The 228,394-nt window shown below is 38.1% G+C and overlaps 3 protein-coding genes and 1 pseudogene across 9 annotated transcripts; 2 read left to right on the top strand and 2 right to left on the bottom strand.

Annotated features, from left to right (window-relative positions):
• The first annotated feature begins 11,919 nt into the window (after positions 1 to 11,919).
• On the top strand, positions 11,920 to 14,101 carry LOC125346293 (annotated as a pseudogene).
• Positions 14,102 to 29,171: 15,070 nt separating this feature from the next.
• Positions 29,172 to 71,688, bottom strand: Pank1 (pantothenate kinase 1). Its single transcript, XM_048338732.1, is given in 7 exon segments — positions 29,172 to 31,165; positions 33,221 to 33,346; positions 37,731 to 37,854; positions 38,363 to 38,539; positions 43,928 to 44,181; positions 52,459 to 52,811; positions 70,841 to 71,688. Coding segments are annotated over 7 exon segments (1,800 nt in total). The 5' UTR covers positions 71,547 to 71,688; the 3' UTR covers positions 29,172 to 31,105.
• A 10,484-nt stretch (positions 71,689 to 82,172) lies between these two features.
• Positions 82,173 to 108,008, bottom strand: LOC125346291 (jerky protein homolog-like). 7 transcript variants are annotated; one of them, XR_007209897.1, is made up of 4 exons: positions 107,877 to 108,008; positions 105,246 to 105,388; positions 90,264 to 90,376; positions 82,173 to 82,249 (listed from the first exon to the last, which is right to left on the bottom strand). XR_007209897.1 is itself a non-coding variant. In XM_048338730.1 (4 exons), exon 3 carries the CDS (start codon positions 95,331 to 95,333, stop codon positions 93,693 to 93,695), a length of 1,641 nt encoding a protein of 546 aa, XP_048194687.1. In that variant the 5' UTR covers positions 95,334 to 95,548; positions 105,246 to 105,388; positions 107,877 to 108,008; the 3' UTR covers positions 92,498 to 93,438; positions 93,674 to 93,692. The 7 variants fall into 7 exon arrangements, 2 of the variants coding, with proteins under 2 accessions (XP_048194687.1, XP_048194688.1); XR_007209898.1 differs by having other exon boundaries at positions 90,264 to 90,338; XM_048338730.1 differs by lacking the exons at positions 82,173 to 82,249; positions 90,264 to 90,376 and adding exons at positions 92,498 to 93,438; positions 93,674 to 95,548.
• Positions 108,009 to 108,160: 152 nt separating this feature from the next.
• Positions 108,161 to 152,380, top strand: Kif20b (kinesin family member 20B). Its single transcript, XM_048338729.1, has 33 exons — positions 108,161 to 108,184; positions 109,822 to 109,969; positions 112,517 to 112,603; positions 112,683 to 112,799; positions 113,351 to 113,489; positions 114,080 to 114,264; positions 115,284 to 115,308; positions 116,100 to 116,327; positions 117,334 to 117,445; positions 118,822 to 118,893; positions 118,972 to 119,118; positions 121,718 to 121,877; positions 122,431 to 122,736; positions 122,973 to 123,112; positions 123,329 to 123,467; positions 124,647 to 124,875; positions 125,752 to 125,792; positions 128,241 to 128,388; positions 129,344 to 130,523; positions 130,822 to 130,960; positions 131,563 to 131,682; positions 132,687 to 132,747; positions 134,616 to 134,741; positions 136,253 to 136,377; positions 138,430 to 138,585; positions 140,464 to 140,640; positions 141,457 to 141,567; positions 144,093 to 144,290; positions 145,210 to 145,278; positions 147,665 to 147,751; positions 148,564 to 148,714; positions 150,697 to 150,839; positions 152,145 to 152,380. The coding sequence occupies exons 2-33, from the start codon at positions 109,823 to 109,825 to the stop codon at positions 152,220 to 152,222; spliced, it is 5,343 nt and encodes a 1,780-aa protein (XP_048194686.1). The 5' UTR covers positions 108,161 to 108,184; position 109,822; the 3' UTR covers positions 152,223 to 152,380.
• The last annotated feature ends 76,014 nt before the right edge of the window (positions 152,381 to 228,394 follow it).

Below are 228,394 nucleotides of genomic sequence, written 5' to 3'. Positions count from 1 at the left end.
CTATACACACAAGCACATTGGATATCCCAGCATGCATTGAAGTGGACTTGTGAGATAAGAGAGATATTTCAGACTAGGAGGGGAGGAGAAAATATGGCTGGTGAGAGTTAGCTCTAAAGTCCCTTCCATTGTTTCCAGTTCTTCAACTTAACCATCCCAATTCAGTCCAACTACACAAAGTTAAGCGTCTTCTGAGACTATGACAACAGGCAATCTAGGCATCATTTTTGCCCCAATAGAATCAGGAGCCAGTAAATTAGAGAATGCCCAAAATTTATTAAGACTAAATGATGCCATATGCACTTGATTTTCCTCTTGGACTGTCACTTTGACACAAGAATCAGCAATACGTAATGAACACACAAAGAAATGACATTAAGTTTCTGTGAATACATTTGATATGGCACCAAATTTTCAGCTCCCACTGAACTCACTTTGGCATTCTTTCATTCCCTCTATTGTTATCTATTTGTTACATTTCCCTATTTGTTACGTTTCCTCTCCTCAATTTAATTGTAAAAATCCATATGTACTACTTTTATTAGCTTCATAAAGCAATAGAGTTTCTGATTTGTCCATGATTCCTGTGACATTATCATGAAGCTATTTTCCAATACATTCATGTGCGTAGTTATTCATGTTGGAATGTCCCATTATGGTGCCTACTTGTAACCCATGGTAGCCATAACAGCATGTTGTTTTTTGTCTTCTCCTTAGCCCCTATGTGATAATCAACATTTTCCACATTAGGTCTACAGTACACTCATTATTTATACAATCACATATTTTAACTCATATCAGCACCAACATTTGCAAGTAGTGTGGCTCATTTCAATCCTCAATTATTTAAAGTTATCAAGAGTTTTCTCGATAATGGAGAGACAGTAATGGTGATGCTTGCAGTTATTTTATGGCTGAATTGAAAGAATTCAGTGTTCTGATAATATTATACAATTCATTACCCTCTCTTAGTCTGTAGCCTCATCTGTAAAATTACAGGATGAATTCAATCAGGGTTTAAACCCCTACATCATGGAGCAGCTTTAGATAGCAGGTGAGTTTGTTATTTATTTTTTTTGCCAGCCCTGGGCCTTGAACTCAGGGCCTGAGCACTGTCCCTAGCTTCTTTTTGCTCAAGGCTAGCACTCTGCCACTTGAGCCACAGCACCACTTCTGGCTTTTTCTATATATGTGGTGCTGAGGAATCAAACCCAGGGCTTCATGTATACAAGGCGAGCACTCTACCACTAGGCCATAGTCCCAGCCCCAGCAGGTGAGTTTGTATTGACCCTCAATGCATTTAAAACATATCATCCACTGATAACTTCATAATTGGGAGTGTTTTCATGAACTGCTAGATTTCTGGCTTTCTCTTGGAAAATCCTAGTCTGAGTTCCTTGTATTAATCTGGTTGTCAAGGTTATCTGCTTCAGTTGTTCCCTATTCACAGATGACAAGGGAGAAAATCATGAGAACCATCTCTTCCCTTCTATTGGCTCTGAGGAAGGTCATGCTCCATGTAGCAGGAAATTTGCAACAAAGTCCAGAAAGGCAGCCTTTTTTAGTGTCTTAGAAAACCCTGTGGAGAAACAGAAGAAAGCAGAAGATCTTTCTGCACATGGATTTCATTACTAATGATGATATGGACTTTGTTCAGTATCTCTTACAATGTTGACCAAGTTGTTTGGGTAGTACTGGAGTTTGAATACAGGGTCTTATACTTGCCAGGTAAGTGATTTCAAATCATGCTCTCAGCTCATCTTGCTTTGGTTGGTTTCTAATAAATCTATATTTTTGCCTAAGCCAACCTCGACTGTTGTCCTCCTATTTACACTTCCTGTTTAGCTGGGATGACAGGCATGAACTACTAGGCCTACAGTTCTTTCTTTCCTTCCTCTGGATCATAATTACTTCATAATAAATGTTTTTAGAAAAATGTTTATTTGGCAATAATTTAGAAATTTGGCAATCATTTAGAAATAAAATAATACTAATTATAAAAAGGTTTCATTTAAAAGTGTAAGTCTGAGGGCTGGGGATATAGCCTAGTGGCAAGAGTGCCTGCCTCGGATACACAAGGCCCTAGGTTCGATTCCCCAGTACCACATATACAGAAAACGGCCAGAAGCGGCGCTGTGGCTCAAGTGGCAGAGTGCTAGCCTTGAGCAAAAAGAAGCCAGGGACAGTGCTCAGGCCCTGAGTCCAAGGCACAGGACTGGCCAAAAAAAAAAAAAAAAGTGTAAGTCTGAGATGCATATTTGTCTCGGATATGTGTTACTAGATGAAAAAAAACATATTTAGTATGGGAAATGAGTGAAGGACAAGCTGGTGGAGTACAACCACTGGTTCTCTGATTCTACAGTTGTTTCTGTTTGGGGAATTTAGGGCAAGGAGTGTGGTGTGTGTGTGTGTGTGTGTGTGTGTGTGTGTGTGTGTGTGTGTTCCAAAGGAAAGAAGTCTTTTGTTTGAGAGAGAGAGAGAGAGAGAGAGAGAGTTAATCCTGAGCTGAATTTTGAGGATGCCTGCTGTGTCTGAGTTTCTACTGAGTGACCTCAATCTGTTTCTATCTTCATAAATCTGTTTCAAGACTGCAGGTGCATTCCCTGTCCCCTTCTCCTGGTAAAATATCCACCACACTATACAGAAGGACCTGACGTTTGTCAGTCTTACCACTTACAGCTTGGCACTAAGAAAATTTCCTAGCACTTGAAAGGCTCTCAGTAAACATTTGTGGAAGGAAGCTCTCAGAGTTAGCAGTTACCTCTGGAAAGGATCCATAATGATTAACAGAGCAAATTATTATTTGAAAGAGCAAGCCACGCACCTTAATGTAACATAATTATATCTTCTGTTACGCAGCAGAGGGAAAATCAGTTTAAATTGCTTTGGCACAAGTATTAGGTTGTTTAAGCTCTCTTAACAGGTCTTATTACAAATATAGTTAGATTTCTAAATTTCATTTTTTTAATTTATGCAAAAAGGCCAGATATATATCCCATGCAGTTGTGAATTGTTTGACCAAGAGATAATAAAGAACTTGGTTCCTTAAATAAAACCAGGCTTTAAAAATTCACTTAGGAAATAAGGTTTCTCACGCCAGCCAGGGTTGGGAAAGGTAGCAGAATGCCGCCCCCTGGTGTTTATTACTGGAACTCTTGACCTTGCCCTGGCCACCTCCTAAGGGCTAGGAGTCAACAAGGAGCAAATACTCAAAATACTCAATCCCGGCTATCTAAACCTTTTCCTTCCTTCTATTAATTAATTCTTTCAAAAATTATAAACATACAGTGTTTAGATAAATCAGTTTCAAGCAATCACATAGCTAATGGGAAGGAGGCCATGACCCAGCCACTCAATCGCTTTACTAAACAAAAAAGGGAAAAGGCTAGGCAATTCAAGATCTTGAAGATTATTTGTTAAATGTAAGAAATATATGAATCATTTTTAATTCTTATAAAATTTCCCATCATTAACTCCTGTATTCAACTTAAATCATCATTGCTGCTTGACCATATATAAAAAAGAGCCAGGGGTCAGTAGCTCACATCTGTAATCTTACTCAGCAGGCTGAGATCTGAAGGATCATAGCTCAAAGCCAGCCTGCATAGGAAAGTCCATGAAACTGTATCTCCAAAATAATCAGTAAAAAGTCAAGCTGAAGGTATGGATCAAGTGATAGAGAGCCAGCTGAATAAACAAGCTAAGCAAGCAGTAGGCTCTGAGTTCAAAATCCCAGTACCAGAAAAAAAGAATAATAAAAGGTTAGATATGAACTGCATATTGGTTGTACAGGACAATGAAATAAACAAAATGTACATGTTAAGTACAAGTAAGCCTACTATCCAACAGTATTTTTAATAACTTTAAAGGAACAGCTATGATTTGGTACTCATTTAGAAACACGTGAGTTACCCACCATATATCAGGCCTGTTCTATCATGGAGGCTACAATCTTAGGCAAACAATGAGCAAGTTGCAATGAAGATATCTAGTGTGTCAACTCAAGATAAGTGTTGGGAAGACACAATAATCAGGTGACTAAGGAGAAGAATTAATTGTCTGCACTTCCTGGTCAATTTTACTATACATCTACAACTATTCTTTAAAATAAAACGTGATGAGAAAGTTTGCTATTTATTATGCAGCAGAATATAATCCATGAATTCATGTGCTTATTTTTGCTCTTTGCCATTCTGTTTCTTGGTGAACAGAAATATTCATAATAATAAAGTTCAGGAACCACAAAATCCAAGCAGTACAGAAAAGTAAGGGGGAGGGTAAGGAAACTTAATCTGCCTCATCTGACTTTGATTTCTGATCAATGAGCTGGCTGAGCTGGAAAGAAAGCACAAATTGGAAATATTTCCTGTTCCTGCATAAGCTCACCAAACAAATATTTACTGAATGGAATAAAGACAGAAAATGAGAGGATAGACTACAAGAAGGAACTCGTTAAACTCCCAATTTCAGACATTCTTGGTAGGATTTAAATGTTCAATTCTCCATAGCCAGGTATAGCATTCATATCAGGGAACAACTTTCCTTTCAAAACCTTCCTTCCTCACCACCCTTCAAGATTGTCAAGGGTTCCATATGTGCCATTTGGTCTTCTTTGTTATTGAGAATTAGTCTATGTTGGTAACAACAATCCCTAAGCTCTTATGGAATCTATGTGTGTGCCTTACACTGGTCTGTGTTTTACTTGCATTTTCTTCTTTAGCCTGCAGAAGGACCCAGAGAGGTGAGTCTCCATGTTGTCTCTTTGTATATGTGACTATACAAAGGCCTAGGAGATAATTGTTGCTAGGCACCAGTTCGCAAGTTAAGGAAATACCCAACTACTTAGTCATGCCACATCCTAATGACAACAGCTAAAAATCACTCTGAAAGGCGTGGTAGAGTGGGGCATTCCTGTAATCTCAGCTATTCAGGAGACAGATGTCACAAGCATTACAGTCCCAGGCAAGCCTGGACAAAAAAATTAACAAAACTCAATTTCAATCAACAAAACAAGAATAGCAATAGATTTGTTATACCAGCTCTACAGAAGAATAGATAGGATCACAATGTAAGAGAAGCCCCGGTTGGCGGTTGGCGGGGGGGGGGGGGGTAGGGGGAGAGAGAGACAGAGAGAGAGAGAGAGAGAGAGAAATAATGAAAGCAAATTGGGCTGGAGGTTAGGCCATGGTTCAAGTGGTAGAGTGTCTCCACACGAAGTGCAAGGCCTCGAGTTCAAAGTCCAATACCTGGAAGCAAAACAAAAGAGCAAAGAAGGTTGTTCCTTGTGCAGGGTTGCCCTGTAATGCAGAGCACAAGGACAGAAATCCAGCCCTTACACAGTCTGCCAATTTGTGGTCCAGCAGGGCAACATTTACCAAGAGAGGTCTTTGCCTAAGGAACCCAAAGGAGCTGTAAACCCCTTTTAATTGAGTGCTTTAGTGGCTCAAGTAGTAGAGTGCTAGCCATGAGCAAAAGGAAGCCAGGGACAGTGCTCAGGCCCTGAGTTCAAGCCCCAGGACTGGCAAAAAAAACCCACAAAAAAACAAATAATTGAGCGCTTTATGCTGGTGCATGTCTGTAATTCTAGCACTGGGGATGTTGAGGCAGAATTGTGAGTATAAGGTCAGCCTGAGCTGTATAACAAGACCCAATTAAAAATGATTATTTCACTAGGCACCAGTGGCTCATGCCTGCAATCCTAGCTATTCAGGAGGCTGAGATCTACGGATCGCTGTTTGAAGCCAGCCTGGGAAGGAAAGTCAGTGAGACTCTTATCTCAAATACACTACTCAGAAAAAAACAAAAGTGGATTTGTGGCTCAGTGGTGGAACACAAGCCTCCAGCAAAAAGAAGCTCATGAACAGTGCCCAGGTCCTGAGTTCAAGCCTCAGTACCAGCATGTACACACACACACACACACACACACACACACACACACACACGATTATCTCACACCTCTACCCATTCTGTTCTTAAGAGCACACTGGTTCCCACACATGCAAAGGGCTCTGTTCCGCTTTACGTTTTGGATAATTTAGACCACTTGGAAGTAGCTAATTTACCTATGAATACCACCTGTGAAAGATGCTTACCTCTTGGTCAACTTTAAGCTATTGTGTGAAGAAGAATGTGTAGCTTGGAAATAGACTACTAACAATTTCAAAATATAACTGAAAACTTTGAAAATATATTCTGGGCTTTCAGCGTCAATGTATTTCTAACTCATTTATGAGTCCAATAAACACTACATATTTTTTGAGGGACAAGTAAGGAGAATTTTTTAAAATGACCTAATTGTTACCCTAAAGCAATACCTCATCAAACAGGGAGAAATCTGGGAAATGAAATTTACTTATTGGTTCACATTATGTACATTATTATGGTTTATTATGGTTCAGCTGACTAGTATAGAGTATATGAACTGTTATCACCATATAGGAAAAAATGGTTCTTATACTAACGTGTATTTTCAGTCCTTTGAATAAGGTTGCTGTAATTTCCTGGAAGAATTTTCTTGAATTACCCTCTTTTTTTGTGTGTGCCAGTGTTGGGCCTTGGACTCAGGGCTTGAGCACTGTCCCTGGCTTCTTTTTGCTTAAGGCTAGCACCCTACCACTTGAGCCATAACACCACTTCTGGACGTTTTCTATATATGTGGTGCTGGGGAATCGAACCCAAGGCTTCATGAATATGAGGCAAGCACTATTGCCACTAGGCCATATTCCCAGCCCCTGAATCACCCTCTTTGATTGTAGTTTCTAAGAGATGTTCAAAATAGAATTTCTTTTTAGACTGTTAAAAGTCTTAATAAATTTAAGGCTTAACTATACAGATTATTTTAATATTCTAACATAAATATACACATGCATGTGAATATTCATTTGAAATTTTTGGGCTAGTCCTAGGACTTGAACTAAGGACCTGGATGTAGTCCCTTAGCTTTTGTGTTTAAGGCTGGCATTCTGTGATTAAAGCCACAGTCCCACTTCCATTTTTTTTGGTGGTTGATTGGACATAAGTCTTACCATAGTTCCTGCCCAGGATGGCTTTGAACCACAATCTTCAAATCTCAGCCTCCTGAGTACCTAGGACTATAGGTGTGAGCCATCAGCAACCAGCACAGGTGAATTTAAATCCTCAACATAGTGTTTCTCAGATTGTATTGCATTTCAATATACATTATTTCATCCCAAAAGGAGGAGCATACTTATTGTAAAAGTGACAGAATATAAAGTACACCTTATTTCATCCCTCAGTTGAAGACTAGAAAAACCCAGGGAGGATTAACATCTTGCTTTTAGTCTTTTAGATAATGGGTATCACAAATTTCTCTAAACCAATTCTGATATAAATGTCACACTGTCATTACAAAAATTCCAGATAATACTGTTATTCCAGTCTTGATAGGTCTAAGTGTTCATTCAATATGAAAACACATCTAAAACTATTTACTTTCCTAAAAACCACTAGGTATTAATGCTATTAACATAATGCATACTATATTTATGTCCTTATAAGTAAAACACACACATATAAGTATGCTCTGTATCTTTAAACTTGGAGGGAAAAGCATTCCTTGAATTGATACCATATCCCAATTTGTTTGGATGGATTTCACTCACTAGTAAGCACAACAGGAAATTCCCAGGAAAGTGTTGCCATCTACTGGTAAAATGAGAGCAACAGCAATAGGTAACAGTAGATAGACCCCTTGGTATTTTCAGGTAATTTGTTCCAAGGAGATTTCCACTGAGGAAGAACCACGGATGCTCACTCAGGGTGTTGAGAGTTCAGTACCCTAAAGTCACTTAAATTTATCTATCGCATTGTAACAATAAGTCTAAATGTCCATAACATAAAAACTCATGCGGGCTGGGGATATAGCCTAGTGGCAAGAGTGCCTGCCTCAGATACACGAGGCCCTAGGTTCGATTCCCCAGCACCACATATACAGAAAACGGCCAGAAGCGGCGCTGTGGCTCAAGTGGCAGAGTGCTAGCCTTGAGCGGGAAGAAGCCAGGGACAGTGCTCAGGCCCTGAGTCCAAGGCCCAGGACTGGCCAAAAAAAAAAAAAAAAAAAACTCATGGAGTGGGCTACATAATGGCCACTGTTGCACACATTAATACTGCTCACTCCAAACTAGATCTTCTTTCAGGATCTTTACCTCAAATACTTCAGATGCTGGATTCATTATTTCCCCCAGAATGATGCCCAATTTCTGTTCAAGGCAGGCCCACTTTGAACAAAGCTACATTTTTTTTTACTCTCTCACTTAAATTAAGCATTTTACATACATTTAGATTTACCATAATTCTTGGGCACCACTTGCTTTTTGGTGAAATAGTCTTCTGCTTTACAGGCATTGAGGTTTGAATTCAGGGCCTTTAACTTTTACTTGGCCTTTTCCACTCACAGTTACGCTTCTACCACTTGAGCCACACCCCCAGTCCACCATTTGCATTTTGGGGAAACTTATCTTCACCAAGTTAAGGGTAGAGGAATACTCATCAGATCACACAATTTAAACACAGTTAAGATTTGCATTTCTTTTATGGCCAGTGATGTAGAGCACTTTTTCATATGTCTCTTGGCCATTCTAATTTCCTCCTCAGAGAAGTCTCTTTTTAAGTCTTTAGCCCACTTGATGAGGGGGCTATTGGTTCTTTGAGGATTTGTTTTGGAGGAATGTAATTTTTTTAGTTCTGCATATATTTTAGATATGAGGCCTTTGTCTGTTGTATGGCTGGTAAAGATCTTTTCCCAATCTGTGGGCTTTCTGTTTATCTTGTGAGCTATGTCCTCTGCACTGCAAAAGCTCTGCAGTTTGATGCAGTCCCATTTGTCCAAGGAGCCCAAGTGTTTCTCCTACTCCTTCCTTTAGTGTTTTCAAGGTGTCTGTTTTGATTTCGAGGTCTTTGATCCATTTGGAATTGATTTTGGTGCAAGGTGATATATTGAGATTCCATCTCACCCCAGTAAGAATGTCCTATATCAAGAAAACCAACCAACAATAACAATTGTTGGAGGGGATGTGGCCAAAAGGGAACCCTACTTCATTGTTGGTGGGAATGTAAACTGGTTCAGCCACTCTGGCAAGCAGTATGGAGATTCCTCAGAAGGCTAAACATAGAGCTCCCCTATGACCCAGCAGCCCCACTTTTGGGTATCTATCCAAAAGACCACAAACAAAATCACAGTAAAGCCACCAGTACAACAATGTTCATCGCAGCACAATTTGTCATAGCGAGAATCTGGAACCAACCCAGATGCCCCTCAGTAGACAAATGGATCAAGAAAATGTGGTACATTTACACAGTGGAATTTTATGCCTCTATCAGAAAGAATGACATTGTCCCATTTGTAAGGAAATGGAAAGACTTGGAAAAAATTATACTAAGTGAAGTGAGCCAGACCCAAAGAAACATGGACTCTACGGTCTCCCTTATTGGGAATAATTAGTACAGGTGTAGGCAAGTCATAGCAGAGCATCACAAGTTCCAATAGCTATACCCTTATGAACACCTAAGATGATGCTAAGTGAAATGAACTCCATGTTATGGAGACAATTGTTATATCACAGTTGTAACTATTTTCAACGTCCCATGTGTATCTGTAGCTTCTATTATTGATGATGTTCTTGTATCACCTTCCTGTGGTTGTACCTACACTATCTCTGTAATCTTATCTGAGTATATTGGAAACCGTGTATACTGGTAAACGGTGGTATATGGGGTAAAAAAATACAAACAACTACAAAAGCAATACTTGCAAAACTGTTGTAAATGAAATGAACACCTCATGGAGGGAAAGGGAAAGGGGGAGAGGAGGGGGAATGAGGGACAAGGTAACAAACAGTACAAGAAATGTATCCAATGCCTAATGTATGAAACTGTAAGCTCTCTGTACATCAGTTTAATAATAAAAGTTTGAAAAAGAGATGAGCAAAAAATAAAAAAATAAAAAATAAACAGTTAATATTAACTCTTCCACATCAACTGAGCTGCAACATGAATATGAATTTAAATTTTCTCAAGTATATTTTCATTACCTTTAAGTAGTTTAGTAAAAGCGTTACTATTCCACAAATCAGTTTATAAGTACGGTGCATTTTGGTCCACATCATCCTTTCATCATTCTCTCCCATTCCTCTCAACCTAACTCATCAAATTTCTTTTGATTGACTGTTTGGAAACTCTGCAAATAAAGCCACATTTTACAGGCCCTGCCTATGTTTGCTTTTCTCATTTAATATTAAGTTCAAGAATGGGTGAAATAGTAAGTGAGCTAATTTGAAAAGTATTTGTAAGTCCAAGTAAACAGAGGAGAGCTTTCGTGTAAGAAATACACATTAGTTCAAGATTTATTTCATACCTTCTGAATACTAGGTAGGTCCCAGAGTCACTAAGCATCTACCAATAAATGGGCTTTATTATCTTTGTATGTGGGTAGGGGTGTGTGCGTGTGTGGGTGTGGGTGTGTGTGAGCATGCACACATATGCTAATATTGGAGCTTGAACTTGGACCTTGAATTCTCGCTTAGCTTTTTCTCTCCAACCTGGTGCTCTCCCATGTGCATCACAGTTCCACTTATGACTTTTTGTTGGTTAAAATTGGAGATAAAAGTCTCTTGGATTTGTCTCTTCAAGATGACTTCAAATCACTGTCTTCACATTTCAGTCTTCTGCTCAGCGAGGACATAGCCAACAGCACAAGGCTTTTCTGGTTTTTAATAGCTGAGATGGGAAGAAATAACAGCTACATGCATTTTAGACCTCTGTGTAGTTCTTTCCCCAGTCCTCTCTGATGAGGAAAAGGAATCAACTTAGTGTGGGAATGTGCTCCAACACTCTTATCTCCAAAGATTCAGGAAATGAAGCAAACATCTTAGAAGGAAGACAGATAAGTGAACTGAAGAGGAGGTGCTGGTCCTGACATTCTACCTCTGAGGGGGCATGCGACAGACTTAGCAGCTTACCCTCTTTCAGAGGGTCAGTTGTGTCCATCTTTGAAGTTTATACTTCTGAGAGAGCACTGCACCTTTGGTGTAGTCCACTGGGGATAGAATAAAAGAAGGGAATTTTTATTTAAGTCCTCTAAAACTCTAAAACTGCAAACTTGTAAAAAAAAATTAAAATAGACATCTTTCATTCTTAAGACAGTATCCGTGTAGCCTACCATCTGTGTTACATTACAAATACCATAACTGCTACATATTCTTAAATATTTGAACCAGTTGCCAAGAAGAAATTTTAGCACATTTCTAAACCATATAATTCCAAGTTTATTATGTAACCCAAGTAGGAAAGTTTCCTTTTAAGAAAGCTAGCAAGAGATTTTTTTTTTTTTTTGGTGTTTTTTTTTTAAAGTGGAGTGGAATGCAAAGGTCAATTCCCTGCCTATTTTGTTTCTTCACTAGATCCAGAAACGTTTTTCCTTCTTAATTGCCAATCAACTCTGTTAGTCAATGCATGTTACTAATCACTTCCATAACCCTGACTTAAACACAAGCATTATGTGGTCATATGTTTGCAAGGTTCCTTGTAGTCCTAGACTTTTGTTGTTCAGATATTAAATGTAACTCTTGAAGGAAATTGTCCTCTGTCTTCTACCCCACTCTTCCAGAAAGTGGCCATTAGTGAAAAGAGTAATGGGTGGAGGATCTCCGGTGTCGATCCGGGCCGCGGGGGTGCTCGGAGCAGGTGGCCGCGGCGGCGGGGTGGGGCGGCAGGGCCCCAACTGGGTGCACCCGACGGCGTCTCCCGCGGCTTCGCTCGCCAGTTCTGTTCCGCGCTGACCCTGCCCCTTCCCCGCCCCGTCGGACCTTGACGCCCCGTCGGGCGGACGCCGGAGCTGCCGCGCTGCGGGCCGGCTCGGGGAGCGGAGCGGGGCGGTGGGAGGTGCGGAGAAGCCTCGGGGCGCCAGGGACCCTGGCCGGACCACCATGGCCGAAGTCAGCATCGAGCAGTCCAAGCTGCCTGGCGTGAAGGAAGTGTGGCCGAGATTTTGCTGTCCTAGAGGACCACACCCTGGCTCACAGCCTACAGGAACAAGAGATTGAGCATCATCTGGCATCGAATGTTCAGCGGAACCGTTTGGTTCCGTTTGGCTAAGCAGCTCCAAGAGGAAGATCTGAAAACCCAGCCTCAGCTCCAGAAGCGCTACAAAGACCTTAAACAACAAGACTGAAATTGCTCAGGAAATTCAAGAGAAGCTGACTATCGAGGCAGAGGCGCCGCATTCAAGAGAAGAAGGATGAGGATATAGCTCGCCTTTTGCAAGAAAAGGAGTTACAGGAAGAGAAAAAGAGAAAGAAACACATTCCAGAGTTCTCTGGAGCCAATGCTTACGGAGATAATTACTACTATGGAGATGGAGACCTGCCAAGATCAAGGAGGGACAGGGAGTTGGGTTCTGGATGCTCAAGATCTCATAGACTGCAAAGTGAAGACTGTGAAGCAGAGGAAGGAGAAACCAAGACACCCGCTGGAGAGCTTGGAAGAGCTGGAAGAACGTTGTTCCTCAGAGACATCCCTGACATCCACTAATTGGAGAAAAGTAAGGGATGATCCCCAAATTACCAGGGAGCAGCAGGAAAGGAAGCAAGCTAATCAAGAGAGGTCTCAGAGACCTCCACTTCCCAAGATTAGTGGTGAGGTGTTTCTGAGCTCTGGGAGTGATGACTGCGAGGCTCACAATGGCCATCAAACTAGGAATTGGGAAAAGCAGTCCCAACACCAAGACCCACTTTCACCCAAGACCTCACAGAAATCGGGGGCTTCACTTCAAGGAAGCTGTATATGGGAGGGACCATGGGCAAAGTGAGCACAGAGAAAGGAGACACAGGCCCAGGACTCCTCCCTTCTCAGAGAGAGAAGAGCTGTACCACTTCCATGACCCAGGAATGAAGCCAAGAGTGATGAAAGAATCTATCTCTACTCCATCTCGAGTGACCCACCGGGATCAGGAGTGGTATGATGCTGAGATTGCCAGAAAACTCCAAGAAGAAGAACTTTTGGCTACCCAGGTGGACATGAGAGCTGCTCAAGTCGCCCAGGATGAGGAAATTGCTCAACTTCTAATGGCTGCAGAAAAGAAAGGTTATTAAAAAGCCAAAGATCGGGAGAAGTCCTCTTTGGACAAAAGAAAGCATGACCCTGAATCAAAGTCAAAATCATCTAAATCAACACACCCAAAGTCAAAGGAGAGTGATGAATCTCATCGTTCTAAGAAGGACAGGTCAGCAAGGACACACCCAGCTATTGTGACAGAAGCCGAGGGTCCAGATTGCACACTCTTTACAAACCAGCACAATTCCACTTGTCACTTCTCAAAATCAGAGTCTGCTCATGAAGGCTTCCATTACAAGCAGTAAAAACCTAGGAAGCTGTCTTGAAAATGGACTCACTGTATAGCACATATCTGGATGATACAGACTGTATGCCACATTTGTTTTTATCCCTCTGTGTTTGCATTCCTAGGATTTATTCTCAAGTGCTTTTTTTAACTATCAGTAATTTCAATTCCTATTGAATGTTTTTGCTATTTCTGATCACTTGGGCAGTATAAGAAAATGTAGCTTTGGGGTAGGGGCCACCATAATGCTACATATATGTTTCCTGGGATACGGTTTCCAAATGCTCCATAACATGGTTTGTTGATCATGGAGTATTGACACCTAAGGACTAGGCTTTATGTAGCAGTGTAGCAGCTAGAATTCAAGTCAGAGGTATCATTGGCTAAAACACAGAATAAAAGAATATGAGGTAGCTCTTGGTGCATTAGATGTTTGGAAGGACAGAGCTTTAATTTTTATTCTCAGGAAGAGAGACTATTATGACCATAAAGTATTTAAAAAAGAAACAACAGCATCATTTGAAATTAATTGTTCTGAATACATGGACCATGTATATATTTAAAAGCACCACTGGGATAATTGGCCTGTATACCATATTTAATACTTTCTATGTTCTTGCTTCTGCAGTAGCAAGGCTCTCAGAAGACAACAAGCAAAGAACATTTCTTAGCATTTATTGTCAAAAACTTCATTCCCTGAAATCTTAATTCATACATTTGTAAAATCAGCTGAAAACTAAGACAAAATAACAAAATAATAATCTTTATATCCTTTGTTTTACTTTTGCTTTTAGAAAGAGCTAAGGGGATGAAAGTAGATCATTTTAAAAGAGAAGATTCTGTAAATCTTTCTTATGGCTATAGACTGAAGGTTTCCTCTTGCTTGAAAGAGCATTATTTGTTGGCAACTTCTCAATAATGCTTTATGTCCCAGTTAATAATCAACATGAAATTGGATTTTATGGAGTGGTTCTTTACTAAGTATTTGATTCCACATATTGTATTCATTTTTTACAAGTGGGGCCTTCTCTTCGAAATTCGGATCAGTGTGGCTGCAGACTCATGGACATGCTTATTTATATAATTTATCATACTTCTCTGTTCACATACATGGCAGTCAAGCCATATCCTTTCAGCTTGATTTCCTGCTCTTTTTCACTGTATGAATTTGTCTTTTGTTTTACATGGAATTTATTTAGGAAGGAAATATGTAAGTGTCTAGAGAAAGAAGTGTTAACTTTTCCTGTCCTGGGAACTGCTTTCTATTTGCCTTATTTTCCAGACATTCTAAATATTGGGCAGAATTCAGAGAAGGTATTTCAAACAGATTCCCAGAGTGGGTTTGGATCTCTCATGTTGAGAAAGACCTTTGGTTTCATAAAGTTTCTTTTTTATTGTAGGGACTTAAGTAAAAGGCACCTGAGAATTACATGGAAAAAATATGAAACCTGAAATTGTCTAGTCACTTTGAGAAAATAAAGGAAAGGGAAAAATAACAGGACTTAAGCAGTTATAATGAAATGATTATAGAAAAGTCTCCATTTCATGGAGGGAAGGGAAGACAAAAATTAAGGCTAGTTGTAAGCCAATATCCATGCAGAGATGTTAATATCCACAGCACAGCTTTGGTGACTTAATGGCTAGATTTTCTTTTATCTTCCCTGTGATTTTTATTCATGCTTTAAAATGGTAACTTTAAATTCAGAAAACACACCTGTATTTTTATTTGATTATTAAGCAAATTATTTGCCATATTTTTACTTTATAAATGTTTATTTTTCTATATCATATAGTGATCAGTTTTACTTTTGAAACTCAGCATTTTCTTGGCTCTTCATGTACTTTATTCAGTCCTATTTATTGTGAAATGTTAGCTGGATACACTTCAGTCAACAGATGTCTGGCCACCTACCACACGAGAGTACTAGGCTTCCAGCTCTTAGCGAATGAACACACCGAGCAGTGCCCTTGTGACAGCCAATTCAACATCAGCATTGAAAACGTGTCACTTTTTATTAGGTTTTTTTAAAAGAGTAGAATTTTAAAATATTTTATCTTTATTTTATTTTTTGTAAAACAAACACTTTTTAAGAGTCTCAGTAATTATTTACCTGTGAATTCGTGAGATAGAAATTTGTCAGTTATATTTTCATTCTTTCTTATTCCATTAATGTAATAATTATCTTTGAAATGACAGAAGCAACTAACAGCTGTGCTGTGATAAACTGCCTATCTTCACTGTGTTTCCTGCTTTTTACCTTGACATTTACTTTGTCATCAATATGGGTACATTTATTTTGTTCCTATTCTTGCTGCTGGAACACAGGCAACTTAATTTTTAGGCCCACAATGTATTATGAGTTACATATTATACTACTACCAATGGCAGAAGTTCTTTCTGCTACTAAGTTTCTGCTTTCTGGAAGCCAAACCCTATTACCACCTGTGTTGCTGATGAGCACACCGGATGTTAAGGTACCTGGCTTTCTAGGGCTACTTGACATGTATTCCCTCTCTTCCACCTGGCCTTTTATAAATGATTACCTAGGAGAGAGGTCAGATGAAGTCAGCTTCAATGTCTGACATGAAAAAGCAAAGCAAAAATCTCTAGTAAATTTTTAAGGTTGAGTTTATTTTCCTGAGAGACTGGGTGGTTCCTCTACATGCTCTAAAAAAGCGAATATGTATATCACTGAATTGGTTTCTCAAGTGATTTTACAATGACCTGCAGGATACTAATGAAGTGCAACATTAAATGAGAGCCATGTGATTTTGATCATAGAGAAACATCTAAATTAAAAAGAAAGATTGATAAATGTTCCTAGAAGGAAACCATTTTCAGAATGGTCACCTTGGGTCTTGTGTTTTGTTGAACTCTAGGAAATTCTGAACCAAACCCACCTCTGTCTGTCTTTGTTCTAACTGGAAACTTAACCAGCTGATGAATAAATTCATTGCTGACAGTTTCCATCCTTTTCATATACACAATGTCAGTATAAAAATGTAATAGTATTTTTATATTTGCTTTTAGCCGACAGTTGTTTTTAATAGTGTCATATCTTCTCTAAATTTGTCTTGTGCCAAAATGCAAATATCTATTATAATATGGTGCATTAAGTTTACCACATAAGTGGTTAGCATTTTTTTAGGGCCTTGATTTTTAATGAGTGTTGCCTTTGTTAAAAAAGAAAAAGAAAAAAACTTTGGAAAATACCCAGAAAGTTTATTATTCAGTTTTATTGAAAGATGACTCTGGTGATTGCCTAAGAAAAAATGAGACCCTTGAATAAATCAACAGAATTGTTGAGAACAGAATGCAATCTGAATTAAAGGCTTGTCTCCTTTTATGAGGATAGCATTGGTGTAGTGACTATTAACACTGAAAAGCAACATTGGTCAAGTAGGTTTTGCTATACATACTGTGCCATATTCTGATAACAGAGCCTTTAAGATGACTCAAGTCAAACCCTGATCTTTTCAGCAAAAGAGTATATAGTATGTCCATAATGTCCTGCTCGTCCAGAAGTGAGTCTGGAAAACGCTTTCCTTTTCTAGTATCTGTTGGTGCCTGTGAGTTTTGGAGTTATATCTGCTTATCTTATTCCTTCTTAATCTATGATGGTGTATATGAAGAGAGAGGAGCAAACTACACATGACCCCAGTAATGCTGAACAGGGCACAGGGCCATGCTAATTCTCACTGAAACAATCTCCTTTGTGTGATGATATATGTAAGATTACTTACTAAAGGGGAGAGCTGAGGCTGCCACTGTTCCTGGCACTTAACAGGTGTCACGAGGAATGCTGGAAGTTAATTTTGGGGAACTTGAATAGGTGAGAGTAACTAGGAAAATATCAGTAGTACAGACTCACTTTCCTGATGAGCCCTGAATTTCATGCCAGCAATGTTGGCGAGGAGCAGTTTTGCCTTAAATTAATTTGACTTTGTCTGAGCTCAGTATACTGCTGTATGTGAATGACAGTCGGCTTGCCATTGAAAAAATCCACAGATGATTCTCAAGCTTCCTTGTGACATGGAGCACTGGTCTCTTCTCCCTCTTTATTTTTGCTGACTTGTGACACTGACAGATCCATCATTCCAGCTCCCTGCATTGCAAAGACATGACCAGAAAGACTGGCAGGAGGAGAGAGGAACTCCCGGTCAGAACCTTCATACCAGGGGATCATTTCTGAACAATTGAGTTTTCTGATTTAAAAATAAATAAATAAGGACTATGTAGATGTTTCTAAAGATTCTATTGTGCAGTGAAGACATTGACACTGTAAACATTTCCACAATGCCTTTGTGTATTGAAATGATTATTTATCATTAACAAAAAAAGAGGGCTGGGAATATGGCCTAGTGGCAAGAGTGCTTGTCTCATATACATGAAGCCCTGGGTTCGATTCCCCAGCACCACATACATAGAAAATGGCCAAAAGTGGCGCTGTGGCTCAAGTGGCAGAGTGCTAGCCTTGAGCAAAAAGAAGCCAGGGACAGTGCTCAGGCCCTGAGTCTAAGGCCCAAGGCTGGCAAAAAAAAAAAAAAAAAAGAAAGAAAAGGGAGAAAACAAAACAGCATGCATTCACTTGAAATGGAAGATTTCTGATGTCCTGCCCAACTGTCCCATTTTTCTACTGCTTAGGAGAAAATTACCCAGGAAAACTTTTGCTGTGGTGGGGGAGATACCAGGAGGGTTTTTAAAATTTCTAGTAAAGGGCTGGGGATATGGCCTAGTGGCAAGAGAGCTTGCCTTGTATACATGAGGCCCTGGGTTCAATTCCCCAGCACCACATATACAGAAAATGGCCAGAAGTGGCGCTGTGGCTCAAGTGGCAGAGTGCTAGCCTTGAGCAAAAGGAAGCCAGGGACAGTGCTCAGGCCCTGAGTTCAAGGCCCAGGACTGGCCAAAACAAAAATAAATAAATAAACTTTCTAGTAAATATTTGTGTTCATTTTCAGGAAATGTCCAGCCCTAAAAGCCATTCTCTTTCCCATATGCATACATGTCTGAACACTGCCTGCTTACTAACACGTCCTTCATAGATTAAGTAGTATTCTTTTAAGTATCTTCACAAAACTGGAATTAATTTGTTTCTTCTCTTTTTGATTAACTTCATGACAGAGGGGGACAGCACTGTGTTGACTTTTATTTCCAGTCATGGCGGAACTGTTATGTAACTTGGTGCCCCATTATTTGTTTCTGAGGTTAAAATAGGAAGAGGGCAGGATCAAAGGCAGAGGCAAATTAACATTTCCTTCAGGAGAGCAAAGATTTAGGACAGTAAAAAGAAGGCAGATGGGACAATATGGTATGATATACTGAATTTTGGACCATAGCCACTAAAATGCTTCCTAGCTGTTAAGTTTAGAGAGATAGTTTCAGGCATCAGAGTTTTTGTACTTTTGATTAAATTAGTCTCTGAAATTCGATAGGCTTTAGACCTTTAAACTGAAAGACCAATTTCCCTCTTGCTTCTTATGGGCAACTCAATATTCTTTACACGAACGGCTGTAAATAATAAAAAGTATGGTGGAGAGTAATATATAAAAAGCAATGTTCTACCATGAGAATTCTCTGTAATGAAGAGTTTCCAAACCTAAGAAGAATCTAACCCAGCAAAATATATTTTGAGGAGGTGCTGAATTAAAATGTTGAATTTGCTCAAAATTCAAGTTGCTCAGGAAATTCCAGGTGATGCTGTCATTTGTCCTATAATTTGGAAAAATCTCAAGAGAGAACTAAGCAGTGGCCAGACAGTTCCAGTTCTTTGGTAAGCACTCTTTTGATATTTAGAATGTAGATTATGTTTATAAAATAAAAGAAAGGTTATCTCACGTGCTCATCAGGTTATAGCCAAGCCCCAAAGGGAGAAAACAGCTCTAAAGTAGCTGTTTCTTGGAGTCAAACAGAATCTTGGTGGGATATAGTTGCTTTTCTGGGGACAGAAAGCACACCACTCCTAACTAACCACATGCCTGTCTAGAGATTAAGCGATACTGTGAGGGAAACGATGTGGATGCCTTAAAGGTGATGGGTGGGTACTGGTGGGCATGCACGCACCCATCTGAACTATGTTGGTGGATCAGTCTATGTCACTTCACCTTCCTGCAGCACAGATTCTTGCTCATAACCTCATCGAGGAAGATGAAGAACATGGTGCTGGTTACTTTCCTGTGTTGGGAGGCTGAGGTGGCAGCATTGTAAAGGCGCTCTCCCGTGCTCCAGCCTTCCTTGTCTACATGAATTCATCTATGCAAGCTTGTGTTTTCATGGTTTATGTTCCACATTTGCTTCTTCGAATATTAGGTTGACCATGATGTTAAGAATAATTTTTAAACCAAAGTGTTGTAAATGTAAGTCTGTGTGCTTTGTTTTCATGGATGCCGTGACTGGGGTGATCACCTGCCTTGTTCTTCTCTCTTAATAAAGTCATACACTTGTTAAGTAAAAAAAGAGTAATGGGTGGAGGAGGAGGAAGAAAGGGTATCAATCTATACTGCTGACTCTCTAAAAGCAGAATGTACCCCAAGCATCTTAAGAACCAAGTCTGCTCAGTGGTTCATGTGAGGAGTCAGACATTTGAATCACCAGATATAACTTTTAAGAATGAAGAGTCTGGGTTTCAGTGATGTGGAATGGTTGAAATGTAAAAATAAAATCATTGGGGATTTTGTATGCTCTCCATAGACTCTTGGTTTACTGCAACAAAGAAGCTTTAAGAGGTCATCAATGCATGAAATATGACAATGAACAAAAGCTTATTTTCTATGTAGTTTTAGTAATATGTTCTTCATGGTAAGATTTAAGTAGCAACCTATGAACACATGTTGTAATTGAGCCCGTGAAATAACCACTTTATTTTTTTTTCTATTTATTGTCAAAGTGATATACAGAGAGGTTATAGTTTCATACATTAGGCCTTGGGTACATTTCTTGTACTGTTTGTTACCTCCTCCCTCATTCCCCCCACTGCCCTCCCCCTATCCTTCTCCCCCCATGAGTTGTTCAGTTGGTTTACACCAAATGGTTTTGCAAGTATTGCTTTTGGAGTCATTTGTCTTTTTATCCTTTGTCTCTCGATTTTGATATTCCCTTTCACTTCCCTATTTCTAATACCAGTATATACAGTTTCCAATATACTCAGATAAGATACAGTGATAGTGCGGGTACAACCACAGGAAGGGGATATAAGAGGATCATCAACAATAGAAGCTACGGTTTCACATGGCATGTTGAAAGTAATTACAACAGTGATAATAACAGTTGTTTCCATAACATGGAGTTCATTTCACTTAGCATCATCTTATGCATTCATAAGGGCATAGCTCTTAGGCTCTTGTGATCCTCTGCTGTGACTAGCCAAAACCTGTGCTAATTATTCCCTATGAGGGAGACCATAGAGTCCATGTTTCTTTGGGTCTGGCTCACTTCACTTAGTATAATTTTTTCCAAGTCCTTTCATTTCCTTATGAATGGGGCAATGTCATTCTTTCTGATAGAGGCATAAAATTCCATTGTGTATATGTACCACATTTTCCTGATCCATTCTTCTACTTAGGGGCATCTGGGTTGGTTCCATATTTTAGCTATGACAAATTGTGCTGCGATGAACATTGTTGTGCTCGTGGCTTTAGTGTGTTCTTGTTTGTGATCTTTTGGGCAGATGCCCCAAAGTGGGGCTGCTGGGTCATAGGGTAGCTCTATGTTTAGCCTTCTGAGGAATCTCCATACTGCTTGCCAGAGTGGCTGAACCAGTTTACATTCCCACCAACAATGAAGTAGGGTTCCCTTTTGGCCACATCCCCTCCAACATTTATTATTTTTAGTTTTCTTGATAAAGGACTTGACACAGGACGGAACTTCCTTAACAAAGACCCAGAAATGCTACAAATCAAAGAAAGGATGGACAAATGGGACTGCATCAAACTGCAGAGCTTCTGCAGGGCAAAGGACATAGCTCACAAGATAAACAGAAAGCCCACCGATTGGGAAAGGACATACAACAAACAAAGGCCTCATATCTAAAATATTTGGAGAACTAAAAAAATTAAATTCCTCCAAAGCAAAACCGCAAAGAACCAACAGCCCCCTCAACAAGTGGGCTAAAGACTTAAAAAGAGACTTCTCTGATGAGGAAATGAGAATGGCCAAGAGACATATGAAAAAGTGCTCTACATCACTGGCCATAAAAGAAATGCAAATAAAAGCAACATTGAGATTCCACCTCACCCCAGTAAGAAATAACCACTTTGTAGGGCAATGTTTATTAAAGCAGTCAGCAGAAGCGGCAGTGCAGTAAGGCAGGCTGACCTTATTTGTTACTTCTGTACTTGGAAGGAGCAAAGTGGTTCACCTGAGATGAACTGCAGACCACATCAAGCAGAGCAATTCACTCGCCAAGAAGTCCCTTCCTCCATAAGCTAAGCTCAGAAATTGCCTACCAAATGGAGATACTAGAAAAGTGTAGGGACAGTAGAAATCGACAACTACATTGCAAAACTGCATTTGCAAAAATCAATTTCAACTAGCTCTAGGGGGCACATTGCCCCTTTAAAATAACATTTCTCTGTTATTTAAAAGGGGCAATATTCATTGTGCAGAAGACATGGTTCATCATCACCCATACACTGCAATCATTTTGAACACAGAAACAATAGTTGGGCTGGGTTTGTAGTGGATCATCTCATAGGACAGCTCTCCAACAAGCAGGTGTGCCCTGCCAAATAACCAGGAAGGTATTTTTAAATATGGATATGCTTTCTTTGGGGCAAGGGGCCCTGCTGAAAGAATTTGGAGTTTCTCAAATGCTAAGCATGTGGTCTACCCCTATGCTTGTTAATGCACTTATGCCAAGCCTATTATTATGGTTTGGATATGAAGTGTCTCCCCAAAAGGCTCATGTGGCACTGTTCTGGAGGAGGCTTGGACCTAGCTACAAGGAGTAGGCTACTAGAGGCACTTCATGGGAGGTAATTTCTCTTTCCCCTTTCCAGGCTCTCTGCCACGATGTGAAAAAACTTAAAATTAACTTCTTGTGAGATGAAATGGGAGACTTACTACCTCCTAAATTTCTCACTGGATAGGGTCAATGAATAAAAGCTGACACTAAAGTGAAAGTGGTAATTATTCTATCATTAACACTATAAGATAAAAATGACCAATTCTCTATGTCTTTAAGTTTGCATAGCAGAATATTTAAATAGTGCTTTAAAAATAGAATTCTGAAGGACTGGATGTGTGGCTCCAATGGTAGAGCACTTGCCTAGCAAGCACAAGTCCCTGAGTTCAAACCTAGTACTGACAAAAAAAAAAAAAATCAAATTCTGAGGGCAGTCATAGAGCCGGGGGTTAGTAGTAGGTTTGATTCCCTAGATTTAATACCCAGTGTCACAATACATCCACAAACAAATAATACATAAATAAGTAAATAAATAAGTAAATCGTAATGCCATGCCCTTTTTAAAGGGTTAATTTCTTCTAAGAGGGGTTAGATCTCTGTGGTGTCTCTCTACTGCCATTAAAATGCCACAGATGAAGTCATCCTTGAAGTTTTCAGAGTCCAAGCATAACAATGGACATGGTTCCCTTCAGTTTGATCTTTCTGAGACAATCTCCATGTTTAATTAACAATCACAGAAGACTGCTTTGAACAGCCAAGGTCAAATGTGGAAGACAGAAACACAGACTAAAGGGCACAAAGAACTAACTGTGCAATTAACTAAATGTTCAGGCCAGATCCAACAAAACCTGATTGTTCTGGACAAACAAATCATTTCTCCGTAGTTGCTGAGAGCTCTGTGGGCAGCATCTCCGGATAATTGCTTTACATCTCCATTTCATTTTGCTTGTATAAACACTGCCTAAATAACTACTTCATGAATTCAATGTTGATACTAGAACCTGAACCAACTATAGAATGTTCATTTTAAAATTTGTAAGCCCAATATAAATAGTAATCTAACTCCAGAGGAGAATATCTTAAGAAATAGTCATATTTAAAATTCATAATTATACTTATGGGGCTCAATACAAAAATACAACACTTAAAATAATATGACAAGGGCTAGGAATATGGCTCAAGTGGTAGAGTGCCCAGGTCCTGCATTCAAGCCCCAGGAGTGGGGAAAAAAAAAACCAATATGACATTTGAACTATTTAAATCATTGCTTTTAGAATGTTCCATGCTTAAATTAGCTTTGACATGAACTTTACATTCTTTACTTGGAGGTTAACTAGGAATCTATTTTTGGGTGGGAATCTATCCTTTTGGGGGATATGCATATTATACCCAAACACACATACCATAAACACTAGAAAAACATAGACTAAGAAAAAATATACTATAAAAGAAATTTTAATGTGTTGGGTAAATAAACTTAAGCAATAAAAATATTTTTACATTTGAACTCTCTTTAAAATTAAATGTTAGGGGTGGGGATATGGCCTAGTGGCAAGAGTGCTTGCCTCGTATACATGAGGCCCTGGGTTCAATTCCCCAGCACCACATACACAGAAAATGGCCAGAAGTGGCGCTGTGGCTCAAGTGGCAGAGTGCTAGCCTTGAGCAAAAAGAAGCCAGGGACAGTGCTCAGGCCCTGAGTCCAAGCCCCAGGACTGGCCAAAAAAATAAAAATAAAAATAATAAACAAACCTAATATTAAAAGAAATTAAATGTTAGGCAGTTTTTAAAGATTCATCAGGTAGGGGGCTGGGAATATGGCCTAGTGGTAAGAGTGTTTGCCTCCTACACATGAAGCTCTCAGTTCGATTCCCCAGCACCACATATACGGAAAATGGCCAGAAGGGGCACTGTGGCTCAGGTGGCAGAGTGCTAGCCTTGAGCGGGAAGAAGCCAGGGACAGTGCTCAGGCCCTGAGTCCAAGGCCCAGGACTGGCCAGAAAAAAAAAAAAAAAAAGATTCATCAGGTACTGTACAGACAATCTGTCTGCCTTACTTATGAAAAGCGGTAAAAATAGACATAATTTATACCCATGTCATGACTTGCAGATGCCATAAATTCTTTATATCAGACCTTGTTAATAAAGCAACAACATATTTCATAAGTTGAGTGAGGGGTAGAAGGAAAAGAGAGAAGAAAAAGTCTAAAACAAAAGAAGGTTCAATTATTTCTTGTTTATCAGTCTAAAAGAAAATTAAAACTTATTCCTAAGCAATCGCTTCAAAAATTTAACGTGTTGGGGCTGGGGATATGGCCTAGTGGCAAGAGTGATTGCCTCGTATACATGAGGCCCTGGGTTCAATTCCCCACAACCACATATACAGAAAATGGCCAGAAGTGGCACTGTGGCTCAAGTGGCAGTGTGCTAGCCTTGAGCGAGAAAAGAAGCCAGGGACAGTGCTCAGGCCCTGAGTCCAAGCCCCAGGACTGGCAAAAAAAAAAGAAAAAAAAAGAAAAAAAAATTTAACGTGTTAGTTAACAACAATAAAAGTGATGCACTGGTGGCTCACTCTGTAATCCTACCTACTCAAAAGGCTGAGATCTACTCAGGCACAGGTGGCTCACACCCCAAATCCGAACTACCAAGGAGGCTGAGATTTGGAGACTGGGGTTCAAGATAAGCCTGGGCAGGAGAGTCCATGAGATTCTTATCTCCAATCAATCACCAGAAAACCAGAAGTTGTGCCTTGGCTTGAGCAAAAAGAGATCAGGGACACTGCCCAGGCCAGGAGCTCAAGCCCCATGACCACAAAAATAAATAAAAATTTAAAAACGTTGACACCGGAGATTCAAAGGCAACCCAGGCAGACAAACCTGTGAGACTTTTACCTCTAATTATACACCGAAAAACCAGAAGTGGAGGTGTGGCTCACGTGGTAAAGCACCAGTCTTGAGCAAAATAAGCGAAAGTGTGAAGCCTTGAGTTCAATTCCTAGAAACAGCAATAAAAGGAAAGGAAGGAATGAAGAAATGAAGGGAGGAAGGGAGGGAGGAAGGAAGGGAAGGAGGGAGGAAGGGAGGGAGGGAGGGAGGAACTGAAGCAATCTTTTGCAATTGGCTTGGAGTCAATTTGGGGCCATACACATTTGACAAAAAGTATTTGGTGTTTGAAAATGTGATAATGCAAGTTGTATGTAGGGAAAATAAGTGGAAAGCAAAAGGAACAAGTAGAGTGTTACAAAATAAAAATAATACCAGTCAGGTTGAAGCATTAAAAACTGTAACCCATTCATTAACATACATTTTCTTTTGTGCTATATTCAGATGATTTTGCAGTCTTCTAATTTAGATTATTTTGAAAACCATTATTGTAATATAATTCACATGCCATTCAATTAATATTTTTCAAGTGTAGAATTCAATGGCTTTTAGAGGAGTTATGTGAGGATTACCATGATCAATTTTAGAACATTTTCACCACCACAAAAAGAAGCCTCAAACCCATTAGTAATAGCTCCCTAATTTTTATGAAACTCTTAGCTTTAGAAAAGCACTAAAATATTGTCTGTATAGACTTTCTTACTCTATGTATTTTCATATACCTATGATCTTTTGTGACTAGCTTCATTTATCATAATGCTTTCAACTTTGATGTGTTTTGCACATTATTTCTGTGTGTTTGTGTGTCTGTAGTAGGACTTGAACTGCAGCTTTACATACTTGCTAAGCTTTTTTCTGCACTCTATGACTTGAGTCACACCTCAGCTTCCAGCATTTTGCCATTTTACTGGACAAAGAGTGTCAGCTTTGTCTATGGGGCTGGCTTCAAATTGGAATCCTCAGATTTCCATGTCCAGGTGTAAACCACTAGTGTCTGGTTGTACTTAATTCCTTCTGATGGCCATATAATTTTTCAGTGTTTGAATATATGCCTTGTATTTATACATTCATCAGTTGGTAGACATTAATTTATATTTTGGTTTTGTATAGATAAACATTGCCAAGAATTTATAAGTAAGTGTACGGATGGATGTCTAAGAGTGGAGTTCTCTGGATGTATTTGTTTCATTTTCTTGCCTGGTTGCCCTGGCTAGAACTTCTAGTACACCATTAACTAGAGGGGATGAGAGGATACTTTTATCTTGTTCTTGATCTTAGCAGGAAGGTGGTCAGTCTTTCAATACTGAGTATGATGTAATATAGAAGTTTTCAGAGATACTTTTTCTCAGGTTGAGTTTCTTTTGATTTCCGATTGGTTGAGTTTTTTGTTTGTTTTGTATCATGAAAGGTTGGGGAATCATCTTAAATGCAGTTTCTGCATGTGATTAGATGACCCTGGGTGGTGTAGATTTTTGTTTTTGTTTTGTATTTGCCTATCTTTTCAGGCCTCCAGCTGGTGGGATTCCTGTCCCTTCAGTTCTCTGGTGGGTGAAGAAAAGGTCACTGATTTTCAGCTGGTTTTGCTTTTCCGTAAGTGAAAAAATTGGAGTGATAACTTCCAATATTTTTTACATGTTAAAGCTAAAACAGAAGTAGAAAAGTCTCTGAAAAAAAGTTAAACATAGTGACATAAAAAGATTAGGAACCAGGAGGGCACGAAGCTTGCTTAAACAGCACCGGAAGCATGACAATATCAGGGATGTGCCTTCAGAATTCTGAGGAGAAGCATTATCTAAGCTAAAATTCAAAAATCTGACCAACCATCCATTGCATATAAGTGTAGAATGAAAACATTTTATGAAATCTTTAGACATGCACGTACTAAAGAAAATGTTCCCTATCAATTTACTTTGTAGCAAAGGCTGGCCTTTAACTTGTCCTGCCTCAACTCTATGCGTTTTCAGATTATAGACATGTGCCACCATGCCCCATTAAAAAAAATCTGTTTCAAATAATTAATGTTTAAAAGAATACAAACTCTCATGATTTAGTTGAGAGCTAAATGATAAAATATTAGGTTATACCAATTAGTTCTAGTTTGGTATGTTTATTGTTTATTTGTGAAGAGTGAGTAAAAAATAAGAGGCAAAGACTTTTAATACAAATTTTCTTTTTATTTTTGTATTGCAAGTGATGAAGTCTTGTAAAGTGGCCTTTTAAAGGGCTCTACATAAATAGTACCACTGTATCACCTGTAGATACATTTTAGAAAATGAAATAGAAATCATGAGAATAAGTGCTTGTGGTGGGCGGAGAACAAAACATTCAAGGTATCATAGTGATTCATTAAAAAAGTGCATAAACTTGTGATATGGAAATTATTAAATGACTCTGATCATGATAAAGATATCAACAATGACTCAAGTGAACAATCCAAATAAAACCGTAGCATGAGATGAGTAGAAGGTGACATATGTGACTAAATGAATGTTATTTTACATGAGCTCGATTTTAAATACATATGTGAACTAAATTAAGTATTCTAAGGAAAATACATTAGCTATCCAACTGTTCCCTACCCCCCAACCCATGTCTGTCTTTCATTTTTACTGAGGAGGTGGCAAGAACCAAAGCAAGGTGACAGAGGGAATCCCTTTCCTCCCATTTCATAATTTCACCTGCTTCTCTTAAAGAGACTAATCATTACCAGATAGTGTCTTGCTTATCTAAGGGTTTATATACTTCATATCGATCTCCCTGACCAGGGTATAAGCCTAATACGAGCAGGGGCCCACAGCCTTGTCCTCAACTGAAGGCACCCTGAATGTTGTCAATGTTGCCTCTGATGTCATACCTATGACATCAGTAAAAATTCAGAGATGGAGAGTGGATGAGCACCTTTAGACCTGGAAAACTGCATGAACTTTCCCTCATCAATTTGGACTTATTTTCTGATAACTTAGAGGAATTCTGTCTTAACAAGTATTTAGCTCTCTTGCAAGATTAAGACCTAATGAAAGTCTCTTGCTAGTGACTGGACTCATAGCACAGTTGCAGCTGCGCGTAGTTTTCACCACCCCGAGAAACTCAGCACGATTCATATGACCATCTTTGCTGTAGAGAAAACATGATCCAGGATGCAATTAGAGGAGAGTGCACCAGAGGAAATAAACCTCATGATGGAACCATGCTTCATGCATTAATGAAACAACTGCTTTATTCATTTACTGCAAGAAGACATCACTTTCTAGCTTGAAACCATTTCATGGCTCCACGAGGCTGCGGAGAAGTTCACAGTCTTTAGTATGGAATACAAGGCCATCAGTGGGCTGCATTTCTCTTCCAGTAGCTGGTCTAACTATCACCATCAAGCAGACAGACTCCAGTTCCTTACCTCAGAGCTTCTGCACGCTCAGCTGGCTCTGACTGGAAAGTCCTCCCTTCCTGGCCCACTTGGCATTCCCTGGTCATTAGTAAGGACTCCACAGAACTTCCCTATCACCTTTCTCAGGGAGAACATGGACTGTAGCGTCCATGTTCCAGTGGAGCCCTGTCCTCCCTTATAGACTTCCCATAGGAACTGGCCTGGGATGGCTCCAAAATGGTTCCCCACCACTCTTGCCATCTTTTACTTCCCTCTGCCCCACTGGCCTCCATACAGATCTTCAAATGCCATTCCCATCGGCCTGGAGTGAAAAGGTATTTATTACTGGTATTTACAGTGTGTTTTCAATTTTCCTCACTTCTGTTCAGAGGCTATCTCTGATGAGAAGCTGAAGCTGACTTTGAATATCATAACCAAATAAATTTCTCTCCTTCATGTTTTCCTAAATGGAATGATATCCTTTTTAGCCTAGCTTTTTTTCCTCTTGGTGGCTCTGAGCTGACATTACACCATACATCCAGCAATGTATCTATCCTTTGGCTAGTATTCCTCTTTGTAAAAACAGGCTAGCAATAGGGAGCTTACATCTGGCTAATACTTTTATAATGGAATAATCTATTTCCTCGGCTGAGCTGGTTGGTGACTTCCCAGTGTGTAATGAGAGATCAAGTGATTCCAGATAGTTAAATAACACAGTTACACTAACTTGCCCTGATTTCCTTTGCAGAACCATGTTTTTTAGGTTCATGGTCTGCTGTTCCCTGATAGAAGAATGGGAGAAGAGATCACCAAAAGGCACTAATTATACATAATATATTTTTAAAGAACACCTTAGTTGCTTTAATTTTTTTAAGTGAGGCAGAAGTTGCAAGGATATATTTCTGATGAGCAAAATTTGAAACTCCTTCAGACTTACCAAATACAGCAGTGATAATTTGGCATTAAGGAGTCAGTTGCAGAAGAGTAATAAATCTAATTTTAAAAAATCCTTACATATGACTACAGCTTCAAGTGAAGACACTGTTTTGGACCTTACCACATTTACAGAGTAACGTTATGATCTGTAGAACAGGAAAAACATAGCACACAAGTCATTTTACAGCACACAGTAGATAATATGAAAACAAGGATCAAGAAACAAAAATAACATCTACACTAAAAACGTCACAACAAAAACAGACTTTATTTCAACCAGATAAGTGAATTCTTCAGTTAGCATCAACTTCTTCAAGACCTTTAAAGATACGGAAATTAAAAGATGGTGTTTAGAAGGCAGAGAAAGGAAACTTTTGCCATGGAGCAATTATATTGCCCTTAAAAGAAAACAAAAACCCTTTTAAGGGTTTGCTCAACCCAAAAGATCATTAGGTCTCATGTGTTCTGTATATGTACAGGACTCTCATTTGAAAGTTACCCACCAGTCTTAATGGAATCTTTAAAGAGGGAAAAATCAAATGACAGATACATGAATAGATACATAGATACATAGACCATAAATTATTTTTAAAATTTTAGAGACTGGGATTAAATTATACTTTTCAGTTTAAAATACAAAACAACAACAACAAACTTTAACATTATTGTTTAAGATGCCTTGCTACAAAGCTCCTAGGTACATACATATATAAAAGTTCTTACCCCCTGGTACCTCAATCCATGACATCCTATAGATTTGATAGGAAACAGATCACCTAATGGGAGATATTCTTGATAAGTTCCAAATTTCTGACACAGGGATTTCCTGCCATTCAGATTGCATATATGAATGAGCACATTTCACCATGAGATGATTTCAATTTAACATTACGTAGTATGACACATATTTAAATGAAACATTACATTTATAAAGGATAAAATAACATTACATATAAATTTCAACTTTCTATAACCCTTTTCAGAAACTTCTCTTCCTGGGTTCTTTTGAGAGCTTTTGATATGTGCTGAACTTTGCATTGAGTTGGCCAAGCACCTTGATTGATATGAACAACACATTAAAGGAAGATTGAGGTGAGGAGAGAAGGCGATTGATTATTGGAGAACAAAAACAAGGATGAACTCTTTTTTTTTTCTATTAGACATTTGAACAGAAAGGACAAAAAGAAAAGAGGGCAAACAAACATATGTTCACAGTAAAACATGCCAGATTTGTAGTTTCATTTGAAACCAACAGCAAATCATGAAACGTCATGAAAAATATAAGTAATGGTAAAATCTCCTAGAGTAATTACTAAACAAAGTTAAAATTTACCACACTGATCAGTAAACCCCAGAAGAAGAATAAACAACACTTACATTGCGGTTCTTTTTAGACACCATACATCATTTTCAAACTTAATGCATAAAATTGGTAAGTTTGGCCACGCTGCACAATTTTTTAAAATACAGTATACAGAAAAACTCTTATATTCCCCCATTTTGAATCATAAAGTTAAAAACTAAGAGTAAAAGAGTGGCTAAAAGAAATTTTAAATTATTTACAAATCCAGCAGGTTTATCTGCCATGATGGCTTTGCTTCCATCCCAAGGCGATTTCACCTTCTCGAGGTCAATTCTCCATCCCTGCAGGAGGCTGATCTCTATCTCTACTGCTCATCAGTCATTTTGAACAGTTCTAACAGGGCCCCAACTGCTCCAAAGTAACCCTAGAAAACAATAAAAAGCTTCTGTAGGATTGTCTCTGAACCTTATCTAAAGACCTTATCTAATGCTAATAATGGTGCCTCAGAATTCTAGAGATTAAAGAGAAAATTAAAAATTGTTCCCTTGGGTCAAGTGTTGGTGGTTCATACCTCTAATCCTAGTTACTCAGGAGGCTGAGATCTGAGAATGGATGTTAAAACCACTCAGGGTAATTAAGCATCAAAAAAGCCAGAAGTAGAGCCATGGCTTAAGTGTTAGAACACCATCTTTAGGCATAAAAACCTAAAGGACAGTACCCAGGTTCTAAGTTCAAGCCCAGTATGGATACAAAATAAACTAAGAGAATCACATGGTTCCATGAAAATGCAAGGAATTGTTAAGAATTTGTGTCTTGGTATGTTGTGTTGCTATCTATACCAAAGTAGTACAGACCAGGCAGCTTTTAAACAACAGAACTTTATTTCTTAGGTATGCAAGATCAAGATGTCTGGTCAGGGCCAATTCCTCATAGATGGCTGTCCTGGCTGAAAGCTCAGGTGGCAGGAGGGACAGATAGCTCTCTTGCCTCTTTTTTATAAGGATGTTAATCCCACTATGAGAGCTAGTCCTCATGATCTAATCACCTTTCAAGGCCTCACCTCCTAATACCACAATTTTGGGGCTTAAGGTTTCAGCATATGAATTAGGTGGGGAAGGACAACACACAAGTATCCAGTCACTAGCAAATTGATTCCAAAAGACTGGAGACTTCACTCCTCTCACATTGGGTTGACTCAAGTGTGACTGAGTGCAAAGCCTGGTGTGGAAGTGCCAGAAAACCTCAGGACCTTGGTTGTTACTGATACAATAGGGGAGGGGGAGGGAGAAGGACAGGCGAGGGGGAGACAAGAGAAAGGAAAATTAAACAGTGAGGACTCCCAAGGTCCCAAGCCCAGAGGAGTCAAAGAGCCACCAAACCAGTGTCTCTCAAAAGCTGTCTCCACAGTATTCTACATTTAGGTCTTCCTGAACCAAAGTGAATTCAAGAATATTAAGAAAATTTTAAGGGACACCTTTTAAAAGTTCCCTGGCTAGAGAGTCAGCTATCTTTATGACCTTGGACATGACTTTCCACTTCTGACAGTTTTAGGCTGTGTTATCTGCAGTAGGCTCCAAAATCTGAATGTAAGGATGCTGGACAAGATGCCAGATAAAGGAGCTTGGAAATCTGATTTTTTTTTTTAATTGCTAAATTTGGCAACTATAATGGACCAGAACAATTGCTTTCTTTCTTTTCTTAAATATTAGTTTCAAAGCTATTAGGCTTCACTTGCAAACAACCCTTATATAGAGATGTCATAAATAAGCAGAATGTGTGTGTAGGGGGTGGTTCCTCTGGTTGGAGGAAAATAAAAGTGAACGTTGTGAGACCTTATTTCTATTCTACCCCAAGGAAAGGGAAGTATTAATTTCTGTCATAGGGCCTTAACTATGTATACTTAAGTTCTTTATTGCCAGTAGTAGGTTTGAACTTAAAGCCTATGCTCCTGCTGTTGCTCAACTTTCTTGCACACAGTTTGTGCTCTATTATTTGAGCCACACAGGTAGTCCAGCTTTATGCTAGTTAATTAGAGAGGAAGTCTTGTAGACTTTCTTACTTGAGCTGGGCTTTGAACCTTTGATCTTCTAGTTCCCAGCTTCCTGATTCGCTAGTAGTACAGGTATTAGCCATTGGAGCCCAACCTCTGTCTTTCGTTCTTAAAGGAACCTCTATACTTTTATTGACAATATTATACTTGTATTCCCACTGGCCTTTCCTTCCTTCATCCCTTCCTTTCTGCCTCCCTCCCTCCTTTCTTCTCTCTCTCTCTCTCTCTCTCTGTCTCTCCCTTTATACTATCCAACTTCCAGTCCCTATTTCTGAATAAGAAAGTTTCCACAATTTTTCTATTTGAATACATGTAAAGTTGAAATGGCACCTTTTGTACTTGTCTAACTTTAAAGTTAGGAAGCCTGTTCAAAGACACAATAAGATAAATTCCACACAGGAAAATTAAGTTTGTGCAAGCTCAACTTACCTCATGTTCCAAAAATAAAGCTTTCAGCTGTCCTTTAGACCAAAAATCCATGGCATATGCTAGCAGCTTCATGGAGACCATATTGATTCTGAGGAAGTTCCCAACGAACACAACTCTGTCAATATTCTGGGAGAGAACACAAGTAAAGAGCAACAATTGAATCAAGGCATAAAATTAGCATCTAGCAAAGACTCAATGTTCTGTATGTCACCATGTAGAGCCTTGTAAGAAAATTTAAGTGGAACATTACAGTATCTGCAAAACAAAGTTGACCAAACCTATTGGCACATTTCACAGGAATAGGTGGATGAGATTTTGGTTGGACAAAGCAGATACGGACACTGGATTTGTTTGATGCTATGTAAGATTGCATTTGGATCTGATATGAAATTCAGACAGACAGACACACACATAGACATTCACAGGAATAGGAGGATGAGATTTTGGTTGGACAAAGCAGATACGGACACTGGATTTGTTTGATGCTATTTAAGATTGCATTTGGATCTGATATGAAATTCAGACAGACAGACAGACATACAGACACACACACACACACACACACACACACACACACACACAAAGTAACTAGAGTTCAAGTTTGATGAATTTTTTTTTGCCCATTCCCTCAACACCCCCTTCATTTGAAATAGAAATTACTATTCTACCAACTCATAAATGAAATAGCAATAGCATGGGTTTGTTCACTGAATGACTTTGAGATATAGAAAAGAAATAATACTCCATCTCTGCCCTCGGGACATATGATAGAATAACCTGTTGGGTTACCATATGGGTTAAACTACAGTCAAAAAATATATTTGTATATTTGTCACCATGTACATAGATTTGTATTCTGAATGTACATATTTTGTCTTTTTTTCTTATTTATTGTCAATTGAAAGTATATTTATGGGACTGGGAATATGGCCTAGTGGCAAGAGTGCTCGCCTCGTATACATGAAGCCCTGGGTTTGATTCTCCAGCACCACATTAATAGAAAATGGCCAGAAGTGACGCTGTGGCTCAAGTGGCAGGGTGCTAGCCTTGAGCAAAAGAGAAGCCAGGGACAGTGCTTAGGCCCTGAGTTTTAGGCCCAGGACTGGCAAAAAAATTAAAATAAAAACTAAACTAAACTTTCTTTAAAAAAAAAAAAAGAAAGTACATTTACATTCTGCTCCTATCACGTCCATGTAGCCATGCTTCAAGTGTCTTAAGTGTCCAGCTCCAGTGCCTACAGCACTTCCCATTCTCAGAGATATTTCTTAGCTTAAGATGGAGCTTGGCATGTGTACCATGCAGGGGCTTCTCACAGAGCACAGCACCTGTTGCCATGGTTACAGATGAAAGGCAAGAGAGTCTTTGAAGGTTGCATTATTTTCTGATTAGTCTATCAGGAGTCATCAGGGTCTGGGAATACAACCTTTTAACTGTCTCAAGTTTTAACAATGCATGTTCATGAAGCCATTAGCCATTGAAAATTTTCCATGGATATATGGGTTGGGGACTAGTTATAATAATTTTCCATTAAACAAAAAAGAATGATAGCTAAAAGCTGCCCCAAGTAAAAGGTCCAAGGAATACTCAAGGTAAGAAACTCAAATGAAAAGAAATTTCATTAAATCTAGGGTCTCTAAAGTAGGATCTGCTAAAAGCCCAGTCATGAATTACTCTGGTAGAAAGCCAGAAGTGATGTTCAAAGCTGATGAGCATTCCATGATGCAAATAAGTCCCAGCTGGGTAAAAATGCAAATATATGACCCCTTCTCAAAAGAAGACTAGAGGAAACATCAAATTAAAAAATAACAATAATGAGCCAAAAATATAGCACTCTTAATTGATTAAATTGGTTTATTCATTCAAAAGTCAAACACTTATTCAAAGGAAAACATCACCACAAAAAAATCCAAATGGGGAACAATAACACCTATCAGCACATATCAAATAAAATGAAGTTGTTACCTAAGAAATAAAGAATGTCAGAAAAAAAGACCAACAATCCAATAGAGGATGGATAAGGAGGTAAACAGATTGTTCACATAGCAAAAAGGGAAATACTAGTGTTATTAAATCTAAGAAAATGCCTAACCTCTCTTATACTAAATTCTTACTATTAAGACTGGAAAAGATCAAAAAGCTTGACAAACCCCTTAGGAAAAAAATTTAGTTTTATACTTTGCTTGGTGAAAAAATAAATTAGAACCACCTTTATATAAGACATTTTATAATAGCCATAAAAATTACAACCAATATATCCTTTGGCTCAGCAATTTCCCTTCTGGGAATTAATCCTACCATCATACTTGTGTTTGCATATAAATACATGTGTAGATATGTATATACTCTCTCTATATATTTCAGCCTTTTAATAAACACTTAAAAAAAAAGGGAATACCATTAGAAAGGGAAAAAATACCATTAGAAAAGCAATCAAATCAAAGGCAGCATGTTTATGTTAGGAGGCTAGAGGACTATTGAAAATGCTGTGATACAGCCAGGTGCCAATGGCTCATACCTGCAAGCCTAGCTACTTAGGAGACTGAGATTTAAGGATTGTGGCTTGAAGCTAGCTGGGCAGGAAAGTCTGTGAGACTCTTATTTCCAACTAAACACACACACACATATACATACACACACAAACAGCTGGAAGTAGAGCTTTAGTTCAAGTGATAGAATGATAGATGTGAGCAAAAATGTATGTGTGTGTATTTGAACATATACACATGCACGCACGCATGCACACACGCACACTCACACACACAATGTGACTTAAAGTAGATTGCCATGGATGGTCTTGATACATGATTTAAAGTAGTGAGGAAGCATTTCTCAGCATTCTGACTATGCTATCAAATGTTTTAGAATCAGTATGTGGTGGCCCAGAATATGAAATGGCTGAAATCTAAGATTTCAACAGCAGAAAAGGTGAAGGCCTTGGTTACTGCTCTCCCAGGGAAATACGAGGCTGCCAGTTGCTGGCATGCTTCTGGGAGTTTGCACAGACTCCTCACTCCCGACCCTGAGGTAGTGAGTCTTTCATTCATAAAGTCCATAGGAACATCTAAAGTAGTTGCTCAAACCAGCAGATAACATGGCTACATTCTGAAATCATGAAAAATTGTCAGTTATCCTTTCCTAAAGGGATTATAATACCTGTGAAAGAACTTGCTGGCTCATTAGAGCAGAGTGCAAGGCAGAAGGCAGCTCTGAGGAAAGTAGGGGAAAGGGCATCTGTTGCTCTGTGGGGCTAGGGGTATTGCCATGTAACTGACCTTTGAAAGCTTACAAGTACAGCCAACTATACACACATTAGTCCTGGGGCTTGTTTGGATACTTGGGGGAAAAAAACAACACTCTTTAAAGGTTAACGGCAAAAAATAAACCCTTGGTGAAAATGAATCTCATGATCAATGTGGACTTTGAACAGGCACCTCTCTAGAAAACACTTCTATCTGAATATCAGCCTCCCACTTAAACTCTGTCTGGACTAGAGACTTCCAAACAAGTAGAACTGAGATCCATATGTCAATAATATACTCCATTCTGCATCCTTAAAGGTAGTTATTTTAGAATGCCAATACTCAAAGACAGAGCCATTTATCAAACTAATATGTGTGTGTGTGTGTGTGTGTGTGTGTGTGTGTGTATGACGTATACCTCTATTCAGTTTAGAGGAGCCTCAAAGTGGTTTAAATTATCTCTAATATTCCATCTCTTGATCTGAATTGTGATGATATAGCTGAGTTTCTGTGTGAAAGTTCACTGATTGTACACTAACATTTCATCTCTCTTTTATAGGTATGTCATATTTCTATTAAAGATACACAGTTCAAAACTTCATTACTAATCTACTATGGTTTTTTTTAAAACACTTTTCTTATTACTTATCCTATGCTCCAACTTCTTTTTTCTTATCTTCCTCATAAACCTCAGTGAGAGAGAGGGTTCATTGTTGTACTTTATAAGTCTTGTATTTCAGAAAAGAGTTCTCTTTTTTCCCCATATTCCAATGTTTCAAAACTTCTTAATAAAGCTTTGTTAGCAGCTCCACCCCTTCTTATTCCTGGAACTCTGGCTGGCCTTGGCTGTAGCGAGCTCTCTGTGCTTTGATAGCCCTGTACAATGCTGCTTGAACTCCATGCCACAAGGCAACACTGTAAAGAAGCTGAAAGCAGAGAGAAGATCAAATATTGCAAGTGGAAGCATTTTATGTGCATTTTATTTTAGGGATTTGCAAGGATGAAGAGAAGTTCTCACATGCAGAACTGATGGTTAGAGAGGCTATGGCATGGGTTGAAATTTTGTTTATGCTTGTTTTCATCCTGTGTCTACTTAAAAAATAAAATATATACCTCCTGCCCCCACCCACATATCCTCCAATTCTATGAGGTGTGACTATGGAATAAAGAATAGGCTTCTCGAGGATATGTCCTTTAGAAAGAGTCACAGATTCCACAGTACCGAGGATGATGCATGAACAACACACAGCTTTCCTGGGTTAAGGCCTTACCTCATTCAGTGCACACATCCGAGCAATGGAGCCAATGTTGTTGGTGATGGTGACCAGTGTGGCCCGGGCGAGGTCTTCTTTGCTGATGGAATCTCGCTTTTCTTTACTCATCATGTTGCCAAAACTATGTTGGAAATATTAGTGAGAGTGTTCAGAAGCATCCTTAGAAGGATCCATGCTTCCACCAAGGTACTGGAACGCTCTATGAATAAACTGTTCAAACTCAAATAGCTTGATTTTGCTACCATGATTTATAAGCAGACAGGATTACTGTATGGATGGCTAGCTCCCCTTTCTGAACAGGGACAAAGTAATATGGCTATTCATGGGGAAAGTTTTTCAATGTCTCTATATCTGGACAAGAATGGAACAAGGGAAACTGTTGTAGTTTTCCAGAACCTTCTTTCAAAGTTGCCTTATTTTAAGTACAAGCATGAAGAGCCAAATGTCTCAATGCTTCAATTAAGGACTGGAGATCAAGTGTGAGATCTAAAAAGGCAGATATTTGTACCAGGCTGTAGGCTGGTAGGTTGGCATTTTAAAAATTAATGATAATAACAATGAAATGAAGGCCGGGATGGAGAGGCTGCCTCATGTTTAATCACTACAGCTCCTCGCTACTTTGTCTCTACCTTGATGCTACAGCAGATCCTTGAAGGCCAAATCGTTCATAGTCTCCTCCGTAAATGTCCTTCACCAGCTTATCAACATTGGTGCTGTCGCCTTTAGCTGCCATTTCCAGAGCTTCTTCAAAGGTCTCACAACCAGTCAGCAAGCAACATAGGCCTAGGAATGTTCCACCTCCAAGACTAAAGGAACAATAAGGTTCATTTTTTAAAAATTTACCTTAAGATATTCCCATCCAAGTCCCCGACTGCATTAAAACTACTGATATGAGTTGAGAAAAACAAAAGCAAAGCAAAAGGGCACTTACATTTAAGTGCTATAGAGTGTAAAAGAACTTTAGATTGTATAAGAAAAGAGGGCAGAGATCAAAAGTGATCCTGAAGGGAAACATGCCCCTAAAATTGAGAACAAAACAAGAAATACTCTCACTGATTTCCGTTGTGAGACCTTCAGCTAGCCACTAACCTAAGTCTTCCTACCTATACAAGGGGCCGAATCATGAGCGCTTTCCTTTGGATGGTCTAAAGCATCAAATTACCATTGCACCATAGACAGCTGAAGGCAAATATTAAGTAAAAGAAATTGTACCTAGTTCACAAGTATGGAGCCAAACAACCATCCAAGGACAAAACTGCTTCCTTTGCGCTGACCTTCCTTTTCTAGCAGAGCAAATTTTATACTAGATTTGTTTTTGTTTTAATTTTTTTTAGGGGGGCAAGGGACTATTGATTTATCAAATAGTGATTTTTTTCTAGCAGTCTTTAAAAAAGATTAGAAAAGATTATTGCCATTTTACTTATCACTCACTCAATAGGAGAAGAGACCCAAATTGAGTCACAAAATGGTGCTAATGCTTCAACTATGTTTTAGAAACTTTCAATTGTTTTTGGGAGAAAAAACTTATAAACAAGGTTTGGGGGCCCTAATTCAAAACTAATTATAGTAGCTGAGAATAACCACAATTGTGTATTCATATAAAAGTTGCCCAGTGAAAAGAAAAGCAGAAGTTCCACCAGAGAAATCATAGCAGAAAATGGAGCTCTAATCCCTAAGCTGTTGGACTAGGTTTAATTCATTCCTTCCTTTTCTTTCTTTCTTTCTTTCTTTCTTTCTTTCTTTCTTTCTTTCTTTCTTTCTTTCTTTCTTTCTTTCTTTCTTTTTCTTTCTCTCTCTCTCTCTCCCTTCCTTCCTTCTTTCCTTCCTTCCTTCCTTCCTTCCGTTCTTCCTTTCTTTTGCCAGTCCTGGGGCTTGAATTCAGGGCCTGAGCACGGTCTCCAGCTTCTTTTTGCTCAAGGCTAGCACTCTATCTCTTGAGCCACAGCGCCACTTCTGGCCTTTTCTATATATGTGGTGTTGAGGAATCGAACCCAGAGCTTCATATAGAGGCAAGCTCTCTACCACTAAGCTATATTTTTCTATTAAAAAAATGTAAAAATATTATGCTGATCATGTCAATTGATCTGAGGCCTTAATAAGCCACTAGCTCTGGGAACTTGATCTGTGTTTGGGCATTGGCTTTTAATTCTAATGAAAAGAAAACCAAGTTGGTTATTTTGAATATTTAGGGCATCTATTGTCAATGACTAGTAACAAGAAGGTTCCAGATTATAGAATATTTAGGGCATATTATTATCTATTGTCAATGACTAGTAACAAGAAGGTTCCAGATTATAGACAGGAACATAGTTCTGTTAATTGTATCTACAGCAAACCTTTGTATAATATCTTAAACTGTGGTTCTTAAAGAAATACACTCTTGATGGAAATTATGGAGTTTTTTTCATAGAAAATTATGTAGGTATGCACCACCAGTAGCAGCTACCTACATTGCAGGAGCAGGGCCATAAGGAAATAGAGAGCTCCACATTCAGTATTATATCAACAACTCAGACACAATAGGAATTCTGAATTCCTTCTAAGAAAATGTATCTTAATTTACATTTAACATGACAAGTCATGCTACCATTGTTGGCTTCAGCCTGCCATACAAAGTGTGTGTGTGTGTGTGTGTGTGTGTGTGTGTATGTGTGAGTGTGTGTATATTTTGTGGTGCTAGGGATTGAACTCAGGACCTTGCTCATGTTAGGAAAGTACTCTGTCACTAAGCTATATTCCTATCCCTGCCACTGTGGTTAAATAGGAATCATTTTTGGGTTGTCCAGTGCTTTGATTTGTTTTGTCCCTACATCTTTTAGAAAAGAAATCTTTGCTAATAGTTCTAGCTTCACAATATCTTTTCATCCTTAATAATCTTTCTTTGAACATTAGGGATCATCTGAACCAATGCATTCAGTAACCAACTCCAATTGTAGGCAACTTAAGAGATTGGCTGACTTAGAAAGAAGGTAATTCATCAACTGATGTATTGGTAAAAGTGAGAAAGGGCAAGTACAACTGGAAAATGACAGGTGATTCCAGATAAAGAGTCAAATGAGGGAAGCAAGCATGAGTTTGCACAGCTGGCACACTGCAGAGAGGAAGAAAGGATGCATGGTGACAGAAGAGCCAAGAGTCTCCTAGTACTTTATGAACATCCTCAACCTGCTAACCATTACTTAATCATATGATTTCCTTGTTCAACATCAGATACATGTTTGTTTTGCCAGACACACAGTAAAACCCTTACCATACCAGACACAAAAATTACGTTGCTTGGGCTGGGAATATGGCCTAGTGGCAAGAGTGCTTGCCTTGTATACATGAGGCCCTGGGTTCGATTCCTCAGCACCACATATACAGAAAATGGCCAGAAGTGGCACTGTGGCTAAAGTGGCAGAGTGCTAGCCTTGAGCAAAAAAGAAGCCAGGGACAGTGCTCAGCCCCTGAGTTCATGGCCTAGGACTGGCCAAAAAAAAAAAAAATTACGTTGCTAGACAAAGCTACTGAGAAATATCATCAGCTATCATTGTGATTTCAAAGAGAAGTAAAAGAAATCTTCAGTAAACTCATTCTTTTTTTCTTCTTCTTTCAGTGCTGAGGATGAAACCTAGGGCTATGTGCATGCCAGACAAAAGTTCTACCTCTTAACTACATCCCCAGCCCCAGTCACTCATTTTAGTAATTAAATTGTTGACAACTGTAGAACATTGGTGATTAATGGACACAAATGGTCATTGCCTTTAAACAGGTTCAATAAAAGTGATGAGATGTATTATTACTTTTGCCAAAGTTTCTAGGTTCATTACACTTGAACAAACTAGATTCTAACAATGTCAGCTGTTAAATATTGTATTTTCTACTGACATCCATAGGAAAATTGGAATATCACTGGAAAAAAATCTGGGATGTAACAGATATACATGTAAAAAGGACCTTTAAAAAACACATTTAAAACAAAACTGAAAGAGTACTGTAGTGAAATGGCTTCGAAAAATGTTCGAAGGGAAAACAGTATGTAACACAGTAAGCAAAGCCCCGCAGGATAGCTATCAGTTCACAAGAGCAGTACAAATTCTTAAAGCTTATTGGTGCTCCTATCAGTGATTCTCAGTGTGTTCCACTTGATGATGTTCACTGCAAACTTTATAGTTTATGTTGGAGGTTTTATAACTTGGATCAATGAGGCCTTTGAGCCCAGAATAGTGGCACAGTCTAGAATCCCTGTATAGGGAAGGCTGAGGAAGGAGGATTGCAAGGATAAGGCCTGTTTGCATTACCAAATGAAACCTTATTCAGGAAGAAAAGAAAGGGAGGGAGGGAGGAAGGAGGGAAAGATATTTATCAAAATAACTCTGGTTGGGGTGGGCTGGGAATATGGCCTAGTGGCAAGAGTGCTTGCCTTGCATACATGAAGCCCTGGGTTCGATTCCCCAGCACCATATATATAAAAAATTGCCAGAAGTGGTGCTGTGGCTCAAGTGGCAGAGTGCTAGCCTTGAGCAAAAAGAAGCCAGGGACAGTGCTCAGGCCCTGAGTCCAAGCCCCAGGACTGGCAAAAATAAATAAATAAATAAATAAATAAATAAATAAAATAACTCTGGTTGGGGTATCAAAAGCTCCAGGGATTTAACGACTCGATGCCCCTTCCATAGCTTTAGCAGCCTCCAAAAGGGCTCCCCATTAACATATTTCCAAAATCACTAGTTAATGTGAGAACCTATAAGAAAACCTCAGCATCCATATTGAGTTTGTTGAGGATTGAAGAACACTGGTCATTAGCTGGCTTAAAAAAAAATCAATAATTAGATTTTAGAAGGATTACACATGTAAGAGAAGCCAAAGCCACAACTAGTTCTTGGCAGCTATTCAAAATGACCCTGCTCCTTAGACTCTCCAACTTTAAAAACACATCTGTGATATCACTGATGAAATGGTGAAGTGTTTATCAATGGAACTGTAAGCATCTCTAATTATGGAAAATGTTTAGCTTATTGTTACCTTGGGACCACCTTGACCAATTCAATTACTCCTGGCAGGATGTCTGTAGTCACTGTGCGCTTAGTCTCTCTGCAACATCACTATTGATATTTAGGGCTTGATTATTTCTTTGTGGTTGGAGGAGCTGCTTTCAGCTCAACTTCAATGTACTAGATGCCAGTAACATCCAACCTCCATGGATGACAATCAAAAAATGTCTTTAGACATTGCCAAACACAAATTTATGCAGATCTGTCACCAATCATGACCATACACTGGAAAAGAGAAGTTCTATGTGTAATGGGTAAGTAGTACTATGGTAGTTCAGTGCCATGGTGATATTTCACTGCCGGGAAAGCCTGTAAAAACAATCTAAGCACCAACAAACTTCATGACAGAAATGAGACACTGAGACCTAGAAAAGTAACATGAGGTCTTCAATCTATCAATAACAATGGTTTTGCAAGGCACCTGGATTACACTTGTAATCCTAGATACTCAGAAGTCTAGGATCTAAGGACTACAGTTCAAAGCCAGTCCAAGCAAAAAACCCCCAATTAATCAGCAAAAAGCTGGACTGGTGGCACGATTCAGGTGGCAACACACTAGCCATGAGTAAAAAAATACTGAGCAAGAGTACAATGCCCTAATGCCCTGAGTTCAAGTCCTAGTACTAGTAGACACACACACACACAAAAAAAAAACCCACAATGTTTTCAATACCATATCCCAAAAGCATTCTACATGGCATTCATTCCTTAATTTGTTCCTCTAAAAATAGTGTTGGCGGTCCAATAAGTTAGAGGAATACTTCAAAACAAATCAGTTTAATTTCATATACACTAGAGCTTCTCAAAGGTATCTGATTAGCTGGGCACTGGTGGCTCACTGCTATAGTCCTCACTACTTAGGAGATGAAGATCTAAGAAAGCTACCCTAGGCAGAAAAGTCCAAGAAACTCTTATCTCCAATAAACCAGCAAAAAGCCCAAAATGGAGGCTCACATGGTAGAGTGCTAGCCAGCCTTGAGCAAAAAAGCCAAGCAAGAGCCCGAGGCCCAGTGTTCAAGCTCCAGTACTGGCACAACAAAAACAACAATAACAACAACAACAACCAAGAATACATTCAACACAAAGATTTACTATGGATTGGTTATCAAGGAAGTAGCCTGGTTTTAAACACAAAGAGGTTCCTCTAGTGGAAAGCCTGTTTACCTGGTCCCTGTAACTCTTTTATAGTTGTCCTTGGAGTACACTACTAGAATGCTGACACCTGAGCCCATGTTAACCAGCAACATAGGGTATGGATTATCAAGGCAGTATGGCTTTTTTTGACACAATTCAGGATTTGTGGGGTTTTCAAAGTAGTAACATTCTGGCTTGCCGTTGAAGCCCACCGAATCGACGTAAAGCAGACCCTGTATCAGACAGTCCAGTTCATCCAGTTTATGGAGCTGCAGGTCAGCAATCTGAAAGAAAACAAAACCTTGTGAGATGCCATGGACTACTTTGGAAGAAGCCCCAGATTGAACCATTCAATTTTTAAAAAGGAAGCATCCTAAAATACCCAGTTGTGACATCATGCTAATAATCAGCCAATCTACTGTAAAAACAGCTTTGTACAAATGACAGGAAGGAGTTTGCCTGGTTGCTGAAAAAGTACCTTTGGGTACCCAGGATGGCTCTGAACCTGTGAATGCAACCTTAGATAAAGGGTCTTTACAGATGTTAAAGATCTTGAAGAAATCATCTCAGATCATCTGAGTGGGCCCTAAACCCAACAACTATACTCATTTTAAGGTACACACAGAAAGACATGAAAGACCTAGAGAAGACTATGTGAAGATGAACATGGTCACCTAGAAGCATTGTCTTATCATTAGGGTTTGATAGACATATCAACATGTATTTCCCAGACTCAAAAACACCATTATGATTCTTTGTTTCCATTTTTTTGCATAGGGAATAGAAAATGTTTCTCTCGGGGCTGGGAATATGGTCTAGTGGCAAGAGTGCTTGCCTCACATACATGAAGCCCTGGGTTCGATTCCCCACCACATAGATAGAAAATGGCCAGAAGTGGCGCTGTGGCTCAAGTGGCAGAGTGCTAGCCTTGAGCAAAAAGAAGCCAGAGACAGTGCTCAGGCCCTGAGTCCAAGCCCAGTACTGGCAAAAAAAAGAAAAGAAAAAAAAAAAAAAGTTTCTCTCAGCCCAGTGCTAGTAATCCTAGCTACTCAGGAGGCTGAAATCTGAGGACTGTGAATCAAAACCAGGCCTAGGCAGGAAAGTCTGTGAGATTCATATCTCTATTAATCACCAGAAATTTGGAAGTAAAGCTGTTGCTCCAAGTGATAGAGCACTAGCCTTGAACAAAAGAGCTCAGAGATAGCATCCAGGTCCCGAGTTCAAGCCCCACAACTGACTAAAGAAAGAAAGAGAAAGGAAAAAAAAAAAAAGAAAATGTCCCTCCCTTTTTTCTCTATATCTTTGTTTATGTGTTTGTCTTGTCTTTGTGTGTGTGTCTAACTCTCTGTCTAACTCTGTCTCTTGCTCTCCTTAGATCTGGTTCTTGAATCACCTAGCTGGAGGTTGCCAGTTCCCTCAACAGTCTTCCTGGCTCTCAATTAAAACCTTTGCTTTGCCACTTAAAAAACAAAACAAAACAAAACAAACCCCAGGGCTAAGGAAAAACAAGTTGTATCGGGAATCATGAATGATTTTCTGTGGTGCAGATGCATAGGAAATAATGATTCCTGAGTGATAAAACAAGCAACTAACAGCCAGCTACTTCCTGTTTTTGTTTCTTTGCTTGCTTACTTGTTTTGTTTCAGTGCTGGTACTAGGGCTTGAACTCAGGGCCTAGGCACTATCTTTAGCTTTTTTGATTAAGGATGGTGCTCTACCACTTGAGCTATAGTTCTACTTCTGGTTTGTTTTTGGTAGTTAATTGCAGATAAAGAGTTTCACAGACAATTTTTCTTAAGTTACTTTGAACCCTCAGATCTCAGCCTCCTGACTAGCTAGGATTATAGGCATGGGCCACTAGAGCCTGTTTTTCTGTTGTCTTATCTTCCTTGTCATAAGGGGTATTGTTTCTAGAGGCTGGAAACAACCTAAACAACTATTAGACCTAGATACTTTACTAAAAAATATCATCTTCATTATGAAAGTTAGCAAGTAGGAGAAAAAGATTTGACTTTGCATCACTAATCTGAATTTTCTATTTTAAAAAGCTGACTGAAATCTCTATGTGAAAAGCAGAATTACTATGAATAATATAAGGTTGGTTGTGGAAATAATCTTGATACATGGAAATCAATATTTGAAGTGATTTTTGATGAACAAGTAAATATACCCCTAAATGGTTCTTAATTACATCCCCCCTCCACCATACTGGGGCTTGAACTCAGAGCCATAGCTCCACTTCCAGTTTTTTGCTTGTTAACTGGCGATAATCTCTTGGCTTTGTCTGCCTAGTCTGGCTTTGAACCTGTATCTTCAGATTTCACCCTCCTGAGCAGCTAGGATTATAGCCATAAGCCACCAGTGCCAGGCTAACTAATGTTGTTATTTCTTATTAAGTAAAACTTTTGAATGAGACGCATATCGTTACACATGTTTTAAGATAGAAATGCAATGAGTCCAGAACTCTGTGGAGGTTTGAAAGTCTACACTGATATATAGGGTAAATATCTTCCTGTCCTCCCTGATCTCACAGTCTTCCATTGCACTTACAGCATTGATGATAATTTGGTTTTTTTTCTGGCTCATCATATGGTCCCCAGGCCCATGCTAAAGACCTTCCCCCATTCAACACTTAGTAAACATTAAGTGAACATGGAAAGTTATACCCCATCCCAAACTGAAAAGTGACAATCTCATCAGCTCGTTTAGGAGCCACAAGTAAAACTTGCTTAAAAATTAATCAGAAATTCACCAACAATATTGACAGGTAAGCCCAGAGTCAACATAAACGTGGACAGAGACATAGTCTATCCAGATGGACACCCTGAAACTACACTGAGGAAAAATAGAAAATACCTGTAAAGGTAAATAAACTAAGCACACACACGTTTGCTCTGAAAGGAAATATCATTATTTCACCTTTCCCCTCAAAATGATTTTCAAGTGCAATGAGCAAACAAACACCTCTTCCACACATTTTATTGAGGGATGGGTATTTTTGGATTTTCAAGGTCAAGCAGCCCCAGAAGGGTAACAAATATTATTATCTTAGTCATCTTATTTATCTTTTTTGGGGTCACTTTTGTTCAGCCACATAGGGAAAAAAGAGAGAACCAAAGTGAGACTCAGAATATTAAGCAGGTGGCGTGAATGCAAGAACAAGTTGGGAATTTTTTTCCCAAACTCTGCAGTTTCTTAGTAAAGGTGAACTGGGTTTTGTGGACAGCTTGCAAAAGGTTAAGATTCCAGGTGAGAAGAAACATTTTCTTCACATACTCTGCACAATAGCTCCTACCCTAGCTAATATCAGGGCTGTTTTAAAAAATCAAGTGAGACAGTTGTGTGAAAATGCTTTGGAAACGATAAAGGATAATATGTGTGAGTTATAATTACTATACATATGAGAAGTAAAAACAACCTAGGTGTTCTTAGGAGTTGAAATGTATTTTGAAACATCATTTCTAATCTGATGACTCATTTTTAGAGAACAGGGATTGCCTACACATCAATAATAGAAAAATTATGGATCTTAAATATAGGCAGGCTCAGTTCCAAAGGAGATTCCTTGTATGCTGTAGCTCAGTCTATAAAAAAATAGTTAGCTAAATAAACAAAAATCTCCCTGGGAAGATTCTATAGTTCTACCCAAGCCAGTCATATTACTTACCCACAGTAGAGCAACAAGTGTTTCAGAAATGAATAAGATACAAGTCAGTATGATATGTGATACTTTCCAAGATGTGATAGTGGCAGAAAAGGTTAATATAATAATCTGGACATTTGTATTCTCTCTGTTCGAGAGGCTGATTTTTGAAAATGGAAGTTAAAAGACAGTGGGGCAGAAAAATCTGTAAGACTCTTATTTTCAATTAAAAGAATGTGGTTGAGGTTTGGCTCAAGTGGGAACATCAGCCTTGAGCAGAAAACAAAAAAGCCAAGGAAGCTGAGTCCTAGGATTGAGTTCAAGGCCAGCTAGACTGTTTCAAAACATCTTTTAAAAATTAAGAATCTGGGGCTGGGAACATGGACTAGTAGCAAGAGTGCTTGCCTCTAAACACATGAAGCTCTCGGTTCGATTCCCCAGCACCACATATATGGAAAACGGCCAGAAGGGGCGCTGTGGCTCAGGTGGCAGAGTGCTAGCCCTGCTAGCCTTGAGCGGGAAGCCAGGGAAGGTGCTCAGGCCCTGAGTCCAAGGCCCAGGACTGGCCAAAAAAAAGAATTTGTTTTGGACAGCAATATTAAAATTTAAAACAAGGAAGGAGAAGACCAGAGGGGAAAAAAAAGAAAAAGGAAGAACAATAGCAAAATGCAGCAAAATTAGTTCAACTGAAAACACTGAAGAACAGGTATAATTTAATGCCTGACTCATATAGTTTATAGCTTTTCCTTGTACAATCTAAATTAGATCAAGACTAGTTACCATTAGCTAAGAATTTAAGCACACTTACTATATATAACAAGGATAGAGTTAGCATACCTAACAACCGTTCTTTAGAGTCTGCTAAAGATATGTCACTCAGCCCTACTTATAAGGATTTTGTTTGATTTTGTGCTAGTACTGGGGTATCATCTCAGGGCTTTGTACTCTTGCGTGGCTTTCTAACCACACCTCCATTTCCAGCTTTTTGCTGGATAATTGGAGGCAGGAGCCATGGATTTTTCTGCCCCAGCTGGCATTGAATCAAGATCCTCAGATCTCAGCTTCCTTACTTGCTAGGATTATAGGCGTGAGACACTAGTTCATTTTGCCTAGCACCATCTTATGTGTTCATACAGGCACAGCTCTTGAGCTATTGTGATCTTTTGCTAGGACTATCTTAGTGATGTACTAATTATTCCCTATGAGGGAAACCAGAGAGTCTATGTTTCTTTGGGTCTGTCTCATTATGATTTTTTTCAAATGGGGCAGTATCATCCTTTCTGATTGAGGCATAGAATTCCACTGTGTATATGTACCACATTTTCCTGATCCATTCATCTACTGAGGGGCATCTGGGTTGGTTCCATATTTTAGCAACGACAAACTGTGCTGCAATGAACATAGTTGTGCTGGTGGCCTTAGTGTGGTCTTGTTTGTAATCTTTTGGGTAGGTGCCCCAAAGTGGGACTGCTGGGTGGTAGGGGAGCTCTATATTTAGCCTTCTAAGGAACCTCCATACTGCTTTCCAGAATGGTTGAACAAGTTTACATTCCCACCAACAGTGTAGTAGAGTTCCCTTTTGGCCCCATCCCCTCCAGCATTTGTTATTATTAGTTTTCCTGATAATGGCCATTCTTATTGGGGTGAGGTGGAATCTCAGTGTTGTTTTGATTTGCATTTCTTTTATGGCCAGTAATGTAGAGCACTTCTTTATGTGTCTCTTGGCCATTCTCATTTTCTCTTCAGAGAAGTCTCTTTTTAGGTCTTTAGCTCATTTGTTGAGGGGGCTCCTGTGTGTGTGTGTGTGTGTGTGTGTGTGTGTGTGTGTGTGTGTGTGTGTGTGTGTATCAATCTTTTGCAACTAAGTAAGCATCTTCAATTTTCTATTCTAGAAAGAAGAGCTTGGATTTTGCACACCTGTTTGTCCTGACACTCACTCTTCCATCTGTCTACAAGACTGGCCCAAATTCCTAAATGATCACTCCAATACTTTTTCAGGTGTCTGTCCCAATGTTACCTCATCACACACCTCCAACATTGTCTTCCTCCCCCTGCCCTATTTTCCTCCTTCAGATCTCTTATCACCATATATTGTGTATTTGATCTCTGACTATTGTTCTCTAATAGAATATAATCTAGGGAGGGAGGGAAGCAGAGGTAAGAGCTTTGTTTTGCTGGTAACAGTACTTGGTAACAGTACTTAACATGTAGAGAAGCATGATAAATTAAACATTAATGTTAAAATGAAATTGCTCATTGTCTGAATAAAGTCAAAGAGTTATGTAAAGTGGATGGTAAAACCTAGTTATCCTCACAGAATGTGGATATGGGCACATCACTCAGTGCATGGTCAAACAGGCTACAGGAAAAGACTTGTCTTTTTCAATTCTGTCTTTAATTTGGCCAAGAATGATCATGGAAACATAAGGCCTCCCATGGACTCTTATAGATAGACAATCAGCTTGGTCAGCTAGTTAGCAAATATTCCAGACCTGTTCCCTGTTCCAGTCTATTCATGAGGTTGTAAGATCCTTCCCAAAGGTTGATATGACCTTTCTCAGTCTAGAACTTTGAGAAACACACTTGTTCATGGCCAGCACAGATTGAGTAACCTTTTTGCAGGACATACCTTACTCAAGAGGAGAGACAGAGGCAGTGACAGAGAGGTTGCATACATCCATCAGTTATCTTGGCTCACTTGAGCCTTGTTAGTAGAGATAGACAAATAATATGTCCTTGAAGGACCTGGGAGCTCACATTACAGCCACACAGGTGTGGGTCAGCATTCATTCAGAGTCAGGATAGAACCCAAGCCACCCAGCTTTTAGCTAATAGGCACTACTAGATTAGAGCCTCTTAATCAAAATGTAAACTTTGGTTTCCTCATCCACAGATGGTGAGGATGCCACACTTCTTGTCTTCAAAGGTCACTTTCAGTTCTGACATCCTAAAAACCCTTTCCTCTATTGAAGCCTTTTACAGGTGGTGAAACTGAGGCCCACGAGAAAGACTTGCCTTGTCCATGGTCACCTAGCAGATAAAATATAGGAACAGGACTATTCTGATCCAACGCTATTCTCATTGGGGAATTAAATTTAGTTTTCCTGTCTATACCTTTTTGGTTTCAAAACCGGTCACTGAGTGCCTTTGGTAGTAAAAGGATTGTACTGGTTATTTAAATACTTAACGGTAGCAAACATGACTGCTGGATAGGGAAAGGTGACATGGAAGAAAAAAGCCAAAGCCTGGAGATCATCAGCCTCAGAATACTACTAGGATGGGGCTGGGAACATGGCCTAGTGGCAAGAGTGCTTGCCTTGTATACATGAAGCCCGGGGTTCAATTCCCCAGCACCACATATATAAAAAACAGCCAGAAGTAGCTCTGTGGCTCAAGTGGCAGAGCTCTGGCCTTGAGTAAAAAGAAGCCAGGGACAGTGCTTAGACCCTGAGTCCAAGCTCAGGACTGGCAAAAAAAAAAAAAAAAAAAAAAGAACACTACTAGGACTCTATTGTCAGTCCTGTTCTGATTACCTACTACAATCTATGCAGTAAATGATGTTAATGCAGATAGTACAATAAAATTTATACTTATAGCTTATTAGGTACCTTGAATAATGTGTTGATTTGTTGATTCAATAGTGACAGACTTTATAAAAAGACTGGATTGACTAGTTTCATGACTAAATGCAGCAGTTTGTACTAAAGGCTTTGAGGAAAATGTATCTTATAACTTACATCACTGGATTTTCAACTCTATAAAGATTCATCCTAAAATCTTCCAACTTTTCTTTCAATGTTCAATCATTTTTGATTGTCCAACTCTCCCATGATTCTCCAAGAGACAAGTGCACTGATTATTTAACTTTATTCTCATTTCATTCCATGGGAAAAAGCTAGGCAATAAAAAGATTATTATCTTGACTGGAGAAGATGAGGAAATTGGGACACACAGATGCTAAGGGATTGCTAAATAACAGTCTTTGGGTGTTCCTCATCCACATCTTACACTCATCAGCACTTGTAAATATAAATAAGCAATAGAGTTTCTATGAACTACAACAAGGTAAAGCACTATCCCAACTATGTAGAGCCATACTTTCAAAATAGTATTAATGAAAGAATTCATTTCTATATAATATCAAACATTTCTTCATTGGTTTTTTGGCTTTTTTCTTTTTGGTGGGTTGTGGGGCTTGAACTCAGGGCCTGGGTACTGTCCCTGAGCTCTTTTGGTTCAAGGTTAGTGTTATACTACTTTGAGTCCCAGATCTACTTTTCTTGTGGTTAATCCAAGATAAGAGTCTTATAGACTTTCCTACTGGGGCTGGTTTTGAATCACAATCCTCAGACTCAGCCTCCTGAGTAGCTAGGATGACAAGGGTGAGCCACCAGCGCCCACCTAAAAGGTTCATTTTTGTTGGTGAGTAAAACTTCTGAATTATATTTGTAAACCCAAGACACTTATGAGAGCAAATGGGTAGAGAGAAGTCATACTCTTAGTAAGATTTATAGAATGCCTTCTGGTTGGCCTCAGTCTATATATCTATAACACTGACCCCATAATTGCAGAATAATTGTCTGCGGGAAATGCTAACCAAATGTACTTAGATAAATATTGTATCATCTTGCCATATTGCACAGCAGTAATTGTGACAAAAATGATGATGATGATAAATTAATGAACATGAATTGACTCTTGCTAAGATTCAAGTGCATACTATTTCATGTAGTCGTCCTTGTACCAACTCTATGATCTAGAGCTATTTTTATTTTCTTCTAGGTGAAGAAACTGAGGCATTAGGTAAAGTAAACGTTGCTAGATCCAAGGTTAGTTGTCAAATTCTTAGACATGCATTGCCATGGCTGTGGCCATGTGAGAAGTTTGATTAGTTTTGACAAGGACCAGCCCCACTTACCATTCTGAAGTCCTCTTCGAACTTGAAAGCCCCACCTCCCGTGGCACAGAGTGTGGTGTGGAGGCTGGAGAAGTTCTTCTCGCTGCCCATCTGAATGAACCTGTGCATGGCACAGGTGGGGAAGCGGATGAAGTGGAGGTTCCCTTTGCGCCCACACATGGTCAGGTTTTTCAGTTCTAGGTGGACGTCCCGGATCCCAGTTTTCCCATAAGCTGTATTAGATGTCAAATATTTCCGAATGCTCTTCAGGTTCTCCACCTCCTCTTGCTCCTCTTCAGCTGTAATATCCTTTGGTTCAAAGTAGACCAGCTTAACCAGTGTCCCACCAATATCCATACCGAACCATGGGAATGCTAGAAAGAGACAAAAAGAAAGAGTGCTACTGAATTCTGTACATGCAAACCAATATTCACTTCTTGAGTATTCAATAAGAAAATACATTTAACATTCAATTTGAAAATTGATTCCATGTTTTAGAAAGAGCTCAGAGGGAGCTGTGAATGTGGCCTAGTAATAGAGTGCTTGCCTGGCATGCATGAAGCCCTGGGTTTGATTCATCAGCACTACATAAACAGAAAAAGCCAGAAGTGGCGCTGTGGCTCCAGTGGTACAGTGTGAGCCTTGAGCAAAAGGAAACCAGGGACAGTGCCCAGGACCTGAGGATATGCGGATGCTGTGATAAAGTCAGCTGCAACATTGATAAGAGTCTTCATTGTTTCTGCTAGAAGTGATGCTAATTTTAGATAATGTTTGCACTCTCACCTTCTTCCTTTCTAAACAGATGTCCTTTAAAAAAAGTATTTCTAGAGTATTTATCAAAAATTTCAGCAGGAGTACAGGTTCAAAACTAAAGAGAGTGAGAAAGACCATCATGGTGGGAGCTCAGGGGAGAGGAACCTACATTTTCTATCACTGCAACAGAGTCTGGCTCATTTTGACATACCTGAGGTGGTCAGCAGTATTAACAACCAAACCTATGGCCCTGTTCTGAGATCAAGCAGCAAGGAGAGAGGAAGTCGATGGTGGAGACTGGAATAGTATTTGGAAAATTATTACCTATGGTAACATGGAAGGCAAACACTAAAATGTTTGCTGATCTAGTAAAACAACTGAATGTCAAAAGGCAGTAGTGGGCTGGGAATGTGGCTTAGTGGTAGAGTGCTTTCCTAGCATGCGTGAAGCCCTGGGTTCGATTCCTCAGTACCACATACACAGAAAAAGCCAGAAGTAGCGCTGTGGCTCAAGTGGTAGAGTGCTAACCTTGAGCAAAAGAAGTTCAGGGACAGCACCCAGGTTCTGGGTTCAAGCCCCAGGACTGGCAAAAATAAATAAAGGCAGTAGTATGTGTGGGCTATCATTGGCTGCATTTTTAAAGGTGAAGAACTTAGAAAACAAGTGAATGGTTTAAAAACACAAACAAACAAAAAGAACAGGGAGAATGAAATTCACAAAGTCAGGCTGTAGGTTAGAAAAAAGTGCTGTTTCTCTTTCCCAAGAGACACAACAGAGAGAGAGAGAGAGAGAGAGAGAGAGAGAGAGAGAGAGAGAGAGAGAGAGAGAGAGAGAGAGAGAGAGAAATACACTTTTAGTAAAACCATTAGCACTTTGCATTTAGCTTTTACACTCTTATTTCTAGGTAAAGAGAATAACACTCCTAAATCAGTTAAGATGTCTCCAAATAAAGATGCAGTTAACTTTAGGGCTTCTTAGTACAGTCTTTCAGGGTAGCTCAGGGAAAAGTAACTAAAGGTGTGTTTTCTCCATACAGCCACACTGATTGAAAACAGCTACATTCAGTCACTAAAGGGAGTCAAAGATCCACAGGATACACAGCTGACATAAAGATGCCTAGGGAAAAATGGAGGGCTTCACTACAGGGATATAGAAATAAAGTGGAAACAAACAAGGAACCTCCCTCCCTTTGAAAAGAGTGGCATGCCTGAGGAAACCATGGGAATGAGCCTTATATAGTTGGCATAAGTGTTAAAGACCTGCAAGAGCTCTGCAGCCCCTGACTCTCTAAGTCAGAAAGAAGCTGAGAGCTGAGTGCTAGTGGCTCATACCTGTAATCTTAGCTCTTCAGAAGACTGAGATCTGAGGATCAAAGCCAGCTGACTCTTTTCACCACCAACCAGCAAAAAGCCAGATGTGGAGGTGTGGCTTCAATGGTAGAGCTCCAGGTTTGGGCAGAACAGCCAAGAGAGCACACAAGACCCTGACTTCAAGGCTGAGTAACACACACACACACACACACACACACACACACACACACACACACACACACACACAGATACCAGCAACTGAGAAGCCTGCTCAGCCTCTAAGGAGCCCTCACTCCTTAGAGCTCACTTTGGATCTGTCAGAGGACAGACTTACAGCAATTTACTTTGGACTTCTACAATTTGGTGTAGGTGGGTGTAGAAGATGCTGGGGATCAACCTGTCCTGGGACATGAAGAGCAAGCATTTTGCTCATAGTTAGATTGTGTTTTCATTCAAGAATTACACAGCAGTCCATTCCATGAAACAGATTAAATGTTCCAATGATCCAAGCAAAGGATGTTGGATTTATAAACAGAGCCAGGCTGAAGTAAGCAGAAACAAAAGACCAAACAATGGATTTGGTTATTTTAAAGTGAGTTCCTTACGAGGTAGTGACTGGAGACAGAACAAGAAAAAGATAATTAGCCTGCCTTTAGGAAGTTTTTCTGTCATTTTGTTAATCTGGATTTCCTAGCTACTCAGGAAGCTGAGATTTGAGGATCATGGTTCAAAGCCAGGCCAGGCAGGAAAGTCCTTATGACTCTCTTATCTCTAATTAACTACTAGAAACTGTTTTAACTTTGCTTCAGTGAGCAGAGAGTAGATTCGTGGCTTGTTGTTTGCAAACAGCATATCTTCCCTTCCTAACTCAAAAGTTCCTTTTCTTCTGTTCCAAGACGTCACCCACATAGAAGTCAAGTCTGTTATTAAGAGCCTCTGGACACTAGCTGTGAGAATGGTAGGGGATGGTAGCTCAATGGTAGAGCTCTCTTGCCTATACACTTGAGGCCCTGGAAAGCATGATACTCAGCAAAGTTGTTCAACCAGTCAAGACACTTATCATACAAAGGTTACTTCAGGTAGGAAGTAAGGCTGGGAAAAAGATCAGATTTACCTATTGTCTCGGTCCATTTTCTGTTGCAATAACCAAACACCAGCAGCTAGATAAGTTAAAAGAGAAGAGGGTTTATTGGGTCATGGTTCAGGACATGGGAAAGCCCAAAAGCATGGAGGCAGCTTGTGCTTACCTTCTAGTAAGGGCCTCAAAGGCCTGTACTTGTCCTACATGGTGAAAACTCAGAAAGGGCATGTAAGGAAAGTACAAGACCAAGAGAGCTGGTATACCAAGCCAGCTTAACAACCTGCTTTCATAAGACCTAATCCAGTGTCTGAGAACTACCCAATTCTCCTGAAACAAGGAAGTCTAGTACATAATCCTATCTGAAAGGCAGTGTCCCTATAATCTAATCCCTTCTGAAGACCCCTGATTCCTAACAGCAACAAACAGAGAATCAAATTTCAACACAGGCTTGGATGAGGACAAACCATACCCAAGCTATACACAACTATCGACTTAATACTGTCAGGACAAGATCCATTCTTAAATGTGGTGATTCAAGTCACATTTAAGGGCACAAGCATGGGTGTTGTAAAGAACCCTTGTTCCTCTGGCACAGTCCCAGATTCTGATCATCTTTTGTTTGCCCAGATGAGCGTAGGAACAAAAGGTGATCATATTTCCATAAGTGAGAGGAAAGAGGAACAGGGAGGCTTCCTTTCAGAACTGAGGCAAATGGAGGTATTATCAAGGCAGCAACATACAGAAGTGGAGCCTGGATTTTACCTCTGCCACTCAAGGGCCAACTTATACCAGGCCTCAGTACTAAGAAGCTATAATACTTTTACCCACACTGTATATTTTAGTTCTTTTAAAATCAGAGAACATAGGAGGTTACAGGTTAAAGAAAATGCATTGGTCTTGACATCTACATAACCATAAAATATAATCTGCATTTGTTTTTGGTAAAGGAAGGACATCCATGAATGTTTTGATCTATCTGGCTTATTTATAATCATACTCCCTTAAACCAACATCAACTTTAGTTTTAAGTGCAACTAAAATTTAAAGACAAAATTTTCATTATAGTTATTTTTTTCCTTATATGCAACTACGTAGCTTCTCAAATTTGCCTAATTGTAAAAATGACCTAAGGCACATGTTACCAATACAGATTGCCAGACTGGGAGTGTAACTCAGTGGTAGAAGAGTTGCAGGAGGCCCTGTGTTCTATCCCCAGTGACACACACATGCACACACATACACACACAATAAACATAAATACATTAATAAAAGCAAAAATACAGATTGCCAAGCTTTCACCAAGAGATTCTGACTCCATGTTTTCAAGGCAGGTCCCCTGTAATTCCCTTTGGTTGAGTTCTAGTTGAATCTGCATGAATGCTATAAATAGCTGGAGTATGTCTTCAAAGTGACAGATGAGAGTTTGAATGATCTGACCTTGCTGAAGCCATGAGGGCAGAATTCTGAGGTTGACAGCTGAGAGCAATGCATGGCAGTGACCCCAGAAGATACTTCAGTGGCTTCTTAATTAAATTATTTATGAATACTTTATATCATTACTGCAGGTGATTTCCCCCCCAAATTTGACATAGCTTTTAAAAGTTCTAGGTATCATCTCATGTTTGATTAAACCCCATAGCTGTGGTTTAGAAATTCTGCTTATAATTAATTTCCATCAGTGACTTCCTCTTGCCCAGTCATGGCCATTGTCAAGGTAAGTATGCATTCTTCCATAAAGTAGCTGGCTTTGGCAACCATATATTCAAATATTTAGGTCATGCAGGCATTCTTTGACCTGCATTCCACATAGCAGGCCTTGATATCAATAATCTCACAAAATCAAAACAACAAAAAGAAATAGTCACATAAAAGCTAAGTTTTAGGGTTAAAATTTGAAAAAGGCTCCTCAGGTAACCATGCACTAAGGTTCCCTTCTGATAGCACCCTGGGGTACATTGTTAACTTGGATCTGGGCCAGGGGCAAACAGGAAGAAACTGAAGATGACGGCATACAAAAATATCAAACCCTGAAGTTACAGAAACTTTTCTCCTTCATGCCCTTCAAGTCCTCAAGCGGTTCAGAAAGCCTATCCTCTTTCTCAAGGTTCTGGTGCCTCTCCATGCCACTCTTAATGGGAAAGATCAGAGTACAGAGACAAATGTCCCTCGGGTGAACTATGCCGACTTCATGTCTTCCCCAACCTGCTTGTACTGTACTCAAGTCTTGTGCTTCTGTTCTAGGTCTTAAGGAGGGGATTTGATTCCTACTTCACAGTAAGTTCTTTAGCTGTCTGGAGAGGGTATGTGTAATACAGCTATAGAGTTATTTCTCAGCAAGAAATTTCCAATCATCTGGGAATATGGCCTTGTGGCAAGAGTGCTTGCCTCATATACATGAAGCCCTGGGTTTGTTTCCCCGGCACCACATATATAGAAAAACGGCCAGATGTGGTGCTATGGCTCAAGTGGCACAGTGCTCGCCTTGAGCAAAAAGAAGCCAGGGACAGTGCTCAGCCCCTGAGTCCAAGCTCCAGGACTGGCCAAAAAAAAGAAGCTTCTATCTTGCCCAACCTAGAGCCAATAGAAGATGAACATCTATCTTCCATATGGTCCTTAGCTTCAGTTATACCACTTTCTTCATCAGAAATACATTCTCTGACAGAGCATGGTGATACACAACTGTAACAGCCAGCAATTGGGCAGAAAGGATCAAGAGATGAAGGCCACCTTGGGCCACCTAATGCATTTTAGGCCAGCCTGAGCTATAAAACCAAGGAAGGAAAGAAGGAAGGAAGGAAGGAAGGAAGGGAGGGAGGGAGGGAGGGAGGGAGGGAGGGAGGGAGGGAGGAAAGAAAAGGGAAGGAATGCTTGTTCTTGGATGAAAAAGAAGATACCACAGTTATGATCATGCCCAGGGGTGCTAAAGAACACAACTAACCACCATGTTCCTGTGTGATTATCCCCAATGGGATCATTTGGGCATAGTATCCACCAGAACAGCTACTCCACTTTTTCAATGCCCTGTGTTAGGGCTCGAGATGGTAATCTCATTACCTGCTTAAGCAAATCCCAGTTTAAACCACCAAGAGGTTTAGCTTTCTGTCTTGACAAGCCACCAGAGATGCTGACTTACTCTAGGGATGCTAATAACAATTTAATGCCAGGAAGTAGTTAATTAAGAGAGGATTCAGAAAGAACAGCACTTCTAGGTGGTACCACTAGGCAGAACATGCCCACAGAATAGGCTTTGTTCATTTACTTCAGCCTTAACTATCAAAGTCTGGCAAAACTTTAAGGCTCCCCAGGGGTGCTGGGGGACTGAAAAAGGAGGTAGTATCTGTTCCAATAGCAGTGCAAGTCTAAATGAAGATAAAGTAACACACCTGCCTCAAATAGTCCAGGATCAATTATATTTTGTTGCTACTTGTGTCAGTGTGGAACCTGAACTCAGGACATGAGTGATGCTCGTTAACTTTTTCAATCAAGGCTAGAGCTTTACCAACTTGATGCACAGCTCCACTTTCAGCTTTTTTGGGTGGCAAGTGGACTTTGATGGCCAGAGTAGCTCTGAATCATGATCCTTAGTCCCCAGCCTCCTGAGTAGCCAGAATTATGGATGTGAGCCACTGGCACTGGCTCAACCACATTCTGACTCTTTCACTAAGTGAGTAAATAGTAATTGAAATATAAAACAGCAAGAGGCATTGTGGTCAACAAAATTCAGACATGGTAATGCACTTTCTCCCTTGACACCTCTAACCCATAAGTACTGAGTCAAGAATTGTCAGGGAAAAGGAATAAAATGCACACTGCACAAGAACAAAACAAAACCTAATCCAAACAATTCTTTAATACGTACTAATGACAGCTTTTCATAACTCATCCTTCTTTAGTACAGTAGCCATCACAGAGCAAAGTTTGACCCTTTTTAGTCTTTCAAAAACTTACAGTTTAGGCCATAGGAGCCCCAAAAGTTCGAAGTCACAGGATGTTAGTAATGGGAAGATACAGATTAGAAGATGCTCAACATCGATAGTTGCTAAGGGGCAATGCCAACATAAACCATAATAATATATAATTTTGGACCCACTTAGGATGGCTATAATAACAATAATGATAACAATGAGAAAGAAAACAGAACCATGTTTTTTAGGGGAAGGACAAGGAGAGTGGGAGCACATGAGTGGAGAAATGGAAAGTGAGCAATACAATCATACTTAATGTACATTATGTAAAAAATTGAACTATATAACTTGAGAATAGGGATGGGATGGGAAAAGATGGAGGAGAATGATAGAAGAGGTACCATGACCAAGATGCATTATATTCATAACCTGATTTATGGAATTGAAACCTTCTCATACAACTACTTAATAAAAAATAATACTTAAATAATAAAGAAAACTGCAGTGCCAAGAAGAGACAGACATGGTGGGAATATTAGATATTGTAGTCCCTTTGGAAAACAGCTTTGCAGTTTTCCAAGCAGTGAACCTCAGAGTTAGTATATAGCCTAACAGTTCCACTACTAGATATATACCAAAGAAGCATGGAAAAGTGTATCTATACAAACACGGGTCCACGAATGCTTATAGCAGAAAACATACTAAATGCCACCAATGATGAACATGAAAAAAATACATGACATATTCATATAAAGAAATATTATTTGACAATAAAAAGGAATGGAATACATGCATCAGAAATCATGTACATAAATACATGCTTGCCAGGTAGTTATAATGTATTCGTCTCTATTAGAGCATTCTGTTTTGGTTTTGGACTAATGCTGCTGTTACTGTTGATGAAATATGCCTACCCAGAATTCACAACGTGTGAAGGCAGAGAAACCAGAAAAGCAAGTCTGTTAAAAATGTGACTTTCAGGGCTATAGCAGAGAATTTTCCTGGCAGGTACAAGGCCCTGGGGTTTGATGTGTGTGTGTATCTCCAATTTCATCCACTTGTCAGCATTCATCTTGGTTGTTCAAAATTATTTGTTTCCTGCCAGGTGTAGTGGTATGTGCATTTAATACCAGTGTCCAGAGGCTGACACAGGAAGATCCAGAATTCATCCAACAGCCTGAGCTGAGAGCCTGTCTAAAAAAGGAAGAAAGAAGGGGGGGGAAGGAGAGAATAAGGGAGGGAGGAAGGGGAGAGGGGGGAAGGGAGGGAAAAGAAAAGGAAAAAAAGGGCAATACCAACAAAGAAAAAAAAGTGCTGCTTCCTTCCAGCCCTCAGCTGCCTCCTGGGTTGTCATTCTGTCACTGGTAAATTGCCAGATGTGACAGTCACTGCAATTAGCAACCATGATTTTCTACACTAACAAAGACACAGCTAGATGTATTATCTGATTGAGAAAAGATATTAAAGCTTGAGAAGTACAAACATGAGCATTTAAAATATTGGATTTTGCTTGGGCCATATAAAAAACCCTATTTTAAAAACAACAACAACAAAGCAAACAAAAAAGTCAGAGTATGAGTAGCCTTTCCAGACTCTTTTAAATTGGAATTTTTATATTGCATCTTAACTCTGAACCCCACATATGAAAGACAGCAGTATCGACTTCCATCATTTTATTTTACAAATAATATTATACTAATGTAAGTTGAGAGAAATGAATCTGTATTGGTTAAAGTCAGGAAATTGTCCCTTATGTATAGTGGGTGTAGGTTCATGAACTTTAGTAGCCATTTTGCATTTTGTTGGCTACACAGTATGGAGAAATGCATGACTCAGAGAGAGAGTGCAAATCCTAACTAGGTTTTGAACAGCTTCCTTGAAATTTGATTCAAATTTCTTAAATCAAAACTGATTCAGCAGCTTGGAAACTCTTACAGAAAATATTTCACAAAAAAGATGAATGATGGGCTGGGGATATGGCCTAGTGGCAAGAGTGTTTGCCTCATATACATGAGGCCCTGGGTTCATTTCCCCAGCACCACATATACAGAAAATGTCCAGACGTGGCGCTGTGGCTCAAGTGGCAGAGTGCTAGCCTTGAGCAAAAAGAAGCCAGGGACAGTGCTCAGGCCCTTAGTCCAAGCCCCAGGACTGGCCAAAAAAAAAAAGAAAAAAGAAAAAGGATGAATGATAATATCTAGCAACTCTTCACTGTGCTTGTGATAAATATAAAAAGCAAATCAAACAAAAAAACATATACCAGTGGCTTACAGTTTTAATTCTGGCTACTTGAGAGGCTGAGATACAAAGATTACAGTTCAAAGCCAGTTCTGCAGGGAAGTCCCTTATCTCCAATTAACCAGCAAAAAAAAACGGAACTGGTGGTATGGCTCAAGTGGTAGACCATCAGTCTTGAGCAAAAAGACTAAAGGACAGCACCCAGGCCACAATCAAGTCCCAGTACACACACACACACACACACACACACACACACACACACACACACGCACGCACACACACACACACAAATCATCTAAACCTTTTAATAAGTGCTCAGACACTAAAAGAGTGTTACCAAGGGCTTGACAGGTTACCCATTTACTTGTTATTACATAATTGACCTGAGCCAAAGTAGAGCATTGGCCAAGCAAATATATCCAAGCCTTAACTAAACTTCTACTGAGTTTGGTACACGTGTACATGGTGTGTTAGAGTTTATGCAACTTATTTTGTAGACATATGCCTACAGGAAAACTTTAAGACTTGAGAGCTACTGATTTTCAAAGAATGGTCTATTCACAACAAGGTACCTATTCTAAAGCTTATTAACAAATGAGTTAATCCAATGTTACACTGTACCAAATAACATTAAGGTCTTGCTGGGCGATAGGCACTGTGCTGAGAGGCTTACACTCACTAGTTAATAGTTCCCATAACCTGATGAGAAAGGCTCTATTTTTATGGCAATTTTACAGATAGTGTTTAGAGTTACAGTGACTCATTCAAACATTAGTTAGATGATCTCCAGCTTGCTTTGTAATTACAAAGAAAAAGCATTAAGAATAGTTTTGATAAAACATTTGGGACCCTGGAGATTACAGCCCACATATAGCTGGCTGTTATAAAACAAATATCCAATGACTGAACAAGTGCAATTTATACCGTTATCAAACATTTCCCTGTATTGCAACCAGTATAAAACTGGTACTACTGATGTTACTAATGTTTTTAAGTGATTAGAATACATTAAATAATAGTCATTCTGATAAAAAGGCAGGAAAGTATAAAATGCATTTGAAGTATATTTTCATAAAACTGGCATTTACACAAGAAATGACCACTACTTAACTAGTGTGATCCTCAGAAATGCTTGATAGACAAAGTGATATTAAATAGATTCCACATCTTTGTCTTTGCTCTGGGGCTTAGTTTTGAAGGTATAGAATGTGGCAGATTTCACAGATCTCAGCAATACTTATCCTATCAACCTCCAGTTCCACTTTGAATCTAGTGACTGGATTCCAAGGCCCAAGTGTAGCCCTGTATACCAGGTATCTTTAGAACAGCTAGCTTGTCTGCTCCTACTAACTCCAATCCACTGACTTCAGAAGAAAAATGTTGGTAAACTTCTTTTAATACTGTTCCTTTTTTCTTAATCTATGTCAAGACAAAAACCCTGCAGGAACTTCCAGTTATTTCTAGTTCAGTGATTTGGGGAGTACCTTAGCAACTTCTAGGCATTGGGCTCTTTCATTCCAGGAATGAGATTTCAACTCACCATGAGGAAATGGTTAAAAATTAATCAAAGAGAAAGAATAACAGGTAATGGCAAATAAAAAGATTCTGTGACGGGAACACAGTATCAGGCTTTCATTACCTTCTTTCAAGTGAGATATAACAGCTTTAATTATATTTAGATAACTGAATTCATTTATTTAATTGTGCATTACAAATCAAATAATCACAGCTAGATGTAATATATTATTTACTGTTGCAGAAATAAAGAAAGCACAGATGGTTATAGTTTTCTAAAAATGAGTTCTAATCTAATCTTTAGAAACAGAAACAAACAGGCTGAATATTGAAATGATGTGATTTGACATTTGTCTCAATACAATCTGGGCTAGGGAAGGGGGAGTTGGGCTTGAAACAGAAGAAATAAAAAGAAAGTCAAAAGCAAGTTTGTAATCAGAGAAGCTGAATGATGACTGCTAAACATACAATATACTAAGTCTTTAGTTTTCTGTAATGTTTGAATTTTTCCTAAATTAAAATTGGGTGTTGTTGTTTTTTTTTTTCTTTTTTAAATCCCCAGCAGTTTTCAACTACTCTTTCTGGACAGGGAGAGGACAAGTGTAACACAATCAGTCACCTTTGAAGCAAAAATTGAGCCGGGGAAGTCCCTGTTTTGCCTTCCTGTTTATTCAACAACATAGACTAAGATTCTTTCCCACTTAGCTAACAAGAAACAGAAATGAAGAGATTCAAGCCATTCCATCCCAACATTCCAGTCATGAAAAATAAATGATAAATCAGTAACTATGATTGTGTGAACTATAAATGACAATTGTGAAGCCCACTTAGGACCAGATTTATAAATACTAAAGAAATAAGTTTGATAGAATGAACAACTAACTAGAAATCAAATCCTTCCAAATAAAAATATACTGAATTAAATATGAGTAAATGATACACCAACACCTCTTTGTGTACTTAGCCAACTATTTTCTCCATAGTTATGTGGCATTGGAGTCACAATTCTTCTGCCTCTGCTTCCTGCCATTTTCATAGTCACAAAGAAAACTGACTAAATAAAATCTTATCTCTTTTTGATGATTCAGGGTCAAGATGAGAAATAGGAAGAGACAAATAAAATGTAAGGCAGATGTGATTATAATGAAAGTCTACCCTTATGCTATAACGAGCCCTGATTTGTAGAATACTTTTTCTTTTCATCTTGCTCTGCTGGGGGATTAAACCCAGGGCCTGTGTCAGCTATCCCTGAGCTAACTGCACTTCAGAGCTTAAATGCATTCTTGATAAGGACAAATATCCTTCATCTAACTTTTCATCTTCTGGCATCGCCACTCTTAGCAAAGTAGATGTTGTTGACTTTTCCTCCAATTCTTTACCTCATCTGTGAACTGTGGCCCTGTTACTAGTATGCTGGTAAACATTTAACAACTGGCTTTTTATAAATAAAATAAAACTCTGGTTTTCAGTGATTGTTAATGGTGTAAATATACCCATCATGCCAAATGCCCCCAAATATTGGAAGACATTAGGAAGAAATGGGTGTAATCAGTTCCTGTTGTCAGTGTAAGCTGGCTCTACAGTTTTAATTTGTCTGTGGTCCTGGCATAATTAGTAATGGTACCTGTACTACAATTCGAAAGTGTTGAGGAAGGTCGAGCATGGTGGTGCACACCTGTAATCCAGTAACTTGTGGGTCAAAGGTTGAGGATATTCTATCCAGTTTCTAGCATAGTGCTCATCCCAAAGGGGGTGAAAAAACTCATTAGTCCACATGGGTCCCCTGGGAACCATTAAGACATAGTTTAAGGTCATTTAGTAAACACTTCCTGGCCTTCCTTGTGACAATTCCCCAAATCCCTCCTCCATTCTTGCATTACCAGCAACTCAATTAATGATACAGGTGAAGTCTGGCAGACAAGATGATAGGTTTTAGTTTTTCACAAGCAGCCAGAGGAAGAATTAAGGTAATATAGCTGTCTTCAAATCCCTAATTGAGCTGCCATGTGAAAGATGGATTCAATATACGGTAATGCCAAAGAACACAGGGTTACAGGATGGAGAATAGATTTTGGCACAGTATAAAGAAGAACCTCAAACAATGCCATCAATAATGATAGCTACCAAGTGGTAGACATCTTACATTTTGCTAGATACCTCACTACAGAGCTGACTCATATCAGGTTTCAAGTCAACTAAGATCATCCCTGTCCTTTTTACCTCTGGACACCCTACCTTGAGCTGTAAGAGTTACTTGTCCAGAAAGCACAGAGGACTACAAGTAACTGGCACTGCCCACACTGGCCACAGATGCCAGAGGTTCATGCAGGTCCACTCTGTCCTGAACATTTACCCAAAGTCCTTGAAGCCTCAGTTTCAGCATGAAGTCAGGGTCAGGAGTATATTCTAGTGCTAAGGGCAACAAGTCCCTAGAAATATCCGTGCCATTCATCATCTGCTAATACAAAGATTGCAACGTCACGTTTTCACCCCCCTGGAGAGTAGATTAAGAAGATGACCAGAGAACTGGATGAGGCTGTGCTTAATTCTGAAGTCTTTTTCAATTTTTGTAGTTGTGAAAAAAGGAAAAGTGTTTCCTCTTTCTAATCCTTTTCATCTCCCAGGGCCTATCTGCCTCACTCCAAGGCTGAAATATCAAATAGTCAAGATCAAGGAGGGCTACTTACCTTTTTAACAATAACTTTGCCCAGTCACTAAATTAGCAGTCAAACGAATTACTCAATCTTCTTAGTCACTAAGTTGTCAAAGCCACTCTCAGGGTAAGAGGTAGGAATGACAATGGGTCAAGAGTTGTAATGTTAACTCTATGCCCTGCTTTTAGAAACAACAGAGGGCACTAGCAAAGCTTCCTGATGGAGATGTTGGATGAAATATATTGTATTAAATTTGAGGATACGCAAAAAAAAAAAAAAAGTGTTCCCACAAGATTCAGGAAGCTGAGATCTGAGGACTGCAGTTCAAAGTCAGCTTGGGCAGGAAAGTCCATGAGTCTCTTATTTCCAATTAACCACCAGAAAACAGGAAGTGGTACTGTGGTCAAAAGAAGCAGAGTGTTAGCCTTGAGCTCAAGATCTCAGAGACAGCTCTCAGGCCCAGAGTTCAAGCCCCACAACTAATCAAAGCAATAAAAATACAAATAAAAAAAAGACAAAATATGAACACATATTTTATCCACATTTTCTGTTTGGTCTTTATCACATCTAGTTAGATGAGCACCATTATCTCTGTTGGCAAAGTGAGCCAGGGAGAGGTTAAGAAAATCACCTAGTTACACCACTAGTAAACAGTCAATGAGAACCTGGATCTAGGTGTGATGGTTGAAAGGAAAATTATTCCAGAAAACCACAGACCATAGGCGAAGTCACGTAAAACAAAAGAGTATATTGCTAGCAGGGCCAGCAAAGCCAAGTTTCCACAGAGGAGTAAAGAAATTGGCACCTGAACTCTCTCTCAGTGGGGTCTTTATACCTTCATGCAACTAAGGTGGGAGGTGCTCCGCCTGCCCCTCAGGTATCATCAACCAAGGGCAGAGTAACATTGCCAAGGTCAGATCTTATGTCTAGGGCCACTATGGAGCATTTACTTCCTGGGAATCCATGAGTCTTGCAAAGTCAAAATCCTGAGCTCTCTGTATCTTCACTTGGAGATACTAGAAGTCCCTCTCACAGGGTACTAGGAGCATTTATTTGATGAGATAATCAATTAAGTGTTCATTATAAATGCTAGCTACTGTTTCATAATACTGTTTGCCAAAGTTGTATAGCTGTCTTTTCTTTAACTTTTGCAGAACACATTTCCTATTTCCAACTACATATTACTGTGATAGAAAAGAAAATTAGCTGGCAACAGAGACTGACTGGGGTTCACAGTTTGCATCATTTCTCTGAGCCACTCTTTCTCTACCTGTAAAAAGGGCAATGTGCACATGCATTTGTGAAAGCACATCAGGAACAATGAACTCATAAGACATTGATCAGAAATAGCTACCTGCATCCTCAGCAAACCACAGCTGTAGGCCAAATGTGGTATAGATGACTGCAATGCCAGCTCTAACACAGGAGGTTTGTTGCAAAAACAAGAGGCAAAAAGTACCACTTATCGTTGCAAGTTTCTCCACCCCCTTTCCAAAGTATAGAGAAATCTGTTAGAGGATCTGAGCACCATTTTGATAGGTCAGCTTCTAAAAAGACTATTCCTTTATTCTTTTGAATCTAGTGCTTTCAAGTATATTCCTAGATACATACATCTACATACATGTCCATACATATGTGCATGCACACACCTAGCCAATCAAGTCTAAGCAACTAAAAAATCATAAATTAGGTAATGAGATATCAAGCTTACCAAGCCTATTCTACTAAGCTTATATAGCCTATTCTAGCCTACTTAGAAATTCTGTATACCATACTAAATATACCAAGCAGTTTCCATATCTAATTCAGAATGATGTCATTCTAAGGGATATATACATGCATATACATTACATATATAATATAATAAAGCTAAACCATATGTAATTAAATGTGAAAAAAAAGGCTGCACATTGTGGTGCACACCTGTAATCTCAGTACTTGGAAGCTGAAGTAGGAGGATTGTGAGCGTGAGGTCAGTATGGCAACAAGGTGAGCTCCTGACTCATAAAAACCCTGATTTATTTTCATAGTAATAGGTTTTTATTTTACGCACACAAATACACATTGAGGTCTGGCTTTAATAAAAAACTAATACTGTCAGTAAAAACCAATATTTTATTTCTGTACTTATTCTGTCTCTAAAACCATGATAGGTTTTGTTTACTTGCTTGTTATATTTTCCACATGTTAAGAATTAACAGTGCTATTTCCATCTTTTTAAAAATTTTTATTGTAAAAGTGATTACAGTGGTATTACATTTACATAAAGCAGTTATTGAGTACATTTCTTTTTGAAGTGTCACCCCTCCCTCATTTTCTTCCAGTTATTTACCTCTCAACATCCCTCCACCCCATGTTGTATAGTTCATTTCCAACATAGTGTCCAGTGAGTATCACTACTGAATTAGTTCACCCTTTCACCTTTTGCTATTTCCATCTTTTGTTACCAAGCCAAACAAAACATGCTCTATCTACATTTTGAGGTTCATGCCTATAATCCCTGCTTCTCAGGAGGCAGAAATAAGAAGGAATACTAGTTAGACAGACAGACAGGCAGGCAGGCAGACAGCATTCTCCCTACCTTATTTCACAAAATCAGTAGGTACTGATTTGGGAGCCAGGTGGGATGGGGGGGTCGGGGTGGGGTGGGGTGGGGGGGTGATTGGGATCAAACACAGAAAGTTGAAAAGGCTAAGCATGATACTCTACCACTAAGCTATTTATTCTTCCAGCTCCAGATTTGATTTTTAGACTACAGATTATCTCTTCATTGAAAGATCAGATTTAAAAATTTTAATTAATCCAAAAATACTGAATCATTTCTTTGTTTTCGAGCATGAAGTTTTTTGATGGTATTGCATTCTACACAAAATTTTAGCAAATTAGAAATATACCTGTTGCAATATGCATTCCAGAAGTACTACCCTGGTCGTCTGAATACACATCTCATTTGGGAAGGGGCAGGAACTCAATGTGCAAACTGGTAAATAGGACAGCTTGATGCTTTACCACCAACCTACTCTGATAGTTCAGATTTAAAGGACTGAAATCTTCCTTGCAATGATTGTTTCTATAAGGTCTATCTGTCATAAAAAAAGAAGATATACTCTCCTTTAAGTAAATTACTCTTAAAGAGTACCAAATATCAACTGATTGAACAATATTAGGTGCAAAAGTAATAAATCCACTATTAAAATTTTATAGTGAAATGGGCAGCTAGTATGAAAATTTTCAGAAAAGTTTGTTCTACCTGAGAAAATAAAACATGGCAGGATAGCAAAAAATAATTTAGATTAAGTCTTTTAAAACTTTATATTAAAAAAACTATTATGGTCACTTAAAATGAGAATTAAGGTGTTTCTGTAAAAAATACAAATCTGCTTCATTTCTAACATAAGATACACAAACCAACAGTTACATTCTCTTGCATTTTACAGTAATTCCTATGGATTTGCAATCACCAGTGAAAGACTCAGGTTAATTTTGCACTTTTCTTAATGTAATTAGTAGAGATTGTATTTTCAATTTCTTAAGTGTTTCAAAGTGTTAAGTCCTCAGTTAAACATAGACCATTCAAATTGGCAATAGTAGATAAAGCTCAATATAATTCTTTATTATATTTTAGCTATTTTCATTGCAAACTCTAGTATAACTTGTCACTGTAGCTCAGAGAACTAACTAAAATTGGGTTAGAAAAGCAAAGATTAGCAAATCATAAATATCAGTCTATAGTAAGTTCTTATAAAAAGTCAGCTTCTTACAAGCATAAAACAAAAGTAAAAAGTCAGGTGCTACCAATCTTTCTTACAGCCATAACTAAATCTGCTGTATGACCCCAGCATGCCACACAAAGCCTTCACTTTCAACCTTAACATTTCAGAACTGCAAAATGCAAGCATTGGATTCACCCACAGTCATGCAAAAGATTTCAACCTCTCAGAAACTTTAATTCAATGCAGAAAGGCTAAGAGCCAAAAGAAATAAAAACAATAAACAAGAAAAGTTATGTTGTTTGACAACTGTCAGACTTACAGAAATACAACAACTTGTCTAACCATTTCCCAACATTATTAGCATAGAATAAATTATATGCAAATGTGCATGTTTGGATGCAATCGCTTAATACACATTCTACTTACTTTCCTTTCTGCCATTTATAAGCTTCATTAAAGAGACTCAAAAAGAGGAAACCGGCTGTGTGAGGTTAGGCTCAGATAAAGGGGAAAAAAAAAAAAGAGTCGTAAACTGAATCTACAAATTTACATCCAGAACGTCCAGCAGGGAAAGAACCCTTTACAAGCTACCATTATATATGCCAGGTTCGATTGTGAAATAATGCACTTAGGGCTTTCGACTACACATTACAATTACACTCAATTCTACCTCCCCACCATGCATGGGGGTGGGGGGAAATCCACCTCCAATCCTCATTGGTCCACCTAGTTCCGGCCCACATGGTATCAGAAGGTGTGTCTCTCCCAACAGGCCATCTGATTGGCTGCGAAGAAACGGGGCTTAACAAGCTGTGATTTGGGGGATTGTGAGTCCACGCCTCCAGGATAGGACTCGCCAATCGACCCGAGATACTGGCGGTTACCCAGCCTGATGCGTTCGGAGAGCGCGGTCGCTCTATTCCCACTCGATGATCCCACTAAATGCTCACCCGCGTGCATTTTCCCCGCGACCAATCAGAATGGCTGGCCGTGCGTCCGCCTCTGTAGAAACGCAGCCCCTCGGTGTCCAATCGGCCCATTATGCGGATAGGGCCATGCAAGGGAGCAGGCTCAAGCAATGACCTTTAGTGCTGGGTGCCCTAGGACGCGGCCGACCCGAGCTGCCCTCTCGATCGCGGGCGCACAAGGTACGCCGCGGCTCCAGTCCACGCCGACCCCAGTCCCCAAACCCTGCGCGCACTTCGTGCCGACGCTCCCCTCCGGCGGGACTTACGCGGCCTGTTCTTCTTTCCGGAGTCCATCCGCCTCCGCAGCCGGCATTTCTTGGCCGGAGAGTCATGCTGCGGGAGCAGCGGCAGCGGCTGGAGCTCCGACAGGAGCAGGGGGCGCGGGGACGCCGCGTCGCCGCCACTCGCAGAGCCCCGGTGGCAGAAGAGCGGCTGCTGGATTGGTGGCTGGTGGAAGCCGTTGTGCAGCAGCCCATTCACAGTGGCGACGCCGGTGCCCGAGGCTGTCCCCGGGGAGTGCGCGGCCGGGCGCTCCGGCTGCGCGCCGCGGTCACCCATGCCCAGAGCCGGCGGAGCAGCGCGCGGGCTCCAGCTCAGGCGGCCTCCCGGGAGGTCATTCTCGGACGTCTTTCTTTCCTCTGGTCCTCCCCGCTGCTTCCGATTCAGCAGCCGCAGAGCCGGCGCAGGGGGATGGCGAGCAGGGCGCTCCTCCCCTTCTCCCGCCGACTCCCCCACCTCCCCCGCGCCCTGCCCCCAGCGCGTCGACCCCGCCTCGCCCTCCCGGAGCATTTAGGACCCGGGCGCAGAATTAGGGATTTCCGCGCAACCCCAGCCGGGGCCTCTATTGCCCGCCTCCCTTTGATCCTCAGGCCTTGAGACTTCAAATGCAGCTTCTTCCTCTCCCCTCGGACCTGTCCCCGCCACTGAGCATGCCCAGTTCTGCCCGCCACCGCCATGGACGAGTTTCAACATGGGGAATGAAGTTCGCAGGGCTTGCAAAGAGATGGGCGGACTGGGCTTTGTATGGAGGAGCCAGTCGAAAGGGTATTGGGTGAGGTAGGCGCCAAGAGAGCCAGCAGCTTTGGAAGGAATGCAGGAGAAAGCCAAATGTTTGCAGAGGTCTGAGGTTTGCTAATCCTGTCCCCAGTGGGCTAGATACCTTTGCAAGGTCATTCATGTTGCTACCCCACGTATAAATGTGGAGGGGGGGGGGAGTGTGGGTGTGTCTGTGTGACACCCCACTCCCGTGTCTCATGAAGTAACCAAACTACTCAAGGCCTAAGGGGAGGGCAATTATTTATAGAAAGGTAGGCAGACTTGCACCAAAGCACATGGAGTGCATTACCTTTTGCAGAGAGGAAACCTGGGAATACAGTGAAGGGCAAAAGTAGGCAGGATTACCTGGTGCTGGAAGAGATCAAGTAAACAGAAGCAATCGCAAGCTATAAAAAGCGTTTTCCTCACCCAGAAAGAACTTGGAGAGACAATATCATGTTATTTATAGAGCAGAGTTGCTTCTGGCTTTAAGAAAGGAAAGCAGCGTCATAGGGTGGTCAACACTGGGAGTTAGCCTTGGGATTCAGTTCCAATTTAGCCACTAAGCAAATCCAGGTAAAGTCCTTGTTCAACACACCTGACAGTAGGAGCCACTCTGAGCATGCTCAGTAGGAAGACAAATTTTTTTGGGGGGGGGGTGAGGATCTTACTAAAGTTACATAATTCCTGAAGGCCTCAGTTTTTGATCTGTTAACAGGATTGTTTGTTTTACCTAAAAGTATTAGTACAATCCTGACACAATAATAGTGACCAAAAGAGTTGCACAAAATTTTGAACACAGTATAACTATGAGTGTGGCCCAGTGGTACATACAGCCTTTGGCCTAGTGTGTACAAGGCCTTGGGTTCAAATTCCAGCATTGGGAAGAAAAAAAATTATAGGGAATCATTGTTTTAGACTACTCTGTACAGACCAGGCTAAAAGTCAAAATGGTATCATTGATATTGAAAGTTCCAAATCACCAAAATGAAATCGTTGTTTGCCTGACTTAAGAAACCAGGATTAGAGATAATAGCCAGATACCCAAATATGCAACTTCTATTGAAGAAGTAGGGATGTCAAGCTATCAGTTATTATTTTAATTCTTCTGTCTCCTGAACCCAACTTAAAAGGAAAGTAAATTTGAAATGATCAATTTACTTTGCTTTTGTTTCTGTGTTCTTCAAACCCTTCTTCTCTGCTTGTAGAAGCAAACTCCTCTGCTTGGCCCATTGAAACACTTCCATTTCAGGGAATGAAATGTCCAATCCTAGAATTGAAAATAAAGCCAATTAAGGTCATTAAATTGTTAGGGTTATCTTTTGACAGAAAGTAGTTATTATATTTTCAACTCTCACTTCCTCTCTTCAGTGGAAATGAGGCATACAGGTGGATTGTGTATGACATTTTTCATCATTTGTACTACATCTACAGCGGTGTCAGAAACTGGCAAAGCCTGGCTGGCCACTGCATTGCCATGCTCCTGGGCTCTGTGCTTATAACCCCCCTGTCTAGGGTTTATATCCTTGTTAGACATTTTTTTTCCTTCAGAAGAATGTAAAATCAGAGATATAGAACCACTCATAGGGACCACTCATTTGAGAGCTCATGCTTCTACTTCTTTATTTCAGGAAAAGAAATTGCTAAGAGAAACAGCTAAGGTGATTGAGGACAAATCAGACCCTAATTCTCAACTCTCTCTGCTTCTTCAATCTTATAATTCTATTTGAAAGCATAGAAATAATTTCCATGGAGATCTAGCCCTATCTACCTCTCCCTGGGTCACTGCTCTCCCTGAGTTGCTTTCATTTCCTTACAACTTGAATTTTCCCCCTGTATTCTCTCTCACTCTCTATCTACTTCTTTATTTGTAACTATAAAATACATCCATTCCATAATCATAATTAAGATATCACTGAGCTGTTACAGTGAAAGAATTCACATAGGTGCCCAGTATAATGCTTTGACACTCTCCACTCCCTCTTACCCCTAGCCCCCACACTGTACTGTAAGCTTTATTAAGAAAGATAATTCTTGTTTATCACTGAATCTCTCAGAAGCTCTGGTAACCATTTGTGACTAAATAAGTGACTTATATAGTACCTCACCCAGGATTCCCCCCACCACTTTCTAGTGAAAATTTGCTAAAAATTCCTATTACCACTTTCAATATTCAAGTGTCTACTTTTCAGATTCCCATATCATTGAACTGAGTCTACAAGCAAGCAATTTACACCAGAGATGCCAATAGAAGCTTGAGTATTGCTGTGCCTCCAAGGACATATTCTTCCCAGCTTGATTCCCAAGCATGGTGAGGGAAGGCCTGAGCCAAGTGGCTCAGACCCAGACAGGGCAAAAGTCCTGGTACAGAATGTCTTAGACCTGCCTTCTTTCCTCTCACCTTTGTCAGGCTGATCCCTGGGTCAGTTACATCCTGAGTGTACTAGGAAGGAGGCAGGTGGCATCCCACAGGTTTATTTTGGGGTGTGTGTAGGTGGTAAACTTGGAAGCATGAGCTATCATGTGCTCCCAGAGTAGCCCAGAACAAATAGTGTTTGGAAGTATGTGAGAAACCCACAGCCTACTTCTCTCTCTATTTCTTGGTCAATTTGTCAATCATTTATTGTGTGTACTATGTGGTAGGCACTAATACGGATGGCTGGAATGCAAACCCAAATTAGATGCCTATGTTGTCTTCAGGAGGCTTACAGTTTACTAAAATAGAAATAGAAAAATTACTTTTCCAACATCAGTGTCACTGTCACCTAAGAATAATCTGGAGATTTAAAGTTTTTTTGTTCTTTTTTTTTAGGGGATGAGATTTGCTATGTTCTCCCATGGTTCAAGTGATCCTCCTGTTTCCACCTCCCTATAGCTTGCTCTACAGATGTGTGCCATTGTGCCTAACTCTATATGAATATGAGCAAGAAGGGAGGTGAGGCATAGTTCAAGTGGTAGACTGCAAACCATGAGCAAGCAAGCAAATAAGACCAGGTCTGGAGACAAATTTCAACAACTAGTAGCAGCAAGGCTAAATAGTTGGATTTGTCTACTAAACTTGGAGCTAATTGTATTTTTATGATGAAAATTTAGGGATGAAAAGCATAAGTTGTTTACATTTTTTAACTGTTAGGCAGGTTCTTTCAGGAGTAATAAGAGATGCTGGCCCTTTAAGTGACTATTAACATTCATTCAAATTGTTCTTTTCCTTCAGATGGAGCACCAGAGAAACCTACAAGTATCCAGCCAAAATTGTAATCATTCTGACTTATTTTTATGTGACCTGCGTAAGCTTTGCACATTATCATAATAAATTCTTCACAATGCTGCATTCCCATATTCCATTTTTGAATAGGAAATGCATGAAAAAGCATAACTCCCAACTGAGTACACTCAGGAATGTGAGGATACGTTTTTCACATATGGATAGTTCTGTTTCCCCAATAAAGGACCCTTGCTTTCCTTGTTCAGGGAAATATACTGCTAAGTGTGCTCTCTTTACTTATATCAGTAATAAACTTTTTCTTCACTCTTTTATCTCCTGGTTGTATTTACTGGCTTTCTACTTACCAAGGACTGATCCCTGGATGTTTGCTTACACCTCATGGACTCTTGAAATTAAACTTAGGATATTTCAGAAATGTTCTTTTAGTGGTTCTAAAAGAATTTATTAGGCTAGGCAGACACTCAAGAAGCTGAGGCAGGATCATCAGTTTGTGATTAGTGTGAGCAACAAGAGAAGGAAGGAAGGAAGGAAGGAAAGAAGGAAGGAAGGAAGGAAGGAAGGAAGGAAGGAAGGAAGGAAGGAAGGAAGGAAGGAAGGAAGGAAAGGAGGGAGTGAGTAAGGGTGGGAGGGGGGAGAAGGAAGGAAGACGACAAGGTCTAAGTAACATGGCTTTGTTCTCACAGCTATCCTGGTGCCTTACTAGGTAGAGGGGGCTTTCCATCCAGTTCTGAAAAACCTAGAAGTGAGAAAGACTATTCACTGAATTGCAGGTGTCACACTGTTTAGCCTTAGGAGAGCTTTTGCTACCAAGAATGCTAGCTCTACATCTCATCTCTGTTATGAATTCAGCTATATGTTTCAAATCCCTAGCCCATTTCTTCCTAGATCCATACTTTCATGTCCAACAAAAAAAGTAGGGTTGAAAAAACATTGATAACACAACATTACAGATGGTTGCTAATTTTGCAGATTTTCTAGAACCAAGTTTCATCTTTTAAGTATGTAGCCTCACAAGACAATACCAACACCAGCACTGGGGACAAAATAGCACCTACAGATTAGAGAAAGAGAGGATTAATTTGAATTAATGTATACTGTTGTCTTTTCTAATTATGTTTCTACTTATTTGTTAGTGCTAAATAATAAACAAATGATCAAAAGCAAATCTTCAGTGTATGTAATTTCATAGTATATTATTTCTAACATGTATAGTTAGCAAAGAATTCATACTCAGATGATGTGGAGGGCCTATTAAACATCTGTTTACAACGGAGTAAGTATTTCTAAAGAGCTATTCCATGTCAGTGTGCAAAGTCCTGTTATACTTCCATACTTGAGGCCAGACTCTGTTGCCCACGTCTAACTATTCTGCCCTACTTGCTCTGTCTCCCCTATGTAGAGCCCCATTAGCCTGGAGAGTGGAGGCTATGGTCTTGTCTGAATCTTGTGGCTCTTCTGATCCTCACAGAGTGAACTCCATAACAATTTATGGATGAGGAAGAAATGTTTGTTGGGTTAATGAAGGCTGCTACTCCTACTATTATTTTTTATCATTATTGTACTAGGTTTCAAAATCAAAGCCTTGTACTTGTTAGAAAAATGTTGTACCAGTTGTGCCATTCCCTCAGTCTGTTTTGCTTTACTTATTTCCAAGAAAGTCTTTCATTTATGCCTGGGCCAGCCTGGACTTCAATCCTCCCAGATATAAGAAGGATATAAGGATCTTGACTAAGCTCCTCTGGTAATCAGCCTTTCATAATATTTGATCACATGACAGTAATTCCTTTCTCTTTAGTATTCTCCCATGTTAGTTACTTTTCTCTCTGCTGACTTTTTCCTTCAAGCATTTATATCCTAGATACTCTTGTTGCCTAATTAAGTTGATTTTTAAAAAATTTTCTTTATTGTCAAAGTGATGTACAGAGGGATTACAGTGTAAGACAGTGAGTACATTTCTTATCCAACTTGTTACCTCCTCCCTCATTTTTCTTCCACCTTCCCCCTGCTCTCCATGAGTTGTACAGTTGGTTTACGGCATATAGTTTTGTTGATATTCCTGTTGCACTGGTTCATCTTTTACCCTTTGTCTCTCTATTTTGATGTTCCCTTTCCATTCCCTAGTTCTAATAAGCATATATACAATACCCAGGGTACCAAAATCAGTTACAGTGATAACAGGGGTAAAACCCTGGGGAAGAAAGACAAAAGAAAAGGCTTAATTTCACATGGTATGTTGAAAATAACAACAACAATGATAGACCACTTATTTTCATAACTTGGAGTTCATTTGGCTTTCTTTTTGGTTTTTTGGTCAACAGAGATGAAAAAATTTAGCACCAGCAGCTGCCACTACCAGTAATAACTGTGTGAACAGGAATGAAATCCTATTACCTACAAAATTTATACTGTGGTTGCAAATCGACGATGCAATATTCCACAGCATTTTTTTTTGGGGGGGGTGCAGCTGTCCCTTAGATTTTTTCATTAAGACTGGCACTCTACAACTTCAGTCCCACCTCTACCTCTGGCTTTTTGGTGGTTAATTGGAGATAATATCCAGCATTAAAAAAGGAAAACAATTCTAGATATATCTTAGCTAAAATCTGTTTTTTTATATTTACTTAACAGTATATTTTTGATCAAATATTTTTAAATGATGCTACCAAAGGCAATATCCCAAGTACTGACCTTACATTGATAAGGAAAAGAAACAAGGTCCTGCTGTTGTGAACATGCATTTTTCTAGGAGGTGGGAGACTGAAGGGTAACATAACAAGAAATCAACAAATAAATACAGGTTGTGTTAAGTGAAATATCAAATACAATAATGTTAGAAACAATAAATGTAAGAAGAGGTTCAGTCTATATTGGAATAGTTAAGAAAATCATATCTATGCTGAAATCTGAGAGTTGAGATGTGACTTGTCTAGAAAGTGATGAGTGTGTCCAGCTTATGGAAGAAATGAATATCTGTGCACACACATACATGTGTGTGAGTCTTCTCTCCATAATCAAGGTCCTGATATTTTTAGAATGTTAGTAACTACAGTATATGCACAGTTCTTCAAGAATGATGGCAATGAAGAGAGAATCTTAAGCATTCTGGACACTGAGGTTTGTCTTATAAATTAAGATGAAGTTATAAATGAAGATGAAGGCAAAGTTCCCTTTAAGTAGTGAGGTTTACCAGTTACAAAAAATAAAAGCTACATATAAGTGGGGACAAATTGTGTGCCTTCTATACTCATACATAACCTAGACAATTTTTATGAACAAAATGTGTGAGAGTCCTACATATCTCTTACATATACACCAAGCAATTAACCATAGATACAAACTGGGTGTCCTAAACTAAAATTAATCTGGGTTCTAACATTGTCTATTCTGTAATAGTGTAAGATCCCATACCTTAAGGGAGCCAACTCCCACAATGCTGCTCCTTACTTCATGTGCTAGTTCCAAGTATCAGATTGTAATCAATACTCCTGAACAACCATCTACAAATTAGAGTTTCCATGACTCAATCCTCAGATTTGATTATTTGTTTGAACAACTCACAGAACTCAAGGAAACAGTTTATTCATGCTTACCCATTTATTATAAAGGATTCAGATGAACAGGCAGATGAAAGGATGCATAGGACAAGGTGGGGAAGGGGGGCACACTTTCCATGCCCTTTCTAGACATACTTCTGTGACAAATACATGCCATATGTTCTGTCTCTCAAAATCTCTAATTAAAGACAGAACACTGGAACTCTGCTGCCAGTGTGCTGATTTCCAGATCAAACAGCAGCTGTGTAACCTCCTAGTCCATCTGGTCTTGCAGATGTTGCCCAGGAGCACCTACTTGGCAAAGCTAGCCCATAGATAAGACCCAAATGAAGGAAATCTGGGATGTGAAATCTTCAACTTTCTTCTAGTGTGCAATACAGCATATTGTAAATGTTTGACATGGAGTTGAGTGAATCCATCTTTTTACTTGCCACAAACCTTAATACAAAACTTTGATAATTAGGTAGTATGATTGTGAAAATTTTCTGCATCCTGGGAACTTCCTTAATCACAGGCATTGGAAGAGTTGGTTATTCTATCAGGTATTCAGGTTTGGGCAGTATTGAATTTGAAGTTTGAAATGAGCTAATGACCCAGTGAAATATCCAGGTATAGAAGAAAAGGAGGACTAAGAATCAAGTCATGAAAAATATTAGAATTTATCAGAGTATTGGGACAAGAAAGGAGAGTGAAGATGGCAATTCTCATAAGGAAGAAAATCAGTATAGTATGGTGTCATGTAAGTTAAACAGAAGAGTTTTTCACAGACTCTATGTGAGCTCTGGGTGGCTGAGAAATAGAATAAAATGAGAAAAACAAAGAGAATATTGTGACTGGGGACTTAGGCAAGAGAAAGAGGAGTGTTACAGTTGGAATCCAAGCCTGACCAAACTGAAGCATGAAGTAGAAACAAGTACAAATGATTTGTATAGAACCATTCTTGAAATCTGCTGTGAAGGGAGCAGAGGAACAAGGAAGAAGCTAGAAGACTAGGTGTCAGGGTAATATGTACAAAGATGAAAGAGAGAGGAGGATATTTGAATGCAGATGGAATGAATGGTCATGTAGAATGTGAAAGGTTGGGATTCAAAACATAAATAGAAGGTCTGAAATTTAGTAGGTAGAAGGGTACTTTCTCCATTGTCAAGAGAAGAAAGGATAAGTAGATTAGCAGAGGCAGAGAGAAGTCTAAGCTCAGTGAATGAATAATGAGATAATTTGTTGATATTTTGTTGTAATTTGGGGACAGATCATGAGCTTAGAGTGAAGGAAAAGAAAGTGTGGGGTTTTAAAGAAAAAGAAATACATAAGACACTAGGACATGAATTTTGTTTGTCATAATGGAGTACTGAGTGACCATTTGAAGATGGTAATAAAAATTTAAAATCAGGCTGGGGGTATGACTTAGCGATAGAGTGCTTGCCTTGCATGCATGAAGCCCTAGGTTGGATTCCTCAGCACCACATAAACAGAAAAAGCTGGAAGTGGCGCTGTGGCTCAAATGGTAGAGTGTTAGTCTTGATCAAAAAGCCAGACAGTGCTCATGCCCAGAGTCCATGCCCCAGGACTGGTAAAAAAAAGTAAGTAAATAAAAGAAATTAAAGTCATTTGTAAGATGTTCAGTATCAATAGCTATCACTATTATTAAATGCTACGTAAGTAAGGTTTTACTCCTTGCACTGTGCTCCAAATATTACCAGATACAAGCCTACAAAGATATGTGTTGTGTCCTTTATTTACTTACTGACTTACTAACTTAACTTTTATGGTATCTAGGATCAAATCCAGGGACAAGTGTTTGTTAGGTAAACCTTGAGCTACATCCTCATTTTATAAAATTCTGTCTTCAGGTTGGCTTAGTTGTCCAAAGTCATGTAACTAGTTTAGGGAACAGATCTAGGATTTGAATGTAGATCAAAGCTAGAGCTTTCTCTAATATACTAGGCAAGCTGAGTTATTATAATTATCAGGCCACTCTTCTTTTTCTGGCTTTCTGGAGTGCCAGAATTATAAATATCATGTCCACTTCAGTCATTTCAATGTTTTCCGTGTGTGTGGGGGGGGTGGGGGACAAGAAGATTGATGAATAGAAAAATAATGGGTGGATTAACATTGGGCTATTTAAAATTAGCTTTTGTGTATGCATATAAAGATTAATAAGGCTGAGGGAACTTTATATGATTACCAGTTAAAACTGGTCACTGGTAGGTTTGGAAAATTTGGATGCTAGTTTTCTTATCCTGATTTCTCTTAGAAAGTGAAATAAAGAGTTTAGTTTCAACTGGGTGGGGGGGAACTTTAGATTAATCTTGACTTTTTGTTTAGTCTTTAGGACCTAGTGAAGGAGTCTAGTTGAAAACAATGGCCTGTGATTTTTATTTAGCAATAAGAATGGAATTTATTATCACTAATGATTTTCATTGGCTCTACCACTTCAATCATAGCTCTATTTCCAGCTTTTGGGTAGTTACCTGGAGATAAGGGTCTTAGAGACTTTCCTGCCTAGCTGACTTTGAACCATGATACATCTCAGCCACCTGAGTAGCTAAGATTAAAAGCATGAGCCATCAGTGCCCAGCTGTGATTTATTTATAATGGCATTAAACGACATTTATTATACTCCTGATTTTGTGGGTCTTGATTTTTTTTTTTTTTTTTTTTTTTTTTTTGGCCAGTCCTGGGGCTTGGACTCAGGGCCTGAGCACTGTCCCTGGCTTCTTTTTGCTCAAGGCTAGCACTCTGCCACTTGAGCCACAGCGCCACTTCTGGCCATTTTCTGTATATGTGGTGCTGGGGAATCGAACCCAGGGCCTCATGTATATGAGGCAGGCACTCTTGCCACTAGGCCATATCCCCAGCCCTGTGGGTGTGGAATTTTAACCAGGCTCGAGTAATCACTCAATTTCTGTTCCATAGTAATTGGGATGGGTGAAATGGTTCCAAATGGTTGGGAAGGTCCAACTGGGCTTGGGTGTCTGCTATAGTCTTAAAGTTTGGGTCCCACCTCCTACTTATATATTGAAATCCTAGACTCCAATGTGGGAAGGCCTCTCTCCTGGGTGATTAGATCCTAAGGTGGAACTCTTATTAGTGGATTTAGTGACCTTATAAAAGAGGCTTCAGAAAGACCCTCATCCTTTCACCACATAAGGACAAAGTATGAAGTCAGGAACTTTGAAGATGGCTCTCAGCAGAACCTGAATGTTGGCACTCTGCTCTGATTTCTTGTCTATAGATCTCTGAGACATATTTGTTTCTAAGTGACCCAGTCTATGGTATTACACTATGGTAGTCTAGAAGGACAAAGGCAGTTTTAAAACATTAATTCTGCTTCTCCATTGCATTCCTTGGTTTTTCTCCATATTATGTCTGAGATAAAGCCATCTTCTTCATTTGTCATGATTGGATAGTTTGCTCTGCTTGATCATCATTATCTTTCCACATACTATCTTTGATTGCCTAGTTTGGGTTTCAAGTAGTCAGACTTAAGTGAAGTTAGCTTCAAAAAATGTAGATTCAAGCTGGTCACTGATGGCTTACACTTGTAATCCAAGCTATTCAGGAGGCTGAGATCTGAGGATCATTGTTCAATGCTTTCCCTGGTAGGAAAGTTCATGAGACTCTTTTCTCTAATTAACCACAAAAAAGCCAGAAATAGAACTATCACTCAAGTGGCAGAGCACTAGCCTTAAGCAAAAATGCTCAAGGACAGTGCCAAGGTCCTGAGTTTGTGCCCCACACATAAAATAAAATAAAATAATATTCAAGGCAGATATGATTATTCCTGTAATTCCAGCAATTGGGAGGTGGAGACATCAGGATCCAGAGTTCAAGGAGAGCCTAGGTTACACAGTGAGAGCCTGTTTAAAAAAAAAAGGCATTTCAATTTCATATTCTTTAAATGAACCTCTCATTGATATTGAGAAGGACACTACAGTCAATACAGTAAATCATTAACTTGAAAAATTTTCAGAAGAAGCAACAAAAGTGTTTTTCATTTTTCAACCTAAACTTGTATTAAGAGCAGTATTGTGAAGTTAGGTCAACTGCTGGCTACAGCTGGCTCATGTTAGCCTGCATGTTTTTCCCATTTGTCTTGTAGTCAGCCTACCTCAGAGTTCTTGACCTGACGTGCCTGATCACACCATATCAGTCTGGGATGGCAGATGGCCCTGAAACTTTTACCTCCTTGGCACAAGCAACACCTTGCTAACTAAAGTTGTCATTGTACATACAGAGATCCAGAAAAAAAAGGTGCTTATTTCATAATTCTTGTGGGAATTTATCTTAAACCAAATTTAAAAGAAGAGAGAGAAGAGGAAGTAACATGTTGGGCAATAAAAGAATGCTTTTGTGTAGTGTGTATATGTGTGTAGTGATTAGGAACATGGCCTAATTATGCAGTATGACACAATCATACTGCATGAGTTCAAATACTGGTCTTGTCACACAGCTACAGCTGTGATATGACTTGAGGCAAATTACCTAATCTCTATGTGCTTTAGTGTTGTCATCTTTAAAATGTTGATGGTAATGCTACCTATCTTATAGGATCATTTAGAAGGCTGAGATTATTTGGTAGGGCTATGAAAGTAGCTCAACAGAACAAACCGTGCAAAGCTCTAATTTCCATCCTCAATGTTAAAAAAAAAAGGTATGTGAAAAGCAATTAGTGGTAGTTACGGCTACTGAAATAATATTTATTGAGTGATACTATGTGCCGTATACTGAACTCCTAGAAGTAATATCTTGAACAGAATATAATTTCTAATCTGGTAAAAGAAAGATGAGCATGGAGAATGTATGGCAAGTACGGAAACAATGGAGATGTGTTCAAATATATCTAGGGCTGTGGCAGTGGGAGCATCTCCCTCCTTTGGAGGAAGACAGGAAATGCTCCTCATAGGAGGCAATGTTTATACTAAGCATTAAAAAATAAGTAGGGGGCTGGGAATATGGCCTAGTGGCAAGAGTGCTTGCCTCCTACACATGAAGCTCTCAGTTCAATTTCCCAGCACCACATATATGAAAAACGGCCAGAAGGGGCGCTGTGGCTCAGGTGGCAGAGTGCTAGCCTTGAGCCGGAAAAGCCAGGGAAGGTGCTCAGGCCCTGAGTCCAAGGCCCAGGACTGGCCAAAAAAAAAAAAAAAAAAAAAAAAAGAGTAGGAATTGTCAGGTAGACAGGAAAAGGGAGTGGAAAGGTTTTTCTGGGTAGAGTAAAGCCCCTATAGTACTCTGCACTATTTATGAAACGTAGAAAACAATACAGTGCCATGATAACAGAACAGTGATGGGGCCAAAGCTGTTAGACAAGAACTCAAATCTGAAGGTCTGTGTCAGTTACTGGAAGTGGTGTGGACTTAATGGATGGTTGTTAGGAAGTCATTGAATAAATGTGTTTTACACTTTGCTGCTGTGTGCTCTGTGACAGATGGCTAGATAGTCATCAGAAAGCAAGGATACCAGGTAGGGGACATTTGCAGTAATCTAGGTAAGAGAGCATATGTTAAAAAGTAAAGCAGAGGCAAGCATAGGTCAGGTTTTTGGCTTGGGTGCCTGAGCAGATGGAGAAATGTGATCAGTAGAGGATGTAATATGGTCTCTAACAAGAACGTCATGAAGACTTTGTAGCATTATGAAAAAATGTTTACCATCTAATATTAACTCATGAAAGAAAACATAATCATACCTATACTGTTTATGACCTAAGCCAGACAAAAATATTCAAAGGTGAAGTGAAGATGAGACAACAACTAATCAATGTAGTTTATCAGGATAGGTAGGTACAGGAAACATTTTTGTGTTGTTTTGTATTATAATGTATTACCATGCTTGAAATACTCCAAAAGTAAAGAATGGAATGGTAGGAAGACAGATTTGGAGGTATACCAATATTTTTGAGATTTTAACAGTGATTTATTGCCTTTATGTACAGAAATTACTGTCATACTAACTTATTAAAACAAACAAAAACTAGGGCCCATCTAATATCAGTGAGATAAATAAAAAGGTGCTATTTTGTTTAGTTTGAAAATTAGGTGAATAGGCCTGCCATGAGTGTTTTGACCAATATTATAGGGCTGCTAAGTGGCAGAGGCAGATTTAGTCCATTCTACAGTTTTCAAATTCTTTATCAAATCTGCTTACCAACACTGAAAGACAAAATAACTATAGCTATATAGATTTTGTATGTGGATACAAGAATAAAGTCCCTCAAATGCTGGCTTTCATATGACCTAGAATAAAATGAAAAAGAATCAACCTGGAACAGAATATCTAAAAATAAGAAAAGTTAAAAATATTCCTGCTTTGATTGAAATGCTCTTTTAAGTTGCTCAAATCCTTGAGCTTTTGATTTTCTGTAATAGAATAGTATGTATCTATCTCTTCCTCTTTTACCTGATTCTTCCAGTGCTTAGATTTTTCCTGTCCCCACCCTGGGGTGGAAGGAAGGAGGGCTTCCACTGTCAGTTGTAATCCAGCTGTCATTAGCTAATGGAAGGCAGTGTGAGAAAATAGCCCAGTTTTCCTTCCTTCACTGCCTTTAATAGCATCCTCTAAAGGTGCTGCTTCTCTTTGGGATCTCCATCTCCTATAATATATGTATAACTTGATTCTGCCTTCCTAACTCCTGGGCTCCATTTATAAACCTCCCTTCTTTCCTTTTGTCTTACCCGCCTAAGATTGGTAGTGCTTCCTGCTGATGTTTAACGTCTAGGTTGCCTCACTGACTTCTGAGTTTGGCATCATTATCTCTGTTTTATGAAGACTCAGGTGCTTTCTCTTTTTCTGACTGATCCTGCAACGATAGTTTGTGTGTGAGGTTGACTTAGGATTGAACCTAGGATCATAACTGAAAACAATTTTAAGGCTTTAGTTGCCTTATTTGGCATACTTCACTGGCTTACCACCCAGGTAAATTTAGCTCTAATATATTCTAACATATTCTATTATGAATGAAAGTATTTGTGTCAGAAACACAACCCTTAGAAAATTAAAATTTACTAATCAGCTAGGTTTGGCAATCATCTAGTGGATGAAATAATGTATTCATGTGCCTGGAGTCTCATACAGCTAGTTGCCTATTTTCTTGTATGACATTCATTACATTTGTATAGTAAAGAAAAGAAAGTAAATGGTTGCCAGTCCAAATAACATGAATTTTCAAAGAATTCCACAAACTCTGTGGCTTAATATAAGAAATGTTTGTTTGTTGATCCACAGCTGTGAGTTTCTTCTCATTGTAGTCATTTTAGGAACCCTAGATGTGAGCATCCAGCTAGTAGATGAGAGGCAAAAGAGAGCACAATAGATTACATGGCATGCTTCAGGTACTATGTCTGAAATACAATACTCTGACTTTGCCCACATGTCAATGACCAAAATTCAATTACATGACTCCTTACTCTCCTATTGAGTTGTAGGAGAGGCCAAGAAATATTTAACATGATGCCTAGGATCACACAAAAAAAAAAAAGAGCTTGGAAAATACATAGCGATTCTATTTGCCCTCTTCGGTAATACATCTCACTTTTCCTCCTATAGGTAGGATACACACCCTCCATTAGATTATTCAAAATCGCTGATTTCAATTAAAATCTCTGGGTGCTTCTCTGAATGTCCATCCAATGTGTGTGTGTGTGTGTGTGTGTGTGTGTGTGTGTGTGTGTGTGTGTGTGTGTGTGTATGTGTGTGTTTCTTTTTGATTAAATTATAACTAAAAAAAGAAGTTACCTCCTTCTCCTTTCCCATGCCCGAATATACAGCAGTGAATGGTATTAACAGAGACAACTTCAGTGTCCCATTTGGACAAGGGAAAAATAAAACACATGAAAACCACTACTAGCACAAAGCAGTTGGGCAGACACTGAAAGCACTGGAAAAATTCTTCAATTGGATTCTTTCTATTCTTTGATAGGAGTTCTTTTGTTTATATTTCAGTGGTCCCTAGCATTACTCTTTGGGAATTTTCTTCATTGTTCATCATCTTCCATAGTGACACCTGAAGTGGGTGGTGGGGAATAGGCTTTCTCTGGGTGGATGTGGATTTTGAAATCTGCTCTTTCTTATGAAAGCTGAGAGCTTTTTATGCTTGACTAGTCTTTGGAAATAGAATTTGCTTAGAAAATTAACAGACTTCTTATTGTTAATGAACTTCTTGTAGATTGTTTTTATGTCACAAACTGTACCCCAAATACTTTCTCAAATATGTCTTTTTCCTCCTTAACATGCCATTTTCATGAGGTATCCTGACTGGTGGCAGCCATTATGATGTCAGGATTGAATGAGAGAGCAAAATTCTTCATGCGTTCTTTGCCATGGTGACCTAGCAGGCATTTTTTGTTCCCATTTTCTCTTTATTATTTACTATTTGAGATGTAGAAATAGTCTACTTTAAGACTCCAAATTTATTTGCCTTTTAAAAAATTTTCTTGCCAACTGCCAATACTTGTGAGCCAATGGTAACCAATATATAGTAACAATTTGGTTCCTTTCAACAGCTTCTCTTGGAGCTGACAGATCAGTACATATGGCCTGCCTTCTAAGTTATCAAAACAAGGATTCTTTGCCAAATGTTTTGCCACTGCATAGCATGGACTGCCATTTTTACTGCCTCTGTCATCTGTTTTCTTTCTTCCCACAATTGGCATGCTAAGTCAGTGCCAATTATTTTAGGTTTTGTTTTAAGAGCACTCAACTTCAAGATCGCATTTGTGGTTTCTGTCATGGCATCAGTGCTGGTTGTATGAAAACAACCTTGGGAATTGTGCATTGAAGATGATGAAACTAGGCAATAAGGAACAAAATTCTCTCTCCACCCTATCCTCTATATTGGACTATAGAGTGAGAACAGAACAGAATTGTAGTATATTTGTTGTGCTTAGCCAGAGAAGAAAGAATAAGAAATTGAGTTATATGCCTAAAAAGAAATTGTAAATGGTATAATGAAAAAGCATTATCTCTCCAACAGATCCTGTTTACTCGCTTAGTCAACATCTATTTTACCTTTATGGTGTACCTTTTTATATTTCCAAGGCCTAGAAGCTAAAAGCTGTAACATATATATATGTATATATATGTGTGTATATATATATATATATATTTATCTCTCTGTCTCTTTGTCTCTGGCTCTGTCTGTCTTTCTGAGAAATCAAGAATCTGGAAACCATCTGGAGAGCCTCAGACATATATCCTCCTACCTCTCCCTCCATAGTAGCTGCTATTACAGGTATGCATTACCATCCTTGGCCAGAATGTTCTTTCAATGCCTCTTTGCAGGTGGCAGAATGTCTTACTGAACTACATAAAAGAAACATGCAGCAATATCTATTTATTTTTGTTTTAGATGGAGGTGATTTGTTTATTTTGTGTCAGTACTGAGACTTGATCTCTGAGCCTCACCTACACTTACATTTCTGGCTTTCTCCACTTTTGGCTTTTTCCTGGGTAAGTGGAGGTTAAGAGTCCTGAGGGTTTGTCTGCCTGGAATACCTTCAAACCAAGATCTTCAGATAGAGATATAATATTTGGAAATATTTTTACATTATGATAAAAATAAAAAAAGCCTATTGTTGGTGTTTGATGTGTGAGCTTTCCATCACTATAACAAAATACTTGAAATAAGAGAAAGAAAAAGGGTGAGGTCCCATTATCTCTTTTAAGGGCATGCCACCAGACTGAAGAACCTTCCACAAAACCCTACCTCCTAAAGCTTCCCCCAGATACAACCGTGGAGGTCCAGTCTTTATCCATGTACCACTGGAGGTCAGTCAATGTCTAAACTATAGTAGATGGTAATAGACATGCTAGCTACAGTTTAAGAGGCAGCAAAAACTGGAATGATAACACTGGAGTCATACATGTGAATTTGAATTCAGCTCCATAGCTTCAGAGATAATTGTCCCTGGAAATTTTAGCATCTGTCCAAGCCTCCTTCCTTCAGTTATAAAAAGAAAATAATAGTTGCTCAAGGAACCAGCTTCCCTTTACTGTTTTGGTCTATCATCATTTTTGTGTAGCATTCAATCCTTTGGTTACAAAGTGGCTGTTGGATCTGTAAGCACTGCTTTTGAGGCAGGAAGAAGAGACAATAGTGAGAGTTAAATGGTATGTAAGATGAGTATAATTCATTCATCAAAATTTAATAGCTGTCCTAGAAGACCCATTTAATAATCTTTATTTATTAGTTACATAGTTGTTAGTTATATTATCCACCATTTCTTGAAATGGAACTTGGGGAATAAAGATTGGACAAACTTCTTTTTACCTATTTAGTGAAGTTCCACCACTATGAATGGTGTATTTGCTACAGAGTAAAAATAAATAAATAAAAGCTAAAGCCCGGCAGTATCTGCCACAGTTCTCAATCTTGAACATTATTGCCAGGTGCTGTGGGCTCACACCTGTAATCCTAGATATTCAGGATGCTGAGATTTGAGGACCGCTATTTCAGCCAGGCGGGGTAAGGAAGTCTATGAGACTCTTATCTGTAATTAGCCACCAAAAAACTGGAAGTGGATGTGTGGCTCAAAGTGGTAGAGCATTAGCCTTGAGCAAAAAGCTCAGGGGCAGCACCCAGGCCCTGAGTTCAAGCCCCACAACTGACCAAAAAAAATTATTATTATTCCTTCTTGATATTGAACCAGCCCTTTCACTTAATAACCAGGTACTCTACCACTTCAGCCCCTATATATCATTTTCATATTAGCTTTATCTCATCTTTCATCATATCATAAAGTTCAAACTACATACAATATGTGTGTATATGCAAGTGTGTTCACACACATGCATATTCAAAATATTACATAAAATTCTTACAGGAGCAAGCAAGCTTTCCTACTTTTAATTTGTCTTTTTATCTTCATACTTACATGATATGTCTAATATGTACTAAGAGAAAAGTGATCAGAGTAAACAAAATACTTAGGTTCAAAAGTCTCATGTAGGAAAACTTGGATTTTATAACCTCTTATTTTGGTGACTAAGAGGACTCAGAGCACATCAGCTTTTTACAAATTGCAGTGTGTTTTTAACACTTGTGGTCAACATAAAAATACTACTGTAAACATAAAGATAGATCTAAAGCTAAAAGTGGCTCATTTTTCTCCATGGCTTAACTCCTTAGCCACTTAAGATTTTATTTCTGAGTAACCAAATCTCCTATTATTGCAAGCAATAGATTGATTTCGAACAAAATGAAATTCTATGTCATTTAATCCCATACGTTGCTTGACATAGGATTAAAAGAAAAGTCTTTTATCTGGATAGATGAAATTATTGTTTAAGAGTTATATCCTCTAAAATTCTCCTGAGAATATATCTTTGTGAAAAGGTCACTGAATTTTGCCTCTCACTTACACAGTACATTAGTACAGTTTGAGAAGACACCTGAGTTTGTTCTATGTGAATACTTTTAATAATGCTTTCAATCTGATTGGTAAGCACAGCATTACAAATGCATAAATCATGTGGAAATTCAAAGATGGTAATAATTTAGATTTCATCCATGGGACATTGCCTGCTCTAGTGTAAGATGATGGAATGTCTTGTTGTGAGACAGTTCTGGGTTTAGATAGCAAACCCTGGTAATTCTTCGGTCTCATTCCTTTACCATCTCAACCCAAGTGGTCACAGGGCAACTCAGTCAGAATCTGCAACTGCCCAGGGTCTAGGGTCTAGATCATGATACAAAATTTAAAATCATCTGATAGCCAGCTGTTCACTTCAGCTTTCTATCACTGGAAAGGATCTTAATGATAGCCTGCCTGGTTGAAATTTCCAGGTACTAAAGTGATTCCAGTCACTTCAGTAGAAACTTGGTTCTATGAAATTAGGATAACAATGAGGACATAAGAGTACCTTGTAGATACTTACCAAGGCACTGTTGTTGTCACTTCCCTCCCTTCTGTGATCCTATCTGCTCTGTCATGCCTCTTCTGAAGAACAGTCCTGAGCAGAAAGTGGGAGCCAATTTCCAGGGAAGTTATCTATGATTGCACATGAGGGTGAGGGTTTACTATATCTTATGAGAGTAACAAACATACAGATTAAGGAATTGGTTAATAGGAAACAAAAGGGAGCATTGTGAGGAGCGAATAGCAAAGACAGAAGACAAGGAAGGTAGGTCTAGCAGAGGTCTAAAAGAACAATGTTGATTGTGGTTCTGAGAGTTTCAAGTCTCAGAATGAAAGATGAGTACAATGTAAAAATCCAGTATTGTCAGAAGAAACAGAATTGATATAGAAAAATGCTCACTATACAATATTATCTAAGGGGCTGGGGATATGGCCTAGTGGCAAGAGAGCTTGCCTCGTATACATGAGGCCCTGGGTTCGATTCCCCAGCACCACATATACAGAAAACGGCCAGAAGTGGCGCTGTGGCTCAAATGGCAGAGTGCTAGCCTTGAGCAAAAGGAAGCCAGGGACAGTGCTCAGGCCCTGAGTCCAAGGCCCAGGACTGGCAAAAACAAAAACAAAAACAAAAACAAAAAACTTGCCTCATATACAATATTATCTAAAAGCAATCGGCTCCCAAACCTGTGAATACACTTTGGCAACTAAGTGAGCATATGTTTTCCTTAAACATCACACGCCTGCTTCTGTGAAAAAGAGAGGATAGGGTGAAAAATAAAATGAATGGACAGGAGTTTTGCCCTCATAGGGCTTGCTGGTTTACACAATAGGTAATTATGAAAGTATACAGATTAAAGATTGATTTAAGAGTGCTTAGCACTGGTTGTAAGATTAGGGATGTATATTTTCCTATCTAAAAATTATATATTCTGTTTTTCTACCATTGCTATATATGACATTTATATCAAGAAAAAGTAGTGTATTTTCTATCTTATGTGGATACATTATACAAGGAATTTAAAAACAGGCTTCAGGCTAAATTCACATGTACCTATCTAACAATAGCCTCATTTATAAAATAGAATACCAATTTTGTCTCTTTGGATATGTTCAAAGTCAGGTTACACAAGTGGGTTAAGAATTCTTTTTTTTGTTTGTTTGTTTGTTTTTTTGGCCAGTCCTAGGCCGTGAACTCAGGGCCTGAGCACTGTCCCTGGCTTCTTTTTTGCTCAAGGCTAGCACTCTGCCACTTGAGCCACAGCGCCACTTCTGGCCATTTTCTGTATATGTGGTGCTGAGGAATCGAACCCAGGGCCTCATGTATACGAGGCAAGCTCTCTTGCCACTAGGCCATATTCCCAGCCCCATGGGTTAAGAATTCTTGATCACAAAGGACATTAAATTTCTGTTCATGTGGTGCATGTAGCAGAGAGAGCTGAGGAAATGATAAACAGGCAGTAATATTTCTGTGATGAATACTAAATAAAGTCAAGCTAGAAGTAGATACATCTTACTAACATTCTATGTAATGAGATGTGGCAAATTTTCTATCCTCTGATTTGGGAAATTCTTTCAGGTCTTGGATGATGATTTAGGAAATGCTCAAATAGTCCAAGCACCAATAGCACATTGCTGAAGCTTCTCTTAGGGTGGTAAAAGTTGAAGAATGTTCATCATTATCTATATTAAGGAGACTCACTAATGTCAGAAAGAATCTGTCTTACCCATTGGGAATAATGAAATAGTAACAGCAACTACATTTAATAAATATTTACTTTGTAAATACCAGGTATTCTACATTGGCTATTTCATTAGTTTTTTTCAAAACACATCTTTCAAGGTTTGAGTTTGGTTTTTTGTTTTGTTTTGCTTTTTGCTTTTTTACTTATTTATTAAGACAAGGTCTTGAACTTGTAATCCTGCTGCTTCCGCCTCCTGGGAGCTGGGATTACAAGTGTGTAGCACCAAATCCAGCTAAGTTTTATCTGTTATGCCAAACTTTATGGGCTGGATATGTTTTCTTTTCTTTTCTTTTTTCTTTTTGCCAGTCCTTGGGCTTGGACTCAGGGCCTGAGCACTGTCCCTGGCTACCTTTTGCTCAAGGCTAGTATTCTACCACTTGAGCCTCAGTGCCACTTCTGGCCTTTTCTGTTTATGTGGTGCTGGGTAATCGAACCCAGGGCTTCATGCATGCAAGGCAAGCACTCTACTACCAAGCCATATTCCCAGCCTCTGGATATGTTTTGAAAGGGAATTTTTTTTTTAAAGTTGTAATTTGTTTTGGTTTGTGGGTGAAGTATAACCCCCAAAAGTTTATTTGTTAAAGGCTTGGTGTCTGTCTGGTGGGGATCCAAGCATCGAGAAATGAACAGATAATAAAGGTACTAAGTTCATTAAGTAATACATTGATGACTCCTTAGTGAATAAGCTATTTATTGGCAGGTGGGACCTGTTTTGTAGAAGTAGGTCACAGAAGGCATGTCATTGAAGGATAATTTTTTCCTTGGCTCTTTTCTGTCTCTCTTTGATTCCTGGCTGTCATAAGGTGAACAGTTCCACTCGACCACACCTTTCCACCAAGGTGGAAAGTCACCTCAGGGACTAAAAACAATGAAGCCAGCTGATCAGGCACTGAATCCTTTATATCATGAGTCAACACAAAGCTTCCTTTCTTTCAGGCATTTGTCACAGTAAATAACAGAATGCCTAACAGAATCCTTTGGTACATGTACATCATATTTTGAAAATCTCCAAATGAGTATTAGACAGCATGCTGTAATGAAATCCACTAATTCTTACTCCAAAGAAATGTATGAAAATTCACACTAAGTAGAATATATAAATAATATACTTTATTTACATAAATTAATGTATCAGTTAATGAAATTTGTTGGCAAACACATTTATTGATAAATTTAACAAGATGAATATAGGCCATATGTTCTTTGAGTTTCTTTTTAATAAAAGATATTCATTAAAATGCTTTTAGTGTAAAAAATTAAATTTATCCTAATGACAACTCAAAACATACACATGCAATAAATATTGAGCATTTCTGGTCATTTGAGGACCTTATAGAAAAGATTACACTAATCTTACCATTGTCTATGAAACTAGGTTGGAGCTGGACCTATGAAGATGAGTTAAAAAGAGGCTCCTCAAGTAATGCAGAAGTATTACCACAAAGGGTCTTTAAAAATATTTCTTCCAGGGCTGGGGATATAGCCTAGTGGCAAGAGTGCCTGCCTCGGATACACGAGGCTCTAGGTTCGATTCCCCAGCACCACATATACAGAAAACGGCCAGAAGCGGCGCTGTGGCTCAAGTGGCAGAGTGCTAGCCTTGAGCGGGAAGAAGCCAGGGACAGTGCTCAGGCCCTGAGTCCAAGGCCCAGGACTGGCAAAAAAAAAAAAAAAAAAAAAAAAAAAAAAAAATATTTCTTCCAATGTCATTTCCTTAACATAGGTTTGTGTCGTAGCAGCTTCTCTTTAATTGAGTAAACTGCCACGATCTCTTGCTCACTGATAAATGCACATCTTTCCAGGCCAGCAATTAATTGTTCACACATCTTCACCATTTGGTCTACAGAGATTTTCTGGCTGGTGATCATAGTGCCATTGTCATTACTGCTACTATCTTCATACTGATCTGTATTCAATCCCTTCATAGCAATTTCTCCCTCATTCAAAGGATGCACAACGGGTACATCATTGTCAATGTTCAGTATTTCTTCAATGTCAGCTTCTTCCAATTTATTTACACTTTCAGCTGATAAACTTTTGGCATAAGTAATGAGTTTTGTTATCATCATCTTTTCATTAGAGCCTCTAAATCCATCCAGATCTTCATCAGACAGGTAATTTTCAAACATCATTGTAGCCCAAAGTCTGTGCCAAGCATTTGTTAATGTTGACTTATCAACATCATTCCAAGCATTAGCAACTGCATAGATAGCATCTTTAAGACTAAACTCTTTAAGGAAGTCCTGGATTTTCAGACCTCTGTTAACTGAAGCAAGCATTCTGTTCAAAAAGAAGTGTTTATATTTGCTCTTCATAGAACGTAAAATTCCTTGATTACATGGTTGTATTATAGATGTCACATTAGGGGGGAGGTATATGCTGAAAACATTACTTTTCACAAGAAGCTCTGAAGGGGGATGTGCAGAACAGTTGTCTAGGAAGAGCAAAATTTTGCAATTGTTTTCCAGTCCAGCTTGTTTGCAGTGAGCTCTTGCTGCTGGCACAAAGTACTTATTGAACCAGTCAGAGAAGATTTCTCTTGTCACTGATGCTTTCTTGTTTGCATAATAATGCACAGGTAAACTACCCACATCTTTTAAACATTTTGGATATAGGCTTTTTCCAATCACTGCCAATTTTATCTTGTGTGTGCCAGCAGCATTAGCACACCCAAGAACAGTTAATCTTTGCTTGGCATCCTTGAAATCTGTTTGTGCCCTTTTGCCAGTCATGGTTAAGGTTTTTCTAGGAACACAGCACCAGTACAGAGCTGTCTCATCAGCACTGTAAATTTGTTCAGGGATGAGGTTTTCATCAGATATTATCTTAGCAAATTCATCAATGTAATTTTCAGTAGTTTCAACATCAACTGACTCTTTTTCACCATACATTTTAAGATACTTGATTCCATGACGCTTCTTAAATTTTTGCAGCCAGCCTTCTGAATATGCACACTCACTTTCAATGTTCAATTCTTCATGGTATATTCTAGCTTGTTTCATGACCAACAATCCAGACAGTGGCATATCTTTACTTCTTCGTTGTCGAATCCATTCAATCAACACACGATCAAGATCTTCATTTTTGGCCCTATGCAATGTTTTCCTATTTTTCATTAATTCTTGGTTATCACTGTCGCTGTAAAACTTTAGCAACCTGTCTTTCTGTTTCTTTATGTCATATATAGTGGTAGTTCCCACACCATACTCTTCTGTAAGATGTTTCACAGACATACCAGCATCAAGTTTCTGCAATAACTCCACTTTCTGAGCTATTGATAAAGATAAATGCTTCCTTTTTTTCTTCTCATTGTTACCCAAAGGTATATCTTTGACTCTTTTGGACATTTTCCAACACAATCTTCAAGTCACAAGTAACAGAAGTAAAGTAACAGAGGCATGTGTATTGATTATTAGGTAGGAGTGCCCAGAAAACAAAGGCTTCATGTTTGCTCACAGTTGGTTTTGTAGCAAATAGTCTTAGTGCCAAATGTACAAGATACTTTTGGGTTTCAGGGTATTTTCTGTTTTTGTCTTACTTTCAAATTGTAGAGATTGTGGACCTGTATTAAAGATACCATTTTAATAATGAAAAGAATGAGGCTTACTTAGAACCTTACTCAAGGCAATACAGCTAATACTTGTCTCTTCTGCTTATATTTAGTCTCTTAAAAATTGATTGCTTTACTGGATAGAAGATTTTTTTTTTGGTCAGTCATGGGGTTTAAACTGGGCCTGGGAACTGGCCCTGAGCTCTTTTGTTCAAGGCTAGCTTAGGCTCTTCCATTTTGAGCCACTGCTCCACTTCCAGAATTTTTTTTTAATTGTTTGCTAAGATGATTTGAGTTGGAATATTTTTAGTAAAGGAACCTGATACTATTGGCTGTATGTCTGACAGTAAGTGAACTCCATGCTGGATAACATGGAAATTTCTTAGAAAGGAAGCTAGAGATCTTAAATTTAGTCATTGATTATAGATTTTTCTTTTTATAGAAACTCATCAGTTTGGTATTTAAATACTTATAAATAAAAAATGAAAGACAAAAAATTTTTATATACACTTCTAAACTACCACAAATTTTCAGTGACTATCCACTTATTGGTGATTATTTTGGTTTAAACATCCTAACTATGACTCAAAATTATTATTGTTTGTTTTTGTTTGTTTTGTTTTTTTTAGCCAGTCGTGGGGCTTGAACTCAGGGCCTGAGCACTGTCCCTGGCTTCTTTTTGCTCAAGGCTAGCACTCGGCGACTTGAGCCACAGCGCCACTTCTGGCTTTTTTTCTATGTATGTGGTGCTGAGGAATCGAACCCAGGGCTTCATGTATACGAGATGAGGACTTTACCAATAGGCCATATTCCCAGCCCTCAAAATTATTATTAATCTAGTTCAAAACTGAAACATATTTTAGATATCCTAGTAAGATACTTCCTTTAACTTAGGATTCAAAGAACTAATCAGGTGTTTTAAGGACTTGGTTTTTGTGGTTTGGATCTTATTTCTTAAATGGGTTCCTACTCAAAGGCCAGCTTTTCTTCTTCCTTCTCCTTTTCTTTCTCCTCCTTCTCATCATACTTGTTTAGATATTCATCAAATCTCTAATGTGACCTATTGCAAAGTCTCAAGACTGTCTATCCACTCCCAAGTTTCCTTCTCCTTTCCCATTAGGTGCCAGAGCCATCCTTTGAGATGAGCCATCAACAAAAATGAATAAAGCATAGTTCCTATAAGGTGAGAAGAGTTTAAAAATCCAATAAATATGAGAAATTTATGAAATCCAACCAGAGAGGAAAAGATATATTTTTTTGGTGAGGTGTGAACATATTTATATTATTTTCTATGTTATCCTCTCCTACTAGGTTGTAATGGTAAAGTACTATCATTTATCTGGTGTTTTCTGTATGCCACATTAACACAAAGAAGCTGTCATAAAAAGCATCAGACTCAGCTGGGTACTGGTAGCTCACTCCTATAATCCTAGGTACTCAGGAGGCTGAGATTTGAGGATCACAGTTCGAAGCCAGTCCAGGCAGGAAGGTCTGTGAGACTCTTATCTTCAATTAATCGCAGAAAAAGCTGAAAGTGGCACTGTGACTCAAGTGGTAGAGCTTTGAATAAAACGAGTTCAGGGACAGCACCCAGACCAAGTTCAAGCTCCAGGACCAGGAAAAAAAAAGAAAAGAAAAGAAAGAAAGCATCAGACTCAAGGAGTTGACTTGCTTGGTCCCAGTGTCATACTTTTAAATGACAGAGTCTAGATGTCACTAGTCTTCTTGGCCATAAAATCTTACTCATTATTGTCTCCAACATACTCTTGTTTTGAGCAAACAGTCTACATTCCTAATTCTCTCTTCTTATAATCCATCCTTTCATTTTATAAAAGAAAGGCACATGCTCACAAATCTGGAATCTTGTTATAGTACATTGTCCCAAAGAACAAGAATTTCCTGGCTGCTCATTAAAAGAACAATTCCAATGATTAATTTGGAGGCAGCTTCTTGGAATAATTAATTAAAGCACATGAAACTTCCTCAATGCTTGCCTTTCTTATACATTTTGCCAAGGATGAATGCTGATTTAGAGCCAAGGTATTTTGGCCCTACTTAGGATGCTCTGAATCAGAATGACTATAATTCTTCCTTTCTTAGACTACAGTTAAAGAGTGTGAGCTCTTGAGAAAGAGTTGCATGACAGTAAAATAAACACAGTTAAAAAATAGAAAGCAAAGCAAGCTATACTGATACATGTGGGTTATCCCAGCTACTTGGGAGGTAAATACAGGAGGATCATAAGTTGGAGGCCAGCCCAAGCAGAATTAGGGAGATCCTATCTCAAAGAAAGAACAAAATACAAATTAAAAATCAGGGACATGGCTAAAGTGGCAGAGTGCTTGCCTAGAGCACATAATCGTCAATACCAGGAAAAGCAATCAATCAGTCAGCCAATCCATAGCAGTTATTTCTAGTTATTTAAAAAAACCTCATCATACAATTTGCCACTGGCTGGAAGAAAAGTACCTTTAAAATAGCCCAAACAACAGTGGCTGCAATTCTAATTACTCTTTACTGTGACTATGTTTTAGCAATATCAATCTTTTCAATTGGCAAGACTAAATGATATTTTTATATTTTTTAGGTTGATTAGGGGATATGAGCTCATGGATGAGCTCTTGGTCTTGCATGTGCGAGGCCCTGATGTAATTCCATAGTATCAGAAAAGAAAGGGGGAGACATATTCTATGTGCTCATATTTTGCCTCTGCTATTAGATAATGATAAATACTGGGCATTTCAACAGATTTTTCATCTTGGATCCACCTCCCTTCCCGCCCCTCTGAAATAAAAAAGGTGAACTAGATCATTGTACACTCCTCTTGTCCCTAAAATTCTATACCTCTGTGATTTGAGATGCATAAATGTTCCCTTAGATGGCTAAACCAATCAAATCCTAAAAATACATTTTTTTCTTTCCTTTTTAAAAAATTCATTTATTTATTGCCAGTCCTGGGGACTGAACTCGGGCCTGAGCACTGCCCCTGGCTTCTTTTTGCTCAGGGCTCCCACTCTACCACTTGAGCCACAGCACCATTTCCGGCTTTTTCCATATATGTGGTGCTAAGGAATCGAACCCAGGGCTTCATATATACAAGGCAAGCACTCTACCAATAGGTCATATTCCCAGCCCCTCATTTTCCTTCTTTTCTCGTTTCTTTTTCCTAATATTAGAATGGCCCTGTTTACATGCAGAAAAAAAACTGTTTTAAAGTATTTACTGAAATTGGCACCATTATTTTACTATTGTTGTAACTCAATGGCTTCTCTTAGCCAAAGTTAATCAAACTATTCATGGCATCATTACTTTCTTTATAACTGAAGTCTTAAAAGTATACACTCAAAAGCAGAAACATTTTTTTTAAAAATAAGATGATGATACTGTATAATCCTACTTCTTCCTGATGAAGCTAGAATCTTGAAATAGCTCACTGATATAAAACTCTGGAACAAACTGATTCACCATCAGCATTTGATGGGTATTAAAAGGATATGAATGGATGGTCTACTAGCACCACCTGGTGCTATTTCCAAACTAATGCAACACATCTGTAAAAAGGGCCTTTTGGATGAAAAATATTTCAATTTTGGTAATTTCAAATGGAATGATCCACTGGGTCATACAGTTTTACATACGAACTTATGAGAAGTGAGGTTAAATTTTTGAAATGCTGTTTTTTCCCTTGTTCTGTTTATAGTCATATGAGTCTGGTTTGGCTTGAGGAAAAATGAGATTGTTACATCATAGATACAAAACCAAAGGAACAACTAACCAAAATCAAAGGAACAGCTAACAGTCAATTGCATAGCTTCCTGAGAAGGGCTGAGTAGGAGAGAAAACCTCACAAGGATATGGTTGCTAGCTAGCAGTTAAAGAGCTATTTGGAAGCCAAGCAATCAATCTCTTAACGTTTGAATGAGCAGGCCACTTTTAGCACAGAAGCTACAAGTGCTATTGTTATCACTGTTAGACCATTGTAGCCACTGATACTTGGCCTTGGGTTCATATAAGTGCAGGATGTCCAGAGGTGAAGGATATCCACATACTCTAAGACTTTGCTAAGTTCCTATTTGTATTGCTGTCTGTACATTTCACCCTTACCAATAGTCCAGAATGCTAACAAGCCTTTTCAAGTGTTTCTGCAGTGAGTTCCTTCATCATCAGAGGTTGCTGAAGGTGAAATAGAAAAGAAAGCCCAGATATGGCACTCAGAAGGGTCTGGATGATAGAAAACTCTCTTGGTTACATGAATATATGCATACACAGATGCACATAATGGAGAAATACAGGTGTGTGAAGTTTTAAATGAGATAGCATAAAAGACAGTCCATAATATTAGTTATTCAAGCAAAATATTTTATTTAACACCTAATGTACAAAACAGTTATACTTGGCTCATTTCTGAAAGCAAATCCTATTGTGAACATTGAGAATACAAGATTATAGAAGTTCTCTGATATCTGTAAAACTTAATTCACTGGACAATTCATTCATTGAGCAATTCCTTTATGCTAGGCATGGTTAGATGTACTAGGGATCTAATAGTGACCAAGACAGATTAAGGTCTTGTATTGTAAGGTTATACTGTGGTAGAGAAAAACACACCATAAGCAAAACAGAGGTATTTTTAAGTGCTAAGAAGAAAGTAAACTCGGCCATGTGATAGAAAGTGACTGGCTGGGGGTGACTTCAGGTATAGGGCAAAGATGGCATCTTTGAGGACAATGTCAGATGAACAATAAGAAGTTAGTCATGCAAAATAAAAAGCAAATACAGGGAACAAAAAGTGTAGAAGCTCTAGGTTAAGTACAAATTTGGAGTGTTATAGAAAGATGGCCAATGATGCAGTCTCTACAGGCTCAAGAGTGGGAAGCCTTCTTTACTACGTAGGTGATGGAATCTCACAGCTACATACAGTAAGTGCTTAGTAAATGGTTTCTTTGACACATTAAAATTTAAAAAGCTCAATACAAATATAACAAGAGCTTATCATAAAAAGAAAAACCTACTTGTTTACAACTCCAGTCTTTCTGGAAATTGATTATAAACATTATCTGTTTACTTCCTTTTTATTTACTTCCTTATTTTTGCACTGGATTGAAATTCAGGGCCAGTCATGCCACCTGCCCTTTTTGCTTTCATTACTTTTTAAGATAGGATCTCCTGCGTTTTGTCCCAGTAAAAAGGCTTTTTGCTCCCACTTTCTGATCCAGTCTAGACTTGGGTCATAATTGTTCTACCTACCCCTCCTGTGTAGCTGTGATTACAGGTGCACATCACCATGCCCAGATTGTTCTTTGAGATTAAGGTCTTGCTAACTTTTTCTATTTGGTCTGGATTTGAAACACACACAGTTCCTGTATCTCTGCCTCTCAAGTAAGTGGAATTACAAGTATGAGCCACTATGCTCAGCCCTATTTTCTTTTTAGTCACAGATGTATGCTTTTATTTATTTGATTTTTAAAACAAGTTTTCACTAGTACCCAAGACTAGCCTTGAACTCAAGATCCTTCTGCTCCGGCTTCCTGAGTGTTGGAATTATAAGCATGTGCTGAATGACAAGCACTTAAGAGAAAATAACTTCTACTGGTCACTTTTGTACCATTAAGGAATGTGATTAAACTTCTATGAACTGATTCTTTATCACCTGATTCCCTCCTTTGGAAGACTCAGATATTTTAGACCCAAGTCTTCTTATTGTTTCTCTTTTACTTTCCTCTATGCCTCTGCTGAGCACAATCTCCTATGTCTAGTTGAATCTAATGCCAACTCTTTGTTAAAGCATAATACATAGTACCATTTATGATCCAGTGTCTATCAATTTTAGTCATCTTCTACTTTATACACTTTAGATTTACTTAAAATCACACTAAAGTATGTATTTACAGTTTTTGTATGTTCTTGTTTCCTTGCTTCATTTCTTTCTATCTTTCCATTGCTTGGCATTGCTTTTCTATAATTCAGTGGCAAATGCCACTATTCATTCTAGCCTATATACTACTTTAAAAATTCCTCACTGGCAGGCAGTTTTTAAACAAAAAAATATTTATTGAATGTCTGTTACATGTAAAGCACGATTTAGATATCAGGGCAAGAATGGTCCATTCTAAATGACTTAATAAGTGGTCTCAATAAAATCAGTTGCCACCATGAATAGCCACTACTATGTACCAGGATTGTACTAAATAAGTCATGTGTGCTACTTTAATCATCAAAAGAACTTTATAGGACACACTCTTGAAGTGTCAAGGTTATATTCTGTCTAACTTCATAGAAACTACATTTAAGCTATATTCTTCTCCCAATGCTTTTTGGGCAATTCTGCCTATTCCTTTTAAGCTCTACTGAATGTTGAACCTAGAGTGTCAGCAAGCTCTCCACCATTTGTGCCCTACCTCCTAGGTCCTCTTGTGCCCTTCAATTATATTATTTGAAATGATGTGTTCTCTATACAACCACAGGACATAAAAAACTTTGGGATTATTTTCACAGAACAAGGCAGAACTAGTACCATTCTAGATGCACAAGATAATAGTTAATATAGTACATACAATGGAGTTAATTCTTTTTAGACTGAGAAAGGTTGCTTTGGACTACAGGCTTCTTAAGGGTAGAGATACCTTCCATTGAGTAAGTACTTGCTAAATTTTTGTTCAACTTGACTCTTGTTATAAACATATATATTACTTTGCTTTTGAAGTGATACCAAATTGTTTTACTTGTGCTATTAGAGATGGCTTTGAATCGGGACTTAAGCATCCAATCTTTTTCAAATACGATTCCATGGCAGCTAGATCAAACTTTGCAATACAGTAGTTAAATGCAGTAGTTAATTGTACAGACTTCAGCGCTTGACTACTCAGTTGCAAATTCTAATTCCACTGTTTACCAATTAGACAAGCTTAATAAGCAAATTATTATTACTTAACAAGTACCAAGTGTAAGGTCCGCCCCAGAAGGCTACATGTAGATGTCCCTCACCTCATTAAGTCTCCACCCAGTTACCTGGGTAAGCAGCAGACCTGGAGGCAGTTACCTCCCTTTCCCTGAGGTCACATCCTAATCCACCTGGCCACACCCCCTGCCTCTGCCCTAGATAAGGCCGGGCTGGGTGGGGGTTGTCTCTTCTCTCCCTTCTCTCAAGCCATGGATCATCTCGGCCACAGGTCAGCAGTTCAGTAATAAACTTTCTCTCCTGCCTGAATACTACGTGGCATTCTCCTTTACCAGCTACCTACTTAAAAACCTAACACCAAGTACTTTATTCTTCTTTCTTGGAAAAAAGAAGTTTTGAGGTTTGAACTGAAGGCCTCATGCTCATTAGGTAAGCATAGGCAGGCACTCTACCACCTAAGCACATCTCCAGCCATGAGACCAGGTACATTTGTAAGTACTTGACTATATTAGCTGATTTGATCATCTTCTCATCTCTATGAAAAAGAGATAACTTCACTATTCCTCGATAGCTTTATGCCATTTCATCTTTACTAAGTAAGGATAATAATAACAAAATTAACTCACAGAGTGATTTAGGTTTAAAGTGAGTATGAATTGCTTAGATAGTATCTAGCATATATAAAGTTAGCTATTATGGGTCTATCTCATTTTATTATCCTTTGCATTACTGTACTTCATAGACACTGTAAGCACTGTTTTTCTTTCTTTTACAAATTAAGGTTTGTGGAAACTTGTGTCTAGCAAGTCTATTTTTCCAACATTTGAAGATTTCTATTATTATTGCATCTGTTATGATTATTGGTGATAATTTATCTTTAAGGTTATATTGTAATTGTTTTGGGCAAACATGAATTTCACTCATATAGCTAGCAAAGGTAATAAACAATGTAAGTATACTGACTGCACCACTGACTGTTCCTGATTCATTAGGCAACAGGCTCATCAAACTCCCTTAATCTCTGAAACACAACATTAAAATGAGAACAATTAACCTTTCAGTGGTCTCCAAGTGTGCAAGTGAAATGAAGAGTTGTGTATCATATACTTTAAATCAAATGCTAGCAGTGATTAAGCTTAATGAGAAAGGTATGTCAAAAGTTGAAACAGACAGAAAGATAGGCCCCAGGAATCACAATTAGCCAACATGTGAATGCAAAAGAAAAAAATGGTTCTAGAAAGCAAGAGTGCTACTGTAGTAAACACACAAATGCTAACATGAAACAGCCTAATTGTAAACATGGAGGAAGTTTTAGTGGTCTAGAGAGAAAATTAAACCAGTCATACTATCCCGTTAAACCCAGAGCAAGGCTCTAACTCTTCAATTTCATGAAGGATGACATAGGTTAGGAAGCTATAAAAGTAGAGTCTGAAGATAGCAGAGGTTGGTTTATAAGGTTTAAGTTTAGCAGCAATCTTCATGATCTCAAAGTAAAAGGAGAAATACCAAATGCTGATAGAGAAGCCGCAGCAAGTTACCCAGAAAACTGAGCTAAGATCACTGAAGATTTCTTTTCATGTTATTGCTCAATGACAGTATAACTGGTTACTCATGAATTCTGATGGAGATGTATGAGACTGTTTATTCGTATCTGCTCATATCCACTTTGTAGCCCATGTAGCAAGGCAAAATTTCATATTACACAAATGTAAAACTTTCATAATGGGCTGGGAATATGGCGTAGTGGCAAGAGTGCTTGCCTCCTACACATGAAACCCTGGGTTCGATTCCCCAGCACCACCTATATAGAAAATGGCCAGAAGTGGCACTGTGGCTCAAGTGGCAGAGTGCTAGCCTTGAGCAAAAAGAAGCAAGGAACAGTGATCAGGCCCTGAGTCCAAGGCCCAAGACTTGGAAAAAAAAACAAAAAACAACAGCACAAAAAAACACGGAAAATGTTATCAAATAGCACTTTATACTACAGAGAATTCTTTCATGAAAGGAAGAGCCAATCAACATGTATATTTCACTTTTACCTTTTTAAAGAAATTACTACAGCCACTTCATTAAGTGACCATGAATAACAAGGCAAGATCTTCCACCAGCACAAAAATTATAACTCACTGAAGGCTCAGATGATGGTTAGCATTTTTCAGTTTTTAATTAAGGCATGTATATTTTAAAAGATATACTGTTTTTGCACACTACAACATAATATAAACATAATTTTTCCTTTAGAGCAAACATAACTTTTTTTTTCCCATCCTGGGGCTTGAACTCAGGGCCTAGGCACTGTCCCTGAGCCTCTTTGTGCTCAAGGCTAGTGTGTTCTACCACTTGAGGCACAGTGCCATTTTGTTTTCTGGTACTTAATTGGGGATAAGAGTCTCACAAACTTTCATGCCCAGGCTGACTTTGAACCACGATCCTCAGATCTCATCCTCCTGAGTAGCTAGGATTATAGGCGTGAGCAATGGGTACCTGGCTTCAAATGTAACTTTCCTATGCACTAGGAAACCCAAAAGTTCATAACTCCCTTTATAGTTATAATCACTGTATTGTGGTGGCCTGCAAGTGTATCTGCAAAATCTGAGATAAACTTGCATTACTACTAGAAGCTAAAACCTGGTCGGGAAATCAGCTTGATTTAACATACCACTTTTTTTCATTCTATGCTAAATGTTCATTTCAAGGATATAGAAAGGATGACTTATTTGAAATGGGGACTAAATCATAAGCACTTTTAATCATATTGGGTATGTGTCCCTAAGGTAAAAGCTAGTGGTTTTGGAAATGGAAAAAAAAAAATACCTCAGAAATCTGTTCTCTGCTCTATATCTCCTCTGTCATCTCCCAAGTCCACGTCTTCACCATCTCTTGCTGGGAAAGCTTCAACAGCTTCCTAATTGGTTCAACAGCACTCTCCTTGACTGCTATCTTCACCAAAGATAAGCCTTTCAAAAAGAGAAGTACAGAAGGTATTGTACTCATCCTTAACACAGTCCACACATTTCATAAAATACAAATCGATAACTTGGCTAAGTAAAGATTATGATTTTATTCCTTTCACCCCCTCCTCTTCCTATAGTAGAAAAATCTGTTATTTTAAAAAGTTGAATGAATAGCTCAATGCACACCACTATCTTTCAACTAGTGTCAGCAATTATTAATATTTTGCCACATTTCCTTTCTATTTTGTTATTTTTGTTGAATTATTTAAAGGTAAACCTCAGGGTGACTCTACTGCTAAATAAAACCATAAATGCATTCCAAAGCGAAAACATTTTTTCATATAACCAAAAATACATTGTCATGTTCAACTTACATGCTACACATAGGTTTGGTGTATACACACACACATACATACATACATACATACATACATACATACATATGTACACACATAGTTTTTTACATGCTGGCTAGAATAAAACAGTTTTCTTCTGCACTATGGTCTTTATAACATATCATTTCTGTGATCCTAAAGTGTGTGTGGATTTCTCCTCATCAGCAGGCAAACAAGCAATTCTGCAGCAGGTATCAGATGGATGTCCTCTAATTTAATTCTGACACTATTCAACACAGGATGGGGGGCTGGTCCCTAAAGACTACCCCTCCCCTACCTCAGACCCAAATGTAAGTTTAGTTCTCCAGAACCCGTGACTGATCAAACATAATTGAGGTGCTTATGTTTTCCCTCCAAAGGCTTGATTGCTTTGATTAGAGTGAGCCACAGAACTTAGGCATACTTACATTTATGAATTTATTATAAAATATATTTTAAAGGAGATAAATAAGCAGCTACATTTAGACATTCACATGTGAGGTCTAGAAGGGTTCCATGTTCTGAAGCTTCTGTCCCTATGACATGTGCTACCCTAACAGCATATGGATGAGTTATTGTTCACCTTCCTACAAGTTTCCACTGGATAAGACTGGTGGGGGAAAGGAGGATTCAAAGATGGTTCTCTTGTCTTGAGTAATTGGGTAGATACATGTTTGTACCATTTACTGAGACAAGAAGATTAAGGAGGAGAGTTTGGATCTTGTAGTAAAAATCTGGAATCACAAAGCGGACATGCTTAGCTATCTGTTCCACATTCATTTCAAGGTGTTAGTGAGTACTTGGAGATTTCCACAGAGCATGGCAACCCAGCAGTCAAAGATACTTCAAGGCCAACATATTTAATTACGTGGTTAAAACATTCAACAGCTGAATTGCTGCTGGGAGCTGGAACAAAATGAAAATCCTTGGCATTTTTGGGTTCTTCCTCTGTGTCTGGTATAAAGTTCCCTCTGTCCATCTTTCTGACCTCCTAATGAACTTTGAAAATACAAATCGACATTTTTTTCAGGGGCTGGGAAGATGGCCTACTGGCAAGAGTGCTTGCCTCACATACATGAAGCCCTGGGTTTGACTCCCCAGCACCACATATATAGAAAATGGCCAGAAGTGGTGCTGTGGCTCATGTGGTAGAGTGCTAGCCTTGAGCAAAAGGAAGCCAGGGACAGGGCACAGGTCCTGAGTCCAAGGCCCAGGACTGGCAAAAAAAAACAAAAACAAAAACAAAATCCCAAACACATTTGTTCAAGTCCTCAAGATAGTTTCACAGCTTTAAGAATAATTCTTTTTTTTTTTTTTTTTTTGGTCAGTCGGGGGCCTTGGACTCAGGGCCTGAGCACTGTCCCTGGCTTCCTTTTGCTCAAGGCTAGCACTCTGCCACTTGAGCTACAGCGCCGCTTGTAGCCATTTTCTATATATGTAGTGCTGAGGAATCAAACCTAGGGCTTCATGTATGTGAGGCAAGCACTCTTGCCACTAGGCTACATTCTCAGCCCCACTACTTGCCTTTCTGCTCACAACACTGCGAACTCCAGTTTCCTTAGAATTTACAAAATGGGATGCTAACAGTAGCCACTTCGAAGGCCCAGTGAAGTAATTCTTAACCACTCCGAGTAACCGCACAAGTTAAACACTCAACTGGAGTTATTTTTCCTTAAAATAAGAACAGCGAAGAGAGGCAGCCTCGGTTGCAAATTCTTGTCAGATGAATGCAATTAGTTAATAGGACCTCAATAAATGAGAGGATTACTCTGAAAAGCCTTAAAGAGAAAAACGTGCCGGCACTTACATTTTTGGGCCCTGCAAAGACCTTGCCTATGACAAAAACAGCCCCCGTCCCCGCCAAAAAAACCCAAAAAATCTATTAACCGCATTCAACTTGCAGCGGTCGCTGCTCTATACTTTGAGAAAGGCAAGAAGTGAAAGAGAAAGGAGAGAGCAAATGCTTATAAGACATCGGTTTGTTCCACCAGGGCCGCGGTGGACTGGACAGGTCGGATCCCCAGCCAGGGCCCGGGATGCCCTGCGGGGACAGAATGCGGAGGGTGACTCGTCCAATGCCTTTACTCAGGGCGTCCCTGGGAGAGTCGCGGCCTCACCTCGGCGCCCTCGCCACGTCCTTCAAGGCTCGAGGATGGAATCCCACACCTACGACCAACCAACAGAGGATGACAACCCCACGGCCACACCGAGCCCTGTGTGGTGGTGGGGGGAAGCTCGACCCTCCGAATCCCGGCCGCCCCTCCAGCCTGCAGCTGCCTCATTGGTTGTCTCGGGGTTCTAAGTCCCGCCCTCCCTAGGTTTGAACGCTTCTTCCGGAAACCAGCGGCGCGAGAAGATCCGCCCACTCCCAGGGTTCAGTGCGCGTCCGGCCGCCATCGTTTGAATTTGAAATCGGGCGCACCAGGTGAGGTGGTGGTCCTCTTGACGCGGCTGAGGTGAAGGTGGCGCGGGGGTGGGGATGGGGGGCTGCCTGTGCGCCCGGCCAGAGGCCGGGGAGGCGGCCGTGGCCGTGTCAGCGTTTTCTGACGGGGTTCGTGACTCCCCCGAAGCAGAAACTGGGCTGCATCGGCGGGGCGCAGCGAGGACTTTGGGTTAGGGTTTAACCCTAATGGGGCACAATCCCGCCGGTTTGCTAGTTCAGGGCTCTGTAGTTTTGATGTCTTCACCTCCTGTGAAGAACTCAACAAATGGAGGTGTCCATTAATTAGTACCTTCTCCAGCCAGGTAGTTATTTCTTATAACCTTACCGAAGAGCCGGGGATCTTCCTGCCCGCCGGTCTGGTTATTGTGCACCGAGGAGATAATTTGTACAGCCTTACTCAGTAAACTTAGTTTAGAGATTTTATGTTAATTTATTTGTAATAACAGAGCGACGCATTGTTCCCCATTAATTTAAGACTTGTGATGGAATGTGGTGTACTAAGTGGAACACGCCCGTAATCCCAGCTACTCTGGAGGTGGAGTTGGAGTGAAGCCAAAATAGTAGGATTCAAGTTAGAAGCCTGCCCTAGCAGAAGTGGGAGGCAATGGGGTCGGGGGGAGGGGACAACAACACTAAAAGCAAAAAACCTAGAGTCTTGACAAGATGAAGACCCTAAATTTTAATTCCTAGTAATTCAAAGTCCCCAATCCCTCTCAAAACAAAACAAGCAACAACAAAAAAGAACCTGTGGGGCTGAGAATATGGCCTAGGGGCAAGAGTGCTTGCCTGGTATACATAAAGTCCTGGGTTCAATTCCCCAGCACCACATATATAGAAAACGGCCAGAAGTGGTCGTGTAGCTCAAGTGGCAGAGTGCTACTAGCTTTGAGCAAAAAGACGCCAGAGACAGTGCTCAGACCCTGAGTCCAAGCCCCAAGACTTGCAAAACAAAACCAAAAAAAAGAACCTGTGATGTGTCAGGCATTCATTCATTCATTCATTCATTGGGTTCTGCGGGTAGAATCCAGAGTCTTAAACATTAGGCAAGTGCTGTCCAGGTATTCTTTCAAATAAATTCATGTACATTGCTTCACTTCTTAACTTGCACTTGGAAAGACTGAATGGTTGAAAAGAGTACAGAGTCTTTCTGATGCAGGTACTAGGGGATCACTGTACTTAGCGCTCTTGCTTAGTTTTTCCACTCACCTACCACTTGAGTCAAACCTTCACTGGTTAATTGGAAATTAAAATCTTAGAATATGACTGTCCAGGCTGGCTTCTCAGCCTCCTGATATCAGAGAATCTTTAAGGCTGAGTGAACATTTCATATTGTCTTTATAGATTATCATATGAAATGTCTTCGGATGGATCTACCTGTAGAATAGATCATATGATTCATACTAGGCTATGTTGGTTATTACTTCAGAATGTATATATATAATTCGGTCATTTGTCTTTTCCATAGTTCATTATGTTAGAAAAAAAGCAGTATACTATTTCCTTCTCTGAGGACTTGTTTAGGGGAAAGCAGGGAGCTGTACTGTATACTTTTAAAGTTATGGCTGGCTTATGTGTTGACTTTTTAAGCTTGTCTAAAGGCATTGCTGCTGTTTTTACAGAATGGAATGTAATTTGAATCAAGATGGGGTTCCTAGACCATCTTACGTTTTTAGTGCTGACCCACTTGCAAGACCTTCGGGAATAAATTTTGATGGCATTAAGCTTGATCTCTCTCATGAATTTTCCTTAGCTGCATCAAACACTCAAGTAAGTACAGTAAAACAAAAGTATTATGTTGATTGTCATCAATGGCAAATGTGTGCATGTCATTAGATAGAAATTCTCAAGCTTTCCAGACTTAAGGCAAACTTGAATTTCAGTAAATTTTCCATGGAGCACTAGGTCAAAAGAAATATGTAAGTTATGTTTCAAGTTGTAGGTCTAAACTTAGGTATCCATAGCCTCACTTGGTATCCATTCTAGAAAAAATTAAATTAATTAAATTAATAAATAAAGTTGCATTCCTTGGCAGTTGTACTTACTAATAGAATAGTCTTGTGACATTCTTATGATGAAACTTGCTTTATTGTGGTGGAACTGAACCCCTAACATCTCCAAATTAAGCCTTTACTACTAGTATTTGTTTGTGTGTGCGTGTGCACATGTGCTGGTATGGGGCTTGAACTTATGGCCTGGGCACTGTCCCTTAGCTTTTTACTCAAGACTGGCTACCACCTGACCTAAATGTACATTTCTGCCTTTTTGTCGCTTAACTGGGGATAAAAGTCTCTGAACTTTCCTGCCTGGGCTGGCTTTGAGCAATGGTCTTCATATATCAGCCTCCTGAGCAGCTAGAATTGCAGGCCTGAGCCACTGGTGTCCACCTTTAGTTGTTATATTTAGGTATAAAAAATCAAATTTCCCAGTTATTTTATCTGTTATTTTCTGCATCTTGTCCAGCAGCCTTATGTCAGATCTTCTTAGCCTAATATAGATAACAGCCTAGAAACTGTCAGAAATGAAAAGTCATTCAGAATCATGAAGGTAGGTGGGGTTAAGATAATCAATAATATCCAAAATTTTAGAAGAATACCCTTTTAGATAAGTGTGCAATCTCAAATTTTTGTGGATGATGACTTTGTTCCTATGTATTATGCCTTAGTCTTTGGCAGGGAAGCTCCTAAAGGTGTCACTTTTAAAAATTCACTTTGTCTCAGGGAGATGTAACTATAGAATACAGTGGAAAGACAATTTTAGGGAGGCATGAGTTTAGTGGCTCTGGACTTGGGACCTTAAGAGTCCTTCCTTTTTTTTTGTCCTTCCTCTACCTCGGTCCTCTCCCCTGGTCTCCCCTCCCCTCACAAAAAGTGTTCATCCTGTGTGAATACTTTAGGTTTCTGTTCTGCCTTTACTGGGTGCAGGTGGGAGCCTGCATCCAGATCCAGTTATCCTGAAGTAACTTGCGTAGCCATGTGAGCCAGACCAGAGTAGCACAAAGAGGATGACCATCTTGCACTCTGTAGAAGGTTCCTCATTCCCCTTCTTTGAGGAGCCCAAGAGGTCCTGGATAGACTAGGCTCTAGAAGCATTCCCAACCATGAGAATGGCAGGTGCAGAGATGGGGAAGCCCAAGCTCTATATAGCATACCTGGGAAAGGCACAGATCCAGGGCTATTGAGATTTTTTTTTTCCTTTCTGGTTTTTTTTTTGATGGTCCTAGGGATTGTACTCAGGGCCTAGATACTGTCCCTGAGCCTCTGTGTGCTCAAGGCTAGTGCTTTACCACTTGTGCCACAGAACCACTTCCAGCTTTTTTTGAGTAGTTTGTTGAAGATAAGTTTCAGGGATTTATTTGCCTGGGCTGGCTTTGAACCATGATCCTCAGATCTCAGCCTCCTGAGCAGCTAGGATTGCAAGTGTGAACCACCAGGTTAAGGTCTTTTTAAAGGGTAACAGCAATACTTAAAAAACAATATTTTGGAAATTAACTGTAAAACTGGGGGGAAGGGGAGGTTTAGTGAGAGGTAAAGTGAGAGAAAAATGAGGGCGGGGGTAACAAGTTTGACAAAAAATGTATTCACTACGCTACGTATGTAACTATGACCCCTCTGTACTAACCTTGACAGGAAAATTAAATTTAAAAGGAAAAAAAGGAGTCCTTTTAAAAAATAAATTGCTGAATTGTTTAGGGAAAAATTTTATTGTCTATAAGTATTTTTACAAAAGAGGTTCCATATCACAAGGCAGTTTATAAATACAGTGCTTCTTGATCACTGTACTTTTCAAGTAGTTCTTTTAATCATTTCTTTAATATTAAGACTTTTTCTTTAAAATTTGAGGTGAGCTCATTTCTTCCTCAATGAAAGCAGAAACTTACATTAAAAATTCTGACTGCTAATCATATTAGTACAAAGATTAGAATCTTATGGAAAAAGACTTTTTGCAAACTTTATATGTAAATGTAATAGATAGAGAAGATGGACTCTTGTGGTGTACGTTGATTTTTTTAAAAAAACTAATTTTATTTTGGGTCTTTCTTTCATCATACAATATACTTAAAAATAGAATAGTGGCTTAGTTCAGAGCTGCAAGCCTGTAATTCCTGCACTTGGGAGACTGAAGTAGGAAGATTGAAAGTTCAAGGCCAGTTAGGCCTACATAGTGAGACCCTATCTCTAGAAATCCCTAGAAGCAAAACAAAATAGAGACTTCACTTAGAATAATCTCTGACTACCAGGTAATAATCAGCCATGTTAAAGAAAGATAATCTCTAAAAAGCCATATTTTAATAATGCTAGTTGTTTTCTCCTTTAGGAAAACAATTTGGCATCTAAAGATTGTCTCCAAGTTTATCTTCGAATAAGACCATTCACACGGTCTGAAAAAGAACATGAGTCTGAGGTTTGTGTTGAATTTAATTGGATTTTAGTATCTTATTAGACAAAAAGTGTCATTATTTATTAGATGTTTTTTCCCCTAGGGCTGTGTGCATGTTCTAGACTCACAGACTGTTTTGTTGAAAGATCCTCAAAGCATTCTTGACCGGTTAAGTTTGAAAAATGCTGGACAAGTGGTACAGAAATTCAGTTTTTCCAAAGTGAGTACCTATGTGGTAACCTTGTGAAGTAACTACCTTGTGAGGCTGAATTTGGGGGACATGGAGAAGGGTGATTGAGAATTGATCATTAGGCTCTGCACCTTTCCATGGTCCCCTACCCCTGTCCACCAATTTTTTTGTTTTATGAGACTTGGATTAGGTTATATTGCTGTATAATTGTGTATAACAACAATTTGTGCTTATTGAGCTTAGGTATTTGGTACTGCTATTTTTTTTAAGAATAAGACTCATTTCAGGTTTATAAATACATAATTGAAAGTAAGTCACTGCATTGTTGTTGTTTTTTAATTTAAAGAATGTTCTTTTAAATATGGGTGAAAATTTGGCTGAGTGGGTGAAATTTCTATCTTGAAAACTTGCCATGATTGATACTTACCCATTAAGTGTACTGTTGGTAGTGAAAATATCATGTCTGCTTTGAAAATAAATTTGGAAAACTAATGGTTAAAATCTGAGCCATGAGGGATAGGATGAAGTTCATTTGAATGTTAGCTTGAATAAAAAAACATGTCTTGAAAATGCTTCTTTAGGTTTTTGGACCAGAAACTTCCCAGAAAGAATTCTTTCAGGGTTGCATTATGCAGTCAGTAAAAGACCTCTTAAAAGGACAGAGTCAGCTGGTTTTCACATATGGACTAACTAATTCAGGAAAAACATACACATTTCAAGGTAAATATTTTGGCTAGAAAAGAAAAAGAAACAAGAAGTAATGGTAATTGCTCAGTATTATCTTAATTGTATATAGTTAGTTTTCTGTTATCTGGTATGCATTTTTTCTCTACTTTCAATTAAATTGGCTATATTAAATCTGCATTTCTCTGTGTGTGTGTGTGTGTGTGTGTGTGTGTGTGTGTGTGTGTGTGTGTGTGTTTTCTAAGGCAAGTAGTATATCAACCATATCCCCAATCCTCTATGGTGGCTTTTAATTCATTTATGTGTATATGATAGGGAATGAGACAAATACAGAATTAGTGTGATACATAGAATTAATCGAGGATGAAAAGTGAAACATTGTTTTACTTTGTGATTATGGTTGATTGGAAAGCTTAATATTATGGTCTGATGTGAATGTCAAATTTCAGGTTTCTTTATTAGATTAAAAATAACATGTTACTAACATTTAGGAGACCAAAGTGATGGAAAACTGAGGAGTCCCTCAAATTCTCTCACTTTTGCTTAATTGCTCTCTTACTTGTAATAAGCAAAGGAGCTACTTTTCTACTGTTCTGAGAGAATAAAATGTAATAATTCTTCTCTAGGCACAGAAGAGAATATTGGCATCCTGCCTAGAACTTTGAATATACTGTTGGATAGTCTTCAGGAAAGACTGTATGTCAAGATGAACCTTAAACCACATAGATCCAGAGAGTACTTAAGGTTATCACCAGACCAAGAAAAAGAAGAAGGTTCTAGCAAAAATGCATTACTTCGACAAATTAAAGAGGTATGGAAATGTTTTAGTGTGCAATATATATAAACATTTTATAAAATCTTTCATCATATATTTAGATTGTTTCACTGCATATTGTGATGTGTTTTATTGTTATGTTTCTCTTTTTAAGAAAAATATTAAATCTATTATTTGCATTATCTCCTACTTATTTTATATTGGACAAAAAAGGTAGTTTTAGTATATAAATGTAAACAATCACAAAGTCCTTTGGATCATAGAATCAACATCACACTTCCTCTGTAATGAGGAATAAAAATTCTGTTTTCTATTATAAAAGTAATGTATATGAGCAAAATTGAGTACAGAATATGTGAGAAATAAAAAAGTGAAAGTTTCTTAAACTTAAGTGGTTTCCTAAAGTGAAACCACTATTAACATTTCAATCTTAACACTATTAACATTTCAAACTATTTTATTTGTATACTTTATATAACCATTTATATAGTATGTTCTATAAATACATCTCATATATTTACTTTATAAACTCAAATATTGAATAATAAGTCATTTTATGCCCATTCTGTTACATAGCCATCATATATTTTAAAATAATTTTCTGTTATAAAGCAATTTTCTGCAATAGCAATAAAAAGTTACAAAATAACCTGCATGGATTAAAGAATAAAATTGAAATATATTTGTATATTTACTAATTATCTCTGACTTGTAAGGATTATACATATTGGCATTTGTATTACTTTCTCACATTTCTTACTGACATATTTAACTAGGAAAAACTATAATAAACCTACCAAATTGAGTTGATACAAGGTTGTGATTTGCTTAGTGATGTACTATGTGTGCATGTATGTGTGTATGATATATATATATATAATTTGTGTGCGTGTGTGTGTATGTATATGTGTTAGTAGGGCTTGAACTTAGGGCTTTGTGCTTACTTGACAAGCTCTACCATTTGGCCCATACCTTCAGCCCAGTGGATAACTTGTTTGTATAATCTTAACTTAAAATGTTTTAAAACCTTAAAAAAAATCTTCCTTGTTTTTTAGGTCACTATGCATAATGACCGCTATGGTAAGGTTTTCTTTCTCACTTCAATTTGTTGCTGAGAAGAATACATTTGAAAACTTTGTCTTTCAATTTCTCCTAGTAGTATAGTTTCTTTTTTGGGGAAGAGTTTTAATTCAGGTCCTTCCTTTCTGGACAGGTGAACTACCACTCAAGCCACAGGCTCTCAGCCCATGACATGGCACAGTGTCTGAGTAATAATAACATGACTATGCAAATTATCAATAACTGTAACGTTGCATTTAATTTAAATTTCCCAAATAATCTTTCACCAGTTATAACTTCCATGTTGAATCAAGAGATGCTCTTTTTTTCTTTGTACCTTACATTTAATTTAAATTTTATTAATTAGTACATCTTTCAAAAGAAAGGCTAAGAAGAAGTAAAACTTTGGTGGTTGCAAATACTATACAAGTAAATAGTATTTGTTCCAAAAAAGTGCTTAAATTCAGAGATGGGAATATGGGACCTTGGGACCTTATTAAGACCAGTGAATTCACCAACAGTCAGTATCCTCTTCATAAACTTTATTTCAGCTGCCGACTGATGTCCATTTGTATTGATAATTTTGTATGGCCTAAGAATGATGTAAGCGCTAAATGGCCTTTAGTATGAAAGAAGTTCCTCATCCTAGAATAGTCAAAAGATTAAGAATAGGGAGATTTTCAAATCTGTGCGTTTTGGTCTGGTCTTCTGTCTTATTTGTAGTTAGTTGGTTAATGTTATGCTTGTTGATTTATGTTATGCTTAATTGATTAATGTTATGCTTATTTTTTTCTCTCTCACTTTTAAAATAGGAAGCTTAATGAACTCTTGGAACAGCTCAGAATTGGAAGAATCCATGAAAGATTGTGAACAAACTAGCTTGAATATGGATAATAATATAAAATTCTCTATATGGGTTTCTTTTTTTGAGATTTACAATGAGTGTATTTATGATTTGTTTGTTCCTTTGTCATCTAAATTCCAAAAGAGAAAGATGCTACGCCTTTCACAAGATGTTAAGGGTTATTCTTTTATAAAAGGTACACTAATGATTTTTTAAAATTTTATTGCTCAAAAATTTTCTTTTAGGCTTTCTAATAGCTATAGGAAAAAATACAGATTTTAAATTCTTTATACCTATTATTAAAAATTAAGAGAAGTTTATTCTCTGGAAGTATGTTTTGACATGTTTATTACATTTGAATGTAAAAGGATCTAGTTTGGTACTATGCTTAAGTATTACTAGCTGATTATTGATAGTGAAAAGCTGAATTTTTAATATATTAATTTGCTATTTTGAACAGTGTTCATATTTTTTGAAATGTTTTTCTATACTGTATTTCTAATTTTTTAAGAGAAGTACAGTAGGAAATATATATGCATATCATATATACATATATAATTGTTGCAACCCATAAGTTTAATTATATCTGCTCTGATTTTTTAGAAGACCAAATTTGCTTTCGTGGTTTACTATTGAACATAGTCTGTAAAGCCTCATAACTAAATAACTTGGAGGTGTATTTGTCCTTTTCTTATTGCCTATAAGTATTTTTCTTTTTTTTTTCTCTTTGCCAGTAATGGGATTTTAACAAAGGCCTTGTGCTTAGTAGGCTAGCATTTTACCATTTGACCCATGCTTCCAGCTTCAATCTTACTTTTCTGCTGGTCATTTTGGAGATGGAGTTTTATCAAACTTCACTGCCCAGCCTGGCTTGGACCTCTTTTCCCCAGATCTCAGCCCCTGAATAGCTAAGATTATAGGCATGGGAGCCTGGTTTCTTATAAGAGCTTCTCATTTTCTCTTTGACAGTCTGTTGAAGAGTATGTATGTTGTATTTTTGTATAACTTAAATATTAAACATAATCCCCTATATTGCTCCTTTTTCTGAGTATGCAGTAGCTCAATTAGTTAACTCTACCTTCAGTGTGTGTTAGAAGGAAGGTGTTATATGTTACTGGGAAAATAACTTGAAAGAGTGTTTATATTGTGTATCAAATCTTACATTTTTGTAAAGTGAAATGTGTCCTTTTTATGTTTTAAAGATCTACAGTGGGTTCAAATATCTGATTCCAAGGAAGCATGTAGGCTTCTAAAGTTGGGAATAAAGCACCAGAGTGTTGCCTTCACAAAACTGAACAATGCTTCTAGTAGAAGGTAAGACATCAGCCCTGTGGAATAATCCTGTAGCACTCATGGTCTTTGATACAAATTGCAATACAACTAATTTTAAAGTAGATCTTTTAAAAGGTCTCTGATATGCTGAGTTCCCAGGCATAAAATCCTATAGATAGAAGAGCACTGAACATTATCAGTGCTATATGCATATAGCTATTTGTTCCCTAGTGGCACTGAGGTTTGAAATCAGGTCTTTATCCTTGTTAGCCATGTGCTCACCCTGTGAGTGATCAGGCCCTTTTTATTCTTTTAGTTATTTCTCACATAAGGTCTTACATTTTTTTTGTGAGACCAATCTTTCACAACAATCTTCTTTCCATGTAGTTGAAATTACAGTAGATGTTACCATGCTTGGCTTATATGTTGAGATAAGAGTCTTGCTACCTTTTGCCTGAGCTAGCCTCAAACTGATCCTCCAGATCTCTGCCTTTGGGATTGATGGGATTATCAGTACTATTTCTTAACAAGGGATTCATTAATTTTCTTTTCTTTTTTTTTTTTTTTTTTGCCAGTCCTGGGCCTTGGACTCAGGGCCTGAGCACTGTCCCTGGCTTCCTTTTTTTTTGCTCAAGGCTAGCACTCTGCCACTTGAGCCACAGCGCCACTTCTGGCCATTTTCTGTATACGTGGTGCTTGGGAATCGAACCTAGGGCTTCATGTATGGGAGGCAAGCTCTCTTGCCACTAGGCCATATCCCCATCCCCTCATTAATTTTCTGTATTAATGTTTTGTCTCATTTTTTTGATTTGCTTAGCTTAGTGGCCTTAGCTTAGTGGCCTTTTCTCACTGTCTTCTCCCTCCTCCCACATGACAAACAGTTTGTCCATAACCTCAAGGGATTAAAGAAGGATGCTTTGATGAGCAGGATATGGGGGACAGAAGACAAAGGGAATAAGTTTCATCAGTGAAACTTTTTAAACACTTTCAATGTTTTAAAATCCTCTTTCAATACTTACTACTCAGTTGGACACATAATGATATGTGATCCTGATAATACCAATACATGTTTTGCTGTAGGTATATCTTCAATGAACATTAGCTATACCTAATGCTATTATGTGTAATAATGCATTGTTTATAAGAAAATTGAATATTATAAATGATTTCATTGTCAGAAATTGAAATGTCAAGAGGAAAAGGTGTGAAGGATTTGAGCCAGGCAATTAGTTTGGGCACATAGGTAACAGTAGATATACTGTTCATGTATCTGCCAGCATGTTGGAAAAGTACAGCAGTGTGGACTAGAGCTGATACAAGAATATAAACTTAGATCCATGTAAATGCCTGTCTTTCCTATTTAGAATGCAAAATTTAAAATGGAATCATAACCTTTGATCTTTGTATGTTTCTTTTAGTCACAGCATATTTACTATTAGAATATTACAGATTGAAGATTCTGAAATGCCTCGTGTGATTCGAGTCAGTGAGTAAGTTGAACATTCTTTAAATCCTAATTATCTTCAATATTTTGAAGAATTTTCCAGTAATTTTTGCTTTTTACTTAGACTGTCTTTATGTGATCTTGCTGGTTCTGAACGAAGCATGAAGACACAAAATGAAGGTGAAAGATTAAGAGAGACTGGAAACATCAACACTTCTTTATTGACCCTGGGAAAATGTATAAATGTTTTGAAGAACAGTGAGAAGTCAAAGTGAGTGTTATTAACATGATAAGTATTATGATCTTTAAACTTTTAACTTTGCACAGTTTGCAAAATGCTTTTTAAAAACCCCTGCTTATGTAATGACTAGATTATGCAAAAATTAGCTAGAAGTCTTTATTGGATTTTTTAAGAAGTCAGTTGAATGGATGCTATGGTTTCCGTCATAGGGAATAATAAGTACGAGTTTAGGCTAGTCATAGCAGAAGATCACAGTAGCCCACACATAAGATGATGCTAAGTGAAATGAACTCCACATTATGGAAATAAGTTTTATATCATTGTTGTAATTATTTTCAACATGCCATGTAAAACAGTAAAAAAAAAAGAAAAAGTCAGTTGATGTCAGTGATGCATCAGGTAAATTCAGTATTTTCAATAGTAAATGTTCACTAGTAGACAATTAGAAAGTGTTATATGATGTGTGTTACTATCTGAAACCAGCTTTTTTTTTTTTTTTTTTTTTTTGTCAGTACCAGGGTTTAAGTTGAGGGCCTGAAGCTTGTTTGACTGAGGTTCTCTCACTTGAGCCACATCTCCAGCCTGGCTAATTTAGAGATTAAGTCTCATGAACTTTTCTGCTCTTGTGCTTTCAAATCAAGATCTTCTGTATCTCAGTCTCCTGAGTAGTTAAGATTATAAACATGAATTACTTGCACTTAGTTTAAAGCCACTTTATTCTAATTTATATGTTGTGTGTGTGTTTCTTTTTTCTACATGTAATAGATTTTTGCATTATACAATATTTTAGGCTAAGCTGGCTAGATCCTTCTGTTCTAACTAAATAGAAATCATGGTAGGCAAGGAGAAGCTTCTTTAATTATTATGGACACTTGCATGTATTCTAGGTGGTGAAATAGACAAGTGTAGTCAGTTATGAGCCTTTGATTAGCTGGTTGAAGGGTTTTCCGACCTCTGGATTCAGCCCCAAGGCTCTTGACAGTTAAAGAATTGGCCTAGGGTTTGGGCCCAAGATTTGATGGCTAGGGCAAAGCACAGAGTATTAAAAAGCTCTATCAAGAGAGGAGGCTCTGTGAAGCAACCCCTATCCCAGCTGACTTGTGGCATTAAGTGTTACAGCTCTTTGTATCCTAGGTAATTTGAGAGAGTAAAGGCTATGTTTCCATTGCCCACTGATACTCTGTTGCCTATTGCCTGCCTCTGTTCCTCCTGTCAGTTTTGCCTGGGCAATTCCCTTGTTAGACTTGGCCTGCTGTCAGGTGGCTTCCACTTTGCTACTGCTGCTTCCTAATCTTTGTGTAATGAGCTCAACAAAGGTAGGCAAGACCACTGGAAAGAACATTTTTTTATTGAGATCTGATGCTGTAACAGGGAGACAGTCAGGGGCAGTGCAACTCTTTAGCTGCTAGCAAAGTGAACTGAGCAGCCTGCTTACACAGCCAGGAGGAAGGGACAAGGTTTTGTTAGCACCATTCATGCCATTTCCCTCATATTTATTTGCATGTCATAGTACAATTTGTTATTCAAATGGAGTATTATAATGTGTTTGCACCAATCACAAGATCCTTACCAAGTGGTTTTCTGTTCAAACAGAGCACCTTCCAAAAGGGTGTTAAGGCAAGCAGCAAAGCATAGAGTCCCTGCCTGATGTGTCAATAAAGATGCTGATTTAAAGATCTTTGGGCCAGATAGCTAGCACTAAGTTCTGATAACCAGGAGGTTTATCTGGCAAGAAGAGGCCCTTCCACATTCCACAGAGGCAAATATAGGAATGACCCTGTGATGACCTTGGTCTTACCAGGGTCTGACCAGGGTCTTACCAGTGCCAGGGAATCTTAGTTTGAGACCATTTCGTATCTATAGGGGGTCTGAGCACAGCATCTCGACAAATTTGTGCATGCACAGGATGCTTATTTGTTACTGAAGCTACACCATCAGTCAATCTGTCTGTCAGAGTTCATGCTAAATAAACCCTGGGTCTCTGTAGGCTTGCTGGAGACTTCTGTTCTTTTGCAGCATATTTCTCTTCAATAAACTTCTATTGTGTATGTTTTGTGTCTTGTTTGAATTCTCTAGCAAGGCAAAAGAATTGAAGTTAAACTGTGTAGAATTTTGGTAATATATTATGATGTTTAGTTGCATCCTAATAATAGTACTTAGAACCAAGGGCTTATCAGTCACCATACTTTAGTAATATTTAATAGTGCTTTAACAATGCTTACTTCTGCCCCCAGCATTCCCTGGAAAGATGATCCATTGTTTAGATGTTTTAGATTTCATTGTTTAGATGTTTTATAACATCTGTTGTATAATTGCTCTATGTTAGAGAATACAGCCCAGTAAATTTTTGCTAGTATTATTTTATCGGTAAACAAAGTACTATTACAGATGGAACTAGTTAGTCTAGTAATCTATTGTGTAAGCCTATATGGTAGTTGGATTATTTATCAACAACCTGACTTAAAAGATATATCTGGCTGTTTTTTGATTGATGGATTTGTGTTAGACTTGAACCTAGAGCTTGGCACATGCTAGGCAAGCATCTTACCACGGAACAATTCTTTATCCTCATGAAATTTGTTTTTAACTTATTATATTAAACATTTTTTTGTTATTTTATTTATTTTAGATTTCAACATGTTCCTTTCCGGGAAAGTAAACTTACCCACTATTTTCAAAGTTTTTTTAATGGTAAAGGGAAAATAAGTATGATTGTCAATATCAGCCAATGTTCCTTTGCTTATGATGAAACACTCAATGTACTAAAATTCTCAGCCATTGCTCAAAAGGTAAATATATTTAGATTTCTGCACAGTTTCTGAAACTTCCTTTTACTAGCATATTAAGTTTTCTTTGAAGTCATATGTTTTTTATTTAATATTTTAAGCCTGGAAAATAAAATGTAAGTATCTTTCCAAATAGAAAGACACGGGAAAGTTGGAAATTTGCTCTGCACGACTAAAATGACCTTTAGTGAGATACACATTAATCATAAACATAAGTTACAGATTAATGACTATTCTTATAATGAGTTTCTACTGAGACATTCATCTGGATTGTGATGAATAATCAGAAACCCTTTGCTAGAAGTAATATTGAAAACTTAACCTAAAAAGGTAGATGAACCTGTAGTTAATTTGTGTGTACAAGTAGATTTTTTTTCTCAGAATTTTCATGTAGTGAGGCTAGTTCCTTTTTGCATATTTATTTGCATAGCTGAGATTATCATGTAAGTTGTCACTTGAATCACTTGAACTAATTTATAAAATTAGTTACTTTTAGTGCAAAATTCTTTCCATTTTTTTTTTTTTGTTTTACCAGTCACATTGGTTGTCTTCACAGGTTTGTGTTTCAGATATTTTAAATTCTTCTCAAGAAAAATCTTTGGGATTTGTTAAGTCTTCTAATGATGTATCATTGGACAGTAATTTGGATAACAAAATATTGAATATAAAAATAAATAACATCTCATGGGAAAATAGTCTAGAGGATCTGGTGGAAGATGAAGATCTGGTGGAAGATGAAGATCTGGTTGATAATCTAGAAAAAGCTGAAGACAAATTAAATGTGGAAACTGAAATTACTGATGAAAATCTAGATAAAACATTAGAGGAAGATAAGGCTTCTGGTAGCCATCAAGAGAGCAGAGTATGTATTTACAACTCATACTTGGATTGTTTTGTTAAAGTTAACCATTATTAATAGAACTTAGTCTTTTTGTTGTTCTTGTTGCTTTGTTTTTGGTAGTGCTAGAGTTTGAATTGATGTTCTTGCACTTTATCACTTGGGGCATATCTCTAGCCATTAGTTATCTTTAAACATGTTGTCAATATTGTCTTAGGGTGTACTTATTTTCTAAGATTTTTAATATTTTCATGTTTTAGAAGTTGTTGGACTTAATAGAAGACTTGAAAAAAAAACTAATAAATGAAAAAAAGGAAAAGTTAACATTGGAATATAAAATTCGAGAAGAAGTTACACAGGAATTTACTCAGTATTGGGCTCAACGGGAGGCTGATTTTAAGTAAGTTTTTTTTCATCTTGTAAGAATGAAAAAATTTTGTTTTTTAATCCTAGTTTATTTTTCATTAAGTGGCTTTTGAATTATGATGTTTTAATTTGCAATAGCTGTTATTGTACACTTTTTTTGCTTTTAATCTATAATATATTTTATCTTAGGAATTCAAATTGAAAATGTATTGCCTTTTCATTTTTTAATGTAATTATTTCTGCTTTTAAGGGAAACACTCCTTCAGGAACGAGAGCTATTAGAAGAAAGTGCTGCACATCGTTTAGCAATCTTCAAGGATTTGGTTGGTAAATGTAACACTCAAGATGAACCAACAAATGGAGTTTTTGCCATGAAAATGGAAACTGAAGTATGTTAATTGAAATGAAACATTTAAAGGCTTCAGAGAGGTTTTGGTATAGAATTTAGTGTACCACATTAATGATGACTAATGTTAATGTAGTTTTAGCTTAGAATTAAAACAATATTTACTTTGTTGTTTTGTTTTAATTAGGCCTACTTTACAGAAGTATAAACAAATTGATTTCATTTTTATTTGTGTGTGTGTATGTGTGTTTTACAGTTAGGATCTTGTTATATAGTTTGAGCTGACATCAAACTCACAGTCCTGAGTCAGCCTCTGGAGTGGTGGGATTACAGACATATACCAGTATTAGATGTATAGCTTTTGAATTTGGAGATTTTTGTATCTCTTGTATTTATGTTCTATTTTGGTATTTCTTTTTAAAACTTCTATTAGCATATGTTAGTTTTAGGAAGGGAGTTTCCTGTGACATTTCCACATATGTATACAATGTATCCTGATCATTTGCCCTCACCATCTGTCATACTATTCTAATCCTTTCTTCTTAGGTTTCATTTTTATGTTCATACATGCAAATTCTGTTTACCATATTAATCCTCATACATAATTCTTCCCTTTTCCTCCATTAGAGCTTGTTTTGTTTTGTCATTCTTGGTGTGTGTGTGCATGTGAGCACACCCATGTATGCATTTTTATTAATTGCACAAAAGAATTCACTACTCTGGTATTTCAGATGAGCATATCTTAGGTTTTGCCCTCTGTTTTGCTTTTTGATATTTCTCATGATACTGTCTTGATTGTAGGTAGATTTAAAAAGTTGTAAATTTTATTATTAAATTAAAAAGAAAAGATACAAAGGAATTCTATAAGGGATTTTAATCTACTATCCTGATTAAAACAGTATTTATATTTTAAGAGAGTTGCTCTTGCTGAATAACTATTGTATCCTACTCATTTTAGCTTTTTCATTGGGGAAGAGTTTCCTTTTATAGTTCAGGCTAGTCTTGCACTCACATATACTTTTGTGAGGAACTACACTTCATGTTCCATATAATGGAATATGAATTAATGGAACATAAACTTGTCATAATTGGGAGATGCTTTATTTACTTAAAGAATCTCAAGTTGTGAATCTTTTTTGTTTTAAAACTGTCTAAACCGGGTATTAACACATTTCATGTTGAAATCCGCATTAATGTTAGATGTGGTTTTTGCTATTTTTAGGAGGCACATAATTATGTCAGATTTGAAGATATTATTGATTCTCTTCAAGATGATGTCTCTGGTATTAAGAAACAGGCTGAAATTGCTTACTTACACATTACATCTCTTGCTGATTCTCAGGAAGCTATTGCTTGCTTGCAGCTAAATTTTAATCAAGTTAAAGACGAACTAGCTAGAACCAAAGAAGAATTAATCAAAACCAAAGATGAGTTAAAAAAAAGAAGAACTGGTAAGTGGATATATTTTACTCATATTGAGATACTACAAACACATAAATATATAGTTGATGAGTACAAGAGTTTTACATCTTATTTACTAAGTTGTTTTAATATATGGTTTAAAATAAGGGTCGAAGAATTTTGCCATTTGCTTTACTGTAATTACTAAAACATGTTCTACCTTTATTTACCAAGATAACTAGAAAAAGGGAAAAAAATCCAACAAAGTTTTGTAGTAACTTCATAAGAACAACAAAGAACCCCATAGGAAATTGTAAAAGTGTTATTTTTAATTTTTTGTGAAATCTCATAGTGTAAAAGCTTCTGCTCTATACTTACAAGTTTATAAACAACTGAGTTTATAATAGTCTGAGGTTACATTTTATCTCTGGGATTCAGTGAGATATAAGTCATATGTATACACATGCATATTTGTGTATATATGCACATGCATATGCATACACAAATACATGTACATGAATTGACATATCCATATCCTCATGCACATACATACATAAATATGATTGTGATGTCTGGATTCTTAAGAGAAATGAAATTCACTGCTCTTTGTTATGTGAAACAAAATAAGTAGAAAATATCAAGTCATTGGGGTCTGTGCATTATGCAGCATACTAGAAAGGCAATGGATATGCTATTTAGTTTATGTCACTCAGTTTCTTCCAGAGTTTTGAAAGTAGTTTTCTAAAACATTACTGTCTTGTAAATAAGTTAACAAATGAATATTGGACTGAACACTGTGCCTTTTAAGTTCTGTCAATCCTTTCTTGAATGTAACATACTGCTATAGCTCTTGCCTCACAGCTATACAGTGTTCTGTTTTTTTAGATACTTTGATATTTCTTTTTATATTCTCTTTATCTTTGCAGAATTGGATTCATTGATTCAAGAACAAAAGACATTTAATAAGGTAATATAACCTTTATTATAACTAGATATGTAATTTAGGTAAACAAAGGGCCATGAATTATGACCATGTACTTTTAGTATATATTAAATATGTTTATATATTATATATAATTATATACAATATGTTTATTTTTTAAATTATATTATTATATAATATATTACACATAATATATTTTTACATATATAAATGTGTCTCTATACGTTTTTTTGCAGATAGTGAAGTTTCTTAAATATTACCAAACCATGTATAATATACAGCACAGCATCCCCCCTCCCAACCCCCCCCCCCCCACACACAGAGTGACCTTTTTGAAAACGCTTACCTAAAAAGGACTTGGTTTCTTTTCCTAATAGATAATTTTGTAAATGATCATTATACAACAGATGTTTCTCTCTTTTCTTTCTTTCTTTTTTTTTTTAAACAAGATTCATGGTGTTGATTAGATATATCTAATAGTGTATAGCATGTGAACAAAGGAATCTTTGGAAGAATCTGCAGAATCTTAGTAATTTTAGGTATTTACTCAATGAAGTAATGGATAAATATTACATTTATAGATCTAGAAATGAAATTGCATGTATATGCAGGGACAAACTGAGTTTAGTTACTTTAGCATCTAATACTTAAACAAGTAACCAAAATAGCTTTGAAAATACTTTTTAAAGCATGTTTTGTTTTGTTTGGTTTTAGATGGGGTCTTGTTGCCCAGTCTTATATCAGACTTGTGGACTCAGTCCTGTAGCCTTGGTCTCCTGAATAGCTACTGTTTTTGTTTTGTTTTGTTTTGTTTTGGCCAGTCCTGGGGCTTGGACTCATGGCCTGAGCACTGTCCCTGGCTTCTTTTTGCTCAAGGCTAGCACACTGCCACTTGAGCCACAGCGCCACTTCTGTCCATTTTCTGTATATGTGGTGCTGGGGAATCGAACCCAGGGCCTCATGTATACGAGGCAAGCACTCTTGCCACTAGGCCACATCCCCAGCTCCAATAGCTACTGTTTTACAATTCCTATTTTTTCCTTTATTTTATTTTCCAGAATAGAGTACTAGTTTTAAAAATTAAATTATATACTAATCTATGTAAAACAGAATATGAAGTCTATATAATCTTGCAATATTTATAGGCCACTTGGGATGTGCTAGTCTTTCAAATGTTTGTGTGTGTGTGTGTGTGTGTGTGTGTGTGTACTCATCTAAGTCTCAGAATTACTTCATGGTGTAGATGTTATTTTTGACTTTTATATGGAGATGTTAAATTGCTTGCCTACGGTAACTCAGATGAAGGTGGAGAAGCTAGCATCCAAACCCAGGTGGGCTGGTTCCCAATTCCTAACTAGTATATTATATTGTTTCTCTTTTGGATACATACCATGCTATTTTTCAAAGCAAAATGGTTATATTGTGCAGTATATTACTATTTAATCTTAAAATTTGCAGTTCTAAAACTTCAAAGAAGGGGAACCTGATGAGGTCATTCTGATAGGTACTAATACTAGGGGAGAAGTCAATTTGTTATGGAGCCCTGTCAATCTGATCAGTTTGTCAACAAGATTTTGTCATTTACTGGCCAAAGCGGAGGACTGATTATGAGAGAATGTAAGTGTGGTTATGACATGTGCTTTGCTTAGGGATATCTAAAACATTCCTTTACTAAAAAAAAAAATAAAATAAACCTATTGCTCTATGATTTAAAGTTGTTCTTATTTCTAGCTCATGGGAATAAAGCATTGCTGATTTTGCCATGTAAGATGGCCTTTTTTTTTTGTCTTAAAATACTCCCTGCCCAAATGGATTGTGAACCTTGATTACTTGATAGACTTTCCTTTAACTGCTAGTATTTTCCTCATTCTGGACAAGACAAATTGTATACTTTTTCTGCTAGCTTGTTCAGCTAGTTTTTGCCTTAAAATATAAATCATTGATTTCAAGGCTTGGTTTTAGCTCTGTGTATAGACTGAATATCTTTGAATATAATTTGCTAAAAGCTTTGGTTAAAACATTTTTCATAAAACTCTATTACTTATTTTCAAGAAGTTTCAGGTACAGAGTTGTTGAGTTTTTAGACTGGAAATTTGAGGTTTTTAATAAAAGGTTAAGAATCATTTTTCATACTTTTCAAAGCATGTTTTTTTGTGGGGGGATGGGGCTGATTATGTTGCCCAGCCTGTTATCAGACTTGTGGGCTCAGTCCTGTCACCTTGGATCCTAATAGTTGGGATGAAAGACTCTTAACATCAAGACTGTTCAAAGTGCATTCTGAATATGACCTTAGGGCTAAGGATGAAGTTACTTCCAAATATTACTCATTTGTCAGGGCCATCAGTTATTTTAAGAAATAACTTAGAGAAATTTCAACACGTTTAAAACTATGTTTTTTCCTTGAGAGGTGATCTTTGGAGCTTACAAATTTATTATAGCTTCCTATACAAATTAATCTTTATTTTATTTTAGGATGAGATTAGTATATCTTCTTTAGTCAACAAGAAATCATCTTGTGATGCAACAGTAGAAATGACTAACAGCAAAATCAAAATGTATTCAGAAAGAAAAAGATTGAATGAAAATGAACTTCAACAAGATGAGCCTCCAGCAAAGAAAGGTAACTACTTATAATTATTAATATTGTAATTATATTTAATATTCTAAAAATTATAATTAATGATGTTATAACTTATGATCAAAATTTCTAGCAGCAAGCTTTTAAGAAAGTTAATTCCTAAACTGTAAGATAGAAAATTTGTAAAATGGGAGGAAACTTAATTGACTAAGGGAAAATCCAAATGTGAAATTTTTTGTTAACATGTTACTGGTGGATGGCTGTATTTATTGACCATTTAAATAGGTACATTTTGCATATTATACTTTTTTTTTTTTTGGCCAGTCCTGGGCCTTGAACTCAGGGCCTGAGCACTGTCCCTGGCTTCTTCCGGCTCAAGGCTAGCACTCTGCCACTTGAGCCACAGCGCCGCTTCTGGTCGTTTTCTGTATATGTGGTGCTGGGGAATCGAACCTAGGGCCACGTGTATCCGAGGCAGGCACTCTTGCCACTAGGCTATATCCCCAGCCCCATATTATACTTTTATCACTTTCTTTAATATGCCTCTTAATTTTTTTACTCTGATTTTTCTTTTCTTTCAAGCTTGAACTCAGTGCCTTGCACTCTGTCTTGGCTTTTTCACTCAATGCTGATGCTCTACCACTTAAGCCACATTTCCACGTCTAGTTTTCTGTTACTTAATTGGAAATAAGAGTCTCATGGACTTGTATGCTTAGGCTCACTTCAAACTTCAGTCTTCAGATCTCTGCCTCCTTGGTAGCTAAGATTTCAGGCATGACCTACCAGCTATTCTGTGCCTTTAATAGTTAAAAATAGCTTTCATGCCAGGGACCAGTGATTTACAGTATCCTAGCTACTCATAAGATGGAAATCTGGGGATGGCGGTTTAGAGGCAGCCTGGGCAGAATAAGTCAAAAGTTTTACTTTCATTTTTAAAGACTTCTACTTTTTTTTATTGAGGTTTGTGTAATAAATAAAAATTTTCTTAATTTTAAAGGAGCTTCACTTGTTAGTTCAAGTGCCAGTGAAGAAAAAAAGAAAAGTGAAAAAATTGAACAGATTATTTCAGAAGATGGGGAAGAGAATAGATTTTTACAAGAAAGTAACGAAGAGCTGAAAACACTTGTCTTCAATGTTCAGAAAGAACTTAAAAATGAAGAAGAACAAAAAGCACAATTAAGTAAACAAATTGTTAGTTTGCAGGAAGAACTTTCTTTTTCTAAAAAGGAGAGCTTAACCTTACGTATTCAAATACAACAAATTCAGTCAAATTATGACAGTGCAGTTGCTGAATTACATGCACAGAAAGGTATAAATCAAAAACAGGAGGACGAAATCATGAAATTGTCAAAGGAGATAGAAACTGCTACAAGATGTATTACAAACAATGTCTCACAAATAAAAATAATGCAAACAAAAATAGATGAACTACGTTCGCTTGATTCAGGTTCTCAGACCTCAAATATAGACTTACTCAACCTTTGGGATTTGTCAAAGGGTTCTCAGGAAGATCGTTTGTCAAATATACAGTCACAGTCTTCAGATAAGCAGGATAAAGATTATCCTATTCAAGAACTCAGTAGGGAAAGTTCTTTCTACTCTAGTATTGAAGCCATTTGGGAAGAATGTAGGGAGATTGTGAAAGCTTCCTCCAAAAAAAGTCATCAGATCCAAGAACTGGAGCAACAAATTGAAAAACTGCAGGCAGAAGTAAATGGCTATAAGGATGAAAACAATGAACTAAAAGTAAGGGAGAGGGAAGATAAGAATAAAGATGATCTCCTGAAAGACAGAGAAAATCTTATACAGCAACTGAAAGAAGACTTTCAAGAAAAATGTGTTGCACTTTCTGAACTTACACAAGACATTGCTAGCTATAAATTGAAAATAAAGGAACTTGAAACAGTCTTAGAATCTCAGACAGATGCATGTAGGCATTTAGCTAAGTTACAACAAGATGTTTTGGAAAAGGACTCTATCATCTTAAAGCTGGAAGGGACTCTGGAGGAATTTCAAACAAACCTTCAGGATTCTGTCAAAAACAACAAAGATTTAAGTGAAAAGGAAGTTAAGTTGAAAGAAGAAATCATACAGTTAACAAACAGTTTGCAAGAAATGAAGCATTTACTTCAATTAAGAGGAGATGAAAAGGAAAACAACAGGCAGGAAACAGAAAAGTAAGCTAAACTTTACTTTGCTATATTGTTTGAGCAGATTGGCATAACTTAATATGTTAAAATGTAGCATGAATGATGTCAAATACACAGTCAACTTGATTGAAGAACTTGAACCCTTAGAAAAAATTTGTATATAAAGATGTGCCTATACAAATGTCATATGAAATACTCTATAGATCACTTGTAGTTTGCTTATTCCACATTTGTGAATAGATATGACTTTGTGAAGATTGTTAACAGTGCATTCAATGATACTAAGTGGCTAATCACTGTAAAAAAAAGTGTTAACTTTTTTTAGATTGAAAGAAGAGCTTGCTGAAAGCTGTGTTCTATCTCAGAATCTCAAAGCAGATCTTCAGAGAAAGGAAGAAGATTATGCTGAGTTAAAAGAGAAATTGATGGATGCCAAAAAGCAGATTGAACAAGTACAGAAAGAGGCAAGTTACTTGAAAAGTTATCTGGCCAATTTAACATTATGTATAAAGATGGTTTCCTTTTCTATCATTTATACATTATTTTAGTTTTAAATAGAACACTTATGAAATTCATAATTTTTCTTCAAGTGATAAAAACTGTTATTTTACAAAAGAAATTTTAACTACTTTCAACAAACTGAAGACCAGCAGTAAAAACCATGTGCTTTATATAGGGTTAGAATCCCTTCTCTGAATGACTGCTAAATTCATGTCCTTTCAAAAAAAAAATAGAGTAGTTTTTGGTTATAGATCCTATTTAGGATAGTACATTATAGTACATTTTTATAATAATTGAATGTAAAAGTAGGGTATTACATGATTTTAGATTCAAATTATACAAAGATAGTAGGGATAAGAAAATCATTTCTACTTTCTCAGCCATCAAGTGTTGACAATTATTTTCTTTTTTAAAAAATACTTTATAAATCAATTGTGTAAATCATTTTAATAGTATAATTTTTCTAATATTTTAAGGAAATCAATCTTTGAACAAGTAGCAATGTATTTTAAACTAAAAGTACTTTGGAAAATGTTTGGTTTTCTTTATAAACATTGCTTTGTAGGTATCTGTAATGCGTGATGAGGAGAAATTACAAAGGATTAAGATTAATGAATTGGAGAAAAAGAAAAACCAGTATTCACAGGAAATAGATATGAAACAACGAACTATTCAGCAACTCAAGGTAACAGTTTGGTTTCTAATGATAGCTTAAATCTCAGCTAGGCAAGTACCCTCAGCCCAAAGTTTTCCTAAGATGAGAGAAAACATAAACAACAACATTAAAAAATAAGTCCATAAGTGATTTACTTCTAATAAACAATATGGAAATGCAAAAATTAGCAACCAAGCAGAGTGCTGGTGGCTCATGCCTCTAATGCTAGCTACTCAGGAAGCTGAGATCTGAGGATCGCAATTCAAAGCCAGCACAGTAAGAGGCTCAGTGAGGCTCATTTCCAATTAACTACCAGAAAACTGGGAAGTGGCACTGTGGCTCAAAGTGGTAGAGCATTAACCTTGAGCAAGAAAGGTTGGACAGTGCCTATGCCCTGATTTCAAGCCCCACAAATCGACAGAACAACAACAACAAAAAATTGAAAAATTTAATAACTACAGCAGACATCAAGTCCTATCCTTTCATGAGAAACATTGTGAGTAGTCATATGGATGCCATATAGTTTCTGATTTTTTTTTTTTATGTGATCAGAGGCCACATTCCATTTTGTATTCCTCTGTAAGATTCATAAGGTCATTCTGTTCATGTGAAGCCATTAGACAAACCCAAATTGGAAATGTTTTTGTACAATGCCTGGTGGATGTAACATTTCAAGGTTTCTAAACAAAGCCTGAGGAATATTAGATTATTAAAGGAGACTAAAGAGACATGATAAGTACATGCAGTTATCCTGAGTAGGATAAAAATGGTTAATTACCGTGGAGTGCATAGTACAATTCACAGTACCATGTCCATGTTTGTTGTTAAAAGTATAAAGTGTTTTTTGTTTTTGCATTACTATTTTCCTTCACCCTGCCTTTTTCTCCAAGGTCAATGGAACTTGGAAGCTTGAGATTGATAACATTATAAGACACTGACTTCAGATTTAATTTGAGCTCTGTTTTCAGTATTATTAAGTACTTTTAAGTCTTAAAATTATATTTGCTTTTAATTTATATTCTTTAATATTGTAGGAACAACTAAATATTCAGAAAATAGAAGACATCAGACAACAGTATGAGGAAGTATGCAAAGGTCAGGAATAAATTTCTACTTTGTATGTTAAAATGACTTCAAATAGATAGTTGCAATAACAATTGATTTCCATTTTCATTTGAAAATTCTAATGTGAATTGAAGGCAACATAAGTTGTAACTTTTTCAAAAGACAAAAGTGCTCATTCTGATGAATTGGTTATGAACTTACTCCTATAGCTGGGCACTAGTGGCTCAAGCTGAGATTTTATTTTCCAGGTTTCATTCCAATCTGTTGTGTCCTTTGATCAAACAAGAGTTCAAATGTCAAGATAACCCCTCAATATATCAAAGAATGTGAGGAGCAAACTCAGCACTGTTCTGGCTCAGGGAGAACTGAGAGATGTACTTGTCCTGCTTGCTGGTCTCTGTGCTTTTAAAGATCCTGTCCAACAGTTCACTTCCTTTCATGGAAACGGAGCTTGTAGAAGTTTTGTGAATCAAAGGATCTAAATTTAGGTCTTTGGTCCTGTTTGTCAGGAAGTCCGCACCAGTATATAGTCCTTAGAACAGGTCTCAGTGCTTTCTGGTCTTGCCTAATAGTTCATCTCCATGTGTGGGAAGTGGTTGTGGATACCTTGATTCCAAGGGTCTGGGTACTGGGCACTGACCTACCCAGCAATCAATACAGGCAGTTAGAATACAGAATGCAAGCTCTGGAGGCAAAATACCAAGCCCAGCCCTGGAAGCAGAGTATTAAATCAGCCTTCATACTTTAAATCAGACTTAGTACTTTATTTCCACTGCAGAGAGGGCACTCCATACTGATGAAATGTTAGGGCACTGACTACCCTGGTATGTGCCATCATATGTTTCTAGTACCATACTCATCCTTACTGTGGGATCATGGCAAGGCATTTTCCCTCTTCTTAAACTTGCATTATGTGTACTTTAAGGAAGCCATCTTTTGATATTGATGCCATTTAAAGTAGTTCAAAGTTCAGTTATGCCTTTAGAGCTTTATTATCTCTGACAGCAGTAGTAGCTCTTTGATAGAAGCCCTGCTACTCTGTTCTATCACCACGGTCAAAAAACTCATCTGCTACAAACTCATATTTCATTTTTGTCTGTTTCTTGCATGCAAGGGTCAAATAAAATTGCTTAAGTCATCACTATAGCCATTTTCAAGAGTTGTAAAACAATTTTCGAGGAGATGATTTAACAAATACTAGAAATACATACATGATTTTGAATATTTTTCTAGAATGAGGACTTGATATTTTCAATAATAGGTCAAGCTGGGGTTGAGCCATTTTTGTTTATAGATGAGAAAAATTTTTATTTTGGCTTGAGAATATTAACAGTAAACAGTGTCTGCTGGGGCTGGGAATATGGCCTAGTGGCAAGAGAGCTTGCCTCGTATACATGAAGCCCTGGGTTCGATTCCCCAACACCACATATATAGAAAATGGCCAGAAGTAGTGCTGTGGCTCAAGTGGCAGAGTGCTAGCCTTGAGCAAAAGGAAGCTAGGGACAGTGCTTAAGCCCTGAGTTCAAGGACTGGCAAAAACAAACAAACAAAAAACTGTCAGCTAACAAAGTTTTTTTCTAAACATCAAAACTTACATTTATGAGTAGTACTGGGATAATTATATTCTGGATAGTTCATTTCATGTCAAAAGGTCCTTTTTCCATCTCTTTTCAGTCCTTCAAGCATTGATCTGTACATTTATTACATGTGTATGTGTATGTCTTTGTGTCATGTATACCAGTAATATTCTAGGTATTGAATATATACTAATGAATAAAACAAAGCTTCTAATCATCTGAGAATAATCATTGTAGTTGATACAGTGTATTTTAATTTTAGAAATATGTAAGGAAACTTGAATGTTTCTAACTTCTAAAATATTTTCTTCAAATATTCAGAACTGAATATTAAAGAGAAAATAATTAAAGACATGCAAATGACACTGGAAGAACAAGAAAAAACTCAAGTAGAACAAGATCAGGTACTTGAAGCTAAACTAGAAGAAGCTGATTGGCTGACCACAGGTAAAACAAAATTTCTTACAACTTAAAAACATAACTTTGGTTTTCTTTTCTTAGTTTTTTTCTCTTTTTAAAGTATTATAGTTTAATATCCTGTCTTTTGTCCTTTTTCCACTTTGATGGAAACTGATGTATCTAAGTAAAATTATATGTGTAAAGAAGGATACTCTTTATGGCTTTGGAATTTTCAGTTGCAAGCAACTCGTTGTTCCCAGACATCAAGAATAGGTTTTTATTTGAGTTTCACATTTGTCAAGTTTTCTGAATTACCATGTATATTTATCTCAGTAAATATTCTGTTTCCATTTCCTTCAGGGTATCATCAGTTATTTATTACTAATTAAACTATTTGTACTCTTGTAGAAAGGTCAAGAAATTTATTTGCTTTTCATTTTGCATGTTGGATTCCCAGAACCTTTTTCACATGCCAGGCAACTACCCTGTCAATCATAATTCTGAGTCCCCCCACATTTAGAATTAGAAATTGCCAATGTATCATTTTACTATATAACCTTTGTAAAATACTTTTGCTAACTCATTCTGTCTGTCTTCTTCTGCAAAATGCTCTTAATGCTGGCAATTCAGTGCATATGTGATTGCGAATTGTTGCTGGGAAGATCACATGATAGTATAAATATGAAATGTTTGTAAACCCTACATATAGATGTATATTGGTTGAATGCCATGTGATAATGATAAATTAATGCCACTTCTTGCTTCCCCAGTTACTTTCATGGACTTACCTTAACTTGGTTTGAAAACTGCCAAAAGTTATCCTATGTAATTAATGTTGAAATTAATTTTTACTCTGTTCTCTGAACATTACTCATTGGATTCTTCATGAAGAACTTGGCAGGAGCTCTTTTGTGCTGGTCCTGGGCTTAAACCAGGGCCTCGGTGCTGCCCCTGAGCTTTTTATGTTCAAGGTTGGCACACTATTTACTTGAGCCACAGCTCTATGTCTAGCTTTTTTTTTTTTTTTTTTTGTAGTGGTGGTGGTGGTGGTGGTAATTGGAGATAAAAGTTTCCCAGACTTTCCTGTCTGGGCTGGCTTCAAACCCTGATCTTCAGATCTTGGCCCCCTGAGTAATTACAGTGACAGCCATGGATGCCTCATGGCATGAACTCTTAAAAGTTAAGCTCTTAACTGAGCACCAAGTGGCTTGCGCCTCTCATCCTAGCTACTCAGGAGGCTTGGATCTGAGAATTGTGGTTCAAAGCCTACCCTTGGGCAGGAAAGTCCTAGAGACTTATCTCTAAGCACCAAGTCGGGAATCAAACTGTGGCGCAAGTGGTAGAGCAATGTTGAGCAAAAAAGGCTCAAGGACAGAATGAAGGTCCTGAGTTCAAGCCCCAGGACACACACACACACACATGCACGCACGCACACACGCACACACACACACGTCACTTTCTTTTCTGGGCTCTACTGAACTTGTAACACATGACATGTCTATCTCTATAGCCTGACTTTTGTATTTGATTTTAAAGATAATTTTATTTCTTCAAACTAGAATTGGAAAAATGGAAGGAAAAATGCAGAGATCTAGAAACCAAAAATAATCAAAGACCAAATATATTTGATGACAACACTGATATCCTTAATACAAAGTTCCATAAGCTTCATGATGAGTTACAGGTATGACATTCTTTCTCTCTGTGTCTGTCTCTTATAGAATTTAGAATTCTATACTTTGTAATTAGTTTTGATATGAGTAGAATAATTCAATTTCATGTGGGATAGAATAATTCATTTTCAATGTACATTGAAATAGGATGGGCAAAAATTCCCCAAACAGTGTATTTTGTTTTATTTTGTTTTTTGCCAGTCTTAGGGCTTGAATTCAGGGCCTGAGCACTGTCCCTGGCTTCTTTTTTGCTCAAGGCTAGCACTCTACCACTTGAGCCGTAGCACCAGTTCTGTTTTTTTCTATATATGTGGTGCTGAGGAATTGAAACCAGGGCTTCATGGTATACAAGGTGAGCACTTTACCACTAGGCCATATTCCCAGCCTCCCAAACAATGTATTTTGTACCAATGAAAATGCAATAATTTGGGCCCTATCTTATGTATGTATATAATTTGTAAATCACTTCTAATGTTTTTGCACCCACTTTACTACTGCTTTAGAGAAAATTATTCTACTACTGCTTAAGAGGAAATTATTTTGATTAGCGTTTATTTTTTTCTTGTTCAGCTTTAATGTGCTATGTGTGGAATTGAATGGATGGGTGAAATGTTTTTCCCATGGGATTTATCAAATACTGTTTTAACTTTTGTACTTTTTTTTTTAAAGAAGCTACATTAAGTATAGTGTTAGAATTATAGGAAACATACTAATGCTTTTGAAAGGTAACTAAATTATTTTATTAAATATAGATGCATATAATTGAACACTGAAAACAAAAGAAATATTTTTTTCTTATAATGGATAAATACTATGATATGGTATACATTATATACCTTAGAATTTAACCTTTCTGTTGCAAAAAATCCCAAAGCAACTAGAATAATTTTCTGTTTATTATGGAAAAAAATACACAGCCATATTGAGGATGTTCACTTTAAGAAGTATTGCTATATTTTCCATTTTTCTCAAAAGGTGAATCACTTAAGATTCAGCATAATTAAAAACACTGGAATGGACTGCCTTAGTTTTATCTACGGGTATTATTGTTTCAAACAGTAATACCACATTCAAAAGTGGTACTGTTGTTTGTGTTTGAAATGGAATTTTACTTAATTTTGAATATATAAAATGAGTTGTCTGTGAACCCATGAGATCTCTAGGACTCACTTTGAAAGTCACTAACATATATTTTCTGTTTATTTAGTTTAAGTGTTCTTTTTTTTCTTTTTGTCAGTTATGAGGCTTGAACTTGGGACCTGGGCCATATCTCTTGAGTTCTTTTGATCAAGGCTAGCACTTTATCACTTTAAGCCACAGTGCCACTTGCAGTTTTCTGGTAGTTAGTTGGAGATGAATCTCATAGACTTTCCTGCCGTCAGGTCTCAGCCTCCTGAGTAGCTAGGACTACAGGTGTGAGCCACCAGCACCTGGCTTTTAAGTGTTCCTTTAATGGTCCTCTTTGACAACCTGTTCTTAGTTTGGCACGCTTAATACCCAATAGTGTTTTATTTTTGGAACCCTACAATTAGAAGTGACTATCACAAATCAGGTTTTTCTCCCTGACATTTAGGGAGACTCAAATCACTGCAAATTTTTTATTTATTTTCTTCTTAAGCTCATTGACCCTAGCTAGGACTTTAGAGAACAATTCACTTTATAAAGAAAAGAAAAGCCAGGGGGCAGTGGCTCACACCTGTATTCCTAGCTACTCAGGACGCTGAGATCTGAGGTTTGAAGCCAGCCTGGACAGGAAAGTCCGTGAGAGTTACCTCCAATAAACTACAAAAAGCCACACATGAAGCTGTGGCTCAAGTGCTAGAGCATTAGCCTTGAACATAAGAAGCTCAGGGACAGTGTCCAGGACCCTGAGTTCAAACCCCAGAACAGGCACACACAATAAAGCAAGCCAGCTAATGTCTTTTAAGTCTGAAATAAATTTAATTTTGTCATTAATAGTTTTAGTAGTTTTTAAACCTTGAGAAGCACTGGATTATATAGAAATGTTATAAAAACAGATTTTTTGATGACTTAGGCATGTAATAATAGCATGTTATTTTCAGGAAGCTGAAGAGAAATACAAAGCTGACAGAAAGAAATGGCTCGAAGAAAAAACGATGCTCATCACACAAGCAAAAGAAGCTGAGAATCTGAGAAACAAAGAGATGAAGAAGTATGCTGAAGATAGGGAGCGTTGTTTAAAGCAACAAACTCAAGTGGTCAGTTGCAGGTGTTTTTTTTTTTTTAATGTGTTTGATTATCATTTGTTTTAATGTAGATTGCCAGCTGGTATAATATTTGTTGAAAAGAGTCTTCCCCACTATTCTGTCATTTTTGTCCTAAGTCATTTTTTTTTTGGCCAGTCCTGGGCCTTGGACTCAGGGCCTGAGCACTGTCCCTGGCTTCTTCCCGCTCAAGGCTAGCTCTGCTACCTGAGCCACAGCGCCCCTTCTGGCCGTTTTCCATATATGTGGTGCTGGGGAATTGAACCGAGAGCTTCATGTGTAGGAGGCAAGCGCTCTTGCCACTAGGCCATACTCCCAGCCCCTAAGTCATTTTTATACATGGTATAAATAAGCTTAGCGTTAGGGTTAATTTTTTTTTAAAAATTTCAGTTCCAACATCATTTAAGCACATCATTTCTACCGTTGAATTTTTTTTTGGCACTTTTGTATAGTGTCATACATTATGTACCTTCTCGAGTTTCATTAATTTTCTGTCCTTATACCATTGTCATACTGTCTTGACTATTTTGATCGTCATGGGGCTTGAACTCAGGGTTTGGGTGCTATCCCTGAGCTCTTCTGCTCAAGGCTAGCACTCTACCACTTTGAGACACATCTCCACTTCTGGTTTTCTGATGGTTAATTGGAGATAAGAGTCGCACAGACTTTCTTTCCCTGGCTAGCTTGACCTCAAGCCTCCTGAGTAGCCACAATTACAGGCCTGAGACATCAGCTTCCAGCTTTGTCATGACTATTGGTTAATAGGTATGTAAATGAAATAGTTGATTGTTTCTACTTCATCCTCCTTTTACAAAGCAATTGTTAATGCTCTAGATTATTTGCATTTTCATGTAACTTTTAGTCAGCTCTTATACTTTTACACATACATATACATACATGCATTATCTTAATTAACCTCAGTCTATAGGGAGTAGAAATCTTGAGTATTTTCCCTCTTGGAAGCAGGATGTCTCCTTTTGTTTGGTGTTCTTCAGTCTCTTTTCAGCAGTGTTTTTTTTGTTTTTTTTGCCAGTCCTGGGCCTTGGACTCAGGGCCTGAGAACTGTCCCTGGCTTCTTTTTGCTCAAGGCTAACACTCTGCCACTTGAGCCACAGCGCCACTTCTGGCCATTTTCTGTATATGTGGTGCTGGGCAATTGAACCCAGGGCTTCATGTATACGAGGCAAGCACACTTGCCACTAGGCCATATCCCCAGCCCCAGCAGTGTTATTTTTTTATCCTTGGGTGCTGTACATTTTTTCTTAAATATACTATGAGATACTTTATGATTTTTGGTCTCATTACAAATTACACTGGTTTTAAAATTTCATTTTCCCTTGTTACTGATAAGTTTTTTATTTGTGTTACTTTAATTTTTCATTTCCCCAAATGTTGGCGGAAATTACAGAATTTATTTGAAAGAATAGTGCATTGTAAGACCTATAAGCCGGGTTTTGTTTGTTTGTTTGTTTGTTTTGCCAGTCCTAGGGCATGAACTCAGGGCCTGAATACTGTCCCTGGCTTCTTTTTGCTCAAGGCTAGCACTCTACCACTTGAGCCACAGCGCCATTTCCCACTCTTTCTGTTTATGTGGTGCTGAGGAATCAAACCCATGGCTTCATACATGCTAGGCAAGTAATCTACCACTAAGCCACATCCCCAGCCCCTAAGCAGATTTTTTTGAGTGAGATGGAATAGGGATAAATAAAGTATTTGGACATGATGGTCTTATGTATTTGGCCTTACAAATATGTTTGTCTTGTATCTTGTTCACTTTTACATTGTTGGTGCAGTGTACAATAAAACTTTCTGATCATTTTTAGTCATTACGTTTCAAGATTTACTTTAGGGTTTTCTGTATTTATTGATTAGGAAATACTGACCTCACAGCTGGCAGAGAAGAATAATGACCTTCAAAAATGGAGAGAAGAACGGGATCAGCTGGTTACTGCCTTAGAAATACAGCTGAAAGCACTGATCTCCAGTAACGCTAAGAAAGATCATGAAATTGAACAGCTGAAAAAGATCACTTCAGAAGTTTCTGAAATAGTCAGTAGCATCTTATTTTTTCTATACCTTTTCATCGAACATAGCAATATAGTCTGAACCACTGTCACCTAGATGACAGTTCTCAGGACAAAGTAAAAGCCAGTTCATATTAATTCTTATGTATGCTTTCCCCATTATGAATTCAGTAGAATCTTTGTTTTTAGGCAATACTGACTAGATGATGTAAGAGATAAATAGGGTGGTGATGATAAGATCTCCATTGAAATTCACCAAACTTAATCATGTAGTCTGGTATTTTTTAAATCACTTGAGCAGGACATAGGAGTAGGATTATCTTATGAAAATATGGGAGGATGAGTGTCCTGTGAGAAATATTTAGTTATCATGCCTTTTTCTACTCTAATGTTATAGATGGATTCTCAAGTAGTCTCTAGTTTTTCTAAAAAAAAGTGTTATCCTGAAAGCAGGGTTCGATTTCCAACTCAGTATAGTCATTGACTACACCATTTAACATGTGTAGGTCTACTTTCTCTTCCTGGCAAGCAGAAATAATAATACTTGCTAAACAGAACAAGAATGTTGAAATAAAAGTGAAATGAGAACACTTGGGAAGTAGAAAGAAGTCTTTCAGATTTCTTCTTAGATCAGATTCAAAAAAGCTAGATTGTTGCCCTGCCCGACTTCCCTAGTCTCTTAAAATGAAGAAATGATATAAAGAAGATTAGGTAAAATCTTCAGTGAAGAAATCTTACTTATACTGTTTTATTCATTGCAAATCTAGATTTTATATTCTTAATGTGAGATGTTTAAATCTATTTTCAAGTTAAAAATGAATTAAAAAAATCTTTATTTTAGGAAAAACCTCCCACAGATCTTCAGCCTCAACATAACAGTTCCACAGATCCTGGCAGCATTAAAACTGAAATTCAGCCAACAAGTTTTGATGTTTCCAGGAGTGCGTCAGAGGTGAGTATTGGATGACAGTCTACTTCTTTCTCTCTTTACTCACCACTTAGCACTAAATAAGGCTTGCAAGTGTAATGTAGTCAATTGTTGCAGGTATGTTGCTCCATAGCTATATCTGTTTTCAGATGGATAGAGGAAAATTAGAGACATTTGAGAAGAGGTGACATTCTTCAGAGAGATTAAATCCCCCAATAATATTTTAATCTTCTCTTAAAAATAGTAGGTCTCTTAATATAAACTTGTTTAATGGCCAGAAAGAGAAAAATCACAAAAAACAAAATAGAATGTTATTTGCTCTCTGAGAAGTTTCTTTATTAATCATAGCATTTAGTAGTATTTTTAAAATTGTTTTCATGGGGCTGGGGATATGGCCTAGTGGCGAGAGAGCTTGCCTCGTATACATGAGGCCCTGGGTTCGATTCCCCAGCACCACATATACAGAAAACGGCCAGAAGTGGCGCTGTGGCTCAAGTGGCAGAGTGCTAGCCTTGAGCAAAAAGGAAGCCAGGGACAGTGCTCAGGCCCTGAGCCCAAGGCCCAGTACTGGCCAAAAAAAAAATAAATAAATAAAAATAAAATTGTTTTCATATGATAACTTTATCAGTCTTTTATATCTCACAATCGAGCTTAATTTACATTGGGCTTAGGGTTATGGGAATAACTGACTAGTTGAGTTTCACATTTGAATTATGAAGAAAAATAAAATTTTGTTTCAATTAAAAATTGTGTAGACAACATTACTGTTTTTTTTTTGTTGTTGTTGTTGTTTGTTTTTGGCCAGTCCTGGGCCTTGGACTCAGGGCCTGAGCACTGTCCCTGGCTTTCTAGTACCACTTCTGGCTGTTTTCTATATATGTGGTACTGGGGAAGCAAACCCAGGGCTTCATGTATATGAGTCAAGCACTTTTGCCAGTAGACCACATTCCCAGCCCCAACAATATTACTTTAAAAAAAATCATAGAAATTAATTTTATCATGGCTCTGGGGTAGAGAAGTTTGAGATCACAGTGTAAGCACAATCAGGATCTGGCATAGGTTCTGATTTTGTCTCTCTAAAAGATAATAGATTTTTTGCTGAGTATTTACATGGCTGGAGTGCATTCACTGGAGGCATGCATGTGAAAAAAGAATAGGGGAAGAGACAGAGGAAGGGAGAGGAAGAGATGAGAGAAAGACAACGAGTATACTCATTATTTTTATTTTATTTTTTTCAAGAGACAAAGGATAAAAAGACAAATCATTCCAAAAGCAATGGTTTACACCAAATGGTGTACAACTGTACAACTCGTGGGGGGAGGGAGGAGGTAACAAGTTGAACAAGAAATGTACTCACTGCCTTACGTATGAATTTGTAACCCCTCTGTACTACACTTTGATAATAAAAAAAGACTGAAAAAAATAACAGTACTTTTAAAAACACTTTTATTGGGAGCATACACTCAGCTAAGCAGTTAGACATGGTCTTCAACTTTAAGGAGTAAGGAATCTGATAAGACAGAGACTACCTTACAGGCTAAGTGTTATAATAGAAGCATGAGGCAACTCTACAAGGAACACTGAGGAGAAAACAGCATATTTTCCCTGGGTGGTAGTGGAAGTTGATTAGGGATTGTAGTATCTGTCAAGTGAATACAAGCTTACAAAGCAATGGATGGGAAGATATGATAGCTTTTTGATGTTGTCTTAGAGAAATAGTTTTATTTGATTATCTTCCTATTGACCCTGGAGGTCATTAGAACTAGCCTGGATTCAATAAGATGAGAGTAAAAAGACTTTCTTAATGGGAAAATTAGCAGAGAATATTTATAGTCAACTTGAAGTCTACCATTTCTAAGATAATTGGATATAATTCTAGGCTCTTTCCTGGTGATTTTTTGCTTAGTAGATAGTGTAAAGTCCAGCAATCATTTAAACGAATTTTCTGTTCATATGATATTATAAATTTGGAAAATGCTGATCTCTGAGTTTCATCAATATTTTGTGAGTTCTGAATGTGAACTCAGACCCGTATGCATGCTAATAAGCTCAGTCTACTATGCTATATACACCCCTGGGTCTACTTTCCCCTAATTTTAACATAGTATATATAAACCTAGAGAATGTTGCCAAGCCAATTTTTTAGTCCTTGGTGTGGCCCAGCATACTTTTTTTCCCCCCCCAATTTGTTGTCTTGAATAGTCATTTGTAGCCAGGAACTGGTGGCTATAGCTGTAATCCTAACCCTAGCTACTCAGAAGGCTCAGATCTAGTACACTGAGGTTTGAAACCAACCAGGGGTAGAAAAGTACTAGTCTCCCAATTCCAGTCGATCAGCAAAAAAGACAGGCTGCAAGTGTGCTCAAGCAGTAGACGTCCAACTTTGAACAAGAAAGCAGAAGTGAATATGAAGCTTCTGAAGTGGTTAATTACACACCTGTACCAACAATAATGAACAATTAATAAAATTCATTAATTGATTTGAGAGAATTTCTTACGGTTTATAAATTCCTACTCTACCAATTGTATTTTTCCTATTTCTGTTTTAGGATGGATCTTTAGTTCTTGACTCATGCGAAGTATCGACAGAAAATGAACCCAATACTCGATTTCCAAAACCTGAATTAGAAATACAGTTTACACCTTTACAGCCAAACAAAATGGCAGTGAAACACCCTGGTTGTGCCACACCAGTGACAGTTAAGATTTCCAAGACTCGAAAGAGGAAGAGTAGTGAAATGGATGAGGTAAATATTGAACTGACGAGTGCATTTTACAAGCAAACCATATTAAGCTCAGTTATAGCATATAGTTAGGCCCTGCCCCCCTGGTCTCTTCATACAAACTGATGTTGGACACCAACATCAGCATATTTTATCCTAGTTACAAAAAATAATAAGGCTTAATAGTCCTCAGACAAAAATCTCTGGATATTAGAATCCATAGATTATTCTTTGTTTTACTTAAGTTACAATAGAAAAAATACTGGTGAACTTGTACTTCAATATACTAGCTTGGTTCAAACAATAAATTTCCCTTCGGAAGAAGAGAAAAAGGTTGATGAAGAAATTAGAGAAGCTGAAATGAGCAACTTGCTTGACTGTCATTAAAATTTTAGGTCTCTGTACTCTTAGCAAATTGTAGATTTTTAAAAGCTTGTTTTTGGTGGGGCTGGGAATATGGCCTAGTGGTAAAATGCTTACCTCATATACATGAAGCCCTAGGTTCAATTTCTCAGCACCACATATCTAGAAAAACCCAGAAGTGGTCTTGTGGCTCAAGTGGTAGAGTGCCAGCCTTGAGCAAAAAGAAGCTAGGGACAGTGCTCAGGCCCTGAGCTCAAGCCCAAGGACTGGCAAAAAGAAAGAAAAAATTATTTTTGTTGTTTGTTTGTTATGCATATATAGTAAAAGACTAAAAACTCTTACCTGTTCTTTGTGCAGCATCTTGATATTATTGCCAGCAAACCTTCTGCTATGTCTTAGCCATGTACATCTGGCAAATGAAATAAGCTTTCTGACCCTCTATTTTAAAATAATTGATTAGTATGCTTAAAATTATTACCTTTCTCTGCATGTAGAGATACATAATAGCCTTTAAAAGTAACTTTTGAAAAGTTTAACTCTCTAGCAAAAATAACTTCAACTTTCTCTTGCTCCTTTAAAGTGTAGTATATTTTCAAGGTGGTGGAAGAGCAGAAATAATATTAACCATACTCCTGAAGCTCTCTGTCAGGTAAAAAATTTGCTGAGTAGATATTATTTAGCATATTTTCCCTGTCACACATACTATACCTTTAAAGATTGTCTTGTGGACTTAATAGTTAACTTTAGTTCTATAGTTATTTATATTCAATATATATTTTTTATTAATTAGTACTGGGGCTTGAACTAATCTTCCTTGCTCAAGGCTGATATCCTGTTACTTGAACCAGACCTCCATGTCTAGCTTTTTGTTGATTAATTGCATTAAGTGTTTGGGATTTGGCCAGGTGTTGGTGGCTCAAACCTGTAATCCTGGCTACTCAGGAGGCTGAGATCTGAGGATCAAGGTTCAAAGCCAACTGAGGCAGGGAAAGTCTGTCAGATTCTTATCTCCAATTAACTACCACTAAACTAGAAGTGGAACTGTGGCTCAGGATGGCCCCCAGGTCCTGAGTTCAAGCCCCATGACTCACCAACAACAACAAAAAAGAGTTTGGGATTTGTCTGTTTGGCTTTAAACCTTTTAGTCTCTTGAATAGCTAGGGTTACTTGCATGAGCTACCAGTATCTGACACTTGAAATACCAAGTATCAGTCCACTCTAAATATCACAAAAACACTAAGTATTTGAATTTCATCATCATCATCAATGTCATGTTGACATTCCTGGATTCATTTTTCTTCCTAAAGGAAAAGGAAAGTTGAGTGTCCTACAATTATTTATTTTATTGCCAGTATATATTCTTAATCTGGGTGTTAAATAATTTACAGATTGCTATTACATACATATGTGATGTTTGAACTTAAATTTTTTAACTGATTGGCTACACCGTCACTGCTACAGTAAATTGATTATATGGCTCCTTGTTAAGTCATTTTTGTACTATGCTCTTTACTGAACACTGACTTAGGTTTATAGCCGTTTTCATTTACTTCCCATGATTACTATCTTTCTTTCTTCATGGAGTCTGATCACATTGCCACCTTCTTTTGTATGTTAAGTTCTTTTGTTCAGCTATAATATTGTCTCCATTTTTCCTTTCTGCATGCACTCCTCTCTCTTTCTCTTCAGGCTTATGTTCCTTATTGCAATTAAGATTTACCATAGTTAAATTCAGTTAATATATTTACCAAAAAACAATCCTCTGTGAGATTATGTGGGGATATAAAGAGTAAGATGTTATGTCTATTTAGTTAAGAAGAAAGGTAATGGTATTTATAGTTCTCACAACTTCTGTGAAGTTACATTCAACTTTGATTTTGCTGGTACCAACTTTTTAAAATGATGGTCCTAGGGCTTGAACTCAGCCTACTCTGTTCCTGAGGTGTTTTTTTTTTGTTGTTGTTTTTGTTTTCCCAGTCCTAGGCCTTGGACTAAGGGCCAGAGCACTGTCCCTGGCTTCTTTTTGCTCAAGGCTAGTACTCTGCCACTTGAGCCACAACACCACTTCTGGCCATTTTCTATACATGTGGTGCTGGGGAATCGAACCCAGGTCTTCAAGTACACAAGGCAAGCACTTTTGCCACTAGGCCATATTTCCAGCCCCTTGTTCCTGAGGGTTTGTTCTCAAGGCTAGTGTTTTACCACTTGGGCTACAGCTCCACTTCCAGCTTTTTGTGATTCATTAGACATAAAAGTCTCATGGACTTTTCCTGCCTGGGCTGGCTTTGAGCCTTGAAACTTATCCCTCAGATTTCAGCTTCCTGAGTAGCTAGAATTACAAGTGTGAGCCACCAGCCCCTGGCTCCAACTTTTTTTAAAAATACTAGTATTGAGAATTAAACCAAGGGCTTCCCACACTCATTAGGCAAGTACTGTACCACTTAAGTCACATACCCCTCAAGCCCATTGATGTCAAATTTCAATGAGAAGTCTTAGACATAGATACCTGTATGTTTTGGGAGTTGGGAAAGGGTAGGTTCATTGCTGTGCTTATTTTATAAAGATGTAGTTCAAATAAAATGCAGTATTTCTTCTAGGCTTTTTGTTAGCTCATGTAAATTTATTATACTATGTCTGAAAAAGTCAAACTTTTAGTCAGGGATTCTCAGTCTCAGCATATTTGACCTTTTAGGGGTTGCACATTTCTTTGTTGTGGGGCTATTGTGAAAATAGTAGGCATGTTTAGTAGCATTCTTGTCCTTTGTCCACTAGCTGCTAATAATATGCTCCTTATCTCTGCAGTGACAACCCAAAATAATTCCAGACATTACCTATCAAATAGGAACAAAAAGTTTCACCTTGGATTTGTCTAAAATTGACCCATTATGAAAATTTGACCTCTGAGGTCAAATTGTTTCTGATTAAAAACCACTATTTTAAGCAATAATGTAACATTTTAAAGATTTCATTTTTGAGACTAGAGAAAGAAAATATTGTCAAGAAATTAACCAGTGCTGAAATTCATTATTTTTTAGGACTTGGTGAAATGTGAAAATAAAAAGAACATTACACCTAAGGTTCTGGGAATTCCTAGAAATTCTCCTGTCAAAAAGGAACAAAAGGTTTGTCTTTGGATTTGTCCAAAATTGACCATTTCTATACTTTACATTATAAAATGGAAGCCATATATTAAGATGTCAAATTCTGATTAGAAATTGTCTGGAATTCTAGTTGTGTCTAATGATAATATTTATCCTCCAATTTTTATACCTCTAACTATAACGTTAAGCATTTCTCCATTAGCAGGTACTTTATGCTTTCTGACTTAACACTCTAGCTATAAAACTCACTTTGCAAACTCATTTTGCATAACTTCTCTGTCATTTTGATTCCGTATTTCTTTTTTCTAATTTATTCAAGTTCATCTATTTAAATGTGATTTACTTTTTTATTATTTGCATCCCCAAATTATGCCGTTTCAGTCATCCCTCCCTACCTTCTGTTCATGCATGCAATACACTTTTCCTAGCATCCACTAATATTTAATAATGGTTTTATTAAACAGTACTGAATTAAATGTTCTCACATGTAGATTCCAACTTTTCTTCAATCTTCCAAGTTATTATCCCTTGGTCCACACTTTCTCCCCACTCTCCAAACTGCATTATTCCTTAGTCCCCCACCCCAACCATATCTTCCCAGCGAACAATCTCATCTGCTATATTCCTGAGAAAACAGAAGTGAAAAGCAAAGCATGTCCATACTCTTCGACCCAGCAATACTGTTTGCACTCATCACTGAAACCAGTCATTATTCTGTCCTTGTCTGATCCATATTTCTTGCCCAAGAATTCAAAATTTATATCTTGTCTCTTTATAACCATAGCATTTCCTTGTAATATTTCTTACAGTAACAAAGCGTCTTTTTTTATTAGGTTTCCACACATCCACCATCTAAGAAAACATATTCTTTACGGAGTCAGGCACCCACAGTCAATGTAAACTTAGCCACTAAGAAAAAAGAAGGAACGCTACAGAAATTTGGAGACTTCTTACAACACTCTCCAACAATTCTTCAGTCAAAAGGTTTGCTGAAAATTAAATGACCTTTCTGTTAGATGTAATGTGCCTCCTAATATTTGATTTCAGTGAGGACTTTACGCCAGAATTGTCCTATCCTGTGGGAAGAAACAGATGAAAGGATGGTGTACCTATATGTCCACCTTACTGGGGGAGAGTGGCTTACATTAAGTACTTTATCCTGCTAGAACAAGCTGACTAACATAATAGAGGTTCAAACAAATCTATCTGTATGTGTTAATGATATTTATAACATGTCAACAACATATTTTCTATGTCTATTGAATTTACAAAAATAGTATGCATAATGAATTTTTCTTTTAATGCGCACATATTAGAACCTGACACAGGTTCTTCAGTAAGTTACATACTGTATACATCCCCATGCATATGTGCACATCTGCCATAGGGAATGGATTTGTTACAGTCAGATTACTAGAAATGAATAGGGATTGTTCTTGAAATTCCAGGTACATTATATATTTGGCATGCAGAGTTTGGAGGGGGCGGGGGCCATGTGGGGTTTTTGGGGGATGACCTGAATGAAAGTGAGATGTTAGAGATGAGAATTGGGAGGATTGGAAGGGAAAAGCACTAGAAGCAAGAAACAGTTGAGTTGAATCAAATAGGTTGCATAAAAATATTTTCTGTAAAAGTTTACTAGAGAAGATCCTAAAGTTTATTCATCAGTGCCCTTTAGTGTCTCAGTAATTATTTTCAGTGTGCCCTTAGTATATCCAGGAATTACTTGATAGCTTATCCACTAGGATAAACCGAACTCCTTCTCAAGTCAAGGGTCACTATTTTCTGTGAGGACTGAAAATATTCTGAGGTACTTTTACAAGTTTGCTGTATCATACTTTCAAAGAGTACAGTTGTAAGCATTTGTGTAAGTAAGAAGTACTTAGATAATAGCAAATTACTAAATATTTCTATTTGGAGCGATGAGATTGGCCTCAAACCTAAGAGGTGTTTATCATTCTTCTACCTTAGCCTCCGCAATAGCTGTGACTATAGGTATGCACCATCATTGTCATCAGCTGAGGAAAGATTTCTTGTTTTAGAACATTTTGTTATTTTATTTCAATTGTATTTCAGTTGTATTTTCAATAATATGGAAAAACATGTAAGGAATAACTCCCTTACTGGACTAACTGAATTACTTAACAGCTTCCCTCTTAATGTAATTGGCATGATTTATTTTTATGTTAATTTAGGAAGATAAGATATCACTAGGATTGTATCTATAGTCTTTAGTGGTGTGTCACTTGGAAGAGGGGAGGGAAGTGGGAAAAAAGCTTAGGCAATTTTAGATTCTGCTTCACTGATGAATTACTGGCCTCCAAACTTCCCGGATTTTCACCTATCACAGAGGTCTCTGAAAAGTAACTCCCAAGATAGGAGAGGGATCACTGTACTTTATAGGAGATAAGAGTCTTATTTATGTTCCTGCTAGGAATGGCTTTGAACCACAGTCTTCAGATCTCAGCCTCTAGAATAGCTAGGATTACATACATAAACTGCCACTCTCCAGCTGACAGCTTTAATCTTAGTAGCTTCTGACTGTTCCTAAAATATGGCACCTGCTTTTGGGCCTGAGCTAATACTTTCTTTTGCTTTTTCTTATAAACTACAAATAGAATTTGTAATTATGAGGTATTTTTACTGAATCTTCATTATGGACACTTTCATGTAATAGTATTCAACTAATTATAACCACAATCCACCTACCTATCTGCCTCTGTGTATCTGGAACCATGATCCTATCTGGAACCATGATCCTTCTGATTTCTACCTCCTAAGTAGCTGGGATTTACAAGAATGTTTAGCTTAAATTTTTTCTTTAGCAATTGTGTATGTATGTCCTATCATTGTTTCTGTGTTGCATCATTTTAAATTTGTGAATGTTTTTTGTTTATTAAGGATTGAGAGCCTTAATAATTTTCTGCAGTCAGAATTATTTCAAAAATTAACCTTCTTATTTATAGCAAAGAAGATAATAGAAACAATGAGTTCTCCAAAATTCTCAAATGTAGAAGCAAGTAAAGAAAATGTGTCTCAACCAAAAAGAAGCAAAAGAAAATTGTACACAAATGAAATTTCATCTCCTATTAATATATCTGGCCAAGTGGTAAGCTAGCATTTCAGTTCTCACTAATGGAAAACTATTCATGTTCTTTTTAATTCTGAAATATCCATAACAAAAGATTTAGAATTTTTTTCTTTAGACCAGGTGTCTTAAAACACATACTTAAGGGGTTGGGGATTTAGCTCAGCAGAAGAGCCCTTCCCCAAGTTCAGTCCTCAGCTCTTGGAGGGAAAATAACTCCACATACTTAAAACACATGTTACACTCTTGGTGTCAGATGTGATAAATTTATAGCAATTAAATATAAATACTCTATGAATGTATATAACTAATATATTTGCATTTGAAATCTCAGCAGAGGAATATATTTCCATCAGTAGCACTATCATGATTTAATAGTTTATTTACATCTTGAGCATATTGAGCAAATATAGCTCTAAATTTGCCTTAAAAATAGAAAACTGACATTTAGCCATTTCTTCCCACCTTTACTCTCAGCCTTCCTGACTCTATTAAGAAAAGATGGTAGTTGTCACCCTGACTCTATGAGTCATTCTCACTCAGAAAAGTTTGAGCTGTCACAGAGATGATACTAATTTCTTATCATGCTTGCATTTGCTTAATGGATGAAAGTGAGTAGCAAACGATCAAAAGAAGATTTCAGCCAGAAGTGGCCAGAAAAATCAGGAGAGATTTTTATTTTTGTCTTGGAATAGTAGCTTGCAGATAGGCCACTGATACTTGAAAACAACTGGTAAAGAATAAGTATTGTTCTGTTAGTCACTTTTTACCATATGTCTGATTAGTTCTTAATTTCCTCCCTCGGCTGAGATCATTTCTTTTCTTGGTTTCAGTATAATGTGTTTTCTACCTCCTAAGTTATATACTTGTTGCTGTGAAAGGTCAGTTCTTAAAATTGGCTGAGCCATTTGTCTCCAGATATTTTAATAGTTCTAAAGCTCATGTATGCTCTGAATTTCATGCTGAAGGTAAGTTATTTTATTTCTACAATTAGATACTGTAATCTTTTACAAAATCAATTTTCTCTTGCATACATCTTAATAGAAGATAATATATCTGTAGTCAAAGAGACAAAAACTAATGTACCTGATAGTTATTGTTAAATGTGAATGGTCAGGCACATGGACATAGATCATCAATCATTGTGAACAAGTCTTCATTTTTACCTATTTTTGAGACATTGTGAAAATTGTTAATGCCAGGATTTATTTTTAAGTTTAATTTAAAATTATTTTTAAAAAGTTGTACAAGGGGGTTTCGGTTCAAGATGTCAGTTTGAGTACAGTGCATCACTCTATCATCCCTTTCATGTTTTTCACCTTTCAGATTTACATGGAGCAGAAAGTGAAGGAAAGTGATCACCAGATTCTGAAACGAAGACTTCGAACAAGAATAGCCAAGTAACTCACTCACTTTTGGGCAATGTCTTATGCAAATTTCATATTGATGATCACTGTAACTTGTAATATATGGATAACTATATATTATGATGCCACTTGATCCCTTTGTACAGAGATTGTTTTATATAGTGTAATTTTAACTCAATAAAGAAATCAATCATTTACTTGTGTGAGCTACAGGCCTTTTTAATAATAGTTTCTTTGCCAGCTATATATTTCCCTCTTATCTCAGCAATTGGATCAGTGAAGATTCTATGAAAAGATGTTACTCTTATTCAAACTGGTTTATTTTTTTATTTTTTTGCCAGTCCTGGGGCTTGGGGACTCAGGGCCTGAGCACTGTCCCTGGCTTCTTTTTGCTCAAGGCTAGCACTTTACCTCTTGAGCCACAGCTTCACTTCCGGCTTTTTCTGTTCATGTGGTACTGAGGAATCAAACCCAGGGCTTCATGCATGCAAGGCAAGCACTCTACTACTAAGCCACATTCCCAGCCCTCAAACTGGTTTATTATACTACTGTATTATAGCTAGGATTTAAGTTTAGAGTATCTTCTGTTTTTCTCCCACATATTTTGTTTCTAAGAGCCCAAAACAGAGGTAGCTAGAAGAAAAGAAAAATAATTATACAACATAGAAATAAGTTTTTCTACCCAGCAGCACCACTTTTGCACATCTACCCAAAAGATTACAAGCAAGATCACACTAAAGCCACCAGCACAACTATGTTCATCACAGCACAATTTGTCATTGCTAAATATGGAACCAACCCAGATGCCCCTCAGTAGATGAGTGGATCAGGAAAATGTGGTACATATACACAATGGAATTCTATGTCTCTATCAGAAAGAATGACACTGCCCCATTTGTAAGGAAATGGAAGGACTTGGAAGACATATTAAGTGCAGTGAGCCAGACCCAAAGAAACATGGACTCTATATATAATTTCCCTCATCGGAAATAATGGGTACATGTTTAGGTTAGTCATAGCAGAAGATCACAATAGCCCAATAGCTATACCTATATGACCACATAAGGTGATGCTAAGGGAAATGAACTCCACATTATGGTAACAAGTGGTATATCATTGTAATTATTTTCAACATGCCATGTGAAACGCTACCTTTTTTTTTCTCTCATATCCCCTTCCCGTGGTTTTATCCCTGCTATCACTGTATCTGATCTTAGTACCCTGGATACTGTATATATGTGTATTAGAACTAGGGAAAGGGAATATCAAAATCGATAGACAAAGGATAAAAAGATAAGCCATTCCAAAAGCAATACTTATAAAACCATTTGGTGTAAACAAACTGTACAACTCATGGAGGAGAGAGGGGGAAGGGGAGGCAGGGGAAAAATGAGGAGGTAACAAGTTGGATGAGAAATATACTTAGTGCCTTACTTATGAAACTGTAACCCCTCTATACTTCACTTTGACAGTAAAGAAAAATAAAAATTTTATATGCATCAAAAATTATTTTATTGATGAGAAAGGCAGGACTGATGAAATTTACTTCTACTAGGACATAAATAACAAGTATTAAGCTGATAGTTAAGAAAAGCTAACAAGGGACAAAAAATCAGAAAACTCAAGAATTATCAGTTAAGGCTTTAAAAAAATATTATCTTTAGATGTACGAAGGAGTTGCCATCCAACAAAGCAGTTTAAGAGTCCAATTCATCTCGATCAATGTCACTCCTTTCAACGTTCTGGCCCGTACTTCCCCTACCCAATCCTTTCTTTACTCCTATTTTGTAGGATATACATTTGTAGGGAACTTTGAGGCTGAGCTGTGAGACCAGGAAAGAAAGGGCTAAGAGTTTGGAATGCTGCTTCCTCAAGGCTGAGAACTGGACCCTAGAGAGGCAGAAGCAGACAAGGCAAAACAAATGTGTTGTTAGTATTAACTGGACCCTATGAAGTTAAAGTTAGAGTTGTTTGAACCCTATAAAACTTCAGACATTGTAAATAAGGTAAATGTTTATGTTAAGGTTAAATATCCACAGCATCCCTCTGCTCCCTAACAAAAAGGGAGTCAATTACTATGTACACAACTATGTCTCATGTTAATGATTGTAACCACAAGACAGATTGATATCTTGTTTTCCTCATGTGCCTATACTAACCTCCCCTGTACTAAACTTAAGTAGATATGCTTGCTTATAGGAGCTCAGGGTCAGAGCCTTGATATTCTCCCCACCACCTCATAACCCCTACCTGTCCCCACTTTATTCTCTATGTGTCCTCATTTCTTCACCTCCAATATCTCTTGCACTGTTCCAGGTTGCAGGTAGCAGCACACCGGATTTTTACTGCATTCTCCCCTATTACCTTCATTTGTCTACCTCTTTCCCCTTGATCCCATCCCATTTCCTGATGTTTATGTGGTTGAACTTTGACTTTACATTTCTAAGGAATTACACTGTCTGAGTTCTCCCTTAAATCTTACTATATCTGTATGTATTTATATACTAGCCAATGTATTTACTTACAAGTTTTTAAGGTAAATATAGCTTCCACATATAAGGGCAAACATGTATCCTTTATCTCTCTGCATGACTATTGATAATTTTTTTTTTCCAGATCTTTCCATTTCTTTACAAATGGCACAATATCTTTCTTTCTAATGGATGAGTAAAAATTCCATTGCATATCAGTGGAGGCTTTTAATTTCTTTACTTTTTTTTTTTTTTTTTTTGCCAGTCCTGGGCCTTGAACTCAAGGGGCTGAGCACTGTCCCTGGCTTCTTTTTGCTCAAGGTTAGCACTCTACCACTTGAGCCACAGTGCCCCTTCTGGCTTTTTTCTCTGTATATGTGGTGCTGAGGAATCGAACCCACGGCTTCATGTATGTGAGGAAAGCACTCTTGCCAGTAGGCCATATTCCCATCCCCAGTGGAGGCTTTTAAATCTAAAAATACATATAATAGGATCTGAAACAAGGAGAATATTGCTTTATTCAATCTCATTTCCAAGTATATTAGGTACCAAGACTTTGCCACTTTGCACATCTTTACAAATGATTATACAAGTGCTGTGCTGGTGTGGGGTTACAAGTATATTTTAATAAGTAAGAAAATTTCCAAATGTGAAATTCCTGAAAAAGGACCAACTATTTTTGACAGCATAATGTAAACTTACTAAGCATTGGTACCTAATATACTTGGAAATGAGTTTGAATAAAGCAATAGTCTTCTTGTTTCAGATCCTGTTCTGTAAGTAGTGTCCACATTCTAGAATATAGATTAAAATCAGCCTCAACAAGGTCTTTTGGTGAGATAGAATTTGAAGAATGACTCTTGCCAAATTAAAAAGGTTTGAGATGCCTTTGGGGTATTTACAGATCTACATTACACTAACAAAGTATAAAACTAAGACTATGTTATTTGAAAGTAACCACCCAGTAATTAAAATGCCTTCTTGGGTAAAATTAACAATGCAGAAGAAGATAATATCTTTTGTAATGTATGCCATAAATAATTACTGGCCATGAGGGAAAATAGGAGAAAGACCCTTGGAAGTAAAGAAGCTGTCTGGTAAACCTTCGTTCACTCAGTCCAAATGTTGAATGTTGCAAACACTTTTAAGGCACCTATTATACACTTTATATATATATATATCATATATATATATTATATGTATATAGTCAATACTTTAAAGGGAATGTCATATTAATAAATGGAAATATAAAGGATGCTAGCAAAGAAATGGCAGTTATAAAGAGAAAAATGTAATAGACAAGAAAAAAGATGAAAAAATTCCCGGATAACTTTAAAAGCAGATTGCAGATGGCAGAAGAAAATATTGGTCCATTTGGAAACATCAACTTCAATTATAAAATAAAAAAAAAAAAAGTTTGACCAACAAGACCACAGTCTCAAGTGCCCTGTATAACAGCATCAAAAGGACTTATCAATGCATTTTTAACTTGGAGCTAAAGAAGAAAAAGAATGGAAAGAGTAAGGGAAAAAAGTATTTGAAGAAACTGACTTCAGATTTTCCAACTCAAGAAATAATATTAGGAACTTTTAAATTCTACTATGGGACCACCATCGTATGTATGACCTATATACACCATTCTGTAGTTCATGACTATATAAGAATGTACACAAGGGGCTGGGAATATGGCCTAGTGGTAAAGTGCTTGCCTCTTATACGTGAAGCCCCGGGTTTGATTCCTCAGCACCACGTATATAGAAAAAAGCCGGAAGTGGTGCTGTGGCTCAAGTGGCAGAGTGCTACCTTGAGAAAAAGAAGCCAGGGCTAGTGCTCAGGCCCTGAGTTCAAGTCCCAGGACTGGCAAAAAAAAAAAGTATACATGAGCTAGAGATGTGGCTCAAGTGGTAGAATGCTGGATAAGCAAACAAATGTGAAGCTCTGAGTTCAAACCTCAGTACTGGCTCTGTGTGTGTGTGTGTGTGTGTGTGTGTGTGTGTGTGTGTGTGTGTGTGTGTATACAAGAAACTAAAATTGTAAATTGTAATGCAACATAATCCAATAAGAGTCTAGTAAAAAAATTTCTGCTTTACTACACAAGATAGTGGCAGTAGTAAATTTGCATGCGAAAATATATGGTTAGAATCACTAAAGTTATAAAAACCTGACAATACTAAGTGAAAGCTGATAGTCTCTAGTGAGTATCAATTTAATGTGCAGTTTGGATATGAACATTTGTTATTGTAACATGTTTTGGAAAACGGAGCCACTTTTTAGGTTCAAGGAACATTTTTAAACATAAGAAAACTAATTTTCAGAAAAATTGGACAAATAGTTTTCCTCTACCTCCTCACTATATTTCTCCTATTTTAACATTTCATCTATTATCCTTGTACATTAGAGGAACAGACTGCACCCTCAATTGCAATCTCAACTTAGGTTTTATTAATTTTTCCACTAATGTTGTTTTTCTGTTTCAGGATCCTGTCCAAGATAACTAGTCTGGTCTCTTTAGTCCTCACTGGTTTGTGGATTCTTTGTCTGACCTAGACATTTTTTTGGAGCTGGGGTATATTAACGCAGTTTCTTAATTTTGGTTTGTCCAGTGTTTTTCTCATGCTTCAGCTGGGGCTATTATTTTTTAAGAGACTATTATAGGAGTGAACCTTGCTTGACATTACAAACATACATGTCACCTATTTCTCCATGGTAATGTTAACTTTTAGCATGTGGCTACATGTTTGTAGCATTTCTCCACTATAAATTTATTTAATTTATTCTCTTTTCAGATTGACACTTAATACAGTCCCAGTTTCCCAAAACGTGGAAATCATTAGGGAAATTTAGATAGCCAGACAGGCCAACTTTTTCATAAATAGCATTCATTTTGAGTTTCTGAACCTATGACTTGTATTAGGCCAACTTGTTTTAGCATACACAATAAAATAGCACACATGGTAAGATGATTGCTTTTTGGCTATCAGCTAAGTATTAGTCTTGGTACCATAACACATTTAAAATTTTCATTCTGTGTATGAATGTTTTATTGTTTATGCTCTATATATTTTCTCAGGTTCTTAGAAGGTTTAGAACCATCTAGTCTATGCCAAAAGTAGAATGTACATTCAGCAATACATGTATCATAATGAAGACTGGAGCCATAGTTGTTTTGAAAACTGGTGTGAGAAACTTTTAAGTAGAGACCACTTTGAATCTGTCTCTGAAATGTCTTCCATGTGAATCTCTCCTGTTACATATACTCTAAGAACTCCCATACCTGTTTATGTGCACTGAATGTATTTTCTTAAGATTATCAACTGTGTATTTGACAAGTGAGTGTTAAATCTATAGTTTGGCAAACAAGTTGAAGAAGTAGATCCAAGAAAAGTTTTAATGAATGATGAGATGGTTTGAAAAGCAGAGTCTGAGGGGACACCCACTTCATTCCAGATCTCTGCTCTCAGATAAGTATAAGCATTCATGGGAATAAAGAATTCTCACTTTAGCAGGTTCTTGAGAAAATTGATCAGAAGGTATGTGATCAAGTTGTATGTAAACACATAGCACATCAGATTGAAATTAGTTTTGCCTGCGGGACAGTCTGATGGTGTGGTGTGCACATACACTTCTGATCAGTTCATTCTGCCTCATCCAAAAGACAGCAGCCACAACAATGTTTTAGACTTAGATTTCTTATGTTGCTAGAAATTTGACTTTTACTCTAGAAGGTATAAAAATGGGGCTTTGGAAGATTATGTAATTTGCCTACCTAAGCCGCTTCTTTTCACTTTATGGATTTTTTATAGGAAAAAAATTAGTATTCGTAACTGATAAAGAGTTTCTTCTAAAGACTGTTCCAGCGCTTCTGATTGAGGTGGCCTGGAACGAGGCCAGCCTGTTAGATTGTTCACAAGCACCACTAAGTGGAGCCAGGCTGCAGTACAGCTGATGGTGCAAAGTTCACATTTTCCACCAGATGGAGACAAAGATCTTCTCAGGAAAAAATTTCCCTAAAAACAAAACCCATTATCTGACTTTACATCTGCACCAATTCTAACTAATACAAGTAGGACAAAAATAGGGGAAAGTAGGTAAAATTATCTTTGGTACAGTTGCTTGTCAACCACAGAAATTCCACCATTGGATAAAATTTTAGGAACTAATTTTAAATATATATATATTTATGGCAAAAATACTTCATCCAATAACCTGAGCTGGTATCTAGAAATAAGTCATTTTCCTAAGTCATTTAGATAAAATATGTCATATAAAAGTGAATGGTAACACCGTTCACATATATATTGCATACCCTATATGCAATGGAAACGTGGGATGTTTTGAAATATCAGCTCAAGAATTATGCAAATATGCATCAGCATCAACACAAATAAATTAGCTTAAAAAAAGCATTGCTTACAGAATTGAGGGAAACTGGGTACGTCATAATGTAGCCATCATTGTTCCTGAGACGACAATTATGAGGGTAAAGGCCAGTGTAACTAAGGATGTCAGGGCAGGCAGAAGGAGCCTAGGTCCCTCTGCATTGAGCTATCTGAGCAGCTATAATGCTAGTCAAGGACTGCTTTTCTCTGAGTTTGTTAGGGTGGCAGAAAGCCACTGTTGATTAGTTAGTATTCTTGCTGTTTGCAGATAAATTTACTGCTCACCAATTCATCACTGAGATGTTTCTATTTTAGTGAACAGACTATAAATACACTTGTAATGTTGACCTCAGGACATTATCCTTTCTAGATAAAAAAAGATAAGACCTGGAAAACTCAAGTTCTTTTTTATTGTTGTTGTTCCTGAAAAGCAAGTATTAAGTACTTAATTGTAAATACTAGGCAGTCTGCCAAGTGTTCCTTCCCTAATGACATTTTATGAGTCAAAATACATAGGTTGACATATCACCTGATTATAGGGTGAGTATTTTTAACACAATTGTGCTAGAAAATCCAGGTTGTCCAGTCAGCCTACCCAAAATAGCATGTGATTTTTCCCTCCTCAGGGTAGGAACAAGGTCAAGGTATGAAGATTACTGCTATAGCCAAATACATAGACAATGGAACTAAAAGATTGAACCAAAAAGCAACTGTCAATGACGTATTTGCATCAAGATAAGTTTAATGTATTTGATCCACTCACTCATTTATTTGCAGCACTGAGAATCAGAATAGGACCTTGAACACATGCTCTCCTCTGAGTCACACCCCCCAGTCAATTTTTCTTTTGGGTGGGTGGGGTTGTGGGTCTTGAACCCAGCCAATCTGAATTTTATTTTGAGACAGATTTTTCTCAATTGCCTATTCCAGCCTTGAACTTGTGATCTCCCTGCCTCAGCCTCCTGAACAGCTGGAATTACAGTCATATATCACCACATCCAGTAAGATTTTCACATTTTGCTTAAGCAGAGTGAAATTTTCTAGTTCATGACAAAGATATTCAGGATAATTGCTGTTCTCTGATCCATCCTGAAAGTATTTCACCAAATACTTGAAGATTTCACCAAATTCATGGCTGTTTAAAGAACTGGGGAGACAAAGTGGTATAAGGGAAAGATTGTACACATATGACGTTACCTTGGAAAGTTCATAAGAACAAAGTTGAGTCATCTTAGGAACAAATTTTAGAAATATATCCCCTGGGATTGTGTCTGATGTCAGTAACATAAGCAACCAGGGAATAGTTTAACAGAGTACTTGGAGAAAATAAAAGCAATTAGGAAATAGTCATTACACAGTCCTATTAAGTTCTGAACTTCAGGAAGGTCTATCATGTTGTTACTTCCAGGGTTTTGTTTCATACTAGTTAGCTTTCAAATATTTATAGTCAAACCTTTTTAGGTTAATTTCCAACTCATCTTGTCCTGAAAGGAACTCATTAAAATGTCTCTTTTTCTAGTATATTTCTTTCTCATTCTGTACCTTTTGACAACTATTTATTGAATGCTACTCTGGTTCATTCACCATGCAAATGCTGAAGATAGAAGAATGAAACAAAAAGTCCTAGTTCTACCCCCATTATGTTATCTATCTACAGACTATATTAATAAGCAAATAAGCACACAAAAAGTATTTTGTAGTCTGTGATTTTTTTTCTTTTTGATACAGGATCTCACAATGTAGTCTAAGCAGGCCTTACACTTGCTCCTCCTACCTTGACTCCTCCCTTCACCAAGCCCATCACCAGCTCAACTGGGATATTTAAAGAATTGACAGTACATCCAACTCTCAAAAGGAAATTTCTTAGGAGTGTTTTTGTAATGGCTTTTTGATCCTGACTCAGCCCATGATTTATGGGCTAAGTTTTTACAGTTCAAACTGATGATCAAGAAATGATCTCTTGACAGTCATAACACAACCACTGTAGCACATTCTGTTATATGGGAACTCAGTCCATGAGATATGGAGAAGCTACATTTTGAGAGGTCAAATTGAGGGTCTTTACTGGAGAGCAGGCGACCACAAGCAGACTAGTGTCCCAACTGATTTTTAACTGCATTTATTTCCCAACATGCATTTGTTAAAAGCTCATTATATACAAGGCACAATTCTATGAATTTTGGAAGAGGACTGCTAATGGAAACTGTGATTTGGTAAGAGGCCTCCATTTTGTATGTAAGTATCTATGTAGTGTTAATTTAGATTTCCTTTTACTGAGACTTTACTTCTTTACAACTTAAAAGAGTTGTAAAAACATAAGAGTATCATTTCTTGTTCCTTCTTACTTTCTCCCATTGAAATCTTATTTTTCTTCCATTTTCTCGCACAGCTTACAAGCAGATGATTACTTTTTTTTTCACTCAATGAATTTCTCTAGCTAATATATGATACTTAAAAAGAATTAGAAACATTGCCCTTGCTTAATGTCGGGATGATTTAAGTTCTTTGTTTTCCAAAAGGCATTCCTGAGATAAATTTCTTCCATCTATGTGATTTGTCTATAGGTCTGAAGACTGAGAGATCATTTTGTATATTAGTCTTATTTTCACCCATTCACATGCCAAAAATACTACCAGATTTTGCTATTTCTTGCTTTGCAGGAGTCCCCAGTTCTTGCCTTTCTTTTATTCTATCATTCCTAATTTCTCACTTAAGCTCAGTTATTTTGCAACTACCATTGTTATTTTCTTTTAAGTCTTTTTCTTTCTTCTATTATATACTACAAGACTCAGCAAATAGTCTCCTTAGGCACTCCTACATTCATAGCAAAGCACTTTGCACTTTTTTTGTGGTCCTTGTGTTTCTGGTACTGACAATTCTCAGGTATACATTTGAAAAAAAGCCAGTGTTTTGACAGCTTTAAAGGGAATCAATATATTGTTAAATTATTCTTCTCTAGAAAATTTTGTTTTGATGAAAATGTAAGCAAGATGTCTTAGACATCTTGAAATTTCTCATTTCTGGGCTGGGAATATGGCCTAGTGGCAAGAGTGCTTGCCTTGTATACATGAAGCCCTGGGTTCAATTCCCCAGCACCACATATATAGAAAATGGCCAGAAGTGGCGCTGTGGCTCAAGTGACAGAGTGCTAGCCTTGAGCAAAAAAGAAGTCAGGGACAGTGCTCAGGCCCTGAGTCCAAGGCCCAGGACTGGCAAAAAAAAAAAAAAGAAAAGAAAAAGAAAAAGAAATTTCTCATTTCTCCACAAAACACAGACCAAACAATTACAAAGTATCAAGCTAAAGAGCAGAAGCACCCTAGAGTAACATAAACTGAGAGCAGTTATATTTATCTAGGCAAGAAGAGCAATTACATATTAGTACCATCAATCATTTCCCCAAATTTTTAGTGAGAGTGTGTGGACATCATGAAGAACTAGGGAAAGGAGAAGCAGTGTATCTTGGAAGGTGTGTCTTATAGGACTTAGGCAGTAGTAGGTGATTTGGCAGGATGTTGAAGAAGGTAGGACTTTGCACTCCATTTGGATACTATTGAAAGAAGACACTGCTGTCAAAATGACAGGTGATCCGTAACACAGGAAGCAGTCTGTTGGTTAAGTATACTTTGTGATGTCTTCTGTTAACATGAGAATCAAAATACATTCATGCTAAAAAGAAAGGGAGTTAATTTACAGCAAACATAAAGGTGTGCCATTGTTTTTTTCCCATTTTGGAAGGAGGGGAGGCTGGGTTCTTTTGAGAAGCTTGAACCGTGTGAGTTAAGAATTAAATTCAAGGGGCTGGGAATGTGGCTTAGTGGTAGAGTGGTGGCCTAGCATGCATGAAGCCCTCAGCACCACATAAACAGAAAGAGCTGGAAGTGGCACTGTGCCTCAAGTAGTAGAGTGCTAGCCTTGAGCAAAAAGAAGACATGGACAGTGCTTAGGCCCTAAGTTCAAGCCCTAGGACTGGCAAAAAAAAAAAAAAATCATTAAGTTCAACATCTGGACAGCAATCTAATGTCTTCACAGACAGTAAATTGTCCATAAATCCAGAGATCTAAAAATTGTTGTTTCTCCTCTGTGTTGTCAATAATGTTTTTTTCTGCTTTTATTTTCCATGGCCCTCACAATATACAAATCTTCAAATCTCTGCTACCCACTAGATCAAAACCCCAGCACATAAACTAAATGGAAAGGAGACTGCTGAAATACAAGGTTTGAGTGTATAATTTTATTATGCTCATGATTATAATTAACACATAATTCCCTTACCACCCAGGTACTGCTCAGATAAAGTGAGACTCCTGGGAGTTTCTATTGCTAAGACCTGGATTTTAAAAAGCTTTCCCTTGCCTGCTTCACACTAATTAAATGGAATGTTAGAAAGGTGCAGAGATCTGACCAAAAGACAAGGAGTGTGCACTCACAGCGAAGAACCTCTTACTCATTGTCACTGAATTTTACAGTTAAAGCTCAATTTTATACCTTCTAGTTGTGTAACCTTAACTATATACACTGCCTGTTTTCTCTGTGCATCTGTAGAGAAGAGATAAATTTTCTCCTTTCCCTCTGATGTTTGATAATTTTGTGTCTATGAAATAATTTAATGGGGAAACAGATTTATGGGGAAAACCATGGACAAATTTCAATACATGACAAAACTTAGGAGTTACACATGCCCAGCATGAACCTTAAAGTGTGTGTGTGTGGATACATAGTTTTAGATTAAGAAGCATCTTGAGCTATAATAAAATAAGGGCTTGCAACTGCTGGGTTGAGAGGAAGGGAGGTGGCACCAAGCTAAGGTAGGTGGAGGAGAGGAAAGGTGAACAAAGCTTGTCCTATTATGTAGATCAAGTCTCCTAGGTAACAGTCACCAGCAAGCCAGCTGTGGTAATTTCTGTGTGAACCTCAATCTTGTCTTCTTGTGGGTAGAGAGAGGACAACAGAGTAAAAAAAGATTTTCTCTTTCCCTCTTCCCTCAATATACACCATTTGCTTTACTAATGAGACAGATATAAATTTCTTTTTACACAAAGGGTAGTTTATTAAAGCCATTCCTATATCTGCAGAAATAGTTTTAGTTGAATAACAAACTCACAATATCTCTTAAGCATATTTGTGGTAGGGTATTTTGATCTCTCATATCAAATTCCTTTTCTGTAAAAGAATCTGTCTACTTCTGGGGAATTGGAGTGAGAAGGGAGATTAGGTCTTTTTTTGCTTCCCAGTACTGTGCATTGAACCCAAACCCTTGCACCTAGATCCTTTTGTATGCCAGACAAGAATTCTACAATTCCAACCACATGCCTAGACATTTTCTTTGATTTGTATTTGTTTGTTTGTTTGTTTTTTAGATTAGATCTCTAACTTTTCCCAATTAGTCGCAAGTCTCACAAGTCTCATGCTCCCTCCTGAGACTGGGATTTTAAAATAGCTATAATCTAGATAGTTCTCAGTAAATATCAGTTCATTTTTCCATCCTGGAGAAGACAGTGACACTTTCCTCATCAGGCAAGTATGGGGTGGTAAGAACTGGATTCAATTTAGAGAAAAAAATTTCATGGGTAAATCTTTCTAATTCTTGCGGTTTCTAAGAACAGAGCAGTTTTCAACTACAAACTGTCAAGCTGTAAGACTAAAGGCACATTTTTTAAATATCTAGGGCAAGAAAGAGACAGATCTGAGGCTTGACTGACAATAGTTAGAAATGTGGACATTGGCCTACTAATTAGTCTCCCTTCTAGACAGCTTGCACTAGGGGTCATGTGTTGCATAGCATTTCTAAGTCTCTGTAGGCACCAAGCAGCTAGAATTGAAGAGAGACTTTCAACTCTGCACCAAGCAGCTAGAATTGAAGAGAGACTTTCAACTCCGAATTAATAGTGTTTCCTTGTTCCTTTTCCTGTGGATCTATGTGGAAGCTAGACTCAAAACAAATTAGAAATGGTCGGACATAAGAAGTTAGTCTTGCTAGGAAACATCTTCCTTTCCTCTCCTTTCTCTCCCTCTTCTTCCCACCTTTCTCCTCCTCTTCTCTCCTCTCTTCTTCCTTCCCCTCCTCTTCCTTCCTCTCCACTCTCTTCTCCCCCTCCCCATCCTCTCTTTTCTTTTTCCCTCCACTACCTTCCTTTCCTATTCCGTCTGCTCCCCCCCCCACTCCCCTTTTCTCCCTTCCCCTCCTCTCTTTTCCTCTCCCCTTCCTTCCCCTTTACACATAACTCTAACAGAACACCTATGAATCCTTATCATCTATGCAACACTTCAGTGGGAAGTCCATTAGTGACTGGCTGGTCAAGAAGCATTTATCTTTTCCAAAGAGCTCTGAGCTTGGCCACCGCAGAGAAATGAGTCTTACAGGTTGTACTATGTAAACATTAACATCATGACCAGCATCCCCAGGGACAATTGCCTTTGGTGTACATGTGTATCCTTTTTTTAGATAATACTAGTGTGTCCACTTAGTGTTTTTCTCAGAACACTTATTTGGACACACCAGTCCTGGCTCCATCCACTTCACCCATTTCCATGGTTCCTTTGATTTGACTGGAGCTTTAGGAACGGAAAAGGGACATCTCATGAACAAGGTATTTGACATTCTTCTTGTCTCAAAGACCATACACTTTCTAAGGAACCGAGCCACAGCTCCTTCATCAGAGTTACTTACTGTGTTTGTTAAACAGGTTCCTGAGACTCAACCAAATCTAACAAACATGATTACTAGAGGTAAAGACAGCAGATCTGGCCTTTTTAATAAATTCTAACTATTCTAACATGAAGTTTGGGAATCATTTATAGTGCTAACATTTCTTTTCTTTTGGCCAGTCCTGGGCTTGGACTCAGGGCCTGAGCACTGTCCCTGGCTTCTTTTTGCTCAAGGCTAGCACTCTGCCCCTTGAGCCACAGCGCCACTTCTGGCCGTTTTCTATATATGTGGTGCTGGGGAATCAAACCCAGGGCTTCATGTATGAGGCAAGCACTTTTGCCACTAGGCCATCTTCCCAGTCCCTATAGTGCTAACATTTCTATATTTTGCATTGCTCATCCCTAGCAATTTTGTAGCTCACCTCTAAAGATTTTCTTTTAAAAACTATAAGCTGTATTTTCAACATGTTTATTCATGTCCATAAAAATGTATTCACCAATATATAAATATATTATTCTAACTTCTCTTTTGCATTTCCCAATTAACACCTTTGATCCCTTGGCTTATGTTCTTATTGTACCTCAGATCTTTTTTGTTTTCAGAACACACCACAATCTTCTACACTAGAGTTTTGTGAGGACAAGGACTATATCTACTTTATTCACCTTTGTACTTGTTAGCAGCACATGGCAATGAAGCATTGAAGTGAATGAATTTGACATTCCTTTAAAAGGGAGTAATAGCTTGTCCTGTGGAACAGTATTGGTTAATGCTATAGCATTGCTTCCCTAAACTGCTTCGTGTTTCCATGGAAACATAACTACCAGTTCATGTAGGCACCTCTACCTGTCAGTGCCAGGTACCCAAAGAGAGTTTAAAAATCCCATTTCCTGGTCCCCAGCTGATCTCCCGCAGTGAGAGAGAGAGCTCCTGCTGCAGGAGGAAGGACCTCCAGCAAGAGCAGCAGGAGTCGTCTCTAAGAGGCTTTCACTGTGGACAAGAAAGAAGGAAGGGAGTGGAACAGCTTTCCTCTTTAAACAATACCACCCCTTAGGTGGCAGGATTCAGAGGGAAGCCTCCTTGGACTGGAAGGCAAGAGAACAAATACACTCCACTTTCCCAAGGGGCCTTTGTGTTACATCCCAGTGATTGCCAACACCAATTATGCCATCACTACTTAATAGCACCCTTGAAAATAGGGTTGTTGGCTTTGGCAAAACCTAGTCAGTTTCTTTATCTACTGGTGATGGAAAAAGATCATCAAAATGAAGACTGAAAGAAAGACATGGAATATTTTCAGAACTGTATAACCGGTTCTGGGCTCAGAAGGTGAAGAATGTACATATTCTGGCTAACTTGTAAAAATGTGAAATTTTGTGGCTGACAGAGATCTTCAAGCTTGTGAGTTCCAATCTACACCATGTGTAGATGTAGTGTAGTGACATGTATTAATTGGCTCATGCCCAGGATCTTTTGGTAAACAAGTAGACAGTATTAGAAGTAAATGAAAGCTACTGACTTCATGCTTATAACCTTCGACTGGATTATGATTGAAGAAAGCTTCCAACCAAACCTTCACAAGAATTTGTAGCAAGCAGTTTCCCAAATGATCTTCTCTGCTATTTTACATCCTCTCATCCAATTTGGAATGAAAGGTCTGTGAGAGGAAACCAGCAATATCCTGAAATCTAGGTTCAGCTACTATCATTACATTAAAATTATATATATATTTATTTATAGTATATCATGTGTATTGAAACGTGCATGTTGTGAAATGATTAAACTAATTCACATACTTGACATATTTTTTAACACTGAAAGCCCTTTAAATTACTCAGCAGTTTTCAGAATAAAACACATTGGTGTTTATGTTTGCCGTGTTGTACAACTCATCTCTTGGATTTATTTCTCTTGTTTAATGAAAATTGTATGTCCTTTGCCCTACCTCTCTCTAGTCAAACTTTTCTACTAGAGACCTTGGAAATTACCATTCCATTCTCTTCTTCTATGGATTTGTCTTGTTAAAATTCCCTGTAGAAGAAAGATATGGTATATTGTTTTATTTCATATAATACTGTCTTCCAGGTTCATCAATGTTGTCACAAACAACAGGATTTGATTCTTTTTTTAATGTTGGATAATATTCCACTGTGTATATACTTACCACATTTTCTTTATGTCCATCTATCTGTCAAGGCACCATAAGATCAATCCCATATCTTGGCTACCTTGACCAATATTATAGTGAACATTGGAATGTAGACATTATTATTGGAGTCGTAGGCCATTGGGGCCTGGTTTCAGGCCAACAAGTTAGTTCCAGCCACTTGCCTCAGAAATCAAATGATACAGGCAAGAGTAAAAAGCCAGAAATGATTTTAATTAACAGAGCTATATTGGGAAGACAGAAGGGATCAAGTGTTCCAGCCCTGTTTTTGAGTCTCTTAACATCAGCTCTGAAATTAGTTATAGAAGTGGAGAAAGAAGTCTGCATCATTAAGTGGTCTATTCAACTTGTGGTCTGGTTGATTATATTCTCAGTTCTGATCACACATTCTTACTACTACCAAGGAAACTGCCACTGTTTGAGGGTGAGGAAATCTCCATTTTCTTCACACAAAGGCTTTCCAATACAAGGCCCGTGATCCCAGAAAGGATGGCAATTTGCTTTCCATGAAGTGATTGCTTGTGCTCAGTCTTACACCCTGCCTACAAAGTGTCACTGTTTCTGGAAGCTTTGTGGCCACTGAAGATGCTGGGTGCTATTCCGGAAGTCTAGAACAGGATCTTCTAATAAGCATTGGCCACAGGAACTTCTAAAAGTTGGCCATTTGTCAAGCTTTAGAAAATAGTTACATTTATTTTGGTATCTTAAGAATTAAAGAGAGGAGGTTACAGCTTTTTTTTTTTTTTTTTTTTTTTTTTGGCCAGTCCTGGGCCTTGGACTCAGGGCCTGAGCACCTTCCCTGGCTTCTTCCCGCTCAAGGTTAGCACTCTGCCACAGCGCCCCTTCTGGCCGTTTTCCATATATGTGGTGCTGGGGAATCGAACCGAGAGCTTCACGTGTAGGAGGCAAGCACTCTTGCCACTAGGCCATATTCCCAGCCCCAAGGTTACAGCTTTTGATGAACACTCTACAATTGATTAGCACTCTACCTTCAGAGCTGAGCAGGAATCTGATCCAAAGTTGAAGACAAAAAAGATGAATTCAGAATGAAAGCAGAGATGTCAAGTTTATTTTGCTTTCTGCTAGCCATTGAGTACTTGCTAGCCCAAGTGAAAAATCATAGCTTTAGAAAGAGCTGTTTCCAAGTTCCTGTTATGATATCTGTAAGGTCCATCCTGGGAGGGCCCCTTGTGGTTACCTAGATAACCACAGGTGCTGAGTGGAGACTTCAGACAGGCAGGGCATCTGCTTGAAGCCCCCTCGGGGTGGACCTTACAATACCTTTTCAGCAAACTGATTTCATTTTCTTTGGATATGCACCCACGTTTCTCGATTATATGGAGATGTCATTCTTTTGAAAAAAAGAATTTAGGAACTTCCCTATTGTTTTCCAAAGTGGCTGTAGTAATTTATACTCTTACCTTTCCTTTCCATCCTAGTCAACGCTTCTCTTTTGTGTTTTTAAAAAAAATAATAGCCATACTGAGGTCATTTTGAGGTATAGATAATATGTTTTTGCAATTTTAATTTGTATTTCCCTGATGAGTGGTGATATTGAGTACCTTTTTATAATCTTGTGTGCCTTCTTTTGAGAAGCGTGTGCGTGTGCGTGTGCATGTGTGTGTGTGTGTATTACTAGTGATTGATTTCAGGGCCTCATGGTTTTTAAGCAGGTGCTCTGCCACTTGAACCCCCCTTCTAGCCTCACTTTCCACCCTCATTTAAAAATCATATTAGTTATTTTCTTGCTACTGAGTTGTTTGATTTATATGTATATATATATGATATTACCTTTCACCAGATATATGGTTTATGATTTGTCTCTCCATGTTATTTATTGTTGCCTTACCTGCATGCAAATTTTTTTGTTTGACACAATCCCATATTTCTGTTTTGTGCTTTTGTTGTCTGTACTTTTGTAGTCATATCCCAAGAGCCAATGCCCAATCCAATATCATAGAGCTTTGCTCCTATGTTTTCTCCCAGTAGCTTTACAATTTCAGGTCTTATGTTTGGGGATTTAATCCACTTTGAGTTGATTTTTATGTAGAGTATAAGGTAATGGTTTGCTTTCATTCTTCTACATGTGGATATCCAGTTGTCACATAATTTATTGAAGAGATTGTTTTCATATTGTGTTCTTGGCACTTTTATAAAAGAAAACCAATTAAGTAGAAATGCTTGGATTCAGTGAATATTAAGGTTGGATACACACAGCAAGAATACTTGAATTAGTAACTGTTCTATTTGGAATTAAGCTTGGGCACATTCCAAAAGATTTTTAAGTGCAAGAGAAGTAAAAGCCATTACAGAACTTCCATCCAAGGTAACCACCTTGCAGACCATTCATTTCATGAGTTGGAAACCACTGCTAATGTTCATCATGTTATCATTTTTCTAGGGCTGATGAAGACAGTTGAGGCAGTTGTAGGTGGCACCTCTGGAGCATGGCTTTCCATTGTTGTCTTTCAACCATACCATACCACCTGTAGAGTATGTTCTTAAGGAAATGGAGAACTCTAGGGGAGTAGATTAGAACTAGAGTAGTGAGTGTTCTTAGAGCAAAGGGCCACTCTAGAGGAGTAGATTAGAATTGGCTACAAGTTATTGCCAAGGTGTTTAGTGTAATTACAGTCCATAGCATTGTGGTGCACAGGGTGTTTCAAAGAGTAAAATTATAATTATAGCCTGAATAAAATAAGCATTTTTACTGTTTTTTTCTTTTAGTGTATAAATTGTACAGGGGGATACATTTAAATTTCTCACACCAATGACAAGGGAGTAAGTATAAAAATGTAGTCTAGTAAGAAAATCCCAACGGTGAAGGACATTTCTCATGTGTGGTAGGATTTAAGAATATTTTTTCCTAATCTTTGCCACTCTCAAAATATTCCTCATGGAGAGGTGTTTCTTCCAGAAACTTTCACCTTCTCTGAAATCCCAGCTCCAAATATTCTTCCAAACCCAGATCTCTCTCACTCTGTTTCTCTGCCTGTGTTTGTGTCTCAATCTCTCTCTCTCTTCTTTCTCTCTCTCAGTTTTCTCTATTATTTACCCTTTTCCTAGCAATCTAGACTTTCCTTCTGGCCTCTCATCATCCCTATCACCTGTGTAATAAAACACACGTGATTGGGGTGGATGAGAAAGCAGGAAGAAATGCAGAGGCTATATTATAATGGTTGGATGAATGGATGAAGGAGTGAATCTTCACTAATTGCTGTCATATAACTCACTCAAACCCCAGGTTTATAGGTACATTTATAGCATTTATAGCAGGTTTATAGCATACATTTAACTATGGATTATTCATACTTTTTTGTGGTAGTAGAGTTTGACTGTGCTTTCTAGTTTAAATACTCCACTGTATAAGCTATACCACCATCCTGATGTTTGCTTTCATTAGTTTGTTTTTCCTTCATATCTTTCTTTTGCTTTGTTAAAATTATTGTCCTCAAATAGTTGTATAAAGGGGTTCCAATTGGACATATCCACTTATGTATACAGGACATTTTGGTTCGTATCACTCCTTTTCTCATTCTTCTCCTATCTATGCCATCCCTACCTGTTTCATATTTCCTAGCTTTATTTTCACGTATGTTCTTGAATATTATGACTATATTCATCGACCAGGCCTCTCTCAATTCATCTGCCCCCTTCCCCCATACTCCTATTCTCAATCAAAACCTAGTTCAGCTTCTTGATATTCATTATTTCTATTAAATTAATTTCATTCTGTTCAATTGTTCAAAGGAGTTACACCACAGAAACCCACTTTTTATTTATATATATCATACTTTAGTCAGTTTGATTGTGAATATACAGACTCTGCATGTATTTTCACATGCATTTCTATTTTAGGTCTAATAGGCACAAATGAGAGAAAACAGGCAGCCTTTGATTTTCTGGGTCTGGCTCATTTCAATCAATATGATTTTTCCAGGTCCATATATTCCCCAGAAAATGACATTAGATTGTTCTTCCTAAAGGATGAGTAAAACTCTACTCTTTGTGTGTGTATCTGTCTTATTGTACTGTATCTTATCTTTCTGTCTGTCTGTCTATATATGTAGATCACATATTCTTTATTTTCTTGACTGTATTTTGTTGACTGTAGGCATCTGAGCTATTTCCATAACTTGGATATTATAAATAATGCTCAAGTTAGGATCTGGGTCTCACCTTCATCTTAAGTCTAGAATATTTCACATTTGCACACCTGTGTGCATACCTAGTATTTGTTCTCAAATAGCTTTAATTTACTTGCAACTTAAATAAATCTAGAACATTCTATGTTTGCACACCTGGGCACATATCTAGTATTAGACTTCCCTTTCCTATGTGTGACATATGTTTCTTTGTACTCACAGGCTACAACACAGTCAGTACTTGTCACCTAGTAGTGGAGTCAATGGCTGCCCCAAAGCTATTTCAAGTTCCCTAGGTCTTTTACTAACAGATTTGAGAGTCAGGCTTTCATCATTACTGAAAATAAGAAACTTATGGCTTGATTTTTTTGAGATTTGGTGGCTATACATGGGTGTGCAGCTGCCTTTATGATATCCTGACTTGTAATCACCTAGAAAAGTGCTTGAGTAGTATTATTCGGGATATTAGGGTAGTTGTAATGTGAGGTTTTAAAGGAATCTCCATACTGTCTTCTATAGTGGTTGTACTAATTTACATTCAGTGTATTAGAGTTTCCCCCCATCCTCACTTGTATTGGTTGTTTGTGTTCTTGATATTGGGCTTTCAAACTGGAGTGAGATGGAATGTTAATGTTGTTTGATTTTCATTTCCTTTATTGAGAGGGTTGTTGAGCATTTATTCTTGTATTGCCCATTTGTACTTCTGAAAAATCTAGCTCCTTTTCCCATTTGTTAATTGGGTGGTTGATTCTTTGGGGGGTTGTTTTTTAAGCTTCTTGCATAATGTGGTTACTAGAATCATTTTTTTTTTGCCAGTCCTGGGGCTTGAACTCAGAGCCTGAGCACTGTCCCTGGCTTCTTTTTGCTCAAGGCTAGCACTCTGCCACTTGAGCCACAGTGCCACTTTTGGCCATTTTCTATATATGTGGTGCTGAGGAATCGAACCCAGGGCTTCATGATACAAGGCAAGCACTCTTGCCACTAGGCCATATTCTTAGCCCGGTTACTAGAATCTTGTCAGATGTGTTTGCATTAATTATTTTTCAGATAAGGCATCACAGCCTTTAGTAAGACTCACCTCAGATTGATTCTTCCCTTATACCTACCATGAAGCTGGGATTACAGGCATATGCCACCATTCTCATTTGTTTGTTTGTGCCCATCCATGGGTTGGACTCTCCTGGGCACTGACTCTGAGCTTTTTTACTCAAGGCTAGAGCTCTACAATTTGAGCCACAGCTCCACTTTCACTTCTAGCTTTTGGGGGATGGCTAATTGGTGATAAGAATCTCACAGACTTTGTGGTCTGGGCTGGCTTAAAAACAAAATCCTCAAATATCAGCCTCCTGAAGAGCTAGGATTACAGAAGTGAGCCACTCATGTTTGGCTAGTGCTTGTTTCACTAATGTTTTATGCCCAGTCTGGCCTCTAACCATGATCCTTCTATCTTGGCCTCCAAAGGAGCTACAATTACAGCACTAGCCAGCCTCTGATTTTTATTTCTCATAATTGGTCTCTTATTACTACTTATTATTCCACTACAATTAAGAAAAACATTTTTATATTTTAGAGTTACCACAGCAATAAAATATAGGCCTGTGGAATTATTACATATTTCAACCACTAATAGAATTATGCTATTTTTTCTCATGCTTGGAAGTTATTACAATAAAATATAATCTCAACTCTGCCCGAGCAATGTTTAAACACAGAAAATGATCAATAGAGCAACAGGGAACTTAAGACTATATCAGTATCTTCCATAGAGAATGTTGGCTTTGGTCCATTTTACAGTGGAGTCATCTTATTTGGCCCAGTAATTAGTGAGATATAAGAATAAAAGATGGAGGATCTGTGGTCTCATTTAACTTCCTCATTGCTCTGTTAAAGAAGAGCGTGCAGAGAAAAGTGATGATTAACCACAGTGGTGATCAGTAGAACCAGAGTGAGAACTTCTTTTTCATACTTTTCTCTTTCCAAATCTTCCAAAATTTTGGCTGGCAGAAATTATTTATTTTGGCTAGAATCTAGGAACTCAAGAATAGACTTGTTTCTGTAATTGACTTCCAGGTAACTAGTAAATTTTGAATGAACATCAACATAAGTAAATGGAACATAATGCAATTCAGCATCTCTTCTTCAGCTTGTCTGCTCAAGAACATCTCTTAGGCTGTTGCTGTTAGTTCAGTTGTACAGTAGTAGCTTGGAAATGTGGCTACTATCGAGACTTCCCTTGGCCTGCTGCAAACAGATGCAGTATCGCTCAGGTCCTCAAGAAAGGTCTGCTGGTGCCAGTTGCTCATGGTAGGTTGTAATCCTAGCTCCTCAGGAGGCTGAGATTTGAGGATTTTGCTTTAAAGCCAGTGCCTGCAGGAAAGTCCATGAGACTTTAATTAATCACCAAAAAGCTGGAAGTGGAGCTGTGGCTCAAGTAGAAGCTTAGGGACAGTGCCCAGGCCTGTAGGCCCCAAGCCCCAAGCCTCAGGACCAGCATCAAAAAGGGGAGGAGGAGGAGGGGGAAAGGAAGGGGAAGGGGGAGGGGGGAGGAGGGGGGAGGAGGGAAGGAGGAGAAAGAGGAGGAGGGGGGGGAGGAGGAGGAAACAAGGAGCCAGAGAAAGGTTACTCTGGACAGATTCAACTGACATGAAACTCTTTATACTGAGATATCTTGGAAATAAAAGTATGGGTGGCATAACCTTTGCCTGCCCCCTCTCCTCCATATTCCCCCCAGTCCTGGGCTTGAACTCAGACTTGGACCCTAAGCTCCTTTTGTTCAAGGCTGGTGTTCTACTACTTGAGCCAGAGTTCCATGTCTAGCTTTTTCTGTGATTAATTGGAGATCACAGACTTCCTGCCTAGGCTGGCTTTCAACTGTGATCCTCACATCTCAGCCTCCTAAGTAGCTAGGATTATAGACGTGAACCACTGACATTTCTTTTTTTAGTAGTCTGCTTCAGGTATTTCAGTATAGTAATAAGAAACTGACATACTTACATGTAAATGCAAACGCAAGTTGGTCTTTAAGTATGTGTGGGCTTTAGGAAAAGAGAGAGAGAGAAGTTTTATTAAACTAGACTTAGCCTTACTATGTATGGGGTATTCTATTTCCATTTTAGTCCACTACGTTCTACTCTGTTGACTACTTCACTCTATTTCATGTTGTGTTTTACACATTAGGTTCAGTTTTCTACCCACTGAGGAATATCTTGAAGTTCCAAAAAAAAAAAAAATACTCTTTTCAGGGCCGAATCAGAGTGGTAGGGAGGAAACAGGAGGAGGATGGATTTTGTCAGTTCAGTCACAAAAAAAGCCATCGATTTATTCCTTTGCCAAACATTAAGTCTCTTCTACATGCTAGGTGTGAAGGTCAAAAGACACTGAGGCCAATAATGCCTTGAAGAGCTCATGGGCAGTAGGGGAGGCATACAGACCAGTTACTGTCGAAATCCTTTAATAGGGGTTTGAGAAAATATTAGGTGGTGATCTAACCTCGTGAGGAAAAATAGGGAAGTTTTTCAAAGAACAGCATTCGAAGTGGTTCTTGGAGAATGGAATTGCTGAGAGGGAATTGGTGGAGTGTATCCTAGTGAAGGGCACAGTGTGACAAGTTCAGGAGCTTTTGAAATCAGAGTGATTTGGGTAGGCTTGCCAGATTTAGTAAATAAAAGTAGAGGCTACCAAAATGAAATCAAATTTTAGGTCCACAACGAGTAATTTTTAGCATAAGACTGTCCCATAAGTCTTTGAAGGATAAGACATTTTGTGTGGCTAGAACACAGGTGGGCGTGGAGAAGTGGCGGAGTCTGGAGGTGTTTCGGGATCATGTTGTGAGATCTGAAGAGTGAATAAGGATCTCCCCTGGAAACCCATTCTCATATCAAAAGCTAATTTGAGGATAATTATAGAATTCTTGGGAAGAAATTAGAAAAATACAAGAAAATATGTAGCCCTTGAGTCCTTAGCTTATGAATAATAAAAATAGAATACTAATGTGTGGGTAGGCTGTTTTTAATTATCAATCATTGTTAATGTAATTCCCTCTCATGTCTTATTCTGCTGATTTCAATTGCCCATAAGATGCCTTTGTCTGAGTGTTTAGTTAAGAAGAGAGGATGAAGACTTTTTTTTTTGGTCACATATACTGACTTTAGAATCACATTCTAACCCAAGGCTAGAGATAAGGTTCACAATCATGGACTTAATAATAAGCAAATGATTACCTGAGTATGCTCTTTTTAAGAAATTTCCCAGATGCAATGGTGATAGGCTGGGTACCTTTCATTGCCTCTTCTGCCTCCAGTTCCCTTTCCCTCTCCATCCTTATAACATCTTAGGAATGGTTTCAGGTGGGCCAGGGGAGAAACTGACCAGCTGGGTCAAACAGAGTTCAGTACTTTTGTGGAGCTTGTAGTACAAATGCTTTTCTGCTTGATGGACTAAATATATATATATATATTTTTTTTTTTTTCAAAAGAAGCCAATCAATACCATGGAATTCAGCCAAGAAGCAATTCAGTGAAGGGAGGAAAGATCATGAGAACGTCTGTTAAGTCAAATGCATACTTGATTGACAGAGTGAAGTATAAAGGATCAGAAAGTGGGAAGGTGGGAAAGAATGGGTAAGCATAAATATGTGCAAGCTCTAACACAAACCCAGTCTCTAAACCCATTACCTTCTGGAAGTGATTTGGTTGTTCTCCTATCTTTGAGTTTTTTTTTTTTTTTTTTTTTTTTTTTTTTTTTTTTTTTTTTTTTTGGCCAGTTCTGGGCCTTGGACTCAGGGCCTGAGCACTGTCCCTGGCTTCTTCCCGCTCAAGGCTAGCACTCTGCCACTTGAGCCACAGCGCCGCTTCTGGCCGTTTTCTGTATATGTGGTGCTGGGGAATCGAACCTAGGGCCTCGTGTATCCGAGGCAGGCACTCTTGCCACTAGGCTATATCCCCAGCCCTATCTTTGAGTTTTTTGAGGTAACGCTGTACCTTTTGACAAATTGTGCTTATGTTAGTTATTGTGATCACTCCAGGGATCCTGTTGCTTGAGTAAGAGTCTTTGAATCTAGGTAATGGCCCAAAAAATGTTCAGGAAACAAGGACTTCTCTCTCTTCCATTTCTGTCATCCATCCAGGAGGTTTCTAGTATCTCAGAGCATGTCAGCATTATCTCTTGGCAACTGCTTCCTTCCTAGAGTAGCTAAGAATCCTGAAGCTTAGAAACGGTTTCCAGGTTGTCTTTAATTGTGAGGAAACATTCTACCTTATTAAGCCCAATCCTTCAAATACTGAGCTCCCCTGGGCACTGGGCTATGCTAAAAAGAGTGTGAAAAATTGGCAAGTTCCAATATACCACATCCACCCTTCAGAGTATTATGTAGGGGAGATCATACCCTGAAAGGAGGTGTGTGGGAAAGAGAGAGAGAAAGAGAGAGAGAGAGAGAGAGAGAGAGAGAGAATACAGCAGGAAGAGTGTCAGGAAATGGTCAAGAATTTAGACTCTATGCTCAAAGATTATATTCAAATCTCAGCCCCCCAAATGGCTTTGCTAAAGGCTTAACTTACATTAAGCCTACATTTTCTTCTCTGTAAAATGGTGTTCATACCAGGCTGCCTCAGAGGTAGAGCCACCCTTTAGGTGTACAGGTCCCAGTCAAAAATTTTTTGTGGGTCCTCAATTACATAAACGTCATGGGTCTTCAAATGCGTATACCAGCACCATTCTGGTGGCATGGTGTCATGGTATCCTGCAAACGAAACGCAGCTCTTGACACAGAAGGCCTTGGTCACTAGGCCACTCTTCTGGAACAAGGTTGGGCTTTGGAAGCTGCCCCCTAGGTTCAAGGCTAAGAGGTCCTCAGCCCATTCTGCTCCTCCCTGGTGTGAAGGCAGTCTTGTCTAGGAGGTCCCAGGCACTGGAGTGGCACTGATACACACTTCACTTCCTGTATCTGATCTTCATTTTTCCTGAGCATAAGAAGAGCTAACTCGGCTGGGAATATGGCCTAGTGGCAAGAGTGCTTGCATTCTATACATGAAACCCTAGGTTTGATGCTTTGCTTCTAGAGTGGGTGGTTGCTTCCCAGCTTAGGAGGATGGAGACCCCCTTTAGCCGCTGACTTGGGGGAGGGACTCTGCTCACTTTGGGAAGCTGTGGGGTGTCTGTGCTAGGCAATCAGGATGAGTGCCACAAGTCAGATTAAAATTTAGAAGCTGGACACCTGTAAATCCTAGCTACTCAGGAGGCTGAGACTTGAAAAACATGGCTCAAAGCCAGCCTAGGGAGAAAAGTCTGTGAGACTCTCATCTCCAATTAACCACCAGAAAATCAGTAGTGGAGTAGGGGCTCAAAGTGGTAGAGTGCTAACCTTGAGTTGAAGAGCTCAGCCACAGCGTCCAGGACACGAGTTCAAGCCCCATGGTACCACCCCCACCCCAAGCCCCTAAAAATTTTTAGGGAATGCTGAGATTTCAACACCTAGTAAGAAGTAGCCTCCTGGGACACCTGCTCCATTGTGCTCTGGGCTCTGCTTCCCCATCTCTCACCCCTAACCCCTATTCCCTGTCCCTAGCGCCCCTGGAGGCAAGAAAGTCCCGCTGAACCTGCCCTCCTCTTTGTCCTCCTGCGCAGGGGCTCACCAAGGAGAACCCGGCTGAGAGAAGGTCACAGCCTAGGCAGAGGGAGGTGACCTGGACAAGGGTAGCTTCTGCGGGCAGGCTGCGTCCACGGGCCGCCCAGGAGGGAGCGCGTGTGGCCAACTCCCCGAGGCTCCTCCTGATCTGGGTCTTTTCTGTTTTCTTTTTGGTTGAAGAGGAATGCACCTAAAACTAGGTCGGGGGGAGAGGGGACCGAAAATCATAAACTACAAAACAGTGCCTACAGCATGTTAGTATGCTACTAATTGCATTTAAAAAATATTAGTTCGAGCTAGCATTATCAGCATCAGAATTTCTCTTTGGAGTAAAATCGTTGGCTTTTCTCCTTTCTTCTTTCCTTTCTGTCTTTTCCTCTTCCCACCTTCCCTCCCTCCCTCTTTATGATATTATGGGTTTGTTCTCCCCAGGAAATAAACCATGTCCCCCTCCCTGGTGCCAGCAAGACCTTGAAGAACCTGACTTGAGACAATGATCAACCAGACCATAGTTTGACTAGAACTGCTTGATAGTGCATATTTCTTATTTCCCCCTGATATGAGCTTGACGCTCTTATTCCTTAGGGCTTAGGATATGGATCCCATGTTCTTCCCATTGTGATAATACTGAATAAATCCCTTAAATGCTTCAACAAGATTTGTTACCGACTGGACTTCTTGAGAGGGCAGATTGTTGGATCTAGTTTGCTACAATAAATCTCAGGTGACAAATCAACCATTCCTAGAATTTGAAGAGGGAAGACATTCATCTGAGTGATAGGTATTTATGGTGGAAATTTATCTTTGGAATCACACACACACACACACACACACACACACACACTTTTTTGTGGTACTAGGGTTTGAACTCAGCCACATGTTTGGTAGGCAGTTGATCTCCCACTGAACCAGGCCTCCAGCCCTTCTTTTGTACACTGATTATCTTTTAGATAGTCTTGATTTCTGTGTGAGTGCGAATCTGGGCTATGATCCACCTATTTAACGTTTCCCATCACGAATGAGATGACAAGTACATGCTGCCGGGCTCAGGTTCTTCCACTGATAGGGTCGTTCATGGACTTTTCTGCGTGGGTCGGCCTGGAAACATGATCTTCCCAATCTCAGCCTCCAAGATTCTAGGACTACAATTTATTTTCCCTAAGGCAGTCTTGCTGTGTTGTCCAGGATAAGCTTCAACTCATGATTCTCTTGTATCAGATTCCTGAGGTTAATAATACCCAGTAAAATACTAGTGATTGAACCAGGAGCTAAACAATTGCTGTATCACTGAACTCAAGTCCCAGCCCCTATATACAGTTTTAACCCTAACATAATTTTAGAAACTTTATGTGGCTGAAAAACATATATACATATATGTGAGTATGTAAAAAAATTCTTGAAGACTAGTATTTCATCACATAGATGAAATGCTGCTCCCTAATTTTGCCAAGGATATTTCCATGGCAGTGGCTATTAATGAGGACCTGCTTGCCATTCACTTCCAACATATCTCCTTCTCTCAGGCCTCTTCTGTTCGAATGGAGCCTCCACATGGGGCCAGGCACAGTGACACCTGTTCACATTGGTGCATAGGGTTTTGTAGTTACACATTTCCATTTTCTCCTTTGCATAAAGGACTTCTTGAACTTTAGGTCCCTCAGACTTCTTCTTTAGAGTACATTGTCAAGCATTCTGTATAGCTTTGGTACACGTTTCTAAACAAATGCCAGATTTTGAATCAATGGAGCTCCCTGCCAACCAACCAGCTTCTCTTATTCTATTGAGACAGCCTTCAAAAGGGATAGCTACCCTCACCCCCTTTAAGGGAACCCAGAGAGAAGTGAGTGTCCCTGATTTTAACATCTAGGGCTTGCACAGATGATTATTTTTTGTGCTAGTACTGGGTCTTTTTCTTTTTTTTTTGGCCAGTCCTGGGCCTTGGACTCAGGGCCTGAGCACTGTCCCTGGCTTCTTCCCGCTCAAGGCTAGCACTCTGCCACTTGAGCCACAGCGCCGCTTCTGGCCGTTTTCTGTATATGTGGTGCTGGGGAATCGAACCTAGGGCCTCGTGTATCCGAGGCAGGCACTTTTGCCACTAGGCTATATCCCCAGCCCTAGTACTGGGTCTTGAACTCAGGGCCTGAGTACTATCCCTGGCTTCTTTTTTGCTTAAGGCTAGCACTCTACCACATAAGCCACAGCACCACTTCCAGCTTTTTCTGTATATGTGGTGCTGAGGAATTGAACCCAGGGCTTCATGCATGCTAGGCAAGCACTCTACCGCTAAGCCACATTCGCATCCCACAGATTCTTTTCTTGTATGACTCTTGATGGGATTTTGCAAGGATGCTTTGCGTTGCCCACTGTTCTCATTTCTGCTTCTGCAGAAAGGAGAGAGGAGCTGGGAAAAGGAAGAAGCGAACTTTAGCTTCCTTGGGTAGGCCTTCATATTCTATTTTTATTTTGACTTGAAATAGTATATACTTTAAAGATCATATATCAATTCTGAAAAAAAGAACTTAATGTCACTACAGAAAAAAATGTGAGAGCCACATACTTGTTGTGTATTGTTCTTTAGGATTTGACTGGTTTAAAAGATATGCGTGCACACAATTTCAGCTAGTGCTAGAATTGGTTGCTTTTATTGTCTCTAACCTTTCTGATACTTGTAGGATTGGGCTGATAACTGCAAGACATGCTTGTTTTTATTGGCAGCTGAGAAGTGAACTATTTTTCAGAACCAATATAAACACTTACTCTGGAAAATAAGTGTTTCCATTGCTTTTATTGCCAGTAGCTTCTGTTAAGAAAAGATAAGTCCTAGTGCACACGTCAGAGCAGGTTTCATTTACTGGTAAGAGTGGTGATCACCATGCAACATAATTCCTTTTTATCTTTCTAGAAGATAAATGTAGTCCATGTTTTTTAAAAAGCCACTCAGAGAAAAATGTAACTACAGGTGCTTTCAGATATTTTATTCAATTTCTTGGCCCTTCCAAAGGGTTTCTCTCTCTTTTTCATCTCTCTAATAATTTAATGGTGTTTCAATGAGTTAAGATGTTTCAGACCAGATCGACTTCACACTCGTATACTCCCAACAACAACAATGAATTCTCAAGTACGTAAAAAAAATGGATGATGTCTTCAACATAAGCACATGTTTTTCAGAGTGCGTGGAATCTTAGAATCTTAACATATTAGTAGAATCACGGAGGTGAAGCAGCCCAACTCCTTTCACTAACTACAGAAGATATTGATGTATTTCCAACCATGAAGAGGTCCCCTTGCTCAAAATATGTTTTAGACATATTTTCTGCATTTTGAAAGAGTTTTGTGTTTCCTTTGAGAACTGAGTTGGGGATTATTCTCATGTCTACTTTCAACATATTAATCTCCTAAGGTGTATTCAAATGGGATTCTCTGTGGTCCACAAATAAAGCCATCATTGTTCTTGTATTACTAGGTAAGTCTTTGCAAGTGTTCCAGAATGTCCCAAGCATTCTTCACTGAGCATGAAAGATCTTCCTCAATAGTAAAACCATCCATGGTTTTAAAAACTGTATGTGATCATTTTTTCTTCAAAATCCTCACAATGATATGATTTCTAATAAGTTTTGCAGATATTTTACCACTAGAACTATTTTTCTTTGTCAGTTGCTTTAAAATTTCATGTTGGCCAACATTGTTTTTTGGTTACAGAACATTGAGATGAAATGTAAAAATGTATCCAGTTAATCCTTCCAGTGTTGGCCTGCTTGAGACCAAAGCGGTTGGGATTTTCTCCCCTTCTTTGGACTTAATTATATCTTGATGGTGTGAAATCACATGATGAGAAGGAAGATGATGATGAGGCTCTGAACACTGAACCCTCGGAAGCACTGTACCCCTGAACTCTACCCCTTCATCTTGTTAAATTGTATCCTAACATGTAGTTCAGAGGCACTTTTCAGAAACATATATTTTCATAGGAAGGGAGAGGTAATGATACTGTTCTCAAAGCACAACAAATATATACACAGTTTTAGGTTCACCAGGCAGGTGGTCAGCAATTTTATAGTAAAAATGTATAGTCATTTATGTAAACAGAACCAAGAATAAGTCAAGTGCCTTCTTAGGATGCTCATGTTATGGAATACTAAAAAAAAAATTCAATGTTGTGATCCTGCAGTTTCAGCCTTGGAAATGTTGCATCCAGAATACTCTCTTCTAGTATAACGATGTCAGACTATGGTATGAGAATCATTCTGAAAGAGAATTCGTCTTATTTGACTCAAAAAGGAACTTAATCCCTTGTACATGTCATGTAAACATAGGCTTCCTTAGACAGATCCATGCTTGATTATTCTTATTAGTTCCAAACCAGTTCCTCCAAGTTCTTTCTTAGATTTCATGCAAACCTCTATCTCTTTAAGCTGTCAGCTCTTGCCTTTTCTATTCTTAATGGAATTGGCTCATTGTGAACAGCCATTGTATGCTATTTCATTGCTTGAAAATGTGTAGTCACCTTCTGCTCTTCAAATGGAAGCAATCTCTGTTCTTTTAACCTCTCTTTAGAAGTCTATTTAATTTCTTTTTTAATTGCTCTCCTATGGACTTCTTTGAGTTCCATAGATTTTGTTCCACTCTGAATTGAACAGAGCTGTTTAATAAAGGTCCTCCCCCACTGTTCCAATGCAGATCATTTGGTGATATCCTTATGGGGGACCGACAAGTGATACTGGGTTAGAAACTACTCTGGATCCTAAAATGCCATGTGAGCAGAAGAGGTCCAAGCTGGGTTGCATACCTTCTGCAGAGGTCTTCATTTCTCAAGCAAGATGTAAATCTTCCTCTGTCCAGTCATTCATTCATGTATCCAGTAATTACCTTCTTAACAAAATGTCAGTGGTGAGCGTGGCTTTAGAAGTTCAGCAATATCTAGTTCTAGAGTTCTATTTAACTGAAGCCAGGTGTCAGAGGCTCATGCCTGTAATCCTAACAACTTAGGAGGCGGAGATCTAATTCCATCTGTTTCAAAGCCAGTCCCTGGAAGAAAAGTCCAAAAGACTCTTTTTGTAGTAGTCTTAAACTTTTTTTAATACTCAAGTGACAGTTTCTCCTTAATGCCAGAATTACAAGCACCATCATTGTGCGAGAATCCAGGCTTAGTAAGCAATAACATAGAGACTAGATCCTATCATTTCTTTGCTCTTAAACTCATTGTGGTCTAACTTGTGCAGATCAACATTACCGACAGGTGGGAGAGAACACAAACAAATAACAATCAAGAAGTCGGAGAGTCAGGGTGATGTAAAAGTCTGAGCTTTAAGAAAACAAGGACCAGCATTTGGTAAGGCTTATCTTTAGAGGATTCTTGGGTCACGCTGTACTGTCCATCTCTCATGCAGGTCTGGGGTCCTCACCCGAAGTCTTAACTTGCAAGTGATGAATCCAGTGGGCTTTTCCAGTCACCTTAACAGCAGAGGGAGTTCTCAGAACCACTGTGTAGGGTCCATTTCACCTGGGTCAGAGGCTGGTTGGATGATGTTGTTTGACCCACAAGGAGCCTGGGTAGCAGCAGGGGCAGCTCCTTTTGGTCTGGGGGCTTCAGGGCATCAGCAAAAGACTCTTCTATCCAATTAATCCTTTTTTTTTAAAAAGCCAGAAGTGGAACTGTGGCTCAACATGGTAGCCTTAAGCAAAAATGCTCAAGGACAAAGTTCAAGCCCCCGGACTGGCACAACAACAATAACAAAAGAGTCTTAACTCTAGGGCTGAGAATGTGGCTTAGAGGTTAAGTGCTTGCCTAGCAGGAATGAAGCCCTGGGTTCAGTTCCTCAGCACCACCTCCTATGGGGTGGATTCACTTGACATTTTATTTTTTAATGCAATGTTAAAAATGAGTTTTCGGGGTAAGGTCAGAGCAATTTAAAGGAGAGCAATCATTCATACATAGGGGAAATTTGTTGTTGTTACCAAGAGCCAATATCCCCTCAAACTGGGGTCTGAGTTTTCGAAAGCTAAAAGTAGCTTGCAATTCCATGTCATAAATTTTGCCAGGTGGTTCAAAAGATTTTCATATATGTAGGCCACTTAAATTAATTCCATAAGGATATATACCATAGTGAAGTGGAAAGCATTTTATCCAATTTGTTTTTTAAAAAATCATTAGAGTGTATTTATTAAATGTCTTTATGGCTCTATAGTAGGCTAACCTGTGTCCACTTTTCACAAGGAGCTCAGAACCTGAGAGAGAGAGAGAGAGAGAGAGAGAGAGAGAGAGAGAGAGAGAGAGAGAGAGAGAGAGAGAGAGAGAGGGAGAGAGAGAGCGAGAGCGAGAGCGAGAGAGCCAATGATGTAATGAAATTCTGTTTAGTAGTACAGGGTGAAGAATAAGGGAAACAGACAGAGAGGTTTTATTAGGAGTGCAAGAAATGAGAAAGTAGAGCAAAATCACAAATGGTCAGAGATAATAAACTTCCTATTCTGATCATGACAGAGTAGCAGATAAACAAAATCTGTCTTCCTACCATTAAGTATAAAGCTAAGAATAATATGAATGGATTGTTTTCAGTCATATTATAGTTTGGATCTGGAAGATTTTCCAAAGGTTCACATGTTTAAAAAGAAACTTGGTTCCCAGGGGTTCTCTATATTTTCTTACAGGTGTTTAAAAATATAAGCTAGGTATAGTAGTCCATGCGTATAATTCCGGCACTAAGGAGGCTAGGCCAGGAGGATGAAGAGTTGGAGCCAGCTTTTGAGACTGAGAAGCAGTCTCAAAAATATTAATTATAAATTATTCTCAACTCAAAGGTTGTACAAAATCATAGTCAGATTGTGCCTGCTTGTTATCTGGAGTTTGCCAATCTTGTACTGCGTGGTGAACTACTGGTATGGAAAAGAGGTCCCTCCAACCACCTATAAGGGCTACAAGAGATTTGATAGCTTACAACATGTTTTCAGCACTCACACATTAGAGTGAGTATTTTCTTTTTTTTTTTTTCAAATTTTTATTATCAAACTTAGAGTGAGTATTTTCTTCTGGGGTAAGACTTCCCACAGGAGGAAGGCCTGAGCTGGGTTAGGAAGACAAGAAACAGTTTACAAGGAGAGGGTAAGTTCTAAGGGAGAGAAGTTCCTTCTGTGCGCAGGGAGGTCTATCATTTGGTAGTTACAGGGCAATGTTTTGCTGGTTCTAAGTTTATCTTTAGGATGGAGACCTTTGGTACCTCTTTTGGAAAGAAATTCCGTGAAGATTAAAAAAGAAATTTGTTACAGGAATACGAAATGCTTTAAAAAAAATGTGGTTGGTAGCTAAGTCTCTTCAGCTTGTATGAGCTGAGATGACTCATGCCACTATGTGAGCACAGTAATTGCTGAGATTACGGGGCTTATTCCAGAGTGTCTGGAGTCTACCACTCGGCTCTCAAGAGGGTACAGGGTGAGTCAGAAAGAGATTTTGACATCTCCTTGTTGATTGTTAGGTGATCCATTTGCATTTTAATTTAAAACTAAACTTGTTCAGTTCCTTGCTCCTTCAAAGCATATGTCAGATGAATATTTGGTATTTTTAAGGGTATGCACTCTTTCCTGACACAATGGATTCAGGTTCTTCTTTTAAAATGAAAGTAGCTTTTTTTTTAATTTTTCTTCCCAGGGAGCTGATAGGGAGTTGGATACCATACACTATCTCTCGGCCAGAGAAATGATTTAGTGCATCACTGTCTAGAAATGATGATGATGGAGGCACTGGGCTCTGAGTAGACTACCTGAGTCCAAATTATTTGCACAAATTATTTCGCCTGTTTCTCAGTTTCCTTGTACATGACAGGAGGACAAAGATGGACCACCATATGTCAGGAAATCAGTGCAGAGCCTGTCTGACAGTAACAAATGATGCCTATTATCATTTCTACTCAAAGCCAAGTGGGACTGGAGGGATAGTTCTGTGGCTGGATCTAGGAGTGGGGAGAGGGAATCCTAGGGATAGGATTAGACATGAACATCTAAGTTACAGGCTTTTCTTCACCACCTTCACAGGCTGGTTTTAGCTGTAGCATCCTTGGAACTTCCACACCTAAGACAGTATTTCAGGCTTCTGTGGTAGATGCTTTCTTTAACTTGCACTGTAGTAATGGGTAACATGAACTTCATTGTTGTGATTCAAGGGGTAATTGCCTTTCTGTTCCTGCACCTTGTGTTTGGCTGGATGATTGTTCTGTTTTTCCCCCCCCCTCTCTAGGTAGTGAGTTACTTGAAGTCAGAGACTGTTGCCTTTGTATTTTCTTTGTCAATATTAGCACCAGGCCACTAAGTACAGACTTGGTGATAAATCAAATGTTTCGGTTTGAAATAAATAAGTGGATATCCATATCTCCCGTGAAATTCATGGGAAAAATTAGTTGCCTCTATGTGTAGGTGGATGTATTTATATATTTATGTGAGCAGCTAAAATATTTAAGTCATCAGTATCAAATACCAAATACTATGTGCCAAGTTGAGTACTTCCCAAAATAATCTGCTTTTGGACAATCAGATTCATTCACTCTTCCTTCAAGTCTAAAGAAAACACAACTCTCAAGCAAGATGATCCAACCATTTATACTCCTCAAAAACCCCAGAGAGTAGAAATTTTACCCATTAGCATGTACCATGCATCAACTCATGATAGGGATTCGGAAAATAAAATTCATTTTCGTTGACACTGAGCCATTATGTTATTAAAATAAGACACAGATTAGAGTACCTGTGTCCTCCTGGGGTAAGACTTTTCACAGTAGGAAGACCCCAAGTGGAGTTCGGAAGATGAGAAGCAGTTCACAAGGAGAAGAGTCAACAAGAGTAAGGATCTATCATCTGGCAGTTATAGGAATTTAATGAAAGAAGCTGCCAGTGCTAACTTTGAGAATTTTGTGTTTAAAAAAATCAGATTAACTGATGGTTTTCCGGAAGTGACTCATCAATATGTTCAGAAAGGCTAATTTGGTAGAATCTGCCCTAAATGGGCTTTCAGTGAACGCATGAATTGTATCACTTTCCAGCAAAATGTTTCTGTCAGTCAGGAAATGTTTTTAGAACCAACCTCCTTGCAAAGCTGAGGTAATAGACAACCGAGTCCTCCAGCCACCCAGCAAGCAGGCATTTGTTCCCTGTACCACATGGAAATGTGAGGCTCAGGTGTTCAGAGAGTTCTTTCGGTGGTAAACTTTGATGAGCATATATTTTTATTTGAGAAGTCCTGGTACAGTTGAAAACATATAACTTGTAGTCTTAGTCTCTTCTAGTTGTCTAGTTGAAGGCTTATGACCTGGGGCAGACTACATCTCATGTGTCTCTGTTTCCTTGACTAGAAAATATGGGCTCATGTAGGTATCCTTGAGCTTATTGAGCTCTTCCTCTATTCCAATATACACATTCGTCACCTAATCTATTTGCGAAATGTGAGGATCATGCAATGGTTTGAGAGATGTTTACAAAGGAAGAGATATTTGATACTTTCAGGAACAGAACTATTTACAATCCAGAGAATATGGAAGATGCTACATGGAGCCTCTCACCATGGGGATGGATGCAGTCAGGGAGACTCTGCAAAGAAGCATGAAGGCAAGGAAAAATATTTCCCCTCTTCAGTCCTCTAGCTGTGGTGGGTGGTGGGCCATCCTCAGGTAAACATGCTGATATTTATGCTGAGAAATACTTATACTCAGATCAGAAGACATTGAGAAAAAGGGAAAGGTGTGTGTGTGTGTGTGTGTGTGTGTGTGTGTGTGTGTGTGTGTGTGTAGTGCACAGAATGTGGTAGATGACTGAAGAGATTTCTACCTGAGGGAAAGAGAGAAACAGGTAAATTCTGAATTGTTTGTGTAGTACGTTACCCAGGACTTTGTCATAAATACTGAATATTTTTCTGCATAGCACACATAAGATGCTTAACTTTCATTCAACTTGTAGGACAGGGCAGGGAGCAATCATTTGACATAAGATGTCTGGAGAAATGTGGGGGCCTATGGGAGAACATAGGAGGAACAGCTAACTGGTTTAGGGAGCCTGGGTGAGGGAGGAAGAGTGAATTGTGGGTAGAACCAGAGATACCTGTTTGTGGAGGGCTGTTTTAAGCAGTATGAAGGACTTTGGTCATTAACTTAGGTGCAATGAGAACTTCTGAACAGCTCTAACCAGAAGAGTGACTTGATCATATTTGTTTTTCACAAGGCACCAATGGCTGTAGAGTAGTAGAAGTATTAGAGGTGACCATTATAGAGATGGAGAAAGATAGGAGACCGTGAAAGAAAGCTTCTGGAGTCCTGGTGAAAGAGAATGTGATCTGTATTAGGATGGAGAATTCAGAAGATATCCAATGACTAGTTGGGGCTATTGTTTTATTTTTGGAAACAGGCTTTCACTATGTACTCCAGGCTGGACTTGAGCTCAAGATCCTCCTATCCTAGCCTACCAGGTGCTGGGATTAGAGGCTATGCACTCACACCCAGCTCTATTAGTTATCAGCTAGAGTCGGGCATTTACCTGTCATGCATTCAGCAAGGATATTTGGTATGTATAATCTCATTTCATTCTCTTAATAATTCTTTAAGGTAAGTATTGCTAACCTTATTTGAGAGATAGGAAATTGCAACTCAATGAGACTCAATGTTGCCAAAGGCCACAAAGCTTTATCCTACTAGAAAATGACGATATTTGGTAACAGGGTTGACATCAATATTCAATTCTTCTGATTATTTGTAGCCTGTCACCAGGGTCAGTTAATGTGCTGCCCTCCATTGATTGGGCCAGCAGAATGTTCTAAATGACTTTATCATGGTTTGGCCAGTCAGTCTTTTCTTTTGTAGTGTAAGCTCAGTTTAAATTTGACTAGACTGTTGGGGTGTTTTTCCAAATTTAGCAGCTGCAGCCTCCTAAAAGACTTTAATTTGAAAACATGGTTCTTTATTTCTTTAAACAAGCAAGAAATTGGTACATAACACATTCACTCAGTTACTAAATTCAGAAAGCAGCATGTGATCAACATCCCAAAGCACTCCGTAATACTTGCCAAAAACATCTTGGGTTGAGAGCTAGATTTATAGAAGATGTAAGATATTTATGAACATTATTTGTAGAAAAGAAACATTGCGCTCAGCAGGTTATAAAATGTTATCAAGTGTTCCTGATTCTAATCATACGTTTCTTAGAAGGATTGAATCCATCAGAGTGGAGCTGTTATGCTTTGCACAACATTAGGTCAAAGAAGCTTTGGTTCTAAAGGGAACGGGATGCAATTATCTCTAAGCTTTTTTCACTTTTCTGATATTGAACAAGAAAGAAAGCTGCCCTTTCTTCCAAATGTAGCTATCCAGAGCCACCACTGAGCTAATTGGACATCTTTTCTGGAAAGCTGCTATGTAAAGGGGCTCAGCAAGTCAACAAGGACAAGAGAACCACATCAGGGCTTGTATAGGAAAGAATGCTATGTTATGATCTATGTTTCCCCTGGCTGTTTGGACTCTCCTATGACTGAGTGGAAGACCATCAGCTTTGAGATGAGATCATGAACATGGGCATTGCTCATCCAACAAAGAAGAAAACTACTTTTGATATATTTTCAAATAAAGATTGAGAAAAACACCCGTAACAGATAAATAATTTCATATTAAAATGAAGAGTCTGTGTTTTCTTCATCATGGCAGTGGAAAATATCCTAATACCTATGTATTATCTCAAGCAATTAACTTGGTTTAGCAACTACTTTGTACAGCAAAGTGCTTTGTACTGTTTTTTTTATTATATGTAGATAAATATTCTACCTATAAAAGAAAATATATTTGGGAGATATATAGTCCAAATAATGTCTCATTTTACAACATAATCAGTCAGATACAGCTGTCAGACTTTTCTGCCCTAGTAGTAAATTAAAGATTTCAGCAAATTTATCAAAGGGATGGAAATTCCAAATTGCAGATTTGTTTTAATATTGCAGGAAATTGGAGAATGCAATAGTTTCTTTCTTTGATTCAAATATCAAGGACTAGAAGAATCCTTTTACAAAGAAGGTTTCTAGGGTTTTCCTAGGAACATGAGGTTGTAACAGGTAATAAATACCAACAGTAGCTTACACCAAGAATTGTTTTATTTTAGACTTTGTATTGTACAGTAAATTGGAGTACATGATGACATTTCCTTTTCCTGCACAATCTGTAATCTGTAATACAGGGAAATATTTTGTGGTTCATGCTTATCTTCTTGCCTATGCCATCAGGCACCAGACACTTCCTATCCTTTTGTGCTGTCATTCTCACAAGTTAGTTTTAATTCTTTTACTTGTTGACTCATGATTTCAAGAGAGCGATCATGGGTCCCAACCATAAAAAGGGGATGGGGAAAGTCGTTCTATGCATCAATTCTTTATTAGGTGACTGGTGTATGTATCTTCCAGACAAGGCCTTTGTCACATGTGTCATCTCAAACATCGAGGAAGCTGAGGAATGGGCTTGTCATTATTGGTTTGGTCAAGTCTGACTTTGCCATAGGAATGGCAAAATTTGCCTACAAATACAATTGGAGTGAGTTGTTCAAGAAGAAGGTGATTTTCAGTTTGCTTCTAAGAAGAACACTAGAGGATAAAAAGATCAAGACGAAATAGTCACCGGCGAGAACCAACTAGTAACCTGGGCTATATGTATTGAGGGACAATGTTTTAAGCCTAAGAAAAAGTGATCAGCTGGGAAGATAAAGCAAATGAACCTCTTTCCTCCAACCAGAACCTCAACTTTTTTCTTTTTTATTCTACCGTGAATCGTGCTATTAACTGACTATTTTGTTGTTAAAATTCTAGCAATCACTCTTTGGGAAATCTGGAATTAATGAGCTCAAATGGATGTTAATATTTTATTGTTGAAATAGAAGGGCAAACTAAAACTAATAAAAGCTGATGGCAATTACCATACATACTAGCATAATTTTCCTACCTAAATAGCCTGCAGTTAAAATGAGAAGAGAGGAAGCTGTGAGGGTATCCAGCTATGTTAAGGACAGATCTTAGCAATATCACCACCTGGTGCTAAATTCCCCCAAATTTCTCCTGGCCTATTTCTGAGTGTAGAGGCAAGAGTGGGCTAATTTAGAGAAGAGGCTGAAGAACTAAGGAAGCCTGCTGAGAATAGATGATGCATTGTGATAACTGTTAATGCTTCAACTTACTCAAGCAAGTAAGATTTCATTAAACCCACTTCACACTTCTTTAGTTAGTTTGAAATTCAGCATTCTTCTTTGCTTTATGCTGGTACTGGGGCTTGAACTCAAGGCCTCTCATTCTTTCTTGGCTTTTTTTCTGTCAAGGTTGGTGCTCTACCACTTGAGCCTCAACTTCACTTCTGGCCTAGTTTAAAATAAGTTTGAAATAAGAGTCTTGTGGACTTTTCTGTTTAGGATGGCTTTAAACCACAATCCTCAGGTTTCAGCTTCTTGACTAGGTTGGACTATAGATATAAGCCATCAAGCCAGAACTCTTATTAATTTTCAATTTCAGAAACTATTAAATTATGTATAGTAGGATATGGAAAGGATAGGAAAAGACACAATTATGATAATCAGGAAAAGACCTATTTTTCATTTTCTCACGAGTTAGGTAAAAGCCAGAGTATCTAACAGTAAGATACTGGGAACCATCTGAAGCAACTCAACAGCTGTTTCACTTTATTAAAACAAATGAACAGACAAACTACATTTTAATCGCCTCCACGTCAGGTGCTATTCTAAAGTCACTTAAAAGGAAAATAAATGCATTGATCTAATGTGGTTACAAAGAACAAAACAACAAAAACAAAACATGATGGCAAAATCACCATACATTTGTGTGATTTTTTTTTATTAAACTCATTTTGCAAATAGGTTTATAACCTGATTTGAACCAACCAGTTTGTTCTTCAAAAGTCTGGGTAGTTGTTTTGCATTTTAAAATACAGTCATTCCCCAGAGCATTGCCCATGTGATTAGAGGGAACATTTTAAATTCCCTCTACCACAGGGTAGAATAGAGAGGAAAGAATGCAAAATTGCAAGAGCAGCTTGGTGCCACCACCTGTCCTTAGGTATGCCCACATTTAGCTTCTTATGTGAATGCATATTTCCCCAGGAAATGATTTTAAAAATACACCTGCTCCAATTTGATTGAATGGTGTTTCTACAAGTTGCCTCAAAACATTTGTGGGATGAAGGATCCCTGGGAATGTCTAAGGGATTCCAAGGAAGAAACAACCCTGACTCCTTGGATCAGGGAAGTGTTTGTATTACATGGCACTTGAGAGTTGGGTTTAACGTAGACAGGAGGAAGAGGAGGGGAGGAGTCAAGAAGAGGAATCGCCAGGACCACAGTGTACTGGAGAATACATAAACCGTCTTGAGGACTGCTGGAAATGAACGCTTTCATTCGGGTGGTAGTTGAATTAGCATTTACACAGCACTTCTCCATCTGTTTATTAAAGAAAGTTTCCTATAAAGAATGAGCTGGACCACATGGGCTGGATTGATGAACAGAATGAGGATTTGGAATTTCATTCAGTAATTGATAATGAAGTAAGCTAGATGTGCACCGGGATTGAAAAAAAGAGGCAAATGGCATGGTGCCTCGCTGCTGATACAGCTGAAGAGCTATTGTGGTACAGCGGGACCATAGGTCTTTTACTCAAACTGCGAAAGAAACAAGACCTTCCCAAAGTGGCTGGGATCAACATGGTTGGTGGAGACAGTCTTTAATTGCCCTTGGCTTCGTTTAAATGACTTCTCCATATCATTACCCTTGCAGGGTTGTCTGTTTCCATGGTGCTTCTGATGCCACACCACAAATAGGGACAGGAAAGGAAAGAATTCTATCTTGTGGATGTGTGGAACTACTCTTAGAGAGCACTTAGGACGAATGCTGCTAAGGTCTCTAGAATAAATTATTGAAAGAGAGCCACTAATCATGTAGCAAAGAAAATAGTAATCACTTATTAGATTTTTCAAGGACTTATGAACAATGTGTTCAGAAAAATATGAGTTGTTTCTGGAGCCCAGAATTTAAGGCAAAATTGTCAAGAAATGAAGCCAGAGAGCAAATCTTAGGTCAAGACTTGGAGAGACTTTCAAAGTCTTGTAAATTCAACCCAAGGACTAAGCAGCATTGCTATTCTGAGTTCCACTTTACCAACACAGTAATAACTACCACTGTATTTCCTTAATTGAATTAAAATGTTAAGTTTTCTTCATCTATTTCACATAGATGAGCAAAACTGGAGCTAGCTTCTGTTTATTGTTGCATTCTAGGTATTTGGAAGTTCTATTGTTAAACATAGCTATTACTAAGCATTTAATCATATAAAAATATGATGAATTAAATTAAACTAAGCATAAAAATATCAGAACAAATCATTTTCTAGTTGTTTTGTTATATTTGACCATATTTTACTGTGAAGTATCTATGATCTTATGGTGATTTATATCTTAAGGTGATTTATATCTGTGGACATAATCCATACTTGCTTGCTACTACATTTCTCCTCTTTGTTCTGTATTTATTATGTTAAATTGGTACCTTGAAACTGGTCATGGTGTGAATATGTACACCACAAAAATAAATAAAATGCTTTAAGTCAGAGTCTGATTTATCACTTTGTTATGTCTAGGCTTAGGAAAAGAATGGTGTAAATGTAAACAATGCAGAGAAACACAAAAAGGGTGCTGTGTCACTATGCATTATATTTTGAACAGCATAAAATTGGGAAACTATTCCTGTAGTATTTGGAAGCCATTTTCCAATTCAGCAAACAAATCACTCATGCCACTGATAAATGAGTAACGTTTCAGCCTGCCTCTGTTGTTTTGCTTTGGTTCTTCTTGTTAATGTAAATAAAAATATCAACCAAAATTTATGTAAGAGAACTAAGCTAATATTCCATTTGCATGTAAAGGTTGACTATAGATACAAAAGTTGAACAAAATTTAACTAAAGCATTCAGTGTGCCTTATTGTCTCTATGATTCATAGAATAGAGAATATTGCATATTTTATCTTTATAAATTAAGATTTATTTTGGTGTCAGTAAAAACTATTGAAAGAAATTTTGTTCTCAAAACACTGATTGCTATTTACTAAAATATTACAGCCTAAGATTTTTCCTAATTTTATTCAGTCTTCTGCTGTTGATTACCGAGACTTTACTTTGGTCTATTTGTGCTGTTTTAACAAATTAGCACAGAAATTTATTTACTTACTGAGGAATATAAGTTCCCTGACAATTTAAGTGTTTGGTAAGTCTCCATTTCTGAGATGGCCCCTTTAACTTTTCATCATGTGGAAGAAAAGAAAGTTTTTGTTTTTCTTTTTCTCACATGACTGAAAAACTGGCAAGGCGTAAACCCATTCCTTAAAGTCCTTTTTAGTGTGGCCTTAGCCAATTAATGTGTGGCACTTGACCCTACTTCTCATCACTGTTGTTTTGGTGATTACATTATAAAGTAGTGAGTATGTTATGTCTTAATATAAATATTAGGAGATGCATTCAGACAATTCTCTCTGTGTCTCTCTGTCTCTCTCATTTTCTCTCTGTATCTCTCTGTTTTCCTTAGGTAACATACAGAACTTCCCATTATATGCAGGAACTGTCTCTTTCCTACTTAACTTTTAGTTTCAGCTACTATTAATCACCTTGACACCTCTCTGGGAAAACAAGGCTTTGTTCTCTTCTTGTAACAAGCAACATGGCCTTAGCTATGAAACTAATTCTCTACTATCAGTCCAGAAAGAAAAAAGAAAAACATTTGGAAATGCTTCTTATAAGTAGTTGTTATTTTCCCTTCCATGTTTGTTTCTGATCTACATTCCTAATTCTCAACTACAATTATAAGTAGAAATATGTAAGCTCTGTTTAAGTTTGAAGTCCTCCCCATTCACTTTGTGGACCTCACAATTCTGAGATGTTTTCTAGGATGAGGAGGCAGAATTAGCAATCTCTACCTGGATTTGTAAAAGTAGGGGGAAAAACCCACCGAACAATCAAAAACACATCATCATGGATTCTTCTTTTTAGGTCTCAGATTAGTTTTCTCCAAGAAATGATTTCTGAGTAGCAGTGATCACAGATTGTCCCACAACATTTGGCCTTCTGACTACGGAAGTGATGGCATTATACTGAATCTGTTTGAATCCTAAACTGTATCTTGTATTGCACTGAACAGAGATTGTGTCCTTCCCCTCTAGGATTTTAGCTCTAGCTTCTGGTGCAGTGCCTGGTAAAAGTAGGAACTTGACATATGTTCATTCAATGAGACAATGCATAAATAAATCAATAGATTCCCTCACATATTATGTTCTGGTTTTTTTCTCCTTAGCATTTCATTATTTTGAATATGGGTAGAGGTTCTTGCCTTTCAGCAAGATCACCTTATATTTGACACACAGAGCTGTAAAATCTGTGAGGTCGGAATTACAGCGTATTTCCAACATTGGTTGGATTTTTAAGAACACAGCTTTTGGAAAGGTGAAGAGGTTTCTATAAAAAGGCAGGATCTATTTTCCAGGTGTTAGAGATGAAGACTTAATAGAGCTGTAGCTTAGTTCTTTATGAATCAGTAAAGTTCCTACTTTGGATCTTGAATGTCCCCCAAAGGCCCATGTGTGAAAGGCTTCGTTTCTGCTCTGTGGTACTGTGGGGAGGTGATAGAGCCTTTAGGAGGCTGGGGCCTAGGAAAGGGAAGTGTAGTCACTGAGATTGTACCCTTCAAGGGGATTTTGAGACTCTAGCTCATTTCTTTTTCTGTCACAGAGATGGGTAATTTCCTGAGTCAACTTGGCTATGAGGCCCAGAAGTCTAGTGCTTCCTTGAGGATATTCTTTAGATGACATTAACATATAAATCAGTTAATTTGGGATAGATTGTTCTCATACTATGGGTGGGCCTCTTCAACTACTTAAAGGCTTTAAGGGAAAAGATCAAGGTCATCTATGGAAGAAAGAATTCTGCCTCTGCACTGCCTTCAGATGGACACTATCAGAAACTGCTTACCCAAGTTTCCAACCTGCTGGATTGCTGTTGTGAGAAAGCAATGTCAGAAACATACATGGGCATGCTTTTGTCTTTAATAATATGTTTAGAAATTACTTCAGTTTAATTAGCACTAATTGTGAAGCACTACTGATATCATTGGATAGCCCTGAACTGTTGGCAAACCAGATCTTTCATTCCATGCTTAATTACTATCATCAATTCTCAGATCACACATTATATTTAATAATGTAAAGCTACAAAAAAGCTAAGCTAAAGCAGCCACAAAGTTCCAGGACATATTTCTGAAGGCAAGAATAGAGGCTAGTACAGAGGCAGACAGTTCCTGCAGGTAGTCAAATAAGATGCCAGTCATGAACTCAGTCAAGGGCTGTTAAAGAAGAGTAAGAGCTAATTCAAGGTGAAAGCTCATTCAAGGTGCAGAGTTGATTTTGGTCTTATTGGCTCTGGATGGATGGAACATGTCAGTGAAGGGAATTGAGCTGAGTTAAGTTGAAGGCCAAGGAATAGTTAAGACTGTTGTTTGTTGATCCTTCATTGCATGTCTATTCTTGATGTATATTGTGTGGTCTGATGTGTGCCATCATACCTCAATCTTAGGAGTCCCTCCTTTTATGTGATTCAAATAAGAAGATTGCATCTAAGTTCATGGGCCTTATGTTTTAGATATAGATTCGGTATATTTGTGCATCTATATGTTCTTGATGTAATTTGATAATCTCATAGGTGGTAATATTTTATCTGCATAAGTGAGTTATTTATAATTTGCTTCATGCTTTGCTATGGACAGATGGCGGTATTTTACTTCCACAAACAAGATATAGAGGCATAGCAAATTGCTGTCACATAGAATGGAGTCACTCATAGTTATTCCATATGCAATATGGAATAACATTGGATCAGGGCATGGACTGATCTCTATACTTGCTTTGAAAACCCTGGATTTTCCTGGCCCCAAATTTCATGATCCAAGTCTGAGAAAATCTTCTTCTTTTGCATATATACATATATATATATATATATATATATATTCTCTCTCTCTGTGTCTGTCTGTCTGTCTGTCTGTCTGTCTGTCTGTCTCTCTCTCCCTCTGTTGGTCTTGCTCCTGTCAGAACATCCTGAGTATTACAATCAGAAATAGCATCTACCACACACATTTTTTCTCTTCCCTATTCTTCCCCCACTCTCTTCCTGGTTTGTCCTGGGAATATTTCTTTAACAAATCTCTCACATATGAATGTTTGTTTCAGGATATGTTTCTGGGTATCTTGACCCAGGATAGAATACTTGGTATTTCTTACGCACATTAAAAGTAGAGAAATAATGCCTAAAGCTTGTGTCAGGTAGCTATTGCCATGGTAGCTGCTACTCCAAGGCTCAGTGACAGAAAACAATCATATTTATTTTTCATGGGTCTTTAGGTCAACTAGAAACTATATGATCTAGACTGGACTCAGGAGGAATAGAAGGTGACTGTTCAATATATTTCTCCTTTTGTCCTGTATCTACAGGATATCCCAGCATGTTCTTCTCATAAAAGTGATAGTAAAATCACTGAGCATGTAGAAATTTTCAAGGAGATTGGAAGATACTAGGAAAGCATAAATCTTTTATGTTTCATTATATTGGCCAAAATAAGACAGAAAGGCAACTTTAGTCAGAGTGGTGAGGGATGAGGATAATAGGAGAAGCAAATCAGCATTGGGAACATTATTATAATCTAACATAACCTCCTTTCTGTAAAATATATCTTTTACATCTTCTCATCCTAAGGCTTACAGTCTTATCCCAAAACAGCATTGAACTCAAATAATTAAATTTTGTCAGCTGCTTCAAGTCTAGATCAGGCTCCTCTTGATTCAGAGACCTGTAAATCAAAAAGACAAATATTCTATCCTCTTACATACTATGTAAATTGAAATACATTGCTAGTGTGCAATGAATTCACCTATACCAAAAGGGGAAAATAGGTAGGCCACACAGAAGGTACTGATACGTTTCACAAAGCCTCGTGTGTGTGTGTGTGTGTGTGTGTTTGTGTGTGTGTGTGTGTGTAAACATGCACATTATTGGGTGCATTAATCCTAGATTAGGCTTGGTCCTGCTCTAGTTTATTGTTCTCTGTAGTCCTTGAATTTTCACACAGGAGATAGCTTCCTTTTTTCATCAGCTTATTTCCCATTTCCAATAATGGAATTATGTCATTTAGTTTATTTTAGAGCTTTCCCTGTCCAGGAAAATGTAAGGACCTTTCCACAGATTGAGCAATGACACATTCTCTCTTTCTCTTTCACTTTCTCTCCCTGACCGCTTCCCCCCACTTCTCTGACTGAATCCAGGCCTTCACTTCTCTGGCTCTTTTGTGTTTAGGCCTTCAGTATTTCCACTAACACAGCCCTTTGTATAGTTATACATAGTGGATTCCCTGTACATTTGATTTGAGTTTGCTCTATCAGCCAAAGGTCATACCAAAAATTATTTTTTTGAGTTAAGTTTTCCTTTGTGACTTAATTATTCCAGTGTTGGCCATAACTAGTTGCTGTAGAAATATACCCCTCCACATCCTAGAAGCTCTTCTGTACAGCAGCTGACTTCTCAGCTGCTGCTACTTCTCAGCTACTTCATTTCCTCCAGATGTTTTAACAAGGATTGTGCAAACAAACTCTTCATTCCACCTTTACCTTGAGAGAAGTATCCTTGATCTTTGCTGCTAGAATTTACCTCAATTGCAGTATCTTTTTCTGCTTGGAAAGTCTTAGCTATGCGAAAACATTTTATGCTTTTTAGCCTAGCAGGTACTCGCTTTTCTGGTTATCTTTCCTCTTAGTTTGATTCACAAATTTTCTAGTTCTTTCTGAGTTTATCTCTCTTATTGTGCCTGACAGCTAAAATAAACCAGTTGATACTTTCAATATTATATCTGGAGATCCACTTGGACAAGTTTGAAAATGAATTAGATACATTTTCTATCTGTAAAGTTACTGTGCCTAACCATTTTAAACCAAAATTTAAAATTTTAAACATTACTTTTAAGTAGTTGTACAAAGAAGTTGTCATTTAACTAAGCAGTTTATGAATACAACGCATCTTGATCAGTACCATCCCTTTCAACATTCTTACCCATCCCACCCGTCCTCTGCCTTCCCCTTCTCTCACTCTTCTTAATTTTGTAGGATAAACATTGGTTTCATCCACTCTTCTCCTCTTCATTTGTTATAACTGCATAAAAGGTGACCATGTTTCCAGCCTCCAGTAACTTTTCTAACCATTTTAATATAAAAAAAGATATATTACTATTGTCCGAGGCTTCATGTACTGTATCACCTACACGTAAATCCAATAATTAAGGTTTTGTTAGAGCAGTGTATAATTCTCAGTACCAATTTTTGTATTTCTAGCCATCACAGTAACAAAATGTCCTTAAATGTAATGGCTTATAATAATAATCACTTATAATTTAGTAATAGATGTCTTAAGTCCACTTGGCAAAGGAAATTGATAAAGAGAGGTATCTGGCATGGTTGCTAATATGTTCTGCCCCAAAGAACAATGAGAAGGTCATATTACTTTACTGGGGAATTATGGAAGAAAACACTTTCAACTTTTGGGTAGTGATGTTAATTTTCTCATCATACATTAAAAACTGCTTTGTAAAAGCACACTATTTTCTTTCAACAACAACAAAAAAATCAAAGACAGGTATTTAAGTCTGCAAAAATCAGCAACTGAAGGGAGCTATAGATTAAAGATTCAAATCCAAGTTTAAAGCAAGTAAGATTTCTACAAGCTCTTACTTCAAAGGGTAGAGAACTGAGCAGGGCAAGCTCCATGGAGGAAAATCTCCTCTTTATTGGCAGAGTCACTCTAGGAACCAATATGTTTTCTTTCTTCTAAGTCTCATGGAAGAAACTTATAGAGCTTTGAAGTCAGTAGAATCAAAACCTTTGGGGAAATTTCTCAATGAAACAGAGGCTGGGAATGCAGAAATTGGACCCTGTGGGAAAGCTACAGACCAATATGACCTTAAGACCTGGCAAGTTTGGGGTAAGATAAATGAAAGACGGCAAGGAAACACTATCCTTTGATGATTTTTGAACAGGAAAGCAAGTTTAGGGTGACCAATGGCAAGAAGGATAATGAATATAATGTAGATATTTGGATGAAAAAATACCTTGCTCCATATGTTATTTATAAGTATACTTAACAGCAAATATATTTAAGCATACCTTGAAATGTTTTGGCTGAAATATTACTGGAAAACAATTGGGCCATCTTCTTTGACATTTAGTGAATTAGTCAAGGAAGGATACTAAATTTGTGCAAGCTCAGTGGTTTATCATAATCAAAGTTGAATTTCTTACACCCATCATAGCGAAGGTAAGTGGCAGAAAAATTCTCTTCCAGAAGACCATTCAAGAACCTGAGCTTCGTTCATCTTGAAGATCTGTCTTATTATAGCTCCTGTGGTTTTCTCTATTCACTTGCCATATGATGGAACATAGTGTGGTTTGAAAATCACCACACATTTTGGTGGTCTCTTCACTTACACATACTTTATATGTGCTCAAGGAGGAGGAACCTTATGCTCTTTCTGTTGCATATTGATGTACCTAGTGGCTTGCTATAAATGAATAGAAAAGCATGATCTTTTGAGACTAGATCTTAAAGGTTTTCTGCTTGTGATTTCTCTCCTCCTTCTCTTTCTCAGGTTTCTTTCATTGGAACAAATCCCCCAGCATGTCATAGGACTCTTGGATAGCTGTGCAGACAGCTATTGGATGATGCAGTGAGGAAGTGAGGTCTTAGCCAATTGCCACGGAGGAAATGATTGCTCTTGCAGGCAGCCATGTGAACACACCACCTTAGAATTGGATTCTCCATCCTTAGTCAAGCCATTAGTAACTGTAGCCTGTGATAGAAAACCACTACTAGATTCCTGACCCTCAGAAACTGTATATGATGATTAATGTTTGTTGTTTTCAGGAGTTAAGTATCAAGGTGATTTGTTTTACAGAAACAAATAACTAATACAAAGAATGAAAAAATTATGTGTGGGAGGGTTTCATAATACTAGGCCTGTGAGAAGCATAAACTACTTTCCAATCTACCACTCCACATCACTGAATTGCTCAGTCACCCAACAGGATTACTGCAGAAGAAAGGCTGGTGAAGACAGTCTAGTAAAGGGGTCCTTAATGAAAGAAAACACTGAGTAACAACTGGCCAGTGTCTGTTGTATTCAGTGAATTCAGATGTAAGAATCTCTGGACCACAAAGTTTGGGTGGCAGTTTCTCCAAATCCACACAGAATTCCTGGGGGAAATAACCTTTGGAATACCCTTCCTTTAAGAGTGATGTCAAATACTTCTGTAGTTTACCTGTAAAGTATTAAAAGGCTTTATTTTGTCTGATTTCCTAGTGCTGTTAGACCACTACCAGCCATACCACCAACCTACAATTAACTTATTGAATATTCAGTCAGGAGCCATCTTTATTAATCAGTCGTGGTAAAGTGTTAGTTGGCTTTCTGTCATTGTAACAAAAGAGACCACTGCTTCTTTGGTTCACAGTTTGGGATGTTCCAGTCTATGATTGATCTTATGGATTTGGACCTAAGGCAAGACAGCACAGCATGGTAGAAATGTGTGGTAGAGGAAACCAACAATCCCATAGTTAAAAAGCAAAAAGGAGAGTCACGGCTCTTTAATCCCCTTTAGTTACCTAAGTAACCTAAGTGTCTCAAGTAGGCCCCACTGCACAAAGGTTCTACTATCTTCCAGTAACACCACTCTGAGGACCAAGCCATTTGGAAGGCATTCAAGATACAGTGTGTAACAAGTGAGAGAAGTACAATTGTCTCAAAGTTAAAAATGGGGAAAAATCACACACACGCATACACACACACACACACACACACACACACAGATTGGACAGAATCCTCAGAGACTTATGAAAAGCTCAGCAAGCCACAGATCTAGCTCTTTAGTCTTAACCTGTATTTTCCTACAGTGAGCTAAGCAAGGTTACTTGGGTATTGCAGAAAGGTACTGAGCTGATCAGGAGTGTGCTCAGTGGTTGACATGGTGGAGCCCTGACATGTCCAACCAGTGTAAGTAGAACCAGAGTCTTGGCTCAGATGTCATCCCAAAAGCAGGCAGATAGAAATCAACCAAAGATATAAAATGTCAATTTGGACAAATGCACATTTTTTTAAAGCCTACCTTGAGGTAGATATGCTTAAAATTCTTCTTCACTCTACTATATACCTGCCAAAATCAGCTTGTTATACCACAATTTTGAGTGACGTGATATGTGCAAAAGCATCTGGGGGTATTTTGAACCTACAAACACAATTTTGGGAAGTATACTATTGCTCTTGCTTTCTAGGGAATAGACTCATATCTTATACAACATTATATCCTTAATGCCTAGTAAAATATCTTGATGAGGTGATGCATAATATACTTTTTGGGGAAGACCCAGATGAATACATAGTAGAATCATTTCTTCTTTACTCTTCTGGGAAGTGAGGAACTCAAGATGTGCAGACTCATCAACAACCCTTTCCTCTGGGTGCTGATCAAGGGTTCACAAGAAATGCTTTCACATACACTATCTCATATCCCATCAGGTTGTCACCTCTGTCTGTGCCTGGAGCAGTGGGAAGCAACCCTTATTAAAGTACTTTGTCCAATTCAGGATTGAATAAAAATCTAACAAACTCAGAGAGTGTCCAGTGGAGAGCAATAAAAATTGATTAAACAGACCTTCTAAAGAAAGGTTAGGAGAACTGGAATGATTTTAGCTAGAGCTACCAGTAGGGGGAATAATAAATTTTCAAGAAACTAAAGAATATCTTGCAAAATTTGGTGCTTCGCAGTGAGTTATTGACATAGAGGATGGAAAAGAAGGAATTGTGATGATTTTTCCTCTTTGACATTCACAAGCAGCCTCTTTCATCCTCTGCCCATGAGATTATAGCAGTCCACTTGCTCTCTGAAAACTCTTGATTGCATATGACATCTTATGGGACAAAGTAGAGAAGAGACATTTTAATTAAGTGAAAGGTTAGAATATAGTCATCCCTTGGCTTGGCAGTTTGAAAGACAAGACCATGAACCCAATTAACCAGGGGCCACAAGGCATTATGAGCACACTGAACTTCCTTTCTTTGCTACCATCCCAAGACTTCTCAGGCCTAATATTTGTATATCTGCTGTATTTCATAAGATGTGCATGAACTGCATATTTGGTTTACTCATCCTCAAGTATCCTATAATACTTATGGATAAGTGAAAGGTTCTTAGGAGAGCAGAAGCTTGGAAATGGAAGTCCTGTGACTACCCAAATTATGTTATATTTGCCTGAGCCCTGCAGCTAACTTATATTGATTTTATACAGCTTAATAACCTAATAGATGTGTATAAATATTTTCTATATGCAAAGAGTTGTGTTAAGCACTGAAAATACACTGATGGATTGTAGTGCATAGCCCTTGCCCCACAAGGTCTGAACATAGGGCCTCTGAGAGATCCAGAGTAATCAGAAATTGAAATATAGTAGGATATGTACCATAAAAGATCTTGTGGAAAACCAACTTTAGTTCATGAGAAGCTTTTTTTTAATGATATGATGTCTCCTCTTCCTGGCCTATCATTTTCACCTCCCCTTAAAACTCCATCATTTCATGCACAATTTAGGTATGAAGAGCACATGTAGGTATAATTAATGTGGATTAAATTACCATCAATAATCATATGCCAAGAATTAACTCTCTGTCTTCAATAATGTATCAAGAAAATTAGTTCTAATATTTGTGACACAAATGCACAGTATTAATGTATATTCAATATTAATTGAATATATAAAGAAACGTACTTGCCCACTCAACTTGTAGGCAATGAATAAGGTCAACTTTTGAGATAAATAGAATTACTTTAACTCTGATATAAAAGAATGCATAAAGGGTGCCTTATGCCACAGATGAGACCCGAAGCACATAGGGCCAAAATATTTTGATAGCATTTTTGTTTGTGATATAATCTGACAGTCTTGCTCTCCTTGGAAAAAATGCAACAACAAAAAATCTGAAACCATGCAGTAGTATGCCTCAGTTAATTCTGGAATCCCATAGACTCTCTCCAGGGTGTTTAATTATCCAATTTATCCAAAGAAACTAATTATAACAACACAAGGTTGCCCTGAAGTTGCATTTATGCACAACAACAACAGCAACAGAAAAAAGGTCATAAAATCTTCCCTGCTCATAGCTCCTGTTTATTTTTCACAGTTTGAGGTAAAGGAAGCTGATTGTAGGAAGAATTTAATGTCAGCCAATTATGATTTTTATAGTTTCTGTTGTCTTTTTCTTCTCTGCCGTCCTTCTCTGCCCTTATCCATCCAAAGTCCTTTTCTCTTTCTACCTCTTCCCCAATGTAATTAAATATTTGAGGAACTATAGTTGTTGGGAGTGGTTTCAGAGTCAGATACACATGAATTTCAATTCTAGCTCCAGATAGGTGACAGCATCTACCTCCCTCAGGAGAGCAAATTGCTCAATAAAGAAGAGTTATTAGTAATTATTATTGAATCCAATTTGTTCTATTAAAATTCCAACTTAATGGGTCTTGAAATGTGGCTCTAGGATAAGTTTAACAAAAATTGCTTAAAGTTCTTACTAAAAATGAAGATTTCTGGGTCTCACTCCAAAGCTACTGAGTTCTGAGAGTGAGATCCAGGAATCTACATTGCAAGAACAAGTTTCCTCAAATAATTGTTGTGACTATTGAGCTCCAAGAGTTACTGAAATTATAGATGAAGATGACAGGTAGGGTTCACATGTTGAGTTTAATATTTCAGTTTGACTTATGACAGTGGAGTGAAAGAATTTGGTACTGTGTCTTTCACATCAATAATCAGAAGTGAGAAAGCCTTTTTGAACTTCATGGCTGTTCCTGAATTCTCACTGACTCCACATCTGAGATCACCCTAAAAGGAATTTTGCTTTTGCTCTTTGAGGCATTGGCTTTAGCAACATTGCTCAGAGGTACTGACCTCTTTTGGGTATTTGGAATATGAAGGTTGGTATAGCCATGGATGACTAGGGCCAGATATGCAAATGTGTGTCTCTGCAGGTAGTAATTTTCCACAATAAAGTTAGCCTGCCTCAGATGCCACAATGTCCTCTCTGAGGGCCATGGCAAATCAGTGAAGGTTGAGGTGCATTTTCCAGAGTGCTTGGAAGTAGAAGACTGGGGCAGATCTCCAGACATTCGTCTGCTATGCTGTAAGACCTGATCAACCCCTGAGTAGGAGAAATCACCACCAGTCCATCCTTACCTGGATCTCTTTTACCTGCAGGTAATGCTTTTCTTCAGTACCAAATAATTGTGGCTGTACATAGAAATATCTGATCAGAAGTAGCCATGTATGCTTTTTGTTAGTTGTTAAATTCAATTGGCCAGAATTTTATGAAGAAAATTTTCATCTATATCTGTCAAAGAGATAGATCTATATCTTAGTTATGATAAATAATGTTGCAATGAACATACTTGTGCTGGTAGCTTTAGTGTGGCTTTATTTGTGGTCATTTGGGTAAATGCCCAGGAGTGGAATTGCTGGGTCATAGGGAAGCTCTACGTAAGGAAATGGAAAGACTTGGGAAAAAATCATATGAGGTGAAGTTAGCCAGACCCAATGAAACATAGGCTTCATGGTTTCCCTCATTTGTAATAATTAGTATATGCCCAGGGTAGTCCTAGCAGAGGATCACAATAGCTTAATAGCCATACACATATGGCCATATAAAATGATGCTAATCAAAATGAACTCCAGGATGGAAGTAAGAGGGATTTTTTTCTTAGTGTACTGCTTGCAGTCTTTCTTTATTTTTCTTTCTCTTTCCCCCCACCTTTGGTTTATTCCTTGTCATTGTATTTCATTTTGGTACCCATTGTCTGGTATGTAAGTTATTCTGATTTGGGGAAGGGAAGGGTAGTCACAGAAATGGTGGGACAAAGGGTGAACCAATGCAACAGTGATTCTTACAAGACACTATGTTGGAAATCAACTTTACAACTCGGGGGGAAAGGGAGTCAGATGCAGGGAAGTAGAAGAAAATGAAGGAGGGGGTAACACTGCTAAAAAAGATAGGTACTCATGACCTTACTTATGTAACTCTAACTCCTCTGGAGATCATCTTCACAATTAAAATTTTTTTTTCTGGCTAACTCTTTAGGAAAAAAACTTGGATTTCCAAGGGGCCAGTAATATACTGTGACTTCTTTTGTCAGTCTAAAATACTTGCCCACTTTTGTGTTTGTACTCTTATACTTGTATTCTTAAAAAGGCTCCTACACACCAGACTTCATAAACTCCAGACTCCACAAAGCCTGTATCTTCCTTCACTTCCAACTGGGAACTTTTAGGGTTTTAAGAATAAACTTTGTGGGGCTGGGAATATTTCCTAGTGGCAAGAGTGCTTGCATCGTATAAATGAAGCCCTGGGTTCGATTCCCTAGCACCACATATATAGAAAACGGCCAGAAGTGGTGCTGTGGCTGAAGTGGCAGAGTGCTAGCCTTGATCAAAAAGAAGCCAGGGACAGTGCCCAGAGTCCAAGGCCCAGAGTCCAAGGCCCAGAACTGGCAAAAAAAAAAAAAAAAGAAATGTACTCAAAAGAATAAACTTTGTGGGAACTTTAATATATGTTCACGAGAATATAAAATGAAGTGGTGTTCTGTTGCCACAAGTGAACTGAACATTGTGTTCTATTTTTCTTTAGCCACAGTTGCTATCCTGGCAGTAAATCTCCCACAAGGATTTCTAGATGGTGAATTCCAAATGCTCTTAGGGTGCCCATGCACAGAGCTGATGATGCTGCTACCTCTTTAGTCTCACCCCAGTCCCTAACCCTGCTGGCCTAATTGAATCAGACTAGTTGGTACACAGAGGATTCTCTGAAACTTGCTGGAATCAGTAACAACACATGAGGCAGCCTAAAGCGATACGTTAATTTCTCAGAACTCAAGATTCACTTAATAACTGGTTTCAGCTCAATTCCTTCCTTAAGAGTAGAATATTTGAGTTACTCAACCCCTCAAGAGTTAACGGCAGATGAATGACTGATTGTACTAGGAAACTCAATGGATCACATATCACAATCAGAGCTGAGAGATAGTCACTGTGATAGCACCTCTTTCCTTATCCATACACAGGCTGGAAATCATACTTAGTAATTTGCATGTCCCAGAAGCATTATTCTTTTTCTGAGAATTATTTACTTTGAAATCCTTTTAAATGCATGGAAAAGTAGTTATATCAGAACAAAGAAATACATTTCCATCTTGCAGATTCCTCAATTGGTAACATTTGATTGCATTGTGCTCTGTTCACTGTGTTCTCCCTGCCCACCCCTCACCTCCATATCTGCCTTTGCCTTCATTTTCTTTTTTCCTTCTGGTCCAGAATCCCATTCAAGCACACACAGTATGTATAGTATGATCTATAATAGTTTCTTGGTTTTTTCCTATCTTCCATGTCCTTGAAATGAAAAAATAACAAAGACTTTTCATTTGCAGGGTGATTCTCAATTGCCATGACCAGACTGCATTCTTGGCAGAGACACTGTGGAAACCACATTCTGCTCAGGCCTCACATTCTTGACTTTTCCCAGTGTTCAAATTCTGAAACTCATCACTGGTCATTATGGTGTTTGCAGAGCCTCTTTACCAGTTTTTCTTTGGAGTTGATGATCATTTTGTGGAGCTATTACAAGGTTATACCAATATCCTTTTAATTCAATGATGTTGTCAAACATTAATTCTCCATTTCCATTACTTTACTACCTTTACTAGCTGACATTGTACTGCAAAGCAGAAGTTATTACTAAGGAATTACAGACTCCTATATTACTTAATGGTTTGCAATTTGTTATGTTCCTTACTTAGTTGATACAGTTTCTACCCTTTTAACATGATGAGCACTTCATGACAAGTTCCCACCATTCACCTCCATGTTTTGTTTTGCTTTCTTTCTTGCACAGAAAACATGCTCCAGGCTCATCTTGTACTTTCTAAACTTAAACTCAAGGAGGAGCTATTTCCCTAGACAGATATTTGTAATTTCCCAAACTCCCACCAAGTAGCATTAAACAATAGGTATTTCATATAAGGAGTCAATGTAGGTTATAAGCAAGTATACAAGTAGGACCATGAAACCTGTTGAAACTGTTTTAAGCAGTAGGAAGTTGGGATAAGTAATGGAGGAGGTAAGATTGATGGAGTATTTTGTATGTATGTGTGAAAGTATTGCAATGAAAATCCTCTTGTACCACTAATAGATGCTAATACAAAAATCATAGAAATGAGAATGGTTATTTCTAAGCCCTTAGCATGCCAACAAAAGTTTAAAAATCCTTTGAGTATACTTAAAAGAATAAATATAAGTAGGAGCAGATAAAATAGAATTAGATAAAATAATAATTTTTATAGATTGAATATTTTTAATACAGTTGGAGTGTCCTCCAAACACTAATCTTTGGTCTCTAGGGTGGTGATGATGTAATCTTTAACATCAGGGACCTAGTAGGAAATTCGTGGGTTATTGCTGCCCTATGATCATGTTAGGGTGGAGCTCAAGGAATCCTTTGGACTTTCTCCAGAGTGAGCTAGATAAGGAAAAAGAAAAGGACAAGGCTCCTTTGGCTGGGGATGGGGTTGGGGGAGTACATGGAAGGCTTAAAGAGGATGGAAGAGGGGGGGAGGAGCGAAAGGGGGGGAGGGAGGGGGGCATGAGGGACAAGGCAACAAACAGTACAAGAAATGTATCCAATGCCCAACGTATGATACTGTAACCTCTCTGTACGTCAGTTGGATAATAAAAATTTGAGAAAAAAAATACAAATAAAAGTCTAAATGAGCAAAAAAAAAAAAAAAAGAGGATGGAAGAGGGTGAATATAATCAAAGTAGGGTGTTTACGTCTACAAAATTAGAGCAGTAAAACCCGCTGAAATTATTTGTGGGAGTGGAAAGGGAGAGGAAAGGAGAGTCACAGTGGGTAAGATTGGAATATTTTGTAAACTTGCGTAGTTCCACTGAAATCCCCACTGTATAACTAATGTAATAAAAAAATAAAATATATTTTTAAAAAAGTAAGGAAGAGCAAGAACAAACCTGGCCTCATTCAGCATTCTGGTTTCCTGATTTAACATGTAATTTTTACCACCAAGGCCTCTGTTACTGTGATGCCTTCTAGAATGAAGTTCTTACCAGAGCAAAGCCAATGTGGGTCTTTTGCCCTTGAATCTCCATAACTGTGAGCTAAATAAACCACTTTATAAGGTTGTCCTCATTCCATTGTTTCATTACAGTAGTGAAAACCGACCAATACATGGTCCTTCTTTCTTTTTGAATGATATCATAAGCTGACAAATAAGCACATTGCTTAGCACTTTATATGTGTTCAAAGTCCTTTCCGCATTGACTTTGATCTAGTTACTAGGTTTCCTTTTTATCTCTGTGGTCAATTTTGTGGCCTGCATTGACAAATGTTTTGGCAATTGACTTCCATTATATCACCATTGAGATAGTGCAGGATGCAGAAGTTAAATCCAATTTGTTGGTTGAACATGAGGAAGATTCTGGAAAAGGCCTGCATATGGTGAGAGTTTGTAATGCCATTTCCAATGAAAGTAAGAATGTTGTCTTGGGAAAAAAAATGTGTGGATAACATGTTATTCTGTTTTTATTCTAATAAATCTTCATTGTTTCTTGCTGAGTCTCTTCTAGAATAATTAAGCTTGGGACCTTGGAACAGCAGTTGGACAGGTGGAGAGGGAGATGAAGACACAATTTCTTCCTGAAAGTGTTTGCTTTCTTGAGAGTTTTTGCTTTCTTGAAAAGATTTCATGTCTTTCAAAGTTCTTTGCTATTTTAAATGTTCTCACTCTAATGAGAAGTAGGCCCCACATCATGTAATGGTTGAGTTGGTATGGTAATTGCATTACAATAAATAGCTGAGGTGCTAGGCCCATGAAACTGACCTAAGACCCACTGTTCTCTTGCAATGGAGACTCTTTAATAGTAATGGATTTTAAAGGCCAGAATCCCTTTGGACCATTTTTTTTCCAGGAAAACATAAGTAAAAATTTACCTGAAGAACCTTGGGTTGACTGAGAGTAATTTTACATCTTTGCTAAGATGAGAAGTGCTATTATCTAGAGAGAATTATGTTAACATCATTTACAGAGAAATGATAAAGGAGATAGATGAAAAATAATCATACATTTTTGTTTTCCCAAGCAGGAAATAAAGCCATTTTACTGTTATTGGAAAGAAAGGAAATTGAAAATTGTATTTTTAAAAGAATAATTCCCTCTTTAGCGTACAGCAGAAGTATATGAGAATTTCTAGATTTATGGAATAGATATGCAAAGGCATAATTCAGATACATAATTCCTCCTAATTTCCATTATTAACTGAAATTGCAGGCTTAGAGGAGGAAAAATAAACTATTCATAGGACCAAGCTTGATGTATTCAAATCTTTATGGTTCAGTACATGGTGCTAAGTGAAATTTGGAATGAAAAAGATGTCTGAAGTTTAGTTGTGTCCTCAAATAGCTTTGGATTCTGGAGGGGATGAAGGTTCATGTATCCAGGCTGAGGTGAGGACAGCACAGAACCATGCATGATATAACGCCAAGGTGTGGCCAAGGTAAGTATGATCTGGGTTCAAGTTGTTGGTTCCGAATGAAGGGCAATGGGTAAGTTGATGGGGTGAAGGTAGTTTGGAGGGGGTTCCTGTACTCAACTGGAAAAGTAAAGTGATGTGAATATAACATACTTGTAGTGTGTGGAGCACTTTATAAAATTATTAGGAGTACTGCATTAATTTTTGAGTTATTTTTCCAGTATTTCTGACAGAGGTATTTGAACGACACCTGGAACTGCAAAAAAATGAAGAAGTGGGACGTAATGTTCTGGGTCTTTTAGTATTCAAAAAGAAATGCATGTATTGGGATTTACAGTTCCTAAGAGTCATTAACTTTGCATCCATTTTATTTTGGGGGGGGAGCTATATGATATTAAAGTTTTTCCAAATCAGGAGAAAAATGAATGTGACCACTTCTACTTTTGCATTGTTCCGTGGGGTCCGATTTATCTACTTGGCTGACGGATGCTAAATCAACCACTGGAAGCGATGTAGTCATGATTATTGTGTCTAACATTTGCCAAAGCTTTTGTCACCAGGCTCTCTTTAAGGCACTTACCTTTATAATTCATTTTTGTAATGAAAAGAGATCAAATATGTCACATTTTCGTTCAGAAATAAACACGATGGTATTTGTTGTAGGTCAGGTTTCTGGGGAAGCAGACTCCATGGACAGAGATGTGTGTGAGGGGGAGGTTAATGAGGCATTGCTCTTGGAAGCAACATCATGGAGAATGTAGAAGAACTTGGGTTATAATGAAATGCACTCAAAACTGAGGTCTCAGCTGATGTCAGAGATAGCTCTGGGCTTGGGAATCTCTGTATAGACTGGTGTTTGTATGCAAGAGGAGCCCACAAGGAAGGTTTCAGCTTGGAATTATTTTGGTAGTGAGCAATATCACTGGTTCTACCACAAAGATTTTCTCCATCTCAATTCATTTTTTTTTCTCTGTAACTCTACTTCTGTAGAATAGCTCTAGGCTTTAATCATTTCTTTAGTGGATTAGTCAATGATTTCTAACAACTAATTTCCCAGGTCCCATGACTGTCTTTTCCAATTAGGCTGACATGTAATTTGTCAACTAAACCTAGACACATTGGAGAGTGAAAGAGATGTTATTAAACATTACACATTTAGGAAGCAGGCATCAACAAGAGCCATCCTAGGAAAACTGAGACATATGGACACTTCTAATTTATGCCACACAGCTGTCAGAATTTTCTTTCTAAAACTATTCTTTGACCCAGTCATTTGCTCTCCATATAGTGTGTCTTACGGGAAACTATGAACTACCCTTTCTAATGATTGCAGCATTCTGTTTTGCTTGGCTGAGTTTCTTGTTGTAAATCAATTAGCTATTGGTGTCTCTGGCAGTTTGGGGTGAGTTTCAAGTAAATAAAAATCTTCCCAGGTTTGGATCACTTTGGGGTATGTACCATAGGAAAAGCAAACTTCCAGACTTGCCAAGTTGAGAAGCAGTCCTTGGAATGTGCAGACACGAAGCTAGGCTGCACCGCCATTGCCACCACCCAGCTTTCAGTCTCAGCTGTCATCTCTCTGTCGCTGTCAGATCAGTATTTGGAGAAGTCAATGAAGCAGCTTCATAAGTGGCTTGAACAAAGCACAAAGTGTTCATTGATTATCACTAGTTCTGTCTCCATTTCCCACAAAGCTTTCTGCATTTCACGGTGAATAGAAAACAAATACTGACTAGAATACATTTACTTTTCTTTTACTGATGGAAGAAGTGTGTGTGTGTGTGTGTGTGTGTGTGTGTGTATTTGTGTGTGTACTGGGGCTTGAACTCAGGGCCTGAGCACTGTCCCTGAGCTTTTTTTGCTGGAGGCTAGTGCTTGAGTCACAGTTCCATTTCCAGCTTTCCTTGGTTCCTTCCTTCCTTCCTTCCTTCCTTCCTTCCTTCCTTCCTTCCTTCCTTCCTTCCTTCCTTCCTTCCTTCCTTCCTTCCTTCCTCCCTCCCTCCCTCCCTCCCTCCCTCCCTCCCTTCCTTCCTTCCTTCCTTCTTTCCTTCCTTCCTTCCTTCCTTCTTTTTTTTCTTTTTGATGATTATGTGGCTTGATCTCAGGACCTGGGCACTGTTCCTGACCTCTTTTTCTTAAGGCTAGCACTCTCCCACTCTGAGCCAAGGCAAAACTTCCAGTTTTTGAGTGGTAATTGTAGATTAGAATCTCACTTTTTTGCCTGGACTGGCTTCAAACCATGATCCTCAAATCTCAGCCTCATAAGTACTTAGAATTCCAGACATGTGCCATAGGCACCTGGAGAGAAAGTATTTTTTTAATGGCTTCTGTGAGAAAGCTATTCTCTTCCTTGGTATTGGCAATACTTTTTAATATTGACATTTTTATTACATTCATCAGAGAAAGATGGGAAATACAGAGTAGCAGAAGAAAAACACCTTTCATGTAAGAGGACAGACTGCTTCCATTTCTTTTTTTTTCATTGTTTTAATTTAATTTTATTGTCAAGGTGATGTGCAGAGAGGTCACAGTTACATACATAAGGTAGTGAGTACATTTCATGTCAAACTTGTTACCCCTCTGAGTATATTCATAAGCTTGTGCATCCTTTAGCCCCATCCATATCCACATCTTTTTAATCTGGTGAATCTTAAATACCATCTCTAGCTCTTTACCCTTCTGGCAATCACCATTCTTTCCCTCCCTCCCTCCCTCCCTCCCTCCCTCCCTCCCTCCCTCCCTCCCTCCCTCCCTCCCTCCCTCCCTATCTGCCTTTCATTTTTTTATGCCAGTCTTGGGCTTGAACTCAGGGCCTGAGCTTTGTCCTTGAGTGTTTTTGTTTTAAATTTTATTTTATTTTTATTGTCAAACTGATATACAGAGCGGTTACAGTTTCACACGTTAGGCACTGGATACATTTCTTGTACTGTTTGTTACCTCCTCCCTCATTCCCCCCTCCCCCATCCCCCTTCCCTTTGCCCCCATGAGTTGTTCAGTAGATTTACACTAAACAGTTTTGCTTTTGTAATTGTTTGTCTTTTTTACCCTGTGTCTCTCGATTTTGGTATTCCCTTTAAGTTTCCTAGTTCTAGTACCTGTATACACGGTTTCCAATGTACTCAGATAAGATACAGAGATAGTGCAGGTACAACCACAGAAAGTGAAGCAGAGGATCGAATCTCAGGAGCTGAAGATTCCATAGAATCTATGGAGAAAGATAAAAAATCAATACAAAACCAATCCAATCTACAAAACAGATCACTCCAGGAGCTCCAAGACACAATCAGGAAGCCCAATTTAAGGCTAATAGGTATTGAGGAAAACCTGGAGAAAGAAGCTAATGGAATAGGTAACCTATTTAACAGAATATTAGCCGAAAACTTCCCAAATATCCAGAAGGAAAGGCCTATACAGATACAAGAAGCATTTAGAACTCCAAACTCACCAGACCAGAATAGGACATCCCACCGACACATTGTGATCAAAACAGGATCAATAGAGACCAAGGAAAGAATCCTTAAAGCTGTTAGGGAGAAGAAAACAATCACATATAAAGGAAAAGCAATCAGAATGACCCTAGACTTCTCAGCAGAGACCATGAAAGCAAGGAGAGCCTGGAATGAGGTATACCAGACTGCTTCCATTTCTATTTCAAAGGGCAGGACTAACACCTAGCCAAGTCAGAGGAGAAGGCTGGGCTCCCTGGTACAGCCTTGAGAATATGAGTAATATTAAAGGATTTGCTGAATCACCTTAATACTTCAAAAAAATTTAGGCAGGGTCTTCCTGTGTAGCTCAGGCTACTTTCATATCCTACTCACAAGGGCTGGGATTACAGGCTTAGATTACCATACTCCACTCACATTTAGACTTTTGAGCAATCCACACAATTTGATGAGCTTTGTATTTATTTGTGTTCCTAAATGACAGCTTTACTAATGGTGATTCAAATTCTTTAGGCGACTTGTAAGAAAACAATACATTTTAAGCACATTATAATCTTTTGGCTATAGTTGTGTAGGGAAACAGTAAGGGGAGATGATCTAAAGAATTTGTTCACAGAAGGATTGAATAAAATTATATATATATATATATATATATATATATATATATATATATATATATATATTTCTCCCAACAATACTATAGTACTTTTGTTACAAGTTCCACTTCAATGTTGTATTATTGGGGAAAAAGTGATTTTATTTTCATTCTACACTTTATCTGACTAATGTAGGATTGAGCTAATGATCTAGTATCTCTAAGGAAAAATGTTAAAAGAAATAGTTATCATGTATCTAATTTGAGCAGGTCTTTACCCAATACAAACATCTTAAATTAACAAGGAAACATTCAGAATGTGGCATATGACTGAACTCTGATTTTATATTCTCCCAGCCAAATCTGATAATTTTCTTGACCTATGAAAAGTTAAATCTGTGTCAGAGTCCTTGTGATTGATGTCATGTGAAAATTGTCAGATGAGTCGGAATTCTGATGCGCCCTGGAGGACTGACTCTTCAACAGAAAAATTGCCAAATGATCCTCAGAAATGGCATAATCTGAAGACCAGACATTTCTCAATTTTAAAATAAAATGTCAAAGTGAAGGCCAACTTTTTTTAGAAAGTAACTCTCATCTTCAGTTATCATGTTCTATGTTACTTTCCTTCCATTAAATAAATTTTTAAAAAAGAATATAACTTTTTTTGAGACAGGGAATCATTGCATAGCCTTGAATTTACAATGTGCCTGCCTCAACCTAAAGAATACAATCTTTTGTTTTTGTTATAGGAATGTGCTTCCACATGAACCCCTAAACTCTTTGCAATCTTCTTTTACCATTGGTCTCTCAATGTGGCTAGGAGGAATTAGGAGTAGGGTTGAGGTATGTTTGCAAATGAGATGGCTTCTCATCCTCTGAATTCTAGAATTCTCAGCATTAACCCAGAGGACATGAGGATGAGAAATGGTTCAGCCTCTTCTCCCTTTACACACCAACTTCAGGTGTTTTACCATCTGAGCCATGCCTCTAGTCCACAGCACCAACTTTTAAATCTATAACACTAACTTTATTGTACTGTATAATTGTGGCAAAATCCTTCATCAGTGGATGACTTTATTGATGGTAGCTGTAATAGCTAACTAAGGTTATGATCATGCCAATAGGGTTAGGAGATCATTTAGGTTTCCTAGTTAAGCACAGGGGATCTGGAGATCTTGTATTTGTACTCACCACCATTCTATAATAGCCAATCTAGCCACAAGCTTGCCTTTATCCATTGCTTTTATAGGACCTCTTCTGTCTCTATTTCTACTTTCCTCCAAATCTAATGATACTGAGTGTATGGAGAATTCTATGCCCTAAACTGTGTGTGTGTGTGTGTGTGTAATAAATAACATCATATATAATGTAAACTTATAGCATATAACACATATAATATATCACATATATAGCATACATAACATAATATGCTCTAATATAAGTGATATGTTATATCTAATATTTATTATATGAACCTTATATTCTATAGCAGATACTGAAGACACCAAGAGATACTGGGTCCATTAATTGGCTTCTCTAGGAATATGATGATACTTGTAGCATGATACTTGTAGCAGTTACCTTTTATTTCTCTGAATAGAAGAGGAGCAGAAAATTTGGATGGTTTCTATGTGGGAGAGAAGGGATAGATACAAGAAAAAAGCCAACAAAACTGTTCGGGTTTTTTTTTTTTTTTAGTATTTCTGAGATTTACATAAATCTAAGTTGAAATGTGCACATTTTAACAGCTTAAACAGTCTTAAGTTATCCATGTCTCCTACGGAAGGAAAAGACTTTGAATCACAACAAAAGGAGTCCTTGGCAACCAACAAATGATATGCAAGGACATGGGCTGCCATTTTCCTAACCAGACCCACAGTCTTTTCAAACTGTCTGTGTAATAATTACTGCCTTTTCCCGACCTTTTTAATGGCCATTTCCTATGCATTGCCAAGAATTCTGATCAGCCTAAGCTCCATGTTGGCATATTTAATAATACTTTTCTTTCTCTCCCCCCCCCCCTTTTTTTGTTGTGGCTCTGCATGCTTGTGAAGTCTTACTTAGATTCTCTCACCCACTCTTGGTACATTTGAAAGACTTCCTTCCAATCTTGAGGTTTTAACTGTGCTGTGCTCCTGCTTGTGCCTTAGTTAGATTCTGCCTTAACGCCACAATTCAGTGTTAAAAGCATGCTTGCGACTCCATACGCACCTGTAAAACAGAAGCTGCATGCCAGCCTTGCTATGTTCCCTAAGTGAACTTAATTTCTTTTAACATATCAGTCATGTGAGTATTGGAACAAATACAGAAAAATTACTTTGGTTTATAACAGCTTTACACTATAGAGCTCATTGGACCTGATGCAAGTTTATTTACATGATCTGAAAGGAAATGATTTTTAATCATAAGCCACTTTTGGATCCAAATGGAAAAAAGTATTTTTTTTTATATCTCTCCTCTAGTTCTCTCAGAATTTCTTATTTCTCTGATCTTTTCTGTCCCTTTAAGAGAATGGGATGAACTGTCTATAGAATGCTTTCCTATTTCGTTTGCTTTTATCCTGGGGTTTCTATAAAATTAAACCTATTGTGTAAATGTATGGGGGACCTCTAACTTCTAATATCCAATTCTACAATCTATTTGTTTTAGTGTCGGATATTTTGTGTTTATTTAACTCACTAAATGATTCAAAATAGTAGCCATATCCCTTTTTTTTGGCCAGTCCTGGGGCTTGGACTCAGGGCCTGAGCACTGTCACTGGCTTCTTTTTCTTTTTCTTTTTTTTTTCTCAAGTCTAGCACTCTGCCACTTGAGCCATAGCACCACTTCTGGCCGTTTTCTGTATATGTGGGGCTGGGGAATTGAACCCAGGGCTTCATGTATACGAGACAAGCACTCTTGCCACTAGGCCATATCCCCAGCCCAGCCATAGGCTTTAATAACAGAATTTCTATGTTTATCTAGCTTTCCTAATTAAAGGAGATACCTTTGAGATTTCATTTCATATGGGTTTCCATCTGTTATCTGAAGAAATTTGCTGAACTTTAGCCCCAACACCTGAGAGGGAGTCTTTAAACCCTGATACTTTATGAGAAATAAGAATAGCTTTGTTATTTATGATGGGCCTTTGCATCTTAGTTTATGTTAGTGAGTTGAATTATGACATTTCTGAGTAGTTTCAGGATGAGGTTGCCAATAGCAAAAAGTCCAGCCATGTCATTAGAGGCAGGAGATTGAATTCAGTCATGAGGCTGATGATTCGATACATGAAGCCAATGATTCGATACATCAGGCCTACATAATGAAACACCAATAAAATATACTGAGCTTAGTGAGCTACCTGACTGGGAATGTACAATACATCCTGACTCTCTCTCCAGGGAAAGATAATGGGAATTTTGCATTTGGAATGCTTCTAGATCTTGCCTTTCGTGGTTTCTTTCTTTTCTTTTTTTTTTTTAAACTGGCTGGTTCTGAGTTTATGTTTCTTTTTCTATAATAACACTAAAACAGTGAGTACAGCATTTTCCTAAGATCTGTGAATCACTAAAACAAAACATTGAGGGTAGGAGGACCTCAGGAACTGATAAATAATTTGGCCAGATTTTAAGGGGAGAGAGGTAGGGGAATAAAGAAGAGAAGATGGGTAGGGAACAGAATGGATTCAGGAAGTCAATCTATCTATCTATCTATCTATCTATCTATATCTTCTATAAAATAAAGAAAAGTGAGGGAAGAGGTGGGTTTGGAAGGCTAGGTAAGAAAGTTGAAAGGGGTTACATTGATCAAAATACATGTATACATAAATTGCTTTGTTTAATGGCAACTTCTTCATATAAAATTCTCAAGGATAATAACAATAAAATAAGATGAATGATCAGAAGTACAGTTGGCCTGAGAATTACTGCTGGTATCTGGAGTGAGGGTAGTCTAGTGGGTGACAGTGTTTTTAACCTGTAAAATTTGATCTGAGTTAAGGTGGTTTGGATCGGAAGTGAACTGCAATACCAAGACCCATTAGGTAACAACGGAATAACATGAGTGTTATAGAATTATTGTTGAAGATATTTTAGTTGGGGCTGGGAATGTGGCTTAGTGGTATAGTGCTTGCCTAGCCTACATGAAGCCCTGGGTTCAATTCTTCAGCACCACATAAACAGAAAAAGCCAGAAGTGGCGCTGTGGCTCAAGTGGTAGAGTGCTAGCCTTGAGCAAAAAGAAGCCAGGAACATTGCCCAGGGCCTGAGTTCAAGCCCTAGGACTGCAAAACAAATTAGTTAAAGGACTTCCTATTAGGATAGTCATATTTACACTGGAATGAAATAAACTAGGTAAAATCTACAATATAGTGACATTGAAATATTATGTTAACATATCTGAAAGAATCATCAACACAGACAATTTATTTAAGTTTTTTCTTGTAAAGACATTTGTCAAAAAACAGGTGCTATACATAGAGCCCCAAACTAAATCTGTGAAGATTATTTTAGGCTAAAATACTTAAAAATTTTGTTGCAAGGAAAATCAGAATGGGGAACATCACTATTTAGCAGAGTTACTCTGAACTTAACCATGTATTCCAACTGCAGAGAATAGATTCTCAATTAAATCTACTGTGGTTTTTTACCACAGAAGAAGAGCAAATTGAAGATGTCAGCTTCTAATTTATTAAAGGTGACTTGCAAGAAGAAGGCAGGCAATTTGGTATGAACTTAAAAAATCCATTCTTGGACCCCTGAGTGTATTTTACTGAGTGTAGCCTCAAGTTACTGTTAAAAATCATGTCAATAAATGGTATACACTTAGAAAATATTGAAAAAAAATCCTCTGTGAACTAACAGAGTCACCATAGGAAAGACAGATGTGACTAAGAAACAGAATGCCATGTGCTTATATACCTATTTTACTCAGAATGAGTCGAAGTTCTTAGTGAAGCATGAGTGATTTTCTTAAAGAGAATCCTTTCTTTTATGATCTCTGTGTTATCATACTTTTTTGTATTGTTACAGTGGCAAATACCTGACAATTTAAGGAGAACGTTTAAGGGAGAAAAGATTTCCTTTGGCTCAGGATTTAGGTGGTTATAGTCTACGGTTGGCTGGATCCATTTTTTCTGGGCCTGTGGTGAGACAGACCATCATGGTGGAAGGGTGTGGTAGAGCAGAACTGACCACTTTAAGGCAGCAGGTAAGTAGGTTGTAGCAATAGAAAGGGGCTATGGACAAGATGCAGCCCTAAGTCATGTTCCCAGTGATTTACTTCCTCCAAAGATGTCCTACTTTCCACAGATCCACCTGCTCCCATTAGTCTACTCAAACTTTAAATTCAACAAAAAAGCAAACTATTAAATAGGTTAGAGCCTTCACAATTGAATGGTCTCTGGAAACACTATGAAAAATACATCCAGAGGATGATAGGGGTGGGGTGGGGGTATTGATCAAGGTGTATTGTACTTATAAATTGATTTGTGAGTGGTAATCCCTTTGAATAACTACTTAAAGATAATAAAAATACAATTAAACATTGTTGATCTTCAAGATTTACCATAACATCTTCTCCTGACCTCTCTCTTTACTCACTCTGTTCTTCTAGCTACTCTCTCTTTCTCCTTATATTCCACTTGCCATACAAACTCATTTGACCCATTGCTGGCCACAGTCAAAATAAAGGGGTAGTTAGACTACAAAACCAGAAAACATTTCAATTCCCCAGTGCTCTGAAAAATTTCTTACTCCTGTTTAATTTGAGCCACATGAAATTGCCAAATCCTGGAAATATGTAAAAGCAAGTGTCTTTCTTACAGAAATTGACAGTGTCAACCCAAATCCAAGAGAATGCAAAGAGGGTAAGAGAATACAGCCACTGAGCAGGGAATATTTTGTATGTCACCACAGGAAGATGCATCTGCTCCTTTGCTTGCTCATAGGTGTTGTTAAATCTGCAGGCTTACTGCAATTAACCCCAGTTATCATGGGGATAATTAACCAGTCTCAATCTTCTATCAATTTTATCTTTTCTTAAACAAGAGATATGTACTGAATCTTCCCTTCCTTCTCCCCTTCCATACTTTCTTTGATGTCTTCCTCTTGAACCCCTACTCATTTTACTGTCAAAATTTATCAGTGATTTAAGACTACATATCCCTTTCTAGTCTTTACCCAGTAGATCCTGAAAGGTCATTAACTCACCAATTTAACACTTCCTTAAGTGTTTTTCCTAAAGTTTTTTTTTCCGCTGATGAATTCTTGCTCTCTGCAGTGCACCTTTCTAAGATAAACTTCTCAATCTTCATTTTTTTTGTTCCTGTCCACTGTCGGCATCATTTTCTGACTTTCTCTCTTCTGCATTCACTCTTATGTGAGCTCATTCACCATGCGGTGTTTCTGGCCCACAGACTGTGTCACATTCACAATCATTTCTTGCAGGTATTTGCATTTAAAGCATCCCTATGCTCTCAAAATCAACATCCCTAAAACTGAATTCCAGAACACTTTTCTTATCAATCACCTCATTTTTATCTTGGACATCACTTTCCTCCCCCAGTCAATGTGACTTTAATACAAAAGAAAAATTTAACAAAAAATTGACATATAAATAAATATCCATATCCATAGATAGTTGTTTCCAGTTTCTTGGGGTCTTCAGTGTAAACCCTGGATCTCTCCCTGTTCTGTGATCTAACAGAATCTCTATGTCTCCATGAGCTCCATGGCCTCTACTCTTTCTTCCTCTGCTTAGTTTACCAGTAATTCATCTTCACTGAGTAATATTATCCATTTTCAAGGCCCAGCTCAAATCTCATGTAGAGCTTTGATCCAGAATTACTTTCACTTGACATTTCCCTATGCACTTTTTTTTTTTTTTGGCCAGTCCTGGGCCTTGGACTCAGGGCCTGAGCACTGTCCCTGGCTTCCTTTTTGCTCAAAGCTAGCACTCTGCCACTTGAGCCACAGCGCCACTTCTGGCCGTTTTCTGTATATGTGGTGCTGGGGAATCGAACCCAGGCCCACATGTATACGAGGCAAGCTCTCTCGCCACTAGGCCATATCCCCAGCCATCCCTATGCACTTTTTGCATGTAAAGGTCTTCAGTGGTTGAAGTACTTTCTTGTACATGTCTCTCTGTGTAATAATGGTCCTCACAAAACTCAATCTATGTTGAATTCAGCTTTTTAATTTCTTCACAGCTCTCAAATTAAGTTAAGTGTTGTTTTAATCAAATGACATGTAGTCTCGTAGGCATGGAAGTACAGAATAATCAGATTGATTCTTGCTTAAGCATTTTGGAAGTCCCCCCCTCCCATTACCTTCAGTTAACTGTTAATGAATAATGATTAGCAAAATTAAAATGCATTAAGCACAGCTAATAACATAAGAGAAGAAAGGGGCTACAGACACAAGTGCATATTCACATCTCAATAACTTGTACTTTCAACTTTTTCTTTACCTGTCCTCTCATTTGCCAGATAAAGTTATATGAGCACAAACTTGCCATCATACAAAAGAGAGTACATGACCAAGATGACAACCATGGTTAGAATAAATATCTGCTGCCAGAGACTACCAAGAAATGTGTTCACTCTTCCAGATCACTTGTAGGGAAGGTTCTGATGACAGATTGAAACTTGTGTCTTAGCTGTCATCATGAAAGGCATGACTGATTACTGTGACCAAGATTCTGAGCAGGAATTCTCTGATACTTCTCTGCAGGGATGGCCCCAAGCTAACAGTGAAATCTATTGTTTTTGTCTTCCTTTTGTGCCCAGGGCTGTCCGGAGTTTCTTGTTTTCCAGCCATTTACTTGCTTCTCCTTTGAGATCTATGCAAGATGCCTTCTTCAATAATGGTTAAGAAGCCAGGAGATACTGGAAACATGCGAGACTTCAAATAAAAATAATATGTGCACATAATTTTTAAGTCAAAAGTATTCCAAGAGTATTTACAAGGTCAATCACAAAGAAGAGCAGCCACTTGACTCTTTTTAGCAATTTCTTCTGGTTTTCACTTCCATTTTTCTAATTATTATATGCTTCTAGTTATTTTTGCTTCTTAATCTTAAATATGATCAATTGTTTTTCTATTAAATTAATTTTTACTATTTTTATTTTTTAAATTTTTATTGTCAAACTGATATACAGAGAGGTTACAGTTTCATATGTTAGGCATTGGATACATTTCTTGTACTGTTTGTTAGCTCCTCCCTCATTCCCTCCTCCCCCCTCTCTCTTTCCCTCTCCCCCCATGAGTTGTTCAGTTGGTTTACACCAACCAGTTTTGCAAGTATTGCTTTTGTAGTCATTTGTCTTTTTATCCTGTGTCTCTTGATTTTGGTATTCCCTTTCACTTTCCTAGTTCTAATACCAGTATACACGGTTTCCAATATACTCAGATAAGATACAGTGATAGGGCAGGTACAACCACAGGAAGGGGATACAAGAGGATCATCAACAATAGAAGCTATGGTTTCATATGGCATGTTGAAAGTAATTACAACAGTGATATAACAGTCATTTCCATAACATGGAGTTCATTTCACTTAGCATCATCTTATGTGTTCATAAGGGTATAGCTATTGGGCTCTTGTGATCCTCTTCTGTGACTAGCCTAAACCTATGCTAATTATTCCTGATGAGGGAGACCATAGAGTCCATGTTTCTTTGGGTCTGGCTCACTTCACTTAGTATAAGTTTTTCCAAGTCCTTCCATTTCCTTACAAATGGGGCAATGTCATTCTTTCTGATAGAGGCATAAAATTCCATTGTGTGTATGTACCACATTTTCCTGATCCATTTGTCTACTGAGGGGCATCTGGGTTGGTTCCAGATTCTAGTTATGACAAATTGTGCTGCGATGAACATTGTTGTGCTGGTGGCTTTAGTGTGTTCTTGTTTGTGGTCTTTTGGGTAGATGCCCAAAAGTGGGGCTGCTGGGTCATAGGGTAGCTGTATGTTTAGCCTTCTGAGGAATCTCCATACTGCTTGCCAGAGTGGCTGAACCAGTTTACATTCCCATCAACAATGAAGTAGGGTTCCCTTTTGGCCACATCCCCTCCAACAATTGTTATTGTTAGTTTTCTTGATATATGACATTCTTACTGGGGTGAGATGGAATCTCAATGTTGTTTTGATTTGCATTTCTTTTATGGCCAGTGATGTAGAACACTTTTTCATATGTCTATTGGCCATTCTCATTTCCTCATCAGAGAAGTCTCTTTTTAAATCTTTAGCCCACTTGTTGAGGAGGCTATTGGTTCTTTGTGGGTTTGTTTTTGAGGAATGTAATTTTTTTTAGTTCTGTATATATTTTAGACATAAGGCCTTTGTCTGTTGTATGGCCAGTAAAGATCTTTTCTCAATTTGTGGGCTTTCTGTTTATCTTGCGAGCTATGTCCTTTGCCCTGCAGTAGCTCTGCAGTTTGATGCAGTCCCATTTGTCCAACCTTTCTTTGATTTGTAGCCTTTCTGGGTCTTTGTTAAGGAAGTTCCGTCCTGTGCCAAAGAGCCCAAGTGTTTCTCCTACTCCTTCTTTTAGTGTTTTCAGGGTATCTGTTTTAATTTTGAGGTCTTTGATCCAATTGGAAGTGATTTTGGTGCAGGGTGATATATAAGGATATAGCTTTAGTTTGTCGCATGTGTTGAACCAGTTTTGCCAGTACCATTTGTTAAAGAGGCTATCTTTCTCCCAAACTACTGTTTTAGCTCCTTTATCAAGGATTAAGTAGACGTGGTTCTGTGGGTTCATTTCTGGGTCTTCAATTCTGTTCCATTGGTCTTCAGGTCTATTCCAGGGCCAATACTAAGCTGTTTTTATTACTATAGCTTTATAATACAGCTTGAAGTTGGGTGTTGTAATTCCTCCAGCACTGTTCTTTCTGCTTAGGATTGTTTTTGCTATTCTGGGTCTTTTATTGTTTCATATGAATTTCTGAATTGCTTCCTGTATTTCATTAAAAATGGTGTTGGAATATTAATGGGTATTGCACTAAATTTGTAGATAGCTTTTAGCAATATTACCATTTTGATTATATTAATCCTCCCAATCCAGGAGCATGGGAGGTTTTTCCATTTCCTTGGTTCTGCCTTAATTTCATTTTTCATGTTTTTAAATTTCTCATCATAGAGGTCTTTCACTTCTTTGGTTAAGGTTATTCTTAGGTATTTTATGTTTTTTGAGGCTATTGCAAAAGGAGTTGCTTTCCTGATTTTAGCCTTGGCGTTTGGGTCATTAGCATATAGAAAGGCCATTGATTTTTGAGGATTTATTTTATATCCTGCAACTTTGCCAAAGTTTTGGATCAGCTCTAGTAGCTTGGGGGTAGAGTCTAAGGGGTTCTTTAGGTATAGGATTATGTTATCCGCGAAGAGAGAAATATTTAACTTAGTTTAGGAAGCTTAGAACCCTCCCTCTTCCCACTCACATCCAAGAGCATACACATTTCTGACATCTGAAAGTTGTTATATCACAATCACGGGGTAAAATAGGTGGTGTTTTTATTATTATAGCATATCAACATTGGTTATAGCTCATTCATTATAGTGACTTTTCCTTTTTTTTTTGCCAGTCCTGGGCCTTGGACTCAGGGCCTGAGCACTGTCCCTGGCTTCTTTTTTTTTTTTTTTTTTTTGGCCAGTCCTGGGCCTTGGACTCAGGGCCTGAGCACTGTCCCTGGCTTCTTCCCACTCAAGGCTAGCACTCTGCCACTTGAGCCACAGCGCCGCTTCTGGCCGTTTTCTGTATATGTGGTGTTGGGGAATCGAACCTAGGGCCTCGGGTATACCGAGGCAGGCACTCTTGCCACTAGGCTATATCCCCAGCCCCCCTGGCTTCTTTTTGCTCAAGGCTAGCACTCTGCCACTTGAGCCACAGCCCCATTCTGGCCATTTTCTATATACGTGGTGCTGGGGAATCGAACCCAGGGTTTCATGTATACAAGGCAAGCACTCTTGCCACTAGGCCATATCCCCAGCCCATGTAGTGACTTTTCCTTTCATCGACATTTTACTTACACCAAAATTAAAAATTTCTCATTAAAAATAAGGATTAAAAGACTTTTTCCAGGCACTGGTAGCTCACATCTATAATCCTTAACTACTCAGGAAGCTGACAACTGAGGATCACAGTTCAAAGATAGCCTAGGCAAGAAAATCTGTAAGACTCTTACCAAATTACCAAAAAGCTGAAAGTGGAGCTGTGGCTCAAATGGTAGAGTGCTAGCTAGCCTTGAGCAAAAATACTCAGGGTCATTGGCCAGGCCCTGGGTTTAAGCCCTAAGATGGGTGTACACACACACACACACACACACACACACACACACACACACACACACACACTCTTTTAATACACCAACTAAGCCTGCCTCAATTCTATGAAGCAAATGCCTCACAATCTGGGTAGTGAGTTAAATCATCATTTCACTGTCCCCTCACCCCCACACTCTAAAGCCAGTTGCAACCTTCAGGCTGACCAAATGTTCTGAAGGCCAGCTATCAATACTGTTCCAGTCTACTTTCACTCTGATTCTGAGACTTTCCTCTGTCTCTCTTAAGTGAGATTCTCCATTACTTGCCTTTATTTATAATTTTGCTCTTTTTCTTGAGTTTTTCCCTCATTTGGTGACACATATCTTCCAGTAGCTTCTCAAGAAAAATGTGTTGGAGGGAAATTCTTTCAGAGCTTGTCTTAAAGTTTCAATCTTATTTCATGCGCGATAGTCTTCCTGGATGTATTTGTCTATTTTCTGTTGTTATAGCAATATACTTGAAAGCTCAATTTCTTTATCAAGAAATTTGTTTTGGTCATAGTTATGGAGACTAAAGGTCCAAGATTCGAGGGGCCCATCTACTTGGCGCTTGGTGAGAGCCCTCCCCACTGTAGAGAAACAGAAATATAGCCAGCTGACATATATGGGCCAAGTGCATTGGATGGTCTTACTTTATAGCAACTCCATTTTTTGGGGTCAGTTATGGGGCTTGAACTCAGGGCCTTGGCACTGTCTTTGAGACTCTGTGTTCAAGGCTAGTATTCTACCACTCAAACCACAGCACCACTTCCGGTTTTCTGGTGGTTAATTGGAAATAAGAGTATCACCAGGACTTTTCTTCCCAGGCTGGCCTCCAGCCACGATCCTCAGATCTCAGTCTCCCAAGTAGCTAGGATTACAGGCATGAGCCACCAGTGCCTGGTTGCAAATCAGTCTTGAAGAAATTTACTCTCACTGATTCACTCCTTAAAATCGGAGTTCATCCCATTTGATAATAGTACTCCCCATGACCTATTTATCTTGCACTCGGCCCCTCCTCTTAAACTCTGCCACAGTGGGGCCCATTGTCTAGCATATGAACTTTTGGGAGGACACACTGAAACCATCCTCCTGTCATAACAGCATTGGATTTTAAACTTTATGTTGGAAAGTATTTCTGCTGAGAATTATGTTACTTTCGAGGAATCCATTACTAGTCAGTTAGTTGGCTTGGCTTTGAGCTGTTTACTCTCTTCTCCCCAGGGTTCATTAAATTTCTTCCCCTAAGTCAAAATATTTCAAAGAGCAATGAGTGTACAGGATTTCAAAATTGTATCTTTTTTTGTTGTTGTTCACAAGATTTGTCTTAAATAATTGCAATTTGCTCACAGTTTCCGTGACTAGTAGGATGAAACACACTTCATTTTACTATCCTGTGTGCTATCTTTGAACAGGACTGGCAAGGTCAGGAAAGAGAAAGGCTGATGGCTGGTTGTTTTCCAGATTGAACTGGAGGTCTTGTCTCTTAAAAAGCCATTGAACACACTACTAAATCAGAGCTTAACAGAAATGGGAAACAATGTTAAGGTCAAACTAATAATCCAAGCCTCCCTGGTACCTATTGCTACTAATCATACTTCGTTAGGAATGAAAAAAAATGGAGAAAATCTGTGAGTATGAAATTCCAGGCCAACTCCCATGAAATTCCAAGATAACTATCAGCTGCCAGGATGTGGGATCATCATAAGCAAAGCCAGACATATGGCCTCCCCTCATCAAAGGCATCTTTAAT

Source organism: Perognathus longimembris, chromosome 2 (genome assembly GCF_023159225.1).
Source record: "Perognathus longimembris pacificus isolate PPM17 chromosome 2, ASM2315922v1, whole genome shotgun sequence".
Lineage (NCBI taxonomy): Eukaryota > Metazoa > Chordata > Mammalia > Rodentia > Heteromyidae > Perognathus > Perognathus longimembris.
Note: the sequence above shows the minus strand (reverse complement) of the source record. Positions and strands in the feature narration are given on the sequence as shown.

What these genes read in the sequence shown, in the direction of transcription:
- LOC125346291 (XM_048338730.1), bottom strand. Translation starts at nt 95,333, where the DNA reads ATGTCCAAAAGAGTCAAAGATATACCTTTGGGTAACAATGAGAAGAAA.
- Kif20b (XM_048338729.1), top strand. Translation starts at nt 109,823, where the DNA reads ATGGAATGTAATTTGAATCAAGATGGGGTTCCTAGACCATCTTACGTT. An exon ending in AACAATGCTTCTAGTAGAAG is followed by an intron (nt 117,446 to 118,821) that starts GTAAGACATCAG and finishes TGTTTCTTTTAG; the next exon opens with TCACAGCATATTTACTATTA. An exon ending in AAGAACAGTGAGAAGTCAAA is followed by an intron (nt 119,119 to 121,717) that starts GTGAGTGTTATT and finishes TATTTATTTTAG; the next exon opens with ATTTCAACATGTTCCTTTCC.